Source organism: Pan troglodytes, chromosome 1, assembly GCF_028858775.2.
Source record: "Pan troglodytes isolate AG18354 chromosome 1, NHGRI_mPanTro3-v2.0_pri, whole genome shotgun sequence".
In the NCBI taxonomy this organism is placed as follows: domain Eukaryota; kingdom Metazoa; phylum Chordata; class Mammalia; order Primates; family Hominidae; genus Pan; species Pan troglodytes.
The window spans coordinates 22,386,024-22,673,335 of NC_072398.2; the positions used below are offsets into that span (position 1 = coordinate 22,386,024).

The window sequence follows — 287,312 nt, forward strand, 5'->3', positions numbered from 1 at the left end:
TATAAATAGAAAAATATATTTAACAGGTGCGTAATAATCTTGTGTTTCCCTAAGGCAGTCTAAGTGGCTTTCTGTTCCTTCTAATCCAATGAAGGCAGGCAGATTTGGTACCAGCAGTGGGGATGCACAGAACATACCCTCAGAAGGAATATGTAAGTGACTATGGCACCATGTCCTTTTGTGGGAGGGGGTGAGTGATCACCGTCCCATGCAGGGGTGAAAGCTCATGGTTTGTGATGATGCAGTGTCTGAGAAAACCACCACCTGTGACTCGGGGATGGAGACGCTATTCCCACCAAGGATGAAGCTTTGGAGAACTCTGTTGCCATTGCTTAAGATGCATCCCAAGATAATGAGGAATGCAATGAGGAAGGAATGGCTGCATTGCTACAAGAGAAAAGGGATGAATTCTGCTCCCAGCTTATTTACCTGGAAACAGATGTGAAATTATTGCAATATCCGGCTACAAGAAACACTTTCTTCTCCTTACATCCCCTAGCCTCAAAATCCTGTTCCAATACAAAGCAGTGTATCTATTCATTTAATTTTCTGATACATGCCCTTAGGGCTTCACCTTTTACTTGATGCTTCTCATCAAGATGTTTTCTTAAATAAATACAGCTTTTTTTTTTTTTTGAGATGGAGTTTCATTATTGTCACCCAGGCTGGAGTGCAATGGTGTGATCTCAGCTCACTGCAACCTCCACCTCCCGGGTTCAAGCAATTCTCCTGCCTCAGCCTCCCGAGTAGCTGGGATCACAGGCATGTGCCACCATGCCCGGCTAATTTTTGTATTTTTAGTAGAGACAGGGTTTCACCATGTTGGCCAGGCTGGTCTCGAACTCCTGACCTCAGGTGATCCATCCACCTTGGCCTCCCAAAGTGCTGGGATTACAGGCGTGAGCCACTGCGCCCAGCAGTAGCTCCCTTTCTAAGAATAATTCTGGAGAAACTACTTAGACAAGCTTTTTGGGGGTGTTAAACACTGGAGGAGCAGATTTGGGGTGTTGGTGGGAGAGAAGAACAGTGTTTTGAGACACCTAAGTGGAAGAGATACCAAGTGATCAGAGATGTCTGACTGAAAGGTAGGTCAGGCTTGCATGTGGCTGCATGTACTAGAAACCCAACTATAATAGTTTAACCAGATAGGGGCTTCTATTAATAACATAAAAGAAGACCAGGCCAGGCACGGTGGCTCACGCCTGTAATCCCAGCACTTTTAGGAGACCTAGGTGGGTGAATCACTTGAGGTCAGGAGTTCCAGACCAGCCTGGCCAACATGGTGAAACCCCATCTCTCTAAAAATACAAAAATTAGCAGGGCACGATGGCTTGCGCCTGTAGTCCCAGCTACTCGTGAGGCTGAGGCAGGATAATCGCTTGAACCCAGGAGGCAGAGGTTGCAGTGAGCCAAGATGGCACCACTACACTCCAGCCTGGGTGACAGAGTGAGACTCCATTTCAAAACAAACAAACAAACAGAAAAGAAGTCCAGGGGTGGCTGAGGCAGCTACTTGTGGTTTCCTTCTCTGTCATACACGCTTTGCCTGTGGCTTTCATCCTGGTGGTCGCTAAGCAGCTGTGACATCTCAAAGCATCACATCTGTGTCCCATGCAAGGAAAAAATGGCAGATTATGGCTGAGGTGCCCCTCCCCGCCTTTAAAACCAGGAAAACAATAGCTTTTCTGGAAGACCCAAGCACTAGACTTTGGCAGAGCTGAGTCACATGGCCACTCCTAAGTGCCCAGGACCCTGGGAGGTGAGCAGTGCTAAATATGCATGAGGACACCCTGAGCACAGCAGGATCTGCTAGGAGGGATACTGGGGAAGGCAACTCGCTTGTGAAAGCCACGTGAATGGATAGGATCACATTGGGAAGAGAGGAGGAGCAAGCAGAGAAGAGGAATGAGAACTGAGCCCTGAAAATGTGCATCTAGGGTAAAAGCAGAGCAGCAGCTGGAAAATGGCCAAGGAATGAGCACGAGGAGGGAAGAAGAGTAGGAGGAAACTGCCAAACAAAATAAAATTGGAGCTGGGTGCGGTGGTTCATGCTTGAATCCCAGCACTTTGGGAGGTTGAGGCTGGACAATCACTTAAGGCCAGGAGTTCCAGACCAGCCTGGGCAACATAGCAAGACCCTGTCTCGACAAAAATTAAAAAAAAATTAGCAAGGCATGATGGTGCATGCATGTAGCCTCAGTTGAGGCAAGAGGATTGCTTGAGCCCAGGAATTCGAGGTTGCAGTGAGCTATGATCATGCCACTGCATTCCAGCCTGGGTGACAAAGCGAGACACTGTCTCTAAAAAAATTAATTTTTAGGAACTGGATTTAGTAAGGAGAGACTTTAATCAAAAGGATTATTGCAAGGATAGGAAGGGCCAGGAAAGGAGATCATTGCAAATAGGGGGAACCTCTGACTGTTAAGATCTTCCAGAGTCTCAAGATCTAGGCAAACACGTTTTCTGGTTTTGTTTTTTTAATAGGGGAGTAAACACGACCAGAAAGAACAGATGTGGGGAAGTGGAATGGAAGGGCAGCAGGATCAGGTAGATCAGAGGATGTTCGACTCTGGGGCCAACCTCTTCTCCAGAGGGGATGTCTGCCGACTCAGGAAAGTTTAGGGACCTGGGGAAAGGAGGGAAGTTTGGTTAATGAGCATTTTATTCCGATTAATCAGTGGGGAAAAGCAGCTCAGCTAATCATTTAGAAGACTAAGAATGGGAATTTGGAGGGTCTGTGTGTGTGCTCTTGTCATAATTAAACAAGGGAGACATCTAAGAGGCCTAAGTGCTCTGGGAAGATGGCTCTTTGCAGGAAGCTGTCTGCTAGAACACAAAGCATGGGGGGTTTTCTTAACCTTGGCTGTTTCCAGAAGCAAGGGCTGAGACAAAATCCAACATTTTCAGAACCAACAGAGACAGGGTGTCATGAAAGGCTTGGAGAAGAAAGTATTTCAAAATCGAGACCACCCATTGTTAGAGTAAGTCATGCTGGAGTCAAAAAGAAAAAATCAAAAAACGAAAGAAAAAAACTCAGTGTTTTAGTATGAGAATGTTATTACAATTTTTAAAAATTTATTTTGATAATTTCAAGCCTATAGAAAGGTTGCAGGAATAGTACAAATAATTCTTCCTGATTCCCCAAATATTTTACTACGTTTGTTTCTCCATGTGTGTGTGTTCAGCCTCTCAGGTTTCTGTTCCCCTCCGAGTAGGCTCTGGAGTACTGGAGGGTGGGGTAGGCAGAGGAGGGTGGCTCTGGGTGGCCAATTGGGGTCTCCTGGCTGTCCATCTCTGCTGGCAGCTGTAGGCCCTTGCTGGCAAGACTCGGAACCTGATTTCCTGGTTTGGTTATAACAGGTGCTTGCAAGCCAGCCCAGCCTCCCCAGCTCTCACTGACAGACCCTTGGCTCAGTGGACACCCCACCCCATTCCACTGCAGGCCTCAGAGAGGGACTGCTGGCTCTCTGCTTGGGGACCTACCACCTGCCCCCTCAGGAATGGTGGGAAACTTCTGTCTTGTGCCGTGGCTCAGAGAAGATAACCCCTGCCTACCTTCCAACCCCACTGACTTCCCTTTGGAAGATGGTACAGGATCAGGTGCTGTTGAGCCTGAGACCTGACTTTCTCCCCAAATCCCAAATGGGGAGCAAGGGGAGGTCTTCCCTACCTCCTCTCTTCTCTCCATCCTCCCCATTCCCAGAACACCCCAGGGCCCATGGTAAGCCATGCCCTTACTTCCTCTAAATCAGGGGTCCCCAACCCCCAGGCCATGGACCAGTACCAGTCTATAGCCTATTAGGAACCACGCTGCACAGCAGGTGGTAAGCGGTGGAGATGAGCATTACCACCTGAGCTCCGCCTCCTGTCAAATCAGTGGCATCGGATTCTCATAGGAGCTCGAACCCCATTGTGAACTGTGCACGCCAAGGATCTAAGTGGCACACTCCACATGAGAATCTAATGCCTGATGACCTGAGGTGGAGCAGTTTCAGCTCCAAATCATCCCCCCAACCCCTATCCGTGGAAAAACTGTCTACCATGACACCAGTCCCTGGTCCCTAAAGATTGGGGACCACTGCTCTAAGTCACATCCTCTTCTCTCCATGGATGCGGCCCCTTCCCTACCTCCTGGGAGAAACTCTAAGGAGTCTTCCGGGCTTGAGTTTTCAAACCTACCACTCTTATTAAATGACCCAAGTCCCTGTGTCTCCTGCCCTGAGGTGATAAGACTCTTCCTTGGCCTTCCTTAGGGGAAAATTAAAATGCATGGGTCATTTGCAAAGTAGCAGCTTGCTACAACTGTATTTTTCTCAGAGGCCTTCTCTTCAAGAATTAATGTTATCTTCCCCTTTTTTGGTCATTTTAAAAGTCATTCTCATAGGGAAATCTTTGACTTTAAATTTTAAAACTTAATAAAATGTAACAAAAGAAAGATATCTGACCAGCAAGCACATGAACAGGTGCCCAACGTCATTAGTCAGCATTAGGGAAATGCAGATCAAAGCCACGAAGAGACACCACTTCACACACACATGAATAGCTAAAATTAGACTATTTTTTATTTTTTGCAGAGATGGGGTCTTGCCATGTTGCCTAGATTGGTCTTAAACTCCTGGGCTCAAGTGATTCTCACGACTCAGCCTCCCAAGGTGCTGGGATTATAAAATCATACTTTTTTTTTTTTTTTTTGAGACAGTTTCGCTTTTGTCACACAGGCTGGAGTGCAATGGCGTGATCTTGTCTCACTGCAACCTCTGCCTCCCTGGTTCAAGTGATTCTTCTGTCTCAGCCTCCTGAGTAGCTGGGATTACAGGTGCCCGCCACCACGCCCAGCTAATTTTTGTACTGTTAGTAGAGACAGAGTTTCACCATGTCGGCCAGGCTGGTCTCGAACTCCTGACCTCAGGTGACCTGCCCACCTCGGCCTCCCACAGTGCTGGGATTACAGGTGTGAGCCACCGTGCGTAGCCTCTGTTGGGTGTTTTGAGTGGCCTCAACAGGAAGATGGCAGCCCATGCTTGTTATCAATTACACACTGCAGGGAGGACCTATTTCTGCTAGTCAAGAGCACCTATTCTACAAACCACATACCGTGGGCTTATATACCAACTACTCCCTGCTTGATTTTGGGCAAGTCAGTGATCTCTGTGCCTTAGTTTCCTCATCTATAAAATGGAAATTAGAAAAGTAGTTACCTCCTATTGTTACGAGAATTGAAGGTAAACTCATTTAGTGCGAGCCTAGCACAAGGTTGGCACTGGGTAAGGGTTTGCTACTGTCACTGTTACTCTCTACAGAGTCCACAACCACTGTCTCAAGGTCCTTCCTAAGGTGTCCAATGTTGCACACAGCAACACAGCACTTCTGCTTATATTCAGTTGGCCATTAGTCACATGTACTGACAAGTATCTCCCTGGCTGCCTTCAGGGAGCTCTTGGCCAATGTCCTAAAAGCTTCCCCACAGCTTTCTGGCCATTCACTCAGACCGGACCCTTCCTCCCTGCCACCATTCAAAGCTGTCCCAAAATCCACGGTCCCTCACAACACCTTTCTCAAGTAGCTGAAAGAAAGGCAGTGGTTACAGGACCCTTTCTTCTCAGTGGGTGACCACAGGACCCTGCCTCCCCATTCGACTCACATAAGCATAAAACACATCACCGAATCACAAACTGCAGGCATGCTTCTACTATGTATAGTTTCACCGGCTTGCAATCCACATAGACTGTGCTGTCAGGCATGAAAATTGTCCACAGAGGGGGCAGGGGGGTGCACATGGATCTGCACCTCATCCTTGGTCACTCTAAGCCACTCGCAGGCATTCTGTAGAGAGCCAATGGTGGCAGCGGTGGGGGGCAGAGGGTCTCCTAACCACTGACCATTCTGACTGCTGGTCCAGCTCCATCACCTTCCCCTCATTTTAACCCCAGGATGGAGGTCTACCTTAATCCCCACTGCTGTCATCTGCTGCCTCCCGGGGCCCACTTCCACCGTCTTTGAAGACATCAGCTTGTGGTTCACATGATCCCTCACGACCCCATTTTCTCATTGTTTTGGTAACTTCATTATCTGCACTGGTAAACCAAAAGACACGCCATAACCACGTATCCCTTATCTTGTTTAGGTGGGTATATGGCCACTTGAAATAAAGACATTTCCCAGTCTCTCAGTCTCAGACAGGTATGGCCATGGGACTAATGGCCAATTGAATATAGGCAAAAGTGCTGTGTGCAACTTTGAGACATGTTTTTAAGAAGAGGAAATGCATCCTTTTCTAACCTCCTTTCATGCTGGATGGAGTGTGACTTGACGGCTAGCACACAGCAGCCAGCCTAGGTCATGAGGTGAAAGTCACTTACTGACCTCAAAGGAAAAAGAGGCACCTGACCCCTGATACCATGCACTATTGCACCCTCTCCAAGCTGCCTGTGCCTGTGAAAGGATTCTAGCCCATCTTGTTTAAACCACTGCAGTGACCTAACCCTTACTGACTCCCACCACCGTTCCACACTATTATACTTCTGTAGCTTTATACTGTTTTAGGAGATCCAGTGTAACTTCAGATTTACATACCCTCTGCCTCTAGAATCTCAGGAACAGAAACTCTCAGGACAGGCCCCATCTTCTCTTTTCACCACCTAAGTTTCTCTGCTTCAATCACCTGGTGAGGCATTGGCCTGCGAGAGAGCAAGTTCTATTAACAGTAGAGAGCTCAGGAACCCATCCACTCACTTATGGAAACTTGGTATATGTCAGGAGAGTTCTACAGACCAGCGAGAAAGGAGAGACTGTTCAGTAATCAGTGCTGGGACACCTGGTTACAAAGAAAAACAAAATTAGGTCCCTACTAAATACAATCATAAAAATACATTTCAGATGAACTAAAAATCTTATTATGAAAATAAAAATTTAGAAAACCTTGAGGGTAGGGAAGGATCTCTTAAAACAAGATTCAATGGCATAAGCCATACAGGGCAAAAAACTGATAGATTTAATAACATTAACATTCAAAAATTACTTGGGTCCAGCAAAACACTCCTAAAGGCAGGGAAGAGAGGCAAGCCACAATGTACCAGACATTTGCAATGCATATAATTAATCAAAGATTAGCATCTCTCCAGAATATATATTTTAAGAGGCTTAAATATCCGTAAGACAAAAAATCCAAGTGAAAAATGGGCAGAGGATATGAACAAGTAACAGAGAAGGAAACTTGGGCCGGGCGCAGTGACTCACACCTGTAATCCCAGCACTTTGGGAGGCCGAGGCGGGTGGATCACGAGGTCAGGAGATCAAGACCCTCCTGGCTAACATGGGGAAACCCCATCTCTACTAAAAATACAAAAAAACTAGCCGGGCGTGATGGCAGGCACCTGTAATCCCAGCTACTCAGGAGGCTGAGGCAGGAGAATGGCATGAACCCGGGAGGTGGAGCTTGCAGTGAGCCAAGATCACGCTGCTGCACTCCAGCCTGGGCGACAGCGCAAGACTCTGTCTAAAAAAATTAATAATAATAAAAGAACAGAGAAGGAACCTTGTACAGCCAATACACATATGAAAAGATAATTATAAAACCTAAAGGAAATGACACCCATCCAATCGGACAAGATGAAAAGTCTGATGACACCAAGTATTATAGAGTTGGGGAACTCTCAGATTGCTGATGGAAGGATAAACAGACACATACTTGGAGGGTAATTGGGAATGTCCAGTCAATTGGGGGAATTCCAATACTTTCTCAAATCCACACAATGTGATGGGATGCTCACTGCAGCACAGCTGTAATACAGAAACACTGCAAAACCCCTACAGGTCGATCAATAGCATATAAACAGTAGAACTCATACAATGGAACACTATACAATAGTTAAAATAACTGGGCTGGGCACGGTAGCTCACACCTGTAATCCCAGCACTTTTGGAGGCCAAGGTGCGTGGATCACCTGCAGTCAGGAGTTTGAGACCAGCCTGGCTAACGCGGTGAAACCCTATCTCTACTAAAATACAAAATTAGCCAGGCATGGTGGCGGGCAACTGTAATCCCAGCTACTCAGGAAATTGAGACAGGAGAATTGCTTGAACCCAGGAGGCAGAGGTTGCAGTGAGCCAACATCACGCCATTGCACTCTAGCCTGGGTGACAAGAGCAAAACTCCATCTCAAAAAATAAATAAATAAAATAAATGAACTGGAGCTACATTTATACATGCCTCCAGAATGCAATATTTAAAAAAATTATCAAATATTTACAATATGATACCATTTCTGTAAAGTTAAGAAAACAAGCCAACATACAAAACAAAACTAACCATAGATGAGAAGGGCAGAAATCGACTTCAGGACAGGAGGCGGAGGCAACAGGACTGGGGCCACATACAAACAGGACTTCAGAACGTGGGTTTTATTTCTAAAGACAAATCTGGAGCAAATATGGAAAGATATTAGTTGACAGGTTACACGGGGGAGATACAGGTGTTTGAACACCAGTACCCGGCTCTTGTTCGGCATGTTTGAATGCTGTCTTTTACAAATTCTCTCACTTTTCTTCTTTGCCATTTGTGTTCTGGGTTCATTCGTCTCCCTGCTCTCTGGGGACCTCCAAGTAGCATCTCCTCCAGTGTCTTTGTTCTCTCCAATGCTCTTCCCTCGTCTTCTCACATGTCCTTGTTTTCTCAGTCTTAACACTTCACCCTAACCATCACCAGGCCCCTTCATTTCTTCCTCCCTCGCTGTCTACTTAAGGGCCCCCAATTTCTGCCTTTACCTCTGAATGTGGTCTCCACCCAGCAACCCTTGGCCAGGCCTTTGAAAGACCTCAAGCTTAATGATTCAAAATATATGTCCAATCCCATCTTTGGAAACCCCACCCTAAAACTGCTCTTCTGAAGATAAACACTGCCATAATTGCCAAATTGAATAAGCTTTTCAGTTTTTCCTCCCCCTTAACCTCTTGCGAGCTGTCACCATCAGGGACCATCCCTGTCTGCTTTACCCACTCCCTGCTGTGGCTTCCATGACGGCAATGCCCCCCATCCCAGGTCTCTGACCTGCACTACTAATCAGTGGGATTCCACCCGCCAGTGTTCGGCCTCCTCTGTCCTTCCTTCTTAGGGCACCACATTTTCCTCTGCCCTTCCTCAAACAGCCTGGGGGAAAGCAAGCTCCTGTCAAATGTCAAGATACACAATTCTCATTCCTCTCATAATAAAGATGCATTGTCCAGGCACTCATGTTATTCCTGGAACAGGGAGACAGGGCTACCAGTTTGAACCCCAGGGCACACTTGCGTCTTCTCAGCTGTCTGATATAGCTAACACCTGCTTGATCTTGGCTCATTGCAGCCTCAGCCTCCTGGGCTTAAGTGATCCTCCCACCTCAGCCTCCAGAGTAGCTGAGACTACAGGGGCATGCCACCTTGCTTGGCTAATTTTTAAAATTTTTTTTGTACAAAGTCTCACTATGTTGCCCCGGCTGGTCTCAAACTCCTGGGCTCAAGTGATCCTTCCGCCTCGACCTCCCGAAGTATTGGGATTACAGGTGTGAGCCACTGTGCTCAGGAAGAGGCACTTCTGAGATTCTCTTTGCAACCCATGATTGATGTACAGTGAAGGCAAAGCCAAACTGTCCACTCTCCCACCACAGTGCCCAGGGCCAAAGCCAGAGAAGGAAAGGAGAGTGGTTTCTGAGCTCAGGCCCTCACAGACTTCTACAGAGGGTGAACACTTGCTGAAGGAACCACTGGATGTTTTGGCAACCATCTGGCAGCGTCTGTGCCACCGTGCACAACTGAGTCCAGGGACCTGCTCAGCATCCACAGCCTTACAGCTCAGGGCTGGCAGATGTCAGGCCACCCTGCTCTCCTAACTCCTTGGCTTAGGAAACTTTCTAGTTAAAGAAATGTGTGCAGAGAGGCGAGATCATTAAAAGCTCCTTCAGGCCGGGCGCGGTGGCTCACGCCTGTAATCCCAGCACTTTGGGAGGCCGAGGCGGGCGGATCACGAGGTCAGGAGATCGAGACCATCCTGGCTAACACGGTGAAACCCCGTCTCTACTAAAAATACAAAAAATTAGCCGGGCGTGGTAGCGGGCGCCTGTAGTCCCAGCTACTTGGGAGGCTGAGGCAGGAGAATGGCGTGAACCCGGGAGGCGGAGCTTGCAGTGAGCCGAGATCGCGCCACTGCACTCCAGCCTGGGCGAAAGAGCGAGACTCCGTCTCAAAAAAAAAAAAAAAAAAAAGCTCCTTCAAACAGGGCAAACTGCCTCCATCCTGGGCTCACAGCACAAGTTATCCCAGGGGTGCCCAAGATGCAGGGAGAGGGGTCAACATTTACAATGAACCAAACTTCAAGATTCTAACAGGACTCATCTATTTATTGATATTACTATTAAGCCACTTCCCAGCAGTGTGACTGCCGTAACAAGAACAGGACTCAGTTTCTAAAGGCAATAAAATAACAAGGACATCATGGACAAAGCATTGGGAACACTCCTCGTAGGGAACTGGCTTTTCCTCTCCAGCCAGAGCACCCAGGTGCCAGGGGCCACTCCCAAGCACACGGTCCTGGTCCTGATCAGAGGCACATCTTTGCGCATCTCAGCCCTCATGCCGGATGCTCTTCTCCCCGCCCTAATCTGACCTTCTCAGTTCATCTGGATAAACCTGCTGTGCTTCCTGTCCGTGAAGCGAGGCGCTCCCCAAAGCGGGAGCCAAAGTCTGGTGATGAAACAGCTGGCACCAAAGAGCTGGTTCTGCTTCCTCCTCACCAAGTAAACACGTACTTTATTTTTTAAGGAAAGAAAAGTCTTAAAAATATATGGCACTAGAGTGTAAAACTATACAACTGCATCCAATGAAAATTCCCTGCAGCTTGCAGCCTGTGGCACACCACGTCCCTCAGATGTAGAGCTGATGGGAGGCCAGGGTGTCCATGAACGGCCGCACCAGGTTGTCCGTGGAGAAGTAAAAGATGAGCCCGAACGTGATGGAGATGGGGAGGGCGGGCAGCGCCTTCTTGAACACAGCAAGCAGCAGGAGGGTCAGACACAAGCCCTGCAGGACATGGAGGGGAGGGTGAGCGTGGTGATCCCCGGTGTGGACAGGAGCTGTGAGTCATGGTCTAGTCCCTGGGCGCGGGAGCTTGTTCGAGGACCAGTCGGATAACGGCGCTAGACACCCCATTATCTTCCCTGGTCCTGCAACAGCTCTTGAGGTGTTAAGGGCAGAAGTTCTCACCCCCATCAGATCACCCCACCTGTTAGTGAGTGAACCAGAAGGCAGGCCTCCTGACTCCTGGAGCAGTGCTGTGCCCCGAGGCCGTGCTGCCTCCCCTGTCTGGCTGGAGTGGTCACATGGGATGGTAAGATGCCCTCAGGGAACATGTATTTATATGAGAGCTAGGTGGGCTCAACTGAAATGGCAGTAAGGTTCTCAGCAGCTGGCACCAAGGGAATCAGAGCCACCAGGCAACCTGCCCCTGGGAAGCAGGTGTGGGGGCTGCCCATCCTCCCCTGACCCAGCTGACGCAGGCAGTGGTCCAGGTGAGCACAGGGAACCAGGGTGCCTTCTATATCTTTGGGGCCAGCAGGGCTCAGGTGAGGCAGTCTGGTGGTGGAGGAGCCTGGGTCCACCATCCCATCCCTGATATACTTGTGGGCAAAAAGAAAACCTTCTGGACACTGGAGCATCAACCTTAATCATGCCATGCCCAGGGTTTTCACTAAGGGGCAGACGCCAAGCGCACGGCTCAGACGCTCCTCCTCCTCTAACGTGACAGCGAAATCTCTGAGATGAAGTCACGGCAGGAGGTCTCCCCATTATGTGTATCTGGCCACGTTAACTGACTACAGGGCCTCCACATTTCACTGCTGTGGTTCACAGTAACGGGGCCACCCCTAGTGCCCCAGATTCAGACCCTGTGGTGTCTCAGTGGCATGGAGGAGGGGAAAACATGGTCCACACTAGCTTTGCGCCCATGGGCAAGGCCCTTAAGCAATTTTCTTTTCTGCAAATCTGATGTCATCACAACCACCTCGAGGGTATCATCACTGCGCAAAGCTGTCAGCTGGGTCCTCGGCCTGGAGGCTGTGTGCTCAGCCACGCTGGGGCTGGTACACTCCTCACCCTCCCCTGCACTGTCCTCCACAGGCTGGAGCCCACCTAGGGGCGAGCACACCACCTGTGAGCCTCGGTCTCAAGCTGACCCTTCCAGCCCCGCTCCCTGCTCTTGTCCCTCAGAGGGAAGAGAAGAAATGAAAAATCCCCAGGGATCCTGGGACCTGCCCCCACCACAATAAGGACCCTGGGGGCCCCCACCACGAGGCAGTTGGACGCATCCCCAGCCACTCACAATGAGGATGGCCACGAAGCAGGCCAGCGTGGTATTCCAGTCCCCACTGCCCGTGGCAGCCGCCTTGCCCACCAGCACACTGTAGAAGATGAAGTCCCCGAGGCCAAGCTTCACGCCCCCTGTGTGAGGAGAGACAGTAACCCGTACTGAAGAGGCGCGCACAGAATGGAAAAAGAAGAGAAACTCTGGCCCAGAAGGCCCAGCCGCTCTTGCCCAGCCCAGCCCAGCCCACCCCACCTGGCCTCTAGAAGCTATGATGTGGACTGGGGACATGGACAGCTGCCTCCCCAAATCAGTGGCCAGTGGGAAAGCAGGGGACACCTGTGGACTGGGTGACTTACAACCTTGGCAGAGAAAAGCGGGCAGTTCTGAAACTCAGGTAAAACCAGTGTTGGGCACTTAGAGAGTAAAGAAAACAACAAACAGAAATGCAAGGCCTTGGGCTGGGCACTGCTGTACAATTTAGTATGAAGTCTTAATCACAGATTTTTAGGGAATTTAATTTCAATACATTCAAAAGCACATATAACACCAAGACAGAGGTCCTCTGAAGACCCTTTCACCTTACAACAGGTAAATATAACTGGGAATTAGTCTACCCATTACTGATCAGGAAATTAGAGCTTCCAAAATGCTCTCGTTTGTTTTCTTAATGCAATGGTCCCTGACACTTGTTTATAGGATAACTTTGCTCACTGTAGGCAATAAAAATGGTTATGCAATACACACAAACCATGGAGGCCCACCTCCCCTGCCCTTCCAGCCCTGCAGGTGTCCCTCCTGCTCCTGGCCCCAGCTGTCATCCTTCCCCCACCAGGTGTGATCCATCAGCATTACTTCTTCACTGTCTCTTCATTTGGCTGGTCCTGAGTTGCATCTCTTATAATAAAACTAATTTTGGCCGGGTGCTGTGGCTCAGACCTATAATCCCAGTACTTTGGAAGGCCAAGGCACGTGGATCACTTGAGCCCAGGAGTTCGAAACCAGCCCGGGCAACAAGTCGAAACCTTGTCTCTACTAAAAATATAAAAATGAGCCAGGTGTGGTAGCACGTGCCTTTAATCCCAGCTACTCAGGAGGCCAAGGTGGGAGGATCACTTGAGCCCAGGAAGTCAAGGTTGCAGTGAGCCACAATCGTGCTACTGCACTCCAGCCTGGGCAACAGAGCAAGACCCTGTCTCCAAAACCAAACGACAACAAAAAACAAACTGCAATTTTAAGTGTAGTGCTTTCCTGAGTTCTGTGAGTCATTCTAGCAAGTTATTGAACCTAAGGGGGTCATGGGAGCCCTAAATTTGCAGCCGGTCAGAAGCACAAGTGGCATCTAGACCCTCTAGAGCTTGTGGCTGGTGTCTGGAGGGAGGCCAGTCCTGTGGGCCCCGTGGGATCTGTGGTAACTCCTGGTCTGCAGCACACCAGTTGGCCTTGGAATAAATACCTCCCCCAAGCCTGCCTGGAGGGTGCACACCTGCTCCTCCTTCGAGACCCACTGCAGAGGGATCTTTCCCTAGCTTGCCCCTCCCACGTCACTGGAGTCCTGTATGCCAGGCCATTGTCACCAGGCTGCTCCTGTAAGGCACCTCTCAAGGCAGGGGCTGTTACAACACTGCAGCATCTCCCTGCTCCAGGGTGCTGCCTGGCATGCTGCAGTGGGCTGGCATTGGGTATTAGGCAGGCACCGTGTACTGACGCCAGGATGAACTCCTATCTCAGCATGTCTCCAGGCCTGTCTGCAAGGCTCTCCCACACTTCTGCTCTCTGCATCCCGCCCCGGCTTCCTCTGATTCCTGAGTCTGTCTGTCAGGAAATGCTCCCCACCCTGTGCTCCTCTCCTCTAGTGACTGCTGTGACTCAACCTTCAGAGCTCAGCTCAGCGGTTACTTCCTCAGCTGACTTTCTCTCACCCCTGCCAACCAGGTCAAGAAGCCCCGTGGCATGCTCTCCTGCCGCCCCTCCCCCACCCCACGGCCCCCTTCATAGTCCTTGGCTTCCCAGTCTATGTGATTACTGCCCGTGTCTCCTTAGCCTGTGGGTCCCACCAGGGCTGGGCCTCACCCAGCACAGCACGGGCACATGGCCCATACTCACTACACGCCGGACAACTACATGGGGCCTGCTGAGAAGACCCCAGCGCTGCAGGCATCTTCTACTTTCACAGAGATGCCTCTGATGGGAAAAGGGGCCCCTCCCCTCATGCCCTCCTCCACCCAGGCCGCAGGGAGCCTCCACCCTCTGTCTCCACTCCTGCCGTAGGCTGAAGCAGGCCGTGTGAATACGGGCACCTTACTTTCCTCCTCTTCCTCCAGCTCCTCCCCTGGGTAGCCAGTCAAGGGAGGCTCAAAGACTTCGGGGTATGAAGGCTCCCCAAAACTGTCATAGGAGTCTTCTTCTGGGTGTCCAGGGAGAAGATGTCCGTCATCACCGTGAGGAGGGGACAACAAGGGAGAGAAACAACAGCTGGTCAGAGTGTTACCAGGGAACAAAGCTCCAAGAAGGGGTCCCCCTGAGCACCAGCGCCTGACACCAGGGCTTCCCCCACTCCACCCACCCACGCCCAGCAGAACGATGCAACAGAGGCTGGCAGAGGACCGAGGGTCCAACACTTGCTGAATCTTCAAGCCGCATGTGTCCAGCTGGTTTTCAACGGACCTTTCCCTCTGCCCCTCCTGAACTCATGCCTCTCAGGGAAGCCAGGCCGAGCAGAGCTGGGTGCAGGTAGGGAGCTGCCCCCCAGTGATGAGAGGCTGTTAGCTCCCCAAGATACTCACCCATCTCTGGGTCGTAGGGGAGCTGGAGGGCACCCTGAGAGGAGGGGTCCAGCTTCGCCATGCCAACCGTCCACACCATGGCAGCTGGGGGAGGAGAAAAGGTTCACGTCTCAGGCGGTGCTAACAGTGGCTGCCTGCAGGGCCTGGGGGAGGTGGCCAGTCTGCATCCCAGAAAGCCTGCACAGGACCCTCCGTCCTGCAGGTATCTGCTCATGCTCCATTGTTAGGAGGCCGTTGTGGGAGGGGTCCAGAGTCACTCTCTCTTGCATTTGTCTATTCTGTTACTGTTTGTCTCCCCTCCTAAAGCATAAGAACCAGGTCTATCAGAGCCAAGACCTCACTGTTCACAGGTGAATCCCCAGAGCCCTGGGACACTCATGACAGTCCTGGCACTACCTTTCCATACATGGTCTCCGCTCATCCTCGGAATGCGCCTGGAATGTGCTTTCCCGTGGGGCCATGCTGCAGGCGATTCTCCTCTACGGGCTCGAATCCTCAACTGCATGAAGGTACCCAGAACTCTGTAGCTGTTCCATAAACTCTTTCCCAGGCCACCTTGCAGACGCCAGAGCTCCAGAAATTCAGGCTATTTAAGCCCCGCCATCAACAGACCGAGGGCATCACAATCACAGGGCTGTGAGCTCCATGAGGCCTGGGACCCTGTGGTCTTCTTTCCTGCTGGGTCCCCCAATGCCTAGCACAGTGCCTGTCACAAAATGGGGACTTGATGTGCCTTTGTTGACTGCATGTGTAAGTCCAAATCTCTACACATTGACCCCGAGGCCAGGGGCCATCCCGTGTGCCTTCCCTTCAGTTAGGATTAATGCCAATCAGCCACGCTGCTGTCAAGGAAGCCCAGAAGCTCCTTGCTCCCCGACCCCCTGCCCTGAAGAATCCCTCTCCAAAGTCCCTTCTCAAGAGCCTGGAGAGCTGAGGGGTGGCTGCGGGATCACAGGAATGCAACCTGCACCGCAGCATGCCGCTGGAGGATGGACTGGATGAAATCAGGGACTGCAGCACATCCCAGCAGATGCCTGCTTCCTGTCCTAACTTTCTAAGCTTCTTACTGTGTAATAACAAGATACTGCCCTCCCTGGCTTCTGAAAGTGGAGACCCTCCTGGGATCACCTAGTTAACTCTGAAAGCCACGGCCAGGAAGCAGGCCCCTGTCCCCCCACAGGCTGCCTGCTGACCCCGAGTCAGGCAGAGGCACGGGGGGACCACTCACATGAGTATATCAGGGCAGGGAATATGGGCTCATTTCTCTCCTGGGCAGTTTCTACCAGCATTCTCAGAGGCCCTTTGGGACACAGCACAGCCACGAGATCTAGGAAGACAGAGACATCCTTGTCAAGTTATCCCCAGGCAGCCCCCTGAAGAAGAGCCTGCCCTGTAGCACAGGAGCCCTGGGTGGAGCTCTCAGAGCATGCCTTGCCTCTGGGCTGGCATCCCAAATTCTCATTCTCCAGTCACAACTTAGAGCAGGCCCTGGTGTGAGCCAGAGTAGGGCCTCGCAGGCAACTGCAAGCATGGAGGAGCTGTGCACCCGAGACGCGGTGGCCAGGCTGGGGAGTCCCACTTCTCTGAGCCTCCAATTCTTTAACCTTAAAATGGAAGTAACAATACTGGCAATGATAATCATGCTAATATCAAATAGCAGCTAACATTTGGGGTTATGTATATGCATGGTGCCCAAAGGACTGTCTTGATGAACAAATCACTTACAGCGTGTCCAGTGCTTAACAGTGCACTTGCTCAATCAGCATATCAGTAATAATGGAAAATGAGGCTGGGTGTAGTGGCTCATGCCTGTAATCCCAGTACTTTGGGAGGCCGAGGCGGGCCAATCACAAGGTCAGGAGTTCGAGATCAGCCTGGCCAACATGGTGAAACCCCATCTCTACTAAAAATACAAAAATTAGCCCAGCGTGGTGGCACATGCCTGTAATCCTATCTACTCGGGAGGCTGAGGCAGGAGAATCACTTGAACCCGGGAGGCGGAGGTTGCAGTCAGCCAAGATGGCGCCACTACACTCCAGCCTGGGCGACAGAGCAAGACTCCATCTCAAAAAAAAAAAAAAAAGTAAATGAGGAGCTCAGTGACTACCGCGTTTTATCTAGACCACCAGGAGTGTTCCAGAAATAGTGGAACCCCCTCTGTTTTACAGAGGCGACTCTCTCAGGAGGGATCCCACCCAGGCCTCTGCAGAAAGGGATGCAAACCCTTCAGCACCTGCCCTCCTTGTGCAGCACTGGGGACGATTTGGCCCTGGACATCGCCCCCACTGCCCCCACCAGCCTTGCTGCCCACCTACCATACACAGAGATGGCACCCAGGATGACCCACGCGGACCACTCTGGGAGGTACTTGATGAACACTAGGGCCATGAGCGCACTGATCATGATGAGGTAGGCCTGCTGCAGCACCAGAGGGCCCTTCCAGTGGATGCACACCATGCCCACTGCCCCGAAGTTCCAGACAGTCAGCAAGAGGGTGGGGTAGTCCATGGCCACATTGTAGGTCTTGAGCACTTCCCTGCAGGACCAAGGTGGAGCCTGTGACTGGGACTCAGTGGAGGCATTACAGCCTAGCAGTTTACCACCATTCAGTCCCAACCTGGCCCTCTTTACTAACATTTCCTTCCCCAACCTTCACTGTCCTTACAATTTACCATTTGCAACATTTTCTAGAACAAGGTGGGGATGCTTGGAACAGATCACAGAAATGTGCATGGGCATGACCTGGAAGACCCTGTGCACATGGAAAGGTCCTTGGGAAGGTGTTTTCTCTTGTCCTTCCAGTCTCTTTGGGCCCCTGAGTCAGGCTGATATCCCAAATCAAGGGGCAATAGAACAGATAATTTTTCCCACAAACCAGAAGTACCCAGGCCTAGCCTAAAAATCAGAATGTAAATTTTGGGGGGTTTCTATCCCCCTGGGGTTCACAGAGAGCCTTCTCCATGAAGGGTTCATTTTAAATCAGGAACGAGACAGAAACGTGTGGTCCACCATGCAGCCCCACTTCCACTCCCCTGTGTCAAGGCCATGAGAGAGGGCGACGGAGGCCTGGGTTCCCAAAACGGCTGGCACTGGGGAAGACTGGAGCTCGACGGTCATCTTTCCCCACCCAGGTCCTCATGCCCATGTCCACTTCTGCCACATGGAGAGGGGCTCCCAGGGACCCTGCTGCTCATCTGTCACTTACCCAAGGTAGATATAGGTGAAGAGGAACAGCAGCATCAGTGAAGACATGATCAACCAGCCATGGATGAACTAGACAACAGAAATTGCACGATCACAAGGTGTCCCCAAGCGCCACAAATTCTAAGGCCCCCAGGATCCTGGGACTGATACCCAAGCCTGAATGCTCTTCGTTAGGCTACTTCATGCCTACGCTGGAAGGGATCAGGTGGCCACCTTACAGATAAAGAGGGCACAGAAGTCCAAGGAGTTCCCCTCAGGTCATCCTGCAGCACATGCAGACAAGACTCCCTCAGGTCTGCCGGCATAGCCTTGCGGTCTCCCCCCATCTCTACTGGTTCACTTAGAAAGGTAATGCTGGGTGTCTCCTACTTGCCAGGCACTGTTCTAGGCTCTGGAACCAAGGCTAGCAAAGTCTCTGCCCACGGGCATTGTGTTCCAGTGTGAGGGGTGTTAGATGACATACAGACAAACATACAGTATATCAGCAGGTAATGATGAGGGCCATGGAGAAAATAATGTTAGCAGGATACAGTGATAGGAGACTCACTGAGGTGCTATTTTAGATAGAGTGGCCTCAACAGAGAACCTGGGAAGTCCCCTCCTACCCAAAGGTCTACAAACAGGTCCTCAGAAAGACCTGTTCCTCTTCTCCTGGCCAACGATAGGAGAGTGAAGGACAAGAGGGGGCTGATCCTAACCCAGTCCCTTAGCTGGCCATCGGCGGGACAGTGACATCTCTTCCCACCAGCCTCACCCCTGAGGACCAACTCATCAGTCACCAGCTCAGCCCACTGGGACCTCAGCGTGGCCCTGGTCTACCTGGACTAAAAGCAGCCTCCACGGCGCTGCTGCACACACAGCCAAAAGGGGAAGGGGCTGCCTCTGGGACCTGCCAACTCTCTTCATCCCAGCCACCACCTGGCTGCCCGGGCCACCACCATCTGCCTATATTGTGGAACCTCCAAGGAAGCCCTACTAGACAGATGGCTGAGCCCCTCTTCACAGCCTCTGGGACTGGCCACCAGACACCTACTGCCCGCAGTGGGGCCAGCTCTTCACATCTGCCATGCAATTTCTAGCTTGACCCCAGTCAATCTGTATCCTCTGCTGCAAACCAGCAGCCCTCCACCCTGCTTCCCACCATCTGCCAACCTCCCAGCGGCAATGTTCAAACCCTGCCTCGTCACAGTTACACAGGTAATTGTTACTTATTTTATTATTATTTTTTTAGAGACAGGGTCTTACATTGCCCAGGCTAGACTTGAACTCCTGGGGTCAGGCGATCCTCCTGCCTCAGTCTCCCAAGTAGTTGGGACCACAGGTGTGCACCACAATGCCCAGCTGGTACTCATTACTTGTTGATAAGCTTCAGCTCAGGACACATCCTGCAGCCCCTCCCATGGCTTTCCCCTCTGCTGCCCCCGCTGGAAGGGGGCTCAGCTCCCTCCCTGCACTGTCCCTGTCCCATCCCTCTAGCCTGGGCACTCTGCACTTCTATCTACCTGCTCCATGGATGGCAGCCGCCTGAACAAAAAATGCTGTGAGGCACCTGTGTGTAAACAGTTTTAAAATAGGTAATGCCCAGGTTAATTTCCTTTCCAACGTTAGGGGTTCAACCCCTTACCTGGGAGAAAAGCCTGAAGCCACTGTCTAAAAGCTTATGGCATCTTTGGGGACAGGCAGTGCCCATGATTCTGGCCAGATGGGATCTGCCCTTCCACTACTCCCTGGGGCTACTCGGCAGCTATAGGCAGCTACAACCCAAAAGTCTCCCAGGGCTGGAAGACCTCAGCATGGCCTCTGCACATCCTTGCCCGAAAAGGAAAAGGAAAACTAAAAATAAATCTTCAGGGGAAGTATTGGGGTGAGGGGAGCCTAAAATAGAACTTCAGAAAGAGAAGCAAAACAAAATTAACTTTGAAATATGAGAAATGATGCTTGGAACACTGCAATGAGGAACTCAAGTGGGATAATGTGTAAATTTAAAAGACAACAGGCTGGGTGCAATGGCTCACACATGTAACCCCAGAACTTTGGGAGGCCAAGGTGGGAGATCACTTGAGTCCAGGAGTTTGAGACCAGCCTGGGCAACACTGTGAGATCTAGCCTGCACAAAAAAAAATTTTTTAATTAGCCAGGTATGGTGGTGCACACCTGTAGTCCTAGCTACTTGAGAGGCTGGGCGGGAGAACTTCTTGAGCCCAGGAGGTTGAGGCTGCAGTGAGTCATGATCGCACCACTGCACTCCAGCCCGGGCAATGGAGTGAGACCATGTTTCAAGAAAAAGAAAATAAATAAAAATAAAAGACAACAGTATTAGGTCATCCACGGTGGGAGACAGGATGGGGTGGGGAGGAGTACAAAAAATCTGGGTCTATTTTCCTCTGATTTGTGTTTTTTTAAAGGCGGCTGTTTCACGGGCCCTGCCGCCATGGTGTGGGGCAGACAGAGAGAGGGGTGGCTGGAGGGCAGGGCCAGGGCCTCACCTTGTAGCAGCGGTACTTGTAGAGCACCACCAAGAAGATGGTCATAACCACGATGACGCTGATCATGATGAGGGTGTTCAGCACGGAGTTGAGGAGGCGCTGGCCCACCGAGGCTGTGTCCTCAGTGAATGGCGTGTAGATGCTGAGGGAGAAGGCAAAGGGCTGATGCTCCCGGCCCTGCCTGCTCCTCGAGGCTCCCCACCTTGAGTGATTCTGGACCTGCTAGGGGAGGTGCCTGGGATGCCCATGCTGCCCACATGCTGCCCTGATGGAGTGTGGGCAGCATCCCCATGAGCAGTTCCTGCCCTCCAGCTCATTTCCTGGCACCCTGACCACAGACCTGTGGCTCTCAGCCTGCCAAATGGGCCCAGTGCAGCAGTGAGGACGAGGGCTAGATGACCTCCCCGCTGCTTTCCCCACCCTCACAGGGATTAAAGGCTCCCTAGGCACTTCTCTCACCCATCCAATTCTCATTCCCCCACCCACCCACACCTCTCCACCAGCTCCACCCAGCCCAGCACTCCTCCACCTGCTACTACCCGACCCCCACCCGCTGAAGCAACTGCTGTCCTTGCAGCTCATAAGCTCAGGAAGCAGACACAGGAAGCAATTCACTCAAACCTCACTCTTCCCAGCCTGGACTGCTGCAAACAAACCGCTGGCTGCATTCTCTCCATGCTTTCACCTGTTCTGCGCTGAATCCCCCACACACTATAAGCTTTCTGAGGATGGGACTCTACTTCTTTTTTAATTTTTTAAAAAAATTTTGAGACAGGGTCTCACTCTGTTGCTGAGGCTGCAGTGCAGTGGCGCAATCATGGCTCACTGCAGCCTCTACTTCTTGGCTCAGGTGTTCTTCCACCTCAGTCTCCCAAGTAGCTGAGACTACAGGCATGTACCACCACACCTGGCTAATTTTTGCATTTTTTGTACAGACAGGGTCTCGCCACATTTCCCAGGCTGGTCTCAAACTCCTGGGCTCAAATAATCCTCTCACCTCAGTCTCCCAAAGTGCTGGGATTACAGGCATGAGACACCACACCTGGCCTTATTCCTTTCTTTAAAAGAAACAACAACAAAAAAAAAACCAACACACACAAAATGAAACAAAAGTCCCTAACTTTAAAAAAAAAAAAAGTTTACAGAAGGTGCTTAGCAGTGAGGACCACAGAAAGGGGAGGGGAAAGAAGTGGAGGAAGCTTCTCATTTTTCTATGCTGCTGCCTCTGCATGTATTTTACTAAAATAAACAAAAGGCTTTATAAGTCTTCCTCACAAGGCTGGAAGTGAGCTGAGAAATATCTGGTCCAACCACCTTGTTTCACATTCAGGGAAGCAGAGACTCAGAGAGGAAGTGATTTGTTTGTGGTCACACAGGGATCAGTGGCACAGCCATGCCCAGGATCTAGGACTAGGAACAGGGAGCCCAGTGCTTTGCAGCAAGAGCTTGCTTTCTGCGGCAGGATCCAGCTTGCCTGAGCACTCACGTGCAGCAGACACACTTCTAAGCCCTTCACTCGTATTAACTCACTTAATTCTCCCAGTAACTGCGTTATCAACCCATTATACGAACAAGGAAGCTGAGGCATAGGGATGTTAACAGCATGCCCAAGTAGGTCACAATCCAGGAGGCAGTGAGCCAGGCCATGAACCTGGGCGGTTCTTCATCCCTGCTCTTTACCGCTGCTGGTGTGGAGCTGCAGGTATAGTGACCAACACAGGCTGCTGCGCCCCCCACCCCCTGGCAACTCAGCCCTCACCCCACCCTGTTCCCCCCAGCCCCCCAACTCACAGCTGTCCATTCTTCTCTGTGTAGAAGCGCACAGACTTGATGGTGGCTACCACCACGATCATGCACAGAGTGACAGGCACAAACAGCATGATCACGTGCTTCGCCCCGTATTTGAGGGTCAGCTCTTCCTCCAGGCCTGGCGGCCGCCCGGGAACCCCACTACAGACGTAGCGGTCAGGGTCCTCCTCACCGTCCTCCTCGTTCTCCTGGCTTCTCTGTGGGAAACCAAATCGTGAGGGCCGCGGAATGTCCCCCACGGCAGCCTATCCATGAAAAGTTTGTGAGGACAAGAGTAGAGAAGATTTGGAGCTGGATGAAGCACCATAAATGAAGGAAGGAAGGCTGCTATGGTCTGCAGGCCCAAGACTTAATGGTTAATGAATCAACTTAATGGTTAATGAATCAAAAGATCTTTCCCTTTCCTAATACAGGGACTCAGGAGGTCACTCAATTCTGTTCATGTGGCCATACTGATATGGGAGGAGACAGGCCAGGAGATAGATAAACATTTTTGGCTGACAAATCACTAGCTAGAGGAGTCAGTGCACAGGGACACTCTCTTTGAGTGTGACTAAGATACTGGGAATTTGCAGAGGAAGAAATTACTTTGAACTTTCTGCCCCACAGAATCAAGCATGTAAATTTGTAGCTCTGAACTAGAGAGGCTAAACAGGTGTTAAGCATCTGAGAACACGCAGGCTCTGGGAAGGTGGGCAGGCACAAATGAGGAGGTAGCGAGGGAGGGCAGGACACCTGCCAGACACTGGCACAAACCGATCTGTAAGAATTTGTGTTTTGGAACTGTGGCAAGTCAAGGTCATGGGCTGCCTTGCTAATGAGGTGAACAGCTAAAGAAAAAGCCAAATGAAACAAAAACTGAAAATGACAGTTGCTTCAGTACCAGTTCTCTGCAGAGAGAGTCCCAATCTAGACGTTCAGCCAAGAAAGAAGACTATTCATGAACAGAAACTGAAACAACCAAAGTGTACAAAACTTCCCGGAGATAACAAACAAGAAAAGGCTGAGGAGTGGCAGAGCAGTGGCCTTAAGCTGGTGCGATTTCACTCAGAGCTTAGGGACGATGGTTCCGTTCTCAAGGAGAACACGGAGAAGTGAGCTCAAATTTCAGCAAGCAGGATTAAGACTGGCTGCAAGAAAACAGTCCACACAAAGACATTTTTTAATTCTATAATGGGCAAAACAGAGAACAGGATTCAGGCAAATTCAGATGTTCTGCCCTGATCGGGAGAGAAAGGACACAACTAAGTGGCTCTCCCAATGATATCCTACTCTTTCTAACGTTACAATCTCCTCCCCTGGCGGCTGGATGATCACAGTGAAGCCCAAATATCCCCAGCTCAAAAGTCAACCGTGTATCAGGCAGACTCCTCTCACACTTACCATGTCTGGCCATCTGCCAAAAAATGCTTCCCCTGCTACCATCCTAAGCTTCTGTGTTACCTGTCCTAGCACCCAGGCATCCAAACAAACTCTCCTATTACAGTGGAAACAGTGACCTGCATGAGAGAGGTAAACCCAAGGTGGCAGAGTGGACAGCGTCCTTCAGCCCACTGCCAAGTCCACCTCTGGCTGTGATTGCGCAGAGTCCTATGAAACCCTGCAGATGGAAGGTCCATCATGGCCAGCCACCCACCTTTTCGGCCAATCCTCATCATTACTTCCCTTCTCCCTCCCGCATCAGGGAATGAATGTCTGGTTTTCATCTGTAAGGTACAGTAGCCCCAGGGACCTGTTTGAAGGCCCCCAGCTGCTGGTGGGACCTACCCACTGGGCAGTGTTCTCTCCGTCCTCTGGGCCCTGCCTGCCCTCCTGGCAGGAGCGCGGCGTGGGGCTCTCGGCCGACATTAGGGAAGTCCGCTCATCACACACTTCTTCCTCGCTGTCAGAGGCCATGAATGTGAGCATAGCCCTGCCTCTGGAAGCACCTGGAAAAAGGAGCACAAGGACCTTGTTCCACTTTCCTGTGAGACAAAGGCAGTGGAGGACTCGGGGTGGCTGGAGGCGACCTGGAGACTTGGACACAAGTCCTGCCCCAAAAGCTTCCAAGAGATGCCTGTCAATCAAACGACTGCCATAAAACAAGAGGCCTTGAGAGCTACCATGGAGGCAGCAGCGGCCTTGCCTGGGGCTGGGCTGAGGTGACTCACATCCCGGGGGGCAAAACGCATAGCCACGAAAGTCAGGGCAGCTCCAAACTGTCAGTGTGCTCATTCATTTAATCAGCAAACATCTGTGGTGCATCTATTATGCACCAAAGATCATGCTGGGCTCTGGGGATAAAAAGATGAGTAAGAAACACCCTTGTCTTAAAACAAAACAGAACAAAAATCATCTAATGTGACAAATGATACAATCCAGGTGTTTGATGGTAGGTGCAGAAGCACAAAAGTGGAACCAAATCTCAGAGATCACGAATGTTTTCTAGAGAAGAGCCTATCTGATGGAGACTGGTTTTCCCAGGAGGAGGGAAGGGCAGAAGGCACAATGTTCCAGTGAGGGCCTCACACTGTGGGGTGAGCAGTGGAGATGATCAGGGTCTCAGGCACCATGTTAAGGAGACACACATCACCCTGAGGACAATCTTGACAGACAAGATCTGAACCAGGTTTATAAAAGTCAGTCTGGCCACTGACCAGAGAGGGAAAGTGACCCCCAGAGACAACTGTGGCAGGTGAGGAGAGCTGAGGACAGCAGCAGGATGGATGCAAGTGAGGGCAGAGTCCAGAAGGGGTCAAGAGGTCAAGGGCAGGACCTGACACAGGAGAGAAAACACAGTCTAGAATGGCAGCCAGGTGGGGACTAAGACAGGGAAGACCGGAGAAGAGTCTCGGGAAAGACCATGAATTTCACCCTTTGAGTGTCTATGGGATAAAATGGGGAAGCTGTCTGGGAGGTGTCTGAGGACCAGGTCTCCTGAGGTTAGAAGTGGAGACCTAAGCCATGAGAGCAGACGTGTGGGGTGGGGAAGTGCCACTGAGGGCGGGACCCAGGGGAAGGCCAAGGGGACAGGAGGGAAGCCTGCCCCCTAAAACAGTGCCAGGTGGGGTTTCACACAGTAGTACCAAGTGGGGGACCCAGTGTACCAAAATCTACACATGCAGGTTTCTGGGCTGGGAAGAACTTCAAACAATGCCTGGCAAATCTGACAGTCCCTGCCAACATCTCAGACGGGGACAGAGGCTGAGTTATCGCTGTCCAGAGACCCTCAGGGCTGAGCTTCACACCCTGGGCAGGGATAGCAGGTGTGCGCTCTGCTGAAAGTTCGTCTCCAAGTTAGTCACCCCACAATATATGTGATTTTTTTAATTTTTATTTCTAGAGACAGGGTCTCACTGGTCACTTATGCTGGAGTACAGTGGTGCAATCATAGCTCACTGCAGCCTTGAACTCCTGGGTTCAAGCAATTCTCCCACCTCAGCCTCCTCAGTAGCTAGGGCTGCAGATGCACGCCACCATACTAGGCTAATTTTTAAAATATTTTGTAGAAATGAGGGTCTCACGTTGTTGCCCAAGCTAGTCTCAAACTCCTGGCCTCAAGTGATCCTCCTGCCTCAGCCTCCCAAAGCACTGGTATTACAGAGTGTGAACCACTACACTCAGCTATATGTGGTTTTTAAACAAAGCAGGCAGGTTCCTTCCACCAAGTCAGCCAATTTCAATCCCCTTAACAAGACCTGTGGCTGCCCTTCTTTCTGAAGACAGCAACCCTGGCTGTGGCCTGGATTATTCCCACAGGGACTTTAACTTCATCCCCAAATAAGAGGCACAGGCAGAGCCTGCCTCTGCTCACCTCCACTGCAGGGATTTCAACATGAACAAACTCCCCAGCCTGCAGCACCTTCTGTTTAGGATAGATGAGACAAGTACAGGAGTAACAACAGTAGGAAGCAAAGCCAGCTAAAAGCCAGGAGGGTAGTGACAAGGACACCCGACAGGAGGGGACACAGTCTATCAGTTGTCAGGAGTAGATGCCTCAGGTCACAAGAAGTAAGAGGGACGTGAAGCTGCAAAGGTTAGGAATATTTCACCAGGCAGAGTTTGGAGGAGGGGGCTCATTCTGGAAAGAGGTAACCACTTAAGTAAACATATGAGTTGGGAACATAACATAACCTATCCTGATAATATCGAGCAATTGGATGTGGCTCAAGTGTGGGGACCTGGTAGGATGGGCCATCCCAGGGAGGAGTTTGGTGCCTGATGGAGGAGTAAGAGCTTAATGCAGCAGAGGAGAGCCCCCAAAGCTTTCTGACCAGGAGGAAGATGTGAACTGAAGTGAACTTTACAAAAGCAGCCTTTGCAAAAGAGGTGTGGGCCCTCCTTCCTCTTCACTCAGAGTGCCCTCAGACTAGGCCCCAGGGCCACAGGGAAGTTCTGGGAACCAGCAAAATCCATACAAATAGAGCACAGCTTCACATCCCCCAAAGAGCTGCAGGACCTTGGAAAGTTCTTGGCTTTAGTTCCTTCATCATCTATGGAAATGAGAGAAATTATCAGGTGGAAATGCAGGAGAAGGGCCGGGTATGGTGGCTCGGCTCACGCCTGTAATCCCAACAGTTTGGGAGGCTGAGGCAGACGGATCGCTTGAGCCCAGGAGTTCAAGACCAGCCTGGGTAACATGGCAAAACCCCATCTCTACAAAAATAAATAAATAAATAAAAGAAATTGAAGAGAAAAAACTGTAAGGTCCTCCTCTGGCTCAGCCTCACTAGATAAATCCTAAACAGACTCCTGCCTGGACCCAGGGTTTCCCTCACTATCCACTCTGGCAATGGGGAATTCACTCTTACTCAAAGAGGGGCACCACAACAAAGAGTTGCTGCATTTTCTCAAGCTAAATCATAATATTCCATCTGCAGCAGTGTGCTGGATGAGATACGAGGCCGTACAGGTGGCTCTTTTAATACCTCCTTTTCTAGCATGACAGTTTTGTTTTGGGTGTGAATGAACAGGGAAGCTACGATCTCCTCCCTCTGTTCTTCCCATGCCTCTTAAGCTCCTGTGATTTATCTCTGCTATGACTGGAGGAGCAGTTCTGGGAGTCCCTGTACCTAAAAAGCCACAGGCTGCAGCCTCCAGTGACAGAGGGCAGGCTCACCCTTCAGACCCACAACAGCTGGAGCATTCAGAGGATGTTGTGTTTCTTAGGCTCCCAAATAGCAATGCACAACAAAAATGGATAAGCAGAGAGCAAAGGTGCCTGTTTAAAGGAGAAAGGGAGCTGATGGGTGGGTGAAGATGGAGAAGCAGGGGACCCAGGATCAAGTAGAATCAGTTCCTTACAATTCCCACGTCTCCATTCAGTTGCCAACCACTAATAAGACACTCCCTGGGGCTGGGTGCGGTGCTCATGCCTGTCTGAGGTGGGCAGATCACCTGAGGTCAGGAGTTCAAGACCAGCCTAGCCAACATGGGGAAACCCCGTCTCTAATAAAAATACAAAAATTAGCTGGACATGGTGGCAGGCACCTGTAATCCCAGCTACTCAGAAGGCTGTAGCAAGATAATCACTTGAACCCAGGAGGCGGAGGCTGCAGTGAGCTGAGATCGCACCACTGCACTTCAGCCTGGGCGACAGAGTGAGACTCTGTCTCAAAAAAAAAAGAAAGAAAAAGAAAAAGAAAAAAAAAGACAATCCCTGGAAAGCAGTTCTGTGAGCAGAGGTTCCCTGAATCTGTGATAGTTGTGCTGGGGAGGGTAGGGTTAAAGGACCATACCCTTTCCATGTGACACTGCGCTAGACAGTGACCTGGTCTAGACAGTGACCTGGTGACCACTGTCGTCATCATCCACACTCGCTGACTGCCTGCCCTGTGCCCAGGCCCGGTCTCATCAAGACCTGACATGTCTTCAGGAAGAAACAAGGAAAAACTACAAAACATGCTTTCTAACCCACAAACGTCATTCATACATGCGGCCTCCTCACCAGAAAACAAGTGTTCCCTTGAGCAGGCTGCTTCCCTCATTCCACTTTCAAAAATTCCTCCAAGGCCTCCCCTGAAGCTGTGCCCACAACAACGAGGACCAAGACTTCAAGAAAGCAGGGAAGGAGAGAGCTGTCATTAAGGAATAATCAGGGAAGAGCTAGTCTCAGCTGTCACAGCAAGGGCACCCTCTAATCACAACCCTCCTAGCCTGGTGGGGTGGGGGTGACAGGTGGGAGGCACCAACTTAGGAAATGCTGAATCCCTTAGGATCACTGTTTCTCAAAGGTGGCCTAGGCCACTGGGGGCTGGTGGAGATGGACCAGCACCTGCTGAGCCCTTAGCCGGCACTAAACATCATGATCCTGGAGCAAGGTGCTACTATTCTTCCCCATGGTACTGATGAGGAAACAGAGGCTAAAAAGTAATTAGCTCAAGGTTACCCTTGGACCTAGGTAGTCTGTGTCTGGACTCTTCACCACTCTGCTAGGCTGCTTATTAAAAATGCAGATCTCCAAGCTCCATCCTCACCCAGTGTCAGGGATCCACATTCGGGATGGTTGGTCCCCGGGTGATTCTCAGCCAGTGTCAGACTTTTCCTGGCACTGTCTCTGCTTTATAATCACCCGAACAGGCTGGGGCCCTTTCTCAGCAAGGTGAGTGTCCCTCACCCACCCACCTTCACCCTCTCACTGCTTGGCACTACTTGATAGCCACATGAGAGAGTGAGACAATGAACACTTTCTCCTGAATACCTAGAGTCTGGTCAGAGAGCAACTAGGGAGGAAGAGGCGTGGAAAAATCTCAGACCAGCAGAGCGGCATGGGGAGAAGAGAGCTCTTGGGCTGAAAAAGGCCCAAAACAATGCCCACTGCGGAGGAGAGTGTGGAAAAACTGGGTCTCAGTCACTACCTGGACAAACTGCACTGGCCTTAACTGAAAGGAGTAAGAATCAACACTTTAAACACTGCATACCTTTCGATCCTGAAATGCTACTTCATGGAGACTGTGACAGGACCACCAAAAATCTTATTTCAAACATTTAAAAATCTGAACAATGACACGCTGTTAAATTTAACAGAACATAAAACTTTACGAACCTAATCATCTGAATGTCCTTATAAAATGTATGTATATAAAGGACCGGAAATATTACAAAACATTAAAGGTGATTATCTTTGCATGGTAGAACCAAGAGTGGTTTTTATTTTCTTTATATTTTTCTGCATTTCTCTAAGTCGCCATAATAAACACAGACTGTATCTGTAGGGTTTATTTTAGGCTATTAATTCTTTAAAGGAAAATAACGAGCATCAACATTTAGACAGATTTTCCTCTACATCTGCCCCTCCCAGATCCCCTCTCATTGGCCAGGAGGAGCAGATGGGACTCAAAAGCTGTGACTTTTTTCATTTGTCCCTCAGCCCCTCTGATTTACCTAGCTCCTGAAGGAAAACAGAGCATCTGGGATGGACTTCTGATTCCCTCTGAATTCCTAAGGGCCTGCTTTGCAAGCCACCTAAGTCTGCTCTGAAGCCTGCTGGTGCTCTGAAATCCTTGGAGGGAAAAATCACCACCCAAACGTGTGCAGATAAACAACACTGCTAGATGTTTGTCCACATTAGAGTGCCGGTGACGTGATGAACTCTCCCCGGAGGCTGACTCACGGGCAGGTGGGGGTGGGGCTGGGTGATGTCAAGTCCCATCAGCCACACAGCAACCAGCTTTCCCCGTCTCCTACCCCCTGCATCCCATTCTCTAGAGAAGTGGCAGGAAAATGCAGAGAGGCAGAAGGAAGTGTCCAGCATAGACTACGTTCTGGAAAGCCTTCCAACAAGGACGTGCTGAGGCTGATAGCTGCTTTGGATTAGGATGCAAAATCAAACATCCAAAGAAGCCACTGCACATTCCCATTAATCAGCTGAATGGGATCAAACTGCTGAATTAGCCAAACCAAGGGAGTCTGACCTAGAGAATCTCCCCAGCCGTGCTTGTGTCAGCAGTTCCTGCAATCATTATGGAAACCCAATGACCCAATTTCCTCGACCTTCTTTTCATTACAGAGAAATGTAAAGGCTTTGGCCTTAACATTTAAGGCCAATGGAACTAGGTAAGAAACAGATTTCAAAATGCCACAGCAAACCCCCATGGAAATCTGCCTCCACGGAGAAAATCCTAATGGAAAAAGCCGGTTCAAAAGCAGGTTGGGAGTCACTGCACTTACCACGAACACTTGGGGCCGCAGAAAGGTCTGAATCCCGGACACTTGGTTTCTTCTTCTCAGCAGGCTAAATGAATGATGCTCCCTGGCTTTCAAAGAGGGCAGCGCTGGTTTTTAACACGTCACTTTCTATGGTCACACAGCTCCCTCACATCACTCTCCTGACGTCTGAGAAGTCCCACGTCCTCGCTTAAAATAAGGAAGAGTTTGCTAAGGTCAGGTGATACCCAGACAATTGCCCACAGCTTCCCTGCTCACCTTCCTCCCCCTGGCCCTGGGTACCCGACTATGTATTTGGTCCAGCTGACCATCCATCTCAGCTCATATAGTAACACATACCACTTGGGGATGGTTCTCCCTGGCCTAAGCCAGAGCTGGGGCCTGAGTCTCAAAGGGAAGTGAGGTACTGCCCTACCACCCTCCCGGACCACAGGCCCCAGGGGCCCTCTGATGGGGCCTCCTGAATTTTGGGCCAGGCTCTAGACTTACCTCTAACAGCCCTGTCCCACTCAGAAGTGCCTGGGGCCCAGGCAGAGTTCTCTCATTTCCTGAAGCAGCCAGGGAAAAGGGTGGTTTGTGGGGAAGTGGGAGAGGGAGCCCTTAGCACGCCCCTCTGGAGTAGGCTCCAGAAACACATTTATTTTTAAACAAGCAGCAGCAAGTCAGTGGTCAAAAGCAGAGGCTTTGGAGACTGACAGGGTTCAGATCGCCTGCCTATGTGATTTGAACCACATACTCCCTGGCCAAGAGGCCTCAGACAGTCTAATCTGACACAGCTCATTTCCTCTGCTGTAAAAAGCAGAACAGGCATACCTTGCAAGATTATCATAAAACCTAGAGATAACCTGTAAAGTGTCCAGCACACAGTAGATGTTCAATAAGTGGTAGTTATAAAGAAGATGAAATGGAGGAGGGACACAGTGAGAGAGGACACGGTAGCCTATGGATGTGCCTCTTGGAAAGTTACGGATCTGCTGAACCACCAGACACATGAACTGGCTTCAAAGGCCAGGCCCCAGAGATCAAGTTTCCATTCCCGGCCCAGCCCCAGGCACTATGGCCACGTAAACATATTATCAAATGAAAGGACATATCCATAGGACAATGTCAGAGCTGGCAAGGACCTTAAAGGCCATCAACGCCACCTAGTCAGCTCCCTGTATTATAATTAAGGACAACTGAAGCCTAGAGGGGCAAAAGTAATCAGTTAATGTCCCATGGCCAAAAGCCACAGTTACAACTCAAGTCTCCAAACTGCCCATCAAGGAGCTCTTCTCAGCCCAGTCAGCACTTGTGAGGGTCACGTACCCAGTGGCCAGGGTTTGGTCACACAGGCAGGCCCACCACACACTACACAGGCTTTCTGGGAGCACACTCACAAGGCACATGCCTTCACCACGGGCAGGTATGTGTCAAGAAATGCTCCCTAATCACTCACTCACCAGCTCATCTGTCACCTCAAAACTCTCAAGTCTCTCTCCTGCCCCCAGGGCTCACTCTGCTCTCCCTCTGCTACTTGCCCAGGTAGGTTTGGCTCCATGGTGGGGAGTGCCCACATATGGGCATGGGGAGGACAGAGGGCACTACTTCTCTGGGGCAAAAGGGAGGGTGGGAAAGTGTCCTGCTGTGGGACTGGTAGGATAAATAATTCAAATGCTCTACACACCCATCAAATCTGCTTTTCCATGAGTACTCAATAAAAGGAAAATTCTGAAGGCATAACAGAAAAAATAGGATACACAAACTTCACCTACGGTTCCCTCCCTCTATTGTTTTAATAGATAAATATGCATATGTGAACAGTGTGGAAGGAAATGCATGTTAAGAGTGGTTATCTCAGCCCGGCGCAATGGCTTATGCTTGTAATACCAGCACTTTGGGAGGCCAAGGTTGGCGGATCACCTGAGGTCAGGAGTTTGAGACCAGCCTGGCCAACATGGTGAAACCCCGCCTCTAATAAAAATACAAAAATTAGCTGGGAGTGGTGGCAGGCACCTGTAATCCCAGCTACCCAGGAGGCTGAGGCAGGAGAGTCGCTGGAACCCGGCAAGCAGAGGTTGCAGTGAGCTGAGATCATACCATCGCACTCCAGCCTGGGCAACAAGAGTGAAACTCCATCTCAAAAAAAAATTTTTTTCCCGAATTTTCTAGAATAAACATGAATTACTTTTATTTTAAAAAGAGTCCCAGTAAGTTTCTGGTTAAGGTATAGCAGAATGGTGGACACCCTTTGAATTGTTCTTCCCGTTCTAGAATTTTCACAAAGATGAACAAGCAGCCCATTCTCCCACTCAGTGAAGAGGCTCTCAAGAAATGATCTCCCTCACTGACATCTGATCTTTCCTGAGGACTGATGTGAAACCATTTTTTTTTTTTGAGATGGAGTTTTGCTCTTGTTGCCCAGGCTGGAGTGCCATGGCCTGATCTCGGCTCACCGCAACCTCTGCCTCCTGGGTTCAAGCGATTCTCCTGCCTCAGCCTCCTGAGTAGCTGGGATTACAGGCATGTGCCACCACGCCTGGCTAATTTTGTATTTTTAGTAAAGATGGGGTTTCTCCATGTTGGTCAGGCTGGTCTCGAACTTCCGACCTCAGGTGATCCACCCACCTCGGCCTCCCAAAGTGCTGGGATTACAGACGTGAGCCACAGCACCCAGCCTGAAATCATTCTTTTCTCCAGACATTAACATGATGGTCATCCCATCTCCAGGATTGGAGCCCAGTGGAAAATGTTCCTCTCGGGGCCTCTCAGCCTCACCCCCGCCTTTCCACAGCTGTGGCAGCTGGGAATAGAACAGGTGGGAATACTTGCAGAAATATTTGCTGTCTTATCAGTCCCCAACTAAACAGTGTCCGAAAGTCAAAGCAACAGCTGAAAACCCGCCAGAGATGTTTTCATTAGACACACTGCATGTGACCTACACACACTGCTTTGGTTTCTTTAAAAAAATTTTGTTTGTTTGTCAGGAAGTTGCTCATGGGGACTCCACAAAACTTTCCCAGCAGTAGTGGAGAGACACGGGTAGGAGTTGAATACAGGAACCTCCTGCGCAAAAACTCAAGAGATAAAGACAGTGTAGCCAGCTATGTTCAAATCCTGGTGCTTAAAGCACTGAAGCCACATAACTGGACTAGCTGCTTAACTCCCTGAACTTGTTTCCTCTTCCGTAAAAAGGTAATAATAAACTATTTCAGTGTCATTGAAATTCTTAAGATCTTAAATTCTAATATTCTGTACAAGATGGCTTTTTATTATGACCAACTCATAAGCGAGATATATGTCATTATTAACATCGATAACAGAGAAAGGCCAAAGTAGGCAAGAGGCAAACCCCCCTTGGGGGGACGGTGAGCAGCTACGGAGGGGAGACAGGTGTGACATTATGCACCACAGCTCCAGGCACCCCAGCAGCAGCCTCTAGCCCTTGCTCCTCCTCCTCCTTGCTGCTCTTTCAAATAGACAGGAACAAGCCACTCACTCCCCACATGTGAACATGCTGGACTCAAGACTTGGCACATGGGCACTTCAACACCAAAGGGTACAGAGTTTTCCCCAAAAACCTGATACATCCGTCCCACTTCAAAGCAACATGCCCCCAAGCCCTCACTCCAGTCTCTGCCCTGGAACCCAAGGCTCAACGTGGGCGTCCTGAGGACGCAGCTCTGAGCTGGGGCCAAGAACCAGGCCCCTTCTGCACCTGCGCCAGTCACCGCCTGCCCACAACCACATTCAGGAGAGAAGAACCTGAGGCTCACACACCTGAAGCAGCTTATCCCGAGACTCCAATTACCGCCAAAGGTCTTGGCTGAAGGCCTTGGAGGCTCAGGTGTCTGCAGAATTGGCTACAGAGGCATCAGAGGCTTCCTTACTGGAAGCTGGGGTCGGTCCTAATCAAGTTACTTCGTAGACAGCCTTGGCAACCCCAGGCTGTCGCTTCTGAGTTAAGATAGTCTACAATCGTCTCTATGGAATGCTCTCAGGTTCTCCATTTGTAAATAGGGATGCAGTTACTTCACTCAACACCGTTCATACCTTTCAAAGGGAATACTTATTAAGGCAATAAACAGGGGTGAGGTCTGCTCGGAGGGATGGACAGCAGATCTAGAAGCCAGGACACTGGGGTCGAAGCCTGGCTCTGCTATATCCTACCTGGGCGACCTTGGGAAAAGTCACTTTAGCTCTGTGGCCTCAGTTTCTTCATTAGTAAAATTCGGAGGGGGGGACTAGCTTCTGTCTCAGGTTCCTTCAGCTCCAAAAGCTTGCTTCTGGCTGTCTCCTCACTGCTGGAAATGCCTGATAAAACAGCCAAACACCGCTGCTAACAGAAACCGGCTCTAGGCTTGAGACTGCGGCCCTGCCCCTCACGTGCGGGCAGAGCCCCCGCGCGCCTCCTTCCCGGGGAAAGCATGCCCAGGACCCGGTGCTGGAGGCCGAATGGACTCGGCGCAACGGAGGTCTCCGGCGAGAGAGAGGAAGAACAAAACGCCCCCGCCTGCTACACGCCTCAGAGACCCACGTGCACCGCTCCTTTAAATGCACCGGCCCTTTAACAGCTCGCGCCGCGCCCACCCCCAGCCGGGGCTCGGCGGCAGGCGGGCGCAGGGAAGTGGGGACGCAGTGAGGCCGAAGGCCTGAGGGCCGCTCCCCGCGATCCTTCCACGACCCAGTTCCGGGCCGGCCCAGCCGCCGCCTGCCGGGCACTCTCCTCTCTCCGCCCCCGCGCTGGCCGCAGAGGCCAGGAGCGCTGCGCACGCAGGGGCCGCAGACCCGCAGCCGGGGAAGGGACCGTGGCCAGAGGCGTGCGGAGGGCAGGGCCGGGCCCTCAGGGCGCAGCCCCACCCCGGGCCCTCAGCGCCACAGGCGACAGGGCCCTGGCCTGGGCACCCCCCGGCACCGCCCGCTCACCTGCTCCGCCGCCGCGCTCCAGCGGAGTTTACGCAGCTGGCTGAGCGCCCGGCCGGACCCGGCGCCGGCCCAGGCCCCGCCCCACGCCCGCCCAGGCCACGCCCGGTGGGCGACGCCGCGTTCCCTCGTCCACTGGGGCCCCACCTGGAGTCCCGGGCGCGCGGGGAGGGTGGCCTTCACGCCGCGTGGATGACAGGGTCATCCCGACGTCGGAACTAAGCGACGACCTTAGAAGGAGTGGAGGCCGGGCCTGTCATCTTCCTGCGGGCCTGGCAGCAGCGTGGGGCGGTAGGACATAGGCTTCGAGGACACTCTTTCTTGTAGTTGTAGGTCCACATCCCCTCCTCCTCCCGGTTGTTCTCACATTAAAGGAGCACTAATGGCCCGATGTGAGCTAACACCATGAGAATGTTCCTGGTCTGTTCCCTAGGGCGCTTCAGAGCCACCAGGAGCTCTGCATAAAATTGAACAGGAATAAATTGCTGCCTGACCTGAGAATTGGCCTAGAGGGTTGTGGTTCCAGGATTTGGGGTCTGTGGGGTAGGTTGAGATTGTCAATAATTTGGCGTTGTCTGAGTAGTTTTACTTTTTTTTTTTTAACTTAAGGTGAAATTCACATAACATAAAATTTACCATTTTAAAGTGGGCATTTCAGTGGCATTTAGTGAATTCACAATGCTGAGCAACCACCACCTCTGTCTAGTTCCAAAACATTTTCCTCATTCCGAAAGAAAAACCCCATACCCATTGAGACGTTTCTTCCCAATGCCCTCTTCCCCCAGCCCCTGGCAATTACCAGTCTACTTCTGTCTCTATATTTACTTACTTTAGATACTTCATATAAACGGAATCACAGTGTGTGGACTTTTGTGTCTTTCACTTAGCATGTTTTCAAGGTTCATCCTCAGGTAGCATGTAACAGACTTTATTCCTTTTTATGACTGAATAGTGTTTGTGTGTGTATATGTATATGTGTGTGCGTGTGTGTGTGTGTATCATGTATGCCACAGTTTATTCATCTATGGACATTGGGGCTGTTTGCATCTTTTGGCTTTGTGAATAATGCTACTATGAACATGCATGTACATGTATTTGTTTGAGAGCCCATTTTTATTTGGGGAGGGTACATACATAGGGGTTGAATTGTTGGATCGCATGGTAATTCAATTTTTTTTTTTTTTTTTGAGACAGAGCCTTGCTCTGTTGCCCAGCCTAGAGTGCAGTGGCCGCAATCTTGGCTCACTGCAACCTCTGCCTCCCAGGTTCGAGCAATTCTCTTGCCTCGGCCTCCTGAGTAGCTGGAGTTACAGGTGTGTGCCACCACATCTGGCTAATTTTTGTATTTTTAGTAGAGATGGGGTTTCACCATGTTGGCCAGGCTGGTCTTGATCCTGAACTCAAATTATCTGCCTGCCTTGGCCTCCCACAGTGCTGGATTACAGGCATGAGCCACCGTGCCCAGCCTTCAGTGTTTAACTATTTGAGGAACCCCAAGTGGTTTCCACGATGGCTGAACCATTTTATATTCCTACCAGCAATGTACAGGATTCCAATTTCTCCACATCCTCACCAACACTTGTTATTTTCCATTTTATTGTTATCCTAGTAGGTGTGCAGGGGTACCTCATTCTGGTTTTGGTTTACATTTTCCTAATAACTAATGCTGTTAAGCATTCTCCTTTTCATGTGTTTGTTGGCCATCTGTATATCTTCTTTGGAGACATGTCTATTCAAGTCCTTTGCCCATTTTAAAATTGGGTTGTCTTTTTGTTGTTGGGTTGTAAGAGTTCTTCTGGATACTAGACCCTTATCAGATATATGCTTTGCAAATATTTCTCTCCCATTCTGTAATTGTCTTTTTCACTTTCTGATGTCCTTTCATGCACATAAAACTTTAATTTTGATGAAGTTCAGCTTAACTGTTTTTTCTTTTGTTGTTTGTGCATTTGGTGTCCTGTGTGAGATATCATTGTCAAATCCAAGGTTGTGAAGATTTACTCCTGTGTTTTCTTCTAAGAGTTTTATAGTTTTAGCTCCTATATTTAGGTTGTTGATCCATTTTAAGATAATTTTTGTATGTAGTGTGAGGTTAGGGTCCAAGTTCATTGTTTTGCATGTGGACTTCTAGTTGTCCCAGCACCATTCGTTGAAGAGATTGTCCTTTTCCTATTGAATTGTCTTGGCTTCTTGTCAAAAATCAATTGGCCATAGATGGATGGGGAAAACCAAATATTTTTAAAGAGCTGTTTAAATGCAGATTAACCCTGGATGGAACTGGGGCAGGCCAGCATTTTGGCTAAGAAAATAATGGTCCAAATAATGATCTTTGATAAATTTGAGAAATTAATTACATTTAACAGAATTATAAAAATAATCGATTCTTGGAAAAGGAAGGACACCTGAAGGTCACAAAGTCCAACTCTAACTGATGCATATGAGCCCTTGCTACAGAATTCCTGAGAAATAACTCCCCAACCTGGTTTGTTGTTGTTGTTGTTTTGAAACAGGGTCTTGCTTTTTCGCCCAGGCTGGAGTGCAGTGGCACGATCTCAGATCACTGCAACCTCTGCCTCCCAAGTTCAAGTGATTCTCTTGCCTCAGCCTCCCAAGTTAGCTGGAATTACAGGTATGTGCCACCCTGCCCAGCTAATTTTTGTAATTTTAGTAGAGAGGGGTTTTTTGCCATGTTGACCAGGGTGGTCTCGAATTCCTGACCTGAAGTGACCCTCCCGCTTCGGTCTCCTGAAGTGCTGGGATTAGATTACAGGCATGAGCCACCGCGCCCATCCCTGATTGGTTGTTGTTGTGTTGTTGTTATTTAGCTTTCAGTGTTGCACTTGATAGGCTGAATTTCCCCTAATGTGAAGAGGCTGCATATGCCCTAAGGTGAAGCATAATGACTCAATAAATGAGTTAGGAAGTTGTGATATAATAAAAATAAATATTTGGTCTTTATCCCCGTTCCTGGCACAAGCTTCTAAAACCTTTGGAATCTCAGGTGTGATGAATGTTGTTGGTATGCTAATGAAATGACTGGTGGCTGGGGACCCCTGACTAGCTTCAGGATAGGGGCTGGTGGCCAGAAAGACTAAGGCATGATCTAAACAAACAGAAGACTGCAGCCCTTAATAAGCATTAACAGGATCTGATTTCCAGAGTTACCACATTATAATATTCAAAATGCCCAGGTTTTTTTTTCTTTCAATCAGCTTTTTCAGGTTGAAGTGCCCAGTTTTTGTTTTTTTTTTTTTTTTTGAGACGGAGACTCGCACTGTCACCAGGGCTGGAGTGCAGTGGCGCGATCTCAGCAGCCTGCAACCTCCGCCTCCCAGGTTCAAGCGATTCTCCTGCCTCAGCCTTCCGAGTTGCTGGGATTACAGGCACCCACCACCACACCCAGCTAATTTTTTGTATTTTTAGTAGAGACAGGGTTTCATTATGTTGGCCAGGATGGTCTCGAATGCCTGACCTTGTGACCCACCCACCTCGGCATCCCAAAGTGCTGGGATTACAGGCGTGAGCCACCATACCAGGCCCGAAGTGCCCAGTTTTTAACCAAAAAGTAAATAAATAAATAAAACAGGAAGCATACCAAGAAAAAAGAGAAGTACAACCCATTCACAGGAAAAATAAATTGACAGAAACCATCCCTGGGGAAGCCTAGACATTGAACTTGCTAGACAAAGACTTTTATTTAAATGTTTAAAAGTTTACTTAAACGTTTATTTAAATGGTCTTAAATATGCTTAACTAACTAAAGGAAACCATGGACAAAGAACTAAAGGAAGCCAGGTAAACAATAAATGTATAAACAGAATATCAGCAAAGAGACAAATTATGAAAAATAAACCAAATCAAAATTCTGGAGCTGAAAAGTACAATAGCTGAAATGAAAATTTTGAAAAGATGAACAACACTGACAAATCTTTAGCTAGACTGAGAAATAAAGAGTAAAGATGCAAATAACTAAAATCAGACATGAAAGTAGGGGCATCACTATGGACCTTACAGGAAAAAAAAAAAAAAAAGCATTTTAAGTGAATACTGTGAACAACTGTACACAAATGACCAAAACTGACTCAGGAAGAAATAAATCTGAACAAGCTAGGAAAAGTAAAGAGATTGAATCCAATAAGAGGTTGAATCAGTAAGGCCAGGCACGATGGCTCAAGCCTGTAATCCCAGCACTTTGGGAGGCTGAGACGGGCAGATCACGAGGTCAGGAGATTGAGACCATCCTGGCTAACACAGTGAAACCCCATCTCTACTAAAAAAAAAAAAAAAAAAAAAAGCCGGGTGTGGTGGCTGGTGCCTGTAGTCCCAGCTACTCAGGAGGTTGAGTCGGGAGAATAGCATGAACCCGGGAGGCGGAGCTTGCAGTGAGCCGAGATTGAGCCACTGCACTCCAGTCTGGGTGACAGAGCGAGACTCCATCTCAAAAAAAAAAAAAAAAAAAAGGTTGAATCAGTAATCAAAAACCTCCCCTAAAGCAGGACCAGATGGCTTCAGCTTGGTGAATTTTCTGCCAAACCTTTAAAGAAAAATTAACACCAATTCTCAAACTCTACTAAGAAATAGAAGAGGAAGGAATACTTCTCTGAACTATTTTTTCTCACAACACTTCTGACACCAAGTGTGTGGTTTTTTTATTCCACACAAAAACAATTCTCCAGACACCAAGTGTGTGTCCTACAATTCAATTCAATTCTGATAATATGTACCTGAAGTTAGCAGAAGCTCCCCAGACGTAGCCATTTGGGGGTGTTTATGGAAGTTTTATTGCGTAGGCACCATTGATTGATCAACATCATTGGCCATAAAATCATTGACCCAGGAGGTCAAGGGGTAGGGCTGAACAGTCCAGCCCTCTTTGCCTGGCAAGTTCAATGTCTAGGCTTCCTCACGGATGGCTTCTGTCCGTTTCTTTTTCCTGTGAATGGGTTATACTGTTCTTTTTTTCTTGGTATGCCTTCTAATTTTTTTTGCTGCTGTTAAAAACGACATTTCAACCTGAGGAAGCTGATTGAAAGAAAAAAACTGGTCATTTTGAATATTATAATGTGATAACTCTGGAAATCAGATTCTTTGCCCTTTGCAAGATTTGCTGTTATTGCTTATTAAGGGCTGCAGTCTTCTTTGTTTAGTGACATTTCCATATGATTTTTGCAGACTGCATTCTTTATATGTAGACACTGAAGTCTTTGCTCTGTTACCTCAGTGGTCAGCCACAGTTGACACAGATTTCCTTAAATACCTGGACTAAAAACACCTGGACCAAACACAAAAGAAAAATCTTCTGATCTTGGCAGATTGGCTCTGAGCTGAGGCATTCCTTAGACACTTAGCCAAGCCACTCTTTCCATTTTCCCTAGACTTTACCTCCTGCTTGCATGGAATACAAAGATCAGCCACAGGTGCAAGCCTAGGGTCCTCTTAGATCTTTTCTGAGCATGTGTCCAGCCCTGGACATGTGCATTGCAGCCTGGGTTCCCTGGTATATGCAGTAGCCCTTCAACGACCTTCTTTCCCCAAGCATCTTCCTCCTCAGCCTCCTCCTTCCCAGGATTTTTGGTCTATGTGCTGCATGACCCATCTGCTGTTCCTTGCTCCAGACAGCTATGGGGAGTTTATGTCTTTAAATGTTTTCAACAGGCTGGGCACGGTGGCTCACATCTGTAATCCCAGCACTTTGGGAGGCCAAGGTGGGTGGATCACCTGAGCTCAGGAGTTTGAGACCCGCCTGCCCAACATGGTAAAACCCCGTCTGTATTAAAAATACAAAAATTAGGCAGGCATGGTGGTGGGCGCCTGTAATCCCAGCAACTTGGGAGGCTGAGGCTGGAGAATTGCCTGAACTCAGGAGGCGGAGGTTGCAGTGAGCTGAGATCGTGCCATTGCACTCCAACCTGGGTGACGAGAGTGAATCTCTGTCTCAAAAACAAACAAGATGCCACCTGGGGAGGTGCACCAGCCTGAGGGGTTGAAGAAAAGACAAGCCTCTGCACCAGTCCCCCAGGGAACTGCCAGGCATGTCAAAATGCACAATCACAATTACTTGAGAACAAAGTCCATATTGCTCACCCTGGCACCAGCAAGCTACATGAGGAATGTTTAGTCCTCTCCCTGAATCCTAGGTACATGGACAACTGCCCATAAGCCACTGCACTCAGAAATCCCTCAGACTATTTTAGGTGAAGCCCTGTAACTAAGTTCCAGGTAATCGGATGGAAGGAGAAGAGGCATGTCTTTTTTGTCATTCCGCTTCCTTTCGAGAATATGGAGATGATAGCCAGAGCTCAGGTAGCCATGCTGGGCCATGAAGACCATGAGGACGGTGAAGCCACAAAATGGAAGGAGCTGTGTCCTCAATTGTGGAGCCACTAGCTTGGCATTGCCTAATTCCTTACTTGGTTTCATGGAGGGAAAACCACTTTTATCTTGTTTAAGCCATTGTAATTTTGTGATTCCCTCACATACAGTTAAATCAAAGCTTGCTTGCACACACGGCCTTTCCAGCCACATTCCTCCTACGCTGTATGCCCCACTAGCTATGCTCAATGCCATGCAGCTCTCTCTGCTTCCATTTCTTTGCACAGCGTTTACTGGGAGTTATCAGGAGGGTCTTCTTCACTTGTCTCCCTCACTACCCATGAGTGTCTTGTCTCTGTCTTGGATTCCTTATTTTAATTCTTGGAGGAACTCAGGGAGAGGAGGGCATTATTGCTTTTTTACACATGGGAAAATGGAGGTTTACAAAGACAAAATTGTTTCCCAATTGTGCTTGGATAATGAGTAGCAGAACCAGATGTGGAACTCAAGTCCCTCTGGCCCAATGCAGTGGCTGGCCCTCTCCTTCACTTTGAAGGTCCCATGGCAGTGCATGCACTGGGGCTGTGGCTGAGGGATCTTTGATGAATTCATTCCCTTTGCGGTTTTCCTTTGAGGTTGTCAGCTGCTTTTCACATGCTGATTTGTGAGGGATGAGTAAACTTCTTCCTGGGCCTGGCCTCAGTTCAGGAGGGATGGCCTCTGCTTCGGGTTTTGGTGTTCAGAGCATGGTGTTTTCTTTTAACACACTCTAGGGTCCCAACACTGCTTAGCAGACAGCGTGGGGGAACGGAACCCGTGTGAATGTTAGAACCAGATGGACCCAGGTCTGAAATCTGTCTCTTCTACTTATTTGTTGCCTGACCCAGGGTGATTTCTTAACCTTGCTGGGCCTCAGTTTTCCCACCTGTGAGAGGATAGGATGATATCTCTCAGAGGTTTATAGAGAGAATTAAAGAGAAACCAGTCAAAATGACAGGATTATGGCAGGCACTCTACAAATCTTAGTTGTCTTCCTTCTCCTACTTCTCCTCTCATTTGAGGTAGGAGCTTTGTTTGGTTTTGTTTGACATTGAAATGATAGACTATATTATTGTTCACAAATTTGGAAGCCTTGCTTCACATGAAAAAAAAAATAGAAGAGTAGATGAAGCCAAGTGTGGTGACTCATGCCTGTAAGTCCCAGCTACTTAGGAGTCTGAGGTGGGAGGATCACTTGAGCTTAGGAGTTTGAGTCCAGCCTGGGCAACATAGTGAGACCTCTGTCTCTAAAAAAAGAAGAGTAGATAAGTGCTAGCAATATCTGACATAAGATTGCCATGGAGTGAGCCTGAAGTAGTTTCTTTTGAGCCATGCAGAACCACATTCCATGTCAACAATAGTCTCACCAGTAGGGTTCCAGGGCAGGGTCAGTCCAACATGCATGAAACCCAGCCATAACATAGGCACTAGGGACACATCCCTAGGGTTTGCCAGTCATGTGTGACACTGGGGACAGAAGGGATGCTTAAAGGACACCTTAAAGCAGCTCTTTCTTTGCTAGAGCTTTTGCCAGCGTGTCTGGGAGTTGGCACCAATCATCTGAAAGATTCTGGTCAACTCACCTAATGACACTTACCACCACATTTTTCCAGCATTTTCTCTGTATTATGGGATGATTTCATCTTTCTATGGAGGATGTTTATGTGATTTTGAGACACTCTTAGGATGGGTCTGCTCTTACCATTTCAAAAATTTAAGCCAGCAGTCCTCAACCTTCTTGGCTTCATAACCTCTATACTCGTTAAAACTAATTCAGAACTCCAAAAGCTTTTGTTTATGTGGTTTATGTTTACCAATACTTAACCATATGCTGTGGTTTGGATGTGGTTTGTCCCTGTGAAAACTCACCTTGAATTGCCAGTGTAGCGGTGTTGGGAGGTAGGGCATATCAGAGGTGATTAGCTCGTTAAGATGGACTTCTTGTGAGACCGGGCTAGTTCTTGCAGAACTGAACTAGTTACCATGATAGTGGGTTGTTATAACGCGAAGCTGCTCCTTGTTTTTGGTCCCTTTTTTGTACATGCCTGCTTCTCCCTCTGCTTCTCCACCATGTTATGATGCAGCGGGAAGCCCTCACCAGAGGCCAGGCAGATGTGGGCGCCATGCTTCTTGAACTTCCAGCTCCAGAATCATAAGCCAAAAAAACCTCTTTTCTTTATAAATTACCCAGCCTCAGGTATTCTGTTATAGCAACATTAAGTGGACCAAGATACCATGTTAGAAAGCAAAACTGAGAAATTTTTTAAAAATATTCACTCACTTTAGAATGACAAACCCATTATGTGTTAAGATATGACATTCTAATGAAAAATATATTTTGCAAACAAATTTAGTGGGAAGAATGGTACTGTTTCACATTCATGGTGAGCAGTTACGGCCCTCAATTCTGTCCACACCTTAATACTCTGAACCTATAAAACATGTTATTTTACGTGGCAAAAGGGACATTACAGATATGATTAGGGTTAACAATTTTGAGATGGGAGATTATCTTTCATTATCCAGGTGGACCCAATCTAATCATCAGCTCCTGAAAAGTGGAAAACCTTTTCCAACTGGTGAGAGGGAGACGTGACAGTGAAGGCTCAGAGGGAGATGCACTATTGCTGGCCTTGAAGATTGAGGATGGAGTCGAGAGCTAAGGAATGAACAGGACCTCCAGAAGCTAGAAAAGGTAAGGAAACAGATTCTTCATTAGAGCCTCCAAAAGGGAACACAGCTCTGGGATACCTTGATGGTAGCTCAGTGAGAACCCATGTCACACTGCAGACCTATGGAGCTGTACGAGAATACATTTGTGTTGTTAAGCCACTGTGGTTTGTGGTAATTTTTAATGGTAGCAATAGAAAAACTAATACAAGGCCAGGTGCAGTGGCTCACACCTGTAATCCCAGCACTTTGGGAGGCCAAGTTGGGTGGATTGCTTGTGGTCAGAAGTTCAAGACCAGCCTGGCCAACATGGTGAAACCTCGTGTCTACTAAAAATACAAAAATTAGCTGGGTGTGGTGGCGCATGCCTGCAATCCCAGCTACTCAGGAGGCTGAGGCAGGAGAATCACTTGAACCCGGGAGTCAGTGGTTACAGTGAGCTGAGATCACGCCATTGCACTCCAGCCTGGGTGACAGACAGAGACGCTGTCTCAAAAAAAAAGGAAAAATTAATCCGACAATTTTACAAATCTCTTTATTGTCTGGCTAAACCAAAGACCATTGGATTCTTGCACCTGCTTCTGCATTCAATCTGTTGTGATATGATGCTTTGGTTGAAGTATATGAAGAAAATTTGGCCTTATGTAGATTTATAGTTGAAAACCATAGGAGTATTTTAATAGCCTTTTCAGATCATTGTGGATTATTCTTTGATATAACACCAAATTTAGCAGTTGTAATTTCTTAAAGTTTAGTTGCAATGTAGAACATGAAATCATATCAACAAACTTTTCATATCTGTTACATTAATACCCATTGGCCCATCTTGCAATTTGAATGGATCTTTTACTTATGCATTATTTTGTAACATGATGTACTGGTCATTTGGAAAACACTGATTCACTAAGTTATGCAGATCTTCCAACTGTTGACACATTTCATTATACAAGATAAAAAAGATCACATTCATTAAAGTCAATCTTATCCAAAGATATAGAGAAGCTATTAAACTCATAATGGCAGATACAAGTTTTCCAGAATTCTCACTTTCATTTGAAAGCTCAAATTTTATCCTTGGCAACAAATAGCATCAGTTGTTTCCCTTGAAGTGACAGGCTCACTTTGTTCATTTTTCAGAAAATGTCTGCCAAATACACAAGTCTGAATCACTTCAGGTTGTCCGTCATATTTTCAATATGGTGCTCTATGCAAAAAACAATACAGGTTACGACTCACAAAATGACGTAAGTGCTTTTCTTGGAGACAACCAAGATACTTCAAATTGTAGCAGAAATGCTTTATGCCTACGTCCCGTGGCATCACACACAATATTAAAAACAGTAGAGGATCAAGGGCAGAGATTAGATGGAATTAATAATTTTTACTGCTTTATTAAGTACATTCTCAACTGAGACTGCCATTTTAAAAAAATCACCAATTTCATAGCAGTGAAGAATGCAGCATCGACTACTCTGTTTGGCGTCACAGAGTTTGTTCATGCTAAGGCGTCAGCAGTTTTACCCAACACTGATTTTGTTCCATCAGTGCACATATCAACATAGTGAAAATGAGTGATAACAAAGTCTTAATATTATTATGAAAACCATTTTGCCCACACAGACCCTGGGGGTCTGCAGACCACACTTTGAGAACTGCTTATTTATGCCATTTTATCTAAGGACATCTCCACCTTCATTCCATATTTCTACGATGTGTAGTGCATGGGCTTAGCATTTTGGTGTCTGTTTCTGTAAACCATCGCAAAGATGTGCACACCCACTTTATTGTCATATTCTAACGAGATTTATGAAATTCACAACACGTACTTTGTAGACAATTTGGCAAATGTTTTTCTTTTAAAAATTCCTTGGCTTTCTCTGCATTTTCTTGGGTTCTGTGTGCTACTATACACATGTTGATTTATGAAGGGAAGTAGTAGCTCTCAGATGGTTATTCCCACTTAGCCAGAAATTACTTTGTTGACAGTGGAGAGAAAAGAAGTAATGCATACATCTGGATAACACTTTTAGTTTCATTACATTTTGTTTGCTTCCACATCTAAATTATGAGATAATATTGTATTACGCTAATTAGCATTCATGATTTTTTCTGGCTTTACAGATTTTGTTTCTATGGTAAAGCGATACACATTCATTAAAGAAAACTTAGATATTCTAGGCCAGGTGCAGTGGCTCACGCCTATAACCCAGCACTTTGGGAGGCCAAGGTGAGCGGATCACAAGGTCAGGAGTTTGAGACCAGCCTGGCCAACATGGTGAAACCTCGTCTCTACTAAAAATACAAAATTAGCCTGGCGTTGGTGGCGCATGCCTGTAGTCCCAGCTACTCGGGAGGCTGAGGCAGGAGAATCACTTGAGCCTGGGAGGCAGAGATTGCAGTGAGCCGGGATCACACCACTGCACTCCAGCCTGGGCGACAGAGCGAGACTCTGTCTCAAAAAGAAAAAAAAAAAGAGCTGGGTGCGGTGGCTCACGCCTGTTATCCCAGCATTTTGGGAGGCCAGGTGGGCGGATCACGAGGTCAGGAATTAGATACCAGCCTGACCAACATGGTGAAACCGTCTCTACTAAAAATACAAAAATTAGCTGGGCATGGTGGTGCATGCCAGTAATCCCAGCTACTCAGGAGGCTAAGGCAGGAGAACTGCTTGAACCCAGGAGGCGGAGGTCATAGTGAGCCGAGATCGCGCCACTGCACTCCAGCCTGGGCAACAGAGTAAGACTCCATCTCAAAAAAAAAGCAACAACAACAACAACAAAAACTTAGATATCCTAAGCAGTATAAAGAAGAAAATAATAGTTTCATTTTCCAAAGATGACCAATAATAATATTTTGGTGCATTTCCTTCCAACCTATATCAAAAATACAGTATGTAGAGCATTTTGTAGCCTGCCTTTCCCCCTTGACATTGCATTTTATGCATGTATTATTGTGTAGTCTTTATAAACATTATTTGAAATAACGTAAGAGAGCTGGGCACAGTGGCTCACGCCTGTAATCCCAGCAGTTTGGGAGGCTGAGGCGGGCAGACCATGAGATCAAGGAGATTGAGACCATGCTGGCTAACACAGTGGAACCCCATCTCTACTAAAAATACAAAAAGTTAGCTGGGCATGGTGGCACGTGCCTGTAGTCCCAGCTACTCGGGAGGCTGAGGCAGGAGAATTGCTTGAACCCAGGAGGCAGAGGTTGCAGTGAGCCGAGATCACACCATTGCACTCCAGCCTGGGTGACACAGTGAGACTCCGTCTCAAAAAAAAAGAAATAGTGAAAAAGTATTCCAAAGAATAGATACACCACACTATAACCATATACTCACTGTTGTGCTTATTAAAGATTATTTCCAGTTAAAAAAATTTTAGGCCATAGATTTCTTTTTCCGTATTTAGATTTCTTTCTAAATCTGCCAAAGTAAAATTATTGGGGTCTATAAAAACACTGTTTTTCTACTCAAAACACTTCTGACCAACCATATGGGGATTTTCCCCACTCTTAATCGTTTCTTCAACTCTCTGTACACCAGTTGGGTGTCCTGACATTCAGTTCAATTCTGACACTACCTACCTGGAGTTAGTGCACACCTCACAGGCCCCACAGACTGCCCATACTTCAGAGCCAAGCATAAGACACAGGCCTCTGATACTTCTGACCAACTTGACTACAAATTGGGGGTTCCCGCAGCCTCCTCTTCAGGTTTGAGAGTTTGCTGTAACAGCTCACAGAAGTCAGGGGAAACATTACTTACGTCTCCTGGTTTTGTAGAAAGGATTCAGATGTACAGCCAGATGGAGAGGTGCCTAGGGTGAGGTGGGAAGGGTCCTGAGCACAGGAGCTTCTGTCTCCATGGAGTTGGGGTACACCGCCCTCCTGGCACGTGGATGTGTTGAGCATCCTGGAAGCTCTCGGAACTCTGCAGATTAGGGATTTTGGTGTAGGCTTCAGTTCATAGGCATGATCCGTTGTGCATTCAGTCTCCAGCCTCACTCTCCTCCCTTGAGGATGGGGGGATAGGGCTGAAAGTTCCAAGCTCCTAACCATGTCTTGGTCTTTCTGGTGCCAGGTGCCCACCCAGGAGCCCACCAAGAGTCACCTCATTAGAACAAAAGATCCTTCTATCACCCAGGAAATTCTAAGGGTTTTAGATATGTATCAGGAATTGGGGGCAGAGATCAATATATTTTTTCTTATGTCGCATGGGGCTTTTGAAGTATATTGTCAAACTGCTTTTCAAAAGACTTGAATTAAGGTTTACTGCCCTGCAGGAGGGTATGAGAGTGTCTCTATCCTGGCCATTATTAAATGTTTCAGTTTTTTATAAAACTGCTCATTTGAAAGATTCATAAAAACCTCAGTGTTTTAATTTCCATTGAATACTAGGAAGTATGAATTTTTCCTATGTTTGCTTACCAGTTTCATGTTCTCCTTTGTGAAAGACCCATCATGGCCCTCACCTGTGTATATTTTGGTTTCTTGATGCTTTTCTTAGTAATTTATGTTAACTTTTTATGATAAAGATGTTCGCCCCATTTCGGTGTTTACTATAAATATTTTCTGAGCTAACACAAAGAATCAAATTAAACCAGATTTACACAAAGCAGAGATTGTTCCAGTATTTATATATTTTAGGGAGACATGAAACATCAATCAATATATGTAAGAAGTACATTGGTTGGTCTGGAAAGGCAGGACAACTTGAAGCAAAGGCAGGAAGACTCAAAGTGGGGAAGGAGCTTCCAGGTCACACATAGGGTGAAACATAAGCGGTTGCATTCTTTTGAGTTTTTGATAAGTCTTTCCAAAGCAGGTAATCAGAATATGCATCTATCTCTGTGAGCAGAGGGATGTCTTTGAAGAGAATGGGAGGCAGATTTGCCCTGAGTGGTTCCCAGCTCGAAGGGGCCCAAGATACTTTCCTTTCACATTTCCCAACTTCTCTAAAATCTTTTCAAGAAAGCATTTTGCAAGAAAATGAGTCTCTGGTCTCAGGTTTCATCTGATCTCTCATGGCTGGGATGGTTTATTCCTAGACGAGCAGGTGCTGAAAGCTCATTTTTAGCAGATTGTGAAGTCTAGTGTCCTCTGAAGAGAAAATAGGAGGAGGAAGGGAGAAAAACAACAGCAAACAAAAGAACAATCCTGCAAAATTGATACAGGCCACATTCCTCTGAAGTCTATACATCAGTAGGCAGGTATGAAAGTGTCTTATGTATGTAAATAGGTTGCTGTTATTTTCTTCTGAAGTTTAAGTTCTCTAGTTTCAGTTCGCAGGGCTTTAAGAAAGCACAGCTTAGCTTTCAGTGATTCCCAATTAGGAAAAATGGGAAAAAAAGAAGGAAAAAAAGAAAAAATAATTGAAAACATTATTTTGAAGACTTGTAGCCAAGAAAAAGTTTAGAATTCAACCCAAACTGTAGAAATAATAAAAATTGAAAAACATTAGGCAGGATTAGAATCTAACAACAGGTGTACTATACTTTTTGAAACATAAGTTTTCTCTCTCCAGTTTCCCTTGCTGAAGACAAATCATGGTAGGACTGGTTTGCCTTATTATACTTGGCCTAATTATTTGTATACAGTGCAGCAAGAATAATTATTTTTTAATAGTTTTTTAATTGGCTTTGATGGAACTTTGTTCCACAGAAGGGATATCAGATAAGACTTTTTTAAAGCCAAGCCCAGTCGTGGATTTGCGCATCAAATATCAATGAGTTGGGTGAATTTCCTCTCCTGTTGAGGTTCCAAGATAAACCTGGGGCTTCTGGACTTGTTAGAAAGTGACATTCTTTACTTACCACTGGTCAGAAACCTTGTACAGGCACTGCGTACACAAAATATGAGGCCAGTTTTGCCACGGGCTTTATTTCCTCCATAAGCCAAGTTGATTCCTTAAAGGAAAGTACACTATTCCAGTCAAAGCCTTGGTAAAATAATCAGTTTCTCCAATTGTGTTCTGTTACAAATGAAAACAGATTTTTATTGCACTTATGCAAATAACTGTATTGCCATAAGTTACGAATACTCATAGTTTCCAAATTCTGTGGATATCAAGTAGAGAGAAACAAATATGCTCCAAATTTTGTTCATGAGAATATACTAAATTGTTAAAAGCTGTCGATAGCTCAAAAGAAAAGTTTTAGACTCAGAAAAAACAAAGGATCAGCTAACTTTTTTTTTTAATACTTTAAGTTCTAGGGTACATGTGCACAACGTGCAGGTTTGTTACATAGGTATACATGTGCCATGTTGGTTTGCTGCACCCATCAACTCGTCATTTACATTAGGTGTTTCTCCTAATGCTATCTATCCCTCCCCCAGCCCCCCAAACCCCAACAGGCCCCAATGTGTGATGTTCCCCACCCTGTGTCCAAATGTTCTCATTGTTCAATTCCTACCTATGAGTGAGAACAAGTGGTGTTTGGTTTTCTGTCCTTGTGACAGTTTGCTGGGAATGATGGTTTCCAGCTCCATCCGTGTCCATTCAGAGGACATGAACTCATCCTTTTTTATGGCTGCATAGTATTCCCTGGTGTATATGTGCCACATTTTCTTAATCCAGTCTATCATTGATGGACATTTGGGTTGGTTCCAAGTCTTAGCTATTGTGAATAGTGCCGCAATAAACATATGTGTGCATGTGTTTTTACTGTAGCATGATTTATAATCCTTTGGGTATATACCCAGTAATGGGATCGCTGGGTCAAATGGTATTTCTAGTTCTAGATCCTTGAGGAATCACCCCACTGTCCTCCACAATGGTTGAACTAATTTACACTCTCACCAACAGTGTAAAAGCATTCCTATTTTGCCACATCCTCTCCAGCATCTGTCATTTCCTGACTTTTTAATGATCGCCATTCTAACTGGCATGAGATGGTTTTTCATTGTGGTTTTGATTTGCATTTCTCTGATGACCAGTGATGATGAGCATTTTTTCATGTGTCTGTTGGCTACATAAATGTCTTCTTTTGAGAAGTGTCTGTTCATATCCTTTGCCCACTTTTTGCTGGGGTTGTTTGTTTTTTTCTTATAAATTTGTTTAAGTTCTTTGTAGATTCTGGATATTAGCCCTTTGTCAGATGGGTAGATCGCAAACATTTTCCCTCATTCTGTAGGTTGCCTGTTCACTCTGATGGTAGTTTCTTTTGCCGTGCAGAAGCTCTTTCGTTTAATTAGATTCCATTTGTCTATTTTGGCTTTTGTTGCCACTGCTCTTGGTGTTTTAATCATGAAGTCCTTGCCCATGCCTATGTCCTGAATGGTATTGCCTAGGTTTTCTTTTAGAGTTTTTATGGTTTTAGGTTTAACATTTAAGTCTTTAATCCATCTTGAATTAATTTTTGTATAAGGTGTAAGGAAGGAATCCAGTTTCAGCTTTCCACATATGGCTAGCCAGTTTTCCCAGCACCATTTATTAAATAGGGAACCCTTTCCCCATTTCTTGTTTTTGTCAGATTTGTCAAAGATCAGATGCTTGTGGATGTGTGGTGTTATTTCTGAGGCCTCTGTTCTGTTCCATTGGTCTATATCTCTGTTTTGGTACCAGTACCATGCTGCTTTGGTTACTGTAGCCTTGTAGTATAGTTTGAAGTTAGGTAGCATGATGCCTCCAGCTTTGTTCTTTTTGCTTAGAATTGTCTTGGCAATGCAGCCTGTTTTTTGGTTCCATATGAACTTTAAAGTAGTTTTTTCCAATTCTGTGAAGAAAGTCATTGGTAGCTTGATGGGGATGGCATTGAATCTATAAATTACCTTGGGCAGTATGGCCATTTTCAGGATATTGATTCTTCCTATCCATAAGCATGGAATGTCCTTCCATTTGTTTGTGTCCTCTTTTTTTTCGTTGAGCAGTGGTTTGTAATTCTCCTTGAAGAGGTCCTTCACATCCCTTGTAAGTTGGATTCCTAGGTATTTTTTTCTCTTTGTAGCAATTGTGAATGGGAGTTCACTAATGATTTGGCTCTCTGTTTATCTGTTATTGGTGTATAGGAATGCTTGTGATTTTAGGATCAGCAAACATTTTAAGCAAAAAGTCAAAAAGATTAGTTCAGACCATGCTGTTAATTCCTGTTCTGCTTGATACTCGTAAACATTTTAGCTCTCCATGAGTCCTGAAAGTTTTTCCTCTATTCTGATGTCACAATCTCCAAAGTTATCAGAAATGTGCATTCAAGAGCACTTGTTAGAATTGTATAGCTGATTATAAAACTACCTTCTAAAGAGGACCAAAACAGGACAATTGTCCATGGATGATGAAAGTTTTAGGGTAGCCACAATCAAAGACACAATTAGTGAGGAAATTTGTTACCTCTGTGGCACACAATAATTTTAACATAACAATTATGATTATTACTGATAATATATACTGCTATGTCAGAATTACAGGAGTTTCCCATAATTTTAGAACATATACCAATAACATATTTATACAAATATAACCCAAAGAAAACCCAACACAATTTCATATTTGATAATGCTTCTTGTATAATTTTTGTACCAAATAAGCCAAATTTTGGACTTCTATTTTCTGGACTTTAGGGAGCCTAATATCTTAAAAGATTAATTAGGTCAGAAAAAGATATAATTTATAATTTGATTTTGGAGAATTTGTCAAATATCAAAGGTTTTAAACATTTGATATCACAAAATAGGTTCACAGGTCATTGTAAAATAAGTCATTTATTTTTAACCAAAGTGATACCTCAAGGATTTCAAAAAAAAGCAAAAACCTTTATCTTTGAGAGAGGAGACTTAATTTTCCAAATAATAAGCCCTAATAAAAACAGCATGAAGCCAATTAAATTTGTTTTTCAAAATTTTATAAATAATCTATAAAATTTTAATCTTGACCATATGATATAGCTTCCATAAGCCTTTTATAACCTTTACAACCTTTATTAAGGAGTTGGTTAATACTTCAAGAAAACCTCGTTAGGGCAGGCGCGGTGGCTCATGCCTGTAATCCCAGCACTTTGGGAGGCCAAGGCAGGCGGATCACCTGAGGTCAGGAGTTCGAGACAAGCCTGGCCAACATGGTGAAACCCCATCTCTACTAAAAATATAAAAATTAGCCAGGTGTGGTGGCATGTACCTGTAATCCCAGCTACTCAGGAGGCTGAGGCAGAAGAACCGCTTGAACCCAGGAGGCAGAGGTTGCAGTGAGCTGAGATGAGGCCATTGCACTCCATCCAGCCTGGGAGACAAAGCAAGACTCCATCTCAAAAAAAAAAAAAAAAAAAAAACCCTGTTAATCTGACACAGGGGACCATATGCTGGTTTTGCATCTGTGTGCCTTTAACATTAATGATTAATTTACAGAAAACCTGAACTTATTTTACCTTTCAAAATCAGCCCTCACAATCATACGTGCCCACCTCTTCCGCGATAGTCCCTGGGCCTTGAGGAGTTGAATAGCTTTAATTTCTTGCCCTGTGTCTCAAGAATGCAGTTTATTTTGATTGGCATCTTCTACAGGGCCTGAAGATGGGGCTTTAATTGGCTGTCAGTGTTTAAGATTTAGCAGGACTTGGTGTCGTTTTTAGACCAGGAGTTGAATCCCTGTTACTCAATGTCACAAGGACTTTAAAAGCACATACAAGGAGGTACATGGATATAATAACCTTAATTTAGAAAAATTTTTTTCTCAGTTTTTTTCTAAGCAAACCGAAACTTGATAATAATATGACAATTTGATCCATATTAACATTTTTTTAAAAAATAAATCATCTTGTGATTTACACTGACTGTTCATGACATACTTGGGTTACAGGAAAGGAGTCCCAATCCAGACCTCAAGAGAAGGTACTTGGATCTCATGCAAGAAAGAATTCAGGGCGAATCCGTAGAGTAAAGTGAAAGCAAGTTTATTAAGAAAGTAAAGGAACAAAAGAATGGCTACTCCATAGACTTAGCAGCCCCAAGGGGTGCTGGTTGCCCATTCTTATGGTTATTTCTTGATGATATGCTAAACAAGGGTGGATTATTCATGTCTCCCATTTTTAGACCATATAGGGTAACTTCCTGATGTTGCCATGGCATTTGTAAACTGTCATGGCGCTGGTCAGAGTGTAGCAAGATAGCATGGCTATCTTGTTTTTGGTGGGTTTTGGCCAGCTTCTTTACTGCAACCTGTTTTATCAGCAAGGTCTTTATGTCCTGTATCTTGTGCTGACCTCCTATCTCATCCTGTGACTTAGAATGCCTTAACCATCTGGGAATGCAGCCCAGTAGGTTTCTGCCTCATTTTATCCAGCTCTTATTCAAGATGGAGTTGCTCTGGTTCACATGCCTCTGACACTTATACTTCCTGATTTATCCTGAATATCCCTCCTTCTTAAACAACCAGTCATTTTATTTTAGGACTAAATTTACCATACAAGATTCTTTCTCATATAAAATTATTTCTCTTTAAGGTTTCTAACCGCAAAAAATACCTCTTTATTTTTATAACTTTCTTTACATCTTTTTTTATTTCCTGGTTCCTTTTACCTTGTTTTATACATAACCTTTAAATAAACTGAATTAGACAAAACTTATTCACCTCTTTTTTTTTAAAGGACACATTTGGTTTTCCTACAGTATCTATTTATTAGAAAATACCCAAATAGGCCAGGCGCGGTGGCTCACCCCTGTAATTCCAAAACTTTGGGAGGCCGAGGCGGGCGGATCATGAGGTCAAGAGATTGAGACCATCCGGGCTAACACGGTGAAACCTGTCTCTACTAAAAATACAAAAAATTAGCCAGGCGTGGTGGCGGGCGCCTGTAGTCCCAGCTACTCGGGAGTCTGAGGCAGAAGAATGGCCTGAACCCCGGAGGCGGAGCTTGCAGTGAGCCGAGATCACGCCACTGCACTCCAGCCTGGGCGACAGAGCGAGACTTCCGTCTCAAAAAAAAAAAGAAAAGAAAAGAAAAGAAAATACCCAAATAATGAAATATCTATAATATATAATTTTATATTCTAAATTATGACAAGTTTGCCTACAAGTATTTATTCCATTACATTTACTTATTTTACTTTAATTGTTTACTTAGATTCTTTATGAAAACTGTGATAGTCATGAAACCACCACTGCAAAAATATAACTGAGGCAGTGAAAAAGATATGACCTATCTGACTCCATCTTGCTTCTAATCTCCAAGCTGTGCCTGTTCATTCCTGGACTTTGGGAGGAATTTGGTTTATAGTTTAGTTTTGAAACAAAGGCAATAACAGCCTTTTCCCAAAACAAACCTCCTTACTCCCTGTGTACTAGATTACCTAAAAGCCACAAGATTAGAAGGTATGGTAATCTTACTAAATTTAAGATGCAGCTATTTTCATTAAACCAATATCAATGTCTTATTTATTAAAAACTACACAATTAAAGATCATTTGTTTTGAGCTGGGTTTATAGTTTTGTAACCCCTATGCCAAATTTTAACACCTTTATGGTATTTGGCAGAAATAAGTATGAAATTGCCTGATTAATAAATGCAAACGAAAAATGTTTGGTGGCAATTCTTAAGAAATTTCTAATGTTACTTTACCAATAATTTTAAAGCTAGCTTATTAAAGATTTTACTTGTTACATAAACTTGAAAAAGCATTTGACTAGTCTTTTCTTTTTTAGTATCTGATTTAAGTGCTTTTATTTTTCTTTTAGCCAATTAATTAGAGCTCTCATGTATTTTTAGTAGTGAAACGTGTACACAACACATAAATACAATACATAAACATATTAGACATGCTGATGGAAGTACATTTTGTGATTTATAAACAGCCCCCCTTTCTTCCCCGCCATTTTAGACTTTCAGATCCTTGATAACCTATTTTACAACCCTAGGCAGTTGTCAGCTAAATAGCCTTAAATTTGCACATTAAAGGAAACAGCTCAGGTGAAAATCAAAGAGCAAAATGTACATCATAAGGTACAGAGAGAAAAAGTCTGGTGGTGCTAGAGGGAGATGCTTTTAATTTTTCTGAGCCAAATTAAACATAAAATTAAACTACACTCTTCCTTAAAAACCCAAGACTAGCCTCTGTTGCAATAGCTATTTTAGTCAAAAAATCAGGTGAAAACAGAATTCAGTCAACTGAGAAGAAAAGGAAAAAAAAAACTTGCACTCCAAAAAAAGGCAAGGTCTTAGAATAGAAAAACAAATGTTGAAACCAAAAACATGAAGGCCTTTCAAATACAAACATGCACACATGCACACATACATCTTGGATGTTAGCCTTTTAATTAAGCTGACTTTTTTTTTTTTTTTTTTTTTTTGAGACAGAGTTTCGCTATTGTTGCCCGGGCTGGAGTGCAATGCCGCGATCTCGGCTCACCGCAACCTCCGCCTCCCGGGTTCAAGCGATTCTCCTGCCTCAGCCTCCCGAGTAGCTGGGATTACAGGCATGCGTCACCATGCCCGGCTGATTTTGTATTTTTAGTAGAGACGAGATTCCTCCATGTTGGTAAGGCTGGTCTTGAACTCCCAACCTCAGGTGATCCGCCCGCCTCGGCCTTCCAAAGTGCTAGGATTATAGGCGTGAGCCACCGCGACCAGCCTAATTAAGCTGAGTTTTAACCACTGAGCTCCTTAACAAAATTTTTTAAAAATCTTATTACCATGTTTCAGCTAGGACAAAATGCTGCTATTTCAGAAGTACAACCATTGCTCTTTCAGTTTGGGCGGGCTGGCTGGCAAAAAGGTGGCCTTGTTATGTAAATAAAGCCCACTTAGTAGTCAAAATCAAAAATCTTTCCTCTTTTTTTTTTTTTTTGCTGGCCATTTTTTTCTCCCACTTTAAAAGTCTTGTTCCCCATAATTTAGAGTTCCCCTTCGGATTTGACCAAGACAGAAACAACAAAACCATGAAGTAAATCTAACAATGATCACACAAATGCTATGATTTCTGAGCGCTCTAAGTGTAAGCAGAAATTAACACCAGCTGGTTGTTAATGCTAACTTTAATTTTTTAAAAGGAATTTGCAAGACAGAATCCCAGACCAGTTTCTTACCTAGTGATGGGTCTCAGGCTGTAGACTGCTCTCTACCATCCTAGAAGCAGGAAAACAAAACAAAAAAACCTTATGTTCTCTGTTGGAAGCAAGCTCAAACTCCATAAAGGAGTTACCTGCCTTCCATCATCATGGAAGCAGGAAAAACTTGCCTTCCTTGTTTTGGAAGCAAGTAAAACTCCAAAAAAAAAAAAAAAAAGAGGAGCTGTACAACAAAATATGAAATAAACTTTAGATCTTGACCAAATTTTGGGAGCTCAGGGATTCTCTGGAGGAGATGCTCTCAGACCTCAGCAAATTGTCCTATTGGTTTGGGCCATAAAGTTAGCTCATGCTGGTACCAAGCACTGATAGGAGATTTGTCAAAGGTCAGGGGTATCTCCACTCAGAATCCCCCCATGGTGAACCCAGAAATGTGGGTTCAGCAAAATGTGAACCCAGAAAATCTGAGACAGGTCTCAGTTAATTCAGAAAGTTTATTTTGACAAGGTTGAGGACATGCCCTTGACACAGCCTCAGGAAGTCCTGACAACATGTGCCCAAGGTGGTCGGGGCACAGCTTGGTTTTATACATTTTAGGGAGACATGAGACATCAATCAATATATGTAAGATGTACATTGATTGGGCCTGGAAAGGCGGGACAACTTGAAACAAAGGCAGGAAGACTCAAAGTGGGGAAGGAGCTTCCAGGTCACAGATAGGTAAGATACAAATGGTTCATTCTTTTGAGTTTCTGATAAGTTTTTCCATGTGAGGTAATCAGACTATGCATCTATCTCTGTGAGCAGAGGGATGACTTTGAATAGAATGGGAGGCAGATTTGCCTTGAGTGGTTCCCAGCTTGAAGGGGCCTAAGATACTTTCCTTTTGTACATCCATCCCACATGCAAAAAACATTCACCCTGTCCCAACATCCCCCAAAGTCTCAACCCATTAACAGCATCAACTTAAGCCCAAAATCTTACCTAAGTGTCATCAGCTCAAAAGTTCTAAATCTCGTTGCCCATATAATCTAAATCAGGTGTGGAGGAGACTTTGGGCATGGTCCATCCTGGGCAAAATCTCTCTCCATCTGTGGAATTGTAAAACTAGAAAACAAATGGTTTGCTTCCAATACATAATTGCATGACAGGCACAGGATAACAGTTGTAGATATTCTCATTCCAAAAGGGAGAAAATGGAAGGAAAAGAGTCATCACTAGCCTCAAGCAATTTTGAATTCCAACTGAGCAAACTCCATTATGTCTCAAGACCTGGAAACAATTCTCTGTAGCTTGAGACTCCACTCTCTGGGCCCAAGGCACCCCACCTCAAAGTCATCTTTCTTTTTCTTGAAGGGTAGCATATGTTTGCAGCTGAGCAGTTTTATCAGCCTGTTTCCTGCCTGTAGAATTTGGGACTCTGACAGTCTTCTTTCATTTCATTCTCTGTCCATCCCTTTCAGTCCAAGCTGACAGTGCTGCTGTTATAATACTCTCAAAAACCTTAGTGGTCTCCTGTGTATGTCACAGAGATTTACTCCATTAAACAAAAGGCTCCTCCATAGATCATTCGATCTCTGTTCATGGCTTTTGCTAAAACGGTTGAGGGACTCCATGAATCACGTATGTGATCTCTTCAGCACTAGAAAAGGTTGTCTAGCCACACCTTTGGCCTTCAATCTAGAGCCCGCTTTCTTAACAGTGTATCTCTAGAAGTTTAACATCTTTTGCAATCTGGAGAGTCTGAGAATTTCCCAGATCATCAAGCCTTGCTTCCTTTTTGCTTAACATTTCTTCCCTCTTTTCTTTTTTTTTTTTTTTTTTTTTTGAGACAGAGTCTTGCTCTGTCTCTGTCGCCCAGGCTGGAGTGCAGTGGTACGATCTCGGCTCACTGCAACCTCCGCTTCCTGGATTCAAGTGGCTCTCCTGCCTCAGCCTCCTGAGTAGCTGGGACTACAGGCCCCGCCTGCCACCATGCCCAGCCAATTTTTTGTATTTTTAGTACAGACGGGGTTTCACTGTGTTAGCCAGGATGGTCTCCATCTCCTGAACTCGTGATCCACCCGCCTCGACCTCCCAAAGTGCTGGGATTACAGGTGTGAGCCACCATGCCCCGCCTCTTCCCTCATTTTATCTCTTACCTGTCAAAGTTTATTATAAGGTACAAGAAGAACCCCAGCCTATGCTTTCAACCCTTTGCTTGAAAATCTTAGCTAAATACCAAGTTCATTGCTTACAAGTTCTATTTTCCTAAAACTTCAGGACACAATTCAGCAAAGGTTTCTGCCGCTGCATAACAAGGACCCTCTTCCTTCCAAATTCCAGTAACGTGTTCCTCATTTCCTTCTGAACCTTCACCAGCAGCACCTTTAATGTTCACATGTTTACTAACAGTCTGTTTATGACAATATAGATATTCTCTGAGGTGATACAAGCTTTCTATACTGTGTTTCTCACTTCCTCCTGGCCCTCACTGGCAGAATCTTTCAAATCAATATTTCCGATAACAGTCTGTTTAAAGCAATCTAGGCTTTTTCTATTGTGCTTCTCAAAATTCTTCCAGCCCTATTACCCTATTCCAAAACTACTTCCATTTTTTTTTTTTTAAAGAGATAGGGGTCTTGCTTTCCAGGCTGGACTCAAACTCCTGAGCTCAAGTGAGCCTCCCACCTCAGCCTCCCAAATACTTGGCACTACAGGTACATTTCTGAGGTATTTTTACAGTAGCACCCCACTTCCAGATTTTTAGGTATTTGTTGCAGCAGCACCCCACTTTCAGATGCCAAAACATATGTTAGTTTCCTATGATTGCTATAACAAATGACTATAAACTGAGTGGCTCAAAACAACACACATATATTCCCTTACAGCTCTGGAGGTCAGAAGTCTGTAATCAGTTTCACTGGGCCAAACCAGGGCCTTGCTCATGTTGGAGGCTCTAGGGAAAAAAATCTACTTCCTTGCCATTTCCATTTTTTAGACGGGCTTCTTCCTTTCTTCCTTTCTTTCTTTCTTTCTTCCTTTCTTCCTTCCTGACTTCCCTCCTGACTGACCTTCCTTCCTTCCTTCCTTCCTTCCTTCCTTCCTTCCTTCCTTCCTTCCTTCCTTCCTGTCTTTCTTTCTTTCTTGATGGAGTTTTGCTCTTGTTGCCCATGCTGGAGTGCAGTGGCACGATCTCGGCTCACTGCAACCTCCACCTCCCGGGTTCAGGCAATTCTCCTGCCTCAGCCTCCTGAGTAGCTGGGATTACAGGCATACGCCACCACACCTGGCTAATTTTTGCACTTTTAGTAGAGACAGGGTTTCACCATGTTGGCCAGGCTGGTCTCGAACTCCTGACCTCAGGTGTTCCACCTGCCCCAGCCTCCCAAAGTGCTGGGATTACAAGCATGAACCACTGCACCTGGCCTTTTTTTTTTTTTTTTTTTTTTAAGATGGAGTCTCCCCCTCTGTTACCCAGGCTGGAGTGCAGTGGCACAATGTTGGCTCACTACAACCTCCACCTCCCAGGTTCAAGCGATTCTCCTGCCTCAGCCTCCCAAGCAGCCTGGACTACAGGTGCACACCACCACGCCTGGGTAATTTTTGTATTTTTAGTAGAGACGGGGTTTCCATGTTGGCCAGGCTGGTCTTCAACTCCTGACCTCAGGTGATCTGCCCACCTCAGCCTCCCAAAGTGCTGGGATTACAGGAATAAGTTTTAATCTTACAGAGTATGTTTTCTTATGACAACAATTGGTTCTTATTAAATCAATACTAGGATAACTAGAAAAGCCCCACATATTTGAAAATTAAACAGCATCCATGGAACAAGAAGGAAACCACAAGGGAAATTAGAAAATATTTCAAACTGAGTGAAAATCCACCATAGCAAATTTAAGGGCTGCAGCTAAGGCGGTGCTTAGAGTAAAATTTATAGCACTAAATGCTTACAGTGTTATAAAAGAATAACATTTTTAAAATGATGATCCAAATCTCACTTTAAGAACTAGAAAAGAAAAGCAAATTAAACCCATAATAAGTAGCAGAAAGGAAATAATAAAGATAAGAACAGAAGTTAACACAATACAAACAAGGAATTAACAAATCCAGAAGTTAGTTCTCTGAAAAGATTAATAAAATTGATAAACTCCAGTAAGGCCGATTATGAAGAAAAAGAGAAAATATCAATTATCAATATCAGCATGAAAGGGGGGATATCATCATAGATCTTACAGACATCAAAAAGATAAAAAATGAATATTATTATAATGGCATGCCATTAAATTCAGTAACCTAGATGAAATGAGAAAATTCCTTGAAAAATACAAATCATCAAAACTGACACAAGAGTATACAAAATCTAAATTGTCCCTTTTGATAGGTATTGCCTATTACAGATACTGACTTCCTAATTTAAAACCTTCCCACAGATAAAACTTCAGGCCCAGATGGTTCCACTGGTAAATTCTTTAAAACATTTAAGGACAAATTAATAATGCCAATCTTATACAAACTCTTTCAGAAAGTGAAACAGGAAGGAATAGTTTCCAATTTGTTTGATGAGAACAGCAAAAAACTGTCTTGAAATCAAAATAGAACAAAGATGCCAGAAGAAAAGAAAATTACATACCAATATTCCTCATGAACATGGACATACCAATCTTTAACAAAATATTAGCAACTTGAATCCAGCAATATATAAAAAGAACAATACCTCAAGTCCAAAAGGAGTTTATCCTAGGAGTGCAAGGTTGATTTCATACTGGAAATCAATCAATATAATTATGAATGGAATAATGAAAAACCATATGATAATCTCAGTAGATGTCAGAAAAACATTTGACAAAATTCAATATTCATTCATAATAATTCTCAGAAATGCAGGAATATAAGATAATTTTCTTATTCTGATAAAGGCTATGTATCATACTTACTGGTGAAATACTGAATGCTTTCCTCTTAGATCGGGAAAAATGCAAGAATGTCTATTCTTGCTCCTATTCAACACTGCCTGGCCAGAACCTGATTTTAAGATTTCTACAAGGCCTGGTGCAGTGGCTCACAGCTGTAATCCCAGCACTTTGGGAGGCCAGGGCTTGGGGAATCACAAGGTCAGGAGATCAAGACCATCCTGGCCAACATTGTAAAACCCCGTCTCTACTAAAAATACAAAAAATTAGCCGGGCATGGTGGCACGCACCTGTAGTCCCAGCTACTCGTGAGGCTGAGGCAGGAGAATTGCTTGAACCTGGGAGGTGGAGGTTGCAGTGAGCCAAGATCGTGCCACTGCACTCCAGCCTGGGCCACAAAGCAAGACTCTGTCTCAAAAAAGAAAAAAAAAAAAGAGGGTCCATAGATAGATGGTCACTTGAGTTCTGACAAAGATATCAAGATAATTCAATAGGGAGAGGAAGTCTCATTAACAAATATGGTGCTGGAACTATTGAATCAATGTACGGGAAAAAATAAACCTTGCCCCCCTATTTCATAAATCTAAATGCTAACACTATAAAGCTTCTAGAACAAATTTAGATGAATATTCTCATAACTTTGGAATAGGACAAATTTTCTCAGAGCAGTCACAAGAAAAGCAGTAAACATAAAATTAAAAATGGAAAAGTAGGCCGGGCATGGTGGCTCATACCTGTAATCCCAGCACTTTGGGAGGCTGAGGTGGGTGGATCCCTTGAGGTCAGGAGTTCGAGACCAGCCTGGCTGACATGATGAAACTCCGTCTCTTCTAAAAAATACAAAAATTAGCTGGGTGTGGTGGTGGGTGCCTGTAATCCCAGCTACTCAGGAGGCTAAGGCAGGAGAATTGCTTGAACCTAGGAAGCAGAGGATGCAGTGAGCTAGAATTGCACCATCACACTCCAGCCTGGGCAACAAAGTAAGACTGAGACTCATTTCAAAATAATAATAATTAAGAAAAAAATTAACCCAGTGTGGTGGCATGCGCCTGTGGTCCAGGTGCAGAGGTAGGAGGATCACTTGAGCCCAGTTGTTCAAGGTTACAATGAGCTGTGATCACTGGTGACAGAGTGAGACCCTGTCTCTTAAAAAAATATATATATATATATATGTGTGTGTGTGTATATGTATGTGTATATATGTGTGTATATGTGTATATATATGTGTGTATATGTGTATATACGTGTGTGTATATGTGTATATATGTGTATATGTGTATATATGTATATATGTGTATATATGTGTGTGTGTGTGTGTGTGTGTATATATATATATAAAAGACAGCCACAAAAGTATGTCTACTGTATGGTTTCATTTATATGAAGTTTAAGAACAGGGAAAGTTAATCTACAAGATAGAAATCAGAACAGTGGTTTCCTCTGGGGGGATAAAGATTAACTGAAAGGGAATACTGGGAAACTTTCCGGATGACAGAATATATTTTGTCTGGGTGGTGGTTATGTGGGTGTATACACTTATCCAAATCCAAATGTATCTTGTATATTCAACATACATCTGTGTGTTTCACTGCATGTAAATTTTAATTTACTGTATAATAATGCGTAAGTATACAGGTGCATACTTATATTTGTGATGGACATCCCAACAACTGAAAAGTAAGTTCTACTTAAAGATGAAAAAATACGATACATTTAACTACGTGTTTTATCTCCTCTTTTCTTGACCATTGTAAACATAGGATATCTTAAAATAAATAATAAAGATTTTAAAAATGTTTATGTTGTCTTTTCCTTGGTATTTTTCTCCGTGTAATTTAAGCCTAAAGAGATTTTGCCCAGCTAGAAATTTGGGGAAAAGGCCAGGTGCAGTGGCTCATGCCTGTAATCCCAGCACTTTGGGAGGCTGAGGCAGGTGGATCACCTGAGATCAAGAGTTTGACACCAGCCTGGCCAACATTGTGAAACACCGTTACTACTAAAAATACAAAAAATTAGCTGGAGCCTGTAATCCCAGCTACTCGGGGGGCTGAGGCAGGAGAATTGCTTGAACTCGGGAGGCAGAGGTTACAGTGAGCCGAGATCGCACCATTGCACTCCAGCCTGAGCAACAAGAGTGAGACTCCATCTCAAAAAAAAAAAAAAAAGGAAAAAAAAAAGTATATATATATATATATATATATATATATATATATATATTCTGTATTTCTCTGTATTCCATCCAGAATTTGTTTGGAGGAGAGAAGGCCTGCTTCTAGTCACACAGAGGAAAGGCTTTCTTTTCACATCTAAATTCCCTCCCTTGAGCTCCCTGCTCAGGTGACTGCTTCTTCTGGCCAAGGGAAAAGAATAGGTAGCAAAGCGTGAGACATCCCTTCTTGGTGGGAGTTATAGAGGGGGTCTATCTGCCCCCAGCAGAGTGCTTGTCCTTTTTCTGCATATGACTGTCTTTCTCTAAGTGGCCTCAATTTCAGATTAATACAGCTTGAAATTGGCCTGTTTCCTTGAAAAAAAAATTTCTTTTTGAGACAGGGTCTGGCTCTGTTGCCCAGGTTGGAGTGCGTAGTAGCACAATCATAGCTCACTGCAGCCTCAACTTCCTTGCTCAAGCGATCCTCCCACCTCCCAGCTCAGCCTCCTGAGTAGCTGGGACTACAGCTGCATGCCACCATGCCTGGCTAATTTTTTGATTTTTAAAATTTTTTTTGTAGAGACGAGGTCTGGAACTCCTGTGCCTCAAGTGATCCTCCTGCCTCAGACTCCTAAAGCACTGAGATTACAAGTGTGAGCCACTGCCCCCAGCCAGTTCCCTTGAAATTAAAGTTCTTGAAATATTCAAAAGAAGGTAAAGCAGAAATAGTCACCTGAAAGAATAGGAAATTGCTCTTGCTGGAATAGTATAACCATCCTGTGAGACATATGAAGTGTTATACATTTGACAAGTATTAACCCTGGGGGAAATGATTGTTGGGTGATTGGCTTTGGTCTCTGGTATCAGACATGTGGACCTGGGAGTAGTTGGAAATTTTTGCAATATGAAGTGGCTGACTTACGGGGTTAAGTGCCAGGCTTGGTGGTACCTCTGCTTTATCCTCCAGCTAAAGAACAGCTAGCCTTGGCACAAGTTGAAGAGAATATTGGTGTCTCAGAGTCTTCAAAGCCAGGCCTATATGACAATTCCCGTCAGCAACAGCAACATCTTCAAATTCAAAAAACTACCAGGGCCAGGCGCGGTGGCTCACTCCTGTAATTCCAGCACTTTGGGAGCCCGAGGCAGGCGGATCACCTGAGGTCGGGAGTTTGAGACCAGCCTGAACAGCATGGAGAAACCCCGTCTCTACTAAAAATACAAAAATTAGCCGGGCGTGGTGTCACATGCCTGTAATCCCAGCTACTTGGGAGGCTGAGTCAGGAGAATTGCTTGAACCCGGGAGGTGGAGGTTGTGGTGAGCCAAGATCGTGCCATTGCACTCCAGCCTGGGCAACAAGAGCGAAACTTGGTCTCAAAAAAAAAAAAAAAAAATGCCAGGCAGTTAGTTAGTCTTCCATAGAGCTGCATAGCACTTATCTGAGGGTGTTTAGAGCTGAGAAATGAGAATTACCTGGGCTTTGTAAATGCTGCATAGTGTGCCACTGAGATAAAACTGAAAGATCGTGACATGTAGCTACTTGCCTTTTTTTTTTTTTTTTGAGAAAGAGTCCCAGTCTGTCACCCAGTCTGGAATGCAGTGGCATAATCTCTGCTCACTACAACCTCCGCCTCCTGGGTTAAAGTGATTCTCAAGCCTCAGCCTCCCGAGTAGCTAGGATTACAGGCACTTGCCACCACACTTGGCTAATTTTTGTGGGTTTTTTTTAGTAGAGACAGGGCTTCACCATGTTGGCCAGGCTGATCTCAAACTCCTAACCTCAAGTGATCCACCATGGAATCACCATTTAATCACCATGGAAGACACTGCCCAGTGCCTTTCTTAGAACGCTTTTTGGATTTCTTCTGTTCAAATTGCTGTCAGAGTCAGCATATGATCCACATGAGGGAAATCAGCTCAGTTTTCTTAATTCAGAGCAGTTGGTTCTAAATAACTTTTGGCTGTTTCAAAACATCCACTCCACCCCAGAACAAAGATTTGCCACTAGTAAAGATATTGAAGAGAATGTGCTTTTGACATTTTTACCAGCAGGGTTGCAGATATATATCAGTTGGTAGTGACAAAGATTCTATGCTTGGCCAAATGTTAGACTCCTGAAACTTCTCCTAGGCCCATCTGTGCACCTTCTTGTAAAATCCAGTTTTAACAAGATGCTAAATCAGCTTAGCCAGAACCTCCCACCCTCCATATCCAGTCACTTTCAATATCTGATGGGATTCTTCATCCCCTGCTACCTGCCAGGTGATGTCTGATTGCCCTGGCTTGTTTTCAGCCAGAATGCTGTTAGGTTGGGGGTGGGAGGGATATTGTGAAATATATACAGTATTTTGTCTTTGTCTCTCTTTTCTAGCACACCACTCCTAAACTCCTTGGGATTCCCAAAAGTAAATGTCTTTTTGTGTGCTAATGAGTTGATTAATGGCTGGCAGTCCCTAGGTAGCTTTAGGATGGGGCTGGTCACCCATCCGAAAAGAGGCAGGATTAGAGGATTAGGACTTTCAGCCCCACTCCTCAACCTCCTGGGAGAGGGGAGGGACTGAAGATTAAGTCCATCCCCTGTAGCCAATGATATAACAATCATGCCTATGTAATGATGCCTCCATAGAACCCCAGAACGACAGAGTTGGGTGAGCTTCTGGATAACTGAACACATGGAGGTTCCCGGAGGTTGGCACATTCAGGGAGGGCATGGAAGCTCTGCGCCCTCCCACATCCCTTACCCCATGCATTGCTTCTGTCGGCTTCCCGGGTTTCAGCACCAAATGTTACATGCGTCCGTGTGAAGAGACCACCAAACAGGCTTTGTGTGAGCCATAAAGCTTTTTAATCACATGGGTGCAGGTGGACTGAGTCCGAGAAAGGAGTCAGCAAAGGGAGACAGGGGTGGGGCAGTTTTATAGGATTTGGGTAGGTAGTAGAAAATTACAGTTAAAAGTTTTTTCTTGTGGGCAGCAGCGGGGGTCACAAGGTGCTCAGTGGGGAGCTCCTGAGACTCATTGTCCAGGAGAAGGAATGTCACAAGGTCAATTGATCGGTTAGGGTGGGGCAGGAACAAATCACAATGGTGGAATGTCATCAGTTAAGGCAGGAACTTGCTATTTCTCATTTTGTGGTTCTTTAGTTGCTTCAGGCCATCTGGATGTATATGTGCAGGTCACAGGGGTTATGATGGCTTAGCTTGGGCTCAGAGGCCTGACATTCCTGTCTTCTTATATTAATAAGAAAAACAAAACAAAATAGTGGTGAAGTGTTGGGGCGGCGAAAATGTTTGGGGGTGGCATGGAGAGATAATGGGCCATGTTTCTCAGGGCTGCTTCAAGCAGGATCAGGGGCAGCGTGGAAACCTACAGTGGGAGAGATTAAACTAAAGAAAGATTTTGGGGTAGGGGGTGATATTGTGGGGTTATTAGAAGGAGCATTTGTCATATAGAATGATTGGTGATGGCCTGGATACGGTTTTGTATGAATTGAGAAACTAAACAGAAGACACAAGGTCCGAATAAGAGAAGGAGAAAAACAGGTATTAAAGGACTAAGAATTGGGAGGACCCATAACATCCAATTAGAGAGTGCCCAAGGGGGTTCAGCATAATTATTTGCTTGGTTGGCAAGTTTTTGGGCTCTATCCTTGAAATACAGTCATGTGGTTCAGGACTTGTGTTGGGTGCTAAGTGAGAAGCCGGGTTGAAATCGGGCCCATGGGTAATAGTTACTGTTGGAGTTTCAACAAAGAGTGAATAGAGCTGGAGGAGTCGAGCGGCAGGCAATAAGTGTGAAAGATGTGAGGAGGATATTAATGCTTGAAGGTTGTGAGACCTGTAAAGGCTAAGTGGAGCATAGCCTGTGATTTTGAAGGCCTCTAGAAGTATTAAAGCAGTGGCTGCCACCACACACAGACATGAGGGCCAGCCCAGAACTGTGAGGTCAAGTTGTTTTGATAGAAAGGCAACAGGTCGTGGGCCTGGCTCCTGTGTGAGGATTCCAGCAGCACAGGCTTGTATTTCAGCTGTGTGTAAGGAAAAAGAATGGGACAAGTCGGGGAATGCTAGTGTGGGAGCTGTCTCCAGGGCCTTTTTGAGAGAGCGAAAGGAAGAATAGGGAAAAAACTTAGGGTCTATGGGATCAGTTAAGTTACTCTTTGTGAGCTTGTAAAGTGGTTTGGTTAGGATAGCAAAGCCTGGTATCCAGAGTTGGAAATACCAAAAAATGCCTAAGAAGGAAAGGAGTTGTTGTTTGGTGGTGGGGATTGGGGTCTGGGAGATTAACTGAACACAGTCTGCAGGAATGGCACACGTATGTTGATGGAGGATTATACCAAGATAGGTAACGCTAGGGGAAGAAATTTGTGCCTTGGAGGGGATACTCAGTACCCCTTTGAGTAGAGATGTAGAAGAAGCAGGATAGTGTCCTGCTGGGAAAATTGGTAAGAGGGGCTGCAAAGAAGAGGATCATCAAACTATTGAATAAGGTGGGAGGCAGACGGGCGAAAAGAAAGCAGATCATGAGAAAGGGCCTGGCCAAAGTAGTGTGGGCTGTCCCTGAAGCCTTGGGGCAGAACAGTCCAGGTGAGTTGTTGGGATTGGTGGGTGTCAGGGTCAGTCTAAGTAAAGGCGGAAAGAGGCTGGGAGGAGGGATGCAAGGGGATAGTAAAGAAGCTGTCTTTGAGGTCGATAACAGAATACTGAGTTGTGAAAGGGGGTATTGAAGATAGGAGGGTTTGGCACTATAGGATGGATGGGAAGGACGATTTGATTAATAAAGTGAAGATCCTGAAACAACCTGTATGACTTGTCTGGTTTCTGGACTGGTAGGATAGGGGAGTTGTAAGGAGAATTTGTAGGCTTTAAGAGGCCATGTTGTAACAGGCGGGTGATTACAGGCTTCAACCCTTTTAAAGCATGCTGTGGGATGGGATATTGGCATTGAGCAGGGTAAGGGTGATTAAGTTTTAATGGGATGGTAAGGGGTGCATGATTGGTCACCAAGGAGGGAGTAGAGGTATCCCATACTTGTGGATTAAGGTAGGGAGACACAAGGGGAGGATGCGAAGGAGGCTTTGAACTGGGGAAAAGGGTGACAATGAGGTGTGGCTGTAGCCCAGGAATAGTCAGGGAAGCAGATAATTTCGTTAAAATGCCTCGACCTAATAAGGGAGCTGGGCAGGTGGGGATAACAAAAAGGAGTGCATAAAAGAATGTTGTCTAAGTTGGCACCAGAGTTGGGGAGTTTTAAGAGGTTTAGAAGCCTGGCCGTCAATACCCACAACAGTTATGGAGGCAAGGGAAACAGGCCCTTGAAAAGAAGGTAACGTGGAGTGGGTAGCCTCCGTATCGATTAAGAAGGGGACGGGCTTACGCTCCACTGTAAGAGTTACCTGAAGTGTCTGTGATGGTGCAGGAGGCTTCCAAGGTGATCGGGCAGCGTCAGTCTTCAGCCACTAAGCCAAGAAAATCTGGGAAGGAGTCAGTCAGAGAGCCTTGGGCCAGAGTTCCAGGGGCTCTGGGAGTGGCTGCCAGGTGAATTGGACAGTCCGATTTCCAGTGGGGCCTGCACAGATGGGACATGGCTTAGGAGGAATCCCCGGCTGCAGGCATTCTTTGGCCCAGTGGCCAGATTTCCGGCACTTGAAGCAAGATTCTGGGGCAGGAGGTCCTGGAGGAACGCCTGGCCATTGTGGTTTGGGTGTTTTGAAGTTCTTGTGTGCTGGAGATGTGGCTGGGGTTTCTTTCACAGCAGAGACAAGTAATTGCAACTCAGAAATATGTTGCTGCTTGGCTGCCTCTTCCCTATTATTGTACACCTTGAAGGCGAGGTTAATTAAGTCCTGTTATGGGGTTTGAGGGCCGGAATCTAATTTTTGCAGCTTTTTCTAATATCGGGAGCAGATTGGGTAATAAAATGCATATTGAGAATAAGACAGCCTTCTGGCCCCTCTGGGTCTAGGGCAGTAAAACATCTGAGGGTTGTTGCCAAATGGGCCATTAACTGTGCTGAGTTTTTATATTTGATGAAAAAGAGCCTAAACGCTAACTGATTTAGGAGAGGTCGGATAAAGAAAATGGAGCATTAACCTTGACTACGCCTTCAGCTCCAGCCATCTCTCTAAGAGGAAATTGTTGGGCAGGTGGGGGAGGGCTAGTCGTGGAACAAAACTGTAAGCCAGACCGGGTGTGAGGAGGGGAGGTGATAGAAGGATTATAGGGTGGGGGAGTGGAGGCTGAGGAAGAATTGGGACCTGGCTTGGCCTGGCGAGGAGCAGCCTCGGGAGGAGGGGAGAGGTCAGATGGGTCCATAGAAAAGGATTCAGAGGACTCAGAGCTTGGGGTGGAGACTGAAGGAACAGACAAGAGAGAGAAAGAAGAAAGATTTGGGACGAGTTGCATTGAGAGCAGAGACTAGGGAGGGACCGATGTGTAAAGAATCCCTGGACGTCAGGCACCTCAGACCACTTGCCCATTTTACGACAAAAATTATCTAGATCTCGTAGGATGGAGAAATTGAAAGTGTTGTTTTCCGGCCACTTGGAACTATTTTTGAGTTTGTACTGGGGCCAAGCGGTATTACAGAAGAAAATAGGACATTTAGGTTTTAGGTCAGGTGTTAGTCAAAGGGGTTTTAGGTTTTTAAGAAAACAGGCTAAGGGAGAAGAAGGGGGAATGGAGGGTGGAAGGTTGCCCATAGTGAAGGAGGTAAGTTTAAAGAGGAAGGTAGAGACATGGAGAAGTGGTGGGGGAGGTGGGGGATGAGCAGCCCTGGGCTGTAATGTGGGTGAGCAGCCAAAGCAGGCGTCCCTATAATTGACCTGCCACCAAGTGAGTGTGGGTGAATGATCAAGGCAGGTGTCCCCACGGAGATCAGACACCAATGGAATGTGGGTGAATGATCAAGGCAGGCATCCCCATGGAGATCAGACACCAAGGGAAGACTGTCTTCCCAAATCCGTGACTGACGTTGGAGTTTTTGAGTTCGCAGATAAAATGTGTCTCCTTTGTCTCTACTAGAGAGGAAAAAGAATTGGAATTGGAAGGATAGGGAGATTGAAGGGTAGCGAGAGAGGCTGGAGAAGAGAGTGAAGAGACCACTTAGCTGATTTGAAATTGGCAAGATATTCCTTGGGCTGGTCTGAGGACCCAAGGTCATACGTGGATCTCCTCACGGAGTGAGGGTGAGGACAGGGGGCCGGTCTCCCAAAGGAGTCCCCCGTCCCAGGTTTCGGCACCAAATGTTACACTTGTCTGTGTGAAGAGACCACCAAGCAGGCTTTGTGTGAGCAACAAGGCTGTTTATTTTCACTTGGGTGCAAGTGGGCTGAGTCCAAAAAGAGAGTCAGCAAAGGGAGATAGGGGTGGGGCAGGTTTATAGGATTTGGGTAGGTAGTGGAAAATTGCAGGTAAAGGGGATTTTCTCTTGCAGGCAGGGGCAGGGGTCACAAGGTGCTTGGTGGGGAGCCCCTGAGACTCACTGTCCAGGAGAAGGAATGTCACAAGGTCAATTGATCAGTTAGAGTGGGACAGGAACAAATCACAATGGTGGAATGTCATCAGTTAAGGCAGGAACTGGCTATTTCACTTCTTTTGTGGTTCTTTAGTTGTTTCAGGCCATCTGGATGTATACGTGCAGGTCACAGGGGTTATGATGGCTTAGCTTGGGCTCAGAGACCTGACAGTCATAAACCCATAAATGTAAATATAATGTTTCCCTGAGTTCTGTGAGCTGCTCCAGCAAATTAGTGGAACCTGAAGATGGAGCCATGGGAACCTCAGTTTATAGCTTAATTTAGAGCTGTTCATTGAAGGACAGGTTAAAGAACTTGGGGCTTCCAATTGGCTTTGAAAGTCAGGGGGCAGTCATGGAGACTGATCCCTCACCCTGCAGGATCTGACACTCAGGTGTATAATGTCAGAATTGAATTGGAGAATACCCAGTTGGAGGACCAAGTGGAGGTCCACTGCAGAATTGATTGTTCACTCGAGGTGTGGGGAAAATCCTCCCCACAGCTGGTGTCAGAAGTGTGTTATGAGGCTATAATGGGAGAAACTGAGTTTATTTCTATATTCTCAGAGTCGGTTGAACTAGGACCCCTTACCCCTGATGTAATTTTCCACCCACCCAGCCTCACCTTGCTCTTTGCCTGTAGAGTCCCAGTTGCTTATGCTGTATTCTGAATTGAGCCCACTTCTATACTGAGGACCTGTTTCCCCTACTGCAATGGTCCTGAATGAAGTCTCCTCTTACCATGTTAACTACCACCCGGCTCTGGCATTTCCTTGACAGCAGCACTGCCTGTGGAGGTTGCTCTGAGGGGGCTCCTCTGGTTTGGACATAGGGTTCCTGCCAGGCTGTCATTACGGCGGCCTCCCTAGTTCATGGCCCCGCTGCCCCTGAGCTAGGGGTTTGTGATTGGGACCACGCAAGGCACTGGACACTAGACATGAACGTCGCTCACAGGTTTCCCTGCTGCTGGAAAGTGAAAAACAAACGATGTCAAGCCTGTGTCTCCATTTCCACATTCTTTTTTTCCAAATTTGTTGTCCTCTCCTGCCTGTACCTGATGGTTTCAAGGATGAGTGGTGGTGACACTGTTTTTAGGGGTGGAAAGAACACACATTTATCTCATTCGTAGCTTCTTTCACCACAATTCCCAAGCCTGAAAAAAAAACAACAACACTTTAGGCCGGGCACAGGGCTCACACCTGTAATTCCAGAACTTTGGGGAGGCTGAGGCAGGCAAATCACCTGAGGTCAGGAGTTCAAGACTAGTCTGACCAATGGTGAAACTCCATCTCTACCAAGAAATACAAAAATTAGCCGAGCATGGTGGCACGTGACTGTAATCCCAGCTACTCGGGAGGCTTAGGCAGGAGGATTGCTTGAACCCGGGAGGCAGAGGCTGCAGTGGGCAGTGGAGTGGAGGTTGCCCTCCGGCCTGGGAGACAGAGTGGGACCCTGTCTCAAAACAACAACAACAACAAAATAACCACATTCCTGCCTGGATGATTCAGAACAGGAACAGTGATTCACCTGGATTCTAGGGGAGGGCTGAGTTCCCTCCTTCTTTGAACCATCTTCCTTCTGTCCCAACTTTCTCCTCTAGGCCCCCAGTAATAATCCCTTCAGAACAAAGGTCCTAAAATGTTTATTTGCCTTTGCTTTCCTCTTTCTGCCTGTGCCATCCTCCCTGACTTTGTCTGATAAGTATTCTTTCTTGTGTACTTTTATTTAAAATTGTTTTTGAAATTCCAAATGATTTCATGTTAATATAAAATACTTAAAAATATATATCCCCAAATGACTATAACTCCTATTGATGACATTTCTAAATGCGCAGTACTCTCTGGTTATTAAATTACAGTCCCTTTCTAGCCTATCTGTCCCTCCGCCTTTTGTTTTTTACTTTATTTATTTTAAAATTTTAATTGTGATAAAATACACATAAAATTTACTATCATAATCATTTTAAGTGTACAGTTTTAATAGTATTAAGGAAATTTACATTATTGTGCAGCCATCACCACCATCCATCTCTAGAACTTTTTAAAGAAAATTATTAAACATTTTTTTTTTTTTGAGACAGGGTTTTGCTCTTGTTGCCCAGACTAGAATGCAATGGTGCGATCTCAGCTCACCGCAACCTCCGCCTCCCGGGTTCAAGCAATTCTCCTGCCTCAGCCTCCCAAGTAGCTGGGATTACAGGCATGCGCCACCACTCCCTGCTAATTTTTTGTATTTTTAGTAGCGACAAGGTTTCTCCATGTTGGTCAGGCTGGTCTCGAACTCCTGATCTCAGGTAATCTGCCTGCGTCAGCCTCCCAAAGTGCTGAGATTACAGGTGTGAGCCACCACGCCCAGCCAAATTATTAAACTTTTTAAAGAGCAGTTTAGTGTCACAACTTTTAAAGGAACAGTTTTAGGTTCACAGAAAAATTGAGAGCAGAGTACTGAGTTCCCATGTACCCACTATCCCCACAGGTGCACAGATCCCCTGCTTGACATCTTCCACCAGAGTGCTGCACTCGTTATGATCAGTGAACCTACACTGACACATCATTATCACTCAGAGTTCTCCAGAACCTTTCATCTTGCATAACTGAAACTCCATCCCCATTGAACAATAACTCCCATTCTCTTCCCCCCAGCCCCTGGCAGCCATCATTCTGCTGTCTGTCTCTATGATTTTCATGACTAGGTATGTCATATAAGTGGGCTCACACAGTATTTATCTTTTTGTGTCTGACCTAAATTACTTAGTGTAATGTGTTCTCAAGGTTCATCTGTGTTGTAGGATTTGTCAGAATTTCCATCCTTTTTTTTTTTTCTTTTTGAGACAGAGTCTTGCTCTGTTGCCCAGACTGGAGTACAGTGACACAATCTTGGCTCACCACAGCCTCCACCTCCCAGATTCAAGCGATTATCCTGCCTCATGTCACCACGCCCGGCTAATTTTTGTATTTTGAGTAGAGACGGGCTTTCACCATGTTAGGCAGGCTGGTCTTGAACTCCTGACCTCATGATCCATTCACCTTGGCCTCCCAAAGTGTTGGGATTACAGATGTGAGCCACCGTGCCAGCAGAATTTCCATCTTTTTTTTTTTTGAGACAGAGTTTTGCTCTTGTCACCCAGGCTGGAGTGCAATGGCATGATCTCAGCTCACCATAACCTCCGCCTCCCAGATTCAAGCGATTCTCCTGCCTCAGCCTCCTGAGTAGCTGGGATTACAGGCGCCGCCACCATGCCCAGCTAAATTTTTATATTTTTAGTAGAGACAAGGTTTCACTATGTTGGCCAGGCTGGTCTCGAACTCCTGACCTCAGGGATCCACCCACCTCAGCCTCCCAAAGTGCTGGGATTACAGGCATAAGCCACCATGCCCGGCTCAATTTCCATCCTTTTAAAGGGCAAATCATATTCCTTTGTGGGTATACACCACATTTTGGTGATCTATTGTTCTGTTGAGGGACATTTGTGTTGCCTCCACCTTTTGGCTATTCGGAATGATGCTGCTATGAACAAAGGTGTGCAGCTATCTCTTTGAGACTGTGCTTTCAACTTTGGTAGTTACACACTCAGAAGTGGAATTGGGGCCGGGCGCAGTGGCTCACGCCTGTAATCCCAGTGCTTTGGGAGGCCGAGGCAGGCGGATCACATGAGGTCGGGAGTTTGAGACCAGCCTTGCCAACATGGTGAAACCCCGTCTCTACTAAAATACAAAAATTAGCTGGGCGTGGTGGCAGGTGCCTGTAATCCCACCTACTCAGGAGGCTGAGGCAGGAGAATCGTTTGAACCTGGTAGGCAGAGGTTGCAGTGAGCCAATATTGTGCTACTGCACTCCAGCCTGGGGAACAAAGCGAGACTCCGTCTCAAAAAAAAAAAAAAGAAAAAGAAAAAGAAGTGGAATTGCCGAATTGAATGGTCATTCCATTTTTAATTTTTTGAGGAACTGACATACTGCTTTCCACAGCAGCTGTACCATTCTACGTTTCCATTAACAGAGGACAAGAGTTCCAATTTCTCCATCCTCACCAACACTTATTTTCTTTCTTTCTTTAGTTTTTTAATAGTCACCATCCGCATGGGTGCGAGGTGGTATACACTTTTGCTTTTTAGCTTTTATTAAAAGCCTGGTGTCTTTCGGTCACAATCCTTTTCTTCAAAGCCTAACTGGGCACTTCAGTGTTCAGCTGTATATTTCCTTTCTCGAAATATGTACAGTAGGAGTATGTTTTCTCTCTGACTTAGGGAAAACTGAGTTGATGTCTTCAGGTGGGGGAACAATTAGCCAGCAGAGACATCTGCCCCCTCAGAGAGTGCCTGGAATGATTCAGCCAAATTTTCTGACTTGCAAGGGGTCCTTTTCTGCTATTAAGGCTCCTGAGCACCCGTCCCAAAGTTGTATGTTCCCCCAGAGAACAGCTTTCCCAGATGGAATCTTGGTGCAGCTGTCGGAGGTGCTTGGGTACCCTTCCATGTTATATGTTATGTGCATGTGAATTTAGTGACAGGAACCTTGGTCTCACTGAGAAGTAATGAAAAGCGTCTAAAGTCTGTGATGCTAGGCCAGGGGCAGTGGCTCACGCCTGTAATCTCAGCACTTTGGAAGGCCAAGGAGGGTGGATCACCTGAGGTCAAGAGTTTGAGACCAGCCTGGCCAACATGGTGAAATCCTATCTCTAATAAAAATACAAAAATTAGCCGGGCATGGTGGTGCGTGCCTGTAATCCCAGCTACTGGGGAGGCTGAGGCAGGAGAATCACTTGAACCCAGTAGGCAGAGGTTGCAGTGAGCTGAGATCACACCATTGCACTCCAGCCTGGGCGACAGAGCAAGACCCCATCTCAGAAAATAAATAAATAAGTAAATAAGTAAAGAAATAAAAGTCGGCCAGGCGCGGTGGCTGACGCCTGTAATCTCAGCACTTTGGGAGGCCGAGGCGGGTGGATCACGAGGTCAGGAATTCAAGAGCAGCCTGGCCAAGATGGTGAAACTCCGTCTCTACAAAAAATACAAAAATTAGCTGGGCATGGTGGCAGGCGCCTGTAATTCCAGCTACTCAGGAGGCTGAGGCAGAGAATTGCTTGAACCCGGGAGGCGGAGGTTGCAGTGAGCTGAGATCGTGCCACTGCACTCCAGACTGGGTGGCAGATCAAGACTCTGTCTCAAAAATAAATAAATAAATAAATATAAAAATCTGTGGTTATAGAAGGTAATCATTATTACAACATTATACATTACAGCAATGTATCCTACAATTACGTTGAAGTTCGTAAAACACAAGTGGCACAATTTTTCCTTTTGGAGCCTCAGTCAGGGGTCTTGAGGCGGTGTCCCCAGGGGCACACCCTTTGGTTTCCGCCTCGGAGTGCTCAGCCCCAGCCCAGTGCCTCTGACCGGAGACCAGGGCCGCGAAGCAGCTTCTCTCCCGCTAGAGGGCGCTGGGCTCCTTGGTTGAGATCGTCTTCGGGACTCCAGGGAGGCCTCTGGCTCTCTTCCGGTTTGACTGGGCCTCCCGGGCTCTATTTTTAGGCCTCTGTGTTGGCCTTGGGCGTTCAGACCTGGAGACCCCGCTGAATCAGGGAATAGCGTAGTCTCTCACAGGATATGAGTGGTGACCCCTCAGGAGTCAGGGTCCCTGTGAGGGTGGGGTCACCGTTCACAGAGCACCCAAGGACCACGCAGGGGAGGTGGAGGGGGGGAAGAAGGCTTTTTTCTCACGTTTCGAGATTCGTTCTCACATTCGTTCTCAGACTTTGTTCTCACATTCTTTTTCAAAAGGAAAATAAAATTTTAAAAGAAAAATGCTAGGGACCAAAGAAAAACGTATTCATCTACATTGACTTCTATGGTACTTCCTGAAAAGTTGAAAATTGTGTGGGAGGCGCAGGAAGCCATCCCTTCTGCTTCCTCACTTGCTGGTGCGACCTCCTCGCAGCGTTTGGGCTCCGCAAGCTTTCAGCGGCACCAGTTCTGAGAGCAGGCGCCCAGGCCCCACCCTCAGCGCTTCCCACTCCATAGAGCCGGGTGTGGCCCAAGAATCTGCCTTTTTTGGCAAACACCTCGTTGGAGTCTCAGGCGGGTAATCCTCAAACCACACTTTGAGGCACTTTCCACGGGGCTCATGTCCTCTGATGCTGTTTGCTTACTTCTTACAGTTCTCACAGAAATTTTACACTCCCAATAGGAAGCCTCCATGCAGGAATTCCACACGTTTTAGTATTTTAGACTACCGGTTCCTTCTCCTCTGTGCGAGTCCCCAGGCAGGCCCTATCCTGAGTTCTGAAACGTGGTGGTGTCTTCAGCAACCCCTCAGTTCTAACCCCTGCTTCCTCAGTTCTAACCCCTGCTTGCTTCCCATTCCCGACCCTCAGCCTCCTATTTCTGATGCTCCGGGGCTGCCCTGAGCCTGGCAGCCTTCTAAATTTCTTTCATTTATTGCACTGAGCTCTTGGAAGAAATCTTCCCTCCTGCGATAGAAGCCCTTAAGTAAGAGTCTGGCTTTCCCTCTCTTTCCCTAGTATCAGGGTCTCACTCAACTCCAACTCCAAACTCACAAACACACACATGCTGTGTAGCTGCAACAACTGTGACTGTTCCCCAGGCATACTCCGGCAGCTAGACAACAGCTAATGTTCAGGTTTGTGCAGTGCGTCCTGCTTTGATGGTGCTGGGTAAAAGCTGAGGTCACCGGGCCTGGCGGCTCATGCCTGTAAATCCCAGCATTTTGGGAGCCCAAGGCGGGAGGATCGCTTGAGCCCAGGAGTATGAGACCAGCCTGAGCAACATAGGGAGACCCCATCTCTACAAAATAAATTAATAATGTAGCTACGCATGGTGGTGCGGGCCTGCAGATCCAGCTATTCAGGAGGCTGAGCTGGGAGAATTGCTTGAGCCCAGGAGGTTGAGGCTGCAGTGAGATGTGATTGCACCACTGCACTCCAGCCTGGGCGACAGAGGGAAACCCTGTGTCAAAAAAAAAGCTGAGGTCAACGAATTTAGGAATCAGTCATTACCCCACCCATGTCTGAGACAGCTGGGAATAGAACATATTGAGCAAAAATCCACTTTGGAGGCCGGGCGCAGTGCCTCACGCCTGTAATCCCAGCACTTTGGGAGGGTGAGGCGGGTGGATCACGAGATCAGGAGTTCAAGACCAGCCTGGCCAAGATGGTGAAACCCTGTCTCTACTAAAAATACAAAAATTAGCCAGGCACGGTGGCGGGCGCCTGTAATCCCAGCTACTTGGGAGACTGAGGCAGGAGAATCACTTGAACCCGGGAGGCGGAAGTTGCAGTGAGCCGAGACCGCACCATTGCACTCCAGCCTCGGCGACAGAGCGAGACTCCATCTCAAAACAACAACAACAACAACCACAACAAAATCCACTTTGGAGAATTTGATGCAGAGATGACAGGTAATTGGGAGAGGGGCTCCTGGCACCTCTGAGACTGACACAGATGGTATCTTTAAGACACACAGCTGGACAAACTACTGCCTCTTCAGCATGTATGAGAATGCCGGCAGAAGCAGACATCTAATTTCCTCCACTTCCCAGCTTTGATCACCTTCTTGCTCAATTTGCATGCTAATTACTAAGTCTCTGGTTAGCAGCCCCTAGCTATCTGCCCTAGGTCTGCTGTCAAGCTCTCACATCAATTCTGTCACCAGTTTGACTCAACTATCAGGATCAGCCTCTTGGAAGGGCTACTCCCGAGCCTACAGTCTGAGAGGCCACCCCACCCGCCCCCATTCAAGTATCAACTCCCCAGTGCCAATGGCAGCCATCAAAGAGAGCTGTCTGTCAGCACAGAGAGGTCCAGGGTTGTAGGAAGGGGGCTCACAAGTTGGCCTGGCCCTAAAGAAGGTAGGTACCAGGGCCCAGGTTTCAGACCTTGGTCTTGCATGCCGAGAAACTCTATTTTGTCCATGGCTCTGTGGTGCGGGGACTCAAGAAGCTCACAAGAGAATGATGCATAAAGCCATCACTTAAAATGAGAAATAAGATCAGATATTTGTGTCCGCATGACCAACCAAACAGGCAGGGGCAGGGCGCCGGGGGCTTTCCTTGGTGGTCATGGGTCAGAACAAGTATGGCAAGAGGTAGATTCCAGTGGAAATGGCACGGCTCTCTGCCTGCATTCAGTCAGCCAATACTCAGCTGGAATCTTCCCCATGGCTACACCAGTTATTAATGGCTGGCATCTGTTCAAATTTGTCAGTGTCTTTGCCACATCAGACCAACTGTTGTAATATCAGTTACATATTATTGCCATCACCTTTAACAATAGGTGCACATACACCTGCTGGAAGAGTCGGTTTTTAGTAGGCTGACAGCACTGTCTCTCCCCTAGACTGACTACACAATTCCTTAGGTGAAGTCCTGATTAGATAAGTAAGCAACAAGAGGAAGGGGCCCCAGGTGGGGAAGAACAATGAACAATCGTTCTGAGAAACACAAATCAGAATCACAAACAATGGCCTGTTCTGGGGGCACAATGTCCTCATTCAGCACATAGCCCCCTCCAGCACGGCCCTGTAAAATTTCCCTCCAGGCCCCCACCTCTTGGCAGACAGACGCTTCTCTGCTGTGCTGCCCATTGCAACGTTGCAAGGTATTTTCATACTTCCTCTTATAATCCGCCTTTCTTTACCTACAACTGTCTTGGTAAATTCCTTTACCACCTGCGACCATGGCCCCAGATTCGTACCCGTGCCATATTATACTTTAAGAGGTTCTATTCATTGGTTAGCTACCAGCATCTAGCACATAGTAGATGCTCAACGGCACAAATCAGCGTTCATGATGTTGAGCTCAACCGACCGCTAATGCCTAGATGGACTCTGCCAGTTTGCCTCCATGCTTCCCTTTTCCGAGCCTCCATGGTTGACTACTCTCAAAACTGTGACATTCTTTCCTTGCATCTGCCAGACTCAGGTGACCTTGCTGGCTCAACAATGAATATTTCACTGAGCACTTATTATATGCCAGGCTTTGGGGATATGGCAGTGGATAAAATAGTCACAGTTCCTGCCTGCTAAAGTCTCACATCTGAGGACGGAGTTAGGCATTAAACACAGGAGATGAGGAGTGTGGATGGAGAAGGATCCAGGCTGTGGGAGCACGTGGGAGACGGATGGGGTAGTCTCCTGGAGGAAGTGATGTTTCAGCTGAAGTATCAGTGAGTTGGGGGAAGGGAAAGGGGACAGGGGAGGTGAGAAGATGAGTAATTCGGGCACAGCAAACAGCCTTTACAAAGACTCACATATGGGAAAGAGTAAGTTGGGGTGGCACAGCAGGAACGGAAGAGGTGGGCCAGAGATGAGATGAGGATCGGGAGCATGGTGGCCAGGGGAACACACCTTGTAGACCTCTAACTCTGGGCAGCAAAATTGACCAGGGGCTCCTGCCACTCACACCAAAGCCAGGCTTCCCCTAGGGACAGAAATCCTTTGTCGCTAGCTTTGGCTCAAAGATTCCATGGTGGTTTGCTGAACTTTCCTTAGACTTCAGGGTCGGCAGACTACGTCTACCCTCCACTCTCACCTTCCCCTTCCTGTGGGGCCAGACTCACATCACACTGGATGGGTCTCCCAGACTCCTGCAGCTCCCTTCCACATTTCTATCACAATTTCCCCAGAAAAAACCCTTGCATGCAGGCGTGGTGGCACACACCTGTAGTCCCAGCTACTGAGGATGCTAAGGCAGGAGAATCACTTGAACCCAGGAGGCAGAGGTTGCAGTGAGCCGAGATTGCACCACTGCACTCTGTGTCTGCTTCTGGGAGGATCTGAACTAACACAGGAGGCTTTACCCTAATGGTACTGTAAAGCCATTGAAGAGCTTTAAATGAGGAAGTGACATGATTAGATTAAAGCTCAGTCTGGCTGCTGGGTAGAGAATTTGACAGAGGGGACCAAAAGTAGGGGCGGGAAGGCCCATTTGGAGGCTGTTACAGTGATCCAGGTGAGACGGCTTGGAGTAGGGTGTGGGAGAGGTGATTTTAAGCTGTGGTTGAATATGGGAGATACTTAGGAAGAAAAGATGGCACTTGGTGTTGGACTGAATGTGGAGTGTGAGGGAGGAATTGAGGATGATTCTAGGATCCTGGCTCATGGGACAAGAGGGAAAAAGCTAGAGTTTGGGAGTTGTATCCAGCTCTGCTCAGGGAAAAATGCAGAATCTGGCCTGTAGAAAGGTGAGTTCTGTTGTCAGTCAGGATGGCTCACTGTCTTCCCTGCTACCTGGGTGAAACACCCCTTGGCAACACCCACCGCCAAGTTCATGTTCATGTTCATGTTCACCGAACAGCGTTCTGATTGTTCATTTGGCCACACAGGTGTTCGAACACCAGGCAGACCCTTCTGGAAAGGAATAGTGCCCGATAAAAAGGAATAAATGAATTCATTGGAATTCCAGTTTATCCGACAATGTCGCCGGTATCTAGTGGTTCCAAGCTAACATCTCCAAGTCTGAGATACTGGCAAGGATGAAGCCCAGACTCTGGTAAACTCACCAGAGGAACTCTGGTCTCAGGGCCTTTGTGTAGACAGCCAGCTGGCCTTCCTTAGAGACACACCAGGGCAGGCTGAATAATGGCCCCGAATATGTCCACACCCTGAATCTCTGGAACCTGTGACCATGTTACCATAAAGGGGACAGTGCAGGTGTGATTGAGTCAAAGACCTTGAGGTGAGGGGGCTCATCCTGAATTATCTGGGTGGGGCCAATGTAATCTCAAGGGTCCTTATAAGAGGGAGGCAGGAGGATCTGAGAGAGTAATAGGAGATGTGATGACTGAAACAAGAGGGGCCATGCAAGGAAGGGGCCAGGAGCCAAGGAATGCAGAAGGCCCCAAGGAGATGAAAAGACAAGGAAACATTCTCCTAGAACCTCCAGAAGGAATGCCAGCTTGCCCACACCTTGGATTTGGCCTAGCAAAACTGATTTTAAAATTCTGACCTCCAGAACTACAAGAGAATAAATCTGTGCTGTTTTAAGCTACTGAGTTTGTGATAAGCTGTTACATCAGCAGTAGGAAGCCAATACACTCCAGCTGCACCATCTCACCTTTTTAAAAGACAAGTAGCAGATTAAATATATATATCCCTATTATATTGTATATTATATATAATATATATGCCTATTTTTAGACCACAGTAACTAAAATGAGGGAGCCATGTAGAATAAGCATGTGTCATATTTGCGTATGCTTAATATCTTTTGAATAAATTCCTTTCCTATTTTTAGGCACTTCCAGGCCATGCTGCATTTCCCAGTATCTCTTGCAGCTAGGACACAAACACTTGACCCGGGCCCCCCCACCGTCATATGCACCTTAGTGAGAAGGCCCCTGGAGGATTCCTCTCCCAGGGGCTCTGTGGAGCAGTCACTGAGATCTCAGGGGCAGCAGGGGCAGAGGTCCTGGCTGTGGTGTCCCATCTCAGTATCTAAAGTGTGCACCTGCACTCAGCAGTGGTGGGAGGATGATCTGGGTATTGTTCCAGGCTGTAGAGCCTTCAGGCCTGATTTGCTGGCCTTTCTGGAAATCCTGTGAGCCACACAGTATCCTTCTATGAATCTGTTTGCTACTTAATCTTGTACTGTGGATTCTTTCATTTGCCACTAAGAACTCTGACTGATACATACCTTATGGCAAGGCTGTCAGTGTTAGTGCTGGAAGGTGAAGCATTTTGCTTTTCCAGACAGCCAGAATCATTCAGCAAGATCAGGAAATGGAAGCCAAAGTGCACATTAGTTTGTAATTACAGCTGCAGAGCATCCCAGCAACCACAGAACAGCTGGTGCTCCTTAGTCCTAGAGTGGCCATGGAGGGGGACCATGTCCAGAGAATAAGTGACTATGGGGTTTCCAGGTGGGCTTCAGAAGGGCCCATCTAGGAGAGGTGAGGGATGACTGGCATAGTTTCCTCAGATGCAGGTGAGGGAGGTGCTAGGAGCACTCTCTCAGAGCCACTTTCCCCCAGGGATAGCCAGTTGCTATTTCAGTTTGGGGAGAGGTGCCTGAAGTCCTCCTGGCTTTCCTCTCCCTCCCCTCCCTTCCCGTCCCCTGAGTCTGGGCCAAGAAGGCTCACAGATGAGGAGCCAGATGTGAGCAGAGCCTTGACACACAGCCGCTTCCAGGAGCTCATGCTCGTGTCATCAAGGAGATGACAGATGTGCCTTCCTCCTTGGGTCAGCTTCAGATGAAGTCATCCTTTCCCTCTGGACTCTATCAGGATTAGCCGTTGGTATTTCTGAGTCACTTCACAGTTCATACGCACTTTGGAAACCAGAAGTATCGTGTGAAAATCTCTGCAGATGAGATTTTTATCCTGGGCCTTTACTTTTGAGGATGCTCTTGAGACACTGAACCAAGAACATTGACCAGAACATTGAATGTTATTTTGAGGATTTTGAGAATTAAGAAGCATAAAAGGAGAAACACAATGGTGATGAATGTGTTCAGGAGGCCATAGGGGTTGCAGCTACTATAAAATCAAATCCGTGCCTCTGAAGTGCTCCCACGCCCTCCGGGGGATGCTGTTTATGAGTTTTCTTGGATCTTACAAGGGGCAAGTAAGATTGCCTCGTCTCACACAGAGCTTCCTTTGAAGAATGCTAATCCTGTGAGGACTTTTCCTTCCACGATATTGTTGAGGAGGAGTTTTCTGATTACCATTGCCTGAAATGGCTTAAGGCTAAAATATCCTAACCCAAAAGTCTTTAGAAAGGGAAAAGTTAAGACCTTGTCAATAATTTATAATCTAGTGGTAATCAATATGTTAGTATTCAATCGGATTGTTTTCAACATCCCTTCAGCAGAACAATTTCCCAAGAAATGTGTGTCCATAATTATGTTTTTATGGGGGAGAGGGGTAAGGACATTCATTGATGAGGAAATTACATTAGGGAGAAACAGACCATTCACAGGGAGCCCTTTGTCGAGCAGAGCAAAGCTGGAAAGCTGTCATAGCGAGGACCCGTCCTTCCTTCCTTGATGGTGTGTGTGTTTTATCTATTACACTGGAAAATGTAGCTCTACAGAGGGTTTGCTCTGAGCATGACTCTATCAATTGAGAGCTCAAGTAGAATTCTGATAGAAACTAAGATTACAATGTAATACAAAACCAGTGACCTGTGTTAATTGTGCGTTGCTGATATGGCTGCAATAAGTTGAATTCATTGCTGATGTGGGTCCAACAACTTGGTGTACATAGTGAACACAGGAGACCAAGGGCTGTCCTTCTCAACCAAGGGCTCCCTGAGTGATGCCCTCTTGTCCCCACAGCCACTCTTCTCTCCCGTGGGAAGATCCCTGTCCCTTCTCATTTCTTGGGCAAGTATATTGCTTTCCCAACATGGGCATTATTGGCCAGCTTCTGTACTCCTCAAGAAAATCTAAATATTATTATCTCTCCTGCCTTCCCAAGACAGTTTCTTTCCCCAGAACTGAATTTCAGAGCTCGGTAATCCCTGGCACGGTCTCCATGAGTCCAGATGGGATACACTTTACAGATAGACCTGCACACCCCCTTCTATGCACCTCACTCCCTTGACACTTCTTTTTTGTTTGTTTGTTTTTTTGAGATGGAGTTTCACTCTTGTCACCCGGGCTGGAGTATAATGGCGCAATCTCTGCTCACTAAAACCTCGCCTAAAACCTGAGGCAGGTTCAAGCGATTCTCCTGCCTCGGCCTTCTGAGTAGCTGGGATTACAGGTGCCCACCACCACGCCCAGCTAATTTTTGTATTTTTAGTACAGACAGGGTTTTCACCATGTTGGCCAGGCTGGTCTCAAACTCCTGACCTCCGGTGATCCGCCTGCCTCGGCCTCCCAAAGTGCTGGGATTACAGGCGTGAGCCACCACGCCCAGCCCCTTGACACTTCTTGACACTGTTCAGACCCCACATAACGTACATACTTGACTGGGATTACCTGCTTTGCAGGACCTTGACTCCTGAAGCTAGGAAATCCCTGGAGACATCTGTAAAGGTCACCAATTAGTTTTCTCCAATGTTGGCTCTAGTTTAATCCCAAATGGTCTAACACAAGTGACCCCCACATTTTTTGTTTGTGTCTGCTTTGAGGTGACCCCAGCTCTTCCCGCACCCAAGGAAGCAGGATGTAGCCACTCTTCAATAATCTATAAAATACCAAGAATACCAAAAATCACCTACTCAGCATTCTGAAAATGATAGCAAACGTTTTGTAAGTACAATTGCAGCAGGGGGACATGGTCACATTAACTCGCATCCTGCTTTGGTACTAACAAAACATCCCCTTTAGCTCTTTGCTTCCTTTCCCTCCCCAAAGGAATTTGCTATTGTTTGTAAATATAGTATACCCCTAACACCAGCTTTATTTAACTCCACTTCACATTTTTAGCCTTTCTGAAAATTCATACTAGGTAGGTTTTACTTTTTTTGAAACAATTCCATTGAGGTAGAATTTACATACAATAAATTGGACTGGTAGGGTCAGGCTCAGAGCACTGTTTTATTTTTTACTTTATTTTTTAAAATTTTTGTGGGTACATAGTAGGTGTATATATTTATGGGATACATGAGCTATTTTGGTACTGGCATGCAATGCATAATAATTAAACCATGGAAAACTGGGTATCCATCCCCTCAAGCATTTATCCTCTGTGTTACAAACAATCCAATTATATTCTTTTAGTTATTTTTTGAAATGTACAATTAAATTATTATTAACTGTAGTCTCCCTGTTGTGCTATCAGATACTAGGTTTTAATTCATTCATTCATTCTTTTTTTTTTTTTTGAGATGGAGTTTCACTCTTGTTGCCCAGGCTGCAGGGCAATGGCGTGATCTCGGCTCACCGCAACCTCCGCTTCCCAGGTTCAAGCGATTCTCCTGCCTCAGCCTCCTGAGTAGCTGGGATGACAGGCATGCACCACCATGCTCAGCTAATTTTGTATTTTTAGTAGAGACGGGGTTTCTCCATGTTGGTCAGGCTGGTCTTGAACTCCCGACCTCAGGTGATTCGCCCGCCTCTGCCTCCCAAAGTGCTGAGATTACAGGCATGAGCCACCGTGCCCGGCCTTAATTCATTCTTTCTATTTTTTTTGGTACCCATTTATTATCCCTACCTCTCCCCACCTTGCCCCCCGACCACCCTTCCCAGCCTCTGGTCACCATCTTCTACTCTTGCTCATGAATTAAATTGTTTTGATTTTTAGATCCCACAAATAAATGAGAACATTGAGCACTGTTTTAAGTGAACAATTCAGTGAGTTTTGACAAATGTATATGCCTATGTGACCACCATCATATTCAAGATATAGAATGTTTCTGTCATCCCAAAAAGTTCTCTCATGTCTCTTTGCTGTCAACCATCCTCTCCACCCTCAGCTCCAGGCAACTGCTGATCTGCTTTCTGTCATTATTGTTTCATTTTGATGGGCTTTAATTTTAAGGAGAATATACTGTAGCCAATAAAATGGAGTTCTGCTTGCTTCTGCTTGACACCCTGCAAGGATCCACATGAGAAAATGTTAACATTAAAAACATAGCAATTGTATGTCATCTGAGCCACACAACATTGATCCTTTGCTGAATTCTTTTCTTTCATTAGTGTAATAAATTGTTTTCAAAGATGGCGCCAACAATTCCTCCCTCATGCCACCCCTCCCATCAAGAGGTGGAGTCTGTCTCCCCTTTCTTTGAACCAGAAGTGATTTTGTTACTTGATTTGACTGAAAGAATGAGAAAGAAGGCCGGACGTGGTGGCTCTTGCCTATAATCCCAACACTTTGAGAGGCTGAGGCAGGTGAATCACTTGAACCTGGGAGTTCATGGCAAAACCTTGTCTCTACAAAACAAAAAATCCCCAAAACACAAATATTAGCCAGGCATCATGGCCTGCACCTGTAGTCCCAGCTACTCGGGAGGCTGAAGTGGGAGAATCGCTGGAACCCAAGAGGTGGAGGTTGCGGTGAGCCAAGATTGCACCACTGAACTCCAGCCTGGGTGACAGAGTGAGACCCTATCTCAAAAAAAAAAAAAAAAAAAAAAAAAAAAAGAAGTGATGCTCTGCCAGTTCCAGGCTCCTGCTTTACAAAGCTTGAGAATGTCTATTTGGCCTATTGGGATTCAGCCACCATGTAAGTAAGCTCAAGCCAGACTGCTAAATGATGAGAGACTCTGTGGAGAGGGAGCGCTCAACCAGCTCCCTGCTCCTCAAGCCACCCCAGCTGAGGTGCCAGACATGTAAATGAAGCCATCTTGTGCATTCCATCTAAATTCCAACTAAAGCTCCCAACTAAATGCAGCCACACAAGTGACCTTGAGCAACTCAGTACAGAGCAGAAGAACTGCTCAGCTGAGCCCAGCCAACCCCCAGAATTGTGAGAAATAATAAATCTTTGTTTTAAGCCACTGAGTTTTGGGGTAGTTTGTTATACAGCAGTAGATAACTGAAGCCATCGGGAATGTTGATGGAAGGTAATGCCCTCCTAGAAACACCTGAAACAACATCAGCAGAGGGAAGGAACATGCGGCCTCCATAATACTGTGAAGCAGTGACTGCCCCTTTGTGAAGTCCCAGAGGGCGGTCATTAAACCAGCTCCTTCCAAAGGAAGCAGAACCCAGGATGCAGTCACAGCCAAGAGAGGCTTCTTCAGGGGCTCTCAGGAGCTCAGTGTGGGGAGTTGGCTCAAGGGAAAAAGGGACTCCAGGTCCTCCTCCCTCTCTTTCTTTTTGTGGCTTTCCGAGGGAGAGTCTCACCCAGGTGGGGGGAGTCGTAGCTGAAGAATTTGAGTTTCTAGGGAGACCTAGGATGATTTAAGAGGTTAAGAGCTTCTTAGAGCCACGTCTTCTTAGGAAGACCCAGATGAGAAATGATTCAGGAATTCCCATGATCAAAGGCTAGCACAATCTGTGGCCTGCAAAAGCTACTCACAAAAGTGTTTGTTAAGTCAATAAATTTCTGCTTGAGTTATCTGGATATTCCACAGGCTAATTAGATTTAGGGAATCCAAGACTGGTGCTGAGGTGTCCACCAGGCATGAACAATTCACTTTGACAGTTCCTAGATCATCATGCACTCTGCAGACCAGAGAGAGCCGTAGAAACCTTAATTTGAAGATTAATTATTTAGCCTGTTGTAGACTTAGCCTTCACCTAGCATTTAACTATATTTAACTATATGGTGGGAGCAAGTTTGGGACATTCGTATGAACCCATCATCACTTGCCCTTTCTTTCCTGGAAGACTTGATAATCTTCAACCAAACCTTCAGCTCACGGGAAAAGGATCTCTAGCAGCAGCTTATTTGAATTGAGGAGGACTCCTAATGGGGTGTATGGAAATTGTTGCTCTAGATGTTTGAATAACCAGGTGGTAAAGCAAAGGGACCAGCATTTCCTGATAAATACAAGCAGTCTGCTGCTAGCTGAGGCTGTTTTGAATTGGATATGGTAACAAGAGCAACACCACTTCACCTCTGTCTCACCTGAATTATCCAGCAGTTGGTGAGCCCCTCAGAGGAAGGAAGATGGGGCAGGGGAACTTTTCTGGATCTGGGCCCGAAGGATGCTTCTGCACCCCCAGCTTAATTTTTTTTTTTTTTAAGACAGGGTCTCACTCTGTCTCCCAGGCTGGAGTGCAGTGGCGCAATCTTGGCTCACTGCAACCCCTGTCTCCCGGGTTCAAGTGATTCTCCAGAGTCAGATTCCTGAGTAGCTGGGACTACAGGTGTGTGCCACCATGCCTGGCTAATTTTTGTATTTTTAGTAGAGACAGGGTTTCACCATGTTGGCCAGGCTGGTCTTGAACTCCTGACTTCAAGTGATCTGCTCGTCTTGTCCTCCCAAAGTGCTTGGATTACAGGCGTGAGCCACTGCGCCCCGCCCCCAGCTTAATTTTTCTATGTTTGCAATGGTCATAGCACATCCTCTGCATCTTCGTTGTTCCCTGTGCATGCACTGAGATGAGTTTCCTTAGTGTCACCTGCAGAAAGCAGAGGAAGGAGAAAGAGGTGGGAATATGACAATTCCAGAAGTCTTCCTGCAAGAAGGGCCACAGCTAAGTGACAAAGACAAGGAGGGACAGGGACAGGCCAGCAGTAAATGTGGAGCAGCACCAAGTGCATGCCAAAAAGTCAGAGTTTTCACTTTCTAAGTTGGTTTGTGTCTTATTGAATAAATCAAAAGGACTTGACCCTGTGCTTATGCAAGATCTCTTAGTGGCGTGCAAGCATTTAGAAATGCTTGAAGTGCTGCACACATGAAAGGCAGAGTGACTTTGTTATTAGCTCCGTCTGTAACTGGATGACGGCCACACCCTCTGGCATCTGACTGAGTAGGAAAAAGGCCCCAGGGTGTCCTGTGCTGGGGACACCAGGTGACTGTACAGAGTCCATGCCAGCCAGGAGATCCCAGCAGGTGCGAGGCTGATGGGAAATGCGCAAGCTTGGACGGTTTTCCTGCCTGGATGGAGCGTCCGGCTTAGTCACTCTTCCCTCTGCCTGGGGGAGTGAAGTCACAAGCTCTCTGCTCTCACTGTCTTGCCAGCCCTTCTTCTCCCTTCCCTCGGCCCTCTTGCCTTCTCTAGGACCACAGACTAATTGTAACTAGAACCCTAAACACACTTACTGTAAGAGGCTTTCCCTTATAAACATAAGGTTTAAAAAAAAGAGGGTCAAATGGCAAACAAACACCCTCAAAAGCAAGAAACAGCTGCATTCTGCAAAGCCAAGCTACTCTCAAGGATTTTTTTTTCTTTTATAGAGACAGGATCTGTCGCCCAGGCTGGGGTGTAGTGGCTGGATCATAGCTCACTGTAGCCTTAAGCTCCTGGACTCAAGTGACTCTCCTGACTCAGCCTCCTGCGTAGCTGGGACTATAGGCCCATGCCACCATGCCCAGCTAATGTTTTAGACAAAATAAGGAGTAGGGTATAATCCAGGGTCAGGGCAGTTACAAAGAAATCCCTACTTGTAGTGCTTTTGTAGGCTGATAAATGATATTGATATTCTTAATGATAACTATAAAATACAGATCTTGAGACATATTTTTAAAACTATTTTTAAAATTTATTACTAATATCTACTGTGTATGCCACCCCCACATCCTTTTTGGAAAGAAATGAGGCAATATTAATAATAAATTCTCATGTTGATTTCAGGTGCTTTCACATACATTATTTATTTGGTTTTCCCACAGCCTGTTGAGCTGGCAGAGTCTTGAACATATCAGGGACAGCTGTCTCTCGGATTTGTCTGAATCTGTAAGCAGTGTTGGAGCAGTCACCGCCATCAAGGCAGTGGCAGGATGGGTGTGTCTGTCCTGCAGTGCAGGGGTCTTGAAGGCTTTCTTGGGTTTTGCTGACCCTGTTGGCAGATATTGGCAGTTTTTTTTTTTTTTTTTGAGACAGTTTTGCTCTGTCACCCAGGCTGGAGTGCAGTGGTGCAATCTGAGCTCACTGCAACCTCCTCCTCCTAGGCTCAAGCAATTCTCATGTGTTGGCAGACACTTTCTGACAATGTGTTAGGGACAGTATTTTAATCTCTGTGGCATGTCAGAATGCAGCCTCATTGGGATTCCTTCGATCATTATAAAGGTGAAGGTTACCTTTGGACTCTTCTAGTCACAAGATACAGAAACCTGTTTAAATTGGCTCCAGTAAAAAGGGGACATTTATATCAGGATGTGCTAATGTCTCAAGAACCCAAGGGCAGAAAGAGTCAGTAGTCTTGTGAGAGGCTGGAACCAGAACAAATGCACGTGTCACACAGATGTCGCATTTCTGCACCTGTGGGCAGAGAATGTGAGACTCTTCCACAACTAGGGCAAGGCTGGGCCTGATGCTCAAAGTCGAGATCTAGTCAAGCCTTGTTAGGATTTATTTACAAGGATCGCTCAGCATAACAGTGTAGATATTATTGACCTGTTCAGCCTAACAGTGTAGTCCCAACCCAGAAGGGGTCAGGGAGACAGATTTCAAAGACAGAAAAAACACTTTTATATTAATATATAAAAATTAAATTTGTGATAAAACATAACAAGTGGGAAAAATTATTCAACAAATTGTGCCAATCTCATTTAGAAGTTCACTTTATTTAATACTCCAAAATAAGTTCCAAACTAAAGGGTAAACATTTTTAAAAAGTATACCATAAAACCAAGATAAAATATAACAACGTTAATTAAGGGTTTAATGAAAAGAAGGGAATGACTCCTAAACCCAGAAACCACAGAGTAAAAATCATAAAGAAACACTGAGCTAGTTTGACATTTATTGAATACTTTATTGTAAATGGTCTCTATTTTTAAGTACTTTGCCCACATTATCTAATGTATCTTCCAACTTTATGAAGATGGTATTATTATTCTCCTTTTTAAAGCTGAATAAACTTAGGCACAGAGATGTTAAGTAACCTGCCCAAATCCCACAGTAAGTGGTAGAGCCCTGCTTTATACTGGAACTGTCTGCCTCCCAAGCGGTGCTCTGGCCCTCTATGCCCTACTGTCTCCTTATACAAATTCAAATAGATTAAAAGGGCAAAGTTAATTCTATATGTATTTCTCAAGCTGCCCCTAAGGGATGGCCACTCCAGACCATCAAGAAATAAATGAATGGCCAGGTGCAGGCTCACACCTGTAACCCCAGCACTTTGGGAGACCAAGGCAGGTGGATCACTTGAGCCCAGGAGTTGGAGACCAGCCTGGGCAACATAGAGAAACCCTGTCTCTACAAAAAATACAAAAATTAGCTGGGCGTGGTTGTGTGCGCTTGTAGTTACTGGGGAGGCTGAGGTGGGAGGATTGCTTGAGCCTGGCAGGTGGAGGTTGCAGTGAGCTGTGATCCTACCACTGCACTCCAGCCTGGGTGACAGAGTGAGACCCCATTTCAAAAAAAAAAAAAAAAAAGAAAGGAAGGGAGGGAGGGAGGGAAGAAGGAAGGAAGGAAAGAAGGAAGGAAAGAGAGTTTCTGATCCTAGCAGGTACTGCAAAGAAGAAAGGAGGCTATGTGATGAATGGTGACCTGGCATGAATTGGGTGGTCAGAGAAGGGTGGATGGGGGAGACTGGCTGGGAGATGGGATATATGGAGTATGGAAAAGGAGGGATCATGAAGGGCTCCTGGGTTTTGGGCAAAGGTGGATTACAGTGCCATTTATTAAGACAGGGAAGACCAGAGAAAGGACAGCAGGTTTAGGGAGGAAAACCTGGGGTTACATTTTGACATCTTAAATTTAAATGGCCCATTAGATATCCAAGTGGAGTGATAATACATGCTGAGCAAATATCACAAAGCAGTAACCTCAGATATATCTACAAAACCCACTGAACTCCCCACAGATGTGTGGGCAAAGGATGGAAACTGATACTTTAGGAAAGGGAAAATATAGTCAATAAACAGACATGGGAAAATGTTCAGTCTCACTAGTAATCCAAGAAATGCAACTTGAAACATTGATGAGGGAGTACATTCATCCCATGGTAGCCATGGCGGATTGGTTCCAGGACCCCTCAGAGAAACCAAAATTCGAGGATGCTCAAGTCTTTTACATAAAGTGACACTGTATTTGCACATCTTCCCATATACTTTAAGTCACCCAGATAACTTATAATACCTAATACAATATAAATGCTATTTAAATAGTTGTTATGCTAGATTGTTTTTAAATTTTGTATTATTTTTATGGACGTATTGTTATTTTTTATGGTTCTTTTCCCAAATATTTTCAGTCTCTGGCTGGTTGAATCTATGGATGTGCAACCCCTGGAAACAGAGGGCAGACTGTATATTTTTAACTACTAAGTTGGAAAAATATTCAACAAATAATAACACTAGCAGAGTCAGGGTGAAACTGGTGCTCTCACATGTTGATGGTGACATTTTACAGTGGTGCAAATACTTGAGAAGGAATTTGGCGAGAGTCATAAAGATTCTTATATTCTTTGACCAATTTTTTTTCACTTTGGGGATTCTATCTTAAGGGAAAGCTACCATGAGCCCATGATATTTATCATGAGGATATTCATAGTGAAAACTCAAAAAACAAAAAGTAGGGGAATGGTTGTTGTATAAATTATAGTAAACCTTCTCCATTCCAGTGTTGTGCAGCCATTGTCTATGTTGGTGGCTTTCCTTCAAGTAACTGACAGAGTGGGGGAAAGTTCCAGCCTCCTGGCAGCTAAGTTGATCCCAATGGAAGCTGAAGAGGCTAGGGAGGCCTCTTGTCACAGGCCTCTTGTAGGGCCTAGGCCTGGGTCAGGGAAGGCTTCAGGCTGGTCCCTACAGCCTGGGACACCTGGAGAGATGGGGCACTGGAGCTCCTGGGATTGGCTGGGATCTCTGAGATGCTGTTTTAGTCCATTCACACACTGCTATAAAGAAATACTTGAGACTGAGTAATGTATAAAGAAAAGAGGTTGAATTGGCTCACGGTTCTGCAGGCTGTACAGGAAGCATGGCGGCTTCTGCTTTGGAGGAGGCCTCAGGGAGCTTCCAGTCATGGTGGAAGGCAAATGGGAGCAGGCACATCACAACTGGAGAAGGAGGAGAAGAGAGAGGTGGGGTAGGTGCCACATACTTTTAAATGACCAGATCTCACGAGAATTCACCTATCATGAGAACAGCACCGAAGGGGAAATCCACCCCAATGATCAAATCACCTCCCACCAGGCCCCACCTCCAACATCGGGGATTACCATTTGACATGAGATATGGGTAGGGACACAGACCCAAACCACATCAGATGCCCAGAAGGCAAGTGGGGTAAGAACCCACCACCTGGAGGCCTGTGCCCAATTTCCACTTTACATTATGAAATTTCCAACAACAGCCGGCACAGCTGCACTGAACTTTCCCTGAGCTGGAGATGGAGCCCAATGACCCTGTGCTGCCCAGAGAGGGATGATGGGGAACTGGTCAGCTGATGGGAAGCTGATACCTACCCAAGTTACCCCATCACATTCTGCATTTCTCACACCGTCCTCCACTTGGCATGGGGTTCATCTTAAAAGCACCTGAAATCACAAACAAAGTGGGTCAAGGTCATTGCCCTTTTCAGCTACTCAGTAAGCTATTCAAATGTGTGCTGTTCAGCACAACATCACACCGCCAAGCTGCTGCCACCAGTTACCAGGCAATTTCTGTGGTGACTGCTAAAGCTGGCTTGGAATGCATTCTCCAGTCTTTAGTGGTTAGCTGGAAATCAGCAGTCTGCTTGGAGGGGTATTTTATGGGAATCAAATGACCTCCCCGTTTTTCCATTTGTGTAAGCAGGAGAAAACTCAGCCCCCACCTCCTGGAGAGCCTTTGTTCAGCCTCATGACCCCTCTGAGCTGCTTTGGCCAAGGGCCCTTCAAAAATGACCCGAGGAAGTAAAACCAACCAGGGAATGTGGCCAGGAGAATCAGGAGGCTCAGAGAAACACTCCTGTCATACCATAGAAAATCAGGAATCTGGAATCATTTCACGCTCCTTCCCGTGACTCCCTTGCAGAGACTACTGTGTCCAAGTCAAACAGCACTTGGGAGCCTCCCTGCACCCTGAGCTGGGCCTGGGTTGCATCCCAGGGGCAGCAGCACCACTTGCCAAACATGAATGACTGCAGATGGAGCTGCTGATGGACCAGTGGAGGCCACGGCAGGAGCTGGCGGAGATGTTCCAGGGCGAGTGCAAGCATCCTCTGCACTCTAACACACCACCACTGCTCCTGGTGGCCATATACCTGCACCCCGTGCCAGGCATAATGCCAACACCGGGAACCTGCCTTAAAGCACAAGGGAAGTCTCAGGTCGCCTCATAACAATGTCCACGGTGGAAATTCTGAATACTTGGTGTATTGCCTTCCTCAGTTCCCAGCTCACACAAATACTCAGGCTGCAGAGACCTCTTCAGAGCTGCCAATCACTGCTGCCACGCCCACTGCCCTGCTAAGGAGATCTGCCCTGAACCCCTCCTAAATGAATCCAGGGGGTCGAACCAGGCAGAGCATCTTACCTGAGGCCATCGACTGTTGATGTGAAAAAGCCTGCTTAGATTTCTCTCTTGGTTCATTCTGAATGGGATTCTGAATGTGGAAACTGAGGGACCAAAAGATGGTATTGCCAAAGCAGAGGATCAGTTAAGAAGGAATAGAAAGTATGGGTAAAGCAAGCTGGCTGGAGACAGAAAAGGGCAGATGAGCAGGGAGAGGCAGAGGTTCCAAGAAGTGATCGCAAGAATTGAGGGAGCCGGTGGAGAAAGAGAAAGAGATGAGACAGTGTGGTCTGGATGGATTTCTGTCCTTTTGAAGCTGAGCTATGCAGATCTTCCTTTGCTTAGATTCCATGAAATGTCCCTACAGTTGTTCCCTGTTTACTGGAACTGATCATGCTTGAGCGGGACTCTGTTCCCAACGGCCACCCACTCATGGGGTTCAGAACACATCTCAGTCCCTCTCCTGAGTCCCCATAGAGGCCTTCCCAGCACCCCTCCCTCATCTGCACCATCTGGAGAGCCAGGGTGTGCTTTTCCTGTTTGTTTGTGGTTCCGACTCTTCCCCACCTTCTATCAGGAGGGCATCAGCCTTCGGAGCCCTGTGGAAGCCCATAGGCACACAGCCAGACTGCTGCTTGCACAGCACATGCTGGCTGCACCCCCTCTCCCCCCAGAGGACCCTCATGCGCTGCACAGAGGCAGCCACACACAGCCCTATGGCACCATAGGGTCAGCAGAGGGGCTCTGAACATCCAGAGCCTCCTGAAAATCATGCAAAGGACCCCACCCCTGGAGCCAGGCTCTGCTAGGGTAGAGTCCAGGGGGCCAGGAAGAGTCTGCAGAAAGGACACAAGTGTCTCCTTAGGAAGCTGAAGGCAGCACCTGGCTCCCAGCCTCCGCAGGGGTCAGCCAGCAGGGAGAAGAACTCCTTCTTAGAAGACCTCTGGAGTGACCACCATCCTAAAACTTTACCCTGAGCTGTCTGCCAAGGCTCCAGACAAGGGGATCCCCGGCGACAGACTCTTTCCCCCCGGGGTAGCTGGGTCTGATGCGTCCTGGGGCTCTTTGAGAGTGCCGACCCGGGAGCATCCCCATGGGCAGGTCTGACATTTCCTCAGACCCCAGAAGCAGGAAGCCAGTGCTTCCCATTACCTCACTCCTGTTCTCTCTCAGGTGCTTGACTGCCCACTGGGCTTTCTCCAAGGTTGAAAGCCCCACAGCCATACTGATGCCCCTGCCGAAAACCACAGCCGAGTCCTCAGCCTCACTTGACAAGCCCAGGTCATCCCGGGGCTTGGTTGGGCTATTTTTGCCTGGGTTGGTCTGGATTCCAGGCTGTGCCAGAATCCCTGCAGGAGAAAGGCTATTGATAACACAGACCTCCAGCTCTGAGCCCAGACTTGGTGAAGCAGAATCTCCAGACGTGGAGCCCAGCGTCTGGGTTTTTCGACGCTCCCCAGGTGATTCAGATGCACAGCCAGGGACAGAGCTCCTGACCTAGGCCAGGCCCCTCTATTCCAGGTGTAGAAATAGGCCAAGGGAGGTGAGAGGTCTTATGGCCACTCAAGCTTTTAATGGTGGGAGCGGCCAAGGGCTTTTCTTTCCAAACAAGACAAATCCCCAAACAAGACTCTTTCAATGCAATTGTATGGGTGTGATGCCTCCTGTGCTCATCGGGGCACACAGGTGGGGAGAGAGGAAATGGACAAAGTGACATTTATTTAGCACTCACTAGGAGTTGGGCCCTGGACACACCCCCTTTATCTACGGTCTTACGGAGATTATATATAACATGTATGTAATAATAAATGTTTTAATTGAGCAAAAGGGAGATGGAAAGGACACTGCTTAGAATTTCCATTCCTGGCTAATTGGGCAAATTATTGTTGCTGGCTCTTGAGCTGGCTATTAGAGCATGCCCTGGTCCAGAGCTGACTGTGGGAAGAAATCTGCTTGCTCTCAGTATAAGCCACATTTTCTGACACCAGCCTGTAACAATAGGAAATCAACATACACAGATCTTCAGCATTGACAGGTGGGACAACGAGTTTATTCTACTCCCAACCCATACAAGGATCAACAAAAAAGACGAAGCTGGAGAAGCCTTCCTAAACACCCAAGGGCAGAGCCAGATCTCTTTTGCTCACCCCATGTGTATTCCCAGATCTGGGCACAGTATCCGACATATACTTGTGCTCACTAAATGTTTGTCAAATCAAACTTCAGGCTTTCATGGCTTCTATTAACCCAGCTTTATTGGTCTCTTGTATGTGGCACACTTCAGTGATCCTTCTGGCCTCTGGAATGAAGGGGTGTTCTGTAAGGCATGAGCAATACCTGCTTCTAGAGCCTTGCAGAATTTCTTTCCCTTTTACCTAGCCATGACAACTCCCTCATCCTTCTGCACTGCTGTGTCTCCCATCCCAGTGAATGGAACCTCCATCCATTCAGGTTCCCAAGCCGGGAGTATCAGGCCTCCTCCCACACAGTGACTTCACTCACTGTACCCAACCAGTTCTACCTCTTCAACAGGCCTCTCTTAGTTTTCCTGTTCTGTCTGTGGGCCTCAAGTCCTCCTCTGTTCCTCCCCCAAATGATTCTCCCTCTCCTCACTTCCTCCCAAAGAGCAAGTATGGTGGTCTGATGGGTTGGTTTCCCAGCTACCATTCCTTGTGGGCTCTAATGGGGCAAGTGAGTTTGCCCACTCTCCAGCTTCTGAGGCTGCCCTGAGGCCTTTCCTCATGTTGAAGCTTACCCCTTTAATTTGGGAGTTGGACTTAGGGACAATAAAATGCATTGATCTCAAACCCAGGCCAAAGCATAATGCACATGGTTCAACCCAGTTTAATAGAGGTTGGAGTTTGGGGCCAAAGCACCAGATAATGTTAAATTTAGGGTGTGAGGGGGCATAATAAATGACATGCTTGTTTTTGTCATCCAACTTCTGAACCAGTTAAGAGACAAAAAAGGAGAAATAAGGCATATGGATATCAAATTGTCATTTTTGCTGTAGATAAAGCTGGTGTTAGAAAATGTGGCTTATACTGAGAGCAAGCAGATTTCTTCCCATGGTCAGCTCTGGACCAGGGCAGCCTCCGGACTCGGAAACTGGGAGATCCAGCTCCCGTAAAACTGGAAGGATGGAGCAGCAGGCCGTGTGCTGTCAGCCCTGGGAGTCTGTGGAGGAGTGGAGGGAGACCAGGGTATCGCACTCCTTGATATCCCGACACTTGCAAGGAAACACGAGGAGAGGGGAGTTCATATGACAACTGAACAAAAGAAGCATTTTCTTTTCCTTGCTCTGCCTCTGTTTCCTGGATATTTCCTGAGGAGCTCTGTGGCTAAGCAGGTGGTTGGGCTGAGGCATGATTAGACATTTTGGGTTCTCTACGTGATAACCTCATGACAGGACCCTGTCCCACTGGCACCCCCAACCTCTCCATCCCTCAAACTGCTGCAGAATTGCAGGCCTTTCCAGGCGCAGTGGCTCACGTCTGTAATCCCAGCACTTGGGGAAGCTGAGGTGGGCAGATCACTTGAGGTCAGGAGTTCGAGACCAGCCTGGCTAATATGGTGAAACCCTGTCTCCACTTAAAAAAATACAAAAATTAGCCGGGCATGGTGGCATGCACCTGTTGTCCCAGCTACTCAAGAGGCTGAGGCAGGAGAATCACTTGAACCCAGGAGGCGGAGGTTGCAGTGAGCCGAGATCATGCCACTGCACTCCAGCCTGGGTGACAGAGCGAGACCCTATCCGAAAAAAAAAAAAAAAAAAGATTTGCAGGCCTTTGTCACCAACTTCCATCCAGGTTATGCCACTGGTTTTCCACTGGTGTCTGCAAGGCCAGTTTCCCCCTCAGAACCCACCACCCACACACACCCAGGGTGATCGTTGTGAAAATATACATCTGACCAGGTGATCCTGCTCCTCAAACCCTGAGCAGACTCTTCATTGGTTACATAATAAAGTTCTGATTAGCGTGCCTGTGCCTAGTAAGAGCTCAGACGTTCTGGTGGAGGGGACAGCGTGAAGACAGTGTCATTTCTGGTTGCCTAGACTGACATTTCCTCAATCTGAGTCTTCTGAAAATGTCACTCAAAAAATTGTGGTAAACTTTATCTAAGCTCACATGAACACTGAAGCTCTCAGATGCCTTAGCTCAGCATCAAGCTCAAAACCCAAATGTGTGATACCCATCTTTCAATGGCTGGATATCAGACCTGGTGTAAGCAAAATAGTTAGACAATCGATGCATCTTCCCATTTCCATCTGTACCTTTGGAGTCTACAGCAGCAACCTCAGCCTAGAGTCTCTGATTTAACTCCTCCCATATGAAGCTATGCGAAGGTTGAAATCTAATAACGAATAGTTATCAGCTCTGGCCCCGGTCTCTCTGGTCCCATAGGGACCCCATAGTCTCTAGGATGAAAAAAAAATCTCAATGTAAAGCATTTTTGTGCTAGCTGCCACCATATGTGATCCCTGCCCACCACGTCACAGATGAGATCTGCCGCCCACAAAGGCAGAGCTTCAGCTGCATTTCCACCCTACTGGGTGTCCTTACTCCCACACAGTGAGAAGAGACAGGGGACATGGATTTCCATCTGCCTGCCTTAAACACCTCACTGGCCCATGCACAGTGCAGACACAGCTGTGGGACTGCTCTTATCTCTCTTCTGCAGATGCTCAGTTCAGCTCTCTCCTGAGCACCCTTGTGGGGTGACACTCACTCACCTCCGGCATCTCCCAGCCCCCATGACGCGGGGCGTCCAGAGGTCACCATTGTCCTCCAACCAATCTTCTCTGAATGTGGAACTCAACCCGAGAAGTGTAAAGTAAACTGTTTTTAATGACAGATGGTTCTGGGGTGGAAAATAAAAGCAAGAAAAGAATAATGATACTAGTCATTCCAACTTTTTTCCCTTTAAGGGAAATGTCATACATAAAACAGAAGGAAGCAAGATTTTGCCACCAAATATATTTTCCCAGAATACTTCAACAGTGGCTCTGTTGAGTGTTCAAGGTCTGGTCTGGATGATCTAGACACTTACACAATCAAGGATGAGACAGAGACCCCAGCCCAGACTCCTGGAGTCACCTCCGCTTCCTGTGGGGATGCCCTGGGGTGGGACTCAGCTCCCCCAGACACAGCAGGTGGCCAGCAGCTGCTTCTGTCAGCAGGAAGTGCCACCTGGAAGGGCTGAAACCCATTGGCACTCACCTCTGATGGGCATGGGATGGTCAGTTAGTCTCACCTTGGAGCCCCTTCCCAAGGCTACCTAGGCCACTTTGGATCTCTGGGAAGAGCAGCTGAGGTCCCAGGTGAGAAGCTGGGCCTGGGCAGATGCTGGTACTCCTCACACAGGTGAGAAGCAGCCCTGCCAGCAGAGGGACAGACCTGGTTCCAAAACCCTGTACCACCTTAACCTCCCAAGTAGCTGGGACCACAGGTGTGCACCATCATCCATGGATATATATATATATATATATATTTTTTTTTTTTTTTTTAATTTTTAGAGACAGGGTCTTGCTATGTTGCCCAAGCTAATCTGGAACTCCTGGGCTCAAGCGATCCTCCCACTTCAGACTTCCGAAGCACTGGGATAACAGGCTGAGCCACCGCACCCAGCCTCATATTTACCTTTAAGAAGGAAGCAAAGGCTGCTTCAGGACAGGCCTTCTTCTCAACTAACAGATGCTGGCAGCTTTTGTTTTGTTGTTGTGCTAGTTCCACTAGTCAAAGTCTTCCTACTGGGTGAGACCACCAGCTGGATTTTATGTGGTTACCAGCCCCTGGAGGGTATCCGAGGGATGGTGCAGCTCTGCCCCTCCCTCTGGGGAGCCCTCCAGAGCGACTGTCCAGGAGCTGTCAGACCCCCTCAAGATTGTTGAAGTTCGGATCATGGAGGCCACTGAACATCCACCGGGTGTTGGGTGGATTCTCAAAGAGGGTTGATGGAGGTGTTTTAAAGTCTCCTCGAGGCTGGTTGTGGTGGCTCACACCTGCAATCCCAGCACTTTAAGAGGCTGAGGCAGATGGATTGCTTGAGAGCAGGAGTTCAAGACCAGCCTGGGCAACATGGCAAAACGCCAACTCTACAAAAATACAAAAATTAGCCGGGCATGGTGGCTCATGCCAGTGGTCCCAGCTACTCTGGGGGCTGAGGTGGGAGGATCGCTTGAGCCCAGGAGGTTGAGGCTGCAGTGAGCCATGATTGTGCCACTGCACTCCAGGCTGGGCAACAAAGTGAGACCCTGACTCAAATAATCATAAACAAATAATACATAAATAAAGTCTCCTCGAGCTGAGCGACTCTTCCCTGTGCTCTGCAGCATGAGCACATTTGTCCCCACCGACTACCCCCAGGCTGCCCTGTCCAACCCACATGGCAGCACCTTTTCCTTGGGTTCCTCTTGGTCCAGCCTCAGTTCCTCTGCAGGCATTTGCTCTGCCCACTCGGGTCTAGAGGAAGAAGGGTCTGTTCATGCCGCTTTAATGAAATACCTTAGACTGGGTGGCTCTTCAATAGCACAACCGTACTTCTCACAGTTCTGGAGGTCAGGAAGTCTGAAATCGACATACCAGAAGATTTGGTGTCTGGTGAGGGCCATTTCTTGGTTCACATGCTCTCTGGGATCTCTTTTACAAGGCACAGTTCCCTTGCGTGAGGGCTCCACCTTCTTGACTTCATCACTTCCCAAAGTTCTCACCTCCTAACACACATTGTAGGGGTAAGGGTCTCAACATAGGAACTGTGGGGGGAAGCAAACATCCCTAGCAAAGGGGTTCTCTTATCCAGTGCCACCTGGGGAAGTGCCACCTTCCACATATGCTCGCCACCTGCACATCGGCCCCCCTCACTCACGGGGCAGGGGGAAGGTATCCAAGGCCCTTTCCTCCCCGCTCAGCCCTGGGTGGCTTTCTCTACTGTCTTCTCTTCCCGATTGCCACTAATCCTAAACTTAACTACAATCGTGTTTAATCAGCATCGTATTCCATGCTCCCTAGAGAAGCCCTTTCTCACAGTCTAAGAAAATCAGAAATAAGTCCATAAGGACTGGTTTAGACTGTGGGCTCCAACTCCGGGATGTCCACAGGGCAGCTCCCAGGGACCACATCTTCCCACCTCCGCCAGGGACAGGACCCCAAGGCATCCGGTGATGGGAGAAGCCACAGAGGGATAATTAGCAACAAACCTGATCATCAAAAATACCTAAAGATACCACAATAGTCCAGCTAATAGAAATGCTTTTGGATTAATTCTTTAAGCACCTCACTTTTTTCAATTTTATCCATCATTAATAGAGACCTTTCAGAAATGTTTCACTGGGCCAGGCGTGGTGGCTCAGGCCTATAATCCTAGCACTTTGGGAGGCTGAAGTGGGCAGGTCACTTGAGTCTGGGAATTGGAGGCCAGCCTGGGCGACATGGCAAAACCTCATCTCTACAAAAAACTTAAAAATTAGCTGGGTGTTGATTGTGCTGCTGCTCTCCAGCCTGAGTGACAGAGGGAGACCCTGTCTCAAAAAAAAAAAAAAAAAAAAAAAGTGTTTTATTGACTTGCCTGTCGTCTTAGACAATTATGCCAAAATGAACTTCTTCTGCATTTCATGACTGGGTTATCATTTTGCATGTCAGTTAATGCTGTGTGTTCATGCTCCCCGGAACCAAGGCATTACTGAAAGCTGCTTATAGCTGCCACAGCTGGCCCTTGTCTACTGTGTGTTTTGAAGTCTTGTATCTACTTTTCCTTCTTCCTAAGTAATAAAGAAAACATATTTCTATAGGTAGAGTAAAAATTCTTTTCCTTTCTTCCAATTTTTTGTCTCCAGCGAAGATAGAATGAGATAATGGAATCTGATAGAACTGTTTGTAAACTGTCTTGAGTGAGAATATGAGGGTTCTCCTGGGAGTGAAGTTCAAGATATCTACGGCAGAAATTTTGTGGCACCTAAGCTGCTCTCAGGTCTTTTTCTCACTTATTTAATCATTCAACAAATCTTTATTGAGGACCTACCCATTGCTAGGGCCTTTTCTAGGGTTGAGGCTACCATAGTGAACAAGAGAACAAGCCCCTTCTGCACTAAGCAATTTGAATGCTAGTGGGTGGCTGTGGTCCCAAAGGTGAAATTGCTAAGTTACTAAGTTCCAGGGAGACAAAATGTGGCATGTTTGCCTTTTGTATGTGGTTCAGAGACATCTACTTAGTTCAGAAATGTGTTAGGACACACACATACTCCTCAGACACAATGTTCCCAAATCCCTCTAAATCTACCCCAATTTCCTCCTGCCTTAGGTGCCCAAGATACAACTGGAAGTGAAGAAACTCAATCATTTGCAGAAAATAGAATCCTGACTTTAATTGCTATCTGTGGACAAGTACTAGACACGTATTTTTGAGATAAATCTCAAAAAGAAAATTTCATATTTCCCAAAATGTCCTCCCCACTTCCCTTCTTTTCTTGTATTCATTCAGCAAAATTTATTGAGCATCTACTACATGCCAGGCCCTTGGCTAAGTACTGATAATACGAAGTTAAAGAAGACTTGCCTCTTACCCTGAGGTCCTGACAGTGTGAACTGATTATCGTAATGTGGTATGATGAATACCAGGACAGAGAGATGCACTACTGCACAGGAAAAGGTGGGGACACAGAGGAGAGGGATTTAATCCTGAATGGGAAGAGCAGTGGGAATGAGACAGAGAATCAAGGAAGGCTTCCTGGAGGAGGAGGCAGTGGAACTCAATTTTGAAAGATGAATGAGAATGGATATGCCTCTCACTTTGACATCTAACAACTGAGTCAGGTCCCCTAGGTCAGAGTGTTTAGGAGAGGTTGGCAAGAATGGAGCCAGTGGGGGATCAGACAGGGCCCCTAGAATCCTTGAAAGACCCATAATGTTCGCCTCCTTCCTGACTGGCCACTTCCAAGGTACAGGTAGAATAAGCTGACAGCTTATTATAGCAATCTATATGACCTCAAGTAAAACAAAATTGCCCAAACATGCCCTCAAGTCACCTGAACTATTTCAGGTTTCTTTAAAAAAAGAAAAAAAAAAAAGGCTATTGATTACCTTTTTTTTCTTCTTCTTTTGCAAAGATTTCTTAAGAGCTTGAGAGCCAAAATGAGTGTCTCTGCATCTTTGCTTACTTGCTAAAGTATGCAGTGTCTTAAAGTTTTCTTTTTCTTTTTCTTTTTAAAAAAAATTTTTTTTGAGACAAAGTCTCTGTCACCCAGGCTGGAGTGCAGTGGTGTGATCATAGCTCACAGCAGCCTCAACCTCCTGGGCTCAAAATAATCCTCCCACCTCAGCCTCTTGAGTAGCTGGGACCACAAACACGCAGCATCCTGCCCAGCTAATTTTTTAGTTTTTTTGTAGAGACAGAGTTTCACCATGTTGCCCAGGCTTGTCCCGAACTCCTGGGCTCAAGCGATCCACCCGCGTCGGCCTCTGAAAGTGCTGGGTTTGCAGGCCTGAGCCACTATGCCTGGTTTAATAAACAGTTTTCTTCCTGTGTTGCTTTTGTTAAGAAAAATGAGACACACACCCCTTTCCTTTCTTCTAACGATGAGGCAGAGAACAGAATATTTTCCACTTGACGTTCTCCCCCTTTCTTCTCAAACCAGTTTGGCATTTTTCCACTTTCCACCTTCAGGTTCAAAGCGTGTCTGGGTGATGAGAACCAGGACACAGCTGGAACTCCGGCCATGGCGGGAGCTCACGCCTACCCTGTAGGCATAACATTCTAGGTTTCCCTTTTTTTCAGCAATAATACCTGGGTATGGTGGGAAAGAAGCTGGAATCAATCCTGGCTCTAGCACTTACCAGCCACAACCTTGGACACGGACCTCTATGACTCTATTTTCTCCTCTGTAAAGTGGGTTCAGATGAACCACTGAGACCAGTTGTTGACTGTCTCAGGTTGCAAGGGACAGAGATCAATGCTGGTCCCCACAGGCCGGGGAGCACAATTGTAGGGATAAACTAGAAGTAAAGCAACACTGGAAATCAGTTTGGCATCAAGACAAACAGATCCTCAGGAGAACTGGAGTGTTGTTCAGGATCCCACAGCAGCAGGTGTGCCTTCAGAAGCAGTGCCCACGCTGTGCCCCACGGAGTGACTGTGCCCAAGGCGTGACTCAGTTTCCCAGGGACCCTGCAGCGTCTGCAGCTGCTCCTTGTGCCCTTGCGGCTCCGTCTGTCTTCACGCGCCTTCGCCCTGCCTCATGGCTTCTGCTTACTCACGAGTTTCCCCACTGCCCTTCTCCTGGCTGTCCCTCAGCCGCAGAAGTCCCCTCCATGTGTTTCTCCTCCTGCCAGCTCCCACAGGGCTGCCTCAGACAGAAGAGGCTCCCAGGCCTGGTCAGGGGTGGGGTCACAGGTACGCAGCGGGGTCACTGCGTTCAGGAAACTGCCAGGGGCTGGTGTTCTCGGAGAGGAGCCGCAGCTGGGCGGCCACTCAGCACACATCCTGTCCAGTTACGGGCCCTTTGTATAGATGAGGAAATGGCCCCCTTGGAAGATTCAGTATTGACGAGCCGCAGAGCAGCCATCACATCACACTGTGCTCTGGTGTCTCCAACCCCGTCACACTCCTCTGCTTCCTGTTTCTGTTCACCCACGCAGGATGCCGAGGGAAGCAGGGCTTCTCCTGCCTCTACCTGCCTTCAGCCCCTGTTCTGACATGACCTGAGTGCCACCCATCAAAAGACCCGTCCACCCCAAAACATCCCCAACCCACATCCCACTGCTAGTCCCTGATGAATTAGACAGTGAGGGCCTGATCTCCCCGAGACCCCAGTGAGCCCGCCATTGGCATGACGGTCAGATGAGTCCTGGGACAGTGGGAGGGCAGGCGCCAGGCTCAGGAAACGGAGGAGCAGCAGGAGAGGTGCTCCCATGTGGCACCTGGGGTGCCAGTGAGAAACAAGGCAAGGTCTCCACTTTAACCTCTCACCTAGGACTCCCAGTGTGCAGCTGATCAGGTTTTTGGGCCCTGAACTGGAACATACCATTTTTAGACAGTGAGATAAAGATTCAAAATCAGGACTGCCCTGGAAAATCCAAGACCTATTGTGGTGTTCAGGTTGGGTGTTGTGTGGTTGGGTCAAACTTCATTTGAGAGCTTCAGTCAACCACAGGTGGCTGGGGCCCAGGAAGGAGGCGGCTCTTGCAAACAGAAAAGGGCCACACTGGTGAGAGGCGCTCTCCCCAGAGCAGTAGGCCCCAACTGCTCACAGTTCCTGTGGTAAACTCGGTTCACTTGTGAAGATCAGGAGAGACAGGACCCATTACCTCCTCCTTGTGAAGATCAGGAGAGACAGGACCCATTACCTCCTCCTTCTCTCCACCACGCATCTTCCTCCTGTGTCCCCTCAGCCACTGAAGGTTTCAATGTGCCCTGATTTGTCCTCTCTTCCCAGTTGTCTGTATACAAAGTGCCCAGCTATTCCTCCCACTTTGCAGATGGAGAAATGGAGGCCTTAAGGCAGTGAGAAAGTTTTCCATGATGATGGTTAGACAGTGAGATTCAAAGATTCAAAATCAGGACTGCCCTGGAAACTCCAAGATGTCTTGTGGTGTTCTGGTTGGGTGAATACTTTCCAAGAGCACATGTGGAGGCTGAACAGGATTCCCCTGAAAGCTGCTGTCATTTAAGAATCAGTCAGGCTGGGAACGGTGGCTCACGCATGTAATCCCAGCACTTTGGGAAGCTGAGGTGCATGGATCACCTGACATCAGGAGTTCAAGACCAGCCTGGCCAACATGGCGAAACCCTGTCTCTATTAAAAATACAAAAATTGGCTGGGCGTGGTGGCTCACGCCTGTAATGCCAGCACTTTGGGAGGCTGAGGTGGGTGGATCATGAGGTCAGGAGATCGAGACCATCCTGGCTAACATGGTGAAACCCTGTCTCTACTAAAAATACAAAAAATTAGCCCAGCATGGTGGTGGGTGCCTGTAATCCCAGCTACCAGCGAGGCTGAGGCAGGAGAATTGCTTGGACACAGGTTACAGAGGTTGCAGTGAGCCGAAATCGTACCACTGTACTCTAGCCCAGGCAACAGAGTGAGACTCCATTTCAAAAAAAAAAAAGAATCAGTCAGTTGGTCATATCTATCCCCAGGAAGATACTGTGCCTTGTGTCCAGGGCTTAGTTGACAGCTGTGAGAATCAAAATACAAAAAAGATGAAAATTTCTGTTCCAGACGGATGTGGTCTACTTGCAGAGGTAAAACAGGAAAGCAGAGAATTAGGGACTGAAATTCAACCTGAACTCGGGTCCCCAAGCTGTATGACCTGGTCAAAGGCTGGAAGAGCCACCTTTTTTTTGGTTTTTTTTTTGTTTTTTTTTTCTGAGACAGAGTCTCCCTTATGTTGCCAGGCTGCAGTGCAGTGGAGCTATCTTGGCTCACAGTAACCTCCACCTCCCAGGTTCAAGCAATTCTCCTGCCTCAGCCTCCTGAGTAGCTGGGATTACAGGCACCTGCCACCACGCCTAGATAATTTTTGTATTTTTAGTAGAGACGGGGTTTCACCGTGTTGGCCAGGATGGTCTCGATCTCCTGACCTTGTGATCTACCTGCCTCAGCCTCCCAAAGTGCTAGGGTTACAGGTGTGAGCCACCACGCCCGGCAAGAGCCACCTTTTAAAAATCTGCACCAAAGGTGCCATATGGGCTAGTGGAGACCCTGGGAGAAGTGAGATCCCCCAGGAGGGCCAAGCTAGACAGAGTTCTTTAACCTTAAGACAATCGGCAATAGGAGCTGGGCATGATGGCTCATGCCTATAATCCTAGCACTTTAGGAGGCTGAGGCAGAAGGACTGCTTGAGCCCAGGAGCTTGAGACCAGCCTGGGCAACATAGCAAGACCCTGTCTCTACAAAAATTAAAAACAAAAAACAAAACTCAGCTGGGCATGGTGGTGTATCTGTTGTCCTAGCTACTCAGGTGGCAGAGGTGGGAGGATCGCTTAAGCCCAAGAGTTCGAGGATGCAGTGAGCTATGATCTTGCCACAGCATTCCAGACTAAGTGACACAGCCAGACCGTGTCTCAAAAAAAAAAGAAAAAAAAAAAGAAGGCCGGACGCGGTGGCTCACGCCTGTAATCCCAGCACTTTGGGAGGCCAAGGCAGGTGGATCACGAGGTCAGGAGATCGAGACCACCCTGGCTAACACGGTGAAACCCCGTGTCTGCTAAAAATACAAAAAATTAGCCGGGCGTGGTGGCGGGCACCTGTAGTCCCAGCTACTCGGGAGGCTGAGGCAGGAGAATGGCATGAACCCGGGAGGCGGAGCTTGCAGTGAGCCGAGATTGCTCCACTGCACTCCAGCCTGGGCAACTGAGGGAGACTCCGTCTCAAAAAAAAAAAAAAAAAAAAAAGAAAGTAAAAGACAATAGACAATACTGAGCAATCGTGTGTTACAGAGCTACCGAGTACAGAAAGCAGGGCTGTGGGAAGGTCGGCAGTAAAAGGAGCTGCAAGATGGACTGGAGAGGGAGAGGCAGGAAGGAGGCTCTGCTACAGTCCACAGCCAATGCAGTGATGGTGGAGACAGCACAGAGCTGGGAATGACAATGAGGTTACTTCTTTCCTCCAGCCCAGGCCATCACATACATTTATGGTGCAACGCTTAGCCTGGTTATAATTGAACATCCTTATGTGTGGTATCTGATAAATGCCTGTCCTCTGCTCACTCCACCCTCACCCCCCCCGGCAGACTGAATACTTCATGAGGGCAGGGGTTGTATCTAATTTGTTCTCTTGTGTCCCAAGCACCTAGTAGCCTCTCTATAAATGATTATTAAGCAAATGACGGAAAGAAAGACAGAATGAATGCATGAGTGAATAAATGACCAGTCACCATACAGAGTATTTTGATGAAGGGGTTTTATATTCCCTTCCAGTTTCCAGTTCCCACTTTCTTGCTGGCTGAAATGATACACTTTGCTTTTCTCTTTCTCTCAGATTTCAAAGGTAGAGTAATAGTAGATACCACTTTAGGAAAAAAGAGTGGTATTCCTCTGGGATATGTTTTCTTTTTTTCTTTCAGTTTCTGATCATGAGAATAAAACATGGTCATTATAGAAAATTTAAAATGTAGAAAAAAAAAACACAATGAAGCTGGAAAAAACCACTCAGGAAGAGGCTCCGCTGACCAGCTTGTTGGCATAGGACTCTCCAGGACTCTGACACACTCAGGGGTAAATAGGACTTCAAGGATGTCCATGTGAGGACTCCTCAGGCCTCTGTCCCAGCTGCCTTATTTCTCAAGGATACCAAGGAGCCAGTCCCCTACCCTTCTCCTCTCTCTCTGGCCTAGGGCTTTCCCAAGGCCTTGGAGAGCTTTGGAAAGGCTCGTTCTTCCACTTCATAATGAAATGATGAAATGCCTTTGGACTTGAGTCTTTCACCTGTAGCTTGGCAGCCATGTTTTCCTGCTAAATGGATATCAGGTGCATGGGTGTTTGGGATTATATTAATCCCTTTTCCAACATTTCGTAGTCCCCTGGTTTTCTTGAAACTTTCAAACAGTTGAATCAGCCATCAGCCTATCACTAAAATGAGCTATGAGATTTCTTCAAAACCTAAGCTGTCATAGGTTTTTATAACTTTGGCATTTTCAGGATTATGCTAGTTCCTTCTGAGTCTCTCCTGGGAATAACACTGGTACTTTGGAAACTATAGAGGTATAGGCAGGGATGGAAAGAGGTTTCATCTGCATGCCCAATCTGCAATTGGCAATATTATAGCAGCCCCAGGAGCTCTGTTAAGAAGGATTCTGAGACCATGTCCAAGCTCAGTGGGAAAAAGTGATGTGGTTGATTAGTGATGTCTGCTGGGGGGATAGCATGGGAATGGGGGAATGGAAGCTCTTATTGCCATCCCTGAATATAAGAAATCTAAGCCTTCAAGGAGCTGCATGATTTCTATGGGAAAGACCAGTTAAATTCAAAGTCAAATGACATATGCTAAGTGGTACATGTGAGTGGTACTATAGGAGTTCCACAAGAAGAAATCAAAATGGGCTGGAAGATTTTTGGAAAAAAGGGATATGAGCTGGTCCTGAGTGGAATCTAGACAATGGCTGAGCAGGGAGGAAATGAGAGCACACTCCAGACTAAGGAAAGAATTTAAGGAAAGAACAATCATGTCACGTTTCAGGGCACTGGGAAGAGGGCAGCCTCTTTAAAGTAGACATAACACTTTAGAATGTGTGTAGCTTGAATTTATTTGGTAAGTTAAATCATATCAAGGAGGGAGTAAAAATTCATTTAAACTTTTAAAAGTGATGATGACCATTTTTAAACTGGTGAAATGTTTAAAGATAGAGAGGAAAATCACAAAGAGTGATATAACAAACACCTATTCTTCACAGTTTACATTTTTTCATATTTGCCTCCAGCCTCTTTCTGTTTTTAAAGAAATAAAATATTACAGATAAAACTTCAGTCCTTCTAACTACTACCCGCTCATCTCTGCAGAAACACCCACTGTCAGAAATGTGAAGGTTTTCCTTCTATCTAATTTAATTCTATTTAATTTCATACTGACCTCTCTACATACAGAAATTTCTGGACTCATTTTCATCTGTTTATTTCCAATAACTAATAGTAATTCTCTACTTCAAATCAGCTCAACCACATGCTCCCCTTGCCAGCCACTTCTCTTAAGCCATTTTCTCTGGAACCCCTTAGGATCCTCCTGCCAATCCCATCTCCACCCCTTACATGCTCCTGCCCCCTCCCCAAAATATGCTGCCTCTCCTTCCTCTCCTTTCTTTCAGAATATTTTCTTTTCTTTTCTTTTTTTGTTTTTTAGACAGAGTTTCGCTCTTTTCTCCCAGGCTGGAGTGCAATGGCGCGATCTCGGCTCACTGCAGCCTCTGCCTCCCGGGTTCAAGCGATTCTCCTGCCTCAGCCTCCCGAGCAGCTGGGATTACAGGCACCAGCCACCATGCCTGGCTAATTTTTGTATTTTTAGTAGAGACAGGGTTTCACCATGTTGGCCAGGATGGTCTCGAACTCCTGACCACGTGATTCACCCACCTTGGCCTCCCAAAGTGTTGGGATTACAGGGGTGAACCACTGCACCTGCCCCAGAATAAATCCTATACTTTTCTTTCTTCCCTTCCTCCAAGGCCCACTCCATGTGATCTTTCCCTTATTTTGAACTCTCTAAATGCTGGTATATTAGATCTGGCCTATATGTCTACTCACCTTATGAGCTGAATATTTTCTCTTTTATTAATGATGTAGGTGAATTAGAGAATAACTGTCTGAGAGGAGAGCCCACCTCTTCTCTTGTATCCATCATAATCCACAGCACAGGGCTAGACTTAAAATAGGAGCTCAACAATTGCTGAATCATGAACAAAGCCATTCCGAAAGGTTTTTCTATGTCACATGTCAGAGACTGATAACTCTCTCCCTTTTTCTATACTGTAGAAGGGGTACTTCACTTGAGGTCTACAGATTTCAAAGGCTTTGTCAACAGCACCACTTATCAGTATAATTGGATTCCTTTGTAATCTTATGTATTTTATTTTATTCACTTAAAAATATTATTTTAAGAAGGAGTCCATAAGCTTCAGCAGACTGCCAAAGGGGTTCATGGTACCAAAAAAGGCGAAAAATCCCTGCACTCCAATATTTAACTGGGCACATTGCTGCCAAGGATAGAGATCACACTCCTCAGTCTAACGTGACAAGTGTGGTGTTATGCAATTTCCCTGAAGAGTCCTTATTTATTTATTTATTTATTTAGAGATGGCTTCTCACTCTGTCGCACAGGCTGGAGTGCAGTGGCATGATCTCAGCACACTGCAACCTCCGCTGCCCAGGTTCAAGCAATTCTCCCTGCCTCAGCCTCCTGAGTAGCTGGGATTACAGGTGTGCGCCACCATGCCTGGCTAATTTTTATATTTTTAGTAGAGATGGGGTTTCACCATGTTGGCCAGGCTGGTCTCTAACCCCTGACCTCAGGTGATCCACCCACCTCAGCCTCCCAAATTGCTGGGATTACAGGCATGAGCCACCGTGCCTGGCCTGAAGAGTCCTTCAGAAGGGAGGAGTATGCTGGGCTCGGTGGCTCATGCCTGTAATCCCAGCACTTTGGGAGGCTGAGGCAGGCAGATTATGAGGTCAGGAGATCGAGACCATCCTGGCTAACACGGTGAAACCCCGTCTCTACTAAAAATACAAAAAATTAGCCGGGCGTGGTGGCGGGCGCCTGTAGTCCCAGCTACTCAGGAGGCTGAGGTAGGAGAATGGCATGAACCCAGGAGGTGGAGCTTGCAGTGAGCCGAGATTGCGCCACTGCACTCCAGCCTGGGAGACAAAGCGAGACTCTATCTCAAGGGGGAAAAAAAAAAAAGAAGAAGAAGAAGGGAGGAGTATATCCTTCTTTCTCTCTTCATTCTCTCTGCCTTCTGGACTGCAGACATAATGGCTAGAGCTCCAGTAGCTATCCTGAGCCTTGGAAATGGAAGCCATAGAAAACAGTGCAACAAGATAGAAGACCTGGTTCCCTGACACCATGGAGGGCTGCACCAGCCCTGAGCTGGCTACCTCCAGATTACTTAAATCTGAGAAGGAAATAAACTCCTATTTCACTTTAGCTACTGTTACTCTGGGCTTCATTGTTACTTACCATCAGCTTGAAATCAAACGAATGCAACAAGCCTTTCTGAAGATACATTGAAAAGGGTCTTGTTTATCTAAAGAGTTTTCAGAAATCATCCCTCATTCTAGAGAAAGAATCATTTCCAACCTAGACGATGATTCTTTTCATGCCTTACCTTGTATTAAGCATTTAAACAAAACTGAATTGTGTGGGAACATATTTTATTCAGAGTTTCCATTTTTGATACAACTAATGAACTTAATAGTTTTATGAAACTCTCATTTTTTCAGCTACTTCTTCAGTCTACTTTCATGTCCCCTAAAGATAGAGAACGTTATGAGTGGCCTGGCTTTGTGCCCACCAGCTCTTAATTTATGACAGTGATTCTTTTAAAAATGCATCTTAAGCATTTTACAAACCAAATAGTAAAGATTATTCTGGCATGCCCATTGCATTATTATTATTGTTATTATTAATATTATTATTGTTATTATTATTTTCAGACAGGGTCTTGCTCTGTCACCCAGGCTGGAGTGCAGTGGCACAATCTCGGCTCACTGCAACCTCTGCCTCCTGGGCTCAAGCGATCCTCACACCTCAGCCTCCCTCCTCAGCCACCATGCCCAGCTAATTTTTTTATTTTTTGTAGAGATGATGTCTTGCTAGGTTGTCCAGGCTGGTCTCGAACTCCTAGGCTCAAGTGATCCTCCAGCCTCAACCTCCCAAAGTGCTGGGATGACAAGTGTGAGACACTGTGCCTAGTGCTATTATATTACTGATGGATTCAGAATATATGTATGACATAATAACCATCAATAACACACTTTTTTTAAAGGATGCTGTGGTTCCTGAAAGGTATAAAATAGCAGCTTCTGTCCTAAAAAGTATTATTATTTGTTGGGGCAATATGTACATGAAAAGATAAGTAGCATACAACGTGTTTATTAAGCATGATGCAATCAGCAAGTGATAGGTAATTCAGAAGTGGAGGAAGGACAGGGTATGATAAAAGCAAAGGAGGAAAGACAACCATGAAGACTAGAGAAATGAAGGGAATGGGTAGATCAGTTGGCTGGGACGGAAGTCTATTAAGTTCTTCCTGCCTCCTCTGGGTAGAATTACTGCATCTTCCCCACTGTGTTTCCACATTGCTTTCTGAATGCTTCTAATATCACACATAGTACAGGAGGGTGATGATACCATGAACTCTCTTATAGAGAGCCATTCTCATTTTTATAAGCCTCATACCTACCAGAGCTCCAGAAACATTTGTTATGTGGACTCCTAAAGGTCTAATGAGGCCAGGCGCAGTGGCTCACACCTGTAATCCCAGCACTTTGGGAGGCCAAGGTAGGCGGATCACTTGAGGTCAGGAGTTCAAGACCAGCCTGGCCATATGGTGAAACCCCATCTCTACTAAAATACAAGAATTAGCCAGGCATGGTGGTACTCAGGAGGCTGAGGCAGGAGAATCACTTGAACCTGGGAGGCGGAGATTGCAGTGAGCCAAGATCATACCACTGCACTCCAGCCTGGTGAGAGAGCAAGACTTCCTCTCAAAAAACGAAAATAAATAAGTAAAAGTCTGATGAATGAATATCATTTCTGATGAGTGCATATACTACATCTTTAAACAAATCATCCCCATCTATATTTTCCTTAAAATTACGTAAACAAATCCTGTTTATTGTAGAATGGTTCTAAAATACTTAGATAAACATAAAAACGGGAGTTAAAGCCCACATCTTAATATTTTCAGCATCCACAGATAAGACACAATCACCATGAATATTTTACTGCCCACCTTCCCCATCACACAGATAGTTTTCACTTTTTAAAGTCTGTCCTGGAAACCTGGATCTGCCTAATTTCTCTGAAATGGCTGTTCCAATATTTGTAGGATGTAGTGAATATATACATATAAATTTCAGAGTGTCCCGACTCAAGCTGGCTGAGCATGAACCCAGAAGCTAAGGCAGGCAGCAAGTTGGTGAAGTTAATCAAGTCCTGATTCAGCCCTTGTTGCATCAAAGACACGGTAACTCCAAGAGCAGTTAGTGCTTTACAGGTATGGTAAGTCCCCACTGAATGTCAGATGGGTTCTCAGAAACTACAACTTTCAGTGAAATGATGCATAATGAAAGCAATTTTCCCATAGGCTAATAAGAGTAAAGTTCCTCCGTTATATTTCTGGTCGTAAAAATGTCACCAAACTTGTAAATAGAGACCCAAAACACTTCTACTATTAACCACATGAAATAAATATGAGGTATATATGTATGTACATATGAAAAATTAATCAAAACGAGTACGATTTTTACCCAACTTTGGAAAATAAGTAATCAATGAGTGACAATGGTCGTGGTTGGTGGTGGGTTACACCAATGAATAAATGTTTGCAAAGGGAAAATTTTTGGGACCATCTCTGACCACCATGAAGTTCAAAAAGAAACAGTAACGAATACGGTGGCTTGTTGAGCATTTTTGTACTATGTTTTTTATTGTCTTGCATTTTTATGATTATTGTCTACTTTACAGATTTTTATTGGACAATAATTTGTATTCATTCATTCATTCATTCATTCATTTTCCAGCCTGCTTATTCCACTTCAAGGTCAGAGGTGACCAGAGTCCATCCCAGGAGCTCAGAGCACAAGGTGGGAATCAACCCTGGACAGGGCACCATTCCTTCCCTGGCACAATCACACTTAAACCCACTCTTACACTGGGACCACATAGACACACCAATGAACCTCGTGTGCACAGCTTTGGGATGTACAAGGAATCCGGAGTGCCTGGAGAAAACCTGCGCAGACATGCGGAGACAGTAAACTCACACAGACGGTTACCCCAGCTGGGAATCTATTTTTTCTCTTATCACTGTTGTAATGCAACAACATTGAATGAAACAACATTATTTGAGGATCTGCCAGAAGGGTTCTGAGTGGAGAGAATGGAGGAGAATCTCTTCAGAGAGCTTAAAGAATAACTCATCACAAGGTTCACAGGCAGCCACTCCTGAGGTTCCATTGTGAAACACTATCATTTCATTGGCTCCTTTTATTTAAAATAATTATAGGGGTGAAATTCAGATAACATAAAATTAAGCATTTTGAAGTGAACAATTCGGTAGCATTTAGTAATTCACAATGCTATGCCACCTCCTCCTCTATCTAGTTCCACATAAAATTTGGAACTAGATAAATTAGTTCCTCCGAAATAAAATTCCATACCCATCAGCAGTTTCTCCTCATTTTCCCCTTTCCGCATCCTCTGGCAACCCCAGCCTGTGTTCGGTCTCTATGGATTTAGCTATTCTAAATATTTCGGGTACATGGGACCAAACAATACGTGACCTTTTGTGTCTGGCTTCTTTCATGTAGCAGAATGCCTTCAAGGTTCGCCCACATCATAGTGTGTGTTAGTACTTCCATTTTATGGCTGAAATATATTCCATCGTATGTTTATAACACAATTTGTTTATTCTTTCATCCGTTGATGGACATCTGGACGATCCCTTTACTTTCACTAAGGCCTCTGTAAAAGGAAATATTTGCAGATCTGGAAATTTATAGACTGGGCCTCATAAATAGGGGGCAGTGGTTCATTTGGGGGTCACCATGTCAGATTGTATCATCCTCAATTTGGGGGTGTCTAGTGCACTTAAGTGCTCTTAGGGCTACAAATCATGGGACTCAGAAAAACTCATAAACTCCATACTTGCGTCTCAACTTTAAAACAACTAAGTGAGACAATCAGGACAGAAGAAATTGTCCCATTTTATAGATGTCAAACCTGAATTCCAGAGACTAGAAGTTAAATACCCTGGCTGGGAAGTGTTAAGAGTCAGGGGACGCCCCCAAGCCTTCTGACCAAACACAGCCCCTGCCTCCTTTAAACAGTTATCATTGACAATAACTGCATTGAAAGACACAGACTCGGGTAGGAGGGAGACTTGAGTGTCAGGAATAAATTTAGTGGTGAATAAATGGAAGTGAACAATTGCAAGTCTATGAGAGCAGGAATGAGACTGGTGCCCAAAGACAGAGAAGGCTTTTCTTGACCTAAACACTCCATCCTCATTGTCCTCCATCTACTGCCCACACAGCAAGGCATTTGACCAGCAATTCACATTTCTTCTCTATGGATCCTGTTTCCTGAAAACCTGGGAAGGTGGCTTCCTTGGATATGGTGGGCATAGGGTGGGCATAGGGTGGGCAGAGAATGTTTGGTATGGGAGGCAGGCAATATACTGCCTCCCTACATGTAGAGGTACTTTGGCAATCCCTGTGGAATGAATGAATGAAGATGGTTCAAAGCACTTTTGAAACCTTTGCATTGAAAACAAAAGCAAAAATCTCTATCAAACAGTGGCCATCAATAGTTCAATGTCTGTGCCTTTCCCCCTCCTCCAGGGAGGAAGAGGAGCAGAACTTTCTTATGTAAACTAGTTAGGGTGAGGCTATCCTGCTGTACCAAAGAGGCCCCAACATGCCAGTGACTTAGAACAGACAGTTTCAATCTCTCTCATGTGTAGTTCCAGGTGAGCGTTCCACGCTGGTATGAAGCTCTGCTCTGCCTGGTCATTCTGAGACCCTGCTTCTTTCCAAGTCACTGCTCTGTGATACCATTGTCACTTGCATGTCAAAGCTTGGTTGCAGCCAGGCATGGTGGCTAACGCCTGTAATCCAAACACTTTGGGAGGCTGAGGCAGGTGGATCGGCTGAGGCAGGTGGATCCCCTGAGGTCAGGAGTTTGAGTCCAGCCTGGCCAACATGGCGAAACCCCATCTCTACTAAAAATACAAAAATTCGCCAGGCGTGGTGGCATGTGCATGTAATCCCAGCTACTTGGGAGGCTGAGACAGGAGAATCACATGAACCCAGGAGGCAGAGGTTGCAGCGGGCTGAGATAGCACCACTGCACTCTAGCCTAGGCAACAGAGCAAGGATGCATCTCAAAAAAAAAAAAAAAAAAAAAAAAAAAAAAAAAGGCTTGGTTGCTGCAGGTTCCAACTGTCCAGCTGGAGAAAAGAGAACAAAAGCATGAAGGAGGAATGCTCATTCTTTTAATGCCAGTAAGAATTATGCATATAATTTCTGCTCATATTCTATTGGCAAGAACTTTGTCACATAACCATACTACTATTACTGCAATGAAGGCAGGACAATGTAGTCTACCTGTGTGCCCTAGAAGAAAGGGAGAATTGATTTTGCATTTCCCTCACCACCTACATGCTTGCAGTTTATTTTTAGAAAGTAGCATAGAAGCCTCACGTCCATGCCCAGATAGAAGGGCCTCTCTATTTAGCTGGCATTTTTTTCCCTGGCCTGCCCAGCCCCACATGGAAGGGAGTCAACTTTGAAGGGTAAAGATGAGCACAGACTTTTGCTTGGGAAGAAGGACCCCTCAGTCTGGAAAGGTGAAAGACGGAGGGAAAACCATTGAGACTGATGAAATCAAACACAGATGGCCTGTGTACAATGAACGCTCAATCCCTACAGGGTTATCTCCTCTGACATTTGAAAAAAATGTATTAATAAATTTAAGACAAGATGCTCAGCTTCACATAGCGGGCAATAAATGTGTGGAGTTTTTAGAAAAGTTTCTAACAACACAGGGATTGACCGTTCAACTTGACTTCAGGGAGTATACCAATGGCCCCTAACACACACACACAGACACACACAGACACATACCACCACCACTATCATCCACTATATCCCTTTGGGGTGGGTCCCTAGTAACAAATAGGGGATGGGGACGAGGCTGGCCCAACTTTTGCCTAGGTACCCATCAAGAACCTTGAACCAAGCCCAAGCCCTGACTGCCCAGGAGCAAGCCGGCCTTAAATGGCATTCATTGATGTCACAGCCACCTGCAACAAGAGCTCTTTCCTGGGTACTTAAAATGACACCAGGAAGCTTTTCGGGAAGAAAAAACTGTCAAGTGGCAAATGAAACCCGTCGATGGCTATCTTCATAATTTGGAGACTCTCAAACGGAAAACCATTTTTTTTTTTTTTGAGATGGAGTCTCGCTCTGTCGCCCAGTCTGGAATACAATGGCGCCATCTCGGCTCACTGCAAGCTCCGCCTCCTGGGTTCACTCCATTCTCCTGCCTCAGCCTCCCTAGTAGCTGGGACTACAGGCGCCCGCCACCACGCCTGGCTAATTTTTGTATTTTTAGTAGAGACGGGGTTTCACCTTGTTAGCCAGGATGGTCTCGATCTCCTGACCTCGTGATCCGCCCACCTCGGCCTCCCAGAGTGCTGGGATTACAGGCCTGAGCCACCGCGCCTGGTAGAAAACCATTTTTAAAATCTTTCTCCCTGGCAGGGCCGTGGCCCACGGAGGCTTCCTTCCCCAAGGCCAGCAGAAAGACAGCTTCACCTCTCTATTGTGATTAGGGCTCCCGCGATGCTAAGGACTCGCCCCGGATATCAGAGCCCCTCTCAGACCATGTGGGCCCGCAAGGCAAGGTCCAGATTACTTCCTTTGATTTTCCAGAAGCTTAGCTGCTGAGACACAGTGGAAATTTTGATTGCATTTTCCACACCTTCCGGTTCATCTCATCCCTAAGTAGGTGCTATGGATTATTTCAACAGTGTCAGATGGGAAATAAATTCTCATGCAAGCAAAAGGCCACAAACACGAGGGCTTGGGGGTGGGGTGGAGGGAGAGGAGAGGAGAGGGAAATGAGAAATTTGATGCTGACATATTGCAGGCTAAAGAAACATCTTTTGCTCTTTTCCTGCCCTAAGAATAAAAACTCCCTGATAGGGCTGCACTCCTCTTCCCTATTAAGGAGATGTGGTTTGGGCTAGAGGAACAACTGTTCCCAATAAACAGGTGGGCAGCCCGGCTTTCCCTTTCTTTTCCTTTGGAAGTCATATTCGCTCTTGTTTGTGGCCCTAGAAATCCTCCCTACCACGGATTACACTTTGTTTGAATTAATAAAGCCTCATGGGGTTTATTGCTGTTTTTAGGGCCCAGCCCCTTATTTGGCTTTGGCAAAGGACACTTCCCTGCTGATTCATAGCGCTCCTATTGTACAGGGCACATGGAGGAGAGAAGGACGTGAGGAGGCTGTGGACCAGGGGACAAAAGACTCAAACAATAACACAAAGGCATGGGATGAGTGTGTGTGTGATGATCTCTGTTCCTGTGTGATTAAGCACAGCCGCTTGTGTGAATATAGTTGGCTATTGTTTTGATGAGAAGGGCCTTTTGGAGCCTGTTTATCCCATTAGATGTCACTAATATAAAAAAAGACAGGGTGGTAATAATGGGAAACTTTGTGGTCAGATAAACTTGGGTTCAACTGTTGGCTCCCCCACCTATTGGCTGTGTGCCCCATTATTTAACCTCTTTGAGCCTCAGTTTCTTCACTTGCAAAATCAGATGAAGAACATTATAGGAGACCGGACGCGGTGGCTCACGCCTATAATCCCAGTGCTTTGGAAGGCCAAGCCAGGAGGATCACTTGAGGCCAGGAGTTTGAGACCAGCCTGGGCAACACAGAAAGACCCTGTCTCTACAAAAAATAAAAATAAATTAGCTGGGTGTGGTGGCACATGCTTATAGTCCTGGCTACTTGGGAGGTGGAGGTGGGAGGATTGCTTGAGCCCGGGAGTTTGAGGTTGCAGTGAGCTGTGATCACCCCACTGTTCTCCATCCTCAGTGACAGAGCAAGACCCTGTCTCAAAAAGCAAGAACAACAACAACAAAAACCTCACTATGGGAGGTAGATGGCTAATGGAACATGGCAGTGTGGAGAGGGGTCACTAGGGAGAGGCTGGTTTGGTAGCCAGCAGGAAGCCTCTCAGGGCCACAGTTAACTTGGCAAATTTGTCACGGTTGGGTTTAGTCATGCAGGCTCAGGAATCTGATGTCTCACACCATGAGGGTGACCATTTTTTTCAGGGTCCAATTAACATTAACCTGGCTTATAGAGACTGACGTACAAACCAAAGTGCCCAGTCACTGATTCAAAGCAAGAAACCAAGTCACTCAGAGGACCAGAGACTCCCTTCCCCAGTCAGGGCATTCCAAGTCAATGGGTGAGTATGTGGGAAGCTTGGCTAAGGAACAAGGGAAACTGATTAAATTGATTAAATAAATGGCCTATTATCTGCTTACTCCTTTAGCCCATCTCCCAGGATTCTCCTGTTCCTCACACCACAGTTGCACCAGGGAGCTTGCTTTTCTGAGAATGTGCCACATTCTCCATTATGCACATTTGTTGGGTCCCCACCCGGCATTCTTTCCTCTCCTAACAAACAATGCTCAACTTTTTCTCCTGGCATCTTACACACACACACACCATGAGCTTCAGGGACACTGATTTCACTCCCAGCTGCTGCTCCAGGGTGGCAAAAAAAAAAAAAAAAAAAAAAAAAAAGAGTCCATTACAAACTCCATGCCTCAGGTAAACCACCAATCAGGGCAGATATGTGACTTCATTTGACCCAGTCAGGGTGGCTCTCAGGGATCTTATTGGAACTATGGGGAGAGTGCTCTGTCTTCCTTTGACCTGTGCAGCATGTGGATTTTCTTCTGAAACAGCTGCAGCCAATTTGCCTCAGTGAGGGAAGATGAGGATGACACTGACACACAGAGGAAGGCCAAGCCCAGAAAATCATAAAATAGGTCTGAAGTCCTGATCAAGCCATGCCTGAAGCCTGCATGATTCCTCTGGAAACATTGTTCTCAATTTGGGGGTGGGGGTAGGTAGACAGTACTGCCCCTTGGGGCATTTTGGAAATGTAAGGGGTTCTTTTGTTTGTCATGGTGACTGGGAATGTTACTGCCATTTAGTCTACAGTCAGGAATGTTAGACGTTCTACAATGTGTGGCAGAGAACTGTCCACAGTCCTGCCAGACTTGTGTATGTCTTACCCAACAGCAATGTTGGTGTGCACACTGCATCAGGAACTGGAATCAAAGTCTGGTAGGCAGAATCGTGGCTCCCAGAGACGTCCACGTTCTCACCCAGAATCTGTGAATGGTACCTTTCCGTGGCAATGGGGACTTTGCACAGATGTGACTAGGGATCTTGAGAGCAGTCATTGTCCTGGATTATCTGTTTGGGCCTGATGTAATCACAGCACTCCTCAAAGAAGGGACACAGGAGAAATCAGAGTCAGAGGAGAAAGTGATATGGTGAGAGAAACAGAGATTGGAGTGATGTACTTTGAAGATGGAGGAAGGGGCCCCAAGCCAAGAAACGCAGGCGGCCACTAGAAGTTGAATAAGGTAAGATATAGGCCTCTCTCCTCAGAGCCTCTGTGAGGGACCAGCCGTGGCAACACCTTGACTTTAGCACAGAAACTGGATTTGGACTTCTGACCTCTAGAACTGTCTGGGAATAAATCTGTGTGGTTTTAAGCCACTAAACTTGTTGTAATTTGTTATAGCAACCACAGGAAACTAATACAAAGTTATGCCTGAAGGACTCAAGGCAGCCGGTTTTGTTTTGTTTTAATGGGAGATGTGTTTATGGGGATGTTTTCCCACTCATCTTGAGGCAGGGTGCATCCAGTGCTGCTTCCTCCTGAGGGATCAGGCTTCTGGAAGTCTTGCTTCTCCTCCTGTGGGCTGGCAGAGGACGGTGGAGAAGCCATCACACAAAACTACTGTTTGTGCATGGCTAACAAATGTGATTTTATAGCATTCTGGGCGTTTCACATCATGAAGTGGGAACTGGGGCTCCGCACTAGGCACTTCTTCTGTTTCCTCTTCTCCTCTTCTGGAAAGGGATGCAGGAGATCTTTTGCAAGGGGCATGTTTCTGTGGGTGGGTCATCACCTCCAGAAAGGCAGCTGATCCATTTGATTGCTATAATTAACTGAGGCTAGCCCCTGGCTCTGTTTTACGTATAGACCCAGCGTGCTTTTTTTCACAAATATAGACAATGTTTTCCAGGGAAGATGGGCTTTACTTTATTCCAAAGTTTACCAACAGTCATTCCCATTCCATGAGAAAATCACATGAACTATGGCCAAGGCTACTTGGGGCCCACCTCCCTGTACTGGCCTGCACTTGTCACAGTCATGCTTATGGGGATTCTGAGTATGGATGTGAACATCTCACCCCTTATGTTGTCTTCTGGAGTAGCTGTACTCAGACATTTACATATTAAAATACACATCATTTTGTTACAAATATGTTCCTTTCCTTCTTCCTCTGTGACCTCTATGACCTAGTTAGACCCTCATAGTGCTTCTTTTTTCTTTTTCTTTGTGGAAAATATGGATGCCTGTAGGTTGTATTATGCACTAATTCCATTTCAGGAGATACAAACTATTTTTTAGAGAGAAGGGACTTTAGGTCAGATAGGGCTGATAAATACAGCTCTCAGATGTGGTTGTTGCTGTGAGCACCTGCTATCTGAGTAACTATGTCTCCTCTGGTGACCCTCCTCACCTCTAGAGCTGGCATGATGAGCCCATGCAGTATGTCCTGCCAGTCCCCACTCCCTTGTCTATAACAGATGCCATTAGTTCAGTACAGCACCATTTTCCATTGCAATGGGATTTAGTCTAAAATTTCTTCTCATCAGAATGTTAGAAGCAGCCACCGCCCATAGACAGGAGTTAGTACAGGAGATCACTTACCTGTGAATCCAGAACAGGCAGATCCTTTTGCCTCAACATCCTTCTCTCCTGCCCCAGGGCCATTGCAGGCTTGGCTTAGAACTCTGCCCCTCACCCCCATCCATGAGGCGGGTGACAGGAGCCCCTTCTCCCCGCGCTTGCCTCTCTCGTTGCATGCATCTCACAGTTTGAAAAGTGGCTGTTTTTCGTTTTTCATTTTATTTCTTGAGACAGAGTCTTGTTCTGTCGCCCAGGCTGTAGTGCAGTAGCATGATCTTGGCTCACTGCAACCTTGACCTCCTTGGTTCAAGTGATCCTCCCAACTCAGACTCCTGAGTAGCTGGGACTATAAGTGTGCTACCACCACACCCAGCTAATTTTTATTTTTATTTTTTTTATAAAAATGGGCACCATGTTGGCTTGGCTGGTCTCGAATTCCTGGTCTCAAGTGGTTCTCCCACCTTGGCCTCCCAGAGTGCTGAGATTATAGGTGTGAGCCACTGTGCCCGGCCGAAAGTGACTGTTTATTTCTCTCCCCCTCCAAATGCAAGCTTTTTGAGCACAGAAGCTGTGATACATTCCTTGAGATGAACTCAGCGCCTGATAGGGAGTAGGAGCTCCGTAAATCTTTGATTAAATCGGGCAGGCAGCTGGACTCAGCCAACATGTGCCATCCAGGTCTCTAGCCCCTGTCCCCTACCAAGATTTATTGATTCCCTTCAACCTTCTGACGGCGATTTTTCATTGAGCTGTGCTCATCTAATTGAGTTGGTCCATTTGTACTGCTCTTAAGGGCCTGAGAGTGAACACATGTCATTCTTGGTTACCCAGCTGCCAAGAACCCCTCCTAGACAGGACAGGTGGGAGGGAAGACACTCCTCCCTTTCTGCGGGTAGAGGAAGTGTGTCACTCAGGACTTCGAACCTGAAAGGAGGGACACTAGAACGCAGAGCCAGTTAGAGACAATTAGCAGCAGCTGCAGTGGGACCTGCAGTCTAGTGGTGCGGTGGATGTGTCCAGGGCCACAGCGTCCAGTAGGACAGAGGTGAGCACATCCGGGGACAGGGGAGCAGGAATGAATGTGCAGTCGTGATGATTACAGCAGTGGCCTATGCAGGTGGCTCCTGAGAGGGGGTCTTGTCTAGCCCATGTCTAATTGGGTTCTGTTGGAGCCCAGTTCCCCAGCTCCTTGTCAATTACATGAGTTCCCAGATACCTTTCCAATCAATCCCTGCCCTCACTCCTGTCCCCGATTCCTGCTCCTTTCCCTACAGGCCCCTTCATCCCGTTTCACCCACTAGATCTTCATCCTCACTGCCCCATCCCTGAATGGAATCTACCTGGCTTCCCACCCTACCCCCAACACACATCAGATCAGTGCCCAGATCTGAGCAGTCACTGGGGCCCCAGTACCCCATCTTTGTAGCTGCACCACGAGGCTTCCCTCAGTTCCAGCAAGGGAGCAAGGGAAGCTGCCCAGCTTCGGGGAGAGCAGGATTGGGATTTCCCTGTTAGTGTTCCCATCCATGAAATCTAGAGAAGCTTTTGGAGTAAGACGCATGTTCATTTTTTACAGATACATATGTTTCATTTTTATTGTCCAAAACCATATTTAAAGAGGAATTATTTTCCAAGTTTAAAAAGGAGCCCAATCAGCTCTCCTAGCCAGTGAACCCACATGGCTGGTGAGAAGCAGCTTTGGTTTCTTCTTGCTCTGCCCAAGGGCCTATCTAGATCATAAAAGAGCAACATTAATCTTAAATGACTCCTTGCTTTGTTACCCTGGGAAGGGCTCCAAACTCAATGAAATCCTCCTGCCACGATAACAACAACAATGACCAGGAATGTGTGGTGAGCACTTGCCCAGCACTCAGCTCAGCCTCCCACACATTGCAGAGATGATTTCATTTGCTGTCACAACAATTCCATATGCCCGGCACAGTCATGCCCTGTCTGTCAACAGGGAAATGGAGGCACTGAGGGACTTTCCCAAGGTCACGTAGCTGGCAACGGCAGTCTTGGACACTAACCCCTAAAGGAAGAAAAAAACAAGGGAAAAGAAGTTGGAAGAACGAGGGAAATGTTATAGACTGGCAGAGTAACAACTCCTGGAAAAAAATTTGGGATTGCCTAACAATCCTGATTTAGAATCTGGAGCAAAGAGGCCATGCAAAGGATTGCATGCCAAACAAAGTACATTTTATGATAATAATTTTTAAAATACTGTGGGTTTTTTAATATAATGATTGGGTGACCAAATAGAACTATCTGTCATCCTTCCTCCAAAACAATAAGCAAACTTTCTCTTATGAAAAGGGGACTGCAATAACATTTTTTTTCTTCTTTTTGAGACAGGGTCTCATTCTGTTGCCCAGGCTGAAGTGCAGTGGTGCAATCTCAGTTCACTGCAACCTCTGCCTCCTGGCCTCAAGTGATCCTCCCTGCTCAGCCTCCTGAGTAGCGGGGACTACAGGCATGCACTACCCTACCCAGCTAATTTTTGTATTTTTTTGTAGAGGTGGGGTTTGGCCATGTTGCTCAGGCTGGTCTCAAATTCCTGGACTCAAGTGATCTGCCAGCCTCTGCCTCCCAAAGTGCTGGTTTTACAGGCGTGAGCCACCGCACCTAGCCTGCAATAACAATTTAATACAAACACACTATTCTGGAAAAGCACACACAATGTTTCAAAATCCTTCAGTGATGATGGAACTTCAGTGATGATGGAGTTAGATTATGATAAGAGCAGAGGAAGAACCATATTACTAGAGGATTTGGTTTGGAGGCCTCCCAGGCGGAGCTCAAGATTGCTGAGCTGTAGGCTGCCGTGGAGCACAACTCTTAGACAGTGCTCTATTCCACCCTGGGCCTGTGCTTTGGAGGGTTCTATATATTAAACATATGCACACCAAAATGCACATGTCAAATAACACAAAGAAGGCTTGGTCACTGGTATTTGGTGCTCAATGCTGGCATAGCCCAACTCGTAGCCCTAAAACATCTGCTCTATTGACTAACACTATTCAGGCCCCAGAGAAATGCTTCTCCATATCTCTTGCCCTATATTTTCAAAACAAAAAAATGACTATATCTGAAAGCCATGGTTTGTTGGTTGTATCACTGCCCAAACTGGGATGGACACTGTTTTTGGGGTGCAGGGAGATCTGAGTAGTGGAAGAAGTTAGATGAAAGACAAATCAGTTAACAAGTTCTTATTCTCAGTGTGAATGCAATGGATTCTTGTACAATGAAGCACCATTCCCCAGTACTGTCAAACATCCATTTTCTTACTTCTCCTTGGATTCCCATATGTGGCTCCAGAGGCCCTCCCTGGTGCAGTACTTGCCACTGCTGCACCACGGAGGGCCTCTGGCAGCCTTGGATTGTTCTTCAGTATTAAACATCACTCTTCAATTTGTACATACCATCAATTCTCATTATTAGAGGTAGTTATGTTCTAAAAAAAAGCCACCAAGAACACTGAATTAGCAAATAATGAACCATTGCTCCTAAGGGAAATACACGGCTAGGTTCCTGTGAGCATCTGGTCACATTTCATCAACTAATCAATACATAACCTCACTTTATGTGTTATGTATATATATATTAGTATATATATGTATATATTATATATACATATATATATAATAAATATATATCAGTATATTTATATTAGTAAATATATATTAGTATATTGTATATTTTAAAACAAGTAGAAGAGAGGAATTTCAATATTCTCACCACAAATAAATGATAAATGTTTGAAGTGCTGGGTTTGCTATTTAGCCTGATATGGTGATTACACAATGTGTATATGTATTAAAACATTACATTGTGCCTCATAAATACATACAATTATGTGTCAATTAAAAATAAAATAGGTCAGGCACAAGTGGCTCACACTTGTAATCCCAACACTTTAGGAGGCTGAGGTGAGAGGAATGCTCGAGGCCAGGAGTTTGAGAGCAGGCTGGGCAACATAGGGATACCCTGTCTCTTAAAAAAAAATAATCGAAAATTAGCCAGGCTTGGTAGTGTGCACCTGCAGTCCCAGCTTCTCCAGAGGCTAAGGCAGGAGGATCGCTTGAGCCTAGGAGGTCAAGGCTGCAGCAAGCCATGTCTTGTCACTGCACCCCATCCTGGGGGACAGAGGAAGACCTTATCTTTAAAAAATAAATAAAATAAAACTTAAAACAAATAAATAAAAAATATATATAGTCGATTCATTAACAGTGAGTTCACAGCCAATAGTACTGTAACTCATGCCTGAACGAAGCGTATCTAGTAGCCCGTATTCTCTCAGTAAAGCACATGAAAGCCCCTTGCACTTAATGACACTAGATAGCACTTCAGCACCACATTTGGGAGCCATTTCAAACAGTGAGTCAGTGAAAAAATACAAAAATTTAAAAATCATGACACTAAATAGACTGAGGAAAGGACACTTTACGTAGGAGAGCTGAAGCAGGAAGGCAGAGTGTCACGTTGTTTGACCTCAGCTTAGGAATGTTCGGTAGGGTGACACCTTTTTCACTGCTCTGCACATGCCAGCAAATGACCTCCAAAGCGCTGAGTGTTGATTATGAGGTGGCAAAGAAATTTTATCAAGGAAGATAATTCATAAATATGGAATCTGTGAATACTGAGGATAACCAGTATGTGGATCTAGATGCAACTTGTGTGAAATGATATCAACTTTTTATGTTACATTAATTAGTTGGGATTGGAACACTAAAATTGTAAATAGCTTTTTTTTTTTTTTTTTTTTTGAGACGAAGTCTCGCTCTGTCGCCCAGGCTGGAGTACAGTGGTGCCATCTCAGCTCACTGCAAGCTCTGCCTCCCAGGTTCATGCCATTCTCCTGCCTCAGGCTCCCAAGTAGCTGGGACTACAGGTGCCCGCCACCACTCCCAGCTAATTTTGTTTTGTATTTTTAGCAGAGACGAGGTTTCACCGTGTTAGCCAGGATGGTCTTGATCTCCTGACCTCGTGATCTGCCCGCCTTGGCATCCAAAAGTGCTGGGATTACAGGTGTGAGCCAGTGCTCCCGGCCCAAATAGCTTTTTTTAATAAAAAGATATAATAAGATTTAATTACATTTTCAATAAACAAATGAAAAATTTCATCTTTTTTTGAATAATTTTGGTCTAAAATGTTCATATTCACTAGTTATAATTTGGCTTTTACTTTTAATAGAAAAACTTAAATATTTTAGAAGAAATTCAAAAACATTTAATTTTTTACATTTCTTTATATTTTTGTGAAAATATATTAAAATTTTGTGTACTTTGAATATATTTTCTTTTTTTTTTTTTTGAGACAGAGTTTTGCTCTTGTTGCCCAGGCTAGAGTACAATGGTGAGATCTCAGCTCACCGCAACCTCTGCCTCCTGGGTTCAAGTGATTCTCCTGCCTCAGCCTCCTGAGTAGGTGGGATTACAGGTATACGCCACCACGCCCAGCTAATTTTGTATTTTTAGTAGAGATGGGGTTTCTCCGTGTTGGTCCGTGACCTCAGATGATTCGCCCGCCTCAGCCTCCCAAAGTGCTGGGATTAGAGGCGTGAGCCACCGCACCCGGCTATATTTGCCTTTTTTAAAAAACTCTAATCTCATGACAGATTACGCTTTCATTATTTAATTGTTTATATCATTGCTGTAAAGGAAAAGAAAATTAAGTGAATACTTTATTACAATAATATAATTAATAATGTTGCTAAAATCGAGGCAAGTAAATTAGTTTTATGGAACAAAGGCTGTGATAACATATGAATTATGTACGTCTTTATTTTGTTACTCAGCTAGATCTTGCCAGCCCATCAGCAGACCAGACATGTCCTATAATCATAAAATCGAGGCCGGGCATGAGGCTCACGCCTATAATCCCAGCATTTTGGGAGGCCAAGCTCAGTGGATTGCTTGAGCACAGGGGTTTGAAACCAGCCTGGCCAACATAGTGAAACCCCTAAAAATACAAAAATTATCTGGACATGGGAGACTGAGGGAGGAGAATCGCTTGAGCCTGGGAGGCGGAGGTTGCAGTGAGCTGAGATCATGCTATTGCACTCCAGCCTGGGCGACACAGCGAGACTGTGTCTCAAAAAAATAATAATAAAAATAAATAAATAAAATAATAAAATTCAGATGTCTTTAATAGTTTGTTGACATGCAGTCATATAAAAGTCAGAGCTTTATACATATTTAAAATTTTTGTTGTTACAAAGATAACTGTATCAAGGTAGAGGATAAAACATGTTTTATTTAACTTTTTGTTGTCGATGTTGTTGTTGTTTTGAGATGGAGTCTCACTCTGTCGCCCAGGTTGGAGTGCAGTGGTGTGATCTCAGCTCATTGCAACCTTCTCCTCTTGAGTTCAAGCAATTCTCCAGCCTCAGCCTTCCAAGTAGCTGGGATTAAAGGCGCCTGCCACCACGCCTGGCTAATTTTTTGTATTTTTAGTAGAGATGGGGTTTCATCATGTTGGCCAGGCTGGTCTCGAACTCCTGACCTCAAGTCATCCGCCCACCTTGGCCTCCTGAAGTGCTGGGATTATAGGTGTGAGCCACTGCACCTGGCTACTTAACAGTTTGTTGGCTTGATGTATTACCTCTTCACATTTAGACAAATGGTATGTGGAGTTCCATCCATGCCCTTGCACTAGGACCCATCCACATCTTGGTGGACCTGCCTCTGTGAAGATTGAGGGCATAGGCGGTATTCTGGGGTCTGTATCCCAGAAAATCAGCATCCCAGCTTAGCAGATATTCTGATATTCTGATTAGGTCTAGCCCCAAATTGCAGAAAAACAGATGGCAACAGCATCAAGTCAGTTAGAAATTCTCCAATAATAGTGCTAAACATTGTCATAGGGTTGGAAAAGGCCACCCTAGCAGACTGGTGGCTGGAAGTGGTGAGATTCAGAAAATGCACAGTGGCCGTGACAATCACCACAGGGAGAGAATCCTTGAGAAGCTGATGGGCTCAGAAGGCCACTTGTTTTGATGAACAGAACATGAAATCAACTCATTTTGCTGTCCTACTCTGGAGGAACTGCAGCAGACCTCTGCAATGGGTCTGCATCCAGGTCCCGGGCACCAGGGCCCATCCTGAGCATGGAGGGTTCCAGGCAACAGAAGCTGGGTCTGTCCTGAGGCTTCCACCTCTGATTACCCCCAAACCAAAGCTTCTCTAGAGCATATTTATAGGAAGCTAAAGATAAGATGTGGAGCCCACCTGCTCAGGTTAATGACATCACCTCCAAGTATTGAAGTTGGGTCCTTCAATCAGATTTAAGATTTATTTATGGCTGGGTGCAGTGGCTCATGGCTGTAATCCCAGCACTGTGGGAGGCTGAAGCTGGCAGATCACTTGAGGCCAGGAGTTCGAGGATAGCCTGGCCAACATGGTGAAACCCCGTCTCTACTAAAAATACAAAAATTAGCTGGGCATGGTGGCACATGCCTGTAATCCCAGCTACTCGGGAAGCTGAGGCAGGAGAATCGCTATTGCCTTGGAGGTGGAGGTTGCAGTGAGCAGAGATAGGTTACAGAGTGCTGCTGCAGGAGACTCCGTCTCAAAAAACAAACAAACAAAGACTTATTTATAATCATTTATAATCAATCATTCAGCATATGCAAAGTCTCAGGGTACTCAGAAAGTGATCTGGGTTCTACTTCCAGTTTCTAGTTTCTGTACTAACCACGGGACCTTGGACAATTCCTTTCACCTTTACAGGCCTCTGTTTCCTCATCTTGAAAACAAAAGCACAGTCTTAGATCATTTGTAAGGTCCCTCTTGCTGTGCAACTCTACGGTTTATCTGCCAGAGGGATTCCTTCTGTGTGCCTTGGACTACATGCAGTATCAGGATTACTTACTCCAAAAGGCAGTTGTTCCTTTGTTTGCTGGCCTCCGGGGAAACCCAGACATTTTATGATGTCCCTGCTATGGGGGTGGCAAGGAGTGCCTGGTGGCTGGTGCCCTCTGCCTCCGGCCTGCATCATTAGCATTGGCCCAGCCTCTTTGGTGGAGGTCATCCCACCCTTGTTATGTGGTCAGACATGCTACCTTCAGGGAAGTAGTCACAAGACAATAGTTCCCTTTGACAGAGAGAAGTCTTTTCAACTATGGTAGACAGCCCTTGAATTCTATCATGGGGTTCAGTGGGTAGCTTCTTTAAATCATGGCTTACTTTCATTAACTTAGTCAATAAATATTTAATGAAGGACAATAATATCTACCTCATCGTATTACTGTGAAGAGTAAACTAGTTCATATACAACTTTGAATAGTGCATGACAGGTAATAAATTCCAATAAATATTAGCTATGGAGTACCTACTGCATGCCAGGCACATGCTAGGTGCTGGAGTGCCACAGGAGCAAGACCAGCTCCTGGAGGAACTCATGGATGGATGGATCTGTGAGATGGATGTGCCTACAAGAGTGTGCTGTGAGAAGAAATACAACACAGGAAGAATCCAAAGCCATGGGCATGCAAGTGAGGGAGGTACTGATTCTTCGGGGAAGGAGAAAACAATGGAGGGTGAGGGGGACATCTGTCACTTCCCAGTACCCAGCATCACAGCCCTGCCTTCTTCACATAGAATCCATCTTTCTTATGAAGGATCTATTCCATGGAGTCAGGTAGGACTGATCCCAGAGGAGGGCAGGTGGTCCAAGGTTGGCCATGAGGGTATTCTGTCTTCCTGCTGACAGTCACGGGCTCAGGGATGTGCATGGGGCACATGCTGGGGCAATCCAAAAGCTCCTGGGGACTTTCACCAAACCTATTAGAGAAGCGTTCACTCTCTCTTTGTCTGGGATCATGAGACTTAAGGATAACACACATCTGGAGCTCCCAGTGTGACTAACTAGCTTTAGGTGGAGGAAAACTAAATCTAAGTCAGAGGAGAAACTGGAGAGAGAGAGAGAGAGAGAGGCCATGACACTCTGAACCTCTGGGTCCTCTTGTGCCTGAAGCTACAACCACTCCCAGTTACATGAATCAATAAAGTACCCCTTTGCCCACTGTATTAGATTTTTGGCATTTGCAACCATCAGCCTTGGCTAATACAGAAAGTTTTTTTTAAAGAAGATAGGACATGTGAGCTAGAGTTTGAAGAACATGCTCACCAGTCAAAAAAGTTCTATATTAATCTTTGGGATTCAGGAACAAATCATAGTTCCCAGGATTTTTTGGGATGTCTCAAAACTTATAAATTGTTCTGTATTTTTATAATACTATTATGCTGGGTGCAGTGGCTCATGCCTGTAATCCCAGCACTTTGGGAGGCTGAGGTGGGGGAGTTCAAGACCAGCCTGGGCAACATAGTGAGACTTTGTCTCTACTAAAAGTCAAAAAATTAGCCAAGTGTAGTGATGTGAACCCGTAGTCCCAGCTACTCAGGAGGCTGAGGTGGGAGGATCACTTGAGCCCAGGAGATCCAGGCTGCAGTGAGCTATGATTTCATCACTATGATTTCTTCAGCCTGGGCGACAGTGCAAGATCCTGTCTCAAAACAAAACAAAACAAAAAAAACCCCAATGATTTACATGTTTTTAAATGATAACAGAGTGACCATAATAAGAAATAATGAGGCTGGGCTTGGTGGCTCACGCCTATAATCCCAGCACTTTGGGAGGCCAAGGTGGGCAGATCACCTGAGGTTAGGAATTTGAGACCAGCCTAGCCAACATGGTGAAACCCTGTCTCTTGTAAAAATACAAAAAAATTAGCCGGGTGTGGTGGCGCACGTCTGTAATCCCAGCTACTTGGGAGACAGGCAGGAAGAATCGCTTGAACCTGGGAGGTGGAGGCTGCAGTGAGCAGAGATCGCGCAACTGCACTCCAGCCTGGGAAATGAGAGTAAAACTCCGTCTCAAAAAAAAAAAAAAACAAAGAAACAGTGAATCATGTTCCTGTGTCAGGGTTATCATATATGTTTCAAAAGTTTTCTGTTTCTATTTAAAATAATAATCATAATTGTTGTTATGAGAAAATGTATGGTACTTATAGATTATTTCAATAACATAAAAATAATCTCTACGTGATAAAGACATTTGATAACAGAAAACTAAAAGAGAAGATTAACACCAAATAAACACCAAATAAAAGTCATTAAAAGTTGAAAGACACTTTCACAAACACTAAAGCATTATTCTCAAAAGGAGACGTTTAAACACAGCATTAATTGCCCTACACGATAATCTTGATCTTTGTTTCATGAGGAATACTGTAGTGGGAGAAAAATGCCTTTCATTTTGTGTTGACACAGGTTGAATTAAGAGTGCATGTCTGAAAGCATCTTCCAGCTGGGCATTAGGGTACAAGTTGCTTCCTCTAAGTTGGTTTTTTATTTAATGATGAAACTGTTGTCTCCTTGCCCTGATTTTGGTTTTGTCCTGGAATCGATATAGGTTTTACTAGTTCCGACTTTAGACTGTTCCTGATTTCATGTCTGAGTGTCCCATGCCCACCTTATCCTCTCTTTAGGTTTCCTCCTTGCTGGGGTTGAGCTGGACACCCCGGGGGTTTAGCAAGGCCCGTCCACTCCACGTCATGGGAAGGCCAGCATCCTTCAGCCCCAGCAGGCTCCTGGGGTCTCCAGGCAGCTGTCAGCTGCACAGCGCTTCTCACTGCTGGGCCTTCTGAGTCTTGCCCTGTCCAACTCTCCCCCAGAAGACCCCCACCTACAGTCCTGGGCTCCTCTTCTGGGCAGCTTCTCCTCTCCAGTTCCCTGCCCCCGCAAATTCCAGTGACTTCAGCAGCCTCCATCTTCTCTGAGCTCTTCCTTCCCAGCTCAGCGAGACCACATCTCTTCATCTCCTTACTGGGGTCCAGAGAGTGCCCCCAGGGGTGGTTGTGGGGTCACCTGTGGGTTTCCCGGCTCTCAAGGATCAGCCCTGTGTCCCTTGGGGTCTAATTCCTGGAAACAGTTGTATTGTCTATTTTGCCCACTTTTACAGTTCTTTAAAGCAGGTGAGTACCCATTGAATATCAGTCGCTGCCACATGGCCAGATATGAAAACTCATCTCTTATTTTTCATTAAAAAAATGTTGTGGGCCAGGCGCAGTGGCTCACACCTGTAATCCCAGCACTTTGGGAGGCCGAGGTGGGTGGATCACCAGAGGTCAGGAGTTAGAGACCAGCCTGGCCAACATGGTGAAACCCAGTCTCTACTAAAAAAAATACAAAAATTAGCCGGGTGTGATGGCGAGCACCTGTAATCCCAGTTACTTGGGAGGCTGAGGCCAGAGAATCGCTTGAACCTGAGAGGGAGGGTTTGCAATGAGCTAAGATGGCGCCACTGCACTCCAGCCTGGGTGACAGAGGGAGACTGTCTCAAAAAAAAAAGAAAGAAAGAAAATGTTGTGATGATGAGGATATTGTTCAAGTTTATAACATGTATATTTTATTTTGAAGTCACAATTTCACTGTTTTCTCTCTTTAATGCCATAATTCTACATTTAAATGGATTCAGTATTCTAAGTCTTTCTACAGTGCTCTCTCCATTCTTGAGTTTTTCATGTGATTCATTCTCCTTACAGGTTAGATTTTAAAACAAGCAGGCTTTTTTCTCCCAAGAAGCACTCACGGGTGTTACATTCCTTGTCGTGTTTTCATGTTTGGGATTGTGCCTTGGCCTTTATACTGAAATGGCATCTTGTCTGGGTCTCATTTTCTCAGTCACATTTTTTTTTTTTTACAGACAATGTGCTATTGTCTTCCTTAATTATTTCCTAGTGATAAAAATATTTTTAAAAACGTTTAGGGTGGATGTAGTGGCTCATGCCTGTAATCCCAGCTCTTTGGGAGGTTGAGATGAGCAGATCTCTTGAGTCCAAGAGTTTGAGACCAGCCTAGGAAACGTGGTGGGACCCCATCTCTGTATTAAAAAAAAAAAAAAGCTGGGTGTGATGGTGCACACCTCTGGTCCCAGCTACTAAGGAGGCTGAGGCAGGAGGATTCCTTGAGCCTGGGAGGTGGAGGCTGTAGTGAGCGATGATTGAGCCAGTGCACTCCAGCCTGGGCAACAGAGTGAGACCCTGTATCAAAAAAAAAAAGTTTAGAATTTTGTTTCCTTTTTTCTTATGAAATACTGATACCTACAAAAAACATGTAGAACCAATATATTATACATTATCGAAATAAAATAAACACAAGTTCATTGCCCCCTTTAGAACTAGAACGTTGCCACTGCAGCTCCCTAAGCTCCTGCCCAAGCCCTCTCCCACCCCAACCCTCAGAGAGAATCATTATCCTGGCTTCTTTGTAGAATTACCATTAATTTTTTCTTTTATCTTTTTTTCTTGAGACAGAGTCTCTCTCTGTCGACCAGGCTGGAGTGCAGTGGCACAATCTCGGCTCACAGCAACCTCCACTTCCCAGGTTCAAGTGATTCTCCTGCCTCAGCCTCCAGAGTAGCTGGGATTACAGGCGCCCCCCACCATGCCAGTCTAATTTTTTTGTATTTTTAGTACAGATGGGGTTTTGCCATGTTGGCCAGGCTGGTGTTGAACTCCTGACCTCAGGTGATCCACCTACCTTGGCTTCCCAGAGTGCTGGGATTACAGGTGTGAGTCACCGCGCCCAGCCAATTTTTTCGTAAATAATATGTGATTTAATTGTTAGATGTTTAATTATTTTTTATTGTTTTTAAACACGATAAGTGCAGTATGTTCCTAAGATTCAGTCACCTTGATGTATATAGCTGTAGTTCATTTATTTTCAGTGTAGTTGAGAATTTTAATTTTATGAATATACTACAATGCATTTATCCATTCTCCTGTCAATTACAGCTCTTTCCAGTTTTTTCCTATCATGAGCAATGCTGTCATGAACATACCTCTGCTTGTCTCCTAGTATATGGAGCAATAAGTTTTGTAGGATATATATACACAGGTTAAATTGCTGGAGCTGTTGGATATGTGCATGGTCAGCTTTATAAGCTAATGCCAAGTATTTTTCTAGAGTTGTTAAACAAATGTAACTCCCATCGCTGGGGCATGAGTTTACCTGGCTGTGCTTTGTCTTCACTGTATCCTGGTCTTGAATGTTGCTGTGAAGAAGGCTGAATCCTCCCTGGGTTTTGCACCCCTGGCAAGATTCACTTTTTCTATTAAGATACTTGAAAAATTTTTTATCACTAAAGTTCGCTAATTTAATTAGAGTACATTTTTTCTTGTTTTGTTTTTTGTTTTTTGTTTGGGACAGGATCTCACTCTGTTGCCCAGGCTGGAGTGCAGTGGCATGATCACTGCTCACCTCAACCTCAATTTTCTGGGCTCAAGCAATCCTCCCACATCAGCCTCTGGAGTAGCTGGGTCCACAAGTTTGCACCACCATGCCTGGCTAGTTTTTGTATTTTTTGTAGAGATGGGATTTCACCACATTGCCCAGGCTGGTCTCAAATTCCTGGGCTCAAGCAATCTGCCCACCTTGGCCTTCCAAAGCACCAGAATTACAGGCATGAGCCATCGTGCCCAGCCTAGAGTACACTTTAGTATTTAACATTCTGTATTACATTTTTCTTGGAATACAGTCTATTCCATTTATTTGTATATTCAGTCCTTCATTTCATGGAAATTCCCTTGATTATACATTTGAATACATCTTTTGTTCCATGTGTTGGACTCTCTACTTAAGGGACACCAATTATCCTTATATTCAGTCACATTTTCCTCTCTTTCATACCCATTTCTTTATCATTTATATTCACTGTGATTGTCTTAAGCCTTTCCTCTACATCATAATTCAATTTTTAACAGTATTTTGTTTCTTATTTCTAGTTTATATTTTAACTCTATAATAATTCTGCCCTCTATTTGTTTCCCTATATCTGAAATCTCTCTTTTCATCTCATTTCAATTTTACTATCTCTTCTTTGAGTTCCTGTTTCACCTAATTCACTTTCTAATTAAGCAGTAGAGCGTGCAGAATTGGGAGGAATTGCCTTCATTGCTTGAGTCAGGTTTCCTCTCATTTGGGTTTCTGGTCATTTTCTTCATCCGTTGCCTTTTCCACCCTGCAGGATAGTTTTACAGTTGCCATGCTTTTTCTTTTCATTTGCTCATGTTTGGGGAATTTCAGCCATTCATTTTATTTGTTCTGATAGCGTGTGGGTGACTTCTTGACGATCTTCCTCTTCTATTTGTTTTCTTCTCTTGATTTCATTGGGAGAGTTGAGGGAACCAGGTGGGGAGGGCAGGGAAGGCTCAGAGGGCAGAGTGTCAGGAGCTAGCATGTCTGGGCTCCGCTCTGCCCACTGCAAGATTTAGGAGATGTGTCACGATCTACTCCTCCAGGCCAGGTAGTACACACCAGTCCCATGGAGGGTAGAACCTTAGGCTTTGCATCAGTGCTGAAATTCAGTTTGTAGCCCTGGAACCTTCACTATGGTCAGAATCAGCCCAGTTGTTCACTTCCTCCAGTTTACCTATTTCTCCCCAACAGGTATTTCTGCTGCTTTATTTACAGTCAGATAAGGAAATGGATAAATAAACCTTTGTGCTTGGCTTCTCTCGGCTTTGTGGGTATTCGTGAGAATTGTCAGGACTTTGTTGGGTCTCCACTGCAGATTCAGGGGACGTGGGAACCAGGTGAGGAGCCAAGTCCTGTCAGGCTTCTCCACTCTACCCCAGAATATTGCTTATTTTCATGGTTAACAATTTTCAAAGTTCATTGCTTCTTTCCTTATTTGATTGCTGTTGGTGAATTTCTCTTGTTTATTTTTACCTCTTTTTTTTTTTTTTTTAAGATGGAGTCTTGCTCTGTAGCCCACGCTGGAGTACAGTGGTGTGATCTTGGCTCACTGCAACCTCTGCCTCCCAGGTTCAAGCAATTCTCTTGCCTCAGCCTCCTGGGTAGCTGGGATTACAGGCTCATGCCACCATGCCCAGCTAATTTTTGTATTTTCAGTAGAGACAGGATTTCACCATGTTGGCCAGGCTGGCCACAAACTCCTGACCTCCAGTGATTCACCAGCCTTAGCCTCCCAAACTGTTGGGATTACAGGCATGAGCCACTGCACCCGGCCTTGTTTATTTTTACTTCTTTGGGCTATTTTTGAGGTATTGGCAGACCAAAACTCTGTATTGGTCCATTCTCACACTGCTATAAAGAACTACCTGAGACTGGGTAATTTATAAAGAAAAGAAGTTGAATTGACTCACAGTTCCACAGGCTGTACAGGAGGGATGGTTGGGGAAGTTTCAGGAAACATATAATCACGGCAGAAGGTGAAGGAGAAGCAAGTATGTCTTCACATGGCTGCAGGAGAGAGAGGGAGAGCAAAGTGGGAGGTGCTACACACTTTCAAACAACCAGATCTCATGAGAACTCTATCATGAGACAGGACATGGGGGATGGTGCTAAACCATTAGAAACCACCCTCATGATCCAATCACCTCCACCACCAGGCCCCACCTCTGACACTGGAAATTATAATTTAACACAAGATTTGGGTGGGGACACAGAGCCAAACCATATCAAAATCTGTGAGAAAATTTCAAACTGCCATCTTAGGTGGGAAGTTCTTTATTTATTGTATGTTATCTGGCTACCTCACTAGAATGTAAATTTCATGAGGGCAGGGGTCTTGTTGGTTTGTTTTATTCCTGTGTCTCTGGATGCTAAAACAGTACTTGGCATATTGCAGGTGCTCAATAAGTATGTGAAGGACAGATGAGTGGATGGATGAAGAAGCAAAGAAATTGATGAGGAGGCTTTCACCATAGTTCAAGCAGGGATAGTGTGGGCCTAAGCAGTGGGGCAGCAGTGGAGAGGAAGTGGTGACTTTGAGGCACATTGGAAGTTGGAGTAGAATGGAGAGAGCTTGCTAACTCAGGTGGAGTGAGGAACAGTGAGTAAGAAGGAAAGCCAGACTCTTAAGATAAACTGAAGATTCTGGGGTTTGTAGCTTGATGAACAGGTGTTGTGGTTAGGTCCTTCACTGAGAATCGAAACACCAAAGGGGCCAATCGTACTGGGTTTAATTTGGACTTGCTGGCTTTGGTAACATTGGGCTGTCTTAAACACAAAGCTGATGTTCAGGAAAGAAGAGAGCTGGGCAGTTTGGGGAGGCATCAGCAAAGGTAGAGGTTGAAGCAGTGGAATTAGAAGAGTAGAGAAGACAAGAGAATGGGGCAGAAAAGTGAGGTACTGATCCATATTTAAAGTAGAAGAGGGGTCACAGGCAAAGAAATCTGGTTGCATGAGGCTCCAGGTCCCAGAAAATGTTTTTAGAAATAAATCAAAAAAAGATCTGCAGATGCATGTCGCATTTGTGCGCAATGTAACTTCTGTTTCACCTTCTTCCCCATCCTGCCCTTACCCTCATTACTCCCCCATCAAATGTTTCTTTGCGAAGTTGCAAAAATAAAATGCAGATTTATATAATCTCAGTAAGCATAAAGACAACTGCCTTTAGCAGCGGGAATGGTTTACTTTTCTTTGCAGTCACTGAAATGCATGGGATGAGTCATGTGAAGTTCTGAAAATTCAGCAGAACCTACATAGGCATTTGAATAGCTCAACCAGTAGAGCCAAGGGGGATGGGGGCAGACAAGCACCAGCAGGAAATGCTGAGTGTCAGACAGTAGCCCGAAGGAAGAGCCTGGGAAGATTACCCTCTGTGATGACGCAGGGTCTGGAAACAATGACATCAACATAAATCATGAGATTTGAGATGGCGTCTGCTCTCTTCTTGGTTAGGAGGGGAGATTGCAGGCTGGGGAAACATTCCATGATCTCCCTTGGTACCCCTGTTCCCCACCTGCACCCCCTCTATCCAACATCCTTGGACTTATTGGGGGCTGGGGTGATTATTTCATTCTGAATCTCCCAGTTCATTCTCTAAGGGCGCACTGACCACCACAATCCCTAGGCATTGTCATAGGAATTAATTAAGGGCTTGCTTCAGTGGGTCATGCCTGCAATTCAGTGTTGTGGGAGGCCAAGATGGGAGGATCGCCTGAGGCCAGGAGTTTGATTCTAGCCTGGGCAACAGAGTGAGACCTTGTCTCTACAATTTATTTATTTATTTTTGAGATGGAGTCTTGCTCTCTTGCCAGGCTGGAGTGCAGTGAAGGCTGAGGCAGGCGAATCACTTGAACCCAGGAGGCAGAGGTTGCAGTGAGCCGAGATCATGCCACTGCACTCCAGCCAGGTGACAGAGCGAGACTCCATCTCAAAAAAAAAAAAAAAATTAGCTGGGTGTGGTGATACATGCCTATAATCTTAGCCATTCAGGAGGCTGAGGCAGGAAGAGCACTTGAGCTAGGAGTTCAAGGTTGCAGTGAGCCATGATTGCACCACTGTACTCCAGCCTAGATGACAGAGTGAGATCCTGTCTCAAAAAAAGAAAAAAAGAAAGAACATTGGAGAATTTAGGTTGAAGTGGACTTGCCTTGGATTCCAAGGGGCTTTAGTGACTGAATTGCCACATGCAGGTCTGAGCCAGAAAGGACTGCTCCCCTCAGGCAGACAGGAATTTGTGTTTTACAAATTTTCATCTTTCTTCAGTCAGCTAGCTGAGACTTCAGAATAAGGTTTATTGCCAATTGTCACAAAAATAAAATTATAATCGCTAATAGCATGAATGGATAATTACTGCTAAATTAATACTAATTTTTACTGTAGCTGATAATAATTTTTTAATTATGTGCTTAGAATGCGCTGGGCACTAAAATAAACAAGTTATACCCATTATCTCATTTCCTGTTCATAATGATCCCCTGAAACACATATTACCACTTCTATTACTGAGTAAACACGTATATTCATTGATTCATTCAGTCAGTGGCTGGGGATGCAATGTGAAAGCAATAGATTTTGTTGATGTCCCACCCATATCCCTTCCCACAGCGTGGACTCATCTCCAGTGGCCGTGACCATTGGCTGCTACTGTTCACAGCTGCCTCTCTTCTCCAGAGAATTGCCCTTGGCCAAATGGTAGCTGCTTCACATGGGAGGGTACTCTCCCTGCCCCACCTAGGGATATTCCGAAAAATAATGGAAAATGTCTGCAGCCCATAGCCAATGACTCACTGACACACAGAGGTACCGACTTGGCTCCCTTCTTGCCTCGAGGTGGGACAAACCCTGTGGTGTTGTCATGTTCTGGGACTCGGCTGAAGGGACTCGGCCCCATGGGACTCGGCTGAAGAAACCAGTCTCCAGCTAAGACGACAGCCTTTCCCTCACACCCTTCCCTTGTCCTATCTTCCCTCCCACACCCGTTTCTCTCCAGCATATCTTGTTCATAAATGAAGTGCTGCAGACCTTGTCTTACGTTCTGTTTCTTGTGAACTCCACCTACCACGTTGGAATGAGTATAGACTTTAGTTCCAGGCAGACCTGAGTTCGAATATGTTTCTGTGGCTGTGTGATCTTGAGTAAGTCAATTAACCTCTCTGAATTCTATTGTTCTGATCAATTTCTAAAAGTGAAAATAATATAACTGAGTTTCATTCATTCCTTCCTTCTTTCAATAAACTTTAACATTAGCCTCTGTGCTAAGGATATAGAGACAAAAAAGGCGCAGTTTCTGCCTCCAGAGGTACAAGATTTTCTAAAGATTGTAACTTCTCATTAGAGGGTGGTGAAAACAACTTTAATGGATCCGACCAGCATTATGAAAAAAAAAATCTAAAGGAATGAAACGAAAGTATCTGAGTGCCTCACACTTAGTAAGAGTAAGTTCCATGAAGAATTGATTCGAATTTATGATCCTGTCTATGCATAGATAGAATCTACAGAGTATCTATGTCATATCTATCGCTATAGATACTTCATGGTAGACCTGAGGATATACTGAAAAATAATGTAAAATGGATCTCTTTCTGGCCATCAGATTTAAAAGGTTTGAAAGCTTCTTATCTACAGAGTAACAGCCAGTGAGAAAAGGGGAGATTTTATTTCAAAATTTGTTTTTAATAATGAGGAGCTTACACACATGCATTTTGTGTTTGTACACATCTAAGTAACCTCATAATAAAAAGTAATTTGTCAGTACTGGGAGGCACTTTCTCAAGAATACTTTTCCTTTAAAGGTGGAACAGCGAATTGCTTAACCTTGTGTTCTAGTTGTAAATCCACTCTCTTAATCATTTTTAAATGCTGTGGTATTCATTTCAGAATATTACTCAGCAAAATGAATCAGTGTAGAAGATGGTGTGTATAGTTCAATTTTTTGCTAAGTGTGTAGATTTATGCAGAGAAAAGAAGACTGGAAGTCTCTATGACAATATTAAGTGTTACCTCTGTGTAGCAGGATTATTGGTTTTCTTCTTGCCTTGCTTTGTTTTTAAGCTTTAAGCAATATATTAAAGTTTTCTGCAACATATTAAAGCAGAATATATTAAATATATTCAAAGAGAATTAAAAGGTAATGTGTGCTCTCTAGATGCTAAAGCTGTTACATATTACATCATTTAATCATCACAACAATCCTACCCCATAAGTACTACCATTCTCTCCATGTTTACAGATGAGGAACTGAGACTTTAAGAGATTAAGTAGGCTAGGCACGGTGGCTCACGCCTGTAATTCCAGCACTTTGGGAGGCCGAGGCGGGTGGATCACCTGAAATCGGGAGTTTGAGGCCAGCCTGACCAACAGGGAGAAACCCCGTCTCTACTAAAAATACAAAACTAGCTAGCTGGGCATGGTGGCGCATGCCTGTAATCCCAGCTACTAGGGAAGCTGAGGCAGGAGAATTGCTTGAACCCGGGAGGTGGAGGTTGCAGTGAGCCGAGATCACACCGTTGCACTCCAGCCTGAGCAACAAGAGTGAAACTTCATCTCAAAAAAAAAAGATTGAGTAAATTGCCCAATGTCATAGAGCTATGAAGTAGAACAACTATGAATCAAATGTTGTGGAGACGTGCACTGACCACACTATTACAAATTATAAGCTTTTTCCTAACCTGCCCCTAATCTCCCTGTACAGGGAATTACCATTGCTTTTCTTTTTCTACATCAACATCTCTTATCCCTTTCTAACATACTATATAATTTACGTATTTATTATACTTATTCTTTTTTTGTATCCCTGAAATCACTGAGCTTCAAATTATGTTTATTATTTACTACACTCTTCCCCATCTAGAATGTAAACTTCAAGTGGACAGATTTTGAACTGGGCACGGTGGTATACACCTATAATCTCAGCTACTCGAGAGGCTGATGGGTGAGGATCTCTTGAGCCCAGGAGTTTGAGACCAGCCTGGGCAATATAGTGTCTTTTTAAAAAAACACAGAATTTAAATCTATTTTGTTCATGGATATATTCCTAGATGCTGAGATACAGGCCTGGCACATGCCTGACATTCATTTAAATAAATATTTGTTGAATGAATGCTTGATACCAAAGTCAATGATCTGAACTACTACAATGACCTGCGTCCTAGTGTATAATAAATATGAATGCTTTTCAAAGGTGGCCCCAGGATAACCAATGAGCATGGATCAGGGCCGTGGTGACAGATGCCTGTGGGTCCATGAAGATGACATGGGTTGTGAGAAAGAGCAGGTTCTGGACTCTTCCATCTCTTCCTCCAGCTCCCAGCCCACCCACCCTGGTTCTTCTACCTGGCTCCTTTTGCTGCAGGGAGCTGCCCAAGGTGTCCCTGACTATACCCCTGATGATGATAGCAATGAGCAGACGGGGGCTCTGCAGGAGTGGTGCAGCCATAGCAGGATGCTGGGTGTTGGGGTTCAAAGAGTTCAAAGGCGTGAAGAGCTGTCCCAGAAAGGTGACCCTGAGAGACATCATTTATTGAGAGTTTACTCCAAGCCAAGCATAGGGCTACATGGGCTTCATATGTGTTGTTTCCGATCCTTACAACAACACATCAAAGTGGGTATTATTGTCTCCGTTGTGCAGATGAGCAATCTAAGGATGAGAGAAGTTAAGTGCTTTGCCCAAAGTTACACAGAAGCCAAAGCTACAGCTGAGCCAGGATTTGAAACCAGGCATCCCTGACTTCAAAGTCCTTATGCTTTTATACCATCCAACATTGAGAATATTGCTGTCTCGTAACATCTTAACTTGCCACAATTTAACACATATTAGGAGCTCAATAAATATGTCTTTTAAGAATGAACAGATGGATGGATGGATGGGTGGGTAGATGAGTGGTTTATGTAGCTGTCCCTTGAACTATAGCACTCTTTGTTGACTTTTCATCCATTTCGAGGAATATTTGGCTCTGTATATGTGAAAGAATACAATTTTTCTTTTTTTTCTTTCTTTCTTTTTTTTTTTTTTTGAGATGGAGTTTCGCTCTTATTGCCCAGGCTGGAGTGCAATGGTGCGATCTCAGCTCACTGCAACCTCTGCCCCCTGGGTTCAAGCGATTCTCCTGCCTCAGCCTCCGAAGTAGCTGGGATTATAGGCGCCCACCACCACGCCCGGCTAATTTTTTGTGTTTTTAGTAGAGATGGGGTTTCACCATATTGGCCAGGTTGGTCTCGAACTCCAGACCTCAGGTGATCCACCCTCCTCGGCCTCCCAAAGTGCTGATATTACAGGCATGAGCCACCACTCCTGGCCAGAGTACAATTTTTCTAAACAAAGGAACACTTCATCAAACTAAATATTATCAATAACAATTATTTAAGCAACAACATAAGTACTTCATGAAATCAAGCTATTCTTTCAAGTAATCTTTAATTGCTCATTATAGGCATTTAGAAAACATGAATTGATTGTATTTATTGTTTATAATCAAAGGAGAAAAGGGGGACTATTTTCTCTGCTAGCAGTGAAGGAGTCACAGATAGTTATGGTAAAAGGACTTTCATAATCACCTTTCTAATGCCTTCATTTTATAGGTGACTTGTTTGATCCCAGTGAGAAATGCATATGTTTAGGTGGTTGTTTAATGATTACTGTTTTGTGTTGTTTTTTTTTTTTTGAGCCAGAGTCTTGCTCTGTCGCCCAGGCGGGAGTGCAGTAGCGCGACCTCTGCTCACTGCAACCTTCGCCTCCCGGGTTCAAGCAATTCTGCCTCAGCCTCTGGAGTAGCTGGGACTTACAGGCGTGTGACACCACACCCAGCTAATTTTTGTATTTTTGGTAGAGACAGGGTTTCACCATGTTGGCCAGGTTGGTCTCGAGCTCCTGACCTCAAGTGATCCACCTGCCTTGGCCTCCCAAAGTGCTGATATTATAGGTGTGAGCCACCGCAACCCGGCCTATTCCATTTTTTTTTTTTGATGCAGGGTTTTGCTATGTTGGCTAGGCTGGTCTCAAACTTCTGAGCTCAAGCAATCCTCCTACCTCAGCCTCCTGAGTAGCTGGGACTATAGGTGCATGCCACCATGCCTGGCTTATTTCATCTTTTACTATAGGCAAAACTTTATTTCTCTATAAATGGTTCTTATTTAACTTACATAAACTTTCCATACCTCAGTTTCATTTTATTTAAAGTGAGAACAGTAATATTACCTACCTCATGGCTTAGCTGTGATAATTAAATGATCAATACATGTAAATGACATAGGTAAAGTGTTCAGAACAGTACCCGGCACCTCATAAGCACTTATCTATCGTTATAATTATTATTAATTAATAGCAAGAAATTGGGGGATTGTGTAAATCAACTTATGGCTTAATAATGAAATTGACCTCACTCTTCTTTCTAATCTATGTTTATTTTACTATGTAATGATAACTTTTAAACAGCATTCTGGTTAGAATTACAGTTTTCTTGTTTTGCCCAAACATACACACAATGTGTATGTACAGGCATATCTTGGAGATATCATGGGTTTGTTTCCAGACCACTGCAATAAAATGAGTCACATGAGTATTTTGGCTTCCCAGTGCATATAAAAATTATGTTTACATGGCTGAGTGCAGTGGCTCATGCCTGTAATCCCAGCACTTTGGGAGGCGAGGCAGGCAGATCACCTGGTCAGGAGTTCAAAACCAGCTTGGCCAACATGGTGAAACCCTGTCTATACTAAAAATACAAAAATTAGCCAGGCGTGATGGTGCACGCCTGTAATCCCAGCTACTCAGAAGGCTGAGACAGGAGACTCACTTGAACCCAGGAGCCAGAGGTTGCAGTGAGCTGAGATCTCGCCACTGCACTCCAGCCTGGGTGACAGTGAGACTCTGTCTCCAAAAAAAAAAAAAAGTTATGTTTACACTGTCCTGTAGTCTATAGTCTATTAAGTGTGAAATAGCATTATGTCTAAAACATGTACATACCTTAATTTAAAAATACTTTATTGCTAAAAAGCGCTAACAATCATCTGAGCCTTCAGCAAGTCATAATCTTTTAGCTGGTGGAGGGTTTGCTTCAATGTTGATAGTTGCTGACTGATCAGGATGATTGTTGCTGAAGGTTAGGGTGGCTGTGGCAATTTCTCGAAATAAGACAATAGTGAAGTTTGCTTCACTGATTGACTGTTCCTTTCACAGAAGATATATCTACAGCACGCAATGCTGTTTGATAGCGTTTTACCCACAGTACAAGTTTTTTTTCAAAAATGAAGTCAATCCTCTCAAACCCTGCTGCAGCTTTATCAACTAAGTTTAGGTAATATTCTAAAGCCTTTGTTGTCATTTCAACAATGTTCACAGCATCTTCACCGGGAATAGATTCCATCTCAAGAAACCACTTTCTTTGCTCATCCATAAGAAGCAACTCCTCATCCATTCAAGTTTTTCGATCTTGAGATAGCAGCAATCCAGGCCCATCTTCAGGCTCCGTTTCTAACTGCAGTTCTCTTGCTATTTCTACTACATCTTCAGGCACTTCCTCCACTGAAGTCTTGAACCCCTCAGTTATCCATGAGGGTTGGAATCAACTTCTTCCAAACTTCTCTTTACATTGATATTTTGATTCCTTCCATAAATCATGAATGTCCTTAATGACATTTAGAATAATGAATCCTTTCCAGAATGTTTTCAATCTATTTTGCCAAGATCCATCAGAAAAATCACTACCCATGGCAGCTATTGCCTTACAAAATGTATGTCTTAAATAATAAGACTTACAAGTCAAAATTACTCCTTGATCCATGGGCTGCAGAATGAATAGTGTTTTAGCAGGCATGAAAACAATGTTAATCTCCTCGTTCATCTCCATTAGAGTTCTTGGGTGACCAGGTACATTGTCAATTAGCAGTAATATTTTGAAAGGAATCTTTTTTTCTGAGCAGTAGGTCCCAACAGCGGGCTTAAAATATTCAGTAAACCAGCTGGGCGTGGTGGCTCACACCTGTAATCCCACCACTTTGGGAGGACAAGGCAGGGGGATCATGAGGTCAGGAGATTGAGACCATCCTGGCTAACACGGTGAAACCTGGTCTCTACTAAAAATCCAAAAACAAAATTAGCCAGGCATGGTGGCAGGAGCTTGTAGTCCCTGCTACTCGGGAGGCTGAGGTGGAGAATGGCGTGAACCGGGAAGTGGAACTTGCAGTGAGCCACGATCTCGCCACTGAACTCCAGCCTGGGTGACAGAGCGAGACTCCATCTCAAAAAAAAAAAAAAAAAAAAATTTTCAGTAAACCATGTTGTAGACAAATGTGCTGACATCCGGACTTGGTTGTTTCATTGGCAGAGCACAGGCAGTAGATTTAGCATAGTTCTTAAGGGCCCTGGGACTTTTGGAATGGTAAATGAGCACTGGCTTCAACTTAAAGTCACCAGCTGCATTAGCTCCTGCCAAGAGAGTCAGCCTCTCCTTTGAAGCCTTGAAGCCAGGCATTGACTTTGCACCTCTAGCTATGAAAGTCTACTTATTAATTTCTTTCAATAGAGGCTGTTTCATCTACATTGAAAACCTGTTGTTTAGTGTATCCACCTTCATCACTTAGCTGGATCATCTGGATAACTTGCTGCTGCTTTTTCATCAGCACTTGCTGCTTCTCCTTGCACTTTTATGTTAGGAAGGTGGTTTCTTTCCTTAAAACTCATGAACCAACCTCTTTTAGTGTCTAACTTTTCTTCTGCAGCTTCCTCATCTCTCTCAGCATTCACAGAATTAAAGAGAGTTAGGGCCTTGCTCTGGATTAGGCTTTGGCTTACAAGGATGTTGTGGCTGGTTTGATCTTCTATCCCAGCCACTATACTTTTTCTGTGTCATCAGTAAGACTATTTTGCTTTCTTGTTATTTGTGTGTTCACTCAAGTAGCATTTTAAATTTTCATCAAGAACTTTTCCTGCATAGTCACAATTTGGCTAACCGTTTGGCACAAGAGGCCTAGCTTTTGGCCCATCTCATCTTTTTACCTGCCTTTCTCACTAAGCTTAATCATTTCTAGCTTTTGAGTTAAAGTGAGGGATGTGTGACTCTTCCTTTCACTTGAACACTTAGAGGCCATTGTAGGGTTGTTAATAGGCCTGATTTCAATATTATTGTTTCTCAGGGACTACAGAGGCCCAAGGAGAGGGAGAGAGATGGGGTATACTGGTTGGTGGAACAGTCAGGACACACGGCACTTATGGATTAAATTTGCTGACTTTTATGGGTGCCGTTCGTGGCACCCCCAAAACAATTACAGTAGGAACATCCAAGATCACTGATCACAGATCACCATCACAGATATAATATTAATGAAAAAGTTTGAAATATTGCAAGAATTATCAAAATGGGACACAGAGACACCAAGTGAGCACATGCTGTTGGAAAAATTGCAAAGATAGACTCGCTCGGCTGGGCGTGGTGGCTCCCGCCCTAACTCTTTTTAATTCTGTGAACGCTGAGAGAGATAAGGAAGCTGCAGAAGAAAAGTCAGACACTAAAAGAGGTTGGTTCATGAGGTTTAAGGAAGGAAGCCACCTTCCTAACATAAAAGTGCAAGGAGAAGCAGCAAGTGCTAATGAAAAAGCAGCAGGAAGTTATCCAGAAGATCCAGCTGAGATAAGTGATGAAGGTGGATACACTAAACAACAGGTAGCTCACGCCTGTAATCCCAGCATTATGGGAGCCCGAGGTGGGCAGATCACCTGAGGTCAGGAGTTCAAGACCAGCCTGGCTAACATGGTGAAACCCCATCTCTACTAAAAATACAAAAATAAGCCGGGCATGGTGGTATGTGCCTGTAATCCCACTTACTCAGGAGGCTGAGGCAGGAGAATCGCTTGAACCTGGGAGGCGGAGGTTGCAATGAGCCGAGATCACGCCATTGCACTCCAGCCTGGGCAACAGAGTGAGACTCCATCTCAAAAAAAAAAAAAAGACTCGCTTGAAGCAGGGTTGTCACAAACCTTCAATTTGTCAAAAACAATATCTGTGAAGTAGAATAAAAGTAGGTATTCCTGTATATGCATGCACGCATGCATGTGTGTGTATGAGAGAGAGAGAATGAGACAGAGCGAGAGAGAGCACAAGAGTATAAAACATCCGATGCATCAAACCTGGTGACTACCTTCAAATGCATCCAGAGCCTGCCTCCTTCTCAGCACCTCTGCTCTCCTGCCTGGCCTCACCCCTGCTCCTCCAGTCTGGCCTCCCACAGGAGCCCCCTGAATGCTTTTCCTGCCTGCTCTCTTGCCCCTCCACCCTCTGTTCTCCACCAGCAGCCAGAGGGCTTTTTCTAAAATGTGGGTCAGGTCATCTTACTTCCTTGTTCAAAACTTTGCAAAAGTGTCTCTTCTTGCCCTGGGAAAAGCCCTGACTATCTCCCTGACCTTATTCTCTCCAATGCTCCCTTCACTCACTCTGCCTCAGCCACAATGGCTGTTTGCTTCCTTGACCCCGCAGGTGTGCTCCTGCCTCAGGGCCTCTACTCTGGCTGTCCCCTCTGTGGGTAACACTCTTCCCTGGTGGCTGAATGACGTCCTCCCTCCCTCCATCCTTCAGATCTCTGCTCAGACATCATCTTAGGCAGAAAGTCTTCCCTGACCACCTCTACAAAATAACTTAGCACTCCCAAGGCCCTCTTACCCTGCCTGTATTGTTCTCCATGTTCTACACGGCTCTTATCAACATCACACACACCAGACACACACACACACACACACACACACATATACAGGCTTGTTACTCCCTATCTTCCATTACTGTGAAGCCTCTCTGAGGTCAGGACTTGTGTGTGACTCCCTGCTCTATCCTCACAGTCTAGAATACTGCCTGACATATAACTGCTCAGTAACATTTTTTGAATGAATTTGTCTTCTTCCCTTTTTACCTTTAATAACTTTTTTTTTTTTTTTGAGACAGAGTCTCACTCTGTCACCCTGGCTGGAGTGCACTGGCACAGTCTCAGCTCATTGCAAAACCTCCACCTCCTGGGTTCGAGTGATTCTCCTGCCTCAGCCTCCCAAGTAGCTGGGACTACAGGTGGCCGCCACGACGCCAGGCTAATTTTTGTATTTTTAGTAGAGATGGGGTTTTGCAATGTTGGCCAGGCTGCTCTTGAACTCCTGACCCCAGGTGATCTGCCCATCTCAGCCTCCCGAAGTGCTGGGATTACAAACATGAGCCACCATGCCCGGTTTTTAATCACTTTTTAATTCTTTAAAGAAAAAGATGGCTGGGCACGGTGGCTAACACCTGTAATTCCAGCACTTTGGTAGGCTGAGGCGGGCAGATCACTTGAGGTCAGGAGTTTGAGGCCAGCTCTGCCAACATGGCAAAACCCTGTCTCTATTAAACATACAAAAATTAGCCAGGCATGGTGGCGCATACTTGTAATCCCAGCTACTCGGTAGGCTAACGTAGGAGAATCGCTTGAACCTGGGAGGCGGAGGTTGCAGTGAGCCAAGATCGTGACACTGCGCTCCAGCCTGGGCAACAGAACGAGACTCCATCTCAAAAAAAAAAAAAAAAAAAAGAAAGAAAAAGAAAAAGAAAGAAAGAAAAAAGAAGAAAAAGATGCTGTGAGAACTCACTTGCTCACTTGCCTGGAAGTCAGCCCTGGGGCTCCAGTGGACCCTCTGGGCTCTTTAGCTGAGCAGCCTCCAAGCCTGAGATGCCTGCTTCCCCAGCCTCCAGGGGTGGGTATGGATACACATCTCAGCTCAGCCCATCAGACACACCCACTGGACATTGACACAGAGAAGCAGGGCCATGGAGAAACCATCTTTGTGGTAATGGTGCCAGCAGCATGGCCACGTCCAGGTTCCAGGAGTATCAGTGCTGCAGCAGGAGCTGTGTTGACAACACCTTATGTGCCACTGGACAAACTCTCAGGAGTGATTTGACCTGGGGAGCCTCCCCCATTCCTGCCCCATCTCCCAAGCTTGATTTTCTGGCATTCTTGATGATTTTATCATCAAGATATCCCCATATCTTTATTATAACTTTATCTTGTGCTTATAGAAGCAATACACAGTTTCTGTTGCTTGCCATTGAGCACCCTGACCACGGTCGGGCCGTGCTCTGTGATGCTTTATGGCAATAAGCACAGCAGGGTGGGGGCATGCAGGAACCACTGGAAAAGTGGTGGCCTCACAGATGCCTTCCTAACCTCCTACAACCTATTATACCTTACCTTAATGTGAGCAAGTTGGCATTCTTTGCATCTCATAATTTGAAGTCATTCATCTTTGTGCTTTTCACCGTGTCTGCTCTCTTTGGAGAAGATGTCTATTTTTGAAGCTGCTGGGCATTTGGGAATCCTGCACACAATGTGAGTTGGTTGGGTTGGCATTGTCACCAATGACGATGTGAGTCGGGCTGGCATTGTCAGCACTTGGAGACACAGTTTAGATGGGGAGCTTTCAACCTCAGCATTCATGCCTCAGGGCTCTTTGGGAGCTACTCTTCTAGCTGCATTTCCAGGAATTTTAATAGAAATTATGTAACAACAAGCACGGAGGCTGTACTCAGGAGAACAAGTGAAGGAAGAGCATCTCAGCCTATTCCCAGCTTCTCAGCTCCACCTTAGCAGGGAGCACATGGCCTCTAAGAAAAACAAAGCCTCAGTCCAAGATGAGCTCCTCCCCTCACCCCTGCTTCTGTTTAAAACACCTGTTTTAACACCTGTTTAAATCAGGTGTTTTAGTTTAGCACAGAGATGGGCACATAATAAATACCTTTAAAAGCAGTCTAGGCTGGGCACAGTGGCTCATTCCTGTAATACCAGCATTTTGGGAGGCTGAAGTGGGAGTATCACTTGAGTCCAGGAGTTTGAGACCAGCCTGGGCAACATAGGGAGACTCCATCTCTACAAAAAAGTGAAAAAATTATCTGGACATGGTGGTGCATGCCTGTAGTCCCAGCTACTCAGGAGGCTGAGGCGGCAGAATCACTGGAGCCCAGGAGTTCAAGTCTATAGTGAGGCACGATCACACTACTGTACTCCAGACTGAGCCACAGAGCAAGATCCTTTTTTTTTTTTTTTAAAAAAAAAAAAAAGCAATCGAGTGCTAAACCATTGGATGGATGATGGGGGAGAGCTCAGAAGAGGAGGAAACACTCCATTTCAGGGCCCTAGAGAGCTGCTAGAGATGGGTGATGTAGCCCTGGAACCCCAGTCCTGGCGGGTCAGCAAGTGTTTATCAGGTGGTCACTAAATAAAAGGAGGGTCCACAACATGGAGATGCAAGGTCCTCTTGCTTTTACCACTGAGCGGGCCTTGATGTGGGATGTGTCTGTGACAGTCTTGGCTGCCCTCTAAAGAGAAGCCTGAGGACCAGGCTCTTCCACAGCCGGTTTTGCCTGTAACTTCGATCCAGGTCCTTCTGCACTCGTGAGTCTTGCTTAGGATGTGGCCTAAGTTACTGGCTAAGTTCCAATGTGGCAGGGCCCATGCTAGGGTCTTTCATATACACCACGTCATTTAATCTTTCAAGATCCCTATAGGGTAAGCAGCAATATCCCCATCTTGAGGATTAGGAAATTGATGTGAAGAGAGGCTACCTAACTTCCAAGTTCACACAGCTCTAAGTGGCTGAACTGGGATTTAAACTCATGTCCAGGCCAGGTGCAGTGGCTCACACCTGTAATCCCAGCACTCTGGGAGACCGAGGCAGGTGGATCACCTGAGGTCAGGAGTTCAAGACCAGCCTGGCCCACATGGTGAAACCCCATCTCTACTAAAAATACAAAAATTATCCAGGCGTGGTGGCAGGTGCCTGTAGTCCTGGCTACTTGGGAGCCTAAGGCAGGAGAATCACTTGAACCCGGGAGGCAGAAGTTGCAGTGAGCTAAGATTGTGCCACTGCACTCCAGCCTGGGCATTGCAGCGAGACTGTCTCAAAAACAAAAATGAAAACAAACAAAAGACTAAATAAATAAACCTTTGTCCACCATGGACTTTTTAACCAAAGGACCCAATGGATAATAAGAATTAACTGATGAGGCCGGGCGTGGTGGCTCACGCCTGTAATCCCAACACTTTGGGAGGCTGAGGAGGGCAGATGACGAGGTCAGGAGATTGAGACCATCCTGGCCAACATGGTGAAACCCCATCTCTAATAAAAATACAAAGAATTAGCCAGGTGTGGTGACACACACCTGTAGTCCCAGCTACGAGGGACCATGAGTCAGGGGAATCGCTTGAACTCGGGAGGCGGAGGTTGCAGTGAGCCGATATGGTGCCACTGCACTCCAGCCTGGCGACAGAGCAAGACTCCATCTCAAAAAAAAAAAAAGAATTAACTGATGAATAGGGAAATTTCAGGTCTTCAACATCTTATTCCAGGACCACAGTAACGGCATTCTAATTGAGCCCCTTGAGGAAGTATTCCCTTAATCACAGATCAGTCCAGGTAACCTCTCTTTGACTGTATAGCCCCTGGAGAATACAGCTACCTTATTTTTGTCTTATTATTCTGAAAGAATTCAAGACCAGTCTCTATCCTTAGAGACAGACTCTAAGATGGGTTGAAGTATTTCTGCCTGCAGGCATTCACGGCCCTGTGTGTGAGTGGGCTCGGCGATTTGCTCCTAAGCAGCGGAGGTGATAGGATTATAATCTTCTAAGCAATGGAGGTGATTATGTTACATAAGATTGCAACTTCCGTCTTGTCAGCAGACGCTCTTTGTTGCCTTCTAAGCTTTCACGCTTTGATGAAGCAAGTAGCCATGTTGAGGAGGTTCACATGGCAAAGAAGTGAGAGAAGCTTCTGGCCAAAGCCAGCAAGTTGCTGAATCTCACCAACAACACTGTGATCTTGGAAGCAGATTCTTCCCCAGTTGAGGATCAGATAAAGCCCAGTCCTGGCCAACACCTTAAGTGTAGTCTGAAGCCGTGGACTGAGCTAAACCACACTGCATATTACAGAAACTGTGAGATAATAAATACATGTTGTTTCAAGCTGCTAAGTTTCTGGTAATTTGGGATAGCAACAGGTAATTAATATGCTCCCTCCGCAGTAGCGAGCTCCTGAAAGGTAGGGCTGTGTTGCAGTGTTTTACCCATCTCTGAGGGCCCGGTGCCCTGGAGCTCTGTAATAGAGACCACTGAACCTGGTCTCTATTTCCCCTACAATATATCCTCTGTATTGCCTCAGAGATATCTTTTTAAAATGCTAATTTAATTGTGTCACTCTGCCTAAAACTCCTCAGTGGCTGCCTATCATTTTTAATGAAAATCCAAGCTAATTAGCATAGTAATTAAGGAACTTCACCACATGTCCCCAAACTGTTATTCCAGGCTCTTCTCCCCACCATTGCCCCCCACTCACCACCACCATATACTCTGGCCACATGGACTCAACACTCCTCAAACCTGCTCTTCCATGGGTCAAGGGACTTGTGATTGCTGTGCCTCTGCCTAGAAGACTCTCTTCTTTTCCTGGTGAACTCCTACTCATCCTTTACAGTCCACCAAAAGATAACCATTTCCTGAAGCCTTCCCATCTCCTCCCCTAGCCCAAGGCCACCCCTACCACTGTTCTCTCTTGGTCATTTGAGTGCTATTATACCATATATCACATAAAAATAAAAATAATTATAACTATTTTAACACTTGGTTCCCCTTCTAGTCTGTGAGTACTTTAAAGATGAGTACAACTCCTCTTCATATCCTTCTCTTCCCTCTCCCCTTGCCTAGAAAACCCAGTTATAGTTTAAAGAGTAAATGAATGGCGTTAATGATACCCAAGGCTGAAATGAGATGCTCATGGGTTAAACAGCAGTGAGGTAGGCTGCGTTAGTGGGTACCAGCAGAAGCTCTGTAGACACCTGAAGCATGGACTGAGTGTGGTTTGCAACCAATATAGATATAATCTCTTGTTGCTGGCGCTGTCCCTTTGTTGTAAGGGAAAGGAGAAATGGGAGGCATGAGAAACTTCCCTTTTCTACCAAAGACAGCCGTCTATTCTGTGTTAGAACATTAGATGGTGACCTTTTCTGAGACTCTGTTCTTACACACCAAGCACGTAAACTTAACACTTTCTTTTCATTCCTAAAGTCTTAAATGATGGATCAAGGTTGACTCAAAGTCCTTCTCTGGCTCTCCTAAACTTCCTAATGGAGGCTATTCAAACACAAGGCCCACTGTATCAAAACCTCAGAGAAAACATTTTGTGAATGTCCTGTAACTTGCGCGTTTCCAATGCTCTTTCTCACCAATTATTTTTGTCCTAAGGGTCCGCAGATGTCATACAAATCCAGTTATCCAGAGAAAGGTGCTAAGGCCGCTCCTCACCTTTCACTCTTTATTTATTTATTTATTTATTTATTTTTTTGAAACAGAGTCTTGCTCTGTCACCCAGGCTGGAGTACAGTGGTGTGATCTCGCTCACTGCAAGCTCCGCCTCCCGGGTTCAAGCGATTCTCCTGCCTCAGCCTCCTGAGTATCTGGGATTACAGGCACCCGCCACTACGCCCAGCTAATTTTTGTATTGTTAGTAGAGACGGGGTTTCACAGTGTTAGCAAGGCTGGTCTCGAACTCCTGACCTCAGGTGATCTGCCCGCCTCAGCCTCCCAAAGTGCTGAGATTACAGGTGGGAGCCACTATGCCCGGCCCACCCTTCATTCTTTAGGATTTAAAGCAAAGGCAGCCTTTTCAGTGTGTAGGAGGGGATCCCTGGAGAAGAGGTTTAGTGCAAAGCCATATAGAGTCAGCATCTTAAACTGACAGCAAATGACTTGATTTCAATTAAAACAAGGTCTTGACACCACATTCCTTTTCTTTTCTTTTCTTTTGAGATAGAGTCTCGCTCTGTCACTCAGGCTGGAGTGCAGTGGTGCAATCATGGCTTTTCGCAGCCTCAACTCCTGGGCTCAAGTGTTCCTCCTGCCTCAGCCTCCCAAGTAGCTGAGACTACAGGTGCACACCATCATGCCTGGCTAATTTTTAAATTTTTGTACAGACAGGGTCTCGCTATGTTGCCTAGGCTGGTCTTGAACTCCTGGCGTCAAGCAAACTTCCTACTTTGGCCTCCCAAAGTGCTAATCCAGTGCACCTGGGCTTGACACAACATTTCAACATGAGTGTTTAAGTTAGCTAAGTCACATTTAGGTAGGAAAAGCAGGATCGCATTTTTTCAGTCCATCTCTTATCAGTTCATGGTTGTTTACAGACAATGAAAAAATGTATATATACATTTTTGATGCTGAGTGAATGCATATATTTATACCACCGGCTCAGATCATGGCTATTCTATGGATTTTGAGTCTCTGTGCATAACTTATTAATAGATTTGCAACAGAGCCAACCCAATCTGTTGTTTAGATGGCTGGAAAAGTCAGTTTGAAACTAGATAATTGTTTCAATGTCCACATGTAAATGGAATATACCTATAAGTATCTTACACTTTGCTGCAGAAATCATCCTAATCAGCTTGGTATTCTCTTTCCAGTTCCACCACAAAGCAGCCTCTGGATTTAGGAGAGGCAGAAAATGCTTTTGTTGCTCGTGCCTGAGTTGGGGACAATGACCTTTCAATAAATATGATCAAATACCTTCCCTACACCAGACATAGCAGATGCAAATGGGACTAAGTCCTCAAAGAGGAGGAGACAAAAGGTAGCACATTATAACATAGCATGGAGTGAGGGAAGGGTTTAGTAAGCATTTGATGAATGAATGAATACATGAAGAATAAGCTGTTATAATAGTGAAGTATACCCAGGAAGCCATGAAACTAGGGCTAAAGCTCAGGTGTATAGGGAACATAAAAATGGACTTTCTCTTTTCCATATCAGCCTAGAATCATAACATTTGCTGTTCTCATTTTGCTCTTCCAGACCATATGCCTCATGAGTAGTGGCAGAGGGTAGCAAGATTGTGTTTGTGTATGTATATGTTTACATAAATAAGTCTGTCTTTTAAAAAATAGTATTTTTAATGACTAAGGAATTAATCATGAATAAATATATGTAAGACAAGGTATTAAGTGGTCAGGGGAGGTGGGGGTTGTTCATAGAAAAGCCATAGCTGCTCTCTGCCTTCAAGGACCTTATGGGAGAGAGCGTGAAAAGCTTACTAACAGTGTGAGGCAGAAGGAGGGATGCTGAGTGAAGGGTGCTGATACAGAGTCTCCACATGTGAGGAGGAGGAGGTCATTTCAGGCTGGGCCATCAGAGGAGGATTCCTAAGAGGATGATATTGCAGGATAGATGCGACAGCTGGAACGATTGTGATAATTTAACAAAGTTATATTTGAAAAAAGGGGACACAGAGTTATTCCATGAAACATGTGAATGAACAAATGAACAATTTACCCAGAACGTTTCACCCAGAAGAGAGATTATATGTCAAGCACCATGCTTGACACTAGGAATGGGGCCCATAATATCCTCATCAAAGGCTATATCCATCCATAGCTATGTTTTTAAAAATATCTTTATTGGCTGAGCACAGTGGCTCATACCTGTAATCCCAGAACTTTGGGAGGCCGAGGCAGGCGGATCACCTGAGGTCAGGAGTTCAAGACCAGCCTGGCCAACTTGGTGAAACCCCGTCTCTACTAAAAATACAAAAATTAGCCAGGCATGATGGCGGTTGTCTGTGATCCCAGCTACTTGGGAGGCTGAGGTAGGAGAATCACTTGAACCCGGGAGGCAGAGGTTGCAGTGAGCTGAGATCGCACCATTGCACTCCAGCCTGGGCAACAAGGGCAAGACCGTGTCTCAAAAAAAAAAAAAAAAAAAAAAAAAATTCTGGCCTGTAATCCCAGCACTTTGGGAGGCCGAGGCGGGCGGATCACGAGGTCAGAAAATCGAGACCATCCTGGCTAACATGGTGAAACCCCATCTCTACTAAAAATAGAAAAAATTAGCCTGGCATGGTGGCGGGCGCCTGTAGTCCCAGCTACTCCGGAGGCTGAGGCAGGAGAATGGAGTGAATCCGGGAGGCGGAGCTTGCAGTGAGCCGAGATGGCGCCATTGTTGTACTCCAGCCTGGGCGACAGAGTGAGACTCCATATCAAAAAAAAAAAAAAAAAAAAAATTTATTACGTTATAAGTGATATACAACAAACTGCACATATTTAATGTTTTACAGTGTTGTATGTTTTCTTGTATGTATACACTCATAAAATCATCCTTGCAATTAAGACAGTGGACGTATCCATTACTTTCACAATGTCCTACATGTCCCTTCATCTTTCCTACTTCCTGCCCCTCTCCACAGCCTCCATGTTCAGGCAGCCACCCAGTCTTTTTTCTGTTACTATAGATGAGTTTGTGTTTTCTAGAATTTTCCATATTTGGAATCATACAGTAGATATTCTCTTTTTGATTTTTCTCAGGCAGCATAATTCTTTTGAAATTCATCCATGTTGTATGTACATCAATGTCTATTTCTTTTTTATTAATGAATAATATTCCATTGTATACCACAATTTGTTTATCCATTCACCTGATGGACTTTTGAGTTGTTTCCAATTTTTGGCTAATTCTAATAAAGCTGCTATGAACAGTATGCTTTGCATATATTTTCTCCCAGTCTATGCATTGTCTTTTCATTCTTTTCAGTATCTTTTGAAGAGAAGTGGGGTGTTTTGTTTTTTGGGGTTTTTTTTGTGGACACAAGGTCTCACTCTGTCACCTAGGCTGGAGTGCAGTGGCATGATCATGGCTCACTGCAGCCTTGGCCTCCCGGGCTTAATTGATCCTCCCACCTCACCCTCCTGAGTAGCTGGGAATACAGGCACGTGCTACCATGCCCAGCTAATTTTTGTATTTTTTTTGAGACAGTCTTACTCTGTCACCCAGGCTGGAGTGCAGTGGTGTGATCTCGGCTCACTGCAACCTCTGCCTCCCAGGTTCAAGTGATTCTCCTGCCTCAGCCTCCTGAGAAGCTGGTACTACAGGCGTTCACCACCACGCCCAGCTAATTTTTGTATTTTTAGTAGAGACTGGGTTTCACCATGTTGGCCAGGCTGGTCTCAAAATCCTGACCTCCAGTGATCTGCCTGCCTTGGCCTTCCAAAGTGCTGGGATTACAGGCGTGAGCCACGTTGCCTCCTAAAGTGCTGGGATTACTGGCATCAGCCACCATGCCTGGCCTAATTTTTTTTTTTTTTTTTTTTTTTTTTTTTTTGTAGAGATGGGGTTTTGCCATGTTGCCTAGGCTGGTCTCAAACTCCTGAGCTCAAGTGATCTGCCCGCCTCAGCCTCCCCAAAATGCTGGGATTACAGATGTGCACCACTGTGCCTGGCCTTGAAGAGACGTTTTAAATTTTGATGTAGTCCAATTAATTTTGGTATCATATCTAAGAAACAGGAACCCAAGTTCCCAGAGATTTTCTCTTATGTTTCTTATAAAAGTTTCTTGGTCTTAGGCTTTACATTAGGATCTGTGAGCCATTTTGAGTAATTTTTGTACAATATTGATAAGATATTCATTGAATTTCCTCTTTTTAGATATGGATGTTGAATTGTTATGGCACTATTTGTTAAAAGACTTCTCCACTTTTTCTGCACTTGTGTCAAAAATCAATTGTCCATATATACGTGGGTCTATTTCTGGACTATTTTGTCCTATTGATCTATTTTTTGAACTTTATGCCAATGCCACACTATCTTGATTACCGTAGCTTTATAATAAGTCTTGACATGAGATAGTGTTAGTCCTCCCACTGCATTCTTTTTCAAAGTTGTTTTGGTCATTCTAGATCTTTTGCATTTCCCTATGAAGTTTAGAAAATAAAAACAAAACAAAATAAACAAAAACAAAAACCTGCTGAAATACTGACTGTGATTGCATTGAATCTACAGATAAATTTGAGGAAGAACTGACATTGTAACAATATTGAGTCCTCCAATTCATGAACATGGTATATCTCTTCATTTACTTGGGTCTTTTTTTTTCCAGTAGTGATTTATAATTTTCTCATTATAGATCTTCAAATGTTTTGTCATGTTTATCTCTAAGTGTTTCATAGTTTTTGATGTTATTGTAAAGATATTATTATTTGATTTTTTAAAATTTCTGATTATTTATTGGTAGTATGTAGAAATACAATTGATTTTGGTATATTAATCATGTATTCTGCAACCTTGCTATTATGGGCTGAATTGTGTTTCCCCCCATATTTATATGTTGAAGTCCTAACCCATGATGTCACAGAATATGACTATTTGGAGGTAGGGTCTTTAAAAAGGTAATTAAGGTTAAATGAAGTCATTAGGATGGGCCATAATCCAATATGACTGGTGTCCTTATAGGAAGAGGAGATTAGGACATAAACCTATATAGAGAGAAGACCATATAAAGATACATAGAGATTTATCGGCTGGATGTGGTGGCTCACACCTGTAATCCCAGCACTTTGGGAGACCGAGGAAGGCAGATCACAAGGTCAGGAGTTTGAGACCAGCCTGGCCAATATGGTGAAACCCCGTTTCTACTAAAAATACAAAAATTAGCCAGGCATGGTGTCGGGTGCCTGTAGTCCCAGCTACTTGGGAGGCTGAGGCAGGAGAATTGCTTGAACCCGGGAGGCAGAGGTTGCAGTGAGCTGAGATCACGCCATAGCACTCCAGCCTGGGCGACAGAGTGAGACTCCGTCTCAAAAAAAAAAAAAAAAAAAAAAAAAAAAGAGAGAGAGATTTATCTACAAGCCAAAGAGAGAGGCCTCAGAAGAAACTGGCCCTGCAACAGCTTGATCTACAGACTGAAACTATTCTTAGTCACCAGAATTGTGAGAAGATAAATTTCTGTTGTAAACAGAATTTCTGTTGTAAGCCAACCAGTGTGAGGTACTTTATTATGGCAGCCTGGCAAACTAATACATTTACTAAACTCACTTATTAGTTCTAATAGCTTTTTCATAGACCCAGGATTTTCCACATAGACAATTATATAATCTAAATAAATAGTTTTACTTCTTCCTTTCCAATTTGATGCCTTTTTATTCCTTTTCCTTGTCTTATTGCACTGTCTAGGACTTCAAGTACAGTGTTAAATAAAAATGGTGACAGCAGGCATGCTAACCTTATTCCTAATTTTGTTTCATTTTATTATTATTTTTTGAGATGCAGTCTCACTCTGTTGCCCAGGCTGGAGAGCAGTGGTGCTATCTTGGCTCACTGCAACCTCTGCCTCCCGGGTTCAAGTGATTCTCCTGCCTCAGCCTCCTGAGTAGCTGGGACTACAGGTGCGTGCCACCACGCCTGGCTAATTGTTGTATTTTCAGTAGAGACAGGGTTTCACCATGTTGGCCAGGCTGGTCCTGAACTCCTGACCTCAAGTGATCCACTCTCCTCAGCCTCCCAAAGTGCTAGGATTACAAACATGAGCCACTGCGCCTGGCCATTTTTCCTAATTTTAGTGGTAAGTGTTTAGTACTTCATCATTAAGTATGATATTAACTTTAGGTTTTTCGCAGATGCTGTTTATCAAGTTGAGGAAGTTTCCTTTTATTCTTAGTTTCATAGCTTTGATTTTTTAACTTCAATTTCAAAAGCAGACAAATGGGTACTCTGAATAGTTAGGCAAATCTTCCCTACAGTTATAGAGAAAACTGAAAAGTTAGGCACACCTTCCCTATGGTTATAGATAATAACTATACAATATGCAGAAGTAGTGACAAGCATGGATTCTAGACCCAGATTACACAGGTTCAAATCCTGGTTTTGCCACTTACCAGCAATGGAATTTGGGGACAAACTACTCACCCATTTGCGCTTTCATTTTCTCATCTGTAGAATAAGGATAATAATGATGCCTGCCTCGTAGGGTTTTTAATGAGGATAAAAATGTATAAATATTTATAATGTGTCTAGAACAGTGTCTCGCAAATAAGTACTATGTAAAATATTCTTCTCATGTTCATTTACAATCATGGAAGACAACTAGATTCTCTCTCAGGATGCAAACCCACTATGCTAGCTTCCAGACATGGGTTTTATTCCATCTTTTCCCCAACCGCTGTTGCTCTTGGTGGCACAGTTAGAATTTTAGACTGGTAGAATCATCAGCTAGCCCCACCTCGAGCCCAAGGCAGAAACCCCTTCTGCATGTCACACCTGACAGCTGCTGGCTGCGTTCTGACCAATAATTCTTCAGGTTGACTGCACATTCAAGAAGTCTAAGTTTCTCAGCTACGGAAGCCTGATGATGTCAGGCTGTGAGGTGGCAGTGAGGTTTCCCAGGGATTGGGAAGCTAAGTGTCTGTGCTTAATGTATGCATTGCTAGGTCCTTCAGTTTCTTCCACCATGACACCTGACATGGGTATTGGCCTCTACTAGAACAAAGGCCCCTCAGACATGAACTCCAATGACTGGGTCTCCTGAAAACTGGCAACTCCTCTTTTTTGCCCCTAGAGAACCAAATTAGGGTCAAGGAGAGGGCTGGCTTCTCTTTCTTAGGAACTGCTCAGATCCTGAATAACTGCTCAGAGACCTGAATAACTCTGGGCTCTTTTTTTTTTTTTTTTTTTTTTTTTTTAGATGGAGTCTCACTCTGTCGCTCAGGCTGGAGTGCAGTGGTGCGATCTTGGCTCACTGCAACCTCCACCTCCTGGGTTCAAGCGATTCTCCTGCCTCAGCAGCCGCCCAAGTAGCTGGGATTACAGGAGCGCACCATCACGACCTACTAATTTTTGTATTTTTAGTAAAGACAGGGTTTCACCATGTTGGTTAGGCTGGTCTCGAACTCCTGACCTTGTGATCTGCCTGCCTTGGCCTCCCAAAGTTCTGGGATTGGGCTTTTTTTTTAAAAAGCCCCATTGAGGGTAGGAGGGTAATTAGGTTCAATTCTTCCATTTCTAATTTTTAAAAATTATAAAGTTTTCAACAGTGTGTGATTCTCAGGTATTCTTGGCTAGAAGATCTCTTGATTTCAGATTTAGCATGAGCCTCTTCCTGATGGAGCAGCAGGTTGCTTTGCTCACTTAACAGTATCGTTACATAAACAAGCAAGAGATCTGTGTGCTACAAGCAAAGTCAAAATTTCCATCTGAATTTCAGCTAATCATGATATAAGGACCAATTCAGGCTTTGGATGTTTCAGTCTCCTGAGCCGTGCAGCTGTGTTTTCCCTCCTTTCACTAAATGCTGTAGTTTAAGATTTAGAGAATTATGTAAAACACACTGGCAGTGCCAGGGCTTAGAAGGGGTAGGATCCCCTGCCCAGTAATGTTGGCTGATGTTCTTTCTCCCTTTTTTGCTGATAGTAGGGGAGAAAGTTTCTTGAAAATGATCCAGTCTACAGGAGACAGTCTACAAGGGTCTACAGGAGCAAGAGGGGTTTCAGATGTTACCTAAGCCTTCTTAGTTTCAGGACTATGCTTTTTCTTAAAATAATTCTGAGAATTAAGTGCAAAAATATGCGAATGTCACATGTGCCGTGTGCATTTATAAATAAATGTGACATGTAAAGGTGTATTTATATATCTACCAATTGCACTGCAAAACCATCCCCAGCTCATAGACCAACCAGTCTTCCAAAATACTACTGTGATGCACTTAAAACCTGCAACTCTGCAGGAAGGTGACCTCAATGTACCTTCTTTGAATTTGCAGAACTGTGTACAAGAACACAAACTGTTTATATAGGATTGTAGCCTTTTTTAAATGCTAAAAAGGTCCCCATGATTTGCTTTGTTTAAGACATACACTCAAAACTTTATTAAAAACATTTTTCAAAAATAGTTTCGTAAAGCTAGACACATCAGCAAGCCTCGATTGAGGGGTGGAAAATGAATTGTATATCTTTAAACCGCAGAAGTTAAAAGCCTTTTTTTTTGTTGTTAGCTAACAATGGAAACTTTTTTTTTAAGTGTTTCCCTCCCTCGTCTTGCCAAGCAATAGAAAAAAAAAAAAGAAGAAAAGAAAAACTTGTTCCGCTGAGTTCAACCCCAGACAGGCTCACAACTTCCTTCCTGCTTTCCTCCCCCAAGCCTCCGCCTTTCTCCCTCCTCCCTCCTCCACTACCCCCCCCCCACAACTTTTCTTTCTTTCTTTTTTTTTTTTAATCGTGCATTGAACAAACACTGAAGTAGCCCGGAGCAGACACTGACAGGGGCAGTATCTCCACGGTCGAAAAGGGCGTGCAGGGCCGGCTTGGCGTCGCCACTGACGGGATCGCCGGGCCCCTGAACCGAAGAGCTTTCCACCCTCTTTCGCACTCCTCTTTTTTGTCGTCCATAGCTTGTGAGAAAATAATTTCTGAGCATTTTTACTTTTAAAGCCATCTCGTCCCTACGAGGTTTGCGCCTCTGGGCATGTAGTCTACACAGGACCTGAGAATCTGAGAAACTGCAGGTAAGTTTGGCGGCCTTTTAATGGCTCTCGCCTCCGAACAACCCTCTTTTCCCTCACTTTCTGCTCTGGAGCGAATCTCGGCGTTCCTGGTTCCGAAACAGGGCAAAGGGGTGGGCTGGGGAGGCAGGGAAGGGGGTTTGATTTTGGAGGGTGACATGGAGTGGCGGTGGGGAGAAAATAGGGAGAGACGAGGTCTCCGCATTTCTCCTACCCGCCTTCCGGGCCGCTCACTCCGCGCCGCCTCCCCCAGCGCGCTCCAGGAGTCCCCAGGCTGGGGTCTCGGGGCGGCTCTGCTGGCGCCGGGCGAGGCTGCCCGGGATGCGGAGAAGCCCTGCGCTCCGCGGCGCTGCCCTGGGGTGTTAGAGCGCCGGCTCCAGGGAGGTTTGCAGAGCCAGAGGCTCTGTGCACCTAGGGCTGCTGCCCGGCTGCAGCCATGCACGCCCCTAAGTTCCTCCGAGTGGGCGCGGGTCCGGGAGCCCGCAGGGGCAGCCGCGTCCTCGGCAACAGGGCGCGCTGAGAGCGGACTCGCTCCGCGCGCGTGCGCGCGTATACACACACGCGTGTATACACACACACTCACAGACACCCCCCCATAGGGGACGACGGCAGGGGGGCAGCAAGTACTGGTTCCGGTAAAGAGAACGTGTAGAACCTCGGTGCGCCCACACTCACAAAACACTTGTCTAGGGATAGGCGACAAGGCTAGCACTGAAAAATGCTTCGGCTGCGGCCCCGCCGCCCGCCCAGGCCTTCGTAGGCCGAGAGGCACAGCCCCAAGGCTAGGGTCAGGAAGGTAAACGGCGGGCACGCGGGCGCCCTCCCAGATCCGGGCGCTGGCAGCGGCTCGGGCAAGGCAGGTCCCGCTTAGGTTCCCTCCGAGCCGGTCGGTCTCTGATGCCCCGAGAGGGTGGAGCAGGGAGACCCTGAAGCCCAGGGCGAGGGCTGCCGGGTTGCCCTGGATAGCCAATGTTTGCTCAGGCTGGGGAGACCCGGAGACGGTGGCTGGGGTGTCCTCAGCCCGGGAGAGCTGAGTCAGCCGCGCCCCGCACACAGCATACTTAGGAGCCAAGGACTTGGACCTCGCTTCTCGCCGGTCCGCGAGACGAGTATTAGGATTGGGATTTGAAGGGACCTCATAAAGCGCATCGCAGCCTGGGGCGGGGTGGGGGGCGGGGAAGCACACCCGTAACCGCGCTGGCGACCGAGGCAGCCGGGGCATGCCCTCGCCGAGCCTCGCCGTCCCCATAGGTGAGATGTCCGGTGGCGCTGGGTCCCGGATAGATTGTGTTCCCGGGGCTCCCTCTGGGTTCTGCAGGCGACCCCCAACTCCCCCCGCGCGCCCTCCAGGGTCCTGACTTTTCTCCTTGTATCTCCACAGCCGCACGGTTGTTTATGGAGCTTTGGGCGGGGGCTGAGCCCGCGGTCGTGCCCCCAGCCCGCTGCCCAGGCCATGCCGCCCCATTTGCGCGCGGAGCCGCGGCTGCCGGGCCTCCGGGGCTGAGCCGGGAGCGCCGGGAGGAGGAGGCGCCGGCGGCGGAGCAGGAGCGGGAGCCGCGGCGGCGGGCAGCGCGGGACCCAGTACTATGGCTGTGTACTGCTATGCGCTTAATAGCCTGGTGATCATGAATAGCGCCAACGAGATGAAGAGCGGCGGCGGCCCGGGGCCCAGTGGCAGCGAGACGCCCCCGCCCCCGGGGAGGGCAGTGCTGAGCCCCGGCAGCGTTTTCAGCCCCGGGAGAGGCGCCTCTTTCCTCTTTCCCCCAGCCGAGTCGCTGTCGCCCGAGGAGCCCCGGAGCCCCGGGGGCTGGCGGAGCGGCCGGCGCAGGCTGAATAGTAGCAGCGGCAGTGGCAGCGGCAGCAGCGGCAGTAGCGTGAGCAGCCCAAGTTGGGCTGGTCGCCTGCGAGGGGACCGGCAGCAGGTGGTGGCAGCCGGTACCCTCTCCCCGCCAGGGCCGGAGGAGGCCAAGAGGAAGCTGCGGATCTTGCAGCGCGAGTTGCAGAACGTGCAGGTGAACCAGAAAGTGGGCATGTTTGAGGCGCACATCCAGGCACAGAGCTCCGCCATTCAAGCGCCCCGCAGCCCGCGTTTGGGCAGGGCTCGCTCGCCCTCCCCGTGCCCGTTCCGCAGCAGCAGTCAGCCCCCTGGAAGGGTCCTGGTTCAGGGCGCCCGGAGCGAGGAACGGAGGACAAAGTCCTGGGGGGAGCAATGTCCAGAGACTTCAGGAACCGACTCCGGGAGGAAAGGAGGGCCCAGCCTATGCCCCTCGCAGGTGAAGAAAGGAATGCCACCTCTTCCCGGCCGGGCTGCCCCTACAGGATCAGAGGCTCAGGGTCCATCCGCTTTTGTAAGGATGGAGAAGGGTATCCCTGCCAGTCCCTGCTGTGGCTCACCCACAGCTATGGAAATTGACAAAAGGGGCTCTCCTACCCCGGGAACTCGGAGCTGCCTAGCTCCCTCATTGGGGCTGGTCGGAGCTAGCTTAACGATGGCCACGGAAGTGGCAGCGAGAGTTACATCCACTGGGCCACACCGTCCACAGGATCTTGCCCTCACTGAGCCGTCTGGGAGAGCCCGTGAGCTTGAGGACCTGCAGCCCCCAGAGGCCCTGGTGGAGAGGCAGGGGCAGTTTCTGGGCAGTGAGACAAGCCCAGCCCCAGAAAGGGGCGGGCCCCGCGATGGAGAACCCCCTGGGAAGATGGGGAAAGGAAATCTGCCCTGTGGCATGCCGGGCTCTGGGGCGCCTGAAGTGGGCAAAAGGCCAGAGGAGACGACTGTGAGCGTGCAAAGCGCAGAGTCCTCTGATGCCCTGAGCTGGTCCAGGCTGCCCAGAGCCCTGGCCTCCGTAGGCCCTGAGGAGGCCCGAAGTGGGGCCCCCGTGGGCGGGGGGCGTTGGCAGCTCTCCGACAGAGTGGAGGGAGGGTCCCCAACGCTGGGCTTGCTTGGGGGCAGCCCCTCAGCACAGCCGGGGACCGGGAATGTGGAGGCGGGAATTCCTTCTGGCAGAATGCTGGAGCCTTTGCCCCGTTGGGACGCTGCGAAAGATCTGAAAGAACCTCAGTGCCCTCCTGGGGACAGGGTGGGTGTGCAGCCTGGGAACTCCAGGGTTTGGCAGGGCACCATGGAGGAAGCCGGTTTGGCTTGGACGCGTGGCACAGGGGTGCAATCAGAGGGGACTTGGGAAAGCCAGCGGCAGGACAGTGATGCCCTCCCAAGTCCGGAGCTGCTACCCCAAGATCAGGACAAGCCTTTCCTGAGGGAGGCCTGCAGCCCCAGCAACATACCTGCTGTCATAATTACAGACATGGGCACCCAGGAGGATGGGGCCTTGGAGGAGACGCAGGGAAGCCCTCGGGGCAACCTGCCCCTGAGGAAACTGTCCTCTTCCTCGGCCTCCTCCACGGGCTTCTCCTCATCCTACGAAGACTCAGAGGAGGACATCTCCAGTGACCCTGAGCGCACCCTGGACCCCAACTCAGCCTTCCTGCATACCCTGGACCAGCAGAAACCTAGAGTGGTAAGTCTTGCTCTGAGATTTGCCCAGAACTCATGCTGATTTCAGCAGACTTTTGATGCCCTATGCATCCCTTTTTCTTACTTTCTACACAGTCATGAAAACTCAGACCAGGGCCCTGGGACAGTCACAGTGAATAATTCTGTCCAGGTGTGTTTGCTGAGGTGGAAGCAGAGGCACTGACCATGCACTTTAGCTTGGACAGTGAATCTGAGTCTTTCTACTATTTCCATGCATATCTTAAAAAACAAGTTTTAAAAGTATTTCATGTAGGTCACCACGCTTCTTGGGAAAATAATATTCATAAACGTCACCAAAAACTTCTGGACTAATCCCCAAAGATAGTGAACTGAGCTACTGAGTGTAGTTTTTGTCTGATCAGGTGAAACACCTAACTCTGTGTTTCATTCAGGCCAAAGAAAATTGACAAGGATATCATCAAATTAAGTTAGCCTCTACTAATAAGCCAGGAAAATGAGTGATGTGAATCTATGACAGGACCCTGAAACCTGTAGATGTGGTTGTGGCCAGTCAACTGGGTGAGGAATCACTGAGCCTCAGTAAGTTAAGCCAGACCATTGCAATGTTTGTGTGGTCAGTGTAACCAAGGTGCAGTTTGATGTATGAATTAAATGAAAACCATACTTTGAGCTAAGCAGATGGTTTCTTCAGTATCACAGGCACCTGAGTGTTATCTCCGGAGTAGGTACCTCCTAATGGATGTACATGTCAGTTGGTACAGGTTGACATTTCAGGTATGTTTTCACGTGCCTCTGGTTTGGGTCATCACACTGACATCTTGTTCTGGTTATGGCAGTAGACAGGAGTTTATTTCTATTACATGGTTAATCGAACTTGTAGGCTGCTTTTACTCTTAGGAGGATCAGAGTATCTTACAGAAGACATAGGAGTTGAAGCTAGCACTTCTGAAAAGGTCTGGGCTTTCTCTTAGCTTTTCCAGAGAGCATGGGGAATTTCCTAGTTCAGCGTGCCAGGGGTGGTTGTGCTATATTGGGGGAAAGTCTGCATTTTATTATAGTAGGTAGCCTTCCGATTTCATCTTGAATATCAAATACTCTTCACTGTACCTCAGTAACTTTCTCCACCACGACTGGGAGCTTTCTACTCTGCATTCTTCACTAAGGTATTTTGGACCACAAAACATACTCCTCTCTGATTCCCTATTCACGAATCACAGTCTGGATTTTTGAAGACCAGGCATTCCTTTTCATGAAACTCTGCTTTTTGCTGATGATCTGGAGGCAAATGTGTATGCAAAATCGCCCCAATCAGCCTGGCATTTTGTGGCTAGGACAGGGCCCCTGGGCATTATGCACCTGCTGTCAGGCATAGGCGCACCACCTTTAGAGGGGGAAGCGGTCCACCTGGAAGGGGATGGTGGTCAAGGGCAGGTGGGAAATACTTATTTCTGAAGGCATGGGCCAGATTTCTCTTTCTGCCCAGCAGTTAGAGGCCTACTGAATAAGAGATGGTCCCCCGTCCCATCCCTCCCAGTTGCTTTTGAACTCCTGAAGCATAGCTGGAACAGCCAAAGTCACTTTAACTTGTTCCCTGACTGTCCATTCACCCTTTCTAGTGGTAGATTAGCAACTTCTATTGGCTGGTTGTCAAAACAGTTTGTGTCCCGATGTTTGAAAACGGCTCTTGTCTAGAAGAGAATTAACGGGGAGATCAATAACGACAGGTGACTTTTTTTTCCATTTGCCAGAAGGATGCCATTTGAGAAACCAGAGGGTTAAGTGGTGTTTTTAAGTTAGTGAACATATCCAGAGGTAGAAACGAGGCCAGCCTGTTGTCCAGTCTACCTCCCACCTTTAAACAGGTTTTCAGACACCCGCAGAGCAGAGCCAGGGAAAAATTCCCTGCCGGCTTTGCTCTCTGAATCACATGAGACTGGTGGGAAGTGGGGTGTGTGTGTGTGTGTGTGTGTGTGTGTAGGGGGGTAAGGGTGGGTAACCAACTGGAAATTATGGGATCCTAGGGACTTTTGAGCTTTGGTTGAGTGCTTGCACGATAAGCAAAGTTTTCTTCTTGTACAGATTGTTACGCTGGAGCCTTATCTGTGACACCCAAACATCAGCTCATTGGGTCAAAAATCACTTGATTACCTGCAATAGATATTTTGTCTACAGAAGGCCAGACATCTTGATGCAGTGAGTCTTTTGGCTGGGCCTTTCTGTGTTTGATAGATAAAAGCCCCACCAGCTCTGTCTGAGGTTCTACCAAACTGATGTAGCATTCTCTTTTCTGGACTTTGCTGTGTCTGTCCAGCTACTGCACAACGCTATAGCTGCACACTCTCATGCTTGCTCACACTTGCTTACACTCGCCCTCACACATGCTCACACTTACCCTCCTATGCTCACACAGGCTCCCACTTGCTCACCCCACTCACACAGGTCTGAAATGGCATGTTCAGCGTTCCAGTCACATAACCAACCCCTGGCCCTCAGACCCACACTAGACACTGAGATTTTTTCTATGCTGCCCTACCTTCCCACAGAGTTAAGCCTTTCGGGCCTCCTGTGGCGCTTTCTTCATCCTTGCTGAGGAATGAGTGTGTATGATTTGGTGTGCAGGCAGCGGGTGACAGTATATCTGCTTAGTAGGGATCAGACACTTGAAATTTGCTCAGAAATAGTTGCATTACACGCCCAGTGTGCAATGGCTGAAATTCAGGCACATTCATGCTTACTGTTCTCCGAGATCTAAACAAAATCAAATTGCACTGAGCAAGGATAGTGCTCAATCTTTTGTTCTTTCTGACAACTAAAAATTAACCAGCGGTTGTTTACTTCCCTATATAATTCTGTTTAAGATAATCTGGACCATTGAGACACCAGGCTTAAAATGTTGTATTAAGATATAAAAGTACCTTACTTTAAAAATAGATTTTTATTGATTTATTTCAAAATTGTTCTGTCAGTTATATGTACAAAAAAAAAACAAAAAACAAAAGAAGGCTGGGCACGGTGGCTCATGCCTGTAATCCCAGCACTTTGGGAGGCCAAGGTGGGTGGATCACTTGAGGTCAGGAGTTCAAAACCAGCCTGGCCAACATGGTGAAACCCCGTCTCTACTAAAAATACAAAAATTAGCTGGCGTGGTCGCGGGCGCCTGTAATCCCAGCTACTTGGGAGGCTGAGGCAGGAGAATTGCTTGAACCCTGGAGGTAGAGGTTGCAATGAGGCGAGATTGTACCACTGCACTGCAGCCTGGGCTACAGAGTGAGACTCCGTTTCAAAAGAAAACAAAAAACAAAACCAAAAAACACTGGCCTAATTACCTGGGGGGGGTGTATAAAGAAGTGTAATACAAAACCCTTGGCTTCATGGTGCTTACTGTTTTTTAAAGGCCATTGGAATTTTGTTTCCTTAGCTTTTTTTTTTTTTTTTTTGATGTTGACTAGTTTTGTTGTCTTTTTTTTTTCTGAGTGAAAAACGAACTCATACAAATAGTAAAAAATCCAAACAGTTTAACATGGTTTTATGTGGTTTTGAAAAGTGTGTAAAAATTTTAGTTTGGGGTAAACCAAACTAAAATTTAAAAGCCTAGAGGGGTACTTTAAAAAATGCATCTATTGGTGAATACTTTTAAGTGGAAAATTCTTTTCTAGATGAGAATGTTGAAAGCTCAGATTTGTGGGGTTATGAGCTCAGGTTGCATATGCTGTTTTCTGAAGATGGGGTACCCTTCTTCTCTCAGGCACATGGAAAGGATCTTTCTGGCAAGGGCTCAGCAGCTTTGAGATCTGGGAGGACCCCGACTCATTTATGTTGGGTTCCGGGTATGACTCTGATCTGTTTGGGGATGAGGAAATAAACACTCAGAAATTCAAAGGGAACCAAGGACACACTCATGGGCTCTGCTTCTCTAGCTTAGTTTTCTCCTCTGAAAATGTGGGTATTGTATGGGAATGATCTCATGGGGTCATCTAGTTCTGTCTGTGACTATGTAATTGAAGACATCTGATTTAAAGCCTAGTGTTTGTATTAGGGTATCAGGAAATGCGACAAGACTTCTTAGGTGTGGGTTTCCGGCACTGAGGCCAAAACTGGGCACTTTTACTTTTGTGCTTTTGCTTGAGACCAATTGATTGATCTGCCTATCTTCTATCTCTTTGCCATAAGCAAGGCTCTTTGTAATTTCACACTGAAAAAGTATCATCAAAATAAATCATCAGTACCATACCTAAGATTAGCATTAATAATTAGTCTGGTGGTAGAGACAGCTGGTAGGATGCCAGAACATTAACCTGAACAGTAAAAGATTCATTCTGTTTAAAAACAAAAAGCAGGGCATTGTCCCCCCTCAGATACTGAAGTCTAGAAACTGAGGCCTTGCCCACACAGAGCCAAAACATCACTTCAAAGACCTTGTCTTATCAAAGATAAAAGTATTCAGCCAGCTTAAAACCTTTTCAAGTAAAGGTGAGGTATACAGACAAAGAGAGATTGATTCTAAGCATTGCTACTTATCATGCAAATGCTTAGACTTTGCAAAACATACAGCTCAAGACTCACCCGCTTTTAGGTACTACAAGAAAACATTAAACCAGTCAGTCGGTGTTTTTAGAGAAATATATTTCAGGTGTTACATGAGTCATTTTCAGAATTTTTGTTTTTAAATGCTGAATTGCTACAGAGTCACTTTTCTGATTTTGTTGGCACATACCTGTTAAATGCAGTTCCAGATTAGATTAGTACTGGCTAGTTTATTTATATTCCTAGGAGTATTGATAACATTGTTTAGGCTTATTTTATTTTGTCAGGTCTCAATTTAGTTATCTAAAGGTAGAATTTTAAGGTATTTAATGGAAAGAATTTTATATCTTGGTGGAAAAAAAACTACAGACTTTGGATAATCAGGAGGTGGTTCAGAATTAACTTGGGAAGTCTTCTAAAGCACGTTGTGATCGCAGCCTCAGGGTAGAGGGTTCTGTGGATTTTGGTGGGAGAGGAGACCTTGGGATGGTAGGTTTATGCATATGGTACTCTCAACTCCATGACAAGGCCTTGCTGTGATTTTTCTTTTCCTCACTGGGTAGAATTGGCATCATGAAAGATGTATTTTTCAGCCATCAGGGGAGCTCATTGTTAACAAAAGTCACACCAAACCCAACTATGAACTCTTTGGTAATTTGAAAAGTGGAGTGGCAGCTGCCTGTTTGGGATTTTGTATTACCAGTTCTAAGATGGTTGCCCTTCCTGTGTTAACTTACCAAACCAAGTGACGATGGTGTTACAGGCAGTCCCAAACAACACGGAGCAGAAACAATCAGCATCTCCTTCAGACCCATGGGTCCGGTCCATCTGACTGTGGAGGGCTACCTTGGTGATCTGGAAGAATCTGCTGACCTGGTCCCTTGACCTTGTAGTCAAATTTGACTTGCTGAAGTTCTGCCAGACAGCTCTTCATTTTCTCACTGGGCCCCCTTCATTCACCCCAACTTTCTGGTGAAGACAGCAGCCCTGATCCATTTTTCCAGGAGTAAACTATTATCTTAAATACAGTTCAAGTCTCCTTGGTTGACAGACACCATAAATATATATGATCTCATTAGGAAGTTAGGCCTCTGTGCTTCCTATTAAAAAATAACAAAAACTAGGCCAGGTGTGGTGGTTCATGCCTGTAATCCCAGCACTTTGGGAGGCTGAGGTGGATGGATCACCTGAGGTCAGGAGTTCGAAACCAGCCTAGTCAACATGGTGAAACCTCGTCTACTAAAAATACTAAATCTACTAAAGATACAAAAATTAGCCGGGCATGGTGGCACACACCTGTAATCCCAGCTACTCAGGAGGCTGAGACAGGAGAACCACTTGAACCCAGGAGTTGGAGGTTGCAGTGAGCCGAGATTGCACCATTGCACTCCAGCCTGGGTGACAGAGCAAGACTCTGTCTCAAAAAAACAAAAACAAAAACAAAACAAAAACTTTTCGATAGCTTCCATAATTAACAGTATCGAAATCTGGGTCTGGGACAGGCTTTAGAGCTCATTTCCTTTTTTTTTTTTTTTTTTTTTTGAGATGGAGTCTCGCTCTGTCACCCAGGCTGGAGTGCAGTGGCATGATCTTGGCTCACTGCAACCTCTGCCTCCCGGATTCAAGCAATTCTCCCGCCTCAGCCTCCCGAGTAGCTGGGACTACAGGCGCATGCCACCATGCCCGGATAATTTTTGTATTTTTAGTAGAAATGGGTTTTCACCATGTTGGCCAGGATGGTCTCGATCTGTTGATCTTGTGATACTCCCATCTCGGCCTCCCAAAGTGCTGGGATTACAGGCGTGAGCCACCGCGCCTGGCCTCATTTCCTTTAATATCCACATTTTACAGAGGAGGAAAGCAAGGGTGGAAAATAGTCAATACCATTACAGGACCCATGGTTACACCCTTCAACTAACAAACTTCCTCAGTGGATAAGCTCCTTACTCGCCTTTGCAGATCCACCTCAGCTTTGAACGCAGTGCATGCTTTTAAAGCATTTGTTAAAGGAATGGGTGAATGAATGAAGGAGAGAAAAAATCCCTGCTGCATTATCTACCCATAAAAGAAATACAGAACCATCTGGAAGGTGAAGAACAAAGAAAGGGAATCAAGCCCTGGGAATGCAAGTTTGTTGCTTATTCCTGTGACTGCTGCCACAGGGATAAGGGTGCTAGGCTTGGGTTTAGGAGACTTGGGTGAAATTCCAGTGTACACATGGCTAGCAAGCTCTCTGAAAAATGGGGAGAGTAAGTGTGACCTCATGGAGTGGTGAGCGTTCAATTATGTCATGTTTATAAAAGTGCCTAGCACTGTACCTGGTACATAGTAGGGGTGTAGTAGTAGTGGTTTCCTTTTGTTCAGTTGCAGGGTTGGGGATTACTTTAAGGCTTAGACTCAAAGCGATAGGAATGAATTGCTTGGTCAGCAGAAGTGCACACTGCACACCGGCCTCAAGGGACAAGGTCAACCACGACACGTTTGCAAAGTGTTTGTGCAGGGAAGACCACTCTGATGTTTCTTACTTAAAGGCAGGGTCTTCCAACTTTGTCTGATACGGACTGACTTGTTACAATCATTTCACAGGCAAGCCAACACTCAGGCTTTTGACTAACTTGTCTGGCGTGTTTCTCAACAACTCCATTAAGAATTCACTGTTAGAAATCTGATCTTTTCTCCTCTGTTGAGCTTTACTTGGGCATTTTATTGATTTGATATCACTTAGTAGAAACCCATTCAACAAAAGGTATCTCTTCAGGTCACTAGTCAATACAGCATTTTTTATTTCCTGAGATTTTTACTTCTATTTTGCCCCACATCAGCTGGTAAGTTTTATAAGTAAGCAAAAAGTAGGAGCTATAGACAATAAGGAAGCAGAATGAACCTCTGCAATTCATATTTATGTATGATTTCACTTGGAGTGGGAGGAGATGTTTTTTTCCCCATCTTTGAATAAGTAGAAAAACATCTCATGTAACCTGGGGTGGTGTTGGTGAATTTTCAGCTGAAGGGAATCCTTCCTCGTGAAGCTCACTGCTATCCTGTTAATCTAGCATTTTACTTTTGTGGTAAGATTCTGGGTGGAAAGGGAAAATGAAATGATACAGCATCTCAAACATAGGCATCAAGATTATTTCCGTTGACCTGGTGACCAAGATTAGGGTTTGCCTAACCCAGAGATGATAATATGTATTAATGATGAAGGGTAAGGGCCGGCCCTTGGCCAAGGAGAACTCTTCTGAAGGGGTGGGCCATTTGCTCACATTTATAAAGTTGGTCTCAGGGCGTTGAGGGGTGGGGGTGCAAACGAGGTGCTTTTACCTCTGGCTTTTGGGGCAATGACAGCAGTTTTCTTTCTTGGCCCTTCTAAAGGGTTCTCTGCATTCTGTCCCCCTCCCCGCCCCCATCCATTAAAGGAGAACGAATAAACTGATTTTACTGTTTTCCAAGAAGAAGCCATAACACATTTTATATTACCAGTGCTTAATATTTTCATGAACTACAGGGAGCGTTCAGCCTGCCGCGAGAAGGATTTGATTCCCTGGTGACTGGCCATCCACCCAGCTCAATCTGCAATCTCTCTTGGTATGCTGCCGAGTTGGTGGGACCTGGGCAATTACAAGGGAGGTCACTGCACCCCCAGGCAGTTCCCAGCAAGTGTTTTTTCCAATTTCACTGACATTCTTTCCGGGCTCAACTCAATTTGTTTTCATCTTCTCTATGGCAATTGATGACTGACTGTGTAATTCAGCAGGATCTCCTGTGAAGTGCTTCTTCCCCAGTTGAATAGGAGCTGGTGTTTGTCTAAGCCTCTGCTTATGCATGAGGTATAATGCTTTTTATATGTTATATAATGCTCTTATGCGTTAGCTATCTGAATGATAGATTTAATAAAATATACCTCATAATATTATGGGGAAAGGATGACGGCTGGTACAGAGAGGAACTTGGGAGTATCACTTCTGTAATCCTTATCTAACCTGAATCTGTTAGCAGGAAACTGAAAAGGCCTGTGTATGACAATGAGATAAACAATTTTAATCTCTTAGCAATGTCAAGTGGAAAATCTAACTACCTGCCAGTAGCTTAAGAAATGGCTAAGAGATTTTGTTGGGCACAAATAATCCTGAGACCCAGATTGCTGAGCCAAGGGTAGGAAAATTGGTTTTGCTATGTGTTACAGCTTGGAAGTGAGAAGGTCACTGTTTGAGAAACTACTAAAAAAACCTTATGGATTAAACATTCGCCAGTGTAGGGGACATTTTGAATGTGTTATAATTGATATTTTAGTCTATATGCGGCCGCTGAACCCTTTTTCTTTTACAAAAAAAAAAAAAATTATTGAATTTGAGACGGAGTCTCACTCTGTCGCCCAGGCTGGAGTGCAGTTGTGTGATCACAGCTCACTGCAGCCTCGATCTCTCCAGCTCAAGAGATCCTCACACCTCAGCCTCCCGAGTAGCTAGGACTACAGGCTCGTACCATCATGCCTGGCTAATTTTTTATTTTTTAGTAGAGACATCTCTTGCTATGTTGCCCAGGCTGGTCTCGAATTCCTGAGCTCAAGCAATCCTTCCACCTTGGCCTCCCAATCCGCCTTGGCCTCCCAAAGTGTTGGGATTACAGCTGGGAGCCACTGAGCCTGGCCTTCTCTTTTTCTTAACCTTTCTCCTTCATCATCATCATAGTCATCACAGCATTAAACACTCATTAATATTGACCATCTGGCTAATTGCAAGTAGTTGAGGAGACTCAAGACCTCCTCTGAGAATGTTTTTTGTGCTTAACAAGTGAACGTGCTTGAAAGACTTGTGACTCTCAGATCCAGCACTTGACCTCATTGGGCCTCTTTGGACTTGGGTATCCTCAATCTGTAAAATGGGTATATTGATAGTCTTCCTACCTCATGTGGTCTTTGTGAGTCCAAATAAGACGTGTATACAGTCATTTGGGGACAGTGAATTATTTCCTGCCTAAATGAGTTTTTAATTATGAGTACGATGACTTTGCTTTTTTACAAAAAGAGAATGGACAAGGGCAAGCACTCACTCATGAAGAGTATTCTGACCTTGTTGCTTGAAAAGAAATTGCTAAGGACTATGTTAAAAGCAATCTCTGCGTCCACAGCAGAGCCAGTTCTGAGGTGGACGGAGCAGTGAGGTCGGGTTGGGATGAGGAGATATTCTGGATAACGCCCCGGTTTCACTTCAGCCGCAGCATCGTCTCCTCTTGCCTGTGTGACCATCTCGGCCGTTGTAGACTGTGGACGCAGCCTCCTCCAGCTGTGGTTTGCCCACTCGTCAGTGGGCATGCAGATGTAACAGATACCAGGGAAGGCTGGAGTGGGCAAGGAGGGGGCCCCAAAGCAGGGGTCTCTTGCTCCCTGAACAGGGCTGCCAGCTGCTGAATCATGATAGGGAGACTGCACTGCACTCTAGAGTTTGAGGGTACTTAATGGGGGCATGGACTTTTCCAGTACCTTGAGTGGTTTTCTCTTCTGTGTCATGGAAAGTGAAAGGGGGGAATTCAGCAAAGTCTTGAGCTTTTAATTACATCTTGAGCAGATATTACATTCAGTAGATATATACTGGGTGCCTCTTCTGTATGGCCAGGCCCTGGGCTAGGTCTGGCAACCACTGCCTCCTTTTTCACGGAGCTGGATCTCCCTTCGGGTGGCTGCCCACTTTGAGAAGTGCACTTTGTACCCAGTGGCAGCCCAAATAGCAGGCATTTATTTAATACCCTTGTCTGCAGACACCTGTGCTGAGAAGAACGGCTTAACGGATGCTGTCCCTGTCCTTGGGGATCTGCCTTCTAAGACAAAGTTAATGCCAATAGACATATTGGAAATTTGTGAAACTGAAGAACAAGTTGTATGGCCATTGAGCAAGCATGTTCATTAAATATGAGTTAATAAATAATGGGTTGGTGCTGGCATGCACAATGCAGAAAGCTTCAGTACATGTTGTGGAACAGGGAGTAAAGGAATTGGATTTGGGCAACAGCCTCTAGGGAAGGAGTCTGGGGTAAAGGTCTTGAGGAATTTGCTCCCTCTGTTAGAAGTGGTCGATCAAAGAGACTGTTCTGGATCCAGAGACTCACGGAGGCTGGAATGAAAGAGGGCACCCCTGCCCCAGGACTTGATTTGGAGCGTTGGATTCTACACAAATTGATGCTCAGCAGATGCACAGTGCAGAGCCCAGTCAGCTGCACTGTTGCTGTGCTCTCGGGAGGACCCTGATTGACTAGAAGGACATGGTCAGGAGAGCTCAGCAGGGGTTTTTCTGCTTAGTACACGTTATGGAGTCTTAGCTATGGAAGAGCTCTAGGGGGAGGGGAAGAACCCTGAGGTGTAGTCCTGGGTTGAGTCTAAACTCTGTTACTTCCTATCTGTGTGACCCTAGAGAAAACTTTCTGCCCCTCAGTTGCATCATCTGTGAAATGTGACTGATAATACCCACCTTAAGGCTGTGAGCCTTAAACAAGGTAATGTGGGAAATGCCTAGCACAGCGTCTGGACATACTAAATGCTCGATACAATAGCATGGACCTCAGAGGCAGCTGTGGTGTCATTTGTTAGTATTTTATGCCGAACCTGTGACCTCCACCATTCTCTTTGATTGGGTGAGAGTGAATAAGGGTGTCTGAGGCAGTGTTGCCGACTTCTTCCCTTGGAAGAGGAGAAGTCATGGGGTCTGGGAGCTCTTTGACATTGAGGTTTGTAGGAAGTGTGTGCTGGGGGAGGCTTGCTCTGCTGAGCACAGAAGCAAGATGGTCTGCTGGGGAGTGTGGAGCCCGAGCCAGCCAGACCTGAACCCACACCCTCACTCTGTCCTAGACCTTGGCGTGGGCCGAACATCTCTGAGTCTCAGTGTCCTCATCTCTAACATGAGGATAATGAGCCTCTCTCAGGGGCTGCTGTGAAGATGAAAGGAGATAATGCGGCTCAAGTACCGGGTGCAGAACAGGGGTGGAATAGAGGACACCCCTCCACCAGTTGTGAAGAGCGTTTTTAAGTGGATGCCCTAATCGCCTTCACCAATTGGCTCGAGTCACGTTGTCCCAAGTACAGCTAATTGTCGAAGATGATGACAAAACAGGCAGCAGGATTTATTTTTCCAAGGAGGTTCTTTAGTTGCAGGAGAGGCCTCACTTTGTTACTAGGGATTGGAACTTGAAGTTTAAAAAAACAATCCCCTGTATTCAGCTGCCGGCAAGAGGTGTCAGGTTACACACCCTGGGGACCAGCCTCTTTTTATTCGGTTTTGTAGGTGGAAACTGGCTGAGGTCATCCAGACACAAAATGCCCAGCATTTGGGGTGTGAAAGCCTCTGTCCCTTCCCTCCCTTCCCCTTGTTCCTCTGCTTTCTTGGTGCATCTTTTAGAGTCACTGTAGCTCATAAGAGAGCCAATGAAATATATACATATATATCTCTCTATACACACACACCCACACACACGTGTGTGTGTAGAACAACACTACTCTGTATCGGTGTGGCTTTTCTTACCAAGGAGGTCTCTGGACGTGTGTGATTTAATTAGTCTTCGTCTCTTCTCTGTGCCGCATCTGGTGCCAGGCCAGGCACGTGCTTATTAACACAGGCTCTCTCTGAGATTAAGGAGATGTTTTATTTTACTGCACACCCAGTGAGGCCCGTCACGTGTCCATTCACAGGGACTCAGGTCCAGGTGGCTCTGGGGTCTCTGAAGTACACTGTGCGTCACCCTGGCCTCCTCTTGAAGTGAGCCACAGAGAACCTACCCAGGACTTCCCAAGTCACAAGGCCATAGTGTGCCCTTGTCATCTGGGCTGGGATGGTGGAGTGGAAGGAAAAGCCAGTCAGGTGACTGGACGGAGCTGATGAACCCCAAGCACACCAGCTCACTTCCAAGTCCCAGGAGGGCCTACTGGAACCCATGCAGGATCCGGGCTGGATGGCTACAGGTTCCATCTGAGCAGCACGGACTGGCGTCACCACAGCCCTGGGCATCCTGCCTGCCAAACCCTGGTCTCTACTCTGCTACACACAGGATGTGTGAAATGGAACTCTCTCCTTCCTTTCAGCTGTAATGGGTCGGGGGCAGGGGGAGCAGGTAGCCTGCAGGGTTGACCCCTGGGGGTTTGCATCTTTTCTGTCCAGGATGATCTATTCAAGCCTTTTCTAGCCCCAGGACCCATTAGGCATCTGTACAGAGCTTCCAGGCTCTGAATGTGCAGTTTTGAGACGTTGCCCCTTTCTAGACATATGTGTCTCAGGCTCAGCCTGCCCTAACACCTCCCCAAGCCCCAGTTTCTTTCTGCCCTTTGCAGGATGAAGGGACTGATGTCTGGGAGGATTGAAACCACGAAAGGAGCTTGTTAGCATGTGGCAGTGTTGACCTCAGAGGTGGTCTGATGGCGAATGTGCTGGACAGTAACTCCCTTATTGCCCCAACCTGGAAATATACACAGAATGGTAATTAGTTTCGATCTCAGGGTAAAGCCATATGGAGCAGCGTCTGGGATGCTGTTTACCTTGCGGTATTACACTGTACATTAAAAATCAGCTGCTCTCTCCTGAGAGCCGAGCCGTCTCCCGCCTCTGCAGACTGCTGGTTAACCCCGAGAAGCTGAACAGAGCCCTGCAGGTTCTGGGTCCTTCCTGGCATCCTGTCTTTGGCATTTTGAACTGGCCTAGATTTTCTGGTCTGTCACCATTGGCCTCAAATACCACATTCCCAGGGGAAGGCAGGAGAGTCTCCTAGGAGTTGGAGTGGCAAGGAGCCCCAAGGATCCATGTTGTGCTTGAAGGGCGAGTGCCCTGAATGTACCAGGTGGCGGGTTGCTAGGAACCTTGAGCCTGGCCTCTGACTGTAGTTTGGGAACACTGACTTTGCAAAGAAGACTTGAGCAACTTCAGAAAATAGTTTATGGCTGGGTGCGGTGGCTCATGACTATAATCCCAGCACTTTGAGAGGCTGAGGTGGGTGGATTACCTGAGGTCAGGAGTTCGATTCCAGCCTGGCCAACATGGTGAAATCCCGTATCTACTAAAAATACAAAATCAGCTGGGTGTGGTGGTGCGCGCCTGTAATCCCAGCTAATCCTGAGGCTGAGGCAGGAGAATCGCTTGAACCCGGGAGGCAGGAGTTGCAATGAGCCCAGATCGTGCCACTGAACTCCAGCCTGGCCAACATGGTGAAATCCCGTATCTACTAAAAATACAAAATCAGCTGGGTGTGGTGGTGCGCGCCTGTAATCCCAGCTAATCCTGAGGCTGAGGCAGGAAAATCGCTTGAACCCGGGAGGCGGGAGTTGCAATGAGCCCAGATCTTGCCACTGCACTCCAGCCTGGGCCACAAGAACAAAACTCCATCTCAAAAAAAAAAAAAGAAAGAAAAGAAAAGAAAAAAAGGCCAGGTGCGGTGGCTCACGCCTGTAATCCCAGCACTTTGGGAGGCTGAGGCAGGTGGATCACCTGAGGTCAGGAGTTCCAGACCAGCCTGACCAACATGGTGAAAGCCCGTCTCTACTAAATACAAAATATTAGCCAGGCGTGTTGGCATACGCCTGTAATCCCAGCTACTTGGGAGGCTGAGGCAGGAGAATTGCTTGAACCTGGGAGGCAGAGGTTGCAGTGAGCTGAGATTGCACCACTGCACTCCAGCCTGTGCAACAAGAGCGAAACTCCGTCTCAAAAAAAAAAAAGAAAAGAAAATAGTTCAGTATGACCCCATGACCAGATGTCATAAAAGGGAACATAAGTTCCCCATAAAGGTATTTAAAAGTCAGTTGCCCAAAGGATAGGATGGAGGAGTCCTGGGTCATCAATATTTCTTTTATTTCTTTTTTTTTTTTTGAGACAGAGTTTTGTTCTTGTTGCCCAGGCTGGAGTGCAATGGCGAGATCTTGACTCACTGCAACCTCCGCCTCCTGGGTTCAAGCGATTCTCCTGCCTCAGCCTCCCGAGTAGCTGGGATTACAGGCATGTGCCACCACGCCTGGCTAATTTTGTATTTTTTTTTTAGTAGAGACAGGGTTTCTCCATGTTGGTCAGGTTGGGCTCGAACTCCCGACCTCAGGTGATCCACCCGCCTCGGCCTCCCAAAGTGCTGGGATTATAGGCGTGAACCACTGCGCCCGGCCAATATTTTATTTTATTTTTTGAGATGGAGTCTTGATCTGTCGCCCAGGCTGGGGTGCAGTGGCATGATCTCAGCTCATTGCAACCTCTGCTGCCTGGGTTCAAGCGATTCTTCTGCCTCAGCCTCCTGAGTAGCTGGGATTACAGACAGGTGCCACCATGCCTGGCTAATTTTTGTGTTTTTAGTAGAGATGGGGTTTCAGCATCTTGGCCAGGCTGATCTTGAACCGCGTGATCTGCCCGTCTCGGCCTCCCAAAGTGCTGGGATTATAGGCATGAGCCACCACGCCCGGCCGTGCCCGGCCACTATTTCTTTTGAAATTCACTGGGAGTTATAATTTTACTACCAGTTCAATATGAATTAACAGGTGGTGCGGCTGTAAAAAATACTAAACAGTCTTAGGATGCACAATAATAATAAAAATAATAGCAGCAATGATTTCAGAAGTGCCTATTATGTGCCAGGCATGTTCCGTCAAATACTTTATGTAATTTTTGCAGGGCATTCATTATTTTCCTCCTTTTAGAGATGAGGATGAGACATATAAACTGTTAGTCCCAAGCCCACAGCTGATCAATGGCAGGACTGGGATTTTAACTCATCTGAATCTCCCAAGTTCCTACCCTGTCCTCTCTGCCACCCATCAGCTGTCGCCTGGAGAACAGAGGAAGGTGGCTTTGAATTTAGTTCTGGGCCTTGTGCTTTAGGGGGATTGGGGACTAACTGAACTGAATGCAGAGGTGGATGGGTGGAGCAATGGGGGCTCTGAACCACAGCCCTGGGAGGTGGCTGAGGGAATTAGGATTGGTTGTTGCCGTGGAAATACTGGACCCCGGGGGAAAGAGAGTGTGTTCACATAGGTCCCCTGGAGTACCGTTTTAGTCTGGTTAAAAATTTCCTACTTGAGGAGGTGGAACTAAGAGTGGATTCTTTTCCTTATAAATGAATGGGCCTTTGTTTAAAAAAGGGATGTAATAGATGCAACTGCAGCAAAAGTGAGCTCCTGGAGCTGCCTCCTTAGGCTGATGAACTGGAAGAGAACTCTTAACCCTAAAGGGCAGGAAAAGGTTAAAGCTCCTCATTGCTGCAGACATAGCAGGGCAATAAGCCCCTGATAGCAGAAAAGGGGAGCACCCCAAGGCACTCACTCTGTAATCCGGGTCCCCAGGGACTCAGCCTGCCTCCCACAGGGAGAAGGGCAGATCTGCCCACGGAAAGAGGGTTTCAGCAGATACAGAGCATGGATCTGCACGTGTCCAGATGCCTCAGGCCACCCAGAGAGAGCATCGTGGGCCTCTTTGCTGCGTGGGGCTTGCTAGGTACTGCTATACTGTGAAGCACCCAGGCAGCCTGGAGCTGCACGGCCTGCGCATGAGTCCAACAGGTACAAGCTGTTGTGGGCTTATAATGTCAGCACCTAAGTAGGAATTGAATGCAATCAAGTTGAGTTACCTGCCTCCAGGTAAATTAAGTTAAATCCTCATTTAAATTAGGAGACATGGGTGAGGGCCTAAAGGGGCCAGGACACAGAATGCCCAGGCTTTCAATAGGTGATATTCTCAATAGGTGATAGAGGTGGGACTGAAGGGTGTGGCACCTCCCTGGAAAGGAGCACAGCTGCGGTCACCAAGTGAGGCTATGGCCTCCATCGTAAAGGCCATGTGGGGCGGCAAGTGACCGACCACAGGGCACGGTAAGTCAGCAGGGAGCGACCACCAGGATTCCTTACCAAAGTTGGATTCCTCAGTCTCTGCTATGCTACCCTCAGAGATTCAGATTCAATTTTTTGTTTCGTTTTGTCCCGCTCTATTGCCCAGGCTGGAGGGCAGTGGTGTGATCTTGGCTCACTGGAACCTCTGCCTCCTGGGTTCAAGTGATTCTAGTGCCTCAGCCTCCCGAGTAGCTGGGATTACAGGCGTACGCCACCACAACTGGCTACTTTTTTTGTGTTTTTTAGTAGAGACGGGGTTTCACCATGTTGCCCAGGCTGATCTCAAACTCCTGGCCTCTAAGTGATCTGCCTGCCTCGGCCTCCCAAAGTGCTGAGATTACAGGCACGAGCCATCGTGCCGGCCCCCAATTCACTTTTTAGGAGGGGACATCTGTGTCGTTTCCAGGTCTGGCTATTTTGAATAAAGCAGCTGTGAACATTCGTGTACACATTTTTGTGTGATGTAAGCCTTCATTTATTTGTGATAAATGCTCAGGAGTGCAGTTGCTGGGTCGTACAGTAGTTGCACATTCATTTCATTTTTTACGAAACTGCCACACTGCTCTCCAGAGTGGCTTCACCATTTTACATCCCACAGCAGTGTATGAGTGCTGCAGCTTCTCCACATCCTTGCCAGCGTTTTATTTAGTAGCTAAGTAGTTACTTTTATTTTAGCCACTCTGGTAGGTATGCAGGTATGCAAGGCCATCTCATTGTAGGTTCTTTCTGTGTCTTGTTTTGTTTTGTTTTTTTTGAGACAGGGTCTTGTTCTGTAGCTTGCCCGGGTTGGGGTGCAGGGGGCAATCATGGCTCACTGCAGCCCTGACTTCCTAGATTCAAGGGATCCTCCCGCCTTAGCCTCCCAAGTAGCGATTTATAGGACAACAGGTATGCAGCACCATGCCCAGCTAATTTTAAAATTATTTTGTAGAGATGGGGTCTTGCTGTGTCGCCAAGGCTGGTCTCAAGTCTCCTGGCCTCCCAAAGTGCTGAGATTATGGGAGTGAGCCACCACGGCAGCCTTCATTGCAGTTTTAACTTGCTTTTCTCTCTTTTTTTTTTTTTTTGAGAAGAAGTCTTGCTCTGTTGCTCAGGCTGGAGTGCAGTGGTGCAATCTCGGCTCACTGCAAGCTCCGCCTCCTGGTTTCAAGTGATTCTCCTGCCTCAGCCTCCCAAGTAGCTGGGACTACAGGTGCCCACCACCACACCTGGCTAATTTTTGTATTTTTAGTAGAGACGAGGTTTCACTATGTTGGCCAGGCTGGTCTTGAATTTCTGACCTTGTGATCCGCCTGCCTCGGCCTCCCAAAGTGTTGGGGATTACAGGCGTGAGCCACCACGCCCAGCCAACTTGCTTTTCTCTAATGGCTGGCGATGTTAATTTTTTCACTGGCTTATTTACCGTCTCCTTCTGTGGAATGATCTGGCTTAGAAAATGAAAAATTCCACAGAAGTGCTATAAAAACGGGCAGGGTGTCAAAAGCCTTGGCCTCCTGTTTGGGCTTTGCCTCTCAGGGCTTCAGGTGAAGGTGCTTGGTCATCTCTGAGGTCCCTTCCTGCTCCCAGTGTCCTCTGACTCCAGGATAGAGTCATGCCCCTTGGCGGGCAGCCCGGTGGGAGCTGTGGTGTGTAGGAGGCCTGGACGGCGGCCCCTGCCCACATGCCATCACCTCCCAGCCCCGTCTCCACAGGAGCTTACCCAGGCTGACTCACAGGTGCTGTATTATTTAAGGAAAGTTGTTTATTGATTGTTGGGGCCTGGAAATAAAAAGAAAAACAAAGAAGCAGATGCAGAGTGTCTCCTTGCCACCTCCCTCTGGGCGCCTCCGAGATGGTGGCTGAGGACCAGGCCCCACTCTGGGTGAGGCTTCCTTTCCGCCAGTGGTGCTTCCCTTTGTCTCTCTGCAGCCTGGGCCTGTGCTTTGGGTTTAGTTTTGCAACATAGTCATGCTGAAGGTCCCAGAGATGCTTCCCCTTTTTATTGTAATTAAGCCAAAAAAGAAACATGGGGTATGTAATTTAGAACTACTCATAACCACAGCGATGGAAGGAATTTTCTCTTTAAAGCTAGCACTAGATTTCACCTTGCACCCTAGGCCACTTGCCCATGTCCTTGTCATCTTTTAACTCCTGTCTCAGGAGGGGGCAGCAGAAAGTAGTCTTGAGAGTTAATGGGATTGCTACTAGTTTGAGTACCTGCGGGAGGATTTGGTCTCCATCGAGAAACAGGGGAAGATGTCATCTGCTTAAGAAGGTATTTATGGTTGTTTTTCTGCCCGGTGATATACATGAACCCGGTAGTGTGTGAAATAAAGCATCTTAGTCCTCATTTCAGTGAATCAGAAGAAACTAAAAGGCATGGTTGTTTCTCCCTCGATATGATGAAGTCTATATAATATTTGCAAAATCTCCTTTGGTGAATTTGTATAAACAATCTATCACAAAGAAAGTATTGCTTTCTATATGGGCTTAAAGGATTTTTGGAAAATGGGCAGAGGATTTTCCCATGTATTCCCTGAGCCTGGGGAATGGAAATCATCTCGTGGAGACAGATGAACACAGGCTTTCCACCCAGTCCCCGTGGCCCACTAGAATTGTCCAGCATGTTTCAGTGGTTATTTGATTGGGCTCAAGACCAAAGTTGGAACTGAATCAAATGATGGTTTGGTTCAGAATATTTTTCCGTTTTGGTACGTTTTGAAAACCTAGGTTTGATGCTGGTTGCAGTTGTTCAACAGATTTTTTTAAAAAAAACTTTGAGTACAACACACACTGAGGCCTTTTGCGGGTGGAGGTAGGGAAAGCATCAGGATAAATAGCTAATGCATGTGGGACTTAATACCTAGGTGATGGGTTATAGGTGCAGCAAACCACCATGGCACTTGTTTACCTATGTAACAAACCTGCACATCCTGCATATTTATCCTAGAACTTCAAATAAAATAAAAACATTTTAAAAAGAAAATAAAAAGAGAAGATTTTTAGAAAAAAAAAAAAAGAAAAAGATTTTAGAGCCATGGAATCTCTTTTTAGAGTATGGGAAGAACAGAAATACTTTGGGTAGAGCAATTTTTGACAGAAGATGATTTGGGTTTATATGAGATATACAAAACTATTCTTACGCATTTTTACTGCATGCCACAACTTGAGATTTCTTAGTATTTTCCACATCAACCACACTACTTTAAGTCGTCTGATTAGAAGTGTATGAACATGTTATAAGCTCAGAAAATGGCATGTAAAAGCAATAGAGGGCCGGGTGCGGTGGCTCACGCCTGTAGTGCCAGCACTTTGGGAGGCTGAGGTGGGCAGATTGCCTGAGGTCAGGAGTTTGAGACCAGCCTGGCCAACTTGGCAAAACCTCATCTCTACTAAAAATACAAAAATTAGCCGGGCATTATGACGGGCACCTGTAGTCCTAGCTACTCAGGAGGCTAAGGCAAGAGAATCACTTGAACCTGGGAGGCGGAGGTTTCAGTGAGCCGAGATCTTGTCACTGCACTCCAGTCTGAGCGACAGAGCGAGACTTCATCTCAAAAATAAATACATAAAAATAAAAGCAATAGAGTATTACAGTGTGAATCAGGAAATCTTGCACATTTTGAAGGTTTCAAATGACTTGGTTTAATAAAGAAAGAAAACTTGTAATACCTAGAAAATTGACGTTGAATGGGAAAAATAAAACAAAATATTGCTATACAAAAACCTCTTGTTACATTCCTGACTCAATCTGATATTTGTGTTTGGTTTATTTGAATACATAAAATATATTATGGCCATTGGTGAGTAGTTAGTTCATTTTGATTCAAGTTACTTCTCCAGATAGCATCATTGTTATAAAATTTAATTTCCGTGAACTTACATTCTTCCAGGATGGTTGTGTGTGTTGATCTTCTGGTTTCTTAAATCTTCTGGGTCAGAGTTACTATACTTGCATTTGTGCTTCGCAATGAACTAGAATAAATACTTTCTATTAAAACCAGCAGAGGTTTTGCTAAAGAGAATGCACGCACAGGCCTTGTCTTTTTGGTGCAAGGTAGAGGGTTTTATCTACTACCTGCGACTAACTAGCTTTCAGAAAAGAGTGAACTAACGCTTTACCCATGGAGTTCACAAACGTTCATGGTGTACTGGCAGTAGGGATACATGTACAAGCATAGCTTAGTTCCTACCTTCTAGGGATTCGAAGTTTAGTAGAGGAGGCAGATTGTAATACCTAATACCTATTATGCTTTTATTATGTGGTAGGCATTGAAGGAGAAGTTAAGTGACATGTCTAAAATCATAGTAATAGAAGAGTCAGGCTATGAACCAAGATATTCTTAGAGTTTCTCATCGTTGGCATTTAGGGACAGATACTTTTCAGTTGTGTGGGGCTGCTCTGTGTACTGTAGGATGTTTAGCAGTATCTCTGGTCAGTAGCACCTCCCCCCATTTGTGACAACCAGCTGTCTCCAGACATTGCCAAATGTCCCCCATGGGGAGAATCGCCCCTGATTGAAAAGCACTGCTTTAGAGCCTGCTCTTGTGCCCACCACTCTGTACTGTCTTCCCAGATGAGTGAATGCTATGGGAGAGAATAAGCATGTTTACAGTGTGAAGTCCCAATTCCTGCTGACAGCAGAGGACAGATGCCAACACTACCTAGGGTGGTGGAGAAGAGAAATATTCTCAGATATGGTGCCATTGGAGTTGAATTTTGAAGGGATTCACGTAGTCAGAGAAAAAGGAAGACTATCTGGTGTAAAGGGATGTGTGTGCACAAAAGCATGGCAGCAGGAGGAGGCAGGGCAACCTTAAGGATGACAGGTAGTTTTCTATAGATGCTTTAATTTCCTCTTCAGTGCTGTTCTCTTGTTTCCTCTGTTCAAACAGCAAGCCAGGGTCACAGCAGCTCTTCATGTCATTCTTACTTCAAATCAAAGGTGTTGTGTTAGTCAGGATGAGCTAGGTTATGTTGCAGTAACAAACAGCCCCAGAATTGGCAGCAGAAAACAAGAAAGGTTTATTTCCTGCTCATGCCACATACCTGATCTGGGTCAGCTGTGGTCTCATGGTGCTGGTTACTGTACAGAGGGAATGAGAACATGGTGAATCACATACTGACTTGTAAAGCTACATTCCAGACAAGCAACACTTACCACTTCTGCTCACATTTAATTGGCCAGGTAAGTCTGCTGTCCTCACCTAATTTTAAGGGGCCAAGAGAGTAGAGTACTACCATGTGCCCAGGAGAACTAGAAATATTTGGGGACAGCACTCAGGTGTACCATAGATGTCAGAGGCTCATACCTGAAATGTTCAAGCACACACAACTCATTGTCTGCTCTCTGAGAGCCTCCTAGCTTGGCTTTCAAGAAGGGCCCTTTGCCATAGACGGTCAAGATTTTTAAAAATATCAATTATCTGAGTAAGTCAAGGAAAGTCCTTGTGGGACCAGGTCACAAGCCCTCAGTTTTTAGAGTCAGGATGTTGGGGTGGGAGTGATAGAACTGATTGAAGTCAATATAGCCTGGATGTGGTAGATTGTTTTACGTGGAGGGGTAGTTGTTCAGGACACTGATTGTTATCTGAACACCCAGGATGCTTTCTTTGGCTGTCACTGTAGTAAAAAGAACAGTTTTAAAGCCTGAGCCAAGTGTCAAGCAGCAGGAGGGTGTCCTTCGTGAACTCTGAATTTATGGGGCTGAGTCTGAGAGCGAAGAGATGCCAGCAGTAGCGACTGAGAACATTCTGGATGATTTTAGTAAACCCCGAACAAATTCCTTATACACCAAGGAGCATTCTCCATGTTAGAAATTCCTCCAGACCACGACTCTGGCCCTGGCCCTGGGGTGAGGAGATAGGGTGCCTGGCCGTAGTGGATCTAAAACGGGATGACACCGGAAACCTGTGGGGAGGACGCCGTCCTTGTCGCCCCTTGACAGAGGGGGCACCGAGGCCTTAGAGAAACAAAAATAAAAATAGCAATTGTTTGCCACTTCCCTCCCCAATAAAGTGTTCTCTCCAAACCTGGTTTCCACTCTATTTCTGAACTGTTTCGCCCCATGGTGTGTAGGAAGCCAGGGTAAATGTGGGAGTGGGAGGAAGGGGACACAGGCAGCAACTCAAAGGAAGGCAGAATTAGTAGCCGTCTGGGAACCGGGGGCGGGGGCATTCTAGAAATGCGAAGAGGTCGAATAGCCAGCTGGGTCCGGAGTCTCCTCACCTCTGGTGTCTTAGCGGAGCATTTGTGTGTATGTATGTGTGTGTATATGTGTGTATATGTATTTGCGCATATGCACGTGTGTATGTGTGTGTGCATGCATGTGTGTATATGGGTAAGTGTGCAGTGTGTGTTTACGTGCATGCATGCATGTATGGGTGTAGATTTGTGGGTGTGTAGATAAGTGTGGGTGTGCACATGCGTACACCCACTGGAGGGGTGCGATGGAAGTTGTGTGCAGCTGCGTGAGCATTACTGACCATTCTGTGGTTTGCTGATAGCTGCTTAATCTGGGTTGTGTGTTTCCTCCCTCCCCAAGCAGACACTCAGGGTGCTCCGTGATGCACCGGGATGCTAATATTTTCACACCTGCAATCTGTATTGTTCTTTTCTCCTTCGGAGAGCAATATTGCCCTTCTGGTGCTTAAGCAGGAAACACAGGACCAGATAATTTAAGAGGAGCCTTAATGCTCAGGGCCAGAACAGACAGACGGGCCTGAACGAGGTCACAGGCCGTCCAGGGAGTGCAGGGCTAGGGCAATGCCAGCCCACTTCCTCCCAGCCGAGCGCTCCCTTCACGGTGACCACCTTCCCTTCAACGCCTTTGTTTCCCGGCTGTAAAATGGGCATGTTGCATACAGCTATGTAGGAAATGTTTGCAAGTGCCCAGGCTCTGGGAACTTGAGTAAAGAAGGCCCTTTGTCAGTGGCGCACACAGCCTCGGCTTTCTTCACCTTGTCAGTTGTCCATTCAGTTGGAGTAGCTATGAACACCCACTTACCCTTCACGTATCCTAGGATCAGGACTGTGCCTGCAGTGACCACGAAGGCTGGGGAGCCAGATGGCTATGGACCTCACAAGGGCCTGCCAGTTCCCGGGAAGGGGGTCTGGGCTGCCAGGACGGGGGGCAGCAGCAGGACTCAGAGAGAGGGGTTGCCTCGCAGTGAGCCCTGCCCATCTCTAGTGCGGTGGGAAGGTGGTTTAAACCCTGCCCTTACCCCATGCTCTGAGGTCTCCGGAAGACACAGGTGCTATATATAAAACTAAGACTATTATCTCACTCTTGCTAAGTTTCCACCCTCGCGGCTTACTGTACACCACCGGAGAGAACATTTCCTGAAGCCCTTCTCCCGGAGCTCTGAGGCCAGGGTGAGGGACGCCTTCTGAGAGAGAAAACCTTCCCCGCAGGGAGGCCTTTTGCAGAACATGGAGGAGAATAAAAATGTCCAGGCAAATGCCCAACCTCACCCTAGTGAGCTTCCCACTAGCTGAGCTGGGGACCAACATGGTACCAGCCTACAGGGAAGCCCCTCATCTTCCCCCTTTTGCCTTTTAACATGGAGTCTCTGGGTCAGGGATGGACGTGGTGGTGAGGGATGCTAAGTATGAGCAGACACCCTAGTGGGTTCAGCTCAAACTCCAGAGGGGATGGGGATGGGCAACACTCCTGAGGAACTTCTGTGCAGCACTCGTCATCGCCAGGACAAATGATGGGAGGTCCAGGTTGGGAGGTTTCCATTTAAGCGTTGGTTCCTTGCAATTTCCCTGGGTAGTTTTTTCAAACAACCCAAGATTGTCATTTTCGGTTGGATGATCCCCATTGTTTGGGACTGTCCAGCACACTGAAGGTCACTGAGCATCTGGGCATCTGGGCCTTGGAGCACTATTTGCCATTGTGCAACATACACAACACACGCACACACACACACACTCTCTCTCTCTCTCTCTCTCTCTCTCTCTCTCTCTTTCAAAACACCCTCTAGGGCTGGAGGCAGGTACTGCATCTGGTTAGGAACCACTGCAAGGAATTATTTACCTTGGCAACGTCTCAAGAGGATATCGAACTGGAGTCAAAGGATTTTGGGGAGGTGGAGTAGGAAGGAGGTAGAGGATGTTAGGCTGAGAAATGTCCTGTCAGCTTGGACATGGTGTTGGCCAAATTTTTTTAAGTGAAGAAGTTTCATTTTTTTTGTCCTATTTATGAGCACCCAATTGACTGAGCACCCTCAGTTAATTGGAGAATCTTGTGCATTTTGTTTGGCTTTGTTTTCATTCTTTCTTAATAAGAATGTCTTAATAAGATGTCTCTTAATAAGCACTATTACCTGTGGGGCCGGCTTCATGAATGCAGTTGCACAGGCCGCATGCTCAGAAGGGCCCTGCTTTTGGGGTTCAATGCCTGGCCATTGCTGCCTTGAAATTCATAGTAATTCTTTGAGTTGGTGTTTTGTAAGTGAAGTCCAGTGGGACAATGAAGCATGAATTCCCTGGGCTCCAGCCCCACCTGGCTTCCTCCTCCCCACCCCTGGCAACTACTGACTCTTCTGATCCCATCAGGGGCCTGGGTGAAGGTTCAGGGAGGGATAGGGTTGGCGTCACTGGTGTCCCAAGGTAGGGTGTGGTGGCCATCCCTACCCCAGGCTGGCAGGGCCAAAAAGTGGGCAACTGCATGAGAATCCAGCTCACTCCAGATCCAAATACCAAGCGTGTCCCAGCACAAGTGTGCAATCACTTTGGGTCTGCCCAGGCAGGTGTGTGGGAAGAGGGGACCTCTCTGCTCCTGGCCCAGCACCTGGTAGAGGAAGGCAGTAGACACTTAAGAGTGGCCAGAGTCAAGGGGCGGGATCCCAGCGTCTTGTGAGACTCTGCACTCATTAAACAGCAAATAAGAAACACTGTATCAAGTTGAGAGAAATCCTGCAGAAGAAAGGAAGGAAACGGTTTATTTTAGTACCGTTTATGGCACTTTTTTCCTGCTTTTTGAACAAGGGCGCTGCATTTTTACTTTGCACTGGGCCCTGAAACTTACGTTGCTGGCCCCTACTTGCTTACTACATTGCTATCTGCAATTTGTTTATTTTCTGTCTCCCGTTTCTAAAAAGAAATAACTAGTTAAAAGGGCTCACCATGAACACAGGTGCTTCCATTTGTTTCCCCCTTTCTGTTCTTCTGAGGGACATGATCACCAGCCAATCACCAGCTGCCCCACCCCAGACTTCTTTTCCAATGCTACCTGTTAGCACGGCACCTTCTGAAGGAGGCCGTGAGTCAGGGGAGAGGAGACAGGGGCAGGGAAGACAGATTTATCTGTCACTGGGATGTGGCTGAATTTTTTGGTGGGTGGGTTGTGAATCTTCCCATTGGGGAGTGATTTCTTCCCAGGTAGTTATGAGCTAGTGCTGGCCCCAGGCAGGATGCTGTCAGGATACTAGACAGGGAACCATAAAGCAAGGTTGCAAGAAATGAGGCTCTGCTCTCATCAGCAAGCTTTACTAAGGGACTCTTTTCAAGCAGGGAGATAGTGCTGCACCAAACAAGTTAAGCACTGTCCTTGGGCAGGAGTATCATGCCGTAAGACATGGCCCAAGGGAGAATGACAGTGAGGAAACCTAATTGCAGGTCAGGTGGGCCTGTAGACAGGGACAGGTGAGGGCTAGGCCCTGTCCACTGCCGCTTCTCACCGTTGGTCCCCAGTCATGGAAGTTTCATATTTAGACAAAGGAGGGTCAGGGAAGTATCACGTCTTCTGCTTTACCTAGGAAGTTCTTGTTTTGGGGAAGTTGGATGTCAGGAGCCACTGTGCCTGCCTCTACCCTAGTCCCCTTCACAGCCTGCTGCATAGTTTCCAAGTGTCCCAGGACCGCAGTGACACCCACTGCACCCATACATTTTAAGTGTTAGCCACTTCTTGTCTGTTACTATAAAATGCACATCAGACATTCCTAGACCCATCGGAGACCTGGAGAGGCCAGACACTGGACATCCTCCTACCACTGGGCCAGACACACCCACGGCAGCCCAAACAGGCAGCCCAGGGCAGGGGAGGCCATCTCTGTTTCTGGATGTTCCTAGCCTGGTGCCTCGCCAGGGAGGGGGTGCAGCCAGAATAAAGGCATGAGACATACTCATGCTAAAAAGTCACTCGTTGTTTATCTAAAATCCAAACGTAACTGGGCATCCTGTACTTTTTCTGGCAGCTCTAACCCAGAGGGCAGTTTTGTCACAGGCTTTGTGAAATGGGTGAATCCAGAAAGGAGACAGCTCGTGGCCCAGAGGCCTCTGGAGGTCCCCTACTGAGGGGCCAGACGTCTGGGGCTCTGCTGCCCACTGCTGCCACCTGCTTGCTGTACCATCTGGAGTTGTTCTGAGGCCTGGTGTAGCTCGTGTTCACCAGTGTCTTCTTCCGTCTCCCTTAGGCTCTCCCCCAGAATGGAATACAGTGAGGGGCCTGGCAGAATACTGGCCTAGGGCAGCATGGCCTGCCAGGCCTCCATCAGAAAGCTGCTCAGGCTCGCTGCCTCACGAGTTAAGATGCTGTCAGCTGCAAGTATCAGAAAACTGCAACCCAGTAGAGTTGAACAACAAAGAAAACACATTCTTTCACCTTGATCAGTAAGTCCCAGCACAGGCAGTTCCAGCATTGGCTAATTCATCAGCATAGCAGAGTTACTGAAAGACCTGTGTCCTCTGCATCTCTCTGCCCTGTCTCACAACGTGTTGACTCATCTTTCCTCGTGGTTGCCAGATGGGTGCTACAAGGCCTCGTGTCCTGTGTGGACATGATAATATCCCTTGGAGGAAAAAGAGGGGATGGCTCTTCATGGTGTCTAAGGCCGAGACATCTTTTTCAGAAGGCTCCCAGCAGATATCCCCTGTGTCTCATTGACCAGAATGTCTCGAGTTACTCGTGCCTAAGTCAGCCTCTGGCATGGGAGTGGCTTATAACAATTAGTACTGACTCTGGGAGTAGCTCCAAAGAGCATACATTTGGGTGGGTCTCAGTTAGGTCCCTTGAGCTGTTATTCTACCAACGGTTTGAGGCAGGTTTGATTTATTTTTTGTTCTTTTTGGTTTTTAACAAAAACTTAAACATTACAGAGAAAGAAGCTAATGATAACCATGACTAAATAATGATAACCACGACTAAATGAATGATTTAACTCATTCTAGGTATTTACAATCGTTGTAAATCCAATTTGGTCTTTGATCAATTGCCTAATTTTGTTTTACATAATTGCAATCTGATTGTACTAGTTTTATCTTTTATTGTTTTAACGTCATTTCATACAGTAATGAACTGTGTGGTCTGATTTCTGAGTGTGAACTTTCAGCTACTACATCATTTACATCATCTTACTCCTACCTTTGGTGGGTAGTTTCCATATTTTGTTGCAGTTATTGCCATATGCAGCCACGAGTATTTTTGTTAAAATGACCTCTTTTCTTCTCCCTTTAGTGACTTCCTTGGGAAGTGTTCCCCTCAGTGGTACTGCTGGGGCAACGTCCAATACCAAGAATGATGTATAGCATATTTCATCTTCCTACACTACTCTCTGGAAAGACTGAGCCAATTACGGGGTCCTGTGCAAAGTCTAAGTGCTGCAGTTTCCTTAGGACCATTGGGTTTTGTTTGTAGTTTGATATTGTCTTACTGTCCCTTAAAGTTGTAATTTGTAATTCTTTAGTTTTCAAGAGGGACTCTACATGTTTCCTTGTGATGATGGCCTTTAGTTACTCATGTGTACACTGCCTATTTATCCCCATTGAGCCACCACTGCCCGAACATGTTGATGGCATTTTTTATATAGTAAGCTGTCAGTTACTTAATGTACAAATATTCTTCCATTCCATGTTTTTCTCTTAAAATTTTACTTTATTGGCCAGGCGCAGTGGCTCACATCTGTAATCCCAGCACTTTAGGAGGCCAAGGCGGGTGGATCACCTGAGGTCAAGAGATTGAGACCAGCCTGGCCAACATGGTGAAACCCTGTCTCTACTAAAAAATACAAAAATTAGCCAGGTGTAGTGGCGGGCACCTGTAATCCCAGCTACTTGGGCGGCTGAGGCAGGAGAATTGCTTGAACCTGAGAGGCGGAGGTTGCGGTGAGCCGAGATAGCACCACTGCACTCCAGCCTGGGCGAAAGAGCTAAACTCCATCTCAAAAAAAATAAAAAATAAAAAATAATTGTACTTTATTTGGCAATAGTGTTTTTATTCTGAATTATTCTACTAGGTCCCTTTTTTTCCTTGTGAAATTGTTCTTAATTGCGCTGGCCTGGAAATAGAGCCCATATGGTACTGGAGGGTGATGGTTTTTCATAATTTTTCTTATGCAACCACCCTTAGTGATGAGTCCCTAGAGGATTGAACTGTGCCTCATTCTGTGGACTGGACTTTCTGGAAACCCCTTTTTGACCCCCCAGGAAGCAATTTGGCTGAGAGCTGATGCCTGGATGCTAGCCAGCTGGCTGCTGGCCATATCCAGCCACCCCAGTCCCCTGGCCATCTGTACACCTCGGCAACAGAGTGGCGACTGACACACCCAGGCCCAGAAAGCCAGACAGACTGGCGGCTGGAAACTTCATGGAATCCTTGTAATTAGAAATGGAAAAGACCTGTTAGCTCGAGTGGTATCCTCCTCCTCCTCCCACAGGCCCCAACCAGCTTTAGAAGGTGACATATAATTTGCCCTGTCACCTGGAGCACTCAACTGAATTTTCTGGGTCTTATCTGTGAAATCCAAGAGCTGGACCAAATCAGTGTTTTTTAACCCCTTTTGGGTCTTATGCCATTTTGGAAAGTGCTAGAAAGCCACACACCCTCTTTCCAGAGAGAGGCACATTTCACAGGCCATGTTGCCCTTTCAGGACATTGATAACAAGAAGCCTGTCTAGATCATAGCCCACAGTCTTCAGGTTTGGAACCCAAAGACTTGTTGATCTCTGAAGTCCCTTTCAGCTCAGAAAACCCACATTCTAGAAAGTTTTCTGTCAAGGACCCTAGGTATGGAAATGGGTAAAAGGGAGTCTCTTGTACTTAACTTGGAGGAAACCACTGTCCAGCCCAATGGGTTTCACTATCAAGTATTTTTATTATTTTATCATTTATTATTTTCCAGGATTGAGTTCGATTTGTGGTACCACGTTCTTTCCCATCATCTTAATCTTTCTAAGTTTCGTACTGCCTTTGATTTAAACAATTGAACTCTTACAGGTTTGTGGAGTGGAAATGGGATTTACGTGGTTTTGACCTTCACCTCACAGGAAGGGGGATCATCTTTCTGGCAATTCCCAGCAGATACTAGCCTCTGCCTGCTGACCCTCAGCCTCCTCTTCCAGCCCTTTAGCAGCTTGGAATAAGAGGCAACAAACTGGTTGGGTTGATGTTTATGTGAACATATGGGTGCTTGGGAGTTGGAAGATGTGGGGGGAATCCCTTCTGATGGCTCTACAAGTGCTTTCCCAGCACTCTGGGCTTGCATGGTTCCCAGGGACTTCAGAGTTTCTAATTCCTCAAATGACCTGCCTGACAGGGAGTCCTAAGAAATGATTCAGGCCTCAAAGATCTGTCCTCAGGGGTCAGGAGAAAACGTGCAGTATAAGTTGATATAGCTGGAGAGGGGATGCCTGCAACCTCCAGCTGTGGAATGGGGTGGAGGCAGTCACAGATACAAGTCTCCTTGGTGGGAAATTGAAGGTATTCAGGCCCGTATGTGCCCATAGGCACATCTGCATATTTGGATTTGACCCAGGAAGCTTGGGGAAGGAGGGAGAAAATCAGAAGCTTTAACATCTTTTTTTTTTTTTTTTTTTTTTTTTTGAGATGGCGTTTTGCTCTTGTTGCCCAGGCTGGAATGCAATGGCGCGATGTTGGCTCACCGCAACCTCTGCCTCCCAGGTTCAAGTGATTCTCCTGCTTCAGCCTCCCGAGTAGCTGGGTTTACAGGCACGCGTCACCACGCCCGGCTCATTTTGTATTTTTAGCAGAGATGAGGTTTCTCCATGTTGGTCAGGCTGGTCTCGAACTCCCGACCTCAGGTGACCTGCCTGCCTTGGCCTCCCAAAGTGCTGGGATTACAGGTGTGAGCCACTGTGCCTGACCGACATCAAGTTTTATGTTTCTGGACTCTCCTCTCTTCCTCTGGCCATCAGAATGTTTATGGAAAAATGTGAGATGAGGAATAAAGGAATTAGCACCTAAATGTTTTACATAATGTTAGGATGATTTTGCTCTGTGGGAGAGTGGCCTGAATGTGGGGAGCCTTTGAGTAACTGACCTATAACTTTTCTTAGGCCCTTCTGGTTTTATCCCAGTTACTGATGCTGTTCTTATCTCCTACCTATTCTGGAATTCATCTCTGAACATTTAATACATTTGGCCAAGCAAGAGCAATGCTGTGATTCTTTTAAAAAGTACAAGCTTTTGCCAGTACTTCTTTCAAGTTCTAAATTTTATGAGGAGTTTGTTCCACTGTGCAAAGGAGCCTCTGACTTTAAGAAAAGTCATTCCAGCTCAAGATTTCAAATGAAGTCGAGGCTGTGTGTAGTCACAGGTTTTCTCATGTCATCGGTAGAGACAAAAGCCTCTTAGTTTTAGACTGGGCACAGCATTGTTGAACGTCCATTACTTACTGTTTAAGTAACCAATGATCTCTGAAAAAAGCTTGGCTGTAAAGTTGGCAGAATGATGCACTGCTTTGTTTCAAGCCACTGTAAACCGTCTTTCCCAGTGTCACTTTTATCTCCAGTGCTTTTGTCACGTTTTTGCTCATTTCCCCAAAGCGGAAAAATATTGCATTCTCCAGAATGACAATTTTCATTGCTGCCCGCTCAATTCAGTTTTTCATAAATGCCCAGGAAATAAACTAGCTGAGTTCTCCATTCTCACACATCTTCATTAGCACACACGAGAAGCTTTTTTACAGGGAATTCTCGTGTTGACCAGGTATGATACCTGTTGCATTGTGGGTAGTCTTGGTTATATTAATGTTTTTAAAGATAAGTAGTGTTATTACTTTATTGGTCATGTATAATTACATCGGAGATCTAATTATTGAGAGTTAACAATGCTTTGTAATTGGTATTTTACGGCATGCTAAACATTTTTCTGAAGTGCTTGTACTATTAATGTTTATATTCTTTATTAGTTTCGTAGTCACTCTTTTTTCATACTGTAAAGGTAAACGGAATTCGGCTTAAGATTGAATTATCAAAAATTTTCAGGGGTCTAAACAAATAGTATTTAGAGTCCGACCCTCCCACTGTTTGAGATCTAGGAAAATAAAAGCCTTGGGCGGATGGGTTTCGGGCAGAATCGCTACGCTCTGCAAGCTGACCGTGGAGTTGGGCACAGTGTCATCCAAAGAAATGAAGATTTTTTTTTGTAATTAGCTCTTGAACAAAATTAATTAAAAGTTGTTACTCTTGGGGGTGAGGGGGACAAGGAAAGACAGGATTTGGGAGCCTGCTGACCTACAGTTCAACCCTACAAAAAGTATACCCATTTTACAAATGAGGAAACCCAGACTGAAACACATCCTTTCTCCCAAGCCGGGAGCTGGCGGCCAGCAGCGCTGAGATTCTGTTCGTAAGCAGCAACAGCAGCCCCCTTGTCTTTCCCGCCTGGGGGAGCGCAAGCCAGGCGTGCAGGTCAGCATTTCAAGCCCCGCTACTGCCTCTGCTGCGGGCCCGCTGGCGCTGGCGAAGGCGACAGGGGCGGCCGCCTCCCCGTCACGTGACCGGCACCGCCGCCGAGCATGCCGGGAGACGGCGCCCCCTCCCCGGCCGCGGGCTTCCGCGCGTGGGCGGCGGGCAGAGCGCGCGCGGGAGGAGAGAGGAGGTGGGGACCGGGCAGCGACAGGGGAAGAAACCGCGGCGAGGAAAAGCCCCCTGTAGAGCAGGCCCTGCTCCACCGCCCTGCCCGAAATCCCCGCTCCGCGCCCCCGCCTCGGCCAGCGAGCGTCGGGCGGTGGGAACCGGGCCTGAGCTGAGGGCGCAGGGACTCCGGCGCCGTCCGTTCATTGTAAACAAATCGAGTGAGAAATGGAGGCAGGCCTGGTTCCTGGGTCCCTTGGTGCAGGCTTTCACACCCCGGGTGCTAGCACTCGGTCTTTCTCCTGCGTAGGGGATAGGATTGTGTGTGCAGTCAGGTTTTTCTAGTAATATCTTGCACTTTTTTTTTCCTTCACCCACTCAGACATTCCCCATTTTTCCTCATAATCACTTTCTTTCGCTTCAGCATACACACTTAGCCCTTGGCAGGCGAAGTGGAATCTCGGGTTCTTGTCAGACCTCAGTGTTTAAGCTGCTGAAACACAGAGCATATTTGGTTTAGATATTTTACTGTTATGAAAATAAACCACCTCCTGCAGTTACACCAGCTCAGATTTTCCCTCGATAGGGTCAGTGTGGATTATCTATTGGAGGAAAAATATTTAATTAGAAAGGAATGAAATTCTCTATGTTCCTTGAGGTTGGAAGGAGCTTAGGCAAGGAACAGTTAGTTAAAGGTAAGCACAAAAAATGCCAGGGGACCAAGAAGCCACTATTGGAATGCAGTATCTGTTGGCTACTGGTTTAGCACACTGCCCCAGGCTTCCCGGTTGGGACTCCACTCAGGTCCTAGACTGACAAAATGGGAAGGCACCCTCCCAATGGGTCTTCATTACCATCTGCCGAATAAAGAGAATACCAGTAGTTGTATTTCGTGCATTTCTTGGAGCCGAATGATTGGATTAAATCTAGTCCCTTACTGTGCAAGCGTAGTCAACTTTGGCCATCTCTCTCTAGGCCTAGTGCCAGTTGTTGCCTGCCTTTGTAACCAGATAGCCACAGTGAGGTCATCAGAAGAGGATAGGCAGCGCTGCAGAAGGGAATCCTTTTTCTGTACCTCACCATGATGAAATAGGGGTAGCCATCAAGTTGAACTTTCCCTTTTTTTTTTTTTCGAGAGGGAGTCTCACTGTGTCGCCCAGGCTGGAGTGTAGTGGCGTGATGTCCGCTCACTGCAACTTCCGCCTCCCTGGTTCAAGCAATTCTCCCTGCCTCAGTCTCCCGAGTAGCTGGGATTATAGGCGCCCACCACCACACCCGGCTAATTTTTGTATTTTTTAGTAGAGACGGGGTTTTGCCATGTTGGCCAGGCTGGTCTTGAACTCTAGACCTCAAGTGATCCACCTACCTCGGCCTCCCAAAGTGCTGGGATTCCAGGCGTGAGCCACCGTGCCGGGCCAAGTTGAACTTTTCTCTTGGGGGAATCATTTCCCTGCTCAACATAGACCTGGTGGAATTTTCTTGTCTCTCTCTTCCCTGGCATTTTCTCTGGTCTTAGGCAAGCATTTCCTGCCTTTTCTGATTCCCTCTCTGTGTGTGCATGGGACTTAGGGGAGGAAGGAGGAGGGAGTTTTCTGTTAAGGGAGCCATGAATGAGCAGGAAATGGCTATTTGGTACCAGTTATTCTGCAGAATTAGGGAGTGCTGATGCTGACAAGGAGTCAGAAGGATTCAGTCATCATGACATCTGCAGTCACAACTGGGTGGGTTAGTGAGCGCCCCTGAAGTGTGTGTACTCATTTCAGGCGCAGCCAGCAGCAGAATTTGGGAAGACTGTCCCACCCCTCCTACTCCCTGTGTGCTGACAGTTTGCTGTGTGCGTCTCCATGGCTCTGTGGAGCTTAAGAGATTAAGTCCTTGGAGAAAATGGGTAAAGTGAAGTTGTTTTTTTTTTTTTTTTTTTGAGACGGAGTCTCACTCTTTCGCCCAAACTGGACTGCAGTGGCGCTATCCCGGCTCACTGCAAGCTCCACCTCCTGGGTTCATGCCATTCTCCTGCCTCAGCCTCCCGAGTAGCTGGGATTACAGGCGCCCACCACCACGCCTGGCTAATTTTTTGTATTTTTAGTAGAGACGGGGTTTCACCGTGTCAGCCATGATGGTCTCGATCTCCTGACCTCGTGATCCGCCCGCCTCAGCCTCCCAAAGTGCTGGGATTACAGGCGTGAGCCACCGCGCCCGGCCAAAGTGAAGTTTTTAAGTAGGACTGTTGTTAGGAAGATGTTAGCACAGTTAGAATTTGTAGGAATTCTACTGTTGGGGTGTCACTTTCTGTTCTGTTGAAATGATACTTCTTCCAAAAGCAGGAGTTCTGAGCTTATATAGCAGACAGCCTTGCTGCAGCTCACACAGACCCTGCGTGGCTAGCTTCTGGTCAGAGTGCCAAAAGCATTTGAAGTGCCTGGAGGTGTGTTAGCATTAGAATCAGTGTCATTGGGTAGCTGGGACATTGTGAGAAGTCTTGTCCACGTCTATAGAAACAGTTTCAGACTGACTGCTTGCTGGTTTCTCATTGAAGGCACCGTGTGCTCCATGTAGTGCTCTACGTAATCTAACATCCAGAGTCAAGGCAAAAGCTGCAAATGATGACAAACCCAGATCCAGAAAAAGACACAGGCCTTGACAAGGTGGTGAATTTCTTCTGAGCTTCCCAGCATCTCTTTTTGTGTTCTCTTCCTCTCTTGCTTGAATTTTGTTTGGGCCCCCACTCCCTTCTCATTCTGATAAAGGTAGAGGGGCTCAGAAGGTGGTGTTCTGCAGGCAGTGTAACCTTTGGGAAGAAGAAGCAGGCTCTGGAGTCAGAGCCTGAGTTTCAATCCTAGCCTGGCCAATCACTAATATCATTCTAGGCAAGGTATTTTCTGTGAAAACACTTTTGGCATTGGGTTTATGTGGGAACTCAGCAATGTGTGTAAAGCGCCTCGCATATATATTAAATCGTATTAATAGCTGTGATGATGGTTAATACTGAGTGTCAACTTGATTGGATTTAAGGTTGCAAAGTTCTGGGTTTTTTTGTTTTTTTTTTTTTTTGACGGAGTCTTGCTCCGTTGCCAGGCTGGAGTGCCGTGGCATGATCTGGGCTCACTGCAATCTCCGCCTCCCGGATTCAAGTGATTCCCCTGTCTCAGCCTCCCGAGTAGGTGGGACTACAAGCGTATGCCACCATGCCTGGCTAATTTTTTGTGTTTTAGTAGAGACGGGGTTTCACCATGTTGGCCAGGATGGTCTCGATCTCCTGACCTTGTGATCCGCCTGCCTGGGCCTACCAAAGTCCTGGGATTACAGGCATAAGCCACCGTGTCTGGCCAGTTGCAAAGTATTGATGCTGGGTGTGTCTATGAGGGTGTTACCAAAGGAGATTAGCATTTGAGTCAGTGCACTGGGAAAGGCAGACCCACCCTTAATCTGGGTGGGCACCATCTAATTAGCTGCAAGTGCAGATAGAAAATAAAGCAGGCAGAAAAACGTGAAAAGACTAGACTGGCCAAGCCTCCCAGCCTACATCTTTCTCCCTTGCTGGATCCTTCCTGCCCTTGAACATCAGACTCTAAAGTTCTTCAGTTTTGGGACTTGGACCAGCTCTCCTTGCTCCTCAGCTTGCAGACAGCCTATTGTGGGACCTGTGATCATGTGAGTTAATACTTAATAAACTCCCCTTTATATATTTATCTATCCTATTGGTTCTGTCCTTCTAGAGAACCCTGACTAATAGAATAGCTTAGTGTTTGTCTTTCTTTCTTTCTTTCTTTTTTAATTAATGAAGCTCTGCTGTACTGGGTGCTATGAAGAATATCCCAGAAAGGGCTATTCTCAAAAAGCTGACAGTAAAGATGATACTGACTAACGTTCATTGAATGCTTAATATGCTCCAGGCATTGTTCTAAGTGGTTTGAATATTTTGGCTTATTTACTCCTCCTAATGACCCTGTGAGGTAAGTGCTATTAATATATCTATTTTGCAGATGAGGAAACTGAGACCCCAGAGGTGTTAAATGACTTCTCAGTTGTCCAAGAAAATTCTAGTATGTGAACACAGTTCTTCAGAGCCCAGACCTGCCTGGCTGCACTGTCGGGCTCTTAACTGCTGTAGTCTACACTGCTGTAGTATAGGCTTACGCACTGGGGAATCTGACCGTGTCGTCAGCAACCCGGAGGGTGCTTGGCGGTGCAGAGATCCTCAGAGATCATCCTCCAGGTACACAGCCAGAGCAGTCTCTGTCCTGCTCTTGCACCTTTCCTTTCTCTATAGCATTGCTGCTGTGACCAGGAGGCATTGCCTTCAGCCTTCCTACAGAACAGATAGCGCACTGAGTACTTTCCTTCTAGATGAGACTTTTCTCAGTTGGCCTGAATAGGACCTTATTATCAGCATACTAGAAAGCCAGGGCTGCTTCCTTATGAGAGGTAGTGGGGGTGAGGGGAGGCCAGAGGGCCATGGAGAGTTCAAGGAACCTGGGGAAAACTTAAGGCATTGTTCCTGCCTGCCACCTCTTCCCTGTGTCCTTCATAGCAGTTGGTAGAGTTTCCAGGTGAGACTGGCTTTCTAGTTCTTTCTTGCACTGCCCAGCTCAGCCCTCTTAATTTTAAGCAAATAGGTGCAACAGGTTGGAGAGGGTACCAGCTTGAGATATGACCAGGGTAGCAGAGCTAGTCTTGTCTGGAGACTATCAGCAGATCTGTGACTATGCAGTCAGCAGGACAGGATGAGAAGCCAGTCCAGAGCTGAGCTCTAGCCCAGTGGCCTGGAGCAGGGAGGGCTGCTCCATCTGGGATGCTGCTTTCCATAACCTCCTGCAGATCATGCCTGTCCTCTTCCTAGTCTGACCTCTGCCAATAGTTACCTAACTTTGAGGTTGGCAACCTGGGAAAAAGAGTCTTCCATTTTTCTCCAGCCTCTGATGACTTAGCAACGCCTCATTCATATATAAATGAACAATTCCTGTCACCTTGGCCTCTGTCTTTTCCAGAGATGGTTTAGTTGGTTTAGTCTGGGGAGAGGCAAAATGAAACGTGAAGGCACACACTTTCCAGTCTTACGATTCTGAAAGATTGGTCCTCCTCTAATTGGCCCAGTGCCTCCATACTCTGATTTAAGAGAGGTTTCTCATCCCCCTAGCAGTCAGCATCCCTAGCCCTGCCCTTCTGGCCTCTAAGGTCAGCTCTGCTCAGTCCAGAAATGAGCTGTCGTAGCTGCTTTAGGGATCTTAAGGAGTCTGTGACCTTTCTCATCTTTCACATGAACAGAAATTTCCTGAATATCCACTCTATGCCAGGCAGTAGGCTAGGTGCTGTGGAAACAAAAGATAAATCAAACAGAGCTTCTGCCCTGAAGGTGCTGTCCAATTTGGGTGATTCCCCTTGGCCCCTTGACAGTTACACTGGTGACATTTAGGGGACAGAAAACAAGATTTGAACCGGTTGGGCAGACAGATTCAAAGCTGTCCTTCAGTCTACAGTGCTGTTCTGCCCCGGGGGGAGTGTCCTTCCATCTGTCTGGAGAGTGCAGTGCATAGGACTCTGCCTCTGAGTTGAGTGGCTCCCAGCCTGTGGGCAGCCAGTTGTGGCTGTGACCGGGCTGCCCCCAGGGGGTTTGGCTCCTCTTGGGGACCCCTTATCACCCAGATGTGAGGGCACATCTGCCAGGGCAGGCCACAGAACTGTGGTGTTCCTAGGGCAGCTCTTATGTGGAGAGTTCTGGGTTGGTGCAGAGGACCCTAGAGAATTGTCTATTTCACTAATGCCACCTGGGGCAGGTCCCCAGTGTCTTCACCACTAATCGCCTCCCTTCTCTAGCTCCCATAGTTGTGGTGAGGAAAAGTGGCTTCAGTGCTCAGCAGAGTGCTTGGGACTGCATCAAGCCCAGTTCGCCTATCAGGTATGTTTGATTTCAGCTTATTCCTCAGAAGAAATGGCCAGCTATTGTTTGCAGAGTTGGAGAATCACGCACAAAGAGATTCCCTCACCTGACCTCTGACACCCATCTCTCCAGGGATGATGAGAAGGGGAACCAGGGCCTTCCTTGCTGATGCCGGGGCTGTGTCTGCATCACAGTGCTCTCTTGTCTAAAGGGGGAAATTCTGTTTCTCATTTTGCAGCACTGTGTATTCGTGATCTTTTCAGATTTGCTTATTGGTGCAGAAAGGGGAAAGAGTCTAAAGTTTCTTGAATCTTTGCCAGACACTGTACTATGCCTCTGAATGCATCATGCCTTAATCACGCCTCACAGCAACTATTGCTACTTTCATCTTTCAGACAAGGAAACAGGTTCAGAAAGGTTAACCAAGTTGTGACAGGCACCTAGCCTGAATCAGTGGATTTCTTCCTGGACCCACCAACATTTAGTTGACGCTTGCCCAGGTTTCTGCTTTGGTGAACTATATTCTATTGCTCTCAGATAAGAATACCTCCAAATTAACATGAATCCGTTTGTTTGGTGGTTGTTGATATGATTTGTTCCCAAGAGGCCTGGATGAATGAACTTCGTGGTTGTGACCTCTTTTTAATTAGTGATGCTGTACCTGTCCTTCCTGTAGGAAGCTGACATCATTGAGTGTGATCTGTGTGCTGGGTTTTTTCCTGGGAATGGGGACAGGTTGTGCTAACCCCCCTGCCCCTAGTCGGGTGCTGCAGAGGACACTCAGGCCTCAGGGGACGGCTTGGGCTACATCACCTCTGCAGTGTCTCAGCTCTGAGATTCTCAGGCCTTAGTAAGTGTGATGAGACACTTAGGAAATACTCGGAGCCCTAACCAGATGTAAAGACTGTGTGTGTGTGTGTGCGTGTGTGCGTATTTCCTCATTGCTAGTGCTAGCTGTGAGTTCTATGGAGAAAGCCAGCCATCTTAGCGGTTGCTTGGTCTCCAAGGGGACCCTGAGAAATAGCAGCAGCTAGTAATGCTCCAAACTAGTAATTAATACTCCAACTAGAAATTATGTTCTCAGGAAACAGTAGAAAATACAGGGGCCGGGCATGTGCCATTTCGTCTCTAAGTTTTGGCCTTGTCAGAAGTGGAAGCCAGTGTCCAAGATAGTAAAATAAGTCGCTATCTACGTGCCAGGGATGTACATTATAACTAAAACTAGCTACCAGGGAGCACCTTTTATGGGCCAAGCATCTGTGTTGAGAGAGAGATACATACACACACACACACACGTAGATCTATATATGTGTATATATATGTGTGTATATATTTCAAATTAAGTCTCACTTAATCCCATACCAAAACTATGAGATGGATATTATTATCCCCATTTCACAGATGTGGAAACTAAGGCTTAGTGAGATTAAGTAATTGGTCTAAATTCACCCAGCTAGTGACTAGTAGAGCCAGGGTTTTAATCCAGCATAGTGAATTCCAGAGATTCCCAGGTAGGGGCATTAATGGGTGGGTAATGGGCCAAGCTGGGTGCCCCGGGCAAGTAGCAGGAAGGAACTGAATGGAAGAAGAAGCAGCATGTAAGTGAATATTGGAGGGCTGGGAGTAATTAGTCTTTTCCCTCTGCTCTGCCTTTTTCTTATCCTCTTCCCTTTGCTGGCCTTGCATCCGTTTCCTCCCCCTCCTCCCCCCTTCCCTCTCTTCCCTCATCTTACTGTCTTGCCCCCTGGGTTTGGGGGGCTCACAGTGACATTGTGGGCCCTGCCATAATTTCTCCACTTCCCTTCTTGTCTTCTCCCCCGTGTCCTCTCCCTCCTGTCCTTCCTCTCTTCCCTCTTGCCATCTGTCTTCCAATTCTGCTGCACACCGACTCTTGCTGCGGCTGCCAGAGGACAGAGTGAGGATGGAGCAGAGCCACGTTCTGTAGGGGAGGGGGAGGCCCCACAGGTAGTGTCAGGTCTGCGGCAGGTGTGTGAAGAGAGAGAGGATGGCGGGGTCAATGCTCGGGCAGCTGGCCTGGGTGGGAGTGTGAGAGATGCCTGGACTGCTTGCCCTGTCAGTGCAGCCAAGATTATGTTGGCATCTATGGAGTCATGCAGGACTGCCACTCTCTGGGCTGAAGGTTAACCGACCCCCTTCGCCAACCTTCCATACATTAACTGCCATAAAATGCCATGAGTGCCAGTCTCACTTTGCACAATTGATTTATTTAAAACCAAAATATGGACCTTCAGTCTTTTATTATTGGTTTTGGTCTAGAATGTCAATCAAGATAATTTTGACTCTTGATTTTTGTAATTTATCCTGTTCATTATCCCTCCCAGCTTTTATTTATTTATTTATTTATTTATTTATTTACTTATTTATTGAGACAGAGTCTCCCTCTGTCTCCCAGGCTGGAGTGCAGTGGCACAATCTCAGCTCACTACAACCTCCGCCTCCCGGGTTCAAGCAATTCTCTTGCCTCAGCCTTCTGAGTAGCTGAGACTACAGGCGTGCATCACCACACCCGGCTAATTTTTGTATTTTTGGTGGAGATGGGGTTTCACCGTGTTGCCCAGGCTGGTCTCAAACTCCTGACCCCAGGTGATCCACCCACCTTGGCTTCCCAGAGTGCTGGGATTACAGGCGTGAGCCACGGTGCCCAATACCGTCCAGCTTTTTGAAAGAGTTGGAAGAATGAGGAGACCTAAATTCAAATACTGCCCTGGTTAACTTTTTAACTGTGGACCTTGATCAAGCCAGATCAAAGTTTGATTTACCCAGTGGTTTTCAACAGGAGTGATTTTGGCCATTAGGGGATGTTTGGCAATGTCTGGAGACATTTTTGGTTGTCACAACTGTAAGGGTGGTGCTGCTCCTGGCACATAGTGGGTAGAGGCCAGGATGCTGCCGACATCCTCCAGTGCACAGGACAGCAGAGAATTACCCAGTTCAAAATGTTCATATTGCTGAGGTTGAGAAACACTGATGGCTAAGCCTGAGTTTCTTTACTATGAAATGAATATAATAATACCTAGCTCCTTGACTTGGAGGCTCAAATGAGATAAGATGTGTAAAAGTACCTGATAAAGCTGCAAAGTGCTCTGTGGGTGCCCAGTTCATCAGTTGATCAGTTGTTATTGAGGACACGCCATACCAATTGGTAATGTTGCTGTCACTAATTAAAGAAGTCATAGATAGAAAGGTTGACTAGGATCAGACTCAGAAAAGAACCTTCTAGGGTCCTAATAAAAGCAATTTCCAATGTTCTTAAGGGTCTGTTATCAGTAGCCTCTAGGGGTATAGTTGTTCTAACAGCTTCAAAACCGTTCAACCATACTTTGACACAGATTTTTCTTTTTCTGTCTTTTCATGCACCTTGGTGAAATCTGAACACATTCTTTATGGCATTCTTCCTGATTTTGTATCCTGCATCAAAAGAAGTAATGAGATTGGTTTGTTGAAACTTTTTCTTAATGAACACATGTATATTTTTAGTGATTTCTATCTTTCCCTGTAAATGCTCACAAATCACTTGTTCGGTAATCCAGCCCTATGTTTGCCAGTCTGAAGCTTCCAGAATCCAATTTGGCAAAATGTTAGGCAAATAGTTACCCATCTTTAGTCCTCTGACACCTCTTAAAGGTTATTAGCAATGGTTCTGTGAATGCAGAGTTGAGTTCTTTCAGAGCTATCCTTGAAGACAAGGTGTGCTGTGAGAACCCATTGTGGGTAGGGCGGCATGGATCATTTGAATTCTCTTTTAAAAGTGTTGATGTGGAGCTTTTTGAGTAAACTTGAGTTATCCAGGAAAGGGGAATAAGGTACAAATCACCTTCCCTCTGACCCATGGTGTCAGCACAGGCCTTTAATTCAAAAACGTGGGACTGGCTCCTATGACCACAGCAGTTTTAAAACTACAGATTGTGATCTTCAAATGGGGATCAATTTAGATGGTTACAACCAATAGATTTTAATAAAATAGAATATGATAGAGTAGAATAGAAAATAACAGCATTCATTGCACAAAGCAATGGTAAGTACTGTTGTGTGAAACTTTTGTTTTCAATTGTATGTGTCTGGGTATATGAAGAATATACTGAGCACACCATAAATTAGATTGCTTACAATAAAACATGTCAGTAGGGGGACAGGCAGTGATCTCTACGGACCCAGTAGGAAGTGGTTCTAAAGTCTAGAAATTAAATTCTAAAGCAGTGACTCTTAGGCAGGGGTTTTCCTAATATCTGTGTGCAAAGAGCTGCCCATCATCGCTCGACAGCAGTTTAGACCAGCTAGGGAAAGGAAGGGCATGGTGGAGGGTCTGACTGCTTCCAGAAGCCAGAAGAGATCTCAGCTCAGTGTCTTGTGTGTTCTGCTTCTGAGCTTTTGGCTGTCACTATTCCCAACAGAAACTGCAGTCCTGCTCCTGAGAAAGCAGAGCTGGGTGCTGTCTGCTCACCGAAGTTGACCAGAAGTGGCTCTTGTAATGTGCTACCTTCAAGGGCTTCTGGACCACCCTGGAGGACAGAAGCACCCAAGCCACGGCTCACATGCCTGCCTTGCTCCCTGAGCAGCCGAACCTTATTACCATCACACTTGAAGCAGCTCATCAGGGATTTGTTTGAGGCAAAAGTTCCCAGGCCCAGGAAAAAGCTGAAAGCTGTGGACTTAGGAGCCAGATGTTGAGATTTTGTTGTCTGCTGATTGTTGGCTCTTGTCAGGAAAGGAGGAGGAGGAGAAATGAGAGTATATTCACAGTTGCATGGGGGAGTTTTTTACCCTTTTCTTTTTTTAAAGAAGTTGGTATGTTCTTCAAACCTGAGTATTTATATTTTGAGCACTAACGATTCTACATTTGAAGAATAAATCCCCTGCGTGACATGCTACCTTCAGCTCTCATTCTTGGGACTAAACTGAGTGGTGATTTGGGGGTGGCTTTCCCTTTTAGTGGCCAGCTCAGAAATAGCCAGCACACTTATTACACAGACTGCCAGGCTCTCTGGAGGAAGACAGAGGCTTTGGAGCCCAAGTTTAGAGTCAGCTGTTCTGTGGCAGTGTAGGGTGAGAATTGGACCTGGTGGTTTATGTTAAGAAGTCCAGGGCTGCAGAATGGGAATGCTTTCTTTAGAAGCTTACCCCCTTAAAAATAATTTCCACTTTCCTATCTATTTAAAGGGGCTTTTGAACTTGTGTTTATGAAATGTCTTCCCGCCATTTCATGTGACTTGGGACATAGCAGCTGGGATGATCTTCCTTTTACCCAAATGGAAAGTTGGGTTGGGCTAGGGCCTATGGAAAAGCTGGAGAAGTTTAGAAGCCAGGCAAGCAAGATTATAAAAAACAAGAACCAGGGGGGAAAAAAAAACCCACATGATTTTGAGAGGCAGCCTAGTGTAATGGAAAGAGTGTAAGCTTTGGAGTCAGATGACTTAGAGTTGAATCCTAGCTCTGCTCCTTGGACATATTGCTGAATTTCTTCCATTTCCTCATGTATAAAACTTGAAAGTTACAGGGTTTCGAAGGCTCCAGGAAAAATAAATACATGGCACCTTGCATGTAGTAGGCCCTTGATAAATACTGATTCCCTCCCAGGCGTTTTATCTTTGTTTTTTCTGGGGCTCTTAACTTTTCTTCACTGGACCTTTGTAGGCACCCATTTGGGGTTCAGCAGGTACCTGGGAGCCCAGAGGAAAAAGAGTGCTACAGACTCCAGGTGGGCCCTGGGTGACCACTGAATCCACCTTCATGATTAGGGCCCACGCAACACAGAGCTGCTTCCAGAGCTCTGGGGGATTTGCTATTAGCTTGGGGTAGTTTAAAATTGAATCCATCACAATGACATGATGGGGAGACATAAACAGAACATTTGGGAGCAGAGCACAGCTGCTAAGGTGGCATGATAGACTGCTTGGCATTACAGCATTGTTATTTATTAGGGAAAGTTGAAATGGGTCAGAGAATGAAGTTTTCCTAAAGACCTCAGTCTTAGGACTAGCAGTCTCTTTTCATTGTTCCTCCATAAAAATGTTTTGCTCTGCTCTATATTGGGCCAAATGCACTAGCCAAAATACTGTTTTGCAAATTTCAGGGGAGGGGATGCGGCTGCTCATTCTGGGCCCTCCCCTTCCTGCTGTTGACTCAGGCCCGTCTAAGGCGTTCTGTGCTGTATTTGGGGGATTTTCTGGGGCCGATTTTAGAATGCTTGCTTACTGTGCGTGCAGAGCCCCCCCAGCCAGGCCCCACCCCAGCACGGCTCCTGCCTCTGTCATCTGAAGCCTCATGAGCTGAGGCTGGGAAGAGAATAGAAGACACTGGTCATATGCATGTGCCCAGAGTTTGTTTGAGGAAGAGATTATACATCCATATTTCCAAAGAGAAAGAAAAGAGGTTTTTTTTTTTTTAAATGTGGCAAAGCGTACATAACATAAAATTCACCATTTTAACCGTTTTAAGTGCACAGTTTAGTGGCATTACATCCATTCACACTGTCACGCAGCCATCACCACCATCCATCTCTAGAACTTTTTCATTTTCTCAAACTGAAACTCTACCCATTAAATAATCCCTCTCCCCTCTCTCCTAGGCCCCTACAACCATTAATCTACTTTTCTGTCTTTGTGAATTTGCCTATTTTCGGTACTTGGGATAAGTGGAGTCATACAACATTTGTCCTTTTGTGTCTGGCTTATTTCACGGAGCATAATGTGTTCAAGGGTCATCCCTGTTGTAGCATGTGTCAGAATTTCCTTCCCTTTTAAGGCTGAATGATAATCCATTGTGTGTCTATATCACATTTTGTTTATCCAGTCATCTGCTGATGGCACTTGGCTTGCTTCCACCTTTTGGCTATCGCAGGAAACTAGTTTTGACGTGTTGAGATGCAGGCCTGATTTCCCTGCCTGCTTGTGAGGTAGGTGGACACGTTGAATTGACGGTCCTGTGTGTGAGTGAAGTGTGTGCGACTGTGTCTGAGTGTCTGTCCTTCTCAGTTGACGTAAATACTAGGGTTATGAAAAGTCCTGTTTTATATCTGAAGAAACTCTCCCTGCCCACTGGCTTGTCAGAGCCTCTTGATGAAAGGGTAAACAGGAGGTGAGTGCTTGACGTAGGAGGAGTGAGTTATCCTGCCTCAGCCTCCTGTCCTGGAGAGTGTGTTTACTGCAGGCTGCTGTGGGGATGAGAGGACCAGTTTGGGAGCCTGACAGCCCCAGATCAGGACCAGTCTCAGGATTTCTTTGTTGTGTGACTTTGGCTAGGTCACTTTAACTTTTCTGAGCCTGGTTGTCTACATCTAAGAGGATTTTGGGATCCATATTAAATGTAACATGTCAAAAGCTGTTGCCCGGTGCCTGGCTGATGGTATGTATTCAAAACACCTTCTCTTCCTTAAAGAAACGCTTATACACTGTTGGTGGGAGTGTAAATTAGTTCAACCACTATGGAAGACTGTGGCGATTCCTCAAAGACCTAAAGACAGAAATACCATTCAATCCAGCAATCTCACTACTGGGTATATACCCAAAAGAATATAAATCATTTTATTATAAAGACACATGCATGTTTATGTTCATTGCAGCACTGTTCCATAATGGCAAAGACATGGAATCAACCCAAATGCCCATCAGTGGTAGACTGGATAAAGAAAATGTGGTACATATACACCATTGAACACTACACAGCCATAGAAAGGAATGAGATCATGTCCTTTGCAGGAACATGGTTGGAGCTGGAGGCCATTCTCCTCAGCAAACCAACACAGGAACCGAAAACCAAATACAGCATGTTATTATAAGTGGGAGCTAAATGATGAGAACACATAGACACATAGAGGGGAACAACAGATACTGGGGCCTTTTGAAGGGTAGAGGGTAGGAGGAGAGAGAGGATCAGGAGAAATAACTAATGGGTACTAGGCTTAATACATGGGTGATGAAATAATCTGTAAAACAAACCCCCATGACAAAAGTTTACCTATGTGACCTGTACATGTACCTCTGAACTTAAAAGTACACAAACACATATGCATGCACACACACACACACACACACACACACACAAATAAAACCTTCCGACAAAGGAAAAAACCCCACAAAAACCTTGTCCTCCTTTCTCCACCCGGATAGTGAGCATCTTGCCAGGGAGACACCTTGTTGTATTTACCTATAGGATTCCCCTTCCCTGGGCCTACCACAGTACCTGGCCCGCAGCAGCGGCTGCTGGTTGGATGCTTATTAACTTTATCCTGGACACTCTCTGGGAAACAAAGGCTGCTCCACAATAGGACTTTCCAAAAATGTTGTGAGAAAACACAGCCCCAGTGGAATCAGCACAGAGCTTTCTAAGGGGGTAGGCTTTGAAGAGAATATTATTTATTTGGATGGGTAAATTCTGGCTTGTTTGAAAAACAAAAACATAATACTGGCCTCATTACTTTTTTCATCATTGCCCCTTTGTCTGTGGGTAGAGTGCTTTTGAGAGATTATTGGTTGGAACCTTAAAAATAGGCCAGTTGTCAGATGTCTTGGCACGAAAACATATCCCAGTGGCTTTCTTTAGGAATTTTCATAAAGCTAAATGTCTCTCCTTGGAGAGGGCTGTGTTGATCACCATCTGCTGAATACTCTAAAGAGGTCGGAGCAAACTTGCTCCCAAGCTAGTGGAACTAGCCAGTGGAATCCAGATGTCAGTAAAGTGGGGAAGCACTTGTTTGTTGGGGGGGAAAATGGAGTGGTTGGTAATGGGAGCAAAAAGAGTCCAAATCATTTTTTCTGGACCCTTCTCCCAATTCCCATCCCTATCCCTACCCATCTGTCTTTGACTTTATCAATGAGAGTCCTACCAGCGTCCTTGGGTGGTTTTGTGGGTCAGGCAGAGAGAAGGGTACAAAGATTGTTGGTGGGATTCCAAATGCCAGGTGAAAGGGGAAGGAGAAAGTGCTAGCATAAAAGCTCTGCCTGGGACCCAGCAGGCTGCTCTGGCACAGCTGACTGTGGCAGCAGCTCTGTGGTCTGGGCAGCCCCTGAGTAGCCTGCTAATTGTGACTGGCTTCATTAGCATTTTGGGCAGTGGCCCCGAGCAGCTGGGCTGCTGCTGTCAAGAGTTGCTTTGCAGATGGAGGACCTCCTTTTCTGTCCTCTCCTCTTGGCCCTCATTACTATCTAATGCCAAAGATACAGAGTGGGGGTGACTCTTGGCTTGGGTTCTGTGGGACCCTGAACACACGAGACAATCCTGATGGGGGGCGGTCAGGAGTGGGGGTGGTTACATTCTGAGTTTCCCGGAACAGCTCTGCAAAACAGCTCCCCGAGGGATGTTGTCTAATTCGTCTTTGCATTTCCAGTGCCAGCATGGTACCTGCCATATATAGGCAGCTGCAGTTTAAAAGGCTATGCTCTTTTCTGGAACCCTCCAGGGCTGCAGGGATCTCTTGTATGATAATGTCACTATTTGCCATTTCATAGGGGCTTAATCATTGCTGAACCCTATCAGAAGTGTGAACCCTATCAGAAGTGCTAAGCCCATTTGTTTATTCTTGCCAGAGGCTTGGGCCTGAGACTTGGTATGGCTTCTACTTTGGGTGTATTTATCCTAAGGAAAACGTAGGGCAATTGGGAGCTTTCTCCTGGTTTCTTTTTAAAAATAGTTGTTACAGACACTCCCTTGGCTGGTCCTGGCAAAGACTCTTGAGGTTGTAGGAGCTGCTCTTTCCTCCTCCCCAGACACCTGGGGAAGTTGGTGAGCTCCTTGAGGAAACTCGGAAGCAGTATCTTTTTAATCTTTTTACCTCCATCCCTATGGTCTTGAGTAGAGAGCCACACACAAAAGGCCCCTTGACAATGAGGAGCAATGGCGATGCTGCCCAGCTAGAGATCCTTCCCACAGTTGGTATCTGTGTGGCCCCTCTGTGCCAAGCAAGGCCACAGGAGGGCAGGAGGGCACTGTGTCTCTAGGTAAGTGCTCCCTACAGTGCTGGAACTGCTGGGGCTGCAGTTTCATGGAACCCCTCAGTTTTGCCAGCCTCAAGTTGACAAGTGCAAAAGCAGATGTGGTTTCTGAGCTCATTCATGTTCCTTTACAGCGGGCAGCACCCTTGGTCTCAGTGGAAAAAGCTGTTCCAGGGACAGAGGGTAGAGGCTGTTCCTATGTTGGCCTCTGAGCTGGAGGCTGGAAACAAGGGATCAGGGTGTGATGTGGCAGGGCAGATGGCACAGAAGACTCCAAACCCTAGTGTTCCCCTTTAAGGCCCACTTTTGGTTGTTTCACTGTGGACAGTGGGTTAGATTTTTGTTTTCATCCGAGGATGGAAGCCATAGACTCATGACTCTGAAGAGCTCTCTTATGAATAACTTACGGTTCTATATCTCATGGTGGAAATATTTGGCAGCATTCTGCACTATTTCTGCCTTCTCTTCTTGACCAGAGTTTATTTTGTTCCACTCTGATCTTATTTTGGCCCAAGTGTAAATGACGCTATAGAAAGATTCCTTTTTTAAATATTCCTTTTTGCTCACTGACTACAAATATACAGTACTAGAGACCCAAGGCAGCAAATGACTTGTGCCACATCAGTGAGGCAGGACGTTAGTCCCTGCCAGCACCTGGTGATGTTACTCCCTGGAGGTTCCAGATTATAGCATCCCAGCCTGAGGCTTGAAGACCCAGGGGACTTCTGTTGTCACAGCACAGTCAAATCCTCTTGGCAATAACTCACTCTCCCTGCACGTTTTTCTCTACCTCCAGTTCTGCTCTGTCCCCTCCCATTGCCAGATAAGTCAGCCATATTTGGCCCCCAGGGCACAGTGGCATGTGCACACTTGGCACCCCAGGACAAGCCTTAGGAAAAACGGACACACACCTAAACCCTTTGGGATGTCCTTTTTCGACATTGTGCACAGCTACACATGATCTTTCATGAAAGAATCCAGATGGGAGACATGTGGCAGGAGATCTCCTTTTAGTGCCAGATAGGTACGGAGTCCTCTGGTCTTTAATGAGTTTTACATTGTGTTATGTCTGTGCTGGGATGGAGGGCACATTACACCGCACGCTGACGCAGGTTCAGGGCCCCAGAGGATGCACAGAGGCAGGGCAGGAGCTTTGGGTTTTTCCCACTGAGCTAAAGGGAGTTTGGGGGCTTTGATCCTTTTGAATTTCCCCCATTTCCCCAAAGGTCAAACTCTGGACTTGACACTTAACAAGAAATGCTCCTGGGGACCCCAATCTAATAATGGTATCTCAGTGAACCCCAGGGAATTTTTCCACTTCCTTTTGAAACTGACTATGGCTTCCCTTTCAATCTATACTAGACATGTCCAGGAATGAAATTAGGCCCACTGGGTGACTAGGGAGTTGGAGACATTCTTCAGCCAGCCAGAGCCTCACTGTTGATTCAAGAGCAGATGCTTCTGTGATTTGCCCCCTGCCCACCCACCCCCATGGCCTCATTAGAGCAGACAGAACTGGTTCGGAAGCCTGCTGGCCCACATGGCTTTCCCTTGGGTTCTGCTGAAGTGCCCTGGTAAACCTTTTAGGGCGGCGGGGGGGGCTTTATCTGCCATTCCCTTTCCGTTAGCAACTTGCCTTGTTAACCTGGGGTTGCTTTCTGCAATAATGTCTCAGGTTGGAATCTTCATCATCCCCCTCCTCTTCTCCCTCACTCTTTCTCCTTTCCTCCCCCATCCTCAGTTTCTTGTCTTGCATCACATTCATTGGCTCAGAACCTTCCTCGTGCTGCCCCACAGCTCACCGCGGCACCCAGCAGCCAGCCGCTTCATTTCCCCAGCTCCAGAGCTTCATGGATGAGAAAGTGGAATTTTTTTTCCTTGTACAATGTTGTGGAGCTTTTAATTAGTTAACTCATGTGTCCATTTTATAAACAATGAACTAAACACCTGTTACATGCTGAACATTCCAGCCCAGCAAGCCCTGGTGCCTGCCCTTGAGGACGTGGAGGTGTCACTGGTCACAGAGACATGCAATCAGATCACAGAGTCGTTGGGTAGAGGCTGCAGGGAGGCCTGTGAGGGCAGGGCCATGCCGTGTGGGTGCAGACAGGGAGGAACAGCTACTCCCCTGGGGCCTGCTGGGAGGCCCAGAGCTCATCTGTGGAGGCTCTGTGGGAGAGGGGACAGTCAATAACATCTTTACTGTTGAGTTGGACTTCAGTGGCTGGACAGGGAGGGAAAGATGATTCCAAGTTGAAGGTCCACGTGAGCAATGGCCAGGAAACCCGAGAGAATGTGGCGGGACCGGGAAATGGTGAGTGGGTCAATGTCGCCAGGACTTAGGGGCAGGGGTGGGGCAGAGCGGGCATGCGTGGAGCCAGGGTGCTGAACACTGAACTCAGCACGAGCTGAATTTTGAAGTGCCACATTCTAAGGAAATTAAAACATCCTGTGGATGGCAAGAGGACAGGTTGAGTTTTGAAAGGGGCGTCCGCAGATGGAGGTGTAGGGAGGTAGCTCTGAAGACAGGGACTCTTGGATGAATCTCTTACTGTGTTGTTCCCATTGAAGGGCTGTTTCCCTCTTGGGGCAGAGGCCAACTCCTTCATTCCCCACCTTGGCTTCAATGTCTACTCAGGCATTCAAAGGGAAAAGGAAAGCAATGGTTTTTCCTAACCCCATTCCACTCTCCCCATGTAGGACCTGTGAGTCGGCTGATTGTGGGTTCAGCATCTGCCACCCTGGGAATGTTGACCCAGGGGTGTGAACGGTGGAGCGCTGGAGGCAGGCAGGGGCCCTCCATGATGGGCAGAGCAGCTCAGTGGCCTTGGCAGATCTGGACTCTGGTCCCACCTGTGTGCCTCTAGGCGCGTCTTTGGGGCCCTCTGTACTTGGGTTTTGTTACCTGTAAGTTATATATGAGTGACTGCTTAACCTTCTGGAGTCTCCATGCAGAGCAAATGAAAGAACATATGAGGATATCATTTGAAAAGCACAAGGCCTGAGATCTTTGCATGCATTCATCTGCATTTCGGTAGCTGACCTTTCCCAGGGCTGGTTCACCAGTGTTCTCTATTGTGGAAAGGACCCTGTGCCTGAGAAGAAGGGCTTTTAAGAGACCCCAGTTCTAGAACAAGTCTGATTTCAGGTTTGTATGTACTGCCTCTGTGGGTCCCCTTCCCTGGTTAAAGAAAAAAAAAGTGTTGCTCTATCCTGCTCTGCTATGCTCATTGAAAGAATAGCTGCTCTGTGAATCCAAATGCAGGCCTTCCATGCAGGCTTTCGAGGGAGGATGGTGGGGTGCACAGGTTGACTGCTCTGCTCCCTGGCTGGTGCTGGTCTCCTTCTGGAAGCATGCACTAGGCTGGCCAGCTGGAGAGTGAGTATCTGGTAACAGATGAGCAAGTGCTTCTCCTACTTTGAGTTTCTTGGGGGTGATTCTACACTTGCTTTCACATATCCTTCTGGTAACACCTGGACTGGTGCCATTTCCTTCCCCTTCGTTTTGTTCCTAATGGCCCCAACGTCAGTACTGCATGCGAAAGGTGAGAGAGAATTCTTGGTGGGAGAGAATCGGGTGCTGTGAAGAGGCTATTTTTCTACTTATGGAAGTTCATTTACTCTTTGGATTGGAAATTTCCCTGACACTCAGAAAGTCAGATGGTTTGTCAGTATGGAACATGCCTCAGGGAATTAGCAGGATATCCATGCCTTCTTTGACTGGAATTTAATATTTCCCACTTTGGCCCAGCAATTGAACAAAATCTCTTTGTAATGAAGGTAGCTTGTGGTACCTTCATTTCTTTAAAGTGAAGTTTGGTAAGATGAAAGCTGTGTTCTGAGGCACAGATGTTGTAAGATGTTTGGTGGTTGATTTTGAGTCCTCCTCCAGCCTGTCCTTGGGTAGCTGGCTTTGCCATTTTCTCAGATGAAGAAAGGAGAGAGGCATAGAAAAGAGGGAATGATGTGTTGCTCAAACTCAGTTTTAGAATGGAGCATGAAGTCGGGGGGACTCTGAGTTCAGCTAGAGCTTAGATTAGTTGCATGTCTACACTCCCCTTCCCCCGCCACCGTCTCCACTTCACAGATGTCTTATACTACACAGCAAGCAGGAGGGCCTTTGACATGGGTAGGGGGTCATGGGGCATAGCATGGTGGAGAAGAATGGGTTCTTGGTACATATACATGGGTTCAAATCCTGTTTCTGATGAGTCCTGTGACTGGAAGCAAGTCATGGCATCTGCCTGAGCCTCTGTTTTCTTACCGGTGAATCCAGGTCATCTTAGTTCCTGCAGTCAGCTGCCTCACAGGGCTGTTTTCAACATCATAAGAAATAATGGATGAGAAAGAGCTCCATCAATGCTACAGGTGTTAGGGGAGAAAGGAGAGAAAAGGAAAAGGAGAAAGAATCATGTAGGCAGTGGGTTCCTTTATGCTGGGCTGCTCAAAGCACGAAGGGGGAGGTGTTGCAGAGTTGGGATTCCCCAGCCCTCTCTGCCTTGGGACAGTTGTCACACATTCCCAGGGTCTGTGTCTTCCACCCAGGTTTATGCAAGCGTGGACAGCACAGTGACAGGTTGCAGTGCTGGCTGCCCCTCTAGGGCCTGGCTTCCCTCAGAGCATCATGGTGTAAAGTAGGAGGGAAAAGGCAGGTGTGAGTCTATGGGCAGACAGACCTGTCTTGGGCAGAGCTGCTTGGGATGACACAATCCAGGGTGACACAATCCAGTCTGATTGCTACCCACTTTGGTAGGTAGAACGTGGCCAAATACAGCTGGACTCTCCCTGTAAATATACACCTCCTCCTGAGGCTCAACTTGCAGAGAAAAAGGGACTAGAGATGGAGAACAAAGGCTGGAGGTGCCCCAGATGCTGGAGTGGCTGCCCTGCCTGTCTCCTATACCACTTTCAGCTTCTTTTATCTTCCACAGCTCCTCCCCAAGGAAGTCTGAATCTCATTCACTAAAGGGGTCCCCTCTGAAGGGTACTGTCAGCCCACAGCCTCTCTTCATACCAAACACCAGTCAATCCCAGGTGCAATTTGTTTATTAACAATCATAAGTGTCACTTATGGAAGACCTTGTATGTGCCAGGCAATGCCCTAGTGCAGCTAATTCCTAGCACAGCCCAGCAAGGGAAGCAGCCTCATTTTACAGGTGAGGAAACTAAGGCTCAGAATGAATGAGTGGCTTTACCCAGGTCACATGGTGGGCAAAATGCTGGAGCTAGGACTCAAATTTCTGCTTGCTTTGCTCCAAACCGTTTGCTCTATGTTGCTACCTTGCCTTTCACTGCCAGTACACAGAAGTCCCTTCGGTCATTCTCTGTTCTCAAGAACCCTGAATGACCTGCTGAATGTTATTTATATTTTCCTAGCTCTTTTGGGCCACTTTGACCAATGATGTCTAGTGGTTCTTGCCAAGACTGCACTTTGGAAACATGTGTGAGCTTAACAAATAAATCCCTGTGCTAGACTACACTCCACACCAACTAAGCCAGAATCTCGGGGCGGGGGGGACCCAGGCAACAATGGTTGTAAAACTCCCAGGTGATAACTGATGTGCAGCCAAGGTCAAGGACCACTGCATTGCCCTCCCAGCCTTCAGCTAGTGGTGGTCCTTTGACTACTGGAGATGAGATGGTGGCAGCTGCCTGGGGATCCTTTAGGAGGCTGAGAAATTCTTCAGCCAGGCCTTTAGGTGGACTGCTGACATTGCTTCTACACTGCTTCCACATAGCTCTGAGCCTTTTTATGTAATGCCCTCATTCAGCCTATGAGCTTATAAGCAGCGTCTGAACTCCCAGCTTGGACTCCTGAGTGACAGATGCTGGAGTACAGGCATTTGTTTTGGAGGAGGCAGGGGTATCATCTGGAGAGTTGGAAATTTTGTTTTGCAGGGTTGCCAAAAACATGGCCAGCTAGTAGACCTGCATTTGCTCCCTTTTTTAGTGCCCAGGCTGAGGCATTTAAATGTTGTTGCAGGTGGGAGAGGATGAAGCACAGATCCAAATCTGCACAATGCAAAAATATGCAAATTGGGCTTTAAAAGAAAATGTTTATATTTAATTTTTAAATCAAACCTTTTACCTCAATGTAGGTATTTTTCTGTATGCCCCAGGCGATTGCAGGAAAGCAGCCTGGCATAGGGAAGGCCTGGGTTGGATCTGGGCTCTGGATTTATCAAATTTTCTGCACTTACCAACTCTGTGCCCTTGCCAGGGTGGTTGTGAAGACCAACTTAGAGAATGGACACACAAGCTGTCTTGCATAATGGTAGGCTCAGAGAACACACTCAACACATATTAATTGCTTTCCCTGCCTTCTCTGCCCAATTTTACAGATGGAGGTGTCTGCAATGGTAAACTTTCTGGCTAAATCAAAGGGAAATGAAGTATAACCCCTTAAGAGCAAAAGAACTGGTTCTAGGTGGGAGTGTTATTCACAGGATAGGAAGAAAGGAACAATCTGGCCTCTGGGAACCAGCAACACTGTCTGTGGACTGAGAAGCACCCCACGTTAGGTCTTCTCACCAGACCACTGGGTTTGACATGGTGAGAAGAGGCAGGTGGTTAATTTTCTGACCAAGGCGCTCAGCTGAAAGGCTATCAAGGATGGCATGAATAATTTTTGCCAGGTGAGGGGAGGGGAGTTTCAGAGAGCATGCATCTCAAAGTCTTGTCAGGGCAATGACTGGACCTCAGAGGCTGACCACTTCATAGCTGCGGACTTTTTCTTAGCAACGTGAAAGAACACATCCACTTAGGGTAGTCACAGGGTGTGTGTGTTGGGGGTGGCAGAGGTCTTGCATTCACCCAGGATGGGGCTGAACATTTTCCCGTTTGTCCCAGGGACAGGGTAGCTCTCCTGTGCCCTATGAGCTTCAAGGCAAAAGGGCTTCATGAATCCTGGTGAGAAAACGCGTTTAAAATGTCTCTTGGCCAACAGTACCTTGGTTTAGTTCCCTCGATCTGACTTTCCTGAGTTGCATCCCAACTGGGCTGAGCCTGGTCTCAGAAAAGTCCCTATCATCAATATCCATCTCTTTCCAAATGCCCTTGCTGAAAAGCCTGGGGCCCCCTTTTCTTTCCTTCTTGTACTGTGGGATATTTGCTTTCCTTTTTCATAAGAATCGTGGATAACTTAATACAAGTAATCATTAGAGCCGACTCTTCACATCGGTTCACCAGCTGGTCCCGGAAAAGGACCCTACCTAACACATTCAGCATTGACTCTCTTGGGGAAAGAGCTGACACATTTCTATACCTCCTGCTGGTTCTGGGATGCCCTCAGGCTTCCCTACCTCCCCCCTCTCTGCCAAAAGGGACTTAGGATCTCTAAGCTGTCTTTCAAACCTCAAGGAATTTCAGGAACTCGCTTGCTCTTTTGGGGTCGCGCTGATTGGGGCAGCTGGGTGTGCCCCGCCCCCTCCCCGCCCCCTCCCCGCCCCAGCAGTCACGTCATGGAAAGGCTGGGGAGGTGGGTCCGTGCTCACGTGGTCGCGGGCGCTGCGCTGCCTGGAGGCTCAGTTCTGGGCTTTCAGGGTTGAAAACCCCGCCCCAAGCTTAGTTTGAGGCCATCTGAGGCCGCTGGAGAGTTGACCCTGCTCTCACAGGTGATGTGTTAGGATCGAGGTGTGGTTGGTTCCGTAAGCTGGTCGGAGGCGCAGACGCTGGGCCAAAGTGTCAGCAGCAGTAGGAAATCTACTGGGTGTTGAGGCTTTTTGCAGTTCCCTTTTCTCCCTGCCCTCTCCGCCTGGCCTGCGCTTTAACTCTTCCCGGGTTTGCTGCAGGGTTGGGAGTGAGGGCAGTTTCACTGGTGAAAAGGACGCTTTCAGAAGCCAGACTCCTAACCTTCTCCCCAGCAAAATCGAATTTAGAGCAATAACCTTTAAGTTGAGTTTTAAACTGTGACATGTCCATTGCAGATCATTGGGTAAATACAGAAAACTATAAAGAAATGAAAATCACCCGTAGTCACCCTTTTAGACTTTTTCCTAACATTAAAAGTACTGCTTTTATTTCTGCAAAATGTAATTTTAAGTATAGTCTTGAATGACTGATGAGGAAAACCTTTTATCGTCTTTCTCCTTTCAACATCAGTTCAAAAGGGAGGTAGAATATCGACTTAGGTTAGTCCCCACAACTCAGCTTTTTTGAGACTATCCCAAGAACACAGAATTTCAGAGCCAGATAGTATTTTTGAGTTTATGTGGTTAATCTTTCCACTTTCTGGACTGAGACAGAAGTGACACAACTTTCTTGGGGTTTCCAAATTAGCTGCAGAGCTGGAACCAGAAGAACTCAAAGAGTTCTGCTTCTGAAGTCAGGGTCCTCCCAAAACTCCAGGAGCATGGAATATCAGAGTTCACTTTTAGGTCAGAGATTTTAAATGAGATCAAAAGCAGAAAAGCGAAGAGGGGAGACAGGGAGCCACATTTGAAAAGGGGCAATTTTCTTTGGAATTTTGGTACATTTTAATTCCTTTTTACAAATGGAAACAAAGTGACATTTTCAAGAATTCTGAATAGACGCTGTCAGCCATTGGAACAAAACACCTGCAGGAAGAGATACTGGGAGGCAGGGAGCTCTATCTTAGAGAGGCACCCAGTTCTTTGGGATATGAGCGCCAATCTCTGCAGAAGTTGACCCCAGGACTCCCCTAGCATGAGTGCTGGCGTCAGTGCTTCCCCGCAGGCCTGCCTTCTAGGCAACCATGTGGTCTCTTCCTCATCAGTAGCCCTCCGCAGAGGCATGCTCCCTGAGATGCCCCTCCCCCTCTTTCTGACATCCACTCTGGGCCTGTGGTTCTCTTGCTGGGAGTATTGATACCTCTATTGTCACTTCCTGGGAGGCCTTCTCTTCACACAGGAAACCACCTTCCTGAGAGCAGAGAGCAGCCTAGAATAAGCCTATCATGAACACTGTTGTCAAGACCACGTAAAAAACTCACCAAAGCCTTATCCCAGTCCTGGCTCCTTTTGGAATAGATAATTCTCCCTTTTTCTCTCTGGCCAGGACTGATAATGATAATAATAATGAACACTTAGGTAGTGTTTAGTGCTAGACACTTTACATTTTAATCTACACAGTGTCCCAAATTCATTTCACAGATGAGGAAACCAATGGGGCACAGATAAGCTTGCCTGAAGTCACAGCTATGAAGAACAGAGCCAGAATTCACACTCAGCCTGGCTCCAGAGACCATGTTCCTAACCACTAGACTAGACTAATCAGCCTGCTCCAGGGGCTCGGCCTCTGCCCTCAGTGGCAGCACTCTATTTGAGGTCTGCAGCCATCTGCAGGGGATTTGATTTTCCTCCCCCTTTAGGGAAAGCAAGTCTGGGGTCACTGTGGCTCCTTTGCCCTCTCCTAAGTTTGCATGGCAGCCAGTTTTCATTTTGTGTCGTTTTATTTTCCATAGGCCACATTTATCATATTTAATAACCAAATGTTATTTGGTTATTGGTTATTTTGTAAAATTCTTCACATGAATAACATTAGAAAAATAGTCTTTGTTAGCGTCCATGTCCTGGTTTGGTATTTGGACAAATTGTGGAGGTGTGGCCAGAGAGTATATTCTGGAGTTGGACAAATCTATCCAAATCTAGACTCTACTATTGATTGGCAACATGTCTTTCTTTTTTTTAATTCCTTCGTTTCATGGTTTTCAATGTATTCAAGTAATGCCTATACAAGCTTGATATAGCACATTAAATAATGCACGCGAAATACCTGTACAAGTGAAATAATACAAGATGCATGAAGGTGAAGCTACTCGTCTCCTCCTTCAGTCCTGTCCCTCTCAATCAGCATTAGCCACATTCTCCAGGGCAGCCTGCTGAGCCTCCACATGGTTGTTTTCCTGTCTATAACAGGAGGCGAACGCCCTGTGATGTATGTAATGGGTGCTCTTTCAGTGGTAGTCATTGTTATGAGGAGGGAACACATGTGCATTAGGGCTGCAGTAAGTTGCATTTTTGCCATGGGAAGAGAAATTCTCCACCTTTCCCATCAGTTTCTCTTTGCTTCTCCATCTTGCAGCCTCTGGCACAGCCCAGAGTCCAGTGGTATCCGGCAGAGGCAGTGCTGTGCAGCTCTGAGCTGGGCCCTTAAGGGGAAGAGGGAGTACCTCCAGCAATATTCAGGGTGGATGTGGGTTCCAGGGCTTCTGATCCTGGGGCTGGGCTTGTCTGAGATTCACAGGAGGTTAGAGAACTAAGGAGGAAGGGGAGAAGGCTTTAACCCACCCCTCTGCTGTCTCTCTCTGGAGGAAACCTCAGGCAGCTCTGTGTACTTCCCCCTCTGCACACACACCTCTTCCTGCCTTCTCTACCCTGACACCAAGGTCTCTCCCCAGCCCTGGTGGCATCGTGCCTGGGTTGCTAATAATAGAGAAGGGTGAATCTGCCAGGCAGTGAATCAGAAGGCTGTCCCAGCTCTGTTCTTCTGCCCTGATCCTGGCAAATTCTTGTGGGCTGATTCGGTAAATATCCTTGTGAGCAGAATAAGTCTTTGTGTGTTCTGGAAACTCCTGCTGTCCCTGGGGGTAACACCCTCTTGGAAGGATGATGGGGATGCCTTTGGCCTCAAGATCTTAGGACGGCGTTTCAAATTGCTCCAGGCTTCCAAGCTAGCCTGGGCTCTGGGAGGAGGGTTTGCAGGTTTGGAGAAGGAGCTGCTTCCCAGGTGCTCAGGGGATGGAAGTGAGAATAGGGAGGGTGTGGAGGGTACAAAGAGACTGTTTAGTTCTTGCATAAAAGACAACACAATGTGGTCCTTCCAGTTCTTTTTAGAGCTCAAAAGGTGAAATAAGAATAAAGAACAGCGATCTGCAGTTTTCCTATTATCCAAAAGCCTACTACCCAATTCAGTGGATTGTTTTGGCAACTTGCTTGGATAAACTTATTTAGAAATTATTTCAGAATTCCTCCAGGCAGTTACCCTACGTCCTTTTTAAGTCAAGGTGTGGTATAAGTCCATTAACGAATTAAAATACTTCCAGATTTCTGTGTTATTCTCAAGGCACTTTTGCTAGATAACAATACCTCGCACTTGGACGGTGTTTTGTGGTTTGCAAAGCACTTTCACATCTGTTTTCTCACTTGGTTGCCATAATAACCCTGGGAGCCGGGAAGGGCATGTCTTGTTATTATCCCTATTTTGCAGATGAGGAAGCCAAGGTTTTTAGAAGGTTGGGTGGCCTAGTCAAGGTCACACCGGTAGGGGAATTGGGGGGATGGAGGAAACTAGAGCTGTTTTTCCTTAACCATCTTGCCTCTCACTGAGATGAAACAGCAGGATGGTTCCTGGGACCCAAGATCCCTTTGAACGCTTGGATTAAAATAATTTATGAGTTCTTTGTGAGTGTGTGTGGACCTGCTGGTAGTGGCTTTTCTTCATTAGAATTTGCATGCAAGATTGACACTAAGATGGCTGACTTTCACCATCCCAAACCAACCCTGTTTTTGCACCGTGCTGTAGTGGTATGAATTACCTTGCAGGTAATTGTGGCTTAGGTGACGGTACACAAAAGGCATCATACAGCAGCCAGATGTTCATTTTACTAAATGGAAAATATGACTCAGAACACGGGCCAATCTGAGCCTCCAAGCAGGCAAATTAGCCATTGAGGATGAAGTCTTCACCTCTGGAGAGGAGAGAATGTGGGAGCACAGAGCCCAGAGTCAAGTGATTTGGTTGAGATCCCCCCACTTCGGTTATTTAGACTTGCTTATACTCCTCTGACCAGACTATGGGATCTTCTACAGAAATTCTACAGAAGTGTGGGCAGAATTACAAGTAAGGTGGGTTGAGGAAGTGCACAGGTGGAAGTGTAGCCGAGAGGATGCGTTTGAGGAGCAAGAGGCTGGGACTCAAGAAAGCTTTATGCAGACTCAAATCTTACAGTGATAACAAGCATTTGCGTAGCACATATGAGTTTCATCCTATGAAGGATTCCATAGGATTCTCACAGCAGCCCAGGGATGTGAGCAGAGCAGTAAACAATATCCCTGTTTTATAGAGGAAGTAGAAATCGAGAAGCAGGAAGGTTGGGTAATTTGCCCAAAGTTCCACCACTAGTAAATCGCAGAACTGGGACTAAAGCCCAGGTCTTCCGACCCTCACTGGGCCCAGCGTTCTTTCCAATGTGTCATCCTGCCGTTTTCCCCTTCCTTCCTCCTCCCCACAGCTCCTTGCAAGTTCAGCCTGCTGGAGGTAAGGGAAGTGATCATGAGAGTTTTTCCAGTGCTGAGACGTTCTGGAAAAAACATGGACCTGTATCTGTGTCCTGATCTGTGCTTCGTGATTGGACTGTCTTGACACTCGTCTCAGGACTCTGGGGAGTGCTTGTGCAAGTGTTTCCCAGTGTGGCCGGCTTCTTGAACGCTGCTAATGGAAAGTTGTAAGAGTTCCATTTTCCTGTTTCAAGCGAGCATTTCCCCCTTGGGGTTATAGCAACCACTTCCTCCTCAGCACCCGGTGGGTCGTGGTAAACACCAGTTACAGCAGAGTATCCCCTTCTGACAACCTCATTGGTTCCTTTTTTTTTTTTTTTTTTGCCTGTAAGCACATACACACAGAGTTCTGAAGGCTAGGTCTCCTTTCCTTCTGGTTTAGAGTTTTCAGAGTACCCTGCTGTGGCCTTGGAAACAGAAAACCCACACAGAGGTCAAACGCAGTTCTCGTGGAGTCACCTTGTCATCCTGCTTTGTTTTGGAAGGAACTGGGTCGGAGGCAGCACAGTAGGACTACAGCATCTTTAACCCTTGGTAGGATGGCTGGATCCGCTGAACGCTTGTGGGTAAACAGGAAGCTCACAGCCTCAGTGGATCATTAAGGGTGATACAGAATAGACACGAAAATCTTAAGTGGGATGGGAGCAGAGCAGGACTTGGTGGGTAGATAGTGAGGAAAAGGAGGCAAATAGGGATGGTGAAGAAATCGAAAGGGAATGGGGGATACAAGGAAAGGGTCAGGAAAGGGTGAGTAAAAGGTTTAAAGAGAGGTGCTAATTTTAGATACTTAAAAATATTTTAAGTATCTAAAACTTGTGGCTGGGTGTGGTGGCTCACTCCTTTAATCCCAGCACTTTGGGAGGCCAAGGCGGGCAGATCACCTGAGGTCAGGAGTTCGAGACCAGCCTGGCCAACATAGTGAAACCCCGTCTCCAACTAAAAATACAAAAATTAGGCCAGGCACAGTGGCTCACGCCTGTAATTCCAGCACTTTGGGAGGCTGAGGCGGGTGGATCACGAGGTCAGGAGTTCAAAACCAGCCTGGCCAAGATGGTGAAACCCCATCTCTACTAAAACTACAAAAATCAGCCAAGTGTGGTGGCAGGTGCCTGTAATCCCAGCTACTCGGAGGCTGAGGCAGGAGATTGGTTTGAACCTGGGAGTTGGAGGTTGCAGTGAGCCGAGATGGCGCCACTGCACTCCAGCCTGGGCAACAGTGAGACTCTGTCTCAAAAAAAATGTGTATATATAAATACTTAAAAAATATTTGTAATTGCTGGTTTGGGGTTACTAGAATCTCTCTGAATCTGTCTCAGTTTTTCTTACAGCTTTTAAAATCCATGGAACTCTATCACCAGGAGATGATTGTGGTATGGAGCTGATCACCCCGGAGTTAGTGGGGTGGCAACTGAGATCGGGGGGAAATGGAGCAGTTTGAGGATATATGGGCCGTGAAAACCTCCCAGCTCTGCCCCCAGCCATGCCATGAAAGTCATGGGGAAGAAAGGCCCCCATTTGTGTGTTTGTGTTATTAAATAGAACAGTAACAGAGCAGGTCTCTGAGCCTGCCTGGCAGAAATCTTTCTGTAGCAGGAGTGTCCTGCAACTCTCTGGTGGATTTGCAAAACAGTACAGATAGAAAAACTTAAATGGGAAACAAGCTTGTCTTGTCCTACTTTGTGGAGATAGATAATAAAGCCGAAAGGCCAAGAAGTGTAAATATATAGCATATATCTAATGTATATGGTATATGTACATATCAATCTATAGCTATACAATAGCTACACTATTTATCTATGTTTATACGATGACTCTAGGCTTCAGAAGACCTGTCAAAGATTTCCATACATCTAGAGAATTTAGAAGGATCCCTTTATAGGTGAGAGTTGAGACTTTTTGGCTGCAGGTTGGGATTTGGTGGACTAGTTCCTGGTACCACCACCTAGTTGCCGTGATTATCTTTAGACTAACCAAGGCCCTTGTGTTAGCCTTCCTTAAATCATCCCCACCCCTAAGCAAGACAGCACCTATAACTTCACAGTTTCTCCAGTTCATCCCTGTTTTATTTTATTTATTGTTTTTTGAGACAGGGTCATGCTCTGTCACCCAGGCTGGAGTGCAGTGGCACGAACATGGCAGCCTCTACCCCTGTGTTCAAGCAATCCTCCTGCCTCGGCCTCCCGAGTAGCTGGGACCACAGGTGCGCGCCACCACACCTGGCTAATTTTTGTGTTTTTTATAGAGACAAGGGGTCTCATCATGTTGCCCAGGCTGGTCTTGAACTCCTGGCCTCAAGCAGTCCTCCTGCCTCAGCCTCCCAAAGTGTTGGGATTACAGGCATGAGCTACTGCATCCGGCCCATCCCTGTTTAAATGGGAATATCCAGAAGATTGTCCTTGTCATACACTCGGTGCAGTTTAGAGTGTCTTCACCACTTGTGAGAAACAGGATTCTGGTTGGGAAGCGCCATCATTCAGAGTGTGGCAGGTTTTTGCTTTGTTAATTACTGGAATTGGGGTACAGAAGCCAAATGCAGGTTCTCCACCTGGGACCTTCTTCCTGTTTGTCTGCCCACTTCACTCCTGTCTTAGCAGCTGCAGCCTGAAATAGTGAGATGGCTACATTGCCTGATCAAATCTGGGATTTATGTAGTGATAACATCTCCCAGGAGATAGATTTCTTCGCCCTACCCCAGTGCTTCCCACACATGCCCATGGACCAGCTCTTTATCTCTGGCATGAAGATTCCTCCCACTTCCCTGTTGCTGAGATCCTTAGGCCTTCAGAGGGCAATTCTTTCAGCAGGGATTGCAGCTCCAGGTTAGAGTGGGAGTGAGAAGAAGCCATGTGCCTCACACCGAAAGACAGCCATGGTCTTGTCGACCTAATATCTGAGCCAAGGTGGAGGACAGCGGCCCAGGACACACTTCCAAGTTGCCTTGGGGAGTGCTGTGTTTGGCCTTTGTTACAAGTAGGTTTTCAAAGGCAAAAGGAACAAGGAAGTGGGCTGATACAAAGTTGTTTGACAGGAATCCTCCCTGGTTTACAGAGATAACATTGGATAGTGATTGCTCTACACTGTTGAACTATGGAGTACAAGTGATGGTGTCCAGCATATGTCATTTTATGGCTACTTAGCATCAGTTAATCTTGAGCCCACATAGCAAGTGGCTTCAAGAGGTGATTATTTAGCTCAGGCGGGAAGTGAGACGTGATCGCTGTCACACGCTGTCACATCTGGGTTTGATAATTAAAGGGGGCTTGGATTCTCAGATAAAAAATTTTTCTTTCTCAGTCTAAAATGGAGAGTTTCTAAAAAAATCCATCTTCCTCTCTCACTTGGACAATTACAGCAGCTTCAAAATGGATCTTTCTTGTTTTCACCCTTTCTCGCCTGCTTTCTGTTCCCCAGGTGTACACACAGAAGCAGCGTGAGCCTTTTAGAACATAAGCCAGACTATGACACTCCTCACCCAAAACCCTCCAGCAGCTTCCTATCTCACTGACATAAAATCCGAAGTCCTAAGAACAGCCTAAAAAACTCTGCAAGAACTGACCTCATATGTGATATATTCTCCTCTTTGTTTACTCTGTTCCAGCCACTTTGCTGTTCCTGCTGGCCTTTGAAGCTGCCCACACGCCTGTCTCAAAGCCTGTGCACTTGGCCGCTCCCTCTGTCTGCAGTGCCGTACCCTCCGCCTGTGTATGGCTCAGCCCCTCACTTCCTGCAGAAAGACCATGGCCAGCTAAGCCAGCACACCCCTCTCCCCGCCTCCCTGGGGTCTCCCTTTTCCCCTACCTGGCTTTATTTATCTTCAGGATGCTCATAGCTGCCTGATGCAATATGTCTTTATTTGTTTATCATCTGCCTGTCCCCACTTAGAATGTAAGCTGTTTTAAGGATAGGGACTTCGTTGTGTTCACTGCTAAATCACCTGCGGCTAGAACAGTGGCACATCTGTAAATATTTGTCCAACAGTGAATGCATGTGTGCATGCATGCATGAATCCATTAGCAACAGCATTTATTGGGTTCTTTTACTTGGCATCACGTTTGCAGCAAGGAGTACAAAGATGGATACCACGGTCCCTGCCCTCAGGGGTTCACTCCTTTGATCTGTTCTTTGTGGAAGGGTTTCCCACATCAGTCTCTTTTCTGATCCTGTTCTTACCCATGTTGTTTGAATATTGGGAAGGCCCCTCCACCCTAGGAGTCTAGCTGCTGTCTGTCATCCAAATGGTCCTACACTAATGTTCCTGGGCTTCTAGAGATCCTTGGGGTCTTCACGGAGCAGTCAACCCATTCAGGGAACAGTTTTCAGTCCTGAGCTCACAGAACCTACAGGAAGAAAGCCCTATTTCTCCCTTAGCTGAAGGGACATTTTGGAGAGTGCTGTGTTCTCAGATCAAATATAGGAAGGAGCACTGAAGGTGTAAGATATGGTAGCAGTTGCTTTATGTTACTTGTTTATTTGGTGTTCTGTATACTTTTTACATTGTAAAAGCAAACTAACCAGGCTACAGAAATTTCGAAAATAAAGAAAAAGAACGGGTATCATCATAACCCTACGATCATAATGATGAAACAGCTTGATTCTATGCATTATTAATTAATTGGTTAATTTGTATTCTACCTTATTCAAAAGATTTGTGGATACTTACAAATATGCATGTAGTGCAATAGAATATAATAACTGAGAGATGAGAGCAAAGGGTTAAATTGTTTATCAAAGCCAGTATAAAGTTCATATGCAGAAATGCGTATTAGTACAACTACTCTTATAAATTGGTATATTTCTTCTTAGCCTAAGTCTGTATATTTTCCGTAGCTAATTCTGCTCCCCGCCCCTTAATCTTATAGCAACATTGTCCACGTTTCTTTCTTAACCCTTATAGTTAAGGACTGAACGATCCATCCCAAGGATGTGCCTCTAATGTGTTTAATCATCCTCTATTGTTGGAAGTTGGGCTATTTTCACTACTATTGTTATCAGAAACAATGGCATAATTAACATCTTTGTGCATGTAACTTTTTCCGTTTTTTGGAGTATTTCCTTAAGTAGATTTCCAGAGGTAAAATAAATAACTGAAAGGTTGAAACATTTTTATGGCCCTTGCAGCATATTCCTGGGCTGCTTTCCCAAAAGGTCATGTGTCTTGGGGATGCCTTCCAGCAGTGGGTTGGCATGTATCACACCTTACTCTCCTCCTCACCAACACTAGGGTTCACTATTTAATTTATTTATTTTTTTTTTTTGCGGCGGAGCTTGGTGGCTCACGCCTGTAATCCCAGCATTTTGGGAGGGCGAGACAGGCGGATCACTTGAGGTCAGGGGTTCGAGACCAGCTGAGGCAAATAGTGAAACCCCATCTCTACTAAAAATACAAAAATTAGCCAGGCAGGGTGGCGTGCATCTTCTAGTCCAGGCTACTCAGGAGGTTGAGGCAGGAGAATTGCTTGACTCCTGGAGGCGGAGGTTGCAGTGAGCTGGGATTGTGCCACTGCACTCCAGCCTGGGCGACAGTGCGAGACAACGTCTCAGAAAAACAAAAACAAGAAAACAAACATTTTTTTTTTTGTTGCTAATAGGCAAACATATATTATTATTTCATTATATGTATGTTGAATTATATGTGTGTTGCCAGGTTGTCTACTGGCACCTGAGATTGTTTTTACCCATTTGTTTGAGTTCTTTGTATATAAAACTTAACCCTTCAATCATACTTTATTTTGTAAAATATTTTCTCCAGTTTATTTGACTTCTGCTTTGGTTTGCAGGTGTCTTTGCTTTTGATACTTTGAGTTTTCACGTTTTGGATAGTCATAGTTCTTGGTAATTTTCTCTGTTATTTACCTAGAGACAGTAGTCCAAGTTCATTAGCCTGGCAGTTGAGGCCTGTGGCGATGTTGGCTTTGTTATTCCAGAAGACTCACCTTCTGTTCTCTTAGGACCTTCTTGTTGGGAAGCTGAATCAGTGCTGCATCTAGCATATTTTACACCAGGAGTACTTTTTTTTTTTTTTTTTTTTGAGACAGAGTTTTGCTCTTGTTGCCCAGGCTAGAATTCAATGGCGCGATCTCCGCTCACTGCAACCTCCGCCTCCTGGGTTCAAGCAATTCTCCAGCCTCAGCCCAGGGGCCCCCCACCACGACCGGCTAATTTTTGTATTTTTAGTAGAGACGGAGTTTCACCATGTTGGCCAGGCTAGTCTCGAACTCCTGACCTCAGGTGATCCACCCGCCTCGGCCTCCCAAAGTGTTGGGATTACAGGCATGAGCCACCATGCCCAGCTCAGGAGTAGATTTTTTAAAATACTCCCCTCTTCTATAGTAACAAAATTATTTCAATAATTAAGAAATAAATAATGATGATGATGATAATGGCCAGAAAATAATTTCAGACAGTTAAACATTTCTATTATTGAATTTTGTGTATATGATGCCAGCAATAAAAAAAGGGGGGCAGGGAGTAATGAATTTAATGACGCTAATGCTTATTTTGAAAAAAAGGAAAGGTTACACTTTCATAGTGGTCTGTAGCAGTAATGAATAAAAACTATAGTTTCTGGTTTTGAGTCTTCTGTAAATTGATCAGACTTCGTAAATACTGATCTTTGCCTATTCATCATGATCAATAGACAAAGCCGCATTTGTTGGTCTATCTTCCCTCAAAGCTGGTCGCAGAGCACTTTTTATTCCTGTTAATTTTGAAAAATTTCTTTTGGTTGAAACAGCAGATATACAAATAGGATAAATCTTAAACATAAAATTTGGCAGAAATTCACAACAATCCCATTTCACAGTAAATTCCAGACATTGCAACAAAGTCCTGTTCTTCAGTTCTTCAGGATTGATTAACATCTCATTGTTGAAAAGTCAGAAACATAAATAGAAACTCCCAAGTGGTCTGGTAGAATGAGAGGATGGAATAGCCCAGGTTCTTTTTCTTTGTCTTTACAATGACTATGCTTCCAGCCTTTATTTTTGGTCTGGTCTTCAAGCTTAGGAACACATCGTACCACAGGACTCGGGGGACGAGCCACCCCAAATTGAGTGCCACTGATACCGAATCCTGTGAACTCGCTCTTGAAACATGGGTAGCTGAGTCCACGGGTGTCAGGGGCTGGCTTTGCAACTATTAATATGAGTTATTTGAATTAACTTCCATAGAGAATGTAATGTTTATGAAAAGGTAATTAGTCTGTGTGAATTTGAAGCTTACATATATTATTAAAAGTCAAGAATAATGCAGCAATTGTTTAGAATTAGACAAAAGGTTGTTGGGGGAGGTGTTGGATTATGTTTAAATCAGAATCGCCAGCTCATGGTCATGGTAAAAAGCCCATCAGTTTCAGTATTGTTTTAAATTCCTTACAGACAATTTTCCCTCTTTTTGCCTCCCTCTGGGCCAAACTGCTCCGTGCCAGGCCCTTAGTGCTGAGCTGAGCCGAGCTGAGCCAAGCTGTTGGCTGTGCTGTTGGCTGTGCTGTTGGTGCTTTTTTGCTTCTAGGCTTTTGCTTATGCTTTTCTCAATCCTGAAATACCAACCTCCACTTCGCGTGTGTGTGCGCGCACACACACACACACACACACACATTTTCCTCATCTTTTTAAGACTTAGCTTAAATGTCACCTTTTCCATGAAGCTTCCTTAATTTTTTCCCTTTTTCTCCCAAAGTAATAGCTTCCTCTTCTGAATTCCTGTAGCCCTATCCCAGATCTGCAGGAGAAAGCACTCACAGCTGTGCCCAGTGCATCCAGGGACAGCACTGATGTCAGAAAATTTGGGTGGTCTGATTGGACAAAGGAGTCCAGGAGCCAGCCCAGGTTACCTGCCTGGGTCCTGGTTCCAGAGCTCCTCTTGTTTGCCTCTCTCCCTGATGGGCTGGCCCTGGTTGTGGGACCTCACTGAGTCTGGATGCTGCTGCCTCTGGTTCTTGGCCTCTGGGTGTGAGGCAACCCTTACTTAACTTACCTTTCTGCTTCAGAAACCCCACCCTTAAGCCAGACCCCACAATAAGGGCTAGGCATTCTGAGCACTCTTCCGCTTTCTCAACCAGACTCTTGGGTCTTGGCGGGGTTCCCACATGCTTATGTTAGCCTATATTTATCGATTCCCAACTCTGGGAAAGCAGTGTGCCAGGTAGGGCCTAGGGGTTCAGCAATGAACTGGCCATTTCCAATCCTTAAGGAATGCTCACTCTAGTGGGGGTAACACTCATGTCATCACCAGATCACGTGAATGTGCTCTCAGCAGAGAAGCAGATGCATGTGTGAGGTATAGGAGAGAAGTGATTAGCCTTTTTGAGTGCATTGGGCAAAAAGTGCAAAGAGGAGGTGATAATTGCGCATGGTAAAGAATGAAGAAGAGTTCTCTCGGTAGGTTAGGGGAAGGGTCTTCCAGCCAGAGGGGCCAGCACAAAAGGTTCAGGAGCATGAAGCAGTGTGGTGTGTGTTGGCAAACACAACCAGATCAGTTTTGCAACAGCCCAGGGAGTGAAGGGACGCATTGGTGGGGAGAGGCGAGAGCCCTTGAGAGTCCATGTGTGGTCTGTGGTCTTTGTCCTGCAGGCTTTAGGGAAGCCACAGAAGGTTTAAAGCAGGGGAGGGACATGATGAAATTGGCATGATCAGACTGATGTTTTAGAAAGGTCTGCAAGGCTGATGAGTGGAGAGTGGGTTGCAGGAAGGCACACCCAAGGCAGGACAGGCTGTTGTGATCCTGGAGAGATAGGAAGAGCAAGGGGTGCTAGCCGTAGGGAGAGTTGTCAGGGTGGTAAATTAGGAACTTTAATGATTGACTGGCTGTTTTGGCAGCCCTGTTCCAGAATCTCCTTAGCTGTCCCTGAGGGTAGATCTTAGGGTCTCCCATGGAATTTGTGATCCTCATATGTTCAGCATGGTCCCATTAGATCTGTGGGGTCAGTGTGCTGGGGCATGACGCTGCACATGCTCTATCTGCCCAGAGCCCCTGGAGCCCCTGGACACCAGGGAGCCATGTCCGTCACATATGATGCCTTGGTAAGGAGCTGGTAAGAAGCAAGATGACCTCTTGCTCCTGAGAGCAGCAAGCACTTACAGCTTCTCCCTCTGAGTGCATCTGGCTTGATGGGAGCTGGCAGACCTTGCTGAGTCTTGCCCTGATTGGGTGGCCTGAGTCATTGCTGCCACGACAGGCACCAGATCCCACCGTGCCATGTGCTCCCTTCTGGTATCACAGCTGCTCGCTCTCCACATGTGGCCTTAAGGAGGGCTTTGGGGCAGATACAGGACTGATGCCTTTATCATTTAAACCTCTCTTTATCTTCTGAGAAGCCCATTTGTAGCCCTCTGCGGTCATGTCTGTCATTTCTTTCATTTTTAGGCAGGCTGGTGGGGAAGACCGCAGATGGCCAGGAGCTTTTGGGTCACCCCTCAAAATGCAGTTGGCCGCTACACTGTGAAATCCCCAGAGGCCACAGTGCCCTGTGATTTACTCCTAGCATTTTAAGTGTTGAGTTTCATTGCCAGGATGCTAGGCTTCCTCCTGGCCCCACCACAGGTGCTTCCGTGAGTGTCTCCTCGCCTCACCTGGGCTGGGCCGTGGCTGCAAGTCCCAAACACCAACCATCCCCGGTTCTAAATTGTGTTCTAACTAATTAGAGGCAGAGGTTGGTCAGAGTCAGGTACTGCTCAGCCACGACCACAGTGATGTTCCGCTTCTCTGGGTGGGGAGGTGGTACCGCAGGCAGGGCCAGGTTGGTGGGGCTGGGTGGTTTAGAAATCCTGGCTTCCATCTCAGCCCCCGCCAGTGACCACCGAGGTAGCTTTTGTGTGATCTGTCGTTTCCTCCGCTACTCATCTCCTCAGAGAGGCCCGCTTTGTCTTGGTGTTCTATTTCATCTTTTAGACACATCTTACCTGCATGGTGTGTGTTCAGGTTTTCAAGCATGTCCCGTGTTTTCCTACCTAGTCCTCCCTACAGTTTTGGGGATGAGGCCTTGCTGTGCATTTTCATTTCTGTTTGCAGAGGGAGAAACAGCAGCTCAGCAAAGTAGGTGACTTGCCCGCGTTGACACGGCCAGTGAGTAGACTACAGTGGAGGTCTTTGGCTTTCCTCAGCACTTTCCCCTTTGTCTCTAAATCCAGCGGCTCAAACTCAAATGCCACCAGGGGCCGGGCAGGTGACCTGTGTCAGCGGGACCCAGTGACAGGGGAAGAGAAGGTCCCATCTTAAGTGGCTGCTGCTCAGCTCCAGGCAGGGGCCACTGTCCGGGATTACAGGCCCAGGATTTCAAAGAGAAGTTGGGAATTCGGATTTTTGTGTGGAATCTGATTTTTAAATGTTAGCAACTAATTTAGAAAAAAATATGTAGCCAAACAAGGTGAGTCTGCTGGCCTCTGCCCTATATCACCTGGCTGCTAGTCACTCACCCACGGCCTTTCCTCCTGACTCAGGTTTACAGGGAGCCTCTGCTGGCTGGCTATCCTGTTAAGGGAAAGGGGGAAAGGAAAGGGAAGAGGAAACAGTTCTAGGAGCTTCTGGTCCATTTGCGTCGTGCTGGCCACACACTGTGTAAATAGCTCAGCTGCCCACATTCCCAAGGCAAATACTTTCCATGCGCCTCTTTGGCCACCTTGAATCCCAGGGCTCTTTGGCAGTCTATCGGCTCGCTTCCTTTTCCGAAGATTCAAATGACGACTGCCTGAAAATATTTTCTTCAGCTGGGTTTTTCCTTGGTGACTTCACTCCGAGACAGATGTGCCCTAATAATAGCATTGAAAGTTAAGGGGAATAAGTCAGCCAGCTGGTTCTGTTCCCTAGAAATGATGTTAACAGTTCCTAAATGTGAGCTCTCCCCAGAGACCTTGGAGGGGCTGAGCCTGCAAGAGGGCCGTGGTCATTGTGAGAGTCTGGAGTCCTTCTCCCTGGGACAGAGTCCCCAAGGCTCTCCCCTCGTCCCACCAGGATACGTGTACTGCCCGGCACACAGCAGATGGACATTGCAAAGGAGGTTTGCTCTCTTTGGAGATGGTCAGGGGCTCTCGTTCAGCTCCTGCCTCCTGAGCCTAGAGGCCCCAAGCTTAGTGAGACCTAAATCCTGACTGCACAAAGCAGACCATTCCTCTAAGTGCCTCTCTCGTGCCTGTGTTCAGGCTCACTGACTGGAAGGACTCCCAGAAGTCATTTAAGCCAGTTCTTCAGCCTCTATCATTCCAGAATACATTTTTCAGATAACCGGCTTGCATTCCCTCAATAATGTTTCATTTCCTCTAACTCAGTAGGAAGGAGATGAAACAAGTCTAAGAGAACCAGGAGCCTTCTGTAAGCTGTGCAGGCAAGAGAGTGACTTTTGTGGGGGCCAAGCTTTAAGATCTTTTAGATAGAAAACTGGACCAGCCTCTGCGGATGTCGATGCTCTGTTTCTTGGTTTTGCTTCTCTGTAAATCTGAGGGAGAAGACAGGAAGGACCTGGGGTGCAGCCCTTCTTTGCCTGTCTCATAGGAGATCCTCACCTAACTTTGTGAAAACCCATGCTGTCTGTAATGATCCCAAAAGCTGCTGCAAAAGACCTCAATATAAAAGACATGTTAACCTGGACGTGGTCGCTCACGCCTGTAATCCCAGCACTTTGAGAGGCCGTGGGGGGTGGATCACTTCTTTGGTCACCTGAAGTCCAGGACTTCAAGACCAGCCTGGGTAACATGGCAAAACCCCATCTCTACCAAAAAATACAAAAATTATTCAGGCATGGTGGTATATGCATATAGTCCCAGCTACTAGGGAGGCTGAGGCAGGAGGATTGCTGGGTTGCTTGAGCCCAGAAAGTTAAGGCTGTAGTGAGCCGTGATTGCGCCACTGACTCCACTCCAGCCTGGGTGACAGAACAAGACCCTGTCTCATGAAAAAAAAAGAAAAGAAAGAAATGTTGAATCATTGTAGCCTAAAGCAAGAAGTGAAGGAAACAGTTTCAGGGTGTCCCTGCTCCCGGTGGGCGGGAGAACCTGGCTGCAGTAGGGCGTGCAGGCTTCCAGGGTAGGAGTTTGGGCAAGACCCCAAGGTCTGCCCCGATTGGGACACAAACCTAGGAGCGCACCTTTGCCCCTGTTTGCTGCTCTGGGAATAGGAGGCGAGACTGGTGCCTGCCTTTCTGGGGCCCTGGGAGGCTCCTGTCACGTGGGGAAAGTGCTAAGTAAGCACCCACTGCCACTAGCAGGGCCTGGTTGACAGAGATGCACGGGGAAGGGCGATGAGTCAATCTGTTTATGAAAATCACACATATCGTCACACATACCGTCAAGATGACCCGGGGGACAGCTGAGCCCTGAGAGCTGATGAGTCTTGCTCATACTTGGGGGTTCTCTGGTGTCCCTTTTTGGCAACCCGTTTCCTGTGCTTCCAGAGGTCTGCACGTGAACAGATGCATGACTGCTGAACCGAGACACAGGGTCTCTACCCTGAACAGCTCTGGTCAGGAGAGGGAAGCTGGGTGACTCATAGCAGAATTCAGAGCTGCACATTAGCCACTGCTGGGGCAGGGCTGCAGACGCTTCTTTGGAAAGCAGCTTGGGGTTTCTGGTTCTCTCTGCGAGTCTGCATTCTCACTCGCTGAGTGCCATTTAGCCACAGGCACATCAGCATAATCTGTCAGAAATATGAATTGCACCAGTGTAGCTTGATAACTGCTTATAAGCCGTCATGTGGTATTCAAGTCCTCCCTCAAAAGTTTCCTTGTTGGAAATTCCTTAAGTGGGAGTTCCCAAAACTCTGGCTTTGGAGTTAGACCAGGATGACCCTCTTAACCAAATCTCTTACAAGGTCTTTTTTGCATTCCCAGAAACTAATTAAAAGGCAGTATTTTGTCCATTAATGTTCTTGGCCTAGAGAGGTAAACTTTTAGCAATTGGAGGTTGAGGAAATCTTGTCCCTTCTACTATATCCAGTAGTATCCTAAGGTTTTAAAATGTATAACCTGAAGTTTTTTTCAATCTCAGGAATCTCTGAAAAAGTACCAGGGGTTACTAAAGAGCTGTTCACACAGAAGTAAGTGTGTTTCCTTTAGCAGGGCTGTGCCTGGGAGAGCTTTGGGGAGAGAAGATGGCATTTTAGATTCTTGAACTTTCTGCAGAAAACTTCCTTTTAGATTCCTGGCTTTGTAAATGTCATCCTCCAGCATGGGATGAAGAAGTCTGTTTCCACTTGTGGCCACCTGGCAGAGCTGCCTGTGTCCCTGTTGCTCAGCTCAGTCTCCCGGGGAACAGGCAGAGTTACTTATTTCAGATCCCAGGTCCCTGGGGGAGGCTTGGGTGGGGGGATTTTCAGGAAACACGAGAGCCTCTAGTGGCTCTCCTGCCAGGCTGCCTCATCGTCCGTGCACTCCCTCTCACACCCGACTAGAAAGTAGCTCCTGGGCATTTTGGAGTTCCAGAAAGACTCTGTTTCTGTCAAGGAATAGGACTTTTCATTGGGGATCCACTTCCTCCTGGCTATGGCCTACACCTTCTGCCCTTTCCTTGTGGAAAGGCGGGATTCAAGGCTGGGATTAGGGATAGAAGAGGAGGTGATCAGACCCTACTGCTAACATCTGCTGGGCTCACCCAGAGCTGTTTCCCATACAGTTCATCCGATCCATAGGCTCTTGACCTTGAGGGGGTCAGACCAGACAGTATACGTGAGAGGTATGCAATATGTATCTGCCTCTGTTGAGTGCTCTTGTGTATGTACCAGGCACTGCACACAGAGAATTTAATTTAACCCTGAAAACAATTCTTTAGGATACGTGGTATTTCCATTTTATAGATGAGGAAACTGAAGCTCAGAGAGGTTTGGTAACTTGCCTAGTGCCACCAGCCAGGAGTGGCAGGATCTAAATCTCAGTTTATCTGGCTATAATGTTACCTGTTCCACATGACAGGAAATGAGGCAGCCCAGCAGAGTGATGAAGAGCTTGGATCCGCAGCCAGCCTGCCTGACTACACATGTACAGAACCTTGGGCAAGTTGTCTCATGACTCTGTGCCTCAGTGTTCCCATCTGTGAAGTGGGACAGTGACAGCACCTCTGTGATGGGTTGAGAGACTCTTATCACACACACATAGCAAATACTCAGCCCTGTGTCTGGCTCTGGTAAGCACACGAGCTATTTCTTGAACTGGCACTAGAACAGCTCGCATGCTATGGGCTGCACTCCTGCCCTGCCTTACCTCTCTGTGGGCTATAAAGGAAGGATTAAGCAACTCTAGCTCCCCAGACCAGGGAGCTGTTCCCAAGAAGGTGTGTTGGGGGTGGAGATGGGGCTGAGTCCCCTGGCTGGCGCCTCTGAGAGAGCGGCCCAAGATGGACTCTGCGGGTGCTCGGAGGTTCCAGAACTTCAGTGCCAATTGTCTGCCGATCAGTGAAGGCCTTTGGTAAATTTCCACCCTCTGTAACTTGGCCTTGTTGTTTTGCATTTACCAAAGTAAAAATAAAATCTCTGGGGAGGAGTGGATGAGCGCAGGGCGGGAGAGGATCTGCTGCGTGTTGCAGGGGTGGCCCTTAACCAGCTGGGCAGAGCCCAGGCGCCCTTTCCCAGAGGAAAGGCTGAGCCCTTCTGTCCTCTGGGCTTTATCCATTAGGAAGTCAGCCTCGAAAGGCTGCCCACCCGCCTCGTGCTCTTCCCCAGCCCCCTTGGCCACTCCCTGTTTCCTCCTATTGTTGGTCCCCTCCTAGCCTCCAGGCCCAGCGGCCTTTGAGGCCTGGAGAGGCCCCTGGTGTGAGCTCTGCGAGGCCCCTGGTGTGAGCTCTGCGAGGCCTCTGTTCAGCACAGCACTTCCTGTGCCTTCTTCCTCTCTCGCCTCTCTCCTCTAGCCCTTCATTATTTTTAGTTCTTAAGAGGATGGAATCCAGGAGAGAGGAGGAGGGAAGAGCCAAGTTAATGACCTTCTCACCAGAGATGGAGCATTTGCTGGGCCCTGCCCAATAGGGAGGGTTAGGAACATTTCCATTTTGGGTGAAGGACACCTCGATTCTTGAGTAACCAAAAAAAGACTCTGGTTTAGCAAGATTGCAGGCCCCTTTGATGCCAGCTCCTATACAGTGTGGATGAGGGAAGGAGTGCGGACCTGAAAGAGTCACTAAGGAAGAGCATTCTTTGCTGGTGTCTCCAGTGTCCCTGGCTCCTGCAGGACACTGGGGATGCCCACAAAGAGATGTCCCCTGCCTGCCAGCAAGGGCATCACAGATTGAGGGATGGGAGAGTGAGCAAACAGTGACTAACCTGAGTGAAAGGTTGCCCTCCAAACCCTTGAGTGAAAAAGACCCCTGGGGCCTGGGGCCAGCCAGGCTGCCAGCCGTGGGGTCCTGGAGAGAAACCCAGGCAGACCAAACAGGAAATTCCCACAAATATGCCCCCTCTTGCTACTTGGAGAAGTCTCTAGAAAAATCCAGGTGTGAGCAGGTGAACATAAAGCAGTGTGAGCCTTGGTGTAGGTGTGCTTTATCTTCCAGGCCTGGGCCCTTAGCATGTGCTGGGTCCGCAGGGTCCTCTTATCAGCCAGATGCCGGGAGTATTGGATTCCTGCCGGCTGTCCAGCCTGGGGGACATAGAGAAGGTTAGGACAGATCCCCAGTTCCCCAGGAGCCTTCCTGCCACTGGGAGACATGGTATGGCACACAAGAATCACGAAGCACCCCAGCTTCCTTTCCCTTCCCTGCCCCACCTGCAGGTCTGCTGTGCAGGTGCCTTGCTGGGAAGCTCTCCCTCCTCCCTTCTGCATATCCACATCCTGCATCTCCCTCCAGCTTCAGGGAGGATTCCAGGAGTGGCGTGGGGCTAGAGTGGCCTGAGAGACTTCAGGGACAAGGTAGGGCCAGCTTGCAGATTCCAGGGCATCTGCTGGAAGGAGAGGTAGGATGTGGATACACAGAAGGGAGGAGGGAGAGCTTTCTGGGCAGAGCACCTGCACAGCAGACCTGGAGGTGGGGCAGGTATGGGATGGCTTGCCCTGACGGATTGGAGTGGGCACGCCAGAGAGTGAGTGTGGGGCCGTATCTGGGGGTGGCTCTGTATCCCAGAGGGACCCTGCTCCCTCTTATGGGTGGTCAGGGAGCCTTGGTGAGGCCCTGGGCTGCTCCTGGAGCCCTGTCCTTGCCGGCTGGGCCTTGGGCAACCTCCTTTGGCAGGGTTTAGGGCTTATGGTGGAAGAGGAAGAGTGGCCATGATGGAGGCCCCCTGGGTGCCAGTCTGGGTGCTGCCCTTGGCCTAGAAACTAGGCCTCTAGTTGCAACAGGAAGAAGGCAGCTAATCAGGAGACAGCTGGGCAGTCACTCAGGGTTTTCCTGGCTTTGGCCAGAATGTGCTGCTAGGGGTCGATTGACCATGGTGGCGTCCCTCAAAAAGAGTCAGCCAGGTTGGGAGCTCCAGCCTTCAGCCCGACCAGGTCTACGCACTGCAAACCAGGGACCTGGCAGCCCTCGCAGCCTGATTGGGTGTGGAGGGGACAGAGCGCTCACCTGGAGCTAGTTTAGCTAGCTAGTTCACTGAGCTGGTTCGTGTAGCCCCTGCAGGGGGTCCCGGTCTGCAGGGGCTGGTAAGGACCCATCATCCTCGTTCTCCTGCCCCAGGCCCAGCAATTGCTTCTGAAGGAGGGACTTCACCAACCCGACAGCGCTCAGTAATCCTACCCTACGCTCATGGGTTCCATAAAGGGCGGGGGAGAAGAACCTCGTGCCTGGTGAGCAGCGCTGTGGAGGATGTTCTGTGCCATCCAGCCTGCGGGAACATCACACGGTGGGTGGAGACGGGGGATGAAATAAAGCCTTACTCGGGTCTTTTCTGAAAGTGCTTTTGCATTTGGCATTTAGGGGGATTTTCTTGTTTGTTAAAGGGGGAAAGGCAGTTAGTGTTAAATCCAGACTTTTATTTTTAGCCGGAGCTACCTGTCCTGCCAAGTCCTTAGGCTTAATTTTTCCGATCCTTGGTGTCTTGGTTTTGAAAGCCCTTCCCCTCCTTCCCTCCCAGCTCCTTTTTGGCAGGGGCAGGTTTCGCTTTTGGCCCCAGCCAGGTTTCTAACCAGGGCTACAGGAGGGAGCTATTGAGCCAGGGGCCCCTACCTGCCTGGGCTTGTACCCAGCTGCCGCCAACCCAGCTGGGCCCTGCCAGGGGGAATACAATGAACAAAGTTGGCCACCGCCTCCACTCTGCAGCCTAGGAGAAGCACCAGGCTTTTCCCCAGTGAAGGAAATAATGATCACTAGGGAAACCCTAACTGCTTTTTTAGAAAGACCAAATGAAGAAGGAAGGATAAAAGGATTTTTTCCAAACATGGAAAACTCAATGACTCTCACTCAGACTTTTGCAAGAGCAAAACAAAGGCTTTGACACAGAACAAATTCTCCCCGGGCAGGGGCGTTCTTCATCCACTTTCGACGCTTTGTTAAATGTGCCTTCCCTGAGCGTGTGTCAGTAAGGATGTTCTGGGAACAAACTTGGAGGGAGGGGAGAGTAGGCCTTTGTTCAGGCCTCCCCCATCTGAAAGGTCACTCTTCTGACAAAGCCTTTGCTGTTTATGTGAGGCTATTTTATAAATAGGGGGGAAGCAGATAGCCCCAGGTCCGAGAGAGATGATGGGAGCCCAGTAATCCTGTTGGCTGAGACAAAATCCTTGGAATTAAGTGGCACAAACCTGGAAGCTGTGTGACCTTTTGCAAGTTACTAAACTCCTCTCAACATGTTTCATCATTTGCAAAATGGAGACAACAATATCAGTGTTGTGAGAGTTACCTGAGCTATTAGCTTATTAGTATCTAACACTATGTTAGACATGTAACGTGATCTCTTTGCACACACGCAGCAGAGTTCGGCTGGCAATACCGTTTTCCGAGTGTTAGAGGGTCCAGGGATCATTTCCCATTTCTGATATTTTAGAGATTTCCCCTCATCTCTTTTACCCAACAACAACAACAAATGGAGACTCTTTCTTTATGATTATCTAAAGATAAAAGCCAAGTGATCAAACTATTTAAATAAAAAGAGAAGTGCTGGAGGAAAAAGCAGCAAATTGAGGGAACAAGTCAGGTGAGAAAGAGGCTAAGAAGAGAATGTAAACCCCCTCTAGAAAATGAAATTTGCCAAGCAATCTTATTATTCACCTTGAAAATATCTTTCTTTGGCAGTGCCTAGCAGAGTTCCACATACATGAAATAAGATGCTTTGGGAAATCATTCTTCTTTTTGCAACATCAGTGACTTGAACCAGAAACTGATATTGACTCACTTGGGCTCTGACTCTTTCCAAGTTACACATCTGGGGGCCTAAGGAACTGCCCCATGAGTTCCCGGAGCTGCCATGGGCATGGGACGGGAAGCTTTGTAAGCAATTAATCACACAGTTAGCCTCATCTGATCGCCACTGGCCACGATCAGGCCCTCTGAAAGTGCCTAGTTGGATGCTTGCCAATCTGCTATGCCTTGGAGGAAAATATCATTTCAATTTAAGAAAATAGACACAGAAGCAAAAAACCAAAGTGAGCCTGGAAGGTTTGTCTGTCTGTGACAGTCTACAGAGCAGCTGTTTGTGCCTGTCACCTGCTCAGGCTCTCACGGTGACTGCATGGGGAGTGCAGGGTGTGTGCATTGATACCTGCCGTGCCCAGTGTACACCGAGGTTTGCCCATGCTGCAGCTGGAAGGCCGCAGAACAAAGGTTCGTTCCAACCTCTACACTTGAATTGCATTCTGCGTCATCATCCTGCCTTCTAGAACAACATCCAACTCCATGGGCTGCCTTTTAAGATCTTGATGGAGGGGGAGAGGAGTATGTATGTTGCTTCAGCCCTTAATTTGCAAGGTGGTGAAAACCACTGTGGGCCTGGCCAAATCAGCAAGAAGGGGGCTGGAGGAAGGGCAGCTGTCTTGGGGTACGCTGGGACTGGAAGGAGCTGCCTTCCTGTAGTCCTCCTTGCTTCTCTGAAGTTGTCCCAGCACAGCTGTGGCTTCCGGGAGAGGAATGTCAGGGCCCTGATAAGGAAATGAAGTGGAGCCCGCACCTGCCCAGAATGTGAAATTTCTTCAGCAGCCTCTGACCGGGCTCCAGATGGGCAAGTGCAGCCCCTCCCACACCTGCTGAGTTTGATCTCCCTCCTCCTGGATGCTGTGAGACTTGGCACCTGCCCAGCCAGGCACTCAGGAAACCTGCTGGGGGTCTCTGAGGGCCCACCAGGGTAAACCAAGGTCCCTTTCTTGTGTTAAAGAGAAGAACTGGGATGGAAGCGTGCCCAGGGCTCTTTGGAAGCACCCAGGAGGGGCAACGGAAGGCTCCCTGGGAAGAGGGTTTCTGGGTTGCATTTTAAAATACACACAGGAGTTAGCTAAGTCCTGAGCATCCTCAGTCATTCTTCTGCAAAGTCCCTAATAGCGGAAGCTGACACCCTTGCGGGCCTAAGGTGGCGTGGGGACAGGTGTGTGGAGCAAGAAGTTGCCTGCAGAACTCCACAGGCCTGAGAGAATATGAGCCCAGGTGCGCTGCAGATGGTGCCATGTGTGGATGGGAGTGGGGGTCACCAGGGCTGCCAGTGACCTGCAGTCCTCACGACATACAAGTGTCTGCCCCCAGCGTCACAACCCTTTCTTCTACCCACCCCAAATTGCACTGAGAAATATAACATTGGTTTGGAGGGGCGGGAATTGGCTGGAAAGAAGACAGGAAGCAGACCCCAGGGGGCATGTGGGCTGAGCTGAGGATCAGACAGTGCTGGCCCTGGGTGACTTGGCCTCCTGTGGAGAAGGCTGGGCTGGGCAAGTGGCCACTGACTGGCTCAGACAGCACTGCAGGGACAGGAAGCAAGGCCAGACTCTGAAGAACATGCAGAAGGCTGAGGTCTGGTTGCATCCTCACCTCTCCTGCCAGGCCTTTCCAGGGGACTTCTCTGAGCCCCGAAAAGAGAGCCACAGGTGCCGGTGGCCTTGAGCCCTCCCCTGCCCTAGGATTGAGGAGCCTCTGGTCATTGGCTGTGAGCAGGCCACAGAGGCCTGCAGGCCTGGGGTCACCTGCTGTCTCCTAACGGGGGCCATTTCCTCCCCAGGAGGCAGGGCCCATTTCCTGGCTGAGCAGTCACAGGGCATGAGAAGGGCCCCGAGCTTGGTGAAGTTCTGCTTTCCCCATCATGACATTCTTACTGAATTTTGGACAAGGGACCCCTCATTTTCATTTTGCATGTTATGTAGATGATCCTGATGATAGCTAAAGCATTTTGTAAGTGGGGTGGCCAGAGGCCCACACATCCCCACAGCCTAGAGTAGGGTAGACCTGGGTCCCTCCTTCCCCTCCTTCCTCCCTCTTCTTCCTCCTCTTCCTCCTGCCCTCCTCTTCCTCCTCCCCTCCTCCCCACCTCCTCCTCTTCCTTCTTCTCTCCTCTTCCCTGTCCTCTTGCTCCTCCTCTTTCCTCTTCGTACCCTCCTCCTGCTCTCCCTTCTCTCTCCTCTTCTTCCTCCCTCCTCCCTCCTCTTCCTCCTCCCCCTCTTCACTCCTCTCCTCTTCTTCCTCTTCCTCCTCTTCCCCTGTCCCCAGCAGTCCTTTTTTCCTGCCTTATGAACGACAAAGGCTAGACCTGGAGGTTATGCCCGTTTGCCCTCTGATTTGTTGAAGGCAGTGTTTCCATACAGCATGACTGAGGATGCCTGATGGGATGGACCCGGGGAGGATGGCGTCACCCAGGAACCATTAGCATCACGGGAGGGTTGGGACTTGATCCAGAAAAACACACAGAATCAGACCCTCCCCAGGCAGCCCCACTGGCTCGGGGCAGCTCCAAGGATGGGCTGGAGGTGGGGAGGAGTAACTGCTTGCCCAGGAAGGCTCCACACCCCCCTGCCACAGAACCCTGGGTCTGTTTTATGGCTCTGTGTGTTGAGCAGGAGGAGATCATTCTGTGTAGGCCTTGGCCCCCAGGGAGTAGATTCCCATCTGCTCTTGACCAGGAACTTCTGGGAAAAGGGGAAGAGGAAAAGGGAGACAAAATGTGGCATGCCCTGAACTTCCCCAAGGCGAGGGCTTCCTACTCCCAGGAGCAGAATCGGGAGCTGGGGCAGGCTTCTCTCTGTTGCAGGGGAATGTGGCTGCTGTCTGCCGGCTCCTCAAGCTCCCTTCGCCTCTGACTTCCTGTCTCCTCCAATGCAAAGATGGTTGGGGTTTTGTTGTCAGATTTTTTCCCTCCCACTACAAATCTCTCTCCACATTCTCTGAATATTTTAGCTCTTTCAAGTCGGGTGCCAGTGGACAAAACCACACCAGAGGTCTCCAGGCCTCTCTGAGTTTCAAAGAATCACTCCCCTCCCCACCACCACCACCCCTCCCTCGCCCTGGTCTGGCTGTTTTCTGATCCTTTCTTTCCATATTTCTCTGAGTGAATTGAAGCTCCATCTTTCCCTGTGCTTCTGGAGTTCAGCACGAGACTCTCTTACAGAGCAGAGTCCAGGTTGCAACAGGCAGGGGTGGCAAATGTCAGCAGCAGGCACTGCCCACCCTGCCTGCAGAGGAGCAGCTAAGCAAAGCTCAGACCAGTGCTCTTGTAACCAGGAGTGCAGCCACCTAGGGAGTTCCCCAGCTGGTTCGCATCCAAGCCTGTGAGGCCGGGGGTTACCTGAAAGACCTCATGCCTGGTCTTCAGTTGGTTTAACCACCCCGCCCAGAATCAAAGTAAAAGCCGTGTGTCTCCAGCCCACTCCACTGCCCTTTACCTACCCAGGGGCACCCCTGCGTTGTGGTGCTTTCCTTTCCACCGAAGTGTCCCCAAGAACATCACAAGTGCAGAACTCCATCCGGAGTCTAGAAGTGTCTGGCTGCTCTGATCTGACACATGGGAGAGCTTAAACCTTGTGTCATCTGACAGCTGTACCGGAAGTGGCACCTGAGCAGCCCCAGGGAGGGATGTATGTGGGGTTTCAGTGGCCAGCTTTAGGGGCACCAGGGGCCCTGGGCTCCTCTGCTAACGGAGCAGCCAGAAAACTTCACTGGGCTGGCACCCTGGCTGTCCAGGGGAACCGCCCTGGAGGAATCTTGCTCTTGTCCTTCCTGCCCAGTCTTCTGCCTCTTGTCCCCTCATCCTGCTGTCTCGAGACTGGAAGGGGCACTCGGAGGTGGGCCCTCACTCGTTGATAGGCACGGAAGTGGGTGAACTGGCTAGAGGCTCCCCATGTGCATGGTACCTACTGGCAGGGCATAGAATGGGATGACTTTGGAGAAGTAACTTGCTGAGCCTCAGACTCTTTCATCTGTAAAATGGAGAAAATACTCCTAACTAGAACATAGGAACAAGGCCATAATTCTCTAACGCGGGCCTGTCACATAGCGAGAGCCCCATAAGTGGTAACAGGTATGAGTGCGCACACCATGCCATGGTACTGGTGCACGCCTGCAGAAATGGGCCCTCCTATCTCCCCGAGAGATGACAAAAGCAATGCCAGCCAGCAGCAAGTCCCCCTGCACAGTACTACTCAGCCAGCTTAGGAAGAAACCCAGCACATCCACTGGCTAGGCCGACCCCACATCTGTGTGTGAGGAAGTAAGGGTCACAGCAGAGCTGGCCACCTGCCCCAGGTCTGCCAAAGAGAGGCTCACAGCCCCAGGAGGCCAGCAGGGACCTGCCACACATAGGGAGCTTTGGGAGCACTCCGGGAGGGGTCCACAAGGGATGTCTCGATTCCCCTGATGACTGGGAGGAGATGCAGGAGCAGGTGGCCAGCTCTGCCTGGGCAGGGGACCAGGTACCCTTTGCCACACCACGTTCAAGGCATTTGAAGGCCACTTTTGTATTTCCTAGAGCTCGGCTTGAGAGGCTGGAGACCTGGGACGGGGTCTGATTTCAGACAGAGAAGAGACAGAGGCTGCTGTGGAGAGCTCACTCTTGAATATCTCCCACAGGGGAGGGCTGGAGGGGCATGGGATAAACCCCTCTGGGTGGGATTCTTCTGGGTTGTCCTCCTTTCTTGCCTTGTTACTTGTCTTATCTGGGAGATGAGGCCTGGAGTCCATTTCTGAGGACTGGGGCTTCCTCCAGCCAGTGCTTGGAGGGAGGGCTGTTAGCCTGTCCGCTCCTGGAAAGCGGCGTGTGCCTGGAGTGGATTTGGTTCCTGAGGCAGATGCTGTGGTCTCCCCGACCATCACAAGGACATTGATTCTCTGGAATCTCCTCCCATCCTTTAGTTCATCTCTGCTCCTAGGGGCTAGGCTGGAGTGGTTGGGGTCACCCTGCAGCCCTCCTTCCCTCCTTCCCCCAGCCTGGACCTGGAAATGGCTTTTTCTGTTTATTGCTTGGCAGTGACATTAGGCACTGCCTGGGTGCTGCTATTTAAAAACCACGGGGAAACCCTGTGTGCTGCTGCTGGCAGAGAGAAAAGAGGTCTCCAGTGCAAGTGCATGGCATTCTCACAAGTGGAATATTCCACGGCTCTCATCCAGGCAGAGCAGCCTTGGGATTGGGGGACTCTCAGGGCCTTGGCCACGTGGGACCTATTTTCATGGTGAAGAAATGGAGGAGGTGTGGGCAGAGGGGAGCCAAGCGGTAAAGGTGCCTGGTTTCGTCAGAGCTCAGCGATGTGAGAGGCTTGTGGATCCTTTGAACTGTCAGAAGACCCCCACCCTGGAGCACCCCCTCCTTTCTAGACCCCTGGTCTTTAGCCTCTGGGAGAGGTCCAAGAACTGGAAGTTTCTTAGCTTCAAATGGCCTTGCAGAGGCTAAGCCACACTGTCTCGCCCAGCATCTGTTCACCTTCCTGGGTCACAGGCTCCCTGCTCACTGTGTCTTGTGGGTCTCTGGAGAGCTGCACCCCAACAGGATGGGCATGACCCTGCCCCAGGCTCCGAGGTCTTTATTGTTCAGAACCTAGGCCAGCAACTCCACCTAGCACAGGACTGACCATTCTTGAAGTAACTTCAGAGACACCTGGGTCCCCTCCTTGAACACAGAGGGCTAAAGACCCTCCCACAGACACCCTGGTACCCACATCTCCTGACAGCTTTATCTCCTGGGAGAATGGGAATCTATGTGTCGCTCTTTTTACAAACAAGGACTAAGAACTTGTTCAAGGTCAGTCATTGAGGAGGAAAAGGGGAGCCGGGACTCGGGCCCAGGTTGGCCTGCCTCAACGCCCCACGCTCTCCCGAGGCCTCGCCTGCTCACCTATCTCCCTCTGCCTGCAGCCCCCATGCCCATAGCAGGTCTGGTTCCCAACCACTCCCAGTTCCGGTCCCTGGGCCTTTGTCCCCACACTCCCGCTGCCAGCTGTAGTCTTCTCTTTCTCTCCATTGAGTCTGGCCCCCAGCTGTCTCTGGTGGGTGCAGCCTCCGTAAGCTCCCTCCTTCTCCACAGTGAGCTGCCTTCTAGGGTCCTGGGACCCTTCCTCCATGCATGTTCATTTGCCTCCTCCTGTATACATAAAATATAAACTGGCACACTGCAGCTGGGAGAGTAGCCCTCTCTAGTCTTCCTCGGAGGGGCCATTGCTGTTGGGATGAGGGAAGGTCACTTTCCAGGGCCCTAGAGTGTCCATCCATCCAAGGAGCCTGGTATACCAGCTGTCTGTCCCTCACCGGACACAGGAAACTGAGGCCCCAGGAGGGACTGTGAAACAGTGCAATGTGTGTTCTCCCCTGATGGGGACATGGCATGGGTTAGGGCGAGCCCTGGATTGAGACACTCTGGGCTCCCCTCCTCCCACACCACCCCTGAAGCCTGTCAGCCCCTGTCCTCTCTGAGCTCTGCTGCAGGGATGTGACTCACGGGTGGTGACCGGCTGTGCACTCTCCCCCTGGACCCACCGTAATGGCCTCCCCCTGAGCAGGGGCGTCCCCACGAGCCACTACTGGGCTCATCTTGTGTAATGAGGTTTTTCCATTGTTGCCCTCATGCATTGTGTGCCCTGATTGTTTATGCAGCCTTCTGGGTGCTTAGATAAGAAATGCCTCCGCTGGCTCTAGCCTTCTTTGGCGATCTCCATCAGAAGGATCTAGGAAAAACACCCTTGTCAGTAAAGCCTCGGCCTTTTTGTCACATGGCCTCATGGGGCGCTGCCCTCTCTTAAGAATAGAATTGGTCTTGGCGGTGGGGTGAGAGTTTCTGGGATGGGGATAAAAATTACCAGGTTTAGTAAGGAAGAATTCCTCTCCTTAAATAGATTTTAACTTGAAAACCTGAAGACAGAAGCGGCTGAGTCTCAGCAAAGAGAGAAAAAACAAAGGAGGCTGATTTCACCTTGACTTCACCTTGGGGACCCAGCAGCCGCCACTGACCCCTGAGGGCTGCAGCTGGGCGCTTTGGGGCAAGGAGTGGGGACCACATCTTCAGTGTGTCCCCCTGTCAGGCGGGACCACCCTCATCTCCTCTGCAAGCCACGTGGCTTCTGCTCTCCGTGGTTTAGCTGGTCCAGGATCCACTTTCTCAGGAACTCACAATGCTTCTCATTCAGGTTCTCATCGCCCCCCTGAGGACGGGTGTATTTTGGGGACACTTGATCTTCATCTCTGCAGCCTGTTCTTATTAAAGTTCACTTAAGGATATTTTTTCTAAAAATACGGGTTTTTTTGTTTTTTGTTTTGTTTTGTTTTGTTTTGTTTTTGCTGGGGAAGAAAAGAATTTTATTAATTTTATTTATTTTCAAGTAGTTGTATAAATGAATGTTTAAATCCCAGCTTCGTCATTTACCTCTCTGAGGCTCAGGCTCCACCAGATGGAAATAGAAAGAATTGACTTGCATGCTCATTGAGAAAATAAAATAAGATGCTCAATATACCTTAGTTCTCCTTTCTGCCCAAAGGGCCTGCTCTCCCCAAACACACATGCACGCACACACATGCACACGCACACACTCATGCACACATATGCACGCACACTCATGCACATAGCACACACACATGCACACATCACACACATGCACATATCACATGCACACATGCACATACATGCACATATCACACACATGCACACTCATGCACACATCACACATGCACATACGCACACACACTCATGCACACATCACACACATGCACACGTGCACACATCACACATGCACATATGCACACAATCAGGCACACATGCACACACTCATGCACACATGCACACACACGCACACATCACATGCACACACTCATGCACATATATCACATATGCACACATACGTGCACACACTCATGCACACATGTGCACACACTCATGCACACATGCACGCACACGCACACGCACATGCACACACTCATGCACACATATGCACGCACACTCATGCACATAGCACACACACATGCACACATCACACACATGCACATATCACATGCACACATGCACATACATGCACATATCACACACATGCACACTCATGCACACATCACACATGCACATACGCACACACACTTATGCACACATCACACACATGCACACGTGCACACATCACACATGCACATATGCACACAATCAGGCACACATGCACACACTCATGCACACATGCACACACACGCACACATCACACATGCACACACTCATGCACATATATCACATATGCACACATACGTGCACACACTCATGCACACATGTGCACACACTCATGCACACATGCACGCACACGCACACGCACATGCACACTCCCAGTCCTGGCTGTTTTCACTGAAGAAACATCCTGAGAGGGCGGAGCGCGGTGCAGAGGAGAGAGCTGTGGGCTTGCTCCCTCCTGTGTGACCTGAAGCCATCGGTGCAGGTTCTGTTCTGAGGAATTTCTTTAAAGTCTCTCTTCAAACCACTCGCAGGCAAGAGGTGCCTCTGGTGCCTCCGCATCTACGAATTGAATATGAACTAATGTGGTGCAGCTGGGTGGTCGTGTCCTCTCCAGCCTTCCTTGGAGGGGTCGTTGCTCTTGGGACAGGGGAGTTCCCCTGAGCGTTTTGCTCAGGCTGTTTGTTAAATGGGGTAAAGCCACCTCCCACCATGTGCCACATAGGTGATGGTGGTGGCAAGGTCCTCAGAGCCCGCCAAGGGCCCTTCCCATCTTGTGGCCACAGGCAATGAGGGCCTTTGCTTTGAATTTGTCCTAACCAGAAATTAGTGGTTGTCTTTCTAATGTAGAGCTTTTTGTTTCTAGAGCAAATCATGGAGAAAAATAAAAAACATGGTGCACTGGTCTCCCTTCGTCATGTCCTTCAAGAAGAAGTACCCCTGGATCCAGCTGGCAGGACACGCAGGTAGACACAGCTCTCCCGGACTTTCCCAGCATGATGCTCAGCCCTCTGGGGAGGTGCCCTGGACGCTGCATTCTGGGGATCAAAACTCCAGAGCAAGTTCCCTCGAAGACTTTCTAGTCTGAAATCACAGCCACACTTGCAGGCTGCGGCCTTAGCAATGCCTTGTAAATGCCATAGACAACTGACCTCTCTGGAGTCTGTGTTACCCCCTTCCTCCAAAACATGCATCCTCCCCTCCCTCGGTCTCTGACTGTTATCTCTGTCTCTTCCAGTCTCTTTCTTTCTGTCTCTCTTCCCGTTGTATTCAGTAAGACAGATGAAGCCATCAGTCTTTATAGCTTACCTGCCATTTGTCACCCTGGACAAAGAGGCAAAGCTAACCCCTTCATTGAGCACCTACTGTGTGCCCAAATTGCCATGGTCCTGGGGGTTGCGGCATTAATGGAGATGTAGTTTCTGCCCCGAGGGAGCCTGAAGCTGGTGGAAGATGCGGCCAAGCCACCCCATAACCGCAGGGCGGTGTGCGGTGTTGGGCGGAAGGTGGCTAGGAGCTGAGTCCAGGCAGTGCCGGGGAGGAGGGACATCTGGAGCCAAGGCCCCAGAGCCATCTAGCCCACATGTAGGACCCTCTGGAAGCACTGTCATCTGGAGACATGTCAGGGGCTGCCTGTGGACTTGGCCTTCGTGACTTCACCAGCCTCCTCAGGCCAGCACAAGGTCCCGCATTTCGCTTACCTCCTTGGCCACACTGGCCCAACCCAAGGCACATGGATGGACAGCCTGTGTGAATACTTACTTGGTCTGGCTCAGAAGAAGTACCGCCCAGGTGGGCTGAGCCTTAGGCCCCCCAGCTTCTCAGCCTGCTATATCTCCCCACCTTGGCTCTGAATCCTGTCCAATCAGGGTTTCTCTACTGAGGCCAGGAGACACCTTCGTTGCCGAGAAGCAGGGCTGATGATGGAGGTGAGGATGAAAAATAGCAACACTAAGGAATAACTGGGTCGTGGCACCTCAGTCTCTCACCTAGCTCTGTACCCTTCCAGCAGGGAACACTGGTGAGGAGGAGTCTGGAGTCAAGGAAGCTGGGGAACCAGCTCAGAATTACAGTTAGTGAGTGGGGACTAGGTCTTGAACCCACTCCCCTTAAGGTGCTCAGTCCACAGCAGGGACATAGACACACCTTCAGCCCCAGGCTTAGCCATCCCCAGGGAGTCCCAGGCCCTCTGCTGGGGAGGGTGCCTCTGCCAGCTACCTGCAGCCGGAGACCAAGAACCTTCTACACTTGCTCTCCAGGGAGTTTCAAGGCAGCTGCCAATGGCAGGATCCTGAAGAAGCACTGTGAGTCAGAGCAGCGCTGCCTGGACCGGCTGATGGTGGATGTGCTGAGGCCCTTCGTACCTGCCTACCATGGGGATGTGGTGAAGGATGGGGAGCGCTACAACCAGATGGACGACCTGCTGGCCGACTTCGACTCGCCCTGTGTGATGGACTGCAAGATGGGAATCAGGTGAGCCAGGCTTCTCGCAGCCCACATGCCTGCCTCAGTGCAAGCCACATGGCAGGTGCACAGCGTGGCACTCAGGGCTTCCCAGAGGCCTCACAGGTGCAAGGGCAGGCTGAGGAGGCTGTTGGACCAATTAGAGCCTCCCCATCCCCAGGCATCTCCCATTATGTGCAGAGGGTTCCGGGACCTGGGCTTTGCCCATGATGGCCCCTTTCCTTCTCCAGTGAGCAGAAGCCAGGGGCTGGCGGAACCAGAAAAGGGGCACCAGCTGGGTTCTGAGGCTCCCTAGAGAGAAGGAAGAGAGAGCTGCCCTTGGTTCAGGTGGGATCGCTGGGGGTGCGGGGAGCACCAGGTAGGGAGGTCGCAGGATGGTGACTTCCTGCTGTGTGAGCTTCAGGGGAGATGGGAATCGAGGTCTTTCCATTTCCCCAGCCCTGGTGAGTGGGAAGAGAGAGTGGCTAGTAGAACATGCTGGTTTACCAAAAAAGACCTGTATCTGCCTAAGAGGAGGAGGAAGCCCCTGACGGAACTCAAGAAACCCACATGGCAGAGCACCGCAGGGCCCCAGGTGAGCCCGGAGCAGTCATTGGGCCTGTGTGCAGGACTGGCTCCCACCCCCAGGTTCCTGACAGGGGCTCAGGCTCACCCTGACACCTGCCCAGCGGATAAGCCTGGAGAGGACTCCAGGAAAGAGGAGAAAGGAAGAGGGGGCTTGAGGAGGCAGGGCAGAGAGCAGACAGGGATGCCTGAGGCCGGCTGCTGAGATCTCGGGGCTCAGTTTTAGGCAGCCGGGTTTTCTCATTACCTCTCAAACTGCTGCCCTTCCACCCTGAGTCATCCACAGCACGGCTCCTTCTCCCCTGTGCAGGCTTGGTGAACCTCCCTAAGGCTGTCGGCCCCCATGGTGTCCAGCGTGCGGTGCTCATGTTGTGGGGCTGGCCCTCACTGCGGCACCCGGGCTGGACGGCCAGATGCCAAGCTCCCCCATGCTTCCTTGCAGGGCTGTCTGGGAGGCCAGGCACGGAGACTCAGAGCTCAGAGCAGAAGGCTGTGTCCACTGTGACTGGTTTAACCGGATTATTTCTCATAAGAGCAGATTGAGAAAGAGGGGTGTGTGTGAGAGAGAGAGAGAGACAGAGACAGAGGCCAGGAGAGAAGTGAGCTAAGCCAGCCAGCATTTCTTTCCTTCTTTCCTTCCTTCTCTCTCCTCCTGGGAGTTCTGTCCTAAAATCACACCCTGCCACTGACTGTTGTGTTCTCTCGCCATCACTGACTGGGAAAGAATGGGGGATGGAGAAGCACAGGCCCCACTGTTTGCTCTTGAGCCATCCCTGGCCACCTCCCTCCCACCATCCAAGTTCCTTACTATCTTTAGCCCACAGGGACCTGGGATAGGGCAGGGAGGAGAAAGAACATGCCCCCAGCCAGCCCGAGGCCTTTGCTTTTCCCGAGTCTTGATTTCTGACCCAGGATGGCATCCACTGGTGCACCAGAATGTGTCCTCTCAGGGGAGGCCCAGCCCTTCCTTCCAACCCAGACAGCAGCAGGACTTCGCAGGTGACCACACGGAGAATAATCCAAGTGGTGTCCACTCAGACCTGGCCAAAAAAGTACGACCTGTGTGAAGAACACTGGCTAGGCATTTCTGGAAGTCGGCTGTCCCAAAGACACAGCCAGCCAAGCACAGGGCCAGGCTGCCCCAGAACCTGCCTGCTCCTGCTGGGGACAGGAGCCCCGCTTCCTGCCCCAGGGCTGCCCCCACCCAGCCGCTTGACTTCCGCAGCTTCTCTCTGATTGCGCCCTAGTGCTCTCAGGAGAGATCTAGAGTGACCGTGGCTGGTACCCATGTAACCCATCTTGGCAGGCAGAGGGAAGAGGATGAGAGAGGAGTATGTGTGGAGGGGAAGAGGAAGGTCTCCCCAGAAGCAGGGTGCACCCAGCCCGATCTTTCCTGCACACAAATCCTAAGGACCCTTCTTGTTCCAAGGGCTATGCTAGATGCTTCCATTATTTATCCCGTTGCGTTCTCACCGCCATTCTGGGAGATGGGTCATGTTCCAGTGTAAGCAGGATGGTTCTGTCACCAGGAGGTTCAGTGACTCATCAGGGCCACCCAGCCAGGCAGCAGCTTGGTGCAGTTCTGCACCAGGCTTGCTTGACTGCAAATCAGGCCCCCAGCTGCAGCCCAGCCCTTCCCAAGGGGGCTGTGTGGGACCCAGCTTCCATGGCATTTCCCTGGGGTGCCAGGCTAGTTCCATCTGGGCCATGGACTGTGCCTTCCCCCAAATGCATTCATCCAGAACCCTTGGCTGCAGGGCCTCTCCCAAGACTGGCTGCTCATGGTCACCTATAGAATGTGGCCTTTCCATGACAGAGTGAGGAGGCTGGAGCCCAGGGTTACCTCACATGCTGAGTCCCAGGGCAAGAGAGTTTGAGACATGTCACAGAGAAAGGGAAGGGCCGGTCACCAAACAATGCTGGGCATGGCGGGGGCAGAAGGGTGGCACTAAGGAGAATGTGATGCAGTTGCTGGTGGCGTCTGCACGTCGGGGCTTCTTGGGACTCTGGCTCCCACCGACATGTGCTCAGTGGCTCTGGGGCATGCTCTGAGGTTTGTGACTTGTCCTGGAGAGTCAACACTGTCTTCCTGACATCGGGACCAGGGGCCTGGGGAGTGCAGGTGAGAGCCCGCCCCTAGCACCTAGGAGCTCTGGGTGGCTTTCGCCTGCCACCTGTTGGCTCCCTGGGCTGGCCTGTCTCAAAGGAGCACTTCCTCCACCTGATCTTGAGTCCCCTCCTCCCCCAGCGTCCTGTGAGTGGGCGAGCAGGTCTCTGCTTCCCTGCATGGCTTGGAGCTTCGACTTTGTCTCGGGCAGGCAGGGGAGTGTGGGGAGGGGCTGAGCCTCACCTTCCTGTGGGCATCCCGCCCCGCCATCCAGCTGGCACCCCCTGTGGACATCTGCCCCCAGCCTCTTTCCTCTCCCGGGCAGTGAGTGACTGCCCGCTTTGAGCCACGGGGGCCCTTTTTGGAGAAAGGCCACGTGAAAAGGGATTTCACATTGAGGTCTGCTTCCTGTTTAAGGAGGTGCTGAGAGCTCTTTGCAGAAGTGCAGCCACCCACCATGCGGTCCCCTACAGCGCCCTCAGGAGTCCCTCCCACAGCCTGGCTGCCCCTTTTCTACACGGTACACACATGGATGCACACGCAGCCCCTGCCTCAGTGCCCGCGTCACCACTGACCTGGCTCTGCATGTGAGGGGTGTGCTCTGTGCATGTCCTGCATGGGTGCACCTGTGTGTGTGCAGTGGTGCACAGGAGTCTGCATATATGTGCATGTGTGTGCATGAGCACGTGTGTGTATATGTGCGCACATGGGTGTGTGTGCATGCAAGGGCCCAACCCAAAGCTACTGACTTCCCCCTCCAGCCCTCATCACCTCCTGGAAGGTCCTAACCAGCCAGGCCTAAGTTCACACCCAAAGGATTTGTTTTTTTCTTCCCTTTTCTTTCCGTGCAAATTTCAATTAATACAGTGGTTTCTAAAGCCTGTCATTTTTAAGACGCTGTAGTTTTTGTTTAGTCTGTTCTGGGTCCCAAACCAGCAACTTGGAGAAGTTGGTGGGCAGTGTTGGAACAAGGCCTGGGAGACAGATGTGGGAAGAGTGGAGGGCCAGGTGGAGGGCAGGCGGGCGGGGCCTCTGTGGGCAGCTCCCGCCCACACAGGGCAAAGGGGAGAAAACTTCCCCATCCTGCAACTGACACTGCTGATTTCTGCCTCCTCAAGGGCTGTGGGCAGCCTCTGAGCCTGTTGTGTAGGGAGACTGGGGCTCTAAAAGGAGAGCAGGGGAGCGGGGGTGGGATGACTCACCCCACCTCTGCTCTGGAGAAGGTAGAAGCACAGAGCTGTGTGCTGGGGGAGGTGGTGTGTCCCGGCAGCTCAGGGCCAGCGATTCAGCCCCCGGCTGCTCAAGTGCTCTGCTGTCCCTGCCCCTGTTACCTTCCCCAGTGTCTAGGTGGTCCCCGCCAGTTCAGCTGGAGCTGCTCGTGTGGAGGCCAGGGCCATGAGGCAGTTGAGTTGGAAGCATTTTCTCAGGCTTTTTGGGCTGGGGGCTCACCTATGAGGAGGCCTGGTGTCGATGGGGTGGGGTGCGCCAGGCATGTCTCTGGGATGAGCAGAGGCTGAGGGGAGCCCCCTGCCTTTCCCCCACAATACGGGCTTCTCCATCCACACTGGGACCCCTTCCAAGGCCACTTTCTGACCTGAACTTTGTGCTCCAGAAGATTTCCCCTCTTTGGAAAGAGCCAGAGACACTTATGGGCAGGCTCAGCCTTCAGGCTGCCTGAGAGCAGCAGAGATGGGGACTTGAGGACAGACCACTTCTCCCACCAGGACAGGTTCTGGCTTTGGAAGCCCTCGCTTTATGGAAGGGCCGAGGCAGCCAAGGGGATCTAGTGGGGCCCTGAGTAGACCCTGCCCCCAGTCTCCTCTCTCAGCTCCACCGTAGCAGCAGGATCAGGACAAGCCACCCCCGACACCCCCTGCTGCCCTGCCTCCGTCTTCCTTCTTCTGCTGGTTCCTGTGGGGGTCTCCCGAGGAGGAGCTCCTTGGGCTTTGTGAGGCCAGCCGATGGGCTTGGAGTGAAAGTGAAGGCAGTCCGATTCAGTGAGGCTGCCCCTTTTCTCCTGGATCAAGAGCCAACCCCAGGCTGGGTGGTGGTGCACACCTGTAATCCCAGCACTTTGGGAGGCCAAGGTGGGAGGACCACTTGAGGCTAGAAGTTTGAGACCAGCTGGGGCAACATAGCGAGACTCCCTTATCTACTAAAAAAATTGTCTAAAAAAAAAAGAAAAGAAAAATTAGAGCCAGCCCCAGCTGGAACAGAGTCTGCCGTCCCCTCGGAAAGACGTGCCTTGACTCAGGGCACTGAGCTGACTGCAGCTGTTGGGCAACACACGCCCCAAACCTTCATCCACCAGGCAGGAAAGGAGCTGCTGGTGAGCCCTGCCCCAGGCCTCGGCCCTCATGTCGCCTTCCCTCCCACGTAGGACCTACCTGGAGGAGGAGCTCACGAAGGCCCGGAAGAAGCCCAGCCTGCGGAAGGACATGTACCAGAAGATGATCGAGGTGGACCCCGAGGCCCCCACCGAGGAGGAAAAAGCACAGCGGGCTGTGACCAAGCCGCGGTACATGCAGTGGCGGGAGACCATCAGCTCCACGGCCACCCTGGGGTTCAGGATCGAGGGAATCAAGGTGAGGCCGGCGAGTGAGGGCAGCCTCGGGCCCCACCCGTGCCCACCTCAGGGGGCTTGGCTTCTCTCAGCGCCCTTTGGAAGTTGTAAGCTTCTCCAGGCACAGGCTCAGAATGTGGGTGGCCCACCCCAAGGCCAGACATTTGGAGACATCAGCCTATTCCTCAGGCGGGATGGCTGTGTAGGGGGCTCAGGCCTCAGAGCAGAGTGGCTTCTAGCCCTGCCCAGCTGTCAGCCCTCTGCCGAGGACTCTCCATTTAGCCCAGACGGTGCCTGGCACCGAAAGCCAGGCGAGAGGCACCTGCGGGATGCCTGTGGGGTAGCTGGTTCATTCTGCCATGGCTGCAAACCGGGACTGGCAGACAATTCGGGGAAGGGAGGAGCATGCTGTGACCGCCTTTGATGTTGGAGCCAGGGTCTCTCAGAAACTGCATTCTCTCTGCTTTGCTCTTCGATCTTTTTTTTTTTTTTTTTTTTTGAAATTTTAAATTATTTATTGGAACAGAAATAGAAACATAAGCTCCAAAGAAACAACATGACAAACTTTATAAGTAAATGTAATTTTCCCCTAATTAATATATTTACTTTGTGTTTGTGGTTTACAAAATGATGGCTCTTTCCCTTCTATCCCTTTGTACCTATGTGTATCTGGCAGAAAAGTTCTTAGCTCTGGCTATGGGCACACAGAAGCTTCCTATACATGATTATGTTCAAATGTTGATTTACTTTCCCAAGAATACATTGGGGAACTGGCACTGTCTGGATTGATGACTGTCTGGATTGATCTCCCTGTCCCTGGGCCCCTGTGTGCACCCTTGCTGTTAAATTTGCAAGAGCCGGGCTTTGGGGTGCCGGCCCCTCAGGGTCTCAGAAGCTGTCCCTCTTGAGCAGATGGCGGTCCCTGTGGGGTTGTCGGGTCTCCCATTCTCTGTCCAGTCATGGTCTGCATCATCTCCAGTGTCCAGCCTGGAGTCAGGGTTGGGCAGCCGATGGTCCTGATGGGAGGGTCCCCTGAGCCTCCTTTCAGATGGCATTTAGACGTAGCTTCCGCAGCTGTCAATGGCTCGCTGCCCACGGTGGCATGTGGGGAAGTTTTTACCTTCCCCCGGGACAGCTGCTTTGCGAGCTCTGGGCTGAGAAAGGCATTTGCCCCCTTCTTTGTCTTTTGAAACCAGCCCTTCCCTCTTTTTTGCATCCAGCTCTGAGACTGGATGCAAATTCCGTACCCATCCGCCTTCTCCTTAATGCTCGCTTTCCTTTCTTTATTAGAAACAATCCACTTTCCCTTCACCTCTCCCTCTCGAGCAGGCTGTGCTCCTGGTCTCTGTCTATTGTCCAGCCGTCAGAACAGCCGACAGCCTGTCTTCCCACTCAGAGAGAAGCCAGCTGTCTTCACCATCACCTGCCTGCCCCGCCCTTAGCCAAGAGGCTCTGCCTGGGGTGCACTGCCCACAGCCCCCCGGCTCTCGGCCCCTCCTGCACCCAGGGCTGCTCCCTCAGCCCCAGGTCCTGCCAGTCCTGTCGAAGGCAGCCACAGTGAGGACACAGCTGAAGTACTCTCCAGCCTGAGGGCAGACACGGCCCACTGTTGGGACTCCTGGCAGAGCATTCCCTTTGTCCCTAAAGAACAGACTTCCTCATAGGTCAGCAAAGCCCCACATGAGGGCCCAGGACAGCCTGAACAGAGATAGTGCTGGGGCCAAGAAGATGGGAGTGGGGTGGGCGAGGAAGCAGAGATGGGCAGGGCTGTATTGGATCCTGGCTTTCAGAAAACGTGAAAGAAGAGATGGTAGATTATAAAGGAAGTCAAGCTGAGCTCAGGGCGGGAGCAAGTCTCTCCTGCCTGTGCTGAGGGGAGGTGCCTCTGGCGGGCAGGGACCTCCGGGCACCGGTTCCAGGGCCCGGGCCCCGGAGTGGGAAGTCGAGGCCAACCCTCTCTCTTGGCCCTGCTGTTGCACGCAGGACGGGCCAGCCCCGGGTCATGCTCCTCCATCCTCAGCCTGGATGCCCTTCACACCTCCGGGCCTTTCCTACCACTGTTCACTCGCCTGGGGATGTCAGCGCCACCCTCTGCTTTCTCCTGTGTTTGGGCACAGGGCAGGCTCCCCTCTGCTGTGCACGCCGCCTCCATGCGCCATACGTGGACACCTGGGTGCCTCCACTGGCCCTGCCCCAGGTTCAGATGGGGCTCGCCTGCTCTGTGGTGTTGGGGGGGTGAGAACAGTTTCTGCCCGAGGGTCCCTGCTGACCCCCTCCTGGGTGGGGTGTTCTCTTTCTCAGAAAGAAGACGGCACCGTGAACCGGGACTTCAAGAAGACCAAAACGAGGGAGCAGGTCACCGAGGCCTTCAGAGAGTTCACTAAAGGAAACCATAACATCCTGGTGAGTCTGGCACCTCCAGAGAGGGTCTCTCCAGCCAGCCAGGGAGGGACAACTGTGTCTACTCTGGAGGTGCCCATGGGGAGGACAAGGCACCCCCAGGGACAGCACACCCCAGCCCGAGTTCGTAGGGCTCTGTAGAGAGGCCACTGGCAGAGACTTTTGTGGCTCTCTCACTCTGCCCTTTCAAAAGTCAAAGGCACGCCGGGCACAGTGGCTCACGCCTGTAATCCCAGCACTTTGGGAAGCTGGGGCAGGTGGATCACCTGAGGTCAGAAGTTTGAGACCAGCCTGGCCAACATGGTGAAACTCCATCTTTACTAAAAACACAAAAATTAGCCGGACATGGTGGCGCATGCCTGTAATTCCAGCTACTTGGGATGCTGAGGCAGGAGAGTCACTTGAACCTGGGAGGCGGAGGTTGCAGTGAGCTGAGATTTTGCCATTGCACTTCAACCTGGGCAACAAGAATGAAACTCTGTCTCAAAAAAAAAAAAAAAAAAAGTCAAGGGCACTGAAGTTAGTACCCAGGAAGGTTTGTATCCATCCTGGCCCCAGGCTTCTGCTTGGAAAGTAAAGAGGAAGGCGATGTGCTTGTCCCTGGCGTGCGGCGGGTAGGCGGGGAAGCTTGGCGGACACTCACTGACTCTCCCTTAGCCATCGGCCCCATAGCTCCAGAGAGCATTTCCCATGCCCTGAGAGAGAGAACAGTGCCCGCCGTCTGCCAGGTGTCATGCCAAGCGTGCAGCAAATCTTCACAGCAGACCTGCTGTGGGTAGACCTGCTTGTCCCCATTTTGTGTGCCCGAGGTCACACTGCTCCCTGCCAGCAAGAGCTGGCGAGCTGTCTCCGAGTCCAGGAGTGTGGGTTGTACAAGTTCATGACAAAGTTCTGTCTTGTGTGTTGCTGCTGCAGCGGCTCGCAGACTGGATAGATGCTCTGCCCACAGGGACCAGAGCACTGACCCTTCCAGCTGAGTCAGGGAATATTGTGCCACTGTGCCCCAAGTGCACGGCTCCCTGGGACAGTCAGAGATCCAGGCACATCTGGGACACGGGCCCTGGAGCCCCTGTGAATGGCACCTTCTGAACAGTCCACAGCAGCTGCAGAGCAAGTGGGGGCGGACCAGGCAGCCATTTCTCCAAGGAGACTCAGTACGGGCTGGAACTGGGAAATCTTCCTTTTCCAGCTGGGGAGGCTTCCGTTGGCTCCTGGCAAGCTCTGAGGCTGCAGGCAGGGGGAATGTGCCTGACTCTTTCGTAGCCCAAGTCCTCCAATTCCTGAGTCCCTTGCAGGGGAGGATCTCAGCCCCTAAGCAGTGACCACCATGGAACATGCCTCCTATGCCTGGGGTTTGTTCCTGGTGCTGAAGACTCCAGGGGGCTGCTCGGCTGGCCCTGCCAGCTGTCACTCTTTTCCAGCAGGCATTGAGGAACTCTGTGTACCTGTGTATGACGAGCTTCCCAAGGCAGCCCGGGGGTGAGACCCACAGAGCTGGCTTCTGGGGAAGATGGGGCACCCCCAAGGCCAGCAAAGCTTGACATGGGTTTATAGGGCTCCATGGAGAGGGCACTGGGAGAGATATTTGTGGTTCTGTCTCTTACCCTGTCCTTTCAAAAGTCAAAGGTACTGACATTTATGCTGAGAAAGACGCCACAGCAGCCCTGCTCGCAGGAAGCTGCCTCTAGATGTCCGGCGTTCAGGGTAAAGCACATTCACGGGAGGGACCACTAGAGGCCGCATGGGTGTTCTGACACTGCCCTTCCCGGCACCGCCTGCTCCTGGAGAAAGGGTGGTGGGAGAAAGGGCGGGAGTGGAGCCCAGCTGCAACCCCTCCTCTAGGCTGCAGTTTCTTCATTTGTAGATAAGGAGGTTGGAATAAGTGATCAGGGTAGGGTGTAAGGTCACTGTCATTTCTACAGTCCGTGACTCTAATGAGCTAAATGGGCTAAAATCCACCCCTTCCCCACGCGGTGCTTAAAAATCTGGTCCTCTTTCTATTCCCAGATCGCCTATCGGGACCGGCTGAAGGCCATTCGAACCACTCTAGAAGTTTCTCCCTTCTTCAAGTGCCACGAGGTAGATACTGGGCTTTTGCCCTCTTGAGCAGAATGCTGCGCGTGCCAACAGGCCTTCTCCTTCTCCTTCCAGAAGCCCGGGGCATCGGGCATTTTCAGGGTGGTGCAGCCAGAGGCAGGCCATCAGGGACCAGACCCTCGCTGCACGGGGGAGCTGCGTCTCAGTGCTTCCTGGGGTGACCACACGGGCTGTCCTGCCTGAGACCCCTGGCTATTGCCCCCTTTCTCCTCCCTTGTCCTTCCAGCTCCAGAGTCTTGTCCATTCTGGGCAGTGGTGGCAGGACTTATATCCCACACACCCCGTGGTCTCAGGGCAGAAGCTCTCTGAGCTGCTAGAGTAGCCAGGCACCCGCTGACCGCCACCTACATCTTCAGATGAGACCCTGAGGAGGGCAGGCAGGTCTTCAGGTGCCACTCTCGGGCAGGGCTGGAACCTCCCAACTTTGCATACGTTAGTTGGCAGGGGCAGCAGGCAGCAGGTGGGGAACTGAGACACCTGAGAGAGGCTCTGGGAGGTGTCAGCAGGTTCCCTGGAGGGGTGTGAGACCCTGACATGGGGAGTCCAGGTCCCCAGCCACATGACACATTCACACACACATTCACAGATCCCACACTCATCAATCCTATACCACACACATTCACAGATCACACTCATAAACTCTACATGCACACACCTTCACAGATCACACTCAAACCCTACATGCACACACATTCACAAATCACACACACATTCACACACATGCAGATCAATCACATGCATGCACACACATTCATACAACACATTAACACAAGTCATACGTATACAAACACACATATGTATTCATATATCCACACACATTTTTGTGTGCACACCCACTCATACACAAACATGCATGCCTTTACCAGTCTCACATACATACACACACACACACACACACACAGCTGCAGTCCTGGGGCTGGCTAATCCCATGGGTGGGTGGGTGTGAAGCGGGATCCTGCGGCTCCCTACAGCTGTGTAGGTGGTTCAGGAAAGCAGCCCCTCTCATAGGGACTGTCTTGTGGAGGCCCTCTTGTATGGGGTCTTATATGGAGGTGGCCTCAGCCTCAGCCTATGCCCACAGAGAAGGCTGCGGAGCCAGCAGGAGGAACTCATAGGGTCAGCCCTGGGGCAGCCAGCAGGGCGGTGCATCTTTCTGCAAACTACACCACCAGGCCTCCTCAGGCAGATGGTCTACCTTGCTCTGCATGTCATTCCCTGCGGGGCGCCTGGAGAGGATGGCTGCAAGGAGGGGGTGGCACACCCAGAGAGGAGACTCAGGCTTTGCTGTGCCCCTAGCAGGGAGCTCGGTCCTTCTCAGAATGTTCTTTGCTCTCCTTGTCCCCCAGACCCTCAGCTCCTCCTGTGGCCTCTCCTTTCCACTTGATGAAGCATCCTCCTGCCACCTGCCAGAGCCCCCTTTGCCCCAGCTGCCTCTCTGGACGATGGGGGTGCTGCCTGGCTGCCTGACCCCAGGGGCCAAGCCTGGGAGAACTTCAGGCCACAGAGCTCTGTCTCAAAGCCGTTCCCACCCTTCTTCAACACTTCTGCTTTTATTTCTTGGAAAAGCATTTTGTTCTACACTTTTTGGGGTCTCCCTTAAGGTCTAGAAAGAGGCCAAATCAGCTTGGGTCTGTTGTTTTCCACCTGCGAAGAGGAAGCCCCTTTTTTGGGCTCAGCCTCGCCAGGGGCCCCACCTGCCCTGCACTGCTGGAAGCTGGAATGTCACCTCAGCCCTTTCTGTGCCCCCGGCCTTCTGTGCCCCTGGCCTTCCTCTGGCCCCACTGAGGTGATGCAGGGGTATGTGTGGCCATATTTGGGAAAGCGCCTCGCTCCCATGCAGAGGCTCTGAGCTCACCCAGGAGGGGCAGGCTCTTTGGTGCCCACTATCCCTGGGCCAGGCTGGGAAGGCCCTATAGGGTCTGCCCACGCTGAATCTGCAGGGGATTGTGCTGCTGGGGTGGGGGTGCTGTGTGCATTTGAAACGGGTTCTTTACCACCCCCGCCCCAGGAGAGTTTGGACGCTCCTGGGCACCTTCCCCTTCACTGTGGTTCCCTGCAGAGTGTTTGGGAGGAGTCAGGTTCTAGGAGGCGGAAGGGCGAGGCCCCAGGTTGGGTTGTGGTCTAGAAAGAGTGGAAAGTTTGCCCAGGTGCAGTGTGATTCATGCCCGTAATCTCAGCACTTTCCGAGGCCAAGGCAGGAGAATGGCTTGAGCTTAGGAGTTTGGGACCAGCCTGGGTAACATAGTGAAACCCTGTCTCTACAAAAATAAAAAAACAAAAAGTTAGCCGGGCATGGTGGTGCATGCCTGTAGTCCCAACTACTCGGGAGGCTGTGGTGGGAGGATCGCTTGAGCCTAGGAGATCAAGGCTACAGTAAGCTGAGGTTGCACCACTGCACTCCAGCTGGGGCGACAGAGTAAGACCCTGTCTGGAAGGAAGGAAGGAAGGAAGGGAAGGAAGGAAGGAAAAGAAGGAAGGCAGGAAGGAAGGAAAGAAAGAGGGAGGGAAGGAGTGGAAAGTGTGCAGGCCAGAGTCAGGAGGTGAAGGGGTGCCTGCTGCTGCCCACACAGAAGGGTGGTCGCTGACCCTGGAACCCGATGCCCTCTGCCCAGGCATGGCCATTCTTGGGCCGGCTCTGCTGCCTGTCTGAAAATGGGGATTGGAATTGCAGGCACCCAACTGTCTGGCCTGAGCGAGCCTCCCCACCTGGTCACCCAGGCCCCAGGCCGCAGTGGGGAGGGCGAGGCCCGGGCTTCAGCTCACCCTTCACCCCCATGTTCTCCTCAGGTCATTGGCAGCTCCCTCCTCTTCATCCACGACAAGAAGGAACAGGCCAAAGTGTGGATGATCGACTTTGGGAAAACCACGCCCCTGCCTGAGGGCCAGACCCTGCAGCATGACGTCCCCTGGCAGGAGGGGAACCGGGAGGATGGCTACCTCTCGGGGCTAAATAACCTCATCGACATCCTGACCGAGATGTCCCAGGATGCCCCACTCGCCTGAGCTGCCCACGCCCTCCCTGGCCCCCGCCTGGGCCTCCTTTCCTCCTCCTGTGCTTCCTTTCTCGGTCCTAACTTTTCCTTCACTTACACCTGACTGACCCTCCTGAACTGCACTACAAGACACTTTGTAGAAGAGGAGATGAGAGTTTCTAGTCATTTTCCTAACTTCAGGGCTTGGAGGTGGTGTTTGCACTGCTTTTTGTAGAGAGGGTCACCTACTATAAGAGAAATGCCCAGTCTTAGAGGTGGGTCAGGTGTAGAACTGGAGGGGGTCCCTGGCTGCTGAGGGGACCCTACCAGATGAGCCCTGCCTCTGGAAGCCCCCTAGGAAGTGCCAGCCTGGACCTACCACCTGCGGAGGCCTGCTGCCCCCTGGCGGCCAGTGCTGTTAGAGTGCTGCCAAGCACAGCCTTATTTCTGCCGGGGCCTCCCCACCGGAGAGCCCAGGGGGCCCGCCGGGTTCCTGGTCCCTGGCTGGGAGCAGGGCTTTCTGGTAGTTGGGGCACAAAACCATTGGGGAACCACATGTTGACTGTGAGCAAAGTGTCTTCCGATTAGCAGCCTCAGGGATGCCCTGGTGGCCTCTCCAGGGCTGCTCAGGCAAGGCCCCCCACCCATCTGGTATGGAAACCTGCCGGCTCCAGGCCAGACCCAGGAGCCAAGAGAAGGCTGAAGCCAGCTTGGCTGTGTTCTCTGATCTAGGCCTTCCCAGAGGAGGCGAGCAGAAGCTGTGCCACTGGGAATTGCAACCCATGAGTTCAGAAGGCACACTCTGCCATGCTGAGGTCCAAGGGTGCTACCAGGGGAAGATGGGATCTATAGAGTCTCTGGGCCCTGGCCCCAGGGAGGAGCACATTTTTCTTGACCCTCACCTACCTGGTGCTAGTTGGTCAACCCTTCCTGCATACATGGGCTCCTGTCATGGGGCCCAGAGTCCCTTGCAGATATAGAAATAGGGGAGGAGCTCAGGTCTGCACCAGGCAGGAAGAAGGCAGGCTTCTGGCTTCCAGAGGTGCCGCGGTGGCCTCCTGGCATCATTTGTTATTGCCTCTGAAACAAGCCTTACCACCTGCAGGGCTTAGATTCCTGCTTCTCCAATGTAGTGTGGGTATCTTGCAGGGTATGTGGTGGATGCCAGGGTGTGCTCCAGGCACCTCTTCCTGAAGTCTCTGCATTTGGAGATTCGTGGAGAACCTATTTAAGCCCAATTTTAACTGAAAGCCAGTGAGTCTGTTATGGAAGGGAATGTAAAATTTGCATGACTTCTTAAGAACAAAACCCCCAGCTCTGTGCCCCAGGCTCCTTGGGGCTTGCCACCCACTCCTTCGCTGTCAGAGGTACAGGAGCTGGGAGAGTCCAGGAGCTAGGGACACAGAGGGAGACTATGGACCAAGGTGTGTGTGTCTGGAGGAACCACTGCCCACCCCACCACCCCGGGGTCTCTGGGGAACTGTCAACCTGCCCACGGGACATGTACATTTCCCCTTTTGTGCTGGAAGTGTGAGTGACACTTGCTGGGGGTGGAGGGTGGGACACGTGAGGATGTATAAGTACAGATTTTAAAAAAGGAAATCACTTACACTTCCTGGCTCTTGTTTAAAACAGTGGTGAGCTCCTGTGTGGGCCGACTTGCTAAAGGTCACACACGCGCCCGGTGGAGCACGAGAGACCTCGTGGCAGCATGTGATCTGGAAGGCAGGCAGGACGGGGGCGTTGGGCAGCCAAAGTCAACTCGGGGCCTCTGGAGCTATAGTGACTTTTGGGCTAGAAGGGACCCTGGTGGTCTGTGCTTCAGCCATTTGCAGGGCAGGGGCATCATTAATTCAGACGTAAAGATACTATGAATATGGACTGGCCAAAAGTTATCCTCATTCCATCTGTGAAAGAAGTTTGCTAAAGCAAATCATGATATGAACAAAAATTACAGGGGACCTGTTTAAGAGAACAAAATGTTCCAAGCACTTCAGGCAGACACCAGCTGTTTGCAAACAATGTGCTAATATGCAAATGATGTGCTTATTAAAGGAGGCCCATGGGGCCTCTTATTGGCAATACTTGGCTGTGGGTTACATTAAATATGTGAACGTAGTATGAAATAGCATCATTTTAGGGTTATTCTGTTACTTAGGGTTTTTGTTTTCTGGTTTTTTTTTCTTTTTTTGTATTTGCCGTGCTAGTTCTCTTCTACACCTACTCTGTCTCTCAAGCCATTTTGCCACTCGCTTCCCTGCCATCTGGCCCTTCCCTTTGTCTCAGTGGGATAGATGGATTGTGAAATGGAATCTCCCAGAACCCCTGCCCTGGCAGCCTGGAAGACCGTGCCTGCCCAGCCCTCGTCACCACAGGGACTCCTTGGGTCCTGGCAGTGCATGTGCCAGCAGGCAGGACAAACTCTGTGTACCTGTGCCCAGGTGAATGGGCGCAGGGTCCTCTTGCCCTGTCCTGCGGGGGGCCCCACGAGTTCCTGGCATTCAGCACTGCTTAGCATTCTCGGAAGGTTTCTTCAACTGCTTGCTTTTCCCAGGCTTGCCTTTAGTGTCACGTAAGACATTTTTAAGTTATATTTATTTTGTTGGGTTTTAAAATTGCACAGAACACTAAGACCGAAAGGCTGGACTCTTGTTTCTCCTTGAAAGCTTTGCCTTTGTTTTGAACTTCCTTTCCCACTTGGTAGAAAGAGCCCAGAAGCAGCCCTGGCCCCATAAGATGGACTCTTTCATCCTTCAGTTGTATTTAGCTTTGAGTTTCTCTGCATCTGTCCACCCCATGTGTATATAACCCAGCCCCTGGCTCTGGGGTGTTCACCTCGTCAGTGCCTTTTGTTCTGGAGGAGAGGACCCCCCCCCCCCGCCTGCCGAGAGGCCCTCTTCCTGTTCTGCACCCCTCTCCCCATGGGACCTTGGAGAAAACTGAACTGTTACAAACCCCTGCACAGTGCCTGTCAAACAGATGCAAACCTTCCTGAATAAAGCCTTGGAGACCAGCGCTGTCTGTGGTGTGATCCTTCTGGCCCCCAGCCCTGAGACCTGGCTGAGGGGCAGGCTGGGGAGTCTTAGGAAGCTAGAGGGCCCACATGGGGGCTGTTAGGGGAGTGGGTGTCAGACTGGGTAACATTTTAATTTGTAAAGAATATAAACCACTCTCCAAAGTGAGTCTTTTCAACCCTCATGAAACTTTGAAATAGTAGCTCAGAGACTAGAACATCAACCAAGAAGCACTGTCCCCAAGTAGGGGGGTCTCCGGTGCAGCGATCGCTTCTGGGGCCTTACTCTAAGCTAGACTGGGGCTGAACGTGCCCATCAGAGTTCCCGTTTCACCCAGATCAATTCCCTGAACAAAGATTTATAGTCTGTTTTACAGATGAGGAAACTGAGGTTTAGATGAAGCAACTTGTCCTAAGTGGGGAGCAGGGATTTGAATCTAGAATGTGCCTTGATTGAAAACCAATTTTGTCGTCCTCCTAACTGGCGGTGGGGGGGTGTGGGGAGCAGTGTCTGGAGGGCAGAAAGCTTGTCTTATTTTTGTCCCAGATCCCAGGCTCTAAGCCTCTGACTTGGCACACGGTAGCAGCCCAGGGAGGGTCTGGAGAACTAGTTCATGGCTACTTGGCTGGGGCATCCAGGAAAGAGCTTTGGGGGCGAAGCCCCTGCCACACATCATGATGGTTTCACCATCTGCTACCATGCACTTTCCTTTAGGCCTCTCCCTAGCTCTGGATTGCTGGGGCTTCATTTGCAGAACTCAGAGTTCTTTATTTGGAGGTGGAGGTCCTTCCTTTTTCTCCTTTCTCCTTTCTTGTTTCCTTTCCTCCCTTCCTCCTCCCTCCCTCTTTTCTTTTCTCTTCTCTTCTCTTTTTTCTTTTTCTTTTCTCTTTCTTTCTTCTTCTCTCTCTCTCCCTCCCTTCCTTCTTTCTTCTTTTTCCCTCCTCCTCCTCCTCCTTCTCTCTCTCTCTGTTTCTTTCTTTTTTTAACAGTCTTCCTCTGTTTCCCAGGCTGGAGTGCGGTGGCACGATCATGGCTCACTACAGCCTCCACCTCCTGGGCTCATGTGATCCTCCCAACTTAGCCTCCTGAGTAGCTGGGACCACAGGCATGCACCACCACGCCCAGCTAATTTTTTTGCATTTTTTGTAGAGATGGGGTTTCACCATGTTGCCTAGGCTGGTCTCAAACTCCTGGCCTCGACCAGTCCTCCTACCTCAGCCTCCCCAAGTGCTGGGATTACAGGTATAAGCCACCGCGCCCAGCTGCATCCTTTCTTTATCATCACTCTGAGAAGTGATAGGCTGTGAGTACAGATGATGAAAGCCACAGGGCCTTTGCACCTGCTCTCCGCAGGCTGGCATGTGGTAACTATGCTTCCTTCAGATTTTTGTGCCTTCACTTACATGGTATTGTTGGTGATGCTACAGCAACCAGCTCTGCAGGTGCCAAGCAATGTCCAGCAATGGAGCCCTTTATTGCCTTGAGAAGGGTGGGCCATCCAACTGCAGAATTCCACCCTGCGGTCTGTTTTCTAAGGAGACCAGCTGTCCCGTTTGTGTCCTTGCAAACCTGGATGGTCAGTCACCAGTTGCTTTCCAGGACCACTGCTGGCACCAATTGCCTTAGCCTGGGCCCCCTAGAAACAGGTCACTGTGGCCACTGCTTGGCAGCAAGTGTGATTGACTCCTTAGTCTCATGGGATGTCTTCAGAGACACTGTGTGAACTGCCATGTCTGGGGACAGTCCTCCTAGAGGAGGCAGGGATAGAAATATCTGTGCCAGCTCCCGCTGGCTCTGTCTCCCAGTGGTCAGTCTTCCCAGAGGGTGTGATTTCTGGGGTGGCACCGTCAGCCTTTCCAGTAACCATGGGGCCCCTGAGCCTGTGCACAGATGTCACATCTCCATAGCGTGTCCCTGCGGTGGTGGCAGCATTGGTGATGTGGCTCCAAGACCACAGGCACCGTACTGGCCATGGCTGGGTGGCTGCAGTCTGGCACGTTGTGTAAACTAAGTTTGGATGGGACCTTTTCCAGCAAACACCAACAAGGCAGCGTCCATCCAGCCCCCAGCCCCTGCTGGTCCTCTCTGCCCCTTTTATGTCCTCAACTGAGGGCTTCACCGTTTTATTCGATTGGGCAGGAGGCTGGGGTCACATGGGACTGCCCCCCAATTCTGGTCTGGGTAGGGGAGAGAAGCTGAGAATAAAGGAGCTCCGCAGGGTGCCACGGTAGGTTGACTGGGGAGTGCTCAGCAGTGTTGGTGAGAGGAGACCGTCTCCATACCAGGGCACACCAGAACAATACTCCTCAAACCAGTCTGAGAATTGGCGATGAGGGAAAGACCCTGCAAGAGGCACTGAGAGAGGCCTGCTTCTGAGCAGCTGTGGGCCGGGTCAGCCCTGTGACCTCTCCTCCCCACCTCTGCTAGGGCACCACAATCTCTGGGAGGTCTTCACTGACGTCCAGATGGTCGCTTGTGTTAACATGGTAGTTCTTCACCTTTTGGGTCACATATACCTTAGATAATTTAGAGGAAGCTGTAAATCTCTCCAGAACAACTCATATGCATGTACACAAATGATTCTATGTACAAATTTAGGGACCCACGGACACCCCCCCAGCCTCCAAAGTCCATTGGTAAATGCCCAGATGGTGTATGGGCCCAGGCTTGTAATAACCCTGCCCAGTAAGACATCATGGACGAGTGGCCCCTTCGCCTGCTGCCTCTAGTGTGTGACATTTCTGTGCATCAGAGACCTGCCTGGCCCCTGGCTCCCTCTTTTCCACTCCCTTAACCGCCCAGCTTCTGAACAGGTGTCACCTTAGAAATATGGCCCACCTGATTTCCTAAATAGTCTATTGGAAACAGCCATGCCATTAATTTATGTTTGGTCTGTAACTGCTTTAGTACTATAATAGCAGAGTTGAATTGTGTAGTTGTCACGGAGACCGCGCGGCTGCAAAGCCTAAAATATTTACCATCTGGCCCTATACAGAGAAAGTTTGCCAACTCCTGCCTGAGAATAATGGCAACCAGTAGCAATTAAGGATTGCTTTGTGCCAGGCACCATACCAGGTGATTAAAGCTAAGTAGTTTAATCTTTATAAAAAACTCTATGATCAGCTTCGTCGACCCCATTTTGTAGGTAAGAAAGCAGAGGCACAGAGAGGGTGAGTAACTCATCTAAGATCACACAGCTGGTAGGCAACAGATGCAGGCTTTGAATCAAGGTTCAAAACCTTTCCATGACTCTGCGCCCTATTCCTGAGGAGTCCAGGAGGTCTCCACAGCAGTGGGGTTTGCCCCGGCACCAGCACTATTCTGGGATTACTGAGACAGCCGTTGTCAAGCTGAGTCCTGGTTTGGGGACCTGGCCAGGCCCTGTGGAGTATGGATAGCTGAGTTGCAGCAACCCTTGGCTCTAGCCCCCAAGATCAACTGGCAGGACTTGCTCTCCAGCAGGACTGGGGGAGTTGGGGTGGGGTGGGGATATGGTTTGGCTCTGTGTCCCCCCCCTCAAATCTCATCTCGAATTGTAATCACCACATGTCGAGGGAGGGACCTGGTGGGAGGTGATTGGATCATAGAGGTGGTTTCCCCCATGCTGTTCTCATGATAATAAGTGAGTTCCCACAAGATCTGATGTGTTAAAAGTGTTTGGCAGTTCCCCGCCTCGCTCGCTCTCTCCTGCCACCACGTAAGACGTGCCTTGCTTCCTCTTTGCCTTCTGCCATGATTGTAAGTTTCCTGAGACTTCCCCAACCATGCAGAACTGTGAGTCAATGAAACCTTTTTTTTCTTCATAAATTACCCAGTCTTAGGTAGTTCTTTATAGCAGTGTGAAAATGGACTAATGCAGGTGGGGACCCTGGGTCTCTCTAAGGAGGCACTGTTTTTGTTCTGGGCTCTCTGAAACCCTTCAGGGGAGCACAACCTAGGCACCCCCCACACCCCAGTCCTCTCTCCTCACAGCAGACTGACTGTACAGAACCAAGTTTACTCTTTAGCTCACAGGCTGGCTCCCATGCCCTCCCACAGAAACACGGAATATTATCCTAGTTCCCACAAACACCTCGAAACAGTGGACAAGTCATTTCTCTTGCTGTTTTACTGCAACAGCTGTGGCCCGCTCCTGGCATTTCAAGTGCCATGCATGGGCCTGAGATGACAAATTCAACAAGCAAGTGAGAAAGGGAATGGCAAACCAGGAGTGAGAAGATGGATTTCATGCTTTAGCAAGACATGAGGGCTTGCAGGGTTTTTTTTAAACAAGAAAATAACGAGTTGATGTAATAATGACAACAATAATACAAGAGAGGGTCAAAGTGCCATCAGACACCTGTCTCAGTCTGTTTGGACTGCCATAAAAACACAGCACACACTGCATGGCTTAACTGAAATGTATTTTCTCACAGGTCTGGAGGGTGGAAAGTCCAAGATCAAGGCCAGGCTAGTTCAGTTTCTAAGGAGGGCTCTCTTCCTGGCTTGCAGACAGCCACCTTCTCACTACGTCCTCACACTGCAGAGAGCACACTCCTCTGCTTATAAGGCAACTAGCCCTATTGGGTTAAGGCCTCACCTTTATGACCCATTCAACCCTTACCATCTCCTCACACGCCCTATCTCCAAATACACATGAAGGGTTAGGGCTTCAACATTTGAATTTGGGGTAGGGGGCGGGCACAAACATTCGGTCGATAATGGTGCATCTGTTGCTAACTAACATCCTGGACGGTTTCTAACTTCCAACCTGTACCTTTTCAAACTTGTGAATGAGTAAAGCAGTTCTGGGGGGAAAAAGTGCAATGCTAATTTCTGTGGCTTTCAATGTGGCAACATGTGTTTGGGTTATTTTAAAAATAGCTTCTGCAAATTATGGACAAACAGTATCTTACAGAGCCAGTTTGCTGTCGACAGCAGCCCTGTTTTTATTTCAATGGAAAAAAAATGCCCAATTTTAGTCATGCTTTCTGAGAACACGTGCTGGAGTGAGATCAAGAGGGCCGCCTACAGAGGCGTCTGAAATAGCCTGGCGCCGCCTGCAGAGGCTGCCCCCTTCTGGACGGTCGGGTGCATTACAAGGTGCCCGAAGAAAAGGAAGACGGGTCAGGAGCTCAGCGACGTCCAGTCCTGTACCCCCAGGAATGCCCTGGAGAAGAGAAAGCTCCCTTTCTTTCATGGCTTCTCCCAGCCTGGCTACATCTTTGCCCTGGCAGAAAGGCAGTGACCATGGCAATGATGAAGGAATCACCAAAACCAAAGGTTAGGGAGGGCTTCCTGTGTGCTGGGCAGGGTGGTGCACACAGTACACCGGTTACTTTATTTCATCTGTACACTAATAGCACCCCTAGTTGAGGGGGGTGCTATTAGTGTTATCATAAATACGTGTATAAATTAGGAAACATGCTCAGAGAGATTGAATAATTTGACCAAGGTTGCATAGCTAGTGAATGCCAGAGCCAGGATTAGAACCCAGATATAGGGCATGGCGTGGCAGTGGTCAGGTTCGCAGGCACATGGCATGCAGTGTGAAGAGGGCCGTGGTGGGGCAAACATGGGGCTCCACGGAGTACAGAGGAGGCCTGACCCAGGAGAGGGACAAGAAGGTCACTGAAGGGAGGCTTTGCAGAGGACGTGGCACCAGGAGGTTGGAGGATGGAGCAGAACATGAAGGTCACAGAGGCACCTCCAGAGCATGCTTCGTCTGGAGTCGCTCCAGGCAGTGGGAGCAGAGGACCCTTGTGGAGCTGGTGAAGGGGTCAGGGCTGGATCACGACCTGGGGAGCCAGGGTGAGGCGCGTGGACTTTCCTGCAGTGACAAGCAGGTGTCCTTGGAGGCTGTCAAGGTGGGGCATGATGAGATCACATTTGCATGTGATGGGGTCACTCTGGCTGCCTGTGGCTTAGAAGAAGGGAAGACAATGCGAGGAGACTCATTAGGAGGAGGTCAGGTGAAGCAGAGGAGAGATGATGGGGTCCTGAAGTGAGGTCAAGGCCATGAGCAGGAGAGATGACGATGAGGTTGCATGGATGCCCTTCCACTGTGGCTGTAACATCGTGGGCCTGGGTGTCCCGAGAATGACTGGCTGGTAGGCCAGAAGCATGGGGATGGCCCACCCTGAGCTGGGAGCATGAGAGGACAGGCAGGACTGGAGGGCAGGGGAGCAGGGAATGAGTTTAGTTGAGACACATCTAGTTACAGGTGGCAGTGGGACATCCACATCTGAGGCCAGCTGGACACGTGGGCCTGGAGTTCAGGAACCAGACCTGGGCAGGAGTCATGGGGATAGCATCAGAGGATTGCTGGGGCGCAGCAGGCAGGCAGACACACACTGCCACGCTCAGTGAGAAATGCAGAATTGAGAAGTGGATGTGCCAGTGAGTCCTGAAGTTTCAGAATTAAAAGAAAAACATCAGATTATTAACAGAGATTGGTTTGAGTGATGGGATAATGAGTGGTTTCTCTTTTTTTTTTTTGGGGGGGGGGGGAGTTTTGTTCTTATTGCCCAGGCTGGAGAACAGTGGCGCGATCTTGGCTAACTGCAACCTCCGCCTCCCAGGTCCAAGCGATTCTCCTGCCTCAGCCTCCCAAGTAGCTAGGATTATAGGCATCCACCACCACACCTGGCTAATTTTTTGTAGTTTTATTAGAGATGGGGTTTCATCATGTTAGTCAGGCTGGTCTTGAACTCCTGACCTCCTGTGATCCACCCGCCTTGGCCTCCCAAAGGTTTTTCTTTTCTACCTTACAGTTTTTTGCTTACTTAAAAATTTCCCAACAAGCATAATTGGCTTTCATAATCAGAAGTATGTACATGCATAAGGATTTTGTTCTAGTCACTGTTTTGTGACTAAATCATCTGGAATCCTCCTGACAGAGATGGGCTCCCCTTCCGTGTCCCCGAGCCCTTCTCTTTTGGCCCTTATTCCACACTGTGAATTGTCATCATCCTGGCGTCCCCAGCTGCAGCCCGGGGCCTGGTACATAGTGGCAACTTGGAACCTGTTAGTTGAAGGAATGGAAAAATAGAACTTAGAGGGCCTACCACAGCCCATGCACCCCAGTGAGCAGGTGAGACCTTGGGACCACCCCCATCCCCCACCACCCAGGATCCATGACAGTGCCCTTGTCAGGATTAGAACAGCACCTGGGCTTGGGCAGGGGCAGTAACTTGCTGTTTATGGAGCTCACAAATTCTTAGTAGAATCTGTTTATAAAAAAACAAATCTAACTATTTGTAAATGCTAAAACTCATGAAATAAGGAGCAATAACAAATAATATATCAACACATACATCAATGAGCTTGTTAAAAAAGCTATGCTACTTTTTTAAAGGGACAATTTGGCAATAAGTGTTCCATTTTTTTTTTTTTTTTTTTTTTTTTTTTTTTTTTTGAGACAGAGTTTCGCTCATGTCGCCCAGGCTGGAGTGCAGTGGTGCGATCTCGGCTCACTGCAACCTCTGCCTCCCGGGTTCAAGCGATTCTCCTTCCTCAGCCTCCTGAGTAGCTTGGACTACAGGCGCCTGCCACCACGCCTGGCTAATTTTTTTGTGTTTTTAGTACAGACGTGTTTCACCATGTTGGCCAGGCTAGTCTTAAACTCCTGACCTCAGGTGATCCGCCCACCTTGGCCTCCCAAAGTACCGGGATTACAGGTGTGAGCCACCGCGCCCGGCCAGCATTCCAGATTTTTTTAAGCACATACTCACGGGCCGAGCAAAACTTTCCAGGTTTTTATTTACAGATACCATGGCCCACACATCAAATGACATTGGTACAAGAATGTTCCTTTCTGGGACAGTAAAAGATTGAAGATGACCTCTGTGTCATTGTGGGTGCTGGTTAAATACATACCTCCACCTTGTGCAGCTCTTACATGAATGAAGCAGCTATCAGCACTGAGAAGGAGCACTCCCCAGGTTGTACTGTTAACTGGAAAAAAGCTAGGTTGGTAACAGTTTGTGATGGCAAGGAATTCTCTAGTAAGGACCCTTGTATCTGGAAAGGAGACCCATTGGTAGACTGGGGAGGAAGGAGGTGGAGTTCCTCCCACCAAACTGGGTCTTTCTGTTACTTTAGTTTTGTACCAAAACTCTAGGTACTGCCTTTATGAAAAAATTAATAGAGTAAGATAAATAGTAGTGAGACACAACTTATCACAGGCTATAGCCAAAGATGTATAGTAAACCACTGTATATCAATGGTATGTTTTCCTCTTTCAAACAAAGTTCTGCTCAGAAGGAGTAACGTTTGAGAGGCCAAAGCAGGCCAAAGTGGGAGGATAATTTGAAGCCAGGAGTTCAAGACCAGCCTGGACAAATAGTGAGAGCCCCATCTCTAAAAAAGTTAAAAATATCTGAGCTTAGTGGTGAGCCTGTAGTAGAGGCTGCAGTGAGCCATGATTGTGCCACTGCACCCCAGACTGGGCAACAAAGTGAGACTGTCTCAAAAAAAAAAAGAAGTAACCTCTCTCATTCTCTAACAGCAACACAACTGTTTGTTGTATCTATCTTTTTTTTTCTGTCCAGGCTGGAGTGTAGTGGTGCAATCATGGCTCACTGCAGCCTCAGCCTCCCGGGCTCAAGCTGTTCTCCAGCCTCAGCCTCACAATAGCTGGTACTACAGAAGCGAGCCACCATGCCCGGCTATTTTTTAAAAATTATTTTCTGTTGAGATGGGGGGTATCACTATGTTGCCCAGGCTGGTGTTGAAGTCCTGGCTTCAAGTGATCCTCTCCTCTTAGCCTCTCAAAATGTTGGGATTACAGGTGTGAGCCACCGTGCCCAGCCTGTTTGTTGTATCTTAACCGATTCTCTTGAAAGTTAAGATGGGCTGGGCATGGTGGCTCACGCCTGTAATCCCAGCACTTTGGGAGGCCGAGGCGGGCAGATCAATTGGGCTGCCACCAACTGGAGTGCAGGTTACCAACTGGAGTGGGGGTTATCAGCCCCACTGATGTCCTCTGTGTGGCTGGGATAGAGCAATAGAGCAGGCAGAGTGGTGCTCAGGTCCACTTGGGAGCTGAGGAGTCTCCAGCTCTGCTCAGGTCTATGAGAAAACTCCAGAAGGAAAGAACAGGAGCAAAGATGAGAGTGAGCCAAGGGTCCTGTGGTCTGGATGAAGGGTCACTCTGCAGAGGGTGCTGGGTGGACCCTCTGACTTGGATAGACCATTATGGGCCCAAGGACAGCAGAGGCCAGTTCTTTCTTGCAGGAGGCAAGCATTTCTTCCTTTTGTATTTGTAGGAAGAATTTGTGATAAAATGGCATTAATTATTCTTTAAATGAAGCTGTTAGTTAGAACTAAATATAACAAAAGAGGTGCAAAACTTACCTTTGAAAACTATACAACATTATTGAAAGAAAGTAAAGAAGACCTAAATAATGAAAAGATATCCCATGTTCATGGATTGGAAGACATAATATTGTTAGAAAATGGCAATATATGTCAAATTGACTTACAAGTCTGATATATTCTCTATCAAAATCCCAGATGGCTTCACTGCAGAAATTGACAAACTGTTTTTAAAATTCACATGGAAACAAAAAGACCCAGAATGGCCAAGAAAATCTTGAAAAGAGAAGAAAGTTGGAGGACTTACATTTCCTGGTTCAAAACTTACTACAAAGCTACAGTAATCAAGTGGTACTGGCATAAGGATATACATATAGACCAATGTATATCCTTATGGGATAGAATTGAGGATCCAAAAATAATTCCTCACATTTATGTTCAATTGATTTTTGACAAGGGTGCCAAGACAATTCAATGCGTTGGCCAGGATGTGGAGAACTTGGAACTTTATACACTGCTGATGGGAATATAAAATGGTGCAGTCACTTTGGAAAACAGTTTTGCAGTTCCTGAAGAGGTTAAACACAGAATTACCATAAGAGCTTGCAATTCTACTATTAGATATATACCCAAGAGAAATGAAAATAGATGTTCAGACAAAAACTTGTATACAAATGTTCCTAGCAGCATTATTCATAATAGCCAAAAAGTGAAAACAACCCAAATATCTAACAATTAATGAATGGGTAGATATAGCTGGTATATGCATACAATTGAATATTATCTGGGAATTATAAGAAATGAAATGTTGATACATCCTACAATATGGATGAACTTAGAACTCATTACGCTAGTGAAAGAAGCCAGACACAACAGACCACATGTTGTATGATTCCATTTGTATTAAATGTCCAGAATAAGCAAATCCATAGAGGCAGAAGGCTGATTAGTGGTTGCCTAGGCCTGGGGGGTTATGAAGAAATGAGGAGTAACTGCTAATTGGCATGGGGTTTCTTTTTAGGGTGGTGAAATGTTCTAAAATTGATTATGGTGACTATCAATAAGAATAACAGTGCAACCCTAAAAAGAATGATAAAGATATATTAGACACAACTTTATGCTCACAAATTTAACAATTCAGATAAAATGGACAAAGACACAAACTACCAAAACTCACTCAAGAAGAAATCCATGAATTGAATAGTTCTGTATTTATTAAAGAAAATGAAGTTATGTCAAAAATCTTTCCACAGAAAAAACACCAGGGCCAGATGACTTCACTGATAAATTCTACTAATCACTGAAGGAAAAAATACTATAATTCTCTATATAATTCTATACCAATTTTTCCAGAAAGTAGAAGGTGGGAAACACTTTCCAATCCATTTTATGAGGTCAGCACTATCCTAATACCAAAACCAGACAAACACATTATAAGAAAATGACAGACCAATATCTTTCATGAATATAGAAATAAAAAATTTTAACAAAATATTAGCAAATCACATCCAGCAATATGTAATAAGGGTAATAACTTATGACCACATGGAGTTTATCCTAGGAATATAAAACTGGTTCCAGATTTGAAAATTAATCAGTGTAATTCATCATATCAACAGTTAAAAAAATACACATGATATTAATAAATGCAGAAAATGTGTTTTAAAAAATGCGGCTGGGCACGGTGGCTCATGCCTGTAATCCCAGCACTTTGGGAGGCCGAGGTGGGCGGATCACAAGGTCAGGAGATTGAGACCATCCTGGCTAACGCGGTGAAACCCCGTCTCTACGAAAAATACAAAAAAAATTAGCCGGGCATGGTGGCGTGCGTCTGTAATCCCAGCTAGCCGGAGGCTGAGACGAGAATGGTGTGAACCTGGGAGGCAGAGCTTGCAGTGAGCCGAGATAGTGCCACTGCACTCCAGCCTGGGTGACAGAGCAAGACTCTGTCTCAAAAAAAAAAAAAAGCAACATTCATGGTAATAATGCCAATAAACTAGGCATAGAAGGACATTCCTTAATGTGCTAAGAGTTTCTACAAAAAACAAAAGCAAGAACACTTGCATTTGCCATTATACTTAATGGTGAAAGAGTAACTCTTTTCCTCCTAATCTGAACAAGGAAAACGTATTTCCCCTCACCACTCCTATTCAACATTGTACTGGAAGTTCTATCCACTGAAATAAGACAAGAAAAAGAACTTTTTATGAAAAATACATATTGCAAAGGAAAAAGTAAAATTTTCTCTATTTTTAGATGGCATTATGGTCGACTTAGAAAATCCAAAAGAATTGTACAAAAAAAAAAAAAAAAAAGCAACTAAAACAAGCGAGCTTTGCAAGGTTGCAGGATACAAGGTAAATACACAAAAATCAATCATATTTCTATATACCAGCAATGAGCAAATGGATATTGATATTTTCAAGACAATATTATGTGTAATAAATAGCACCCCAAACCATAAAATACTTAGGTATACGTCTAACAAAATATGTGTAGAATCTGTATGCTGAAAACTATAATATGTTTATGAAAGAAATCAAAGGGGGGCTAAATATATGGGATGATAAATTATGGTCATGAATGAGGAGACTCAATCTTCTTCAGATGTCAGTTTTCAAAATTGTGGAGGGAGGAGCAGGTAGCTCATGCGATTAAACTCTGGGTGGAACAGGGCTAGCACTGGCCTTGGGGATGACAGCATGAGACATTCTCCCTCCATCTCTCATCTCTGCTCTCCTCTGCATGCTGGCCTCTTGCTGTATGAGGTGGGAACCTTGGTTATGGGTAGCTTCAGGAGGAAAAATCGTTTTCCCATAATACCAGTTAGAAAGATCTCATTGAAGACCCCGATCATTCCATATTAGCCCACGGAGAAGGACATGCTATTGGTCTGGCTGGGGCCACAGGCCCACCTTTGCTCAGGGAGGGGTGGACTCTGGGACCAGCAGCCTCCCCAAGAATCCCATGGGGCTCATGAGGGAGGAACTGGCTCTTGGATTACGGGGTGGAGGGAAGAGACCAGCCTTGTCTCACACCGGTGGACATGGTTCTCGGGCTGGACCCGGAAGCCGGGCAAGGTTTAGGTGGGGAAGTGTGAAGGGCTGTATCCCACTCAGGGGACAGCAGGTGCAGACTGTGGGGACACCGTCATGCTGGAGGACCGGGTGCTCAAAGCAACAACATGGATTTCTTTGTAATAAATTCCATACATCACCACCTCAGCTTTTTCAAAGGATTCTGGATGGGTTTCAAGTTTTCCCAGAGGCCAACAGCAGAGGTGGATCCTCTGTCCCCTGACTTCCGGGGCTCCCCTCCTGGTTTGGAACCTCAGAAGATGGGGTAGCTTCTGGGAGTCTGAAAGTGCTTATTTCCTCTATTAATGGCATTCTTAGTTTGAGAAGTTTCTTTGCTTTCTAGAGTTTTTTTGTTTTTTGTTTTTAGCATAGCTATTTTTGATGAAAATATAAATATCCACCCCTCTGACTGCGAGACAGCTGTAGGCTCCTGCTCTGAGCACAGATAGGCCTCCTCCTCCTCCTCTGAGAACTCTTCCAGACTGAGTCCCTTTTGGGGGCCCTGAACTCCAGGTCCAGCAGGCACAGGAGGCACCAGCCCAAGGGGCTATTCACAAGCCAGTCACGTCCCAGTGAGGACAATGCCTCCCCTGGCCACTCAGGTCTCCAGGTTATCCCAAGGATACTGGCAGGGGTGAGGGTCCCAGGAGCAGCTGCACAGCCATGCCTCCCAACAACCAGGAAGCAAGTGGGCCTTAGAAGTATCTGAGGCAACCCAGGGCACAGGAGATGCTGTCGCCCTGAGCCATGAAAGCGCCACCACACTCAGGTGACTTGCCATGCTGTGTCTTACCTTGCTTTGGGGATCCCCCTCTCCTCCTGCTGCCTGCCAAGTGAACATCTCAGCAATCC

At 47.3% G+C, this 287,312-nt stretch overlaps 2 protein-coding genes and 2 long non-coding RNA genes across 17 annotated transcripts; 2 read left to right on the forward strand and 2 right to left on the reverse strand.

Moving 5' to 3' along the window:
* Nucleotides 1-2,459: 2,459 nt before the first annotated feature.
* Nucleotides 2,460-6,709, reverse strand: LOC134808052 (uncharacterized). Its single transcript, XR_010150129.1, has 2 exons — nt 6,574-6,709; nt 2,460-2,626 (listed from the first exon to the last, which is right to left on the reverse strand). It is a non-coding gene; the product is annotated as an uncharacterized LOC134808052 (long non-coding RNA).
* Nucleotides 6,710-10,349: 3,640 nt separating this feature from the next.
* PSEN2 (presenilin 2) lies at nt 10,350-36,000 on the reverse strand. 10 transcript variants are annotated; one of them, XR_010150125.1, is made up of 13 exons: nt 35,664-35,749; nt 34,908-35,051; nt 30,762-30,947; nt 24,381-24,541; nt 22,596-22,810; nt 20,805-20,946; nt 18,320-18,387; nt 17,430-17,650; nt 16,343-16,441; nt 15,115-15,198; nt 14,629-14,732; nt 12,347-12,465; nt 10,350-11,049 (listed from the first exon to the last, which is right to left on the reverse strand). XR_010150125.1 is itself a non-coding variant. In XM_063791287.1 (13 exons), the coding sequence occupies exons 4-13, from the start codon at nt 24,519-24,521 to the stop codon at nt 10,894-10,896; spliced, it is 1,347 nt and encodes a 448-aa protein (XP_063647357.1). In that variant the 5' UTR covers nt 24,522-24,541; nt 30,762-30,947; nt 34,908-35,051; nt 35,808-36,000; the 3' UTR covers nt 10,350-10,893. The 10 variants fall into 10 exon arrangements, 7 of the variants coding, with proteins under 7 accessions (XP_063647357.1, XP_009439855.1, XP_001142009.2 ...); XR_010150124.1 differs by having other exon boundaries at nt 14,629-14,735; XM_063791287.1 differs by lacking the exon at nt 35,664-35,749 and adding an exon at nt 35,808-36,000 and having other exon boundaries at nt 14,634-14,735.
* On the forward strand, nt 35,847-117,282 carry LOC107970393 (uncharacterized). The gene is made up of 3 exons (XR_001712980.3): nt 35,847-35,951; nt 44,538-44,706; nt 116,409-117,282. It is a non-coding gene; the product is annotated as an uncharacterized LOC107970393 (long non-coding RNA).
* Nucleotides 117,283-165,839: 48,557 nt separating this feature from the next.
* Nucleotides 165,840-274,085, forward strand: ITPKB (inositol-trisphosphate 3-kinase B). 5 transcript variants are annotated; one of them, XM_001141610.8, is made up of 8 exons: nt 165,840-165,982; nt 167,361-169,497; nt 256,772-256,871; nt 258,165-258,378; nt 263,421-263,625; nt 265,905-266,006; nt 268,011-268,082; nt 270,888-274,085. In XM_001141610.8, exons 2-8 carry the CDS (start codon nt 167,566-167,568, stop codon nt 271,101-271,103), a joined length of 2,841 nt encoding a protein of 946 aa, XP_001141610.4. In that variant the 5' UTR covers nt 165,840-165,982; nt 167,361-167,565; the 3' UTR covers nt 271,104-274,085. The 5 variants fall into 5 exon arrangements, with proteins under 5 accessions (XP_001141610.4, XP_063647469.1, XP_054530656.1 ...); XM_063791399.1 differs by lacking the exons at nt 256,772-256,871; nt 258,165-258,378; nt 263,421-263,625; ... (1 more) ...; nt 268,011-268,082; nt 270,888-274,085 and adding an exon at nt 197,277-198,022; XM_054674681.2 differs by lacking the exons at nt 165,840-165,982; nt 256,772-256,871; nt 258,165-258,378; ... (2 more) ...; nt 268,011-268,082; nt 270,888-274,085 and adding an exon at nt 254,822-254,900 and having other exon boundaries at nt 167,424-169,497.
* The last annotated feature ends 13,227 nt before the right edge of the window (nt 274,086-287,312 follow it).

Coding starts and splice junctions, on each gene's coding strand:
- PSEN2 (XM_063791287.1), bottom strand. CDS start 24,521: ATGCTCACATTCATGGCCTCTGACAGCGAGGAAGAAGTGTGTGATGAG. Junction 22,811..24,380: donor GAGAGAACACTGCCCAGTGG/GTAGGTCCCACC, acceptor GGTTTCCCACAG/AGAAGCCAGGAGAACGAGGA. Junction 17,651..18,319: donor TTCACCTATATCTACCTTGG/GTAAGTGACAGA, acceptor TTGGTCCTGCAG/GGAAGTGCTCAAGACCTACA.
- ITPKB (XM_001141610.8), top strand. CDS start 167,566: ATGGCTGTGTACTGCTATGCGCTTAATAGCCTGGTGATCATGAATAGC. Junction 266,007..268,010: donor AAGGAAACCATAACATCCTG/GTGAGTCTGGCA, acceptor TTCTATTCCCAG/ATCGCCTATCGGGACCGGCT. Junction 268,083..270,887: donor CCTTCTTCAAGTGCCACGAG/GTAGATACTGGG, acceptor TGTTCTCCTCAG/GTCATTGGCAGCTCCCTCCT.